General features: G+C 41.7%; 2 protein-coding genes and 2 long non-coding RNA genes across 19 annotated transcripts in view; 1 reads left to right on the top strand and 3 right to left on the bottom strand.

Moving 5' to 3' along the window:
• Nucleotides 1-16,759, bottom strand: part of SQLE (squalene epoxidase) — a 17,240-nt gene extending 481 nt beyond the window's left edge. Inside the window, exons 1-11 of the mRNA XM_058833196.1 lie at nucleotides 15,934-16,759; nucleotides 13,637-13,889; nucleotides 13,166-13,346; nucleotides 10,496-10,592; nucleotides 7,323-7,436; nucleotides 5,520-5,691; nucleotides 4,636-4,731; nucleotides 3,944-4,086; nucleotides 2,705-2,801; nucleotides 2,152-2,239; nucleotides 1-1,375 (exon numbers count right to left, since the gene is read on the bottom strand). The exon at nucleotides 1-1,375 is cut by the window's left edge and continues 481 nt beyond it. Coding sequence (XP_058689179.1) covers nucleotides 1,183-1,375; nucleotides 2,152-2,239; nucleotides 2,705-2,801; nucleotides 3,944-4,086; nucleotides 4,636-4,731; nucleotides 5,520-5,691; nucleotides 7,323-7,436; nucleotides 10,496-10,592; nucleotides 13,166-13,346; nucleotides 13,637-13,889; nucleotides 15,934-16,221 — 1,722 coding nt within the window. The 5' untranslated portion in view covers nucleotides 16,222-16,759 and the 3' untranslated portion in view covers nucleotides 1-1,182. The remainder of the gene's footprint in view (nucleotides 1,376-2,151; nucleotides 2,240-2,704; nucleotides 2,802-3,943; nucleotides 4,087-4,635; nucleotides 4,732-5,519; nucleotides 5,692-7,322; nucleotides 7,437-10,495; nucleotides 10,593-13,165; nucleotides 13,347-13,636; nucleotides 13,890-15,933) is intronic.
• Nucleotides 16,760-37,240: 20,481 nt separating this feature from the next.
• LOC131576709 (uncharacterized) lies at nucleotides 37,241-47,623 on the bottom strand. Its single transcript, XR_009277048.1, has 3 exons — nucleotides 45,823-47,623; nucleotides 45,144-45,587; nucleotides 37,241-40,687 (listed from the first exon to the last, which is right to left on the bottom strand). It is a non-coding gene; the product is annotated as an uncharacterized LOC131576709 (long non-coding RNA).
• Nucleotides 47,624-90,966: 43,343 nt separating this feature from the next.
• On the top strand, nucleotides 90,967-216,560 carry MTSS1 (MTSS I-BAR domain containing 1). 16 transcript variants are annotated; one of them, XM_058833444.1, is made up of 17 exons: nucleotides 90,967-91,390; nucleotides 91,541-91,677; nucleotides 107,688-107,749; nucleotides 110,477-110,550; nucleotides 182,071-182,155; nucleotides 183,592-183,683; nucleotides 185,246-185,320; nucleotides 191,080-191,091; nucleotides 196,183-196,340; nucleotides 197,583-197,690; nucleotides 198,654-198,751; nucleotides 200,736-200,946; nucleotides 208,487-208,606; nucleotides 209,598-209,792; nucleotides 211,821-211,985; nucleotides 212,336-212,498; nucleotides 213,771-216,560. In XM_058833444.1, the coding sequence occupies exons 2-17, from the start codon at nucleotides 91,606-91,608 to the stop codon at nucleotides 214,313-214,315; spliced, it is 2,235 nt and encodes a 744-aa protein (XP_058689427.1). In that variant the 5' UTR covers nucleotides 90,967-91,390; nucleotides 91,541-91,605; the 3' UTR covers nucleotides 214,316-216,560. The 16 variants fall into 16 exon arrangements, with proteins under 16 accessions (XP_058689427.1, XP_058689422.1, XP_058689419.1 ...); XM_058833439.1 differs by having other exon boundaries at nucleotides 90,968-91,390; nucleotides 200,820-200,946; nucleotides 213,624-216,560; XM_058833436.1 differs by having other exon boundaries at nucleotides 90,968-91,390; nucleotides 200,739-200,946; nucleotides 213,624-216,560.
• Nucleotides 128,600-139,592, bottom strand: LOC131576577 (uncharacterized). Its single transcript, XR_009277009.1, has 3 exons — nucleotides 139,378-139,592; nucleotides 138,924-139,140; nucleotides 128,600-131,304 (listed from the first exon to the last, which is right to left on the bottom strand). It is a non-coding gene; the product is annotated as an uncharacterized LOC131576577 (long non-coding RNA).
• Nucleotides 216,561-217,565: the final 1,005 nt, after the last annotated feature.

Here is a 217,565-nt window from a genome sequence, read left to right as displayed (position 1 = left end):
AGTTTCACCAGTACAGAAGAACAAAACCTGTTACTACTCTCCAGACTGTTGGCTGCAACCACATGTGATTGTTTAGGCAAGCCAAAAGAGCAGAGCCATACAGTGATACCCAAACCAATCATAGGAAAGGTAGAGAAAATGCAGATGCACAAGAGCAAAGAAAATCACACTGATAACAAGAACACTGAGAGGAATAGTGACCAATAGGAATAGATATGAACTCTTTAGTAGCATGCAGTAATTCCTACAGGAAAAATAATCCCACCACACTCCAAGTATTAAAAGGACACTTTCATGGTGCTTTTCATTAATTTTTGAAGGAACATTAAAGATTGTTGTCTACTGGAAATAGCCTGGACTTAATTTGTTTCAGTGGATACAGTGTGTTGCTGTGCTTCACTTCATGGCAGTGCTAAACCTCGGTTGCATACACACCAAGCAAAACAACCCCAAACTTTCAAAGTTTTAAAAAGAAATGAGATAGGAAGGAATTTTCAAAAACATGTGCTTTCACTACCTGAGTGCATTGCAGTAGCCAACAAAGAAAAGATGTGGCCATTACTTGTTAAAATGAATTCTGGTGTAAAGAAGGAATTCAGAAGAGCGACATGGCACTTGCAACAGTTACTGAAATTAAAGATATAGTGACACATCAAGATCTGACATCCTTTACAGTGTCCTTTTAAGAGTCAACAGACCTGTATCTTAGATGCAACTGAAACAGAAATGATGCAAATTCTAATGAAATAACCAAATCAAGAATGTTACAGTATTTCATAGTAATAAAGTCTATGGAACTACTGAACAGAAAAAAGCATGAAGGATAATAGCAGCATATGGTTTACAGTTTTCACTTCTCAGTTTATTAATATTAGTGGTGCACTCAGCAATGCATAAAGCAAGGAAAGAAATTCTGTCAAAACTGGCAATTATCTACCACATCAACACTTAATTATGGTCCTTGTAAACAGCTAACTCCTTTTTGAACTTAAATTGCAAAGAAAAGAATATTTACATATAATATATATGTATATAACCACAAAACCAAAATTAAGTTAAAACCTTATCAAGGAAATTGCATTTTGAGGAGAACATAATACAATATTAAATAGTACATGTCCAAAGATTTTGAAGGCATTGTGATTTTCATGCTTTCTTCCTCCAGTCATTTTCCCCTGGATTTTAGTAGACTAAATACTTCATTTCAGAGTAAATTAGTGGAAAAATTATAGAGCAGCTCCGGTAAAGAATAGCTCCACTACTGAAAACTGCTCGAGGCGTGGTGATCCAGGACTCTGATTTAAAGCAAAAATAAACAGCATACAAGGCCACAGCAAAGAAGTGGCCGATCAGTACCATTGGTTTAGGAGATAACCTGCATTAAAAATAAACAGATAAAACTAGTAAATAAACATAATCAGAAAGAACTGAAAAATTTCCATTTTACAAATACAGATCTCCACTCAGGAGCACACACCCTCTACTGATTTAGGCAGATCTGGTCATGCCAACTCAACTGAAAAATACAAACTTGGTTCTCTTGGGCTGTTCCACACTCTGCATTCCCTTCTACAGCACAGCCAACATATACTGCTGCTTTTTCTCATTTATAGCACCCTTTGTCTACCTTATTTACCCCCAGAGAAATATTTTAAATAGCCTTTGAGTTTTAGCTCTCAGTCCAAAAGGAGAGAAATACAAAAGCACACATTCTCCTATGTTCAGAGTAGTAGGATTTACTGTGCATTCACAAGTTTCTGAGGGGTAATTCAAACACCTTCATTGCAAGAGATTTCCCTGCTCCTTACAGCTTTTTATGGGAGGCCTCACCCAACACTACTCTCAGCTTCTCAAGTAGGAAACATCTCCACCAGCTGCTCTGCTTGTCTGGACTCCTCTACCTTATTCAAATTCCTGTGCCACTTACACTAGGAGCCACCAGCTTTAAGTGGCCTTTTTTATGCAGAAAAAAAACCCAATAAGTCAGCACTTAGAGAAACAGTTTCTAATAAAGCTCCTTTTAATAACCTTGAGTATAATCTTAAAATCTTGGCTGATGTGGACGATCCTCCCTGTGTTGGGCCGCCTGATGGGGAACAAAGCAGATCCCTCAGGGGCACACAATAACCACTGCCAGCACAGTGAACTTACACTGAGAGCAATCCAACAGGACCTGAGACACATTCTCCTCCAAGTCTGAAGTAATGGAAACAGGCTTTCTTTAGCTGATGCAAGGAATCTACAAAATTAATTAAAATGAATAAAACAAATATAATCAACACATACTGAAACATTTTTTCTGCATGCACAATAATGACATTAAATACAGGACTTTGGCAGCTGTCATTCTGTTCAATTCAGCTGGATTTTAAGCTGGGTTTTTTTATACAAAGGACTTACATAATATCTACATATTTTTGCATAATTGACTATTGTTTTCTTTGTTTTGGAGTTTTTCTTTGGTTAGTTATTTAGTCCTAACTCCAGAGTTGCCTTCACATTGCTAAAATTCTGTCTAAAAGCCTAAGCAGAGAACACAAGAAAACTTATTAAAATTCTTTGATTGATATATTTTTAATATGTAACAATATACATACATATATATATATATGGACATACACACAGGGACGTGGACATCCCCTTCCCAGTCATATTTATTTACCAAGTTAAAATTAATCAGAGGTTATATTTAAGATATATTTACCATCTGTGGCAGCAAAGAGTTCATAAAGTGCCTGGGCAAGAACATTCACTACAAAAGAATGAGATTTTTTTCTTGACCAATAAAATGTTCTTTTTGCCTGAAAAAAATAAAATAAAAATATAAATATAAAATAAAAATATAAATATAAAATAAAAAAAAAAATACAAAGGAACATTCAGAAGATTCCCAACAAGGTGACGTGGCAAGAGTCATGCTCATGGGACCTGTAGAAGGGATTTAGTGATATGCTAGATTGACTCCAAGCTAGGTCATTAAGGGATTTTAGAAACTTGCTGAACCAGTTATGCAAGCTCCCCTTACCTTAAATATAAGGGGAAAAGGGTAGTTCCAGAGCATGTTTCATCTCATACTACAGTAGGTGCCTGGGATACAGCTGAAATTTGAAGGATAATGCTCAGCTAGTTCCCTCAACTAATAAATAGGTAATAAATAGGAAATGACTGGAGTCTGAGGTGGCTAGCTGCCCTAAAAGTATCTGCATGTGGTCAGGTAAGTCTTGAACTATCCTGACTTTTAGGGTTCTTCCAAGTGCTCCTCAATTTTCAAATACACTTTTTAAATCATCTACTTGTAGTCTACAATTATACTACCTGTAATTTAGCCAAGACAATATGCCTAACCCCATTAAAAGCAGTAAAGTAATAAGTAAGAAATCTTACTATCTACTCATCAGAATTTTGGGACTATCACTGAAAAAATAAACCTTGCATGAACACTGATGGAGCAGATCCTGGGAAAGAAGGATCCCTTCTAACTTACTACTCAGATTAACACAGCAGGCAAGAGGCCAGTGGAGGCTGAGATGTCTCTTGAAAGACTGAGTACACAAGCTCATTATTGTAAAAGTTCCACTCACAGAAGTGTAATGGTTCAAACCCACCACATTTAGGATCACTCTGGTTAAAAATACCCTATTAAAATGGGAATATCAGGTTATCCTAGCAAAGCATCCTGGCTAGACACAGCACACCAACCTCCTTAAGTAAAACACAGCAGGTCAGTGTGAAAAGTTTTGAAACTGCCTCTTGGCACACAGCACAGCAGTTACAAACCACAGCTCCACTGGTCAATGCCTGATATCTGATTATTCTAGCCAAAACTTTGAAAACTGCTATGCCTCACCAATAACTTACTTGTCCCTGAGTTGCATAAAACTTAGAAGTGTGTCACCAAATTGCAGCAGAAGCTGTCTAAAATAAGTCCAAAATAAAGAATCACCTTAAGAACATCAGAATCTTCATAAAGGTCTGGGATATCCTGGAGCAAACGTCTCCATATTTTAACATCATTTAAAATAACACTCATTCCTCCACCAGTTAGAGGGTGTCTTATATTATATGCATCTCCTAAAAGAAGAACACCTAGGTAGAAGAGAAAAAACAATAGGATACTGCACAACCGTTAAGAAATCTTAAAACTCAAATCCTCTAAAAAACCATGAAAATTACTTAGAATTCATTCCCACCAGAAAATAAGATGTATAATAACTAGAAATTAAAAACAAAAAACCACAATGTCTTTAAGTTAAAAGGCTAAAAACAGCTTTAAGATAATCAAGGTTAAACTATTTTTTCCAGATAAGTATGCGTGTTCATGTGTCAAAGAACACACTTTTAAAGTTAATTTATTTTGTTTTTAATATTTTTTTCTCTGAAAGGCCTCACCTGTATAAGCCGGAGCAACTGAGTAAATTAAACTTAAAGATAAAGCAGGCACTGATTTAACATCTGGTAATGTAAACATTCCAGTTAAATTTTGCACAAGGTACACATTTGCAAAATAATATTTTTTATAGAAGATTTATGAGACAGTTGTACTGAACAACAAATACACATCTAAGACAACAAAATCCTATGCCCCAGAAGATACTTATAATACTTTTTTTCTTCCTTTTATTTCATAATACCCACCTTTCTTGTTTACAGCAGAAGGAGGCAAGAAGCTGGCTGGCATAGTCCTTAAACGATCATTCTGAACTGCTATTAAGAATGGTTCCTTTAAGTGATCTGCAACAACCAAATATTTTAGTTACAGTATTTAGACAAAGACACAATTTGTACACAATCCATTTTAATCTCTTTTTATGTTACAGAGTCATAGAATGGTGGGGGTTGGAATGAGACCTTGAAGATCATGTAGTGCCAAGCCGCCTGCTATGGGCAGAGACACTTCCCCTAGACCAGACTGCTCAGAGCCCCATCCAACCTGGCCTTGGACATCTCCAGGGATGTGGCAGCTCAGGTTCCCTGAGCAACCTGTTTTAGTGCCTCATCACCCTCCCAGTAAATAATTGGTTCCTAATATCTAATCTAAACCTACTCTCTATTTTAATCCATTTCTCCTTGTCCTGTCACTGATGCTCTTGTCAATAGTCCTGCCCCAAAAGCCTTCTTTTTTCCAGACTGAACAAATCCAACTCTCTCAGCCTCTCCTCATAGGAAGAGCCCTCCATCCCTCTGGTCAACTTGGTGGCCTCCTCTGGACTCATTCCAACAAGTCAATGTCCTTCCTGTGCTGGGCGTCCCAGAGCTTTATATAATCCTTCTGAATTGCTGACCCCACAGATGTGAGCAGAACAAACTTGTGTGTGTTGTGTGACATGGAACCAAAGAAGGGTGAATGGCTCCTGAACCAGTGCCCATGCACTGTATACTATGCAAGTATGTATATTATATAGGGAAAAAGCCACACATTTCACATTTCATTGAATTTTATTAATTCAGTGAAATGTGTCTCTTTTTTTTTTTTGACATATTTAAATGTGCCAATTCTCTACAAGTCTTTCCAGACTTACCAGGTAGTTGTGGATGAATGGTCTCGATCATGTACTCTTTTAAATTTTTTGGCATTTCCCCTCGAATATCAACAAGGACCCGTGTTTCAGTTGAAGAAATCTTATAGATTAGCACTGGACTCGTTTTAGCTAAAACAAGTTCGGCATAATTAGGTTTAAACTGTGATGCATCCTTAAAAAAGAAGGAAGGGGAAGAAAGATTGAGACTCTTTAATGAAAGGATATTAAACATCAGATAGACAAAGTAATTTTCTAAAACACTTAAATAAAATCCTATATCATATTAAGTTTGTGTTATTCTTCTCTTAAATGAAGAAGTGCTTTCAAAAAGAAAGTTCTGAATTTTAGTGTAGCAACAATTCTGTTGCCAATACATTTTAGTATTTACTGGAATCACTAACTCATCCATTTTATTTGAATACCTCACCAATATTTAATATATGCCATTGAAAACCTATAACATAATCAAGGTAGTAGTTTTCAGTAAGATAATTTTGTTATGTTTTCATAAAGAAAGTGGTGGGAGGGAAAGAAATCAACTAATCTAAATATAATTACTTGGAGACACCAACAGAAGAAGAATCATAGGGTCTTGTGAGGTCTTAAAGGAGATTCCAAAAGTAGAAAAACTTAGGCACTGCTAACTGGATTAGAGACCCAAAAAGTACTTAAGTTGCTACCAGTCAGTGTTCCCAGTCTAGTGAAAATTCTGTTAGCTTTGGTTCATTCTCCCTTAATTATTTTTGCTGTTAATGCATCAGTTAATGCAGCAGACATAGAGTGGAAGATCCAGACAGGATTTCTACCTGGATTCTCCACCCAGCTACCAACCCAGATTCCCAGTCCAAAACCAGGACACCACCCTCTCTCTTGAAGTTTATAGGTCCTGAAATTTACAGGTCCTGAAGGCAAATATGCACCTGGTTACAAGGTACCCCACCTTCAGGCAGGAGCACAGTTTGGGAACCCTTCTGGAGTAGAAAACATAGGTGGTTTGGCTCACAGCTTCTAGGATGATCTAAAACCTAAGATTTTTACTCCCTGAACAAATACTGTAACTATTGAAAAAAAAGGAGTGTCACCATCATAGGTACCAGTATCTCAACATCAAGCTTTCAAAACATCTATGTCCAGGGAAACAATTTTACCAGTTGGGTTCCATGTTTACAATGGTGCCTACTTCGGATCCAGCACTTAGCGCTAAATAAGATATAGCTCTAATATAAAGCAGTGGTATGTGTGCTGTAAGATCCTGAAACATTTTTTCATACCAAAAAAAAAAAAAAAAAAAAAAAATTATTCTATGAACTGGTTTAGTGAGTCCAGAGCTCAGTTTAACGTAGTTAAGCAGCCATTTTCTTAAACACTCCCTTGTTTATCTATATGCTTAAGGTTAACCCTGTACTCTTAAAATCAGAAATCTAACTTTTAACAACAATATCCACTTTAAAAAACAAAAAACAAAAAGCAGGCTCAGAGATACATAAAAGTGTTTAAGAGTTGAAAATCTGATCTGTAATTGTACCTAATATGTTAAGTCTGACACAGTAAGAAGTTCAACTATCCTAAAGCTGGGACTGAATGAATATACATCAACACTTTAGGAGTTAAAATCAGAACAAAATTTCCAAGCACTTCAAAGGGACACAGAAACTGACAGAACAGCTGGATAAATACCTAAAAGCACAATTCTAATTGATTCTGTTGGAAAAAGAAATGAACAGCAACATACTTAGTGAAATTCAGGCCCACATTACAAAGCAGAAGCACAGTGGTTTATATAGTATTGTACATAAAAGTTACCTTCAAAATGCAACCAACAAAATGGGATGAAACAGTAACTTTGTTGGATACCAAGTTTTTCCTGAATTTGGAGAAAAGTCCATCAGCTACAACTGTAAGTGGAGCATGAAGTTCCTGCAGCATAAATTAAAAATAAAGATGTGACAATGTTAATTTTGCTTCAGAACAATGAGAAGCAATTTCCAAGATCTCCTTTCCAATGGTAAATTAGATGCTTTAGAACACAATAAGCATCTAATCTGTGATCTAAGAGGATCACAGGCCATACTAACAATATATGTATTAAGAAACACTATGGGGTTTACCTTCCTTGTATTCATACTTATCTATTTGCTACACAAGCTGATCTAACAATATACACCATCTGTTTTAGATGCGCACTCAGAAAACACAGCTATGGGAACTGTGTAGAAACTTGGATTAAAAAAATACAATAAAGAAGAGTATTTGCTCCCTTCAGGCTGTAATGCTCTTCAGAAGAAAAAAAAGAAAATAAAGAAGAATTTCAAATTAAAGAACTATGCATAAGCAGCTAAAGAAAACCAAACCAAAGTATAATAAGCTGACAAGCTGCAAGCACATAGGCTCTTCTTTAAAAGACCAAGCAGGAAACTCTGAGCAGCTCCAAGTCTGGTTAAGAACTATTAACTAATAGTATATTTATGGACAAAATACAAATCTGAGTGAACTGTTCAGGTTCAGCCTGAAGGTCTGTATAAATTCTTAACGTTTAACACATACATCATTCTCAAACATAAGCAAATAATTCCAATTACTAAAATATATTTTTATGCCTTTACTTTTATTGTCATATAACAACATTATTATACTAGGAAGCATTTAAAGGTAGGTGTTTACTTCTTCCTACAGCTTTCTCAGTGTCAATATATTCAGTGACTGAACTTCAAATGGCAATAGATTTACAACAAGCATTAGTCCTTAGCTTTCAGTGATTTCATAAGCTTGGCATAAGCAGTAAAAAGTATTTCTCCTTTTAAGCTTTCAGTTTGTAAGTAAGGCAAAAAAAGCACACTATGTTTCATCGGCACTCCTAGGAAATCTTTTACTATTGTATGGGTGAGTCACTCTGCAAGTTCCTCTGTGAGCAGTTGCCACCAACACTGTAGCAACTCACAAAATACTCAAAAAAATCATAGAATATTCTGAACAGGGGGGGAATAACAAGAATCATCAAGTCTGACTCAACTTGGTCATACAAACTTTAACATCTTTTGCCATGTGAAGGGAAGCCAGACAAAATCAGACGAGAGTAGATTAAGTAAGGTAAAACATGTTTTATGGTGTCTGTGCTTATAGAAGTGAGCTCCTGAGTAGAGTTAACAAAACCCCTTTCCTATGGATTCCTAATTGGATGATTGCAAGCTCTAATTATTCCTGCAATTAGACGAAAGTCACCTGTCCATATCAGTTTCCTGCTGACTAATGAGTGGAACATTCATGCTACAACTTTTCCACAGTCAACACAATAAACTTTGACTGTACTCAGTTGCCTAGTTTCAAAAAATGTTATAAGTTGACCTTCAGCATACTGGCTAATTTGAACCTCATTTAAAAGAATAAAAATCTCAGAGGAAATGTGGTGGAGAATGTAGGATGGAAAGAACAGAAAACACACAACACAGACCAGTCTCCTTTCCTTATAAATGCAAGCCAAGGGATGTAAACAGGCTTGAGTTTGGGGTTTTTATTCAGCTAAGAGCTTCCTAGCTGTAAAAACTAACATGTAAGGGAGACATAGTAAATAGAAATGTTTAAAGGAAATTTCTTATATACTAGATATCTAAAATCAAAGGAGATCTAAGCCAGCAAATGAAACAGCTCTTTCCAGCCACAAAACTTCAGCATTCAGAGCAAAACACGACTTTGACTATATTTAAGTATACAGACAGGAAACTTAAGGCCTTTAGAACAATATCCAGACTTTCAGGAAAGATGCAGGCTATAACATCCTACTGGTCAAATAAGTCACACTTAAAATTAGGACAACATCCATAGATGTGTGTGAAGCTTAGAGTGTGAAGCTTAAAAACAGAACTCAAGACAAAATATGCATGTTCCCCTTCTACCCCTCAAACAAAATAAAACAAAAACACCCTTCTACGTTGCTGGATGATAAAGCCAATTGAATTTGGTAAATAAACCCGAACAAACACCCTTTGCCCTGCAAAAAATCCTCCTCCTCCTCTCCAAACTCCCTGTCTTTCCCATACCTGTGGTTCAGTGGCTTATTCTCCTAGAGTGAATTTCCTAATAGTTTCATTCATATTACATGAGGCAAGACAGACCAAGGAACAGGACTTGGAATTCACTCCTCCTCCAGCTAACCTCAAGAGGGGTCAAGAATGTTGTTACTTCTCTGCTTGCTTGCAGCACTTAGTTGTCAAGTGGGCTGAAATGACACTTGCCTGAGGACAGTTTAAAACCAGGTTGCTCCCCTACAGCTTTGGAAAGTACTTTTAAAAGGCTCTCTCCTATATGTTTTTATGCCACCAGTCCCATTTCTAAATGACTTAGACATGGAAAATTGTTAATAATCCTCAGAGCAGGATGTTCCAGCTACTCAGGAACTTTGTCCATCTATAGAGGAGGAGGGCATAGGCAGGAGATTCCTGTTTGAGTACATCTACATAACTTTAGGCAACAAAGGAATATCAAAGTCCAAAAAGATTACAAATTTGGTTTTCCTGGAAAATATGCAGCATATCCAGAACTTCAGTACAGGGGTTCTACCCAGACTGGCGTTTCCTAAACTTTTTAAATTTTTCAGTTTTTCTCTAGATGATGGAAGTATATGTGGAAATGCAGACCACTACACACAGCTGAAGCACAAATCTTAATATGTTGGTTTTTTTCACCAGGAACTCTTGAAAGATTTTAAACTCCAGACATATGAATAATGAAATAAATAACGAACTGAATTCTCCAGAGAAACTGGAAGCAAAATCTTTGTAAGAAATTATAACAAGTATTCCCACATTCCCAGACTGTATGCCATAGAAAATAATCTCCCTTTGTTAAATCTTTTGCTTTCTTGATAACTATATTATTTCTGTACTAGTGCTCTGAAACACAAGCTTTTAAAAAATTATACATATAAAGCAATACTTAATTTTCTCAACAGTTTAGCAAAGATTGTAACAGAAAACTCTTACCTTAGTGTCTCCAGTTTCTTTGTCCTTGTACTGAACGCCCACAACACAGTCATCTTCCTCAAGTAACTGTAACACAGTCCCTTCAATGAATTTTGCACTGAAATGAAACAGAAGGGTTAAAATAGAAGAGGATTAATCATACCAGCATTTCAAGGCACTAGACACAGAAAAAACCCCAAATTTTCAACAATGTTATCTCTGTCAACACAGTTTAAATTTTGAAAAAAAAAAGGGTTCCAGAACACTTTCTGAAGCCACATTAACTGTCAAAAAGTGTTGGTCATAAATTTCACTTTGACACTACCTTTGGTTTTATACCTGAATATTCTAAAAACTGTACTATTTATCATAAACACCCTGCCACTTAGTAGAGTCCCCAGCTGTGTCCCATGGCTCTGGAAAAGATGATGAGAGGAGTTTCACACCTAGTACCGGTCAGAAATCAGGGAGCTGACTGAGTCATCCCTGCTAAAAGTTAGGAATCGCTGACAGTGCAGGCGAGACCTAACTCCAAGGAGAATTAAAGAACAGGATCAGCAGCACTTAAACCGTTAACATGAACACTAGATAAAAGTCAGGCACATAATTCTCAGAGCAGTCCAAACTAACCTCAACTGTTTAGGACACAGATACCCAGCTTGTTACCTCAGAAATTCAGGGTAGAGTTTTGGTTTTATTCTATTTATGCTTTTAAAGTTTTGCTAACACTTATGTTCAAGTGGAGCACCCCTTGCTTTTTTCTCCCAACCAGAGCCATTTTCAGTTCAGAAATGAAATCTCTGTAAACCTACAATCTTTGTTGGGTCGGAGCTGTTTGACCTGATCACAGCACTTCAGCTGCTCAAAATGGGACACTGTCTCTCTCAGAAATATTTCATATCCAGACGGAATTCCACAGCTTTAAGAACTGAGCTAAAGGTGCATGTGGGAATACAACAGCTTGTTATTTTAGGCACTTAGAAGGAATACAGGCAGTTCAATTAATGTTTTTCTTTTTTTTCCCTGGGATCCAGCACAGACATTTCAGAGCAGATCATGACTGGCTTAATTTGCCAGGCAACAGGCACATTGGCTGTTATCAAAATATGAATGGTTATGAGTGAGCACACAACAGAAACCTCAACAGCAAGGGACTGCAGCAGCATGCCAGGGAATCAGAGTCCTGCAAATCCTACCAGCTCTAAGTTTCTTTTATAGTTGTCATTTCAGTTACCTGCCTGAGTGCTCACTTTTTCTTCTTATTCTCATCCACTATAAGTGAGTTTTTATACTACATAATGAGTATATTATTATAAACCAATGATGCCCTACCTCTTTCTGCTGCAAAAATAATTTATCTGAAATACATTCATATTGCCTAGAGCTTATGAAGAAGATATACTAATCAGTAATAACTATCCTCTATATCTTGAAAAGCTTTGTGATAAAACCCAAAATCTCCTGGCACTACTAAGAATTCTTGATCTTTCACTACACATAAACATGCAGTTTACTATGCCACAAATTAAATGGCAAGCAAGCATACACAAAACAAACATTCAAAAGTGTGTGGAAAATGGGAAAGAATTTAATTTGTTACAAACATGATTTTTGCTTCAAAGACTGTACAGCTACTGGAGTTTTTCCCACACGTTGTGCACTTAGATGCCCAAATTTCATTAGAGTCTCAACAAGGCTTTAGCTTTGAGAGCTAGAGAACATTGTCACTGCTATCTTTAGTGCCACTTTTAGTAATTTCATATGATATAACAAATACGAAAGGAGAAAGCTCAGAATTAAGTTGTTAGGTAAAAATATGGTAATGCCATATGTCCCTTGGGATATATGGCATTATGGTATTTTTAGGGGAAAAAAATTATTTAGGGGGGGAAAAAGACAATACCAAAAAAAAATCACACAGAAAGCAGCACCTAGAATCTATTCTATTTCAATAAAAGTTCACTCTTTGATAGAAGAAAACAGTTGAGAGAAAACACCCATTTTTTCTTTTCATTATGAAAAGAAGCTGTATTCAAGATTCTGAAACATACAAATTATTAACTGGAAAGAACTAATTCCATCTAGTGCTAATTTTTAGTTACTTTGGCTCACTTCTTGTACAAAAAGAAAGCAAAACAACATACAAATGTAAATGCTTTATTTCTATCATCACTGATAACATCAGTGGAAAAGCTACATGCTGCTGCCCAGTGCAGGAGGGTTGGACTACATGACCTTTAAAGGTAATCCCTTCTAACCCAAACTATTCTGTGATCTAAGAAATCATGCCAGATTTGCCACTCATGCCCTGTCCAAAGAAGTTCTGTGCACTGCTCACCAAGAAGAGGTCACTACTTCTGGTAAAATGGCAAACCCAAGAATCAGCAGAAGAGAATCAATGCTTCACCTGTGAACTGTTCTTTCACACAGACAGGCAAATACCTTGCCTAATATTTAAAGCCCATACTCCCTTAAAGATTCAGTTGTCCCAAATGGTGATATATATGATGTGTATGTAACATATGATCTGATCTACAGAGAGTAGAATGAGTAATTACAGCTGCTACTTTCTCTCACTCTTGTTCATCACAGCCCTCCGTGTTGGGAATGGTTAAGGAATCTCAGGGAAATGACGGGAACAATGCTTCTGAATCTCTGGATCCCAACTGTGCTGTCCACAACATGACTCACTTGGGCTCTGCCATAGCTGCCCTTCGGAGACCCATGATAAACTGGCCATGATGAAAAGATCTTCCACTGGCCACACGTCCGTCTTCAGATGTTGGATAAGGAATCTCAACCTCCAACTTGGTCTCTAGGTCATGAATTATGTAACCATTTACTATTTGTGAATCAATACCTTCTACTGAATCTGCAAGACATAAGCAAAGAGATGAGTCAAAACAAGTCTTTAAGAAAGCCTAATTATTTATTACAAGCATTTCTTTACACAGGGTCCAATTTTCATAAGTAAAATATACATGTTGAAAGAAGAGTATTTTCAAAATAGCGAATTGGAAATACACAAGCAATTTTAACTCAAATGTTAAATGCAGATAATATATTCCTGAATTTTTCCTGTAGGCATACTTTTACTAAATACATTGCTTAGTGTAGTAACTCTTGTGTTACAGATCTATTTACATCTTGAAATGTACCCACCTTCAAGACCCAAGTCCCGAAGAGCATTAAATCCTCCAGGTTGCAGCAGTTCTCCAACTATCCTGTCAGGTTCTTTCAGATCCCTCTCTATCACAGTCACCTTCCTTCCATCTCTTGAAAGCACCGTGGCCAAGGAAGAACCAAGGACACCTGATCCCACGATGATAATTTCTGGATCATATTGGGGTGACAATGTAGAATTTGGAGCAGTCTCTGTCAGGTACACATCTGAGAAGTTCACTTCTCTTTTACCCTTTAGAGAACAAAGGCAACAAAGTTACACGTGCCAATGGATCTGTACCATAACCTTGTCAAGAAGGCTGACTTTGGAGTAGCTCTACTCTGAGCCAGGGTACTGAGGGTGTATTGGTAGTTGGAAGGCATCTTGCAGTTTAGTTTTGTCCAAAATTGAATCTGTCATAGTCTAAAAGGCAACAAAAGCACAAGTAGAGAAAAGAACCAACACCACTGCAAACAATATCACAACCCTGGCTTAAACCTGCCCTACTGACTGAAGTCAAACCTGAAAACAAACAAAACTGCCAGAGGGACTGAAAACTGCTATAAAAGGAAGTAAAAAAAGGCTGTCCCGTAAAGTAAGACTAATATCTTCATGCCAGTAAACCAGTCCAGCATGGAGGCCTTAGCACTTTACAATGGAAAAAGTATTATATATGCTGGAAAATTTATTTCTCTGGAAAACATACTCCTTTTTAATTATACTCTAAGTGAAACTAGCTAACTAACAAAACAGCAACTTATGGTAATATTCAGAATGGAAAAGTGTGAGCAGAAGCAGCTGCCTGGGAAATGCTTTTTAGAAGTGGTCCTGAAATGAAAACTCATTTAACATCTAAAAGTATAAGCAAAATCACCATTCATCTACATTTAAAGCTGTTAAGAATTTACATATATTGGATTGGACATCAATTAATACAGAAACTGGTATCTTAAACCAGCTCTGTTATAGAACCTTCTCAACAGCACTTAATCACATACACTTCAAAGTGAAAAGTAATTTTAAGGGCAACTCCAGTGCAAAGCTGCAAATCATTTCTCCAGCTGGTAGATGAGAGTTCAATTCAGTCTTTCACAAATGTCTCAGCACTGCATTGCTGACACTGGTAAAAACACGACTGCATCAGTGAAACACACTGACACCATAATTTCTAGTGGCCTAGCATCATGTTTATATCTACAATACAGCAAAAGAGTGCTAAACTAACTGTCTGAATTCAGGTAACAAAAGAAATTGGTAAGTGCACATTTTAAGAGGAAAACAAAAATAAAAAACCTTTGACTTGCAGCCATAACCAGTTTCATGTTATTCTGTGCGTGGAGTCAGTGCTCATGTGAAAATGCCCAGAAGTACACAGGAAAGTAGCCAAATAGTGCTGACCACAGATGTTCCAGATATCTATGTCCAGTTCATAGTCTTGGATGGCAGGACTCCAGCTAAGCTCCAGACACCTCCTACACCACCTACAGCTCTCCACTTGTCCCATAGCAAGGGTCACGCAGGGCTCAAGGGAACAGCCTGACTGTCTGAGCAAGTCCTGTACCTATTGCACAAGCAATTGGTCAGCAATCATTTCCCAGTAACTCCAGGAGTATACAACATCTGCAGTTGTATAAACAAATATGTTTTATCCATAAATATTAGTAAGCTCATCAGAGAGTTAGAGAATGGCAGTGGTTGGAAAGAGTTTCTGGACATCGTGGGATCCAAAGCCCCTGTTCAAGCAGGATCAGAGCAGACTGGGCCCTCTTTTGGACACCTCCAAGGATGGAGACTCTTCCACCTCTCTGGAAAATGTTGCATTGCTTAGTCACCCTGACAGTAAACAGTGCTTCCTGTGCTCAGAGCAACGTCCTCTGTTTCATTCTGTGCTCACCACTTCTCATTCTGTCACCAGGCATTGGTGGAAAACACCTTGGCGCAGCCTTCTTTGAACCCTCCCTTCAGGTATTTACATACAGCCTTCTCTCTTTCCTCACAGTCCTTCATCTCTACAACAGACTGGCAACTGAAGATATTTTTCTGCTACTATAATAACCCTTTACTCCAAATCTTTCTTAAAACATACTTGTTTTGATGCTAGAAAACCCCTGGTCTACCACTCTTCCTTTGCCAACCAAAAATAACACAAAACATGACAAATCAAACATCCAGCACCTAAAGACAAACCCTGTCCAACCCTTTCTTAGCTCTTTTCCCTCACCAGGGCAGACGGCCTGGCCACAGGGAAAAGCAGCAGAATCTTGCATTCCATGTGCCACGTCTGAATCCAACTTACCTTTCTGGATTTGGGCTGTTCAACTTGTTGAGATCCCGGGGTGGGTTTGGCCCAGAAGAAGCCAACCAGGGGCAAAGCTGAGAGCACATCAGAGAGCATCCCCAGGTGTGACTTCTGCTTCTGCCGCTGCCTGGGCCCCCTGAAGTGGTACCTGTACGACAGCACCAAGCCGAGCGAGAAAAACACCAGCACGGAGAGCAGCACCTCCTTATTAGCGTAAGTCATGAGGTCTCCACACTTTTTATACACGTAAATGAAGGAGGCGATACCCAGAAAGGTCCACATCATGAGGGTCACTGATTCCTGTTGCTCCAAAGCTTCACCGCAGATGGATGCTGGCGCAAATGGGGTTTCGTGGAAAGGATGAAAAAATGTATCTACAGAAAAGGAACGATTTCCGCTCCAATGGAAGGTGGGGAGATTTCAATGGAAAAACAAGGAGCCCCAGAAGAGGACCAAACCCCGCCTCGCCAGGCTGCCACAGGAGCCTGGACAGAGGTTCAGAAACCGGGAAAAAAGAATATATAAAACGTCTTCTCAAGAACCCCCTCCCGGACACGCGATGCTGGAGGAGCTCGTCCCACCGCCCCCCGGGTCACCCCTCCGCCGCACCCAGCCCCGCTCGGTGCCGGGACTCTCCTCCGCTGGCGGCGGCGATGCGGCCGGAGCCCTCACGCCCGGGGATGAGGCGGCGGCGGCGCCGCGCGGGGCGGGGGGCGGACGGTGCACGCCCAGGGGGGCGCGGCTGATGCTCTGCTCTACCTGCCCGCGCCAGGGCACGCCGCAGCTGCCTCACGGAGAGAAGATGCGGTGCCGCTGCCTCCCTCCTTGACCCAGTCCCGGCGCCCCGCGGCGCCTCGCGGCAGGAATGGAGGGTGTGGGGAGAACGAGGGGCAATAGGCGCGAATGGAGAGGGCGGCCCGCGGGAGGGGCGGCCCCGCGGCCATGCTAATGAGTAACGGCCGCCACCGCCCCGCGGGCACCGCGCGCCCGTGCCTCAGCGGCGCCGGCCAATCGGCGGCGCTATGCCGAGATGGCGCTATGACCGCCGACCAATCGGAGCGCGGGGAGGGCGGGGCTTGCGCTCGCCGGGCGATGTGACGCGAAGGGCGGGGCGGGGTTGCCGTGGTGACGATGAAGGGCGGGGCAGCTGAGGGGCGCTGGTAGGCCCAGGGCTTCGGGCGGTGGCACCGTCGGGTCCCTTGCTCGGGGAATATGAAAGAAAACAATGCCCATCGGAAAAATCAGAGAGTCATGGAAGGGTTTGGGTTGGGGGCGACGTTGGAAGGTTGGGCAGCGACACCTTTCACTAGACCAGGTGGCTCAAAGCCCCATCCAGCCCAGCCTTGAGCACTCTCAGGATTCAGGCATCCACAGCTTCTCTGGGCTGCATGTTCCGGTGTCTCACCACTCTCAGAGTAAAGAATTTCTTACTAGTATCTAATCTACATCTACTTCCCTTCCGTTTGCAGCCATTCCTCCTTGTCCTGTCACTCCATGCCCTTGTGGAAGGTCACTCTCTGGCTCTCTTGTAGCCCCTTTACATACTGGGAGATGCGGTAAGGTCTCCACAGAGTCTTCTCCGGGCTGAACAACCTCATCACTCTTCGCCTGTCTTCATAAGAGAGGTGCTACATCTCCTCTGATCAACTTTGTGCCCCTTGTCTGGACTCATTTGAATGGATCTATGTGTTTCTTGCATTGGGGTCCCCACAGCACTCCGGGTGAGGTCTCACCAGATCAGAGCGGAGGAGCAGAATCCCTTCCCTCATCCTGCTGGCCACACTACCTTTGATGCAGCCCAAGATTAACCTGAGCTTCCTCTTTTAGCGTTGAACTCCTCAAGGGCACTAACCTGTAGTCCTCCCATTTCTCCCAGAGGGACTTTTCTTGCACTGTGTTCTTGTTGCGATGCAACAATATGAGTATGTCTGTCTAGCACAGCATAACAATATTTAAAAGTGAGGAATGTATGAAACATGACAGGACTTCAGCAGGAACTGGTGAAAGAATAACCAAAACCAATCACATCCACATGGAGCTAAAGGAGATGAGATCTTTGCAGTGGTAAAATGGAGTAGATTTAAAGAGGGGAGAAACATCTGATAGCTTCTCAGTAATATGAGATTAAACCAGTTTGACACTTTTGAATAAATGCAGGTGAAATTGGAAACTATTAAAAGATGGGGCTTTGGTTCATTCATCAGATCAGTCAGTTCAGGCTAAAAATAAAGACCCTGTGAGCTAAAGAGATGAAACAGGTTTTTCTACTTGGTAATAACATGAGTCTCATCCAACAATGATGGTTGTTCCCTCAAAAATGAAATTAATTCTGGTGCAACAGTAGCATCCAAAAATCATAGACATCTATCTATAAAAACATTCACAGCTTCTTTTCCCCAGTTTGAACAAGGGTTATTACAGCTGTCAACAAGTTTTAAACCACTGGAGACTGGACTTCTTAAATACATCTGCACTTGAGTTCCTATGTTCAGTTTATAAATATTCCTTGTTTCTGCTAAAAATGCCTTTTCCTTATGGTCCAATCTCCACAGATCAATTGTGTTTAACTCTTCTGGGTATTTCATGCTAGAGACCAAACACAAAAAGAGCCATAGTCTTCAAGTTACTGGAACCAACACCAACCTTCTGAAGACTAATAAGTGTAAACTGATATACATGAACCAACAATTGCTGAAAATTAATACCAGATTAATGCAAGTGCATAGTCAGAACTATACCAAGGAGCAGAACAAGCTGTAATGGCTAATAGAAAGAAGGATGGTAGATGAGGAAACAGATGAAAGCAGAATCTTGTGAATGAAGATACTGGTATGATGATTTTAAGACTAGAGTAGAATTTCTTTTTCCCCTTTAGTGCCAACTACACAAAACCCTTCACCTTGTGAGGATTCTGCTTGGTGCAGCTGTAAGGTTATTTTGGTCACAACAGGTGACTGCAGAACATAAATGTTTTGTCTTGTCCAAGTCGCCCTATAGCCACTGTGCCTGAGCCAGAGTAGAGAGCAGCTATCCATGGAAGATATGAGAAACAGTGTGTGTTTCTCTGGCTGCAGGCTGTAATTAGATCTTAGTAGGTAATCAACAAAACTGCATGCTTATTCTCCTTCCACCCCATGAAATTGTCATCTCTACACGAAATATTCACACAAAATTTCAAGATTATATAATTTGTGAGTCATTTTTCCTGATACTTCTATTTGGAGTGGTTAGTGCTGGGAATTGAAGCAATTACAGAATTCTGACAGATGCATCTGTTCAAGGTTCAGATGCTATCAGAACATTTCTGTATTTCCAGCCAAGATGTTGACAATGGGTGGCTCCCTGCTCCTTTTTCATTTACTCTCACTCTCCTGGTTGTGGTGAAGAGCTTGGCATATTTGCATTTCTTGAAATGTAAGTTCACTGCAAGAACTACATTTTTTTGCTTGTGTTATTGTAAATTAGGTAGATAGCTAGATAGAGTTACTGATTTTGTTGTTGTTAAATGCCATAACTGCATTTTCCAACTTTACAATTTATGTGCATTCCTAAATATTTTTAATTTTCTTTTTCTAGAATGAGTGACTTCTTGTTTCATTTGCATTGCCCTTGTCAAAATGACTACTGTGAAACATCTTTTAATGATTTAAATCTCACAGTGGCAAATATGAAAAGGCTGAAGCAAGAATTTCTAAAGTTTTATGACAACTTTTTTTACAACCAGGAAATAAAGGCTCCAAAGAAGAGGTTGGAATTGAGTAGTCTTTTCTTTTAACCCTTCTCAAGATGCAGCTTCCTTCAGCAAAATGCTGTTTTCGGACTTGGACAATCAACAATTGGAAGGGAAGTGGTGTGGTGAAGGAATAACCAGAATTGGTTGGCTGAACTCCAAGGTATAAAAAATAAATCACTTGATGAAGCCTGCCTTTTACACAGAAGCAGGCATCATTCTGAGCCATCTTAAGCTGCAGAGCCATAAAACACATATCCCTGGTTCCTGATCACAACTGCCCCAGGAGCACAGGCATCAGGACCAATGTTTGCAGTGTCAGTGACAGCGTGTGCAGCGTGAGACTGACTCTTGCTGTCCATGAATGGGCTACATGTGACAAAGAGCCTGGTCTCACTCTGCATCCTTGGCATTAATTAATTAGTAACTGTGTTCTACCTGCACAGGTAGATAGATGGAGCAAGTCTGGTGTGTAGACTGAAAGATTAAAAAAAGATCTGTTCTTGTGTTTCACTCATCATCATGAGAAGTAGCAGAGCCTGGTAAATGTTTGGATGAGGTGTGGTAGGGATCCTGAAGAACTTGAAGGATAGTTATATGAAACTGCAGTTACTCAGAATCAGAGGTGCTTCAAGCTCTGAAGCAAGAGGCCACTTAAATAAAAAGCCTTAATAATTTTGTTTTTATCAGTGGGTGTGTGATGGAATAAAAAACCTGCTGTCCTTTATGTGGGCATTTTATTGAGAAACTGGGTGGTTAAATTAATTTTTTAAAAATTAATTTAATCCAGCAGTGCAGCTGGATATTTTCAAGGCTGATCACAATGAACTCTGCAAGTGTTTTCAAAATTATTTTAATGAATGTCAAAAAAACAGCTTAGTGTCTGAACAATAGTAAAAACATTATCAAATATATATGTTAAGTATGAACTGGAATTACATTAAGAAGTTTAAAATATTATGCAACACATCACAAAAGTTCATCCTGATGATACATTGTATTTTAAAAGTGTACCAAGGGATGTTTAGCAATATTTGCTCTCTATTCCTGCAGGAACATTGTGAAACAATTTGTCTCTTATTAATGCATAATTAGGGAATTAAAGCCACTAGCTATTATGTTCTTTGCAGTTAGAAAGTACTGAATTTTTAAAATATTTATATATTATAAATATATTTATATAAATATTATATAAATATATAATATTTAAAATGGTACCTATTTGGGGGAAAAGCTGTAATTCCTGGGGAATCCAGGCAGTAATTTAAAGTTATTTGGGTTTGAGGGACACAGGCAACACGCAGGCTGTGGTGTAGCCAGTGGCTACATATGCTGTGGCAGCCCCAACAGCTACACTGGTGCATTTGTCACAAGCATTTTTCACCTTCTGGTTCTGTTTTGGGATTATGCTGCCCATTTTCTATAATTTTTTGCTGTCTGGGATTATGCTGTCCATTTTTCTATCATTTTATCGCAGATTTCACATGGTGATCAATATGTTTCTTACTCTATACAATCAGTGGGTGCTAAGCCAATGATATCCATAATCGTAAGTCAGATGACTAGAATGGAAGGATGGAAAGGGAGAGGCTAACTCATTATTTTAAAAATTACAATCCTCACACCAGCTTGTGACAGTGTTTTGTGTTTTTCTCTGATTTTGATGATATGTTTCACAGATATTTCGTAGTTGTTCCTTGCTGAAGACAGCAACATGTTTTCACAAGGCACTACAGTTTTCTTATGGTGAGAAGATGGTGTTGTAGGAGTAGGGTTAATAGATATCAGATAGGCTACAGATCATGAGAAAGGAAGAAAGGGTTGAAGAACCAGAAGACAGAGTAAGGGTGGAGAATCATTTCAGCATTGCAGCAGCATTTTTAAGAAATATTTTCCTTGTGAGCAGTTCCACAGCACTGAACAGAAATGCAGCCTCTGTACTGCTTTATCTCCACATGCAATCCAAACGCGTTCTCTTTATGGACCCCAGAGGCTGCTTCACTCCACCATTTGCTTGGTAAGGAGTTTATTTCTACATAACTGGAGCTCAGGTTCACCCAGAAGACAATCTCATCTACAAGTTCAATATGCACCATTGCTGAAGCAAGGGGTGCACTAGCTCTATGAACAGAAGAGTTGGGCGTATTTGTGAATTCCTATGAGGTGGAATTGCAAATTACACATCTACAGTAATCCATCCATGCTCTAGAAATTCAGAACAGGTGAGCTCTGGAAGGCAGATAGAAAGGACAAGCCAGAAAACTAGAAACGAACAGGAGAGAGGGCTTAGAAAATACTAAAAAAAACCCCAAAACAACCAAACAAACTTATGGGAATTAATCCACATCAGTAATTTTGAGTAACTTTATCCTGCTGCTGAGCAAACTTAGTGGAGCACAAGTCTGATAAGAGAGCTGGGGGAGTTTAGCCTAAAAAAAAGGAGGCTCGGGGGAGACCTTATGGCTCTCTACAACTCCCTGAAAGGAGGTTTTAACTTGATGGGCGTTGGTCTCTTTTCCCAGGTAACAAGTGACGGGATGAAAGGAGATGATCTCAAGTTCTACTAGAGGGGGTTTGGATTGATTATTAGGAAAAAATTTCTTCATGGAAAGGGTTGTCAGGCTGGAACAGACTGCCCAGGGAAGTGGTGGAGTCACCAAATGTGGAAGTAGGTAAAAGAAGAGTAGATGTGGTGCCAAGAGACATGGTTTAGTGGTGGACTTTGCAGTGTTGTGTTAATGTTTGGATTTGATGATCTTAAAGGTATTTTCCAATCTCAATAATTCTATTCCATGAATCCCAAGAGGGTTAATTGCCACACACCAAATTCCACATGACTTCATAACAAAAAGTACTTCTTGCCAATAAAAGCCAAAATCATTTGGCATCTAAGATAGCTGAAATTTATGACTGAATATTATAGGTTGAAAATGTCAGTAAGAATGAGGACAGCCTGTAATTATAGACTGTAGAGGAGCACATTACAGCAAGATGTCTGACCTACAAAACAGGGAGAAGATCCACACAACTAGCAAATTCCATTTAGCAGGGTTTTTGGTTGATTAGTTGCTTGCTTTGTAAACTAAAGATTGTCTCTTTAGACTGTAGCAGCATGTGATAAAGCCTTCTGAAAATACATCATTTCAAGATGCAGATAAGTTCTTCTACTCAGTTATGTATATTTTCTCTGTCATCCATCTTCCCCGTTTCTTTTCAGTCTCTTCTGCATCTACTCTAATTTCTAATTAGGGGCTGCAATTGCATCTTAATCTTCAAAAACTGGAAAAAGTACTCCTAAACAAAATGCACTTTTGGATTTGCCTCAAAACTCCAAGCCTAATTTAGTGGAATTTAGCATCCCTTCTTTCATCCCCTTGAAGATACTGATCTCTGCAATGATTCACCCTGACCAGATGAGGTGGTGAAGCAAAGAAGCCACTTTGTTCAGGTAACTTTTATTTTCTAAGCAAAAACTCTCAAGGCAGGATAAACACTGTTGAAGAGCCAACTGCCAAACCCAAAGATTTTTTTAATGAAAATACATAACAAATACAGAGCTAGAACTAATAAGCTACTGGGCTCACTTGCCATGGTAAGATGTCCTAAGGCTCTTTGCTTGTCAGAAGAGAGCATGAGTCAGATGGGGAGGGGCTGACTTCCATTGCTCTGTGGAGCAGAGACATCCTCAGTACTGCTGAGTTGCTCTCTTTTGATCTTCTGGTTTCTTTTTTGTCTTTCATATCAGAATTCTCCTAAGTGTTAAAATTTCAACTGCCTCACGCTACTTATTTGTCTTACCTGGTGAGGCTTTCATGTATTTTTTCACACCTTAATAATTCTCTCAATAAAAGTGACTGAAATTCACTCACCTATATCAAACTTGGCTTTGAATGAGAGGCAGTGGAGCCCCTGGGTGAAAGGCTGCTCTGCCTTCTCACATGCTGTTCTTTCCCCAAAGGAATATAACCTGTAGCTCAAATGAAGTTCACTTGACCTCTTTACTCAGGTTGCCAGAATTGTGTCTCAAGCCCACTTCATTCCTGCAATTAGTCAGCTGCCCAAACTGCTGCCTGTCTCCACCCTTCATCTCTAGATGGTGACTGCTGAATGTTCTTCTCTAGTTTTGCCCCAGCTCAAGCATCTTCAACATGATTTTGTTAATTCCAAGTCCAGGTCCCATGAATTCTGCTTTCCCTTGCTTACAGCAGGTCCCTGGCTCCCAATTTTGTCCTTTTGCATATAAAATTGGGCTGGTTTCAAGAATGCTGATAAGCAGACTCAGGTTTGCTGATGATCATTCCTGGCTTCCTTTCTTCCTCTGGGGAGCAGCTGGGTTCCCCACAAGTGATGTCCAGGACAGACGAAGGACATCCTCCAACCAGCCATTGAAGAAGTCAGGCTTTGTAGAGCTGCTGCCTACTATAACCAGCCACAAGTGCCCATCCTGGTGGAAGGCCAAGAGGACTCACACTTAACTTGGGTAATTTCCCTTCCCTGACTTAGTCACTGAGAGTGAGGGAAAAACATGGATGTTGGCAGGTACACAGCAAGGACTGGTGGGCTAAGCATTGTCTTCAAGAGTGCTCTACCCATGGTAGAGTGTGGTCACTCTTTAGATGCTCTGGAGCCTTGCTGTCAAAATGTAGATGAATATTCCTACATGAAACCCTTGTAGGAAATGCTTTAATAGTAGTTACAGCCTCCTACAGGACTCTGTACTTGTATGTAATGAGCTAATAGTCACCTACTGGGTGAGGCCACATCCCTTTCCTCCAGACCTGGAGTTTCAGGAGCTACAAATTACACTGCATTTCCATTGCACCCTCTTGTAATAGATCTAAGTTGCAACAGCTGCCAGGTGCTCAAAACTCCAGGGTGACAGCAGAAGTTACCAGCAATCATCTACCTTTCAAAAGAAGAAAGTGGTGCATAATGAGAACGAATGCATTTCAGGGAAAGGTAAAGGTCAGAAAACATAAAGACTGGATTTCCTGAAATTACACACATTTACCTAAAGTTACCTACGTTTTCTTAGCTAAAACTGATTTTCAAGAACACTTATTGTCTTCAGCTTTCTTCAAGGCTGGAGAAATTCATGCTGTATGGTTTGGAAATGTCAGGATCCTCAGGCTGAGCTTTTGATTCTTCAGGCAAACAGCTATCACAGTGTCCTATTTGCAGAAATACTTCTCTACCTAGCATTCAGCATTGAGGAAAAGAGAATGCAGCTGCATTGAAAATCAATATCTAAAACAAATTTTATGAAACTTGCGCTTTAGACTTTCATGTTTCAAGCTCTCAAGATTGGGGAAAAAAACACACAAAGTATCTAGGCCCAAAATGTAAAAATAAGGGTTAAATGGGGATTTAGGTACTGCTTTGTATGGTGCAGTCATATATGAGCAGTGCTGGCCTAAGTGAGATCTGCAGTTTTGACTCAGTAATCTCCCCTGTAAAAAAGGGATATCTGGGGTTTTTACCTTTCCTATCAAGGCATAGGAACAAATTCTATTGTTAGGTTCTCCTGTATTTCTTTCTAGAACAAGATGTTTCCTGTTATCTCAAAAGTTGAAGTAACTGATAGGATATTTTTAATTGTTTACTTCAAAACATATTATGATCAACTATTTTAATTAGAAACTATTTCAGTTAGCTTTGAGAACCGAGGTCGGGCTGTCTAAGTAAAAACCACACTGGGGCTGAGTGCCCATCTCCAAAGGGTCTGCAGAAGCACTGCCATGTAAGTGAAACCTTGCTGCAAAACCCTCTGCAGCCCTACCCAGGCAGATCCCATTTCCAGAGCAGCCTTTGCTTGTGGCTGGTACCCCCCTCTTGTGGACTTTTGCTAAATTGCACACCAGAACTCCTGTATTTTATCTCCGAATCAGTCTCAGCCGCGCTTCTGCCATGTCCGCTAGTTTGCAATAGAAGCGGACCAAAGCTAGATGGGAGGATTTCGGTAGAGAAGTTTAACTTATTTTAAACTTAATCACTAATTTCGGTTTATTTGGACTTCTCAATCTGTGCCTTCAGCTTTTTCTGCTTTTCAGTTCTTTTTTAACTGGTTGATGCAGCATTTTTTGAAAAACTTACAGATACTTGAGGCTCAACTCAAGTTGAGCATATATACACTTTATATATTTTTAGCATCACAGGTCTTCAAAGCTCTCTTGTAACTCTAGTTAATAGAAAATCAGGGACTGGTATGGAAAAACAGAAACTGTGAAATTCACTAAACATGCATATCCATGAAAGTGCTGTAGAAAGAGGTATTAAAGCAGTAATTTTGGGATGTATAAATGAGCACAGCAAATAGAAATAAAATTATTTCACTGTGGTATATGGTATTGCTGATGATGATGCCAGAATGGCCTGTGGGAATTTGTGTTCTCAAGTTCAAAAATCAACCTTTATAATTGAAAAAAAAGAAAAGAAAAAAAGAGAGAGAAAAAGAAGTCTATACCTGATTTCTTAGACTTGAGAAAATTCATTTCACTACAATATTTAAGATACTAATTTTGCTGAATTTGTCAAATAAACAACTGAGAAGTGACTAGATTGTAGCAAAGAAACACCTCGGGAAAAAAATGTTCTGTGTGCCAATGGCTTTCTTAACTCAAACAGCAGTGGCTCAAAAGCAGTGGCTGCCAAAAGATCCAGAGTCATTCAAATGAAGAATAAGGCCCAAATATTTAGTGCTGAGTGTGATTAATGCCTGGAACCGACCTCTGGTGAGATGATAGAGACATGATTTTACATCTGTAAATCAGATGTCATGTACATATTTTAGTCAACCACAAGCTATGCTTTGTTCAACACAAGTAATTGGGTTAAATACAGAGGTAACTGGTTGACATAAAATGGTTCGTATTACATGTGACAGTTTAAATTACCGTGTCCCCTCCTGGAACTCAGTTCTATGAATTTGTATTCTCTCGTGGCTTCAAAACCAGCTGTTTATCAGCTGGAAAACTGTGCGAGGAAAGTAGAGCTAATGAATGAAGTAGTTCTCTGGCACTCCTGAAATACCCTGTGAGCATCTATAAAATGCCAAGGGAAGCTATTGAGTGAAACATTAGGAAAAATCCCAAACAAAAAACCAAACTACTTGACTGTAGCAGAGTCAACTGTAGATGTCTGATTTGATGGTAAAAGCAGATTAGCATGTGAGTGTTACAACAGCCTATTTGAAAATGAAATATAGCTGGAAACCTTAAAGCAGTATGCATCTTTGTCTTGCAGAGGGAAAAAATAAGCCTGTAACTTCTTGATAGTTGACATAATGCAATGAAGATGAATATGACTCTGCCAGTGGAATGACTGGGAAAGGGGAGAAACTGCTTCCTCCATGAAAAAGTAGCTGAGCTGAGCTTGTAAAGAGAATTCCCAAAAATACAGGGACAATAAGAAAATGAAAAAAAAAGGCAAGTCTGAAGTGCCTGAAGGAAATGCATCAGAGTATGATGGTGCATCCCACTTTCTCTCTCACAATCTCAGTATCATCTGAGAAACATTCCTTAGGCCTTGACCTTGGCGGAGCAGCATCTGGGCTGAGCTTGTCTGAAACAGTGTCTGCTCCCAGGAGCTAGTGCTGTCTAATGAGCTCCTGCTTTTTTATCAAACAGCATTGGGAATTTATTTTTCTTGCCTGGATAACAACCCAATGGAAATAATATTTTCATTATCAAATTTTCAAAGAAAGTTACTGACCCGAATTGCAGCCAGGATGGAAAATTACTCTGCCTAAAGTCAACTCTCTTGCAACCCTATATACAGCAGTCCAAAGTGAGACCCTTGGAGCTCTCCTGGACTGCAGCAGCTGCAAACAGCAAAATCCATCTGAGTGGGGCCTCTAAGAGCCAGCAAACTCTGGAGTTTGCTAAACCTGAAGTTTGCTAAACTCGGAGGACAGCTGAACGATGTGGCTGATATCCCCACACGTTAAGGCTCAACCCTTCACCCGTTGAGAAGATGCAAAGGCAGACATGAGTAATTCACTGAATTCAAGGGCAGTTTTTCACAGCTATACCTTGTCCTTCATGTCTGTGTACATGCAAGTGTGAATATGCTGTAGCAAATGTACTGGGAATGTTGCTCTCCTAGATTCTTAAATACTTCAGATTTGTAAGCAAGTGAGACCTCTAAGTAAGTTACTGTTGTGGTATCGTCAATTTTATATGAATCTTTTGTCATGTTGTTTAACTTAAAGTTATCGATTAAGTGATGTTAGGTGCTGTTAAGGGCTGTTAAGGTTAAGTGCTAAATGCTGTTAAGTGCTCTTAAGATTAAGTGCTGTTGGGCCCTTAGGCAATACCTGTTGGTCAAGTTCAGGCTCAGTTTAGCTCAGGAACAGGAAGGTCTTCCGTATTCCTTTTTATCCGTACCCTTCCTCATCCTTTTCTCACCACCCTCACCCCTCCCTCAACCTCTACATAGATAATTTTGGGTTTATTTCAGTTTGGATTGATTGATTGATTTTGGATTTTTGTTTGCTGTTTCTCTGTGTGTTTTAACCACCTGGTAAGTAATAGAGTGAAAACTTGCCAACAAACTCTGTTATTGTCTTGCTTTTATATTACACCTGGTTTTGCCAATATTTCTCCTTTGAAGGTGATTCTTTCAGTAATTTTAAAACAGTTATTTGCAACACAGAGGGACAACAAAGAGCCAGGAAAAGGAAGCCTCTTCTGTTTTATCATCTACAGCAACCTTTCCATCTGTTCTCTGTTTCAACAGTCTGAGTTTTGATGTGGAGAATCGTCAAATCATTAAATGGTTTGTGTTGTAAGGGACTTTGAAAGATCACCTAGGTCCAACATCTCATCTTGTGCTGGGTCAAGTTGATCAAAGCCCCATCCAACCTGACTTTAAACACTTCCAGTGATGGAGCATTCACAGCTTCTCTGGATAACTTGTTCCAGCATCTCACCATCACTGTAAAATAATTTCTTCTTTATGTCTAATTTAAATTTACCCTTTTTTAGTTTAAAACACTTGCCTTTTGTCCTGTCACTACACTCCTAGTAAAAAGCCTATCTCAGTTTTTCATATAAACCCCCTTTAAGTATGGAAATTCAGTGAAGTCTCCCCAAAATCTTCTTTAGGCTTAATAATCTCAACTTTCTCAGCCTTTCTTCACAGTAGAGGAGCTCCAGCCCCCTGATCACCCTTGCTGCCCTCCTCCTGACCTGTTCCAACAGTTTCATGTCTTTCTTGTTCTTTCTTGTACATCCAGAGCTGGATGCAGCTGGAGATGGGACCACCAGAGTAGAGGCAGAAAAAACACTCCTCTATCACAACCTGCAGGACACACTTCCTTTGATACAGACCAGGATACTGTTGGCTTTCTGGGCTGCAAGTGCATAGTGCTGATTCATTCAGAATTTTTTGTCTACCAGTATCCCCAAGTGCTTCTCCATAAGGCTGCTCTCAATCCTTTTACTTCCAGCCTGTGTTGATGTTGGGGATTGCCCCAACCCAGGTGAGGGACCTTGCTCTTGGCCTTGTTGAACTTCATAGACCTCCTCCTCAAGGCTGCCTAAGTCAAGAAGATCCTCAGATTCAGCTGGATCAGATGATACATTCTATTTTTTGTTTTTAATATTTTGTTATGCACATTACCTCTATTCCTATTGGCTGGTGGCTGGGATGGTTTAAGCGTGAAAGCAAGAAATGTGTTGCTGGATAACAGTTTCTGTGCCAAAGCTGAAGTGCTTCTGCTAAAATTGATTGTCAGTGACATGAGCCTAATTCTTCACTATTTACCAGAGAGCCAGATACAGACATCAGGAGGGACTGAGGGATGAGCTTAGTGTGTTCTGACAGAAGAGCCAGTGGTAGCAGAACTGGACAAAGACCCTGCTCCTCTGAAATCTGGACACAGAATGCTCCCTGCTGCCCAAGAAACCCTCCCTTTTCAGCCTACTGTACTGCTGACTGAGCTTTCCCTATCATCTTGGTTGTTCCTTGGTCTTGCCAGACCTTGATAAGCCTGAACACAAACTATTTGAGGAATCCTGATCTGTAATTACCTAATGGGCTGTAGCAATTCAAATATTCCTGGGAGATCTGGTCTGAGAAAACAGTGCTGGGACTCCACTGAGAGTAACAAAGACAAAACATGTTCATTAGAATGGTGTCAAGTGAGGTCTGTCCATTAATTTTCTCTGTGTGGGATGCCAGAAGGCATTCTTGTTATTTGGAGCCAGATCCAAAGTGTAGATCCCAGAGAAGTCCTAATTTCACATTCAAAACCATGCAAGGATTGTTATGATAAGTAGACCGTGCAAGGAGCATTTGAATTAGTGGGCAGTTCTGCTGTGAAATAAGTCATTAGCTAAGGTCGAAGTGGTTTGGGACATATTCATGCTACTGTGCTATAAAGAAAAAGAGTTGACTACTTGAATAAGGGTATTTTTTGTCTCATCTACATTCTGTTCCCAAATACAGTTGATGAGCTAAATATTTAAAGATCAGCTAATACATTTAATAGAACTGATCTCACCCACAAAACTTCAGTTTCTCTTGCTTTCAGTATGTTTTTTTCTCACAGATCAGACTGAACATTTTTGCTCAAGTTTGTCCTGTCCAATGACATTTCTTGGCTAAAGTTTCCTCTTCTCTGGCAGCAGCAGAACTGTACTTAATGCTTAAACACAATGTGATGGCAGATTAAAATTGATGGCAGATTCCACCCACCCCATATATGTCCCTCACCCTTACATGGAATAAGTACTGTGATAACGCAAGTTGTGTTTAGGGTCAGTCCATTTTTGGATTTTTGACTTAAAACGCTCTGGCATTAGCTGTGCCTTAAAGGTTTGGTGAATAGCCAGAGTCAGAACAGTTTCAACCAACCAGATTTAATCTGTCACTGCATATGCATCAAGGACCTAAAGGTAAATCTGCAGCTTCAGGAAAGTTCTGTTTTAATCTGATTTATTGTCATCTATGAAAATTTGGTATCACTCCTTTTTTTTCTGAAGTAAATTGATGTTCTATTTTGTTAGCTTCTCACTGTTTGAATTTTTCCATCTAAAATAAACCATACAAATATATATTTTCCTCCAAAAAAAAAAAAACAAAACAAAACAACAAACCTCTCATCTCACAAATGTCAAGTATTCCTATTTGTCAAGAATTCTGGATATTTTTTTTCTAACATTTTCTTTTGCATTTCCAAATAGCTCTGTAGAAGTTTCCATTATGTGAAATTTCCTGCCTTTGCTGTCGCAAAGGTAAAAAGTTTGGTACTTTGCTGTCGCAGTACCAAACATGTTTGAGATTTCTGGTCCATTTCAGACTTTTTACTGATTTGCATTTATTTCTTTTCCGAACTTGTTCGGTTTCCTTACATGTCTGTTGTGTCCAGATTTGCCTGCTCTGAAGATCAGTTTGATCAGTTCTCCTTTTAGTTTTGTTTTATACAGCAGAATCACACACATTGTTCTTCAATACTTAAGAAAAACCAGAAATGTAATGTGATGTTAGTTTATTTTGTAACCTACCCCAGAGTAAAATGCTAACGAAAAGTAAACTCTTCAAAGGCTTTCAAGGTTCATTGAAGAGCTTTGTATTTGAAATTCTATTGACTAGTGTTACCCTTCCCACTGAAGTAGATCATCAAAATGCAAGGCCTTGCCAGGATTTTTTTCTACTGGAATAAAAATTGCTGATACAAATTGGATATGCTCTTAGTATAGTCCTGTTTATTTGTAAACAATGTACATAAACCCCATTTCTACGTAGGCAGAAGCAGCAGACTCTGGTGAGATGTTTCATTGTCTGTAAAAGAGGGTGACTCCAAGGCCTGGTTGCAGGAAGACCAGCTCTCAGCTTCTCCTCAAGGTCACATCTGTAAGTCTTTCCTCTGCCTTTCTGTTGTTCACATTCACAGCTTTCAGGCTATACCACGTGTCACTGTCAGACACAAAATGATTCACACAGATGCAGCTCAAAGTGAGGTGAAAGAAGAAGCACATTTATTTGTTCTTTCAGTATTTATAGGTTTTTGACAATGACCAGGGATTGGATAGTCAGGTTACCATCTTCCCAACCACACTGGCCATGAGAGATGTCCATCAAAAGGGATATCTTTAATGGAATGTATAAACACTTATGTTTATGGTTACTTTCCTGGGAAAATGGCTAGAAATTATGAAAACAATTATCAAAAGGTCTGATTCTCAGGGCAACAACCACAGCCTGCCTTTTTCAACCACTTAAACATTTCTGAATTTATCTTCCTTAGCTCTGTGTATGCATTCCTGTGCATTTGAAAGCAGGTCTTAACTGACAGTCTATTGCACTGATCTTCTCAGGGAGATAGTTGGGAATTTCTGATGCTTTAAATTCAAAACAACAATGGCACAAACACTGTTTGAACTTATCTTAGGAATTTTATAATCACAAATTAATATTATTCAGATTTTTTCCTTTGTACCCACTGTCTTTTTATAAAACTTAAGTTGGAGATGTCAAACTACCAAAATAATCATTGTACACTTTAGTAAACATATCAGAAAGGTCAAAAAATTCAGTCTCTGGCTCTTACATAAATCCAAAAGCTACCACTGGAAAGACAATCTTTTAATCAGACTTTCACTTGCTTTTCTGACTAGCAGCCTTTGATCCTTAGATGAAAAATTAAAGCAAGTGTTGTAACACTTCATGAGACAATAGAATAGCTGTCAGATCCTAGAAATTTAATCACCAATGCATCAGACCCAAGTAATGAAACATGCACAGTCAGTAAGGCTGTGGTTCAAAACAAAAAGCAAACATTAGGAAGAAAAATAACAAGAAAATGTAGGAAGAAGTCAGGTATCCACAAAGTTTCACATCATTAAATAACAGTCATGAGTTTTTTAAATTTTACAAGTTACGGAGAAAAATACAAACTGTTCCATAGAAATCTTGATAATTTTTTCCCCAGCTGTCAAGCTATCCCAATCTCAGCTGCAAAAATAGCAACATTCTCAGCATGGAAATAGTAGAAGCCAAAATCCAATTTTAAAAGTTCCTGGAAGTATTGAGTACCTTTTTTTCCATCATAACATCTGAGGTAGCTTTTTCTTGCTGTATAGAGGCAACCTGAAAATTGTCTGAGGATGGCAGAGCCCTGCTGAACAAGGTCAGCTCCCACAAGAACTTCACTTGCCCTTGATTCTCACCCTCAACATGAGTCACATGAACAGCAGTGGGCAGAGCTGTAACAAGGTTGAATGCTTCCCACATAAAATCCCTAGGTAATGACCCTTCCTAGGAGTGGGAATAAAGTAATACTGCCTGTCTTTAATAAATGTGATGGAGAGCAGTGTAAGTATGGGCCAGGAGGCAAGCAGGAGGTGCTGCACTTCACTACCATGGGGTGTTTGTGCCTGTAGTGCTGCTGCTCAGCCCAGCCAGCTCTCAGGACCACATCGGCACAGCTTGGCTGCTCTTCCTACAGCATTGTGCCTACCCCCAGCAGCCTGCAGCAGGTGTCTCCTGAGAGCCACTTCTGCAGTGGTCCGTAAGTGGAGAGGGGAGAAGATACATCATAAACAAATTGTTAGATAAGAAGACTTAGCTGCTAGTTAGTACATTCATGGCTGTCCTGAATCGCTGTCTATTTATTTATTTGTTTGTTTGTTTATTTATTTTTACTTTTTAAGAAGTCTGAGGTTTATTTTAGCAACACTTGAGAGACCTTCCCTTGTGATCAGAATGAAACCTCTCATTTTAAATATGGTTTCAGCGTTTTATCTTGCTTACTTTTAACACTGCTTGGCCAAAGAAGACAGCTTGATGACTTCAAAAACCATTTTTCTCTGGATGAAACTGCAAAGAACCACCCTTAACTTTTTCTTTTATACCTAATTACATCTACCTCCCTTTCTCTAGCATTTCCTGCTTTGTGTTTTGTAAACACTGCAGTGTCCCCTCCAGGCACTGAGGAAGGTAACTTTGAATTTGGCCCAGGTTTGTTGGGGTAGTTGGACCAACCTACCTCCAGAGGTCCTTCCAAACTGAATTATCGTATGACCTTAGATTTCTTACCTGCTGAAAAATCACTGTTGCATCAGTTTTACTTCAGCAGTTGTTATCTCACCAGGATGATTATCCTCTTGTTCTTAACCTTGCACTTGCTCATTGACACAAATTTTAGTCAACAAGGTTAACTTAGGAAAAATATGTCAGTGTTTTCTCTGCTAATCAGCAAATAAGATCACTATGACTTTCCCAGCTAATTAGGTCCCTTATGAATATTAACATGCATTCAATAATTAATGTCAAGCAGTTTTGTCACACTGAAACTTTCCTGCTTGTATTTTTGCAGAGCTTTTTAAAGACCATGAGAAGGACTCTCCAGCTGAGTGACAGAGGCAACAACACAGTTCCCACTAAATTTAATAGGCTTTTTATTATATTGTGAACAAAAACTATGTGAGAAAAAGATTAAATACAGAACAGGCCACAGGTAACTTCACAGATATATACTATGCTCAGGCTGATGCTGGAAGAACCAATGAATTTTTATATCTGCCAGATTTATTACTAAAATCATTATAATTTGCATGTTTAAGTATTTCCCCCCCCCTAAAGTCGTTGCTGGATAGTTCTAAGGAGCTAAAAGGAACAGGTCTTCTCTGCAGCTTAATAATAAGGGTTTCATGAATAAAAAAGGCTAAGGAGCAAGAGAGAAGGGGAGGGTTTTGCAGTTATCTATGAAAGATGATTATCTATTTACAAGATTTTATTAGTGACAGCTTTACTGTACTTGCTGCTTTCTAACCATTTGCATTTGGGGTTCTGATTTTGCAGTTGCTGAGTTGTAATTGTCCTCTTAAGAAAAAAATAGGATGATGGTCAACAGCCCTTTCAAAAGATAGCCAGGGTTTCACCTTTTATCTAAATGCCCAAGGCAATTATTTGGATGCCCAGGTAAGGAGGTAAGGCACCCAGAATGTGGGAAAACAAAATTCAAGTACCATTATTCTGGAAAAGGTGTTAGTCCAGAGCTCCTTCCTCTTTGCTATCACTCTATCCATCTGCTGCAGGATATTCTGGGAAGTTCTGTTTTGTATGGCACACTCAAATATTCAGTAGGACAAGGACATATGTCATACAATATGGTCATTAAAGCATTCAAGTAGTGGGTGCTTTACCCAACTCTTCATGGTATTTAATCATTCTATGGAATACACAGTTTAGAACTTGTCCCCTGAACAGCTGGATGACTATAGCACTTACCTAGACAATTCCAATGTTCTGAGATAAAAACTGGAGGTATTTTAGATCCAGGTGAATGCTTCACTTCTAAGCTATTATGGATAAAAAAAGCAGATACCTCCATCCATGACTGTATAGAAATACATATCAGCATATACATTGTATCAAATCCTGCAGATGAAATAGGAGGGGCAAAAAAAATTTATCCCCTGAATCTGGGGTTTCTGTCTAAATTCAAAGTATCTGGGTCCTGTAAAGACATAGATGTTAGTATCATCAGGTTATGGCAACATCTAAGTAACTCTCACTAATTTCTTTTTTAAAAAATGTATTTACTGATTTATTACAACAAATAGTGCCTATATTTTGGTCAAAACCACCTAAAATGACATAGAATCATTTGAATCCTAGTTTTGTAACTTCATTCTGTAATGCTTTAGAATTGTACAGATTTGAATACTAATAAGCCAGAATACTCAGCAGTCCCTCTCAAAAGAGAAACTAGGAACCTCAAGGAAGAAGAATTCATGAATTAGGAAATACATGAAGGTAATTCTTGCACAACTCTGAAGTGCCGAAGTTTTCTTAAAAAAGCTATGAACTAATATAATTGAAGGATCCTTCTGAGTCTAGCTGCCAGGCAACTTAATTCCTTTCTCTTGTTAAACCAAGACATTCAAGGTGTGAAAAGCCCTAGTCTGAGCACTACCTTGCACAACTATGTCAAATCTGGGATCTAGAAGTACAACACTCTGAGTCAGATAGTACATTTGCCTCCGATATCACATATCAGCATTGCAGCTCTGTAGTCATACTGTACCATTACTAAACCACTGTTTACTGCCTTCCAATTCTGTAAAAACAAAAAACCAAACTTGTAAAAACACATATTAATTTTCCAAGAAACCTTAAGGTATGTCACAAACAATTAAAGACATTTCTTGGCTAGAAGATTTGGTACAGTATACAAACATACAGAGAGCAGAAAGAAGAGAGTGAAAACAAGAAACTCATCCCATTAGCCAATTAGGATAGCATTGATAATTTACTCATTCCTACATTTTTCCTACTCATTTCCTACAATTTGAATTCCTGGGAAGTTTTGAGTGTAGCACAGTGATGTCTGATGAATAGCTTTGGGAATAATATTGTAAGCACACCTTCTGCCAAATGGTATCAGCAGCAAGTGGGAGCTAAATTTAAATATCAAAGACATTTAAATTGACACACACATTGGCTGCTGGCCAGAGACCCAAGGAAAGCTGTGTTGTTTGGTTTGTTTTTTAATGAGTTCCTTTTTTGGATCTCAGGGAGCTTGGTAGCAAGCTGTCTGTCAGGATGTAGCACTACGGAGGCAGTAAGATGCGAAACTGATTTGTGGAAGATCAACAGTAGATAAGTATTTTAAAGGTAGTTGGATAGAGGTAATAATTACATACACATCAGCAGGAGAGGTCACCCAAGGACAGAGGGCTGAGGATGGGGCGGGGGAAGCAATACCTTTTGAGAAGGCTACACCTTGAGGTGGGAGAAACAGCTTTAGGGAAAGATGCTTGAGGGAAAGTCTAGACTGAAACAAAAAGAGCATAGAGAAGTCCTTATGCCCAATGCTACAAGGTATCAAAGGACAGACATTTAATAGTGGTGTCAAGGGCAACAAATACATTGGAGAGGATGAGGATCATCCAAGATGTGCAGGCTTGAACCTTGGTTAGGAAGTAACTTTCAGTGATGGTACAAGGAGGATGTCTGCGAAGAGGAGCCATCTGGAACAGACTGAAACTGGTCTAAGACTCAGATCACAGCTATTTATTTTCTTATTGCCACCACTGCCACTTTGTTCATCTGCTTTGTTTTTTGTAACAGTTGTAAAGATCAAGAGCTGTAGAAACAAATGTTCTGTTTCTATTAATTTGGATAGCACCGAAGTCAGATGTGAAGAGATGCACAGTGGGCCAGGAAGATTTGGTTTCCCAGGAAACAATAAATCAACAGGTTAACTGAAGGATTAATGCACTGAACAGAGGAAGAGAGAAGAAATGGCAGAGTCAGCAAAACAAGAATGGAAATAACAAAAGCTGTTGATGATCGTATTACATTGTGGTTAGTGGATCCAATTAACATTTGTTACCTTTGCTGTGTGTGTTTACAAATCCTACTACTAGTACAGAAAGTTGCGCATTAATTTAAAATAAATCAAGAAACACAGATAATATTGTTTATTGCTAAAATCAAAGTTGTCACTTAGTAGCTTATCTTGATAAGGCCTTGCTGAAATGGAGTGGCATCTTCTCCACAGACATCAAGCTGAAGAAACCTCTCAGGAGCCACTTCCTTAAGCAGACCTTCTGCTGCCTTATTTTATTTAGTTTGCATATAATTTTCTAAGCACTTCTTAATTTATTAACATATTTTTAAGTACATTAGGGTATAGCTAATACTGGCTATGCAAATTTGGTAAATCAAAGTACAACCCACAGCTCATCTGCAATACATTTTGAATTTGCATTGTGTTTTTCAGGCCATCCTTTCCCTGCTTGCATTCTGCAAAGCAAAATTCACCTGTAGGGAAGGACAGAGGGTGAAAAGATTTCCAGGGACTCTTCATGTATCTTCCAACAAGGTGCAGTAGATCTTATTTCCCAGTCTCTCCTTCTTTGGGGCCAGCATTGCAAGAAACCCCAGCAAGTATCAAACTGTGCAGGCAGGAATGGTCAGACAAGGGTCCCTACCAAGGTCTCAGAGACCTTGAGCTTCACTGGCTTAATTCTCAGTATTCTCTGCTGCAAAATGGGTATAATTATACCCATCTTCCATGCAAAACTGTTATGTTTCCATTAGCTAAGATGTGCTAAGTGTGTGGAAGAAACTTGGCTCATGTAAAATGATTAAAAGAGAGCACAAAGGCAGTAAAAGTTCTCAACAGGTGTGTTCAGAACGAGAAGCTCTGCTCAGATTAAATAGGTGATATTTGTTTAAAAGGATATCGGTGCTATGAAATACTGACACCCCATCTTCTCCTTATGCCTTACAGGAGCTTGTGCAGAACATTCAGGATGCAGGGATGAGCCAGCAGGTGGCTGTAGATGGCAGCGGCTGCCTGGAATGGGGCAGGTGCCAGGATGCCAGAGGAAACCCGGAGTAGGCTCACCAGGTACCTTTACAAGCAGTTTTTCGGCAGTGTCCGGTCCTTAGTTATTCATGCCCCAAATAGGCTCAGCCAAAATGAATTTCCCCCGTGTTTTGAAGTCAAACCATTCACACTAGGGAATTTCTACTTCAGAAGTGCCTAGTACTGAATAAATGGCTGCTTTGCACTACATAAAAGGTAGTGGAAAATCATAAATATATTTATCAAAGTATTTCCCAAATCAACAAGCCAGTATACCTCAATTCTGAACTTACCCGAACACGTTAACTTACACCACTCCTTGATACTTTAATTTTGTCAGGCTCTTTATCAGATATTTGGATCCTGCAGCCTATCAACCACACTCATCTCATTCACTATGGCAAGTGGGACTTCAAGGAGAAGGAAAGTGGCTTGCAAAATATTCTCTCTAGTCGCAGCAAAAGGGTATAAAAAGGCAGGAATATTTCAATTTTTTCTTGGAAAGAGATTGGGAAAGATTTTGTATTGGTCTTCCTGCTGGACTCCCGTGTTATGCAATTTCAAAACACAGTAGTGCTTTTGGGGGGATCTGTATGTCAGAACATTCCCATGTCAAAGGATGAAGAAATCACCAGGGCCGGTGGAGGCATTAGAGAAGGGAACAGTCTGGAGCCTATCGTAGCTTCACAAACCAGCACTAAACCAAGAGAATTACACAAGCATTGCACAAGGGAGGCTTCACTGGAAGTGTTGCCTCTGGCTCGCATTCCTTTTAAGCTGTTATAAAATTTTAAATATAATTAATAAATAACCAGGCCTCTCAAGCAGAGATGAGTCCAAAGCTCTGCCCCCTGCGTGAACCGAGGTTGTTATTTCAGCTCTGGATACGCAAGTCCAGCGTATCGCGGCGAGCGGCAGCGCTGCTCCGGCTGCGGGGCCGCCTGCTGAGCTCAGCCAGACTGGCCCGGCCGCATTGCTGCTGCCAAGGAAACAAACCCGGCGGCTCCGAAAGGTGGGGCAGCCTAAATCACAGCCCTCGTTTCAGGGCAGGATGGAGGCAGGTCCTTCAAGCTGCCGTTCGGATGGAGGGTGAGGAAGGTTATCAGGGGGTTTCCTGCTCCTCCTCCCCTTCCCGTGCAGTATCAGCAGCGGCCGGAGCATCTCTGCTCACGGGGCTGGGAGCTCAGGACTGGATTTGCAGCCTTCATTTCGGTGCTCCTTCAGGCAGGAGGGGCAGGGTGGCAGGAGAGGCCAAGGAGTCACTGGGTTGAAGAAAGAAATCTCTGCCTTTTAGCTGCCTGACGAGAAGGAATCTTCACCTCTCCCACCGTGTCCTCACGGCAATTTTCTAAGGGAAAACTCTGACAGTAGTCCTACCCCTCTTTCTTTTGTTTATCAGCCTTTGCAGACCTATTGATTAGACCTGGAATTAAAACATTCTCATATTATTAAAGTATGTAAAGACAAGTTTTTAGACCTTGACGTTACTCTTCATTATTTTTATCCACTCACAGTAATTTCTAAACCATTACAAATCTGTTCTCTGAGACATCAGTTGCAATTAATGTATTGGTATCACCTGTGTTATGGGAAGGGCCTTTGTGCCACAGCCACTGCTGTGAAACATTAATATCAGATTTAGGAACTACTTTTCTAATATAACAGCTGTTTAATGGGAGTGTATGGGCTAAAGAAGTAAAAGAGGTATGACTAGACAAACACATGAGAGTCAATGTGGACTATTGCTAATCAGAAATACTAATAATTACACTTCATTGATTTCAGCTGGAGTTTCAATGGAGTTTTTATGTTTCTAAAAATCTGATCACTTCTATCTAAGGGTATAAAAAAGAGTGCAGTTTCTGACAGCTTTGAAAATATTATCTGTGGTTGCTGGTCTTGATTTCTAGAGCTAAGAAAATCTCTGTGCATGTCAAATACCACACAGAAGGTTAAAAACTGAATACCATAATCTCATGCTTTATATTGTAGTATTTTTCCTAGTAGGTGCAAATTCAATGCATAAAATAAAATAAGCACTGAGTACCAAATACTCAGCAGCCAGATGCTTGTAGGTAGAGATTAAGAACAGTAATATTACTGCAGCTTTATAAAATGTTCAGCTACTATGAAGCAATAATTAATATCAGCTCTTGTTTAGACTTTTAAATTAATGATGCACGACAAATTACAGCTCAAAGTTGACCTAAAGAGGGCATTAAAATTCACCATAAAATATTTTCCAGGGTTGTCACAGAAGATAAAGCCCAGAGCACATTAGATGGCTAATTTGTCCTCTGGTTGATGATCCATGATTTCAAGACTAACTCTTGTAGCAATATATTATTACAATAAATCAATTTAATATTTTACCATGTGTAAAATGGTGAAAAGCACCTTATAATCTGCTAAGGACCTACTCACAAACTCTGGCTTTGAGTTTGGACACATGAGTATACTAAAAGAATCCATGCATTTTCAGATTTTATCTAAGAATAAAATACAGTAAAAGTAAAGAATATTACATAAAGAGGAGTCGGGATCAACAAGCAGGTTTAGGCTAAGGATGATGGTATATTCAGGTAATGCATTTACATATGAGACAATAGGCTGGTTGGTTGCTGTAGATTTCCCTTCTCTTCAAGTGTCATTTGTGACTTGTATCCTGGGACATCCAAGGAGAACTGAGACAGAGGCTGGAAAAGGGACAAAGACAGAATGCTGGTTTAGGAGCTTCATGTACTTCTTACAATTTTAAAAGTATTGTTTTATCAAAAATAGAGCACTTAAAAAAATCTGCTGTCTATCTATGTCCTATGGATGATATGCAATTGCCTTCTCTGTTATTCTCTCTATTTAATAAGCAGCTCTGTGAAATTTGGATGACTCCAGGTTTTGTAACATGGTTGATAATCCCTATTGCATTACTGTGCCCAGGAAAAAAGAAAAAATTCAGGAAGGAAGGAAGCACACAATGTACTTTAGGGGAGACAGGAAATGGTTGACCCCTTCTTCATGTATTTTAGCAAGTCCTTGCTGTCTTACCCTGAGAACACTTAAGCTACAAGACAAGGTGTATAATCTCTGGGAGATTTCTCCTAGCCATATTTCCAAAAGTGGTAGTTGTCATAGGAGGAAAAGGATGTTATAGGTGTTCACTGAGCACAACAACAGGATGAGGACCTTCAGGCAATTTGGGTAGGGGATGACCTGGCTGTGGAGCTTGACTGGTGCTTCTGAGCAGGCCTAAAAGCAGACTTGTAGGTTGCTGGAAAAATTTATGAGGGAAAGTTTAGATCCCTACAGGCATCGTGTAATGTTAAGTGAAATTTTTGAGATTTGCATATTTTAAAGTGAATACATAAACACCACCAAAACTTAATCTTAATCATTCATGGCCCTTCACAGATCCAACCCAGTGGGCTCAGAGAGTTATAGAGGAAAGATCATGAACCAAGTAAACTTCAACATCTGTATTAAAAAGATATTGTGTATGTCAAGAAACTCAATCTTTCCAATTCTGGATCAGTTCCCTCACATGATCACAACAGATTTTATTTGGGCTTACAACAGGCGGGAGACTAAAGTGGACTTTTATACATTTTCATCTACCAAACTATCACCTTCTGTTTAAAGGACCCATTATAGAGAAAGGAGGAAGAGATTTTCATAGACAGATGGAAAATAAATAAAACCAATTCTTCCAATATTTCTTAAAAATTATTTGTATAGAAGAAGACAAGATATATATATTATGCTTCTAAAAAACAGCAAAACATAATCCTGATAATTATTTTTAAGGGGTTATATGCTGAAAAGTGACTGTAAAAGATTTAAAGTATAGTTCATTTTTTTTTTTCCCCATGTGTTATTTGAACATCATAAAACACTGTTCTCCCATGTGTTCTGGATGTCTGAACTGGTGATATGGAGAGTGTTGCATTTCAGTGGACAAACTCCCATTACAGTATTGTAATAATTTGAAAGAACACTTAAGGTGGTTTTGGCTGGGATAGAGTTAATCTTCTTCATAGTAGGTGCATGGGGCTGTGTTTTGGATTTGTGCTGGAAACGGTGTGGTTTCATTACTCCTGAGCAGGGCTTACACAGAGCCAAGGCTTCTTCTGCTCCTCACCCCACCAGCGAGAGGTGGGGTACACAAGAAGCTGGGAGGGGACACAGCCAGGACAGCTGACCCCAACTGACCCAAGGGGCATCCCACACCATATGGTGTCATGCTCAGCTCATCAAGCTGGGAAAGAAGGAGGAAGGGAGTACATTCCAAGTGATGGCATTTGTTTTCCAAAGTCTCTGTTATGTGTGATGGAGCCCTGCTTTCCTGGGGGTGGCTGAACACCTGCTTGCCCATGGGAAGTGGTGAATGAATTCCTTGTTTTGCTTTGCTTGTGTACACAGCTTTTGCTTTTCCTATTAAACTGTCTCTATCTCAGCCTACAAGTTTTCTCACTTTTACCATTTCAATTCTCTCCCCCGTCCCACCACAGGGGAGTGAGTGGCTGTGTAGGGTTGAGTTGCCAGCTGGGGTTAAATTACAGTAATGGTTCACAAAGACTGTTTTTCTCTTGGTCTTTTTGCACACATCTTTATAATGTGTATCTTAAAATAACACAACAGCAGTCTGCAGGGAAATGAGCCTGAGCATGGAACAGACAGACAAGGACTTTCTTCCCACTGCTCCTACTGTCCTCTTGGCTGGCAGAATTTGTCCCTCATTCACTCTGCCAGCCTCCCAGTATGTTTTCCAGTAGTATTGATTTCCCTTTAAATATGCTTTACAACCTGAACCTACCAGCTAAAAACACTTCATAAGAGCAAGATCTTATCACTTGATGACTTGTGATATAATTCATGTGTTTTAACTTTGGTGTCTATCCAAGCAGGTGTTTTATCTTATGAACAACTTTCACGATTAGAATTCATGCCCTGTTTTCATGTCGGTAATAATAAAAAAAAGCCCCTTCTTCTACTTAATAGCTGAATACTGTTCACTGGAGAGTGAATATTATAGATACCATTACCAAACCAAAGAATTTTTTTTTCCTTTTAAATCATCACAGACATCAACACTGAGTTGTACTACAAGTATTCTCTCTACTCAGACATAGAAATGTATTGAATGACAAAATCTTTACCACAGCCATAAAAAAAACAAAATAATTAAATAGGACATGAAGTAATTTGTCCACCTTATGTTATACCTGGTGTCAGGAAAGCAGATGATGTAACCTCAGGCATTTTCACTCACACCTCCATTGTTGATCACTACTAAACACAGAAGACTGGCTTTAATAAACCAAGAAGCTGATCTAACACTGCAGCACCTAATGTCACTGGCTAATTAGAAACACTTGAAATTGATTCTTTCTGAGGTCCAGCAACAGCTGGTACATTCAAATTGGCAGAAGCAGATCTGGTGTATTAACTGCTATAACTGAGAACTGTCAACCCCCGCATAGAAAAATGAGTCTTTAGGTGTTAGTTCTTTCTGAACTGGTGCAGTATGGTGCTGTTTTAGGGGAGCCTCTAAGTACTACTGGGAATAGTGATAAAAGAGTAATAGCAATTTATGCAGAAAACAACCATAGCTACCCTAATGAGACTTCACTGCTTAGAAGGGTATGTTTTGCTTGGCTAATGAGTTTCCCTTCTGCCTTGTACTTAGGTTGGGGCAAATTGTCAGCCTGCCCTTCGTACAAGAGTGCCTTTAACAAAAACAAAGAAAAAATATTTTTTCATTCCTTCTACCCTCCTTCAGTCTTTGTTCTGCCTGTGCTGTGTTACTGTGTAATCTTGCCTACTGCTGGTTATTTGGGTAATGTAGACATTTACAGTTTGCCATTACAGAAATATAAGATTAGATATTGTAAAGACTTAGCTTTTCTTATATTATCAAATACTGATTTGTATTTGATAGCCTTATTGCTCTCCATTCTTATTAGTCTTTGATGAGATCTGGTGGCAGTGCTGGCTTACATAACCTACCTGAACCTTCTTGCCTTTGCATTGAGATTTGCCTGTTTGTTGACAGAAGAATTAGGCCTGTGTAGCTTCTCTTCTCTTTGAACTGAAAGAAGCAGCACAAGAAGATGTGAGATTTCTAAATCATTAGAATTCACTCAAAGGCCAAGTTTAATTTTATTTTGGCCTGAGTTTGGCTTGGGTTATTACTTCTGTTGTTTGTATCAGCCCAAAACACTGACCACTCCTGTGGTACCCTGTCTCTGTAAATGAAAAGTCAAAAAAAATTACTAGCATAACTGTGCTTGTAGTGAAGGTAACATATTAAGTAATTTACCTCAAAACATATCTTTAAAAAATTTACATATATCTTAAAATGCAGCTGGTTTAACTATTAAGATATATTTGATTCACAAGGAAAAACTGTGTGAAGAGTATAATTATGTGTTCATCCTTAACCCAGATCTTAACTCTAAGGGAAAAAAGATTCTTATATAAGAAATAGAGGAACAAAAAAGACTATTGGGTCTATTCTATTAAAGCTCACTACATTCAGAAAACATTTCCCTGCGGCCAGAATCTAATTGCTTTCTGAATAACCATTATGTATTTGCCTTTGCCCACTGGGCCATTCCAAACGTGACATTCCTTAAAGGGGAAAAATGACATCCAGCTGTTGTGTTTGAATTTCTTTTGTGCTAGCAAATACCAATATTTTATCCAAGAAGCTGCATTAGGAAAAAATGTGATACAAATGTAGTAATTCTGATGATAAATACTAAAATTAGCATTTGTCACGTTCCTTTGTTTATTACCTGTGTGTTATGATACAGGTTTACATTGCAGCACTCTGTGCCATGTGTTCCATATGATGCTTGCTTTGCTTAGTGCTGAGGAGGGGTGATGTCTGCTAAATGATCAGCTTCAACAGTTTCACTGTGTGGCTTCAGTTCTCTTTAATACTGTGGTTCTTGGAACTACCATCAATATTGAATTCATTTTCATACCTTTCTGGAGATGAATATAATTCCTTGTTTTACTAAGGCAGAGCTGAAGTCCGGTTAAGCAAATATCAAAGATACCCAGTTGTTTTGGATTTCCATTTTGGGGTCATGAGAATACTAAGTGCATTTGGAATATTTTACATGTGTTTAGATAAGAACATATTATTACCATGGAGAGAAAACACAGATGAGCTGAAAAGCAGTAAATTGTCCATCTAATACAGCCCCATCACAACTGCTTTTCTTTACGTAGTCCCATTCTTTTGGCACTCTTCCATCCACTGTACTAGTCACCTGAATACTATTTTCCTTGACTGTCAAGGTCAAGTCATACCACTGGTGTTCTGCTCTTCTTTCTGCTCAGTCTCCTCTAATTCAACATCACAGGATATGTCTGAAGCAATTGCCAGGAAAAACTACGCTGCTAACAGTGTGGGAAAGGAAAGTATCCCAGTATTAAGGCTGTAGTTGTGGCAGTCTTTGAAGATCCTGACATTTTCATGGTGGCTAGTGTCATTCATATGGGAGGCATGAGAGGGACATATAGTTCCAGCAGAAATAGCAAATAAAAAGTGAAGAGGTGACTGGTGGATGAGTCCGACCAGGAGTGGCCCTGGAAGAAAGCAATGTTTGGTTTTATTTGGTTTTATACTAATGAAACAGCAATGGAGGAGTACGAACAGGCAGGCAGGTGACAGCAGCAGTCCCAAATGTAAGCAGATATGGCTAAGCCATCAATAACTGTGCTGACACCTGGGAGCCACACATGGATTTTCAGCAGTTCCTGTGTAACTCCTGTTCCACAGCACCTTGGGCCAGCACAGCCTTGCTGTGGCCATAGACCTCACCTGTGGGATCAAGCAAGTCTTCAGCTGCCAAGGTTGATGTCAGCAGATCATCCTGAGGCCAGCTGGATACCTAAGACAGGTTTTACTGGCAAGGAAGGAATGACATCCTCTGAATCACTGATTTCTTTTCCTGGCAAAATCTGTTGGGAGTTCGCCACCCATCATCTCTCTGTAGGATCTTCATACTCTCGATGGAGACAATTTCCCAGGAGATACCTGAACTGGAAGAGAGGCTGTGGGATAGCTGGAGTTTTCCTAAAGGAAAGTTGATCTGTTTGTTAAGCTTGATTGGTATTTTCCAATGAATCCCGTGGTCTGGGACCTGTAAGACAAGGGGTTGTCTTAGCATATCTGAATATCTGAGCACTGTAAGCACTGACAGCTGCTGAGATCAGTTGGTTTTCATCTCCATGTACCTCCTAGGGCTGTGGTTCCCCACTTGAAAGCAGAACCTGTGTCCTCTTGGATGAAATGAAGTGTGTGGGCTGCAAGTGTGCTTTTGTTCAGCTCACAAAGACTCCTGAGAAGAGGTTTATACTGGTTTTGGCCAGCTACAGGAGAACAGACAGCACACAACACAGCAATACAATTCTGGTTACCCTGCCTAACCTACAAAAATGGTTTTAGTAAAAAAGAGCTAGCAAATGTAGAAGGTATTAATTGAACCAGACCTTGTGTGCATGATGTGTGAGATGCAGTACAAGAACTTCGAACACAGACTTTAGCATCTCATTAAATTGTTGTCTGGGTTGGACTAGAGCAGTCCCACTGATCTAATCTGAGAAGTAAAGGTAAATAAAGGTCTACATTTTATGACAGAAGTTAGTGACCTCTTTTTCTTTCTCTTTAAACATATGTTTCTTTATAATGTAGAGGATTTTTTCATCTGAAATATAGTCAGCTACAAAAATAAGGTATGTAAAAATGTCAGCAGGAGATTGACCTTTTTGAAACTTCTAAATAGCCATTCTAACTTGTAATCTATTTTTTTCTGAAAATACAGGTCTAAGTTTAAATGCTGGCTGCAGGCAAAGTGTTTGAATTGTTCAACTGTCTAAAAATATACTTAAAAGCTGCATATGAGGAGACAAGATGCTGATGTAGAAGCAAAGGAAAAGACAGTAAGTCAGAGCCTTCAGGAAGCTGTAGCACAAAGACTCCACAGAAGTTCTTTTCAAATCATCCCTCATCTGCCTGCTCATAGTGCAGATATTCATGTGGAAGGAGCATGCTGAATTCTTCCATGGAAGTTACATAAAAAGAAGTAATCTAAAAATAATTTTTTTGACCAGGAGGCCTAGAGGCAAGGAAGAACAGAAAGATACAAAATATTAGAATTAAAGAAGGTAATTTGCTTCAGACAATTTTTCTAGTAAGCAACCAGGCACAAAAAAAAGTAATGCTGTTTGACATAGCCTCTAAACACAGAAGACCTTGCAAGCTCCTTAGATTTTTTCCTTGCTAACATGACATAGCAAGGCTTTTTTCTTGGGTGCAGGGTCTGCCAGATCAGGAACTGAGGAATATAAAAGCAGAAGATTTCAACAGTGACCAAAGGAGCAAGGCTGATGAAATGGGCTCTTGGATTTTGTTCTCTGAGGCAAAGAAAATTTTGCAAGGCAGATCACCTGATTCCTTGCTCCATGTAATCTCTTTTCATTCAGTCACCGGAGCTTGGAGATAGTATGTTTCTTTACAAACAGCTTTGAAAGATTTCTGATCTGCCTTTAATTGGGTTACCATCCTGTCTTTCCCTGCTGTTCTCTGTGAAATGCTGCTTTGTGACATACATTTCCTCTTCCTTTCTGTACAAAAGCAAAAGATGAAGATCAAGTTATTTCTGAATAACAATGTCTAGACACTATTGCTGGACTCCATCCAAAAATGTTTAAACAGGTCATAGCTTAAGCTGGTGTAAACTGGCACAGCTGCACTGGCTTTGTTCTAGTTATCCTGACTAAGGCAGGTGGGGATGTAGCAGATGTTAACCATGCCCTTCTTGTTCCCTGTGCTCTGACAAAGATTTTTCTGAGCTTTACTCAGACTTATTCATTTTTGGGTACTCTGAGTGATGGTTTAATGTTAGAAATTATGAATGGGATTTAAGTGCATGACCCAGTGTCTAGACTATTGCTGGCACTTAATCTTCTGCCTTCCACGTAGGCATTGCTTTTGTACATTGTTTAATGTTTTACTGCTGTTCCTGCCTGTTTGTTGGACTGTGTGCTCATTTGTGTGTGCAGCTTAAGGAATGCACAGAGGGGTGGCTGAGGATTGCAGAGCAATTGTTCTAAGTGCACATATTACTTCTTTGTGCCTTTCTTCCTCCCCTCACCATTCTCAACCTTTGGTTGACAACAGCTTCAACAAGTAATTATGAATCATCCAATCTGGGAAGAAATACTTCAATTGCTTTTCATAATCACCTCCCTGTCATCACTAACTACAGAAAAACAAAATACTGTCAACATTGACCTCCACACTCTTGTAAACAATTTGGTCTTGCTATTTGCCTGCTGTTGAAACAATGAGGTAGACAATGGCCTGTAGAGAGATGGGCCCAACCCCTCTGCCTGGAGTTTTACAGTGACTCATCTCAATACGTGTTCATTGCCGGCATCATACAGGTCTCAGCACGCTGTGCTTCATGACAATCGTACTAACTCTACTTCAATCAGAGGAAGAAATCCTTTCCTTGTTAGCTTTGGAAAGATTTGGGTTCTGTTTCATTGCATTTCATACTAAAACAAAAAAAGTATAGAGAAGCGAGACAAAATTGTTGCTGACACAGAGCGGGAAATGAGTGTGTTATCTCACCTAGAGGCACTTTGTTCAGAAAGACTCAAAATGCAAATTTCGTAATCTTGATCGTGTTCCAGGGGATGGCCCTGGTTAAGCAAATGAGTATGTTTTAACTTTGCAAACTGCTGAAAATGCAGGAAATAGAGAAAACAGCATGAGCCAGCAGTTGCCTTGTTGCATGGGGTATGAAGGAGGAAAGGCCCCCCGTGGCCTCACTGCCTGGGAGCTGGAAGCGGAACGCAGCGCGCTGGCAGGTGCAGACTGCAGGGCTCACAGAAGTGGCTGTGCTGTCCTGGTGGCAGGGGGTTGCTGCTGCTGGTCAGCACAGGCGTGAGGCACAGAAGGAGACAGCCATGTTACCATTGTCTGGGCAGTTTTAGTTTTGCAGGTTTCTCTTTCATATTAATGTCTAATTTAGCAAAACAGCTGAGGGCCAAGGCACCCCCTGAAAAGCTTGCTTCTGTATTAATGGATTTCAGGGGTTTGCCATTTGATTACATAACTCTTTTAATGGAGGGAGAAATATTCTTTAGAGACTCAGGAATCATTAGACAGGTTGAGTTCTGCTCACAGGCAAGCCTTGTGTAGGGAGGGAAATGATAGATCCCTCTCTGTGCTTCCTTATAGTCTAATAGATAATGTAATGGAATTTAAGGGTATTTTTTTTAATTGTCTATAAGTGATAATGCCTGGGAAGAGGCATCTGAGACATGGTCTGTAGTTAAACTGCTGATACTTTTATAGCAAGATATAAAAAAGATGTCTAGTCTACTTCTCTCCACATCAAGCACCTCAACTGCCAGATCACCCTCCTCTTGTCAAAGCACAAACTTTTACAATGTATTTGCTCTCATTTGATTTGTCGTTTCTCCCTCTGCTGTATCTCAGGAGGCCTCACTCTTCACTGGTGCCACCACAGTGTGTATAGGAGACCAGAACCTTGCATCTCTCTGTTCATCACCCTACTTGAACTTCACACCCCTACTGCAGTGGGGCCTGTCCTGTCTTGCTGCTGCCAGACTCCTCACCTGGCCTTTGTTCCCATCCTCCCCTCCCCTGTCTCAGAGATTCCTTCTCCTGTCACACATACCCCCACTCAGGTGTGCTGAATGCCTCAGTCCCCATTTTATAGTCAGGAGGTTGAGGCTTGGGTTTCTTCAGGCCTTTCCTGCCTCACAAAGGGGACAGGAAAAAAAGATTGCACGGGACTTCCTGGTGACATGGGAGGTGAAGGAAGAAATGCCTGGATCTTCTCCAGCAGGCAGAAGCCCTCTGCATCCTGGCTTTCAGGGGAGGGCAACCCATGGGGCTCCAGTTCAGTGGCTGCTGCATTTCCCTTTGAGCCCAGCAGCTTGCAGATGGACAGGGAGGAAATGAACCAAAACTTTGAATTCTCTGCTTCTCTTGCAGTTTCCAATTTTCCTTCATGGTACAGGTCACTTCTACCTACAGAGCACCCCCTTGTCTCTTTGCATTAAAGGACCAGGGAGGGCTTTGCTGTAGCTGGGATAAAAAAATCAAGAATTTGAGGGCATATTTGGCATAATTCAAGCAATGGCTCTGGCTAAAGATTTTACAGAGCAACTTCACTTCTTGTAAGTTGTTCATGAGTAGACTACGTTTTTACACACTTGGTTTATTGGTTGTTTTAGGCAGTTGGGGTTGTTTTGTTGGTTTGTTTTTTTTTTTTACATTTTGGTTTGTGTATTTTCTGCCAAATATCTCCTTGATGTTTGTGAAAGATTGATTACAAACATTTAGCAGCTAACATTTGAGCTGCTCCTATTGAATATATAGAGATACATGAGATTTAAATTTCACCTAGTCATGATTTGAGACACTTAATTTGACTCTTTATTAAGGCTGATCATATGGCCTAAGCAGTTTAAGCAAACCTTAGAATCAATTGATGGTTGAAAATAGAGGCATTAAGTTGCCTGGGAGCCTAGGTCAATGCTCCTGTTCAGTTCAGAGGTATTGATCAAAAGCCAAATACATTCAAATCTATGTCTCATGAACCTGGGCAGCAGTGAAATCTAGAGAGAGGAGGAAGATTCTCCCCTTTAGCCTAATGGCAACCTGAGAGGGTATGAGACCATTGTTTCCACTTCCTCAAAGAGTATCTTAACTATCCCCATGTATATGCAGAGAGCAGTGTTTTCTGGTGTCTGCTTTGGCAGGATGCTGTCTTTTGGTTTTGTAGTGCCTTGCAATATATGCAGAAAACTTTTTGTGCACATTCCTGACAAATCCAGGACCAAGAATATTCTTAGCAAGTAAGTTGCAGTTCTTTGTACTCTTCATGCAGCCTGGCATGATGGGGTGTGGGGCTGTAGTCAATACTTCAAGTCAATATAACACTGGGCATGTACCAGTGATCTATCTTCTCATCATCCTGCAACAGGAATTGCTGGAACTGCGCTGACATGCTGTGTCTGTTGAAGAAAGAGAGAGCTGGGTCAGGGAAATATTTCTGTTGGATGTTAAATGAAATTATATAAGAATTTTATAGCAATGTCTTTAAAGTATAGCCAAAAAAAAATAAAAAAGCTAATAATTTGAACTATATTCACAGCATTATCATAAGTTTTATATAGAATTTTATATGATAGGTTCAAAGTGTAATTGTTTTTGCTTCAGTTTCTTAAGCTTCATTTCTCCCTGTACTGTCTCAGCAAATTAATTGCCTCAACACTCTTCTCCCAGTGACAGGAAACATGGTTTTATAGGCACTCTCCTTCAGTTACTAAGAGCCAAGGGTATGAGGCAGTGGTATTTAGTAGGTTTTTTGAAAGGTAACTAACAAGGCATTGCCATGGAAATCAGTGGGATTTAACCAACTGGAAAGTCTCTCCCCAAGACCCGTCTACCTATGCAGTGATCTCAATGCTTTGTAAAACTTGGCCAGACACCTCTGCTCAGGGCTGTCATATCGTTCTGTAAGGGTATTTCTGTTGGGGCACAGGGCAGGTTTCTGGCCACATCAGAAAAGCACTGCAGTAAGAGGGAGCTGCGCTGGATTATGTTATTTCCAAGCTTCCAGTCAGGAAGCACAGGCAGGATGAAAGGCACTGAAGCCTCTCCCTGGCGCTCGCTCTCTGATTGTAATGATAAAGTTTCAGATTGCGAGGAAGGCGGGATGGTTTCACAAGGGGAAACTGCCGTGCTTAAGGTGCCTCCAAGCCCTCTGCTCTCTGCAAGTTTGGGACTTCCTACAGTAGGAAGAGGATGATCACATTCCCTCCAACGTCAGCCATCACAGTGAGCAGCACGTGGGAGTAGAGGTATAGTTTTGGCTGGTGTCCTTCAGCTGGTTCCTCTAGGAGACCTCCCACTGCAGCAGGCAAAGGCTGGAAACAACCCATTAGCCTCTTGCTAATGCTGGAGTGCAAATTCCTTTTGCCCTGACCCAGGATAAACACACCTGCATTCCCTTATTGCCTTAGCATTTTATTTTGCCCCAGTGAATAACAGCAAAACAGAAGAGAGGGCTTTGTGGTTCAGGAAGCTGACAGTTATTAAAAGTAAATTTTACAAGAAGGCAAGATGGAGGAAGGGGAATTCTGACAAATCCCTGATATGTGTGGAATGTTGTTTTTTTTTACATGGGAATAAAGCAGAGTTCAGAGTTTCTTCAATTACATTTTGGGAGTTTTGTTATTTGAAAATAATTGTTTGTAGTTGCTTTATTTTTCCTGAGCCAGGGCAACTTTGATTGATGTAACTGGAACAAACAGGATTGCGTAAGTCTGCATAGGTTTCCTGGTATGCTGGCCAGGCTTTGTAGTGATTCTTATCATAGCTGGGAAGTTCTCACCTGACATCTGTACTAGCACATCATGTCATTTGCAGTAATGCTAACATAAGGCATTCCCACAGAACGGTCTCCAGCATGTCACTGTGGAGGGACGGGATGCAGGTGCTGCAGGTTTCTGCTGGACATGGACACAGCAGCAATAAAAACAACACCCCTGATTTGGCAAAAGAAACCACAAAAGCCAGGTCAGCTTTGCATCTACTAAAAATTGTCCAATCTGATGACAGTTTTTTATATCACTTTTGTGTTAAATTCTACAGTCTTGTAATCTGGAAGAACATGGGCAGGTGCAAGTGAATGAAATGACAGCTCTAGGGGGTTTTCCTAATTTATATTTATTAGTATTACCTACCATTTGTATTTATAACTAATTCAAGGATTTCTGGTTTCATAGTCAATGTCTTTTGGATGTTTCTGGGATTTCATATCGAAAGAACTCTTTGAAGGACAAAATGCAATATTCTACTGGATAAGATAAGGCTATTACCTCAAATGTTTGTTTTCATGTGAGAGAAAAAAAGGTTTATAGAAACACAAAATAAACTAACACCTTGAATGTTGACAGTAAGAAGAGAAAGGACATTTGTGCCTCAGATATCCTGAGACTGGTGGCAATAACTCATTACAAACAACTGAGAGCTGCAAAAAATCACCTGAGGACAGTCAGTGATGACCAAAATCTCCTGACATTGATGCTGGAGTGATTCCCCTGCAGGTAATATAAAAGTCCTTTGGAACACCAGCTTATAAATCTACAAGACAGATTTACAAAACCTAGAAGGCTGTTTTTCATCATCCATCTGACATACTCTTATTTCTGACTGCACTGATATTTAGTACTGGTCACACAGTAATGGAGAGGGGTGAGCCCACACGGTTATGCAGGACTGCCCCTATGCAACCTCACTTCATCCCATGCCCTTCTGGCCTGAGGAAGGCATCCAGCCACCACAGTGATGTCCAGGTCATCTGCAGGATGGAACTGACAGCAGATCTTTCTCAAGAATGGTTGGGCTTTTAGACAGGTGGGAAAGTAGCTTTGGGGTTTAGGTAAACTTTTCAAAAGCAGCAAAAGCCAGACAAAAAAGGGTTCTTAAATGTTCTTTGGTCCTGCTGATGTGTTTCACAAGGCCATATTAGGACAGCTAAGGACTCCAAAAACCCAGCACTTTGGAGTCTTTGTTCCATTTCTTGTTTGTGAAACTCAAGCTCCTGGCGCAGAGTCCCAAAAGTATTTGGGCATGTTGAATCCTACAGATTCCTGTGATCAGGTAACTCGGCTGCAGCTGCCTCGGGGACTTGAGCTCAAGGGCTTCCTATCACTTCTGAGAAGAAGATTTACACTTTTAAGAATTTTATCCATTATTTATGGAAACAAAGAACCCTTTCAAAAGAGGAGCTTCTAATTCCACAGCACGAGGCCAGCTGTGCCATCATTCCCTGGGGTGAGGGCTGCTCTTTATTTGCTGGGAGCAGCACCAAGCTCCATTCAACAGGGTGCTGAATTAAAGTTGGACTTTGGCACTAGAGTAGCCCTGTTGAGGGATATACCTGCCTGAGGTAACAACTGATGTTTTTATTCCTCATTCCTGCTTATTTAGAAAGCAAGCAAATAGCAATAAGCTTTAAAACAATTCCAAAAAGCTTGTAATCACAAACATACTGTGGGAACTCTGATTTAAATACAATTTTTTTTTTTTTTTTTTTTACACAGAATATATATCTTTTTACACCAGGAAACTAATAAACATAGTGTCAACAAGAGGCATCAGATTAATTCTTTAGCATTTGAAGGGCAGTTTGTTCATTGAGTGACTGTCTTCATTCCCTCCCCCTTCTGTGTAAATCTGAGAAACAAAGGGCTCTGAAACAGCTAGTGGGACCTGTGTCTGCATTTGGAGTCATAGAGATTTTAATTTCATTCTTCTCTATGAGCTTTGTATAAGCCTGTCACTGGCCTTCAGTAAAGAACAAATAAGCAGCAATAGCTTGTGTGGTGCCAAAACTATGAAACAACTGACATTAGTGGGAGCTTCTAGTGCTTATGAGATACTTAGGAATGTGAGCTCCAATGTGAAGGACCCAAGGAATGATATTTCGTATTTTCCCTGATAGTACAAAATCATTAAGTTCATACATTATTTTTAAGAGGCTGTACCTAAGTTAAAATTCTTGAGGAAAGTACAGGCAATGATAGGACTGTATAATGACTTTGTGATCTGATTTCCTGCTGTGTAAGGATGATCTCACATAGGATGTCCTATGATGTAGCTGTTCTTTTTTTCTGAGAATAACATCAAGATTTTTTTCTATTTTAGAAGGCCCAAAGCACTGCAATAAAAATACAGAATTGCTTGTACGCAGTAGAAATAATGTAGTTTGACTTTCCCCTTTATTTGAGTCCTATAACTGAATTTCCATTGTCTAAGAAGGGTTGAGTAGTTCTTGCATCCCATTCTCCTGTCATGTCACTCTGCTCCCCTCGTGGAGACATTTTTCCATGAAAAATATAGTAGGAACTTTGCATGCTTGAGATAGATATTTCTCTGAAATCAACCAGAAGATTCAGAAGAGAGCTTCATGTGAAAGAGCAGTGGCATTGCCTGTTGCTTTGTGTAGGGAGGGGTGATGAGCAAGCCGGGAGCTCATGGGTGGGGATTAAAGGGCAGACCAGTGTGAGTAACTGTGGTGAGTGCTGGCTACAGATCATCTGATTGGGAAGGAGCAGCAGGAAACTGGGAGAAGTGTCATGTTTGCAGGTCTGGTTCTTGAACCACCCTGGTAGCTGCTGGGAGAACAACACAGCAGGGCACAAGCAACCAAGGCTGTTTCTGGAGTGCACTGGGGATAACTCCTTTCCAGAAACAGGTGATGGAGAAGTCAGCAAAAAGAATCTGCTCTGCTTAATACTTAACAGTGTGGAAAAACTGGTCAGCAATAGGAAAGTCAGGGGTAGCCTTGGTTGCAATGTTGATGAGATGAGAATGGAGCAGGGAAATTGGTGACAAAGGACATGGAAAAGATCACATTCAGTGTCTTTTTTCCCTTGTTTTTTTTAGGTAAGATTTGCCTATGGGAATCCCAGGTGCCTGAAATCAGTAGGAAAGTTTGAAACAAGGAAGAATTGCTCTTGATGTATAAGGATTAATTTAAGGAACATTTAGCCAGACTAGACATGTAATACAAGTCCCTGGAATCTGATGGGATGCGCCCATTAGTACTGAGGGATCTGGTCAATGTCATTTTGAGACCACTCTCAGTTATTTTTGAAAGATTGTGGTAACTTGAGGAAGTTCCTGAGGCCTGGTAGAAAGTAAATGTTGGTTCTGTCTTCAACACAGGCAAGGAAAATTTCAGGAAGTACAGGCTGATTAGCCACAATCCCTTGAAAATGGAGGAAATAATCCCAATTGCACAAATTTACAAAAGTCAAATCATACTCCAGTAACCCAGCAGCTTTTCACAATGAGATGACTGGCTCAGTGAATGGAGAACAGTGGATGCTGTTTATTTTGCAAGGCTCTTGACATTTTCTCCTGTAACACCCTCAAGACAAAATGTTGAAGTATAGATTAGATAAGTGGACAATGAGATGGACTGAAAACTGGCTGAACTGCTGAGCTTAGAGGGTGAAGATCAGCAGCTCGAAGTCCAGCTGGAGGCCAGTTGCCACTGGGGTTGATACTGGGCCAGTACTGTTAATTCTCTTCATCAGTCATCTGGAAAATGGGGCCAAATGCACCCTCAGCATGTTTGCAGATGATAAAGAACTGGGAGGAGTGATGCAAGAGCTACAATGTCCTTGTGGCAGAGGTGGCCGGCAGACTCCTGGGCTGCATCAGGCTGAGTGTTGCCAGCAGGTCAGGGCAGGTGACTCTGTCCCTCTGTTCAACCCTGGCAAGACAGCTCTGGAGTGCTGTGCTCAGCTCTGGGCTCCCCAGTGCAAGACAGACATGGACCTGCTGGAAGAAGTCCTAGAAAAAGGTCACAAAGAGGGTTCAGGGCTATATAAGGAGAGGCTGAGTTGTGATTATTCAGCCTGTGGAAGAAAAGGCTGCAGGGGACTTTATCAATGTTTTAAAATATCTGACAGGATGGGAAAGGGGAGTAAGGAAGATGGGCCAGAAGTTTCCCATGGTGGTGCCCAATGACACCACCAGACAGGCAATATGCATAGAGAAATATAGGAAATTCTGTGTGAACCAGAGAAATAACTTTTTTACTGTTCAGTGGTCAAACACTGGAGTTTTTTTCCCAAAGAGGCTGTGGAGACTCCATCCTTGGAGATATTAAAAGCCTGACTGGATGCAGCCTTGAGCAAGCTGATCTAACTGCCCTTGCTTTGACCAGGGCTCAGACCAAATGAACTGTTTTATGATTCTGTGGGATGGGCACATCTATACATTTACACATATGTGAATACACAGTATGACTGAAAAAACTCTTCAAAAAATGAGGCTTACAAAGATAACAGAAATTCTGTGAGGTTTGTTTCAGGAGAAGTTAAAAAGTTTGGTGCTCATATGCAAAGCACCATTTTAATCAGTCTGTGTTTAGTTTTGGCTCTTTTGTGCAATACAGGCCTTTATATCATATAATATCCAGAAGTGTATTTAATGTATTTTGATGCAAATCCTTCAAAACTAATAGAAGATGCATATTAAATGCAATACCTTGTATGTCAGCTGGGCACGTTGGACCAGGTTTTTGCTGCCTTACAATGTCCCTCACCAAGTCATGGTGTTCTAGCTCTGTGGGGTCTTGGGCCGCCCGGTCTGCCTCCCATGTTTATTCAGTATAGGGAGCCACACATTTGGGACCACCCAAAACTGCCACAGAAACACTGGGAAGGATCTTCCTTCTTATTATCTATCCAGTGCTATAATTAAAAACACCCAAACGGCTTCCACATTTTGTTCCTCCTCAGGTGACTAGGCACTGGCATCTTGCTTCCATCACTTCTCTCTGACAGTGTTTAAGCCCTACTGAACAGCAGCCCATGGAAGGCAATGAGTGGGCAGATTATCTACTAAAACAGGTAAGTTATTTATTGTGCAATAACTCATTCAGCAAAAATCATAAAATCTAGCTAGTCTGTTACTTTGAATGTCTTTAAATCAACACATACTATATTTTATTTTCCAATCAGCTGCAAAGATGATGCAGAACACAAACAAAGCAAGATCAAAGGCTGCATATTTTTACACTGTGTAAGTCTATAATGGAGGTACAAAGGAAAACAATTTCTCCTCTTCAGTCTATCATGTCATTGTACGTCAAGGATAGTAAATCAAGGCCCTTCTCTGATGCTGAGTAAAGGATTTAACAGGAAATCCTTAAGCTGAGGACAAGGCAGAACAGTTCTGGGGAAGTGCTCTTACTCTCCATCATCTGCTAGAGTCTGCTGTCAATCTCCAGGAGGAGCTTGGATCTTGAATCCAGTCTTGTTTTGAACCAGTTAGTGCAGCTAAGCCAGATAAGCTTGGTCAGTCAGGGGAAACATGGATGTTATAATTGCTCTCTTGAGGAGTTCCTGTTATGTGTAGTATGCTAGTTAGGGTCTGAGTCAAGAAAACATATGACCCTGGGTGCTGTTCACTCAAATTCAGATGGGCATTTTGGAGCTTTGTGCACCTAAACATTTTTCTGGAGTGTGATAGTTTTCTAAGGTAATGTCTGTAGCCATCTCAGTGGAGCTAATGGAGAAAGATACTATTGACTCTTGGAATCAACTTTCTCTTTAGTAACCTTGACAATGATGAAAGAAACAGGGATCATCCGTAGCCCTGGAAGGGGATAGGTTGAATTAAGCCACTTCTGTTGTTTTAACTTGAATTGTCCTGGAGCTGCAGGGACAATCCTGAGGATGAACAGTGAAGATTCAACGAGTTCAGACACTTGTGGAGACTCTTTTTCTCTGCCCTCTAACTGAGAGGGAGCGAATATTACAGTGGTCTGGGTGACTTCATGTGACTGTGGAGATTAAACCAATGAGACTGGAAGAGATGAGACCCCCAGAACAAACTCTCATTTCTTCACCCGTTTCCCTCTAGCTGGTAGCTACCAGAGCGTAACAGAGCAAGGTCTTTGCTGAGGAAAGGGAATATCCTGGCTAGAGGTCTAGAACCTACCCAAGGGGTGGCAGTGCCAGGCACAGGCTCTTTGCAGAAACACCATCGCTGCTACCACATGCCCTGCTTCTAAGAAAGCAGCTGTATAGATGGTCCACAGGAGTCCTGCCCTACCTAGGAACAAAGCTTTCAGTCCCCCCTGACACCACTCTGGCCTTTCTGTGCTCTATGAAGTGCTGTGACTTCACATCTCTCCTGTGTGTGTATTGCTGCTCAAACCAAGAAACCCCGTTAGCAACACGCAGCCAGGCCCAGCCGTGGTAACAGCGGATGTACAGTGACCTACTTTTAACACAGCTTATGTAGCCTTTCTTGCTGCTTTATGCTTGAATGGCAGAATTTGCAACAAAAGGTCAATTTATGGCAGCCTTTTATTGCAAGGTTCTTTTTCTGTAGTCCAAACTTAATGACAAAATGCTCTGTTGAGTACAATGAGGACTGCAAACCTCAGCCCCACTTTTTATGTAAGGCTTTAAACTTTACCTGTTTTAAACAGCTTTTGGTGCTAAGCTGTTTGTTTGTTTGCTTTCTTATTAAGAGAGCTTTATTACTTGCATGGAGAGCAATACAGAAACATGTCTGAATATTAATAGAGAGGGTCAGAAATGGTGAATTTAAATAAAATCATAAAATGCTTCTGAAGCTCAGCAATCCACCCCCCTGCACAGAAGGAAAAGAGCATAAACCACAGCAGCCCAGAAAAGGAAAAACTGCATGGCAAAAATGAAATGGGAACCTGTCCCCTGCCAGGGGAAGGCACGAAGTAAATGTGTTGTGACCCAACTATGCAGGGTCATAAATCAGCCAGGATAAATACAGGAGGGAGGACACTGTGACAATAGTTAGCCCGGAGGGCTGAGACACATGGCTGCGTTCCTACATGTCAACTCTGCTGCAAGAGCTGACTGATTCATACACTTGGCCTACGGCAGCCAGGAGGTGGAACACATTATGTTGAGCCTCAGTGGAAGAGGGTGAATGTGCTCTCCTTGATTCTTGTAAAGGAGTGAGAGTGTGACCATGAGCTGTTTCTGCAGTTCAGCTAACATGGGCACCCAATACTGCGCTGAGCATCTATGGATCCCATTTGGAAATTACTCCAACCCCTTTCTAATGAGGCTTAGCCACCTGCAAATAGGGGCTATGGAGCATGTTCGCATAAACCTTTTCTGCTGTCTGCTCAGGGTAAGCATGTGATGGAGAAATAGTCCCTGATACCATGTGAGGTCTCCTTAGAAACTCCCTTCCATGACTGAGCCTTTAGCAGGGCCATGCTGCTGGCAAATGTTACTCTTGGGGAGATGTCCTAAGGCTGTACTGTCCTTGTTGAGCTGACAGGATGATGGCAGCCTGGGTCACACTCTCCTAGCAGGTATGCCAAGGACTGTGCCCCAGTACAGGCAGAGCCTTGTTTTCTTCTCTACTCAGCTTTCTTCCAGATAGCAAAAGCAGCTTTGCCAAGGTTGCTCTGCAGCTTCTACTGCTGCCAGTAATCTGGGTAATCTCTTACCTCTTCTTACTTTGCTGTTTATAGCCATGACAGCTGAACCCTAGACAATGTGTAATGGGTGAGTTATGTTAGACATTGTTGAGCCAACAATGATCTGGAGCCAGAGCATTGGAAGCTGTGTACTAAAGCTCAAAGCACCAGGGGTGGAAATCAGCAGTGGCAAGTGATTTGAGAAATTGCTATGTCCTGGCTTCAGTTTACTCATTCAGCGCACAGTCTACTCCTTGAGACTGATGGAGAGTTTTGCCTAGAGGCAGTTGAGTGTTGCTAGTTTTGAGAGACTCAGCCACAACTTCAAGTGAAAGGCTTGTTAGTCATCTTTCCTTCTATCTCATGTATCATTACGGTAATAAACCTCTCACAGCTGCCGTTCAGGATGCTGGGAAGTTAGGCTCTCTCAGTTTGAGCCTTCACTATCTCTGTGTGTTCCCCATGCTTTGTCTGTATTTGTGCTGGTTAGGACTCTGACTGAAGTGAATCTCCTACAGCACTTGGAAAAGATACAAAGAAATCATATCTTTCTTAGCTGGAGTGACTTCTGAGTTTTGGCAGGACTAAGGAACTCTTCCGTCAGTACTGAAGCTGCTAATATAATGAGTTACTCCACACAGAGCACCATCTTTTGCATGTAAACATATGTGTACAGTCCCTTTCTGAGTCTTAATGACTAGGTGGATCTAAAGATAAAGGTGATTAAAAAAATTCATCAGTCATGAACTGACATCCTTCTTTACATCAAAGAATTAGGTCCATATTTCTGTAACACCATGAAACCTTAGCACAAGCCATTACTGTAGAATTGGTGATTCTGATGGTTTTTCTTATAATAAACAGGGAACAATAATTCTTATAAAGACCTGATCTTAAGATGACCTGAACATCCTCATGAATCCTTTCCTGGAAAGAGCTCAGTACATTTCTGAATCAGCTGGTTGAAGGAACAGTGTACTATGAAGACAAAGGTCTGGGTGAATTTTCTCAGATACAGCCATAACCACATCCTGAGTTAGGGCACCATGTTCACAGTCATCTTATCAAGCAGCCCGTGCTATTATCACCCTATTAGTAACAGCAAGGCACGAGTGTTGAAGTAGAGATAAGGAGAAAGGAAAATTCTCTGAGCAGCCATCTGGGAAGACAAATATTCAGTCCCCATAGTTGGGTGTTCTCTCTGTGTAGGAGGGTTTCCTCATCCTAATGTCCCATGATAACCAAACAGTTTTAATCAGGAGCTGTTTTGGGGGAATTTGTGCTTTATTCCTGCTCACCATGCTGTTGGGAGAACAGTTTGACCAGGGTGGGTATTGAAGGCCTGCTGGTTGTTAATCTGATTATTTTTGGGTATGTTATTGCAAGATACCCCCAAGAAGAAGAGAAGGGGTGGGCATGAGTCTCACCTCAGTGGTACTTGTTCCCCTTGGGAACACACCTAAAGAGAAGTATAAGGTTGGCAGGTTCAAGGCCATAAGAGTAGTAGCATGGGAACAACAGTACTGAGAACAAATGACAACAGAGGAAACAACCATCCCAGAAGTGGGAAACATTCCTGTGGCATCTTAGAAGAAAGGATACAAAGCTGTAAGTGAAAGGCAGGCTGTGGAATGGCAGCCAGAAGGCCCTGAGGATGACATGGGCTAAGGAACCTACAGCACTGCCACAATGAGGGGGCTGGCAGTCCAGAATGAGGCCCACAGTATCAAGGGTTCTGAGCAGGACATAGCTAAAAGAGACTGAAATGTGAAGAAGTCAATCCTGAAAATGCTGTCTTTGACTTAGGTCTTTCTCTGAAAGTTCAGATCAGGTGTCAGCTTGGGACATGCAGCTGTGTAGCTGCAGAACTCTGATGATCCACAGTTCACCCCGTAGACCTCCATACAGACAAGCCAGGAACTGTCTGGGATGGGCCATGGCTTCCTACCCACACATTCATGTCTTCTTCCCATGAAATCCAAAGAGTGGAAGAGAATGGAAAGTTACAACACACCTTGGTGTCCGCATGGCACAGTCAGGATTATGGCAAGGGCAATCATCCAGGCTGGGGATTTGTTGAGCACTCCCATACATCACCATAATCCTCCACTTGGCTGGAGATTACTAGGTAGCTTTTTTTTTTTCTACCTGAGTATACCTGAAACATGTAATTCCTTCTTTTTGTATAAAAAACCTGCTAATTCAATCACTTGCCTAGAAATGGCAAGACCTGGGTTTCAGCCTCAGAGATTTCAGTGCCTCTGTTTCCCTTTCCACTTGAGCATCTTCACAGGTTTCCTGAAAGTAAATGAGAGAAGGAAATGTTCTGTACATCCACATCCCTAATTGTAGGTGGTCTATTGTCTGTCTTGGTCTTTCTTCGTGCTGGGTTCTGCTCCAACAGAAAGGGTAAGAAAGATTCTGCCTTGTTGTTGGGTTGCTCCCAAAGTTGGCAGCTTTGGACTTTCCATTATAGTCTTCACTCTTCAGTTGTAAATTTTTCTAGACAAAACTCAGATTTTTTGTGATGTGTCTATAAATCAGCTAGAATACCACTGCCAAGCACCTTGTTATTATCTTGTTACTGTCATTAATTATCTAATTCAAGCCAGTTATGATATATTAATGATAAATCTCAGCGTGATTTCTGAGGAAAACAGAAAATTGGCTTAGTTTTGCTAGCTCTGGTCTCATTTAAGCCTCATGTCATTCTCATTATAATGGGATTTTCATGACTTAATCCATTATTTACTGCAAGGAGAATCTGAAATGCACAGAACATACTTACAATGTGAAAAGGCTACTTTGAGTGCTGGTCTTTGAACCAGTGGTTTTGTACAAGGAATTGCTTTACAAGTCTGTCTGTGTCTACTTTTAAAAATAATACTATTTAAAATAGATATTTAAAGGATGAGTAACAAGTCTTGGCTTTGCAAATGCAGACATTAGATCACAGTGACCCTCTGCCTCCTGGGAACAACTTCCCTCTCACTTCTGAGCCATCAGATAATGTGTGTTGAGTAAAGCAAAGTTAGGTCAGAGAGCTACTCACATACACTGCTAATTGGTGAACTCCTCATTTAGTGTTTTAAGAGATCTGACACCATGTAATATTTCAGCCTTACTCCCCAGAGGACTCCTTGATCCTGTTGAGCTTGCTTTTTATTATTTTTCATTTCAAATAGCAATGTTTTCTCCAAAGAAGTCTTAGTAGCCATAAGCCAAGGTGTTTTTCTGTTTCATTCAGAACATGGTACCTTGACAAGCACTGTGTTTTCCCATCTCTGTGATGGGTTCAGTGGTGACTCAGACTGACATGCAAGGAACAGTCAGCACCGCTCCCCGCAGTGTCTGGCCATTCAGAGAACTCCCTCACCACCCATATGTCTTTGTGGTTTGAGAGGTCTGACAAGTCTGCCATCAAAAGTGGAAAGTTCGGGGAAGCCCAATTCTGTTTTGACATCAGCCGTTGGTTTAAAATGCCAAAGCACGGAGATAGCAAACCCACAAAGACAGAGGAGCTGCAACACAACTGTTGTCAAGGTAAATCAAAAGCACGGGGTTTGCAGGCTTGGTTTGTCCTTACAGTCTGTCACAATGTATTTTCATGAGGATGCCAGAGGTGAAATGGCACAAGAGTTCCCTTCCTTGTGTGTACCCAGTGAATGGGCCACCAAGAGCCATGTCTCTTGCTCTCAGGAGGAGATTAGTCTATTGTGCCCAAGAGAGATGGAAGGTGCAGGAACAGTGTCAAGCTCTCTGTCAAGCGGGTCCTCTGGGGACAGATGAGCAGGCTTGAAGTCTTTTAACAGTCTTAATGAACATGCTTCCTCACAGCTACTGTGCCCTCAGGCCACCTGGCATCCATGGTTAAATCTGTGGATGTTTGATATGCTCAGAACTGATCAGCAAGAGTTATACAGTCTCATTTCTCCAAAGAAAACAAAAAGTCCCTTATCTTCAAGGCATCACATAGTTTCCAGTGCTTCACTACTTGAATATCAACTCAGAAGTTTTTTTTGGTCAGGTGCTTAGTGCCCCTGAACTTCACAGCCATAAAAAGTGTTATGAAGCACCATGGCTGTTCGTGTTTGGGAAGAAGCAGATGCCTGGAGTTGAAACACACCATTTGAGGCAGTCCTTTGAAACACAGTGGAAAGGCAGTCAGCTGTTGTCCTTATATAAAAGGAATAGAAGAGAACAGACTAAATCATATCTGGTCTTTGCCTTCAAATCCAGCCATTCATGATGCCTTCTTTTTATTCAAAATGCAGCATGCCTTTAGCTCTTGCTATCTGCTCTGTTTCTTCAAGGAAAATCTGCTTAATTTTACCTCCCTAAAAATTAACATCATAAAGAGGAATGCACTTTGCTGTACTGGGTTGCAGTACACCAGGAGACAAAATGACCCCCAAGTCTATATCCTTGACCAAATTTGCAATATCTTGGCATGGATGTATTTATAACCTCTAAAAGGTATCCACACCAAGTGATAAGTGGGCTGGAACAGCTGTGCCAGAAAGCAACCTCTCTGTGCTGAAGGGTTATCTCTCTTCAGGGAGCTGGTACTCTGCAGCTTGTCATGTGAGAACATTGATAACTGCACAGTGTTATATCTCAAGCCATTGCCTGTACTTGTATTTGGTATCCTAAAGCTGCTTCCCCTTCCTAAAGAGGAAGAAGGCATGACTTCTCTCCAGCCTTGGAAATCCCGCCAGGAACAGTCCCAGGTGTGCTGAATGCCTGGATGTCCCCATCCAGCCCACAGGTCTGTTGAAGGTTTTATAGGGGCTGGAGCTTAGTGGTATTTGGGACAGGACCCACAGCGTGGTGTAGACTGGAAAATTATAACCACACCTGTTTGGCTGAGGATGACATGAAGTGAAGCATGGAAGCAGGAGAAAGAGGAAAGCAAATGCCAGTGTGGAAATAACCCTTCACCACCTCCTTCCTCACCCAAATTACAACACCAAGGGGATTTCTGGTAGAAAACAAACCACCTTCAGTGAGGAGGCTGAAAATTGAAGCAGGGAGGAATGGGGAAAACCAGGATGGCACAGTTGTAGTCAGATGTAGGCCAGCATATAGAGGTGTTCCTCAAGCTGCTGCCCAGGCAGGACACAGTGGTCAGGAACAAGAGAACCAGGCTAAGATTTCAAGATGGATTTGAATCTCAGCCAAGTTTTTGTGGCAGAGATGGTGGAGACATCATTCTCCAAGTGAACTAGAGAGAACTGAGTTACTTGTATATGATCATGCCCATTCTCCTGGATGGGACAAGAACACCCCCACTGCCTGCTTTACTGTAGGATGACGAAACCCAGCAGTAAAGAGGTGCTAAAATGCTCCACACCAGCCTCTGTGGAAGTGAACTGGTTTTTGGTGCAGTAAAATGCAATCAGATGTTAATCCAAATGGAACTTGGGTTTCTTTTTGTAGAGCCTGATCTCATACTGCTTAATATAAAAAAGGGAGATAAAGAAAGAAAAAAGAAAAAGAAATAGTGTTTGATTTTCTGATTAAACTGAGCTCAATTTGTTTTGAAAGAAAATTTTGTCTCTACAACAATGACTCATAAGCTGCAAGTCAAGGAGAAAAGAAAAATTAATCACAAGGGAAGGGAAACACGGAAACAAAACCAAAAAAACCCCAGAAGTTCTTCAGCTCTATGGGGCTGAAGGAATGAGTGTGTATCTTGTGATACACTTGGCTTTATGCAAGTGGTTTTCCTCCTGCATTTTCATCTCAGTAAAATTAGAGGTTAGAGTGTGGGGGATGTGATCTCAGCTTTTGATTCTCCACAACTTCCTCTGAGGCATAGGATGAATTTTCAAATCTCTCTGGGTCTCACCTGTAAAACAGTAATAACATTCTTTGTCTATTTAAATTATTTGTTCTTCCTATGAATTTCTACTAGGCTTAGAGTAACAGGGCCCTAATGTATCATTAGAATCTCCAGCTGCCACTGTGCTATGAATAATAATGTTTATTAATCATAATGAACATGTCAGTGCTGTCAGAGCATGTGCATGGAGCAAATAGAGCAGTGTCTGACAATCACATCCTGCCATGTAAGGCTTGGGGTGGAAAATAAGACTTATTTTGCAGGCAATATAAAACCCATGGATGGCCAAATTCTTCCTGCAGGCGATGCTGAAGGAAAAGAGAAAAGATCATGTTTGTTCTTAAAAATAATGCAAGAATGTCATGGTGCCCATCTCTAAAGTGCCAAGAGAGCTCCCCACATTTCCAGACTGCAGTAGTGAGAGATCCAAGTAGGATGTCTCCAATCCAAAATATATATAACAGAAAACTCTAACTTATATTTTGAAATTACCTAAATCTATTCCTTACATCTTCCCCCCACTTGCTATTCTTCTCTTCCTTCTTTATCCATGTCTCTGTTTTGGTGGAGAGGCAATGAAGGGCAGAATTCGAGTCATTCTATCTGATGATCTTGGTTACTGGTCCCTCCACCTGTGTGCCAGCAAGGGACAGACCAGGTCGTATTTCTGACTCACCATACAGAGAGGAAGGTGGGATGGCAGCCTGCCTAGGAGAACTTCATATTTTGCATGCTCAAGAAGCTGATCTTATGGTAAGGCACAACTCAAAGTGGGTCAGGTTATCCCAAATTAGACCTCACTTACCCGAGTGGTGTAAAAACCAGAGATCATTCCAAAACCAGCTGGGGTAGGATCCACCCTTGCCCAGATGAAATCATTGCTGCTGCTTACAGCAGGGAGGTCAGCTCAGATTTTGGATTATTTATATTAAAACAAGATATGTAAAGCCTTTGATGCTCCTGGAGTTACTTGAGAATCTAGATGGTGTAAAGGAGGTTAGAACCTGCTTGTAGGTCCTTCGGTTGCATCTTATTGCTTGATCTATGCTGGAGATACTTGCTGCAGGGTTAGTCATCCTTGTGTCCTGAAGAGACCTCACAGCACTTTCTATTACTCAGATATACCTGCTGGGAGGAATTGTCTGGTGAGCTACAGGACTGGAACAAAAAAGAAGGAAATTCTGTATATTGAGAAAGAATCCAGCCAACACAAACTCTGTAAAAATGGTGTGCTGCGCAATGGGGAAACAGTCTCTGTCCTTGCTAGATTGCCTGTGGGTAATAACAGTGGCTGATTTATTCTCCCCTGGAGCACTCCTGGTCCCTTGCTCTGGTGTAATCCATACCTGGCCACTCCTGCCAGCCCCACCATCTGGGAGCCAGACAGGCCACTGCCACCCTGTATCTACCAACATCAACCTTTGACTTTCAGTGACAGCATCTTCTCAACTGCAGCCCAAGGCAGGAATCACTGGTCTGAACTGAAGAAAGAGCATAATTTCCCATTTTATTTAAGTATGAATTGTCTGTTATTTTAAATGCTGAAAGGTGCTGGACACTCAAAACCCACTGAAAAACTGTAGGATCTGAAGACCCAGCTCTCTTCTGTTCTTTCACAAAGAACTTCAGAGGTATCCCAGTATGTGAACTCAGTCAACACGTCACAGGTGACTGACTTTGTAATTTTCTCATTGTGGCACTGCCAATACCTTAGTGCTTTTCAATCACTCTCTGTTTGTTTTGAAATGGAACAAACATTATTTGCAAAGTGTGTCTGCTTAAAGCAATACTCTGAACTGTTCACACTGTGGGTCTCACCCACGCCAGAAAAATGTGTGTCTCCATGTAAAAACCAACTATGCACCCTACCTTTGTAAACTTCTCCCATGCTCAGCCTGTGGCCCAACTCCTCTGTTACGCCAGAGGACAGTGATGATGCGTTCACTGCTGTGTTCCTAGTGCCGACAGACAGCAACAACCACAATGGAACAAAAATAGCACTTTTACTTAACCCATGTCCTTGCAGAGAACACTCCCTGGAATTTGTAGCTGTGGCCACATCATGCCAGGCTCTTGGTACACCTCGCTAATTTTCTAGCACCAGCATTTCTGCAAGGCAGGAAATACTGTTTGGTGCAGGCAGGAGAACAGCAGGAAAAACAAAGCCTTGCCCTAAACCACCATTCCCAGTCAGTGGTGGAAACTAACAAATGACAGGAGATTCCCAGTCCCTTGTTTCAGCCACGAGGCAAATCCTGTTTTTGCAGACACATCAGCAGCTCACTAGCACCTATTGACTGTAGCATCCAATTTGTTTTTACAACATTTGTGGCACTATGGTTAGCCAAGGAATCCAGAGTGAACAATCATTTTCATTTGAGCCATTTTTCAGCTGTGGATATTAAAGACACAGGGGAATAGAAATACCTCCACATGGAGCATCTGTCATTTTTCCACCTTTTTCATTGTCTTTGGTGTGGGAGCTGCACCACTGTGCCCTCCATGTCACTCCATCATCTAATAGATTGTTTAAAGGGTTACTGAAATGTCTATACTAAAGAATGAAAACATGTCAGCTTATGTTTTATTTAGACTGAGAGCACGAATGTTTGCCCTGCACTGCCTTTGGGAGCAGTGGCCATGCCCAGGACCAAAGCCATGGTGCCACCCAAACCCTCGCTGATCCTGAGATGTCACCCCTTGACATGACATACAGGTTTGGAGATGCTGTCTCCCAAATGCAAATGTCAAAAGGGTGGCACTCGTTCAAAAATCAGCCCCCTGCTTTTGTTGACTGTATGAAATAGGTGTGAATGTGTTTAGAAGCTGGCCAGACCCTTCACAGCAGGCTGTAAAACAGAAAATCTGGGGTAGGGAGGAAACAATTTAGAAGGAGTTGAAGAGGACTGAGATGGGGAGAAGGGCCCTGCCAGCTGTGCCAACATGGTATCATCATGAGATGAACTCTCTTCTTACAGCAGCCTTATGAGGATTAGCTCTGGAACAGCATCATCTGTTGTCAATCCTTTCCAACCTGGCTTAGCTGCCATTTGGCTCCTGCTGTCTCCATGCAGAGGGCACTTGGGAGCCAGGCAGATGGAGTGGGAGCACTAACACTGGCACCTCCTTATAGACCATCCTATAGGGGCAGTCAAGGCCTGACAGCACATAGCAGCAGCCTTGCAGCAACATGGGCCTCTTCCTCTCAGTTCTTCACCACCATGTACCGAGAAAACAGCAGACATTCCTGACACCTTCCTAAATAGCATGGAGAAAGGGTCTGTTCCTAAAGCTAAAATCCTAAAGATTTCCAGATCCCAGCTTTCCAATCAAATGAATAATAAGCATGAAGCACTGGGTTAGCCCCCCTCCTCTTGGAAGCATCACCCACTTGGCCAGCAGAATGGGAGGACACAATAAGATATATTATGGATGATCTGTGTGACAATATCAAGCGTTTCTTTTTTCTTTTTCTTTTTTCTTTTTCATTTTGGTGCTGGATGAGATTGCTTCTGGGATGCTTCTGTAGCTTTTGGCTCTGGCTAAATAGCAGGAGAGCTCCCAATAGCAGGAGTCATATGACATGCTCTTGTGCACTTGTGAATGGAAAATCATGTGTCTTCACAAGTCACAGGAATATAAAGACCAGATGTGATGTTCAGAGCTCCCACATATTCACATGAGAATGGGCCAATGCTAGCAAAGAAATATGAAAGGAGAATTATCTGTACTATGTGTTTTACTTTGCTTTAATACTGAATGTAAGTGGAGAAGGGAAAAAATATAAATAAAAGAGAATGTCAAGAATAATGAAAAAAATGTGTGTTCCAGGCTCAGAAAATTTTTTTTGACACCAGCTTTCACATTTTTTTATCATCACCCCTTTGGGCAAAGTCATTCAAAAGAACAAACAGAAAATCATACCTCAGACTAAGATACAGAACCTACCTCTCTTAGCAGACTGGATGTGACAGCAGAAATAAGACCCCAGGATCCAAGTATGGTGGAAAATAAAAATGTTATTTTAAAATATTAAAAAGATCCCAGAATCCAAGCATGGTAGAAAATAAAAATGTTATTTTAAATTATTTTAGTAAGTGGGGAAGTGAGGGGTGAACCCTCTGTTATTACAAAGGTGATTGCCTTACCATTACCTTACCCTAATTTTTCCCCAGTTTTAATACAGGCAGACTGAACCACCACCTCCTGAATGTGATAAGCATCTGCCCGGATTTGCTCCAGGACTTACTAGGGCTGTCCCTAAAGACCTGATTTGCCCTTGAGTGTGTCTGTCCTCTGTGGATGCTGGAGAGCCACCCACAGTTGGTGCAGAGGGTGCTCTTGTGTCTGGAGCTACGTGTGCTACTTCTCACCTTCGCATGGAGTACCTTCCCACCAACCTCACCACACTACAGTTAGCAAGGATTAGTTGGACTTCCCTTTATAGCAGCTCTTTGCAGACAACAGGGTGCACAGCTGGCCTTCCTTGCTCTTGTCCATTCATTCTTTCTGTTTTATAGGGTTTTTATTTTTTCAGCCTTCTCCAGTATATCACTGTCATGGAAGTTGTTTTACTCACCTTTGCTTTGTAATATATGAACACACATACAACCAAGACCTTTGAATTAGCATTCCTCTGCCCTACGGGGCTCCTTCTTTTCCCTTGGGATTTGCTTTCTGACTACTTTTGGAGCTATGACTCTGGCCTATATGAATTAAGGTTGCTCCCATATATTTTTACAGAGGGAAAAAATTAAGGGACATAAACATGGAATAGTTTGGGTTGGAAGGGACCTCAAGGATCATTTAGTTCCAACTCACCTAAACATGGGCAGAGACACCTTACACTAGACCAGGTTGCTCAAAGCCCCATCCAACCTTGAACACTGCCAAGGATGGAGTATCAACAGCTTCTCTGCACAACCTGGACCAGTGCCTCACCACTCTCACAGTAAAGAATTTCTTACTAATATCTAATCTGGATCTACCCTCTTGCAGTTTAAAGCTATTCCCTCTTGTCCCATGTCTTTATTAAAAGGTCCCTCTCCAGCCCTTTTGTAGCCCCTTTACAGACTGGAAGATGCTCTAAGGTGTCCCTGGAGCCTTCACTTGTCCAGGCCGTGCAATCCCAACTCTCTCAGCCTATCTTCATACAAGAGGAGCTCAAGCCCACTGATAATCATCATGACCCTCATCTGAAGTCATTGCAACTGGTCCATGTCCTTCTTGTGCTGAGACACCCAGAGCTGAATGCAGATACCATGTCATGAGGCCATCACCTCATGAGGTCCCATCAACAATTAAACATCAACCAAAAAATGTGCTCCAGTGGCTGCTGAGCTGGCTTGGAATAGCTATTACCACATCCTGTTCAAACTTTCCTCATGACCTTTAGCGAGCTATTTAGGACCTGATCCTCCAGGCTTTTAAAACTTTGGAAGGCCTGGGGCATAGGATTTGTCTATCTTGCAGAAATGCCAGCTGGATATGCAGCCTGGGATTCAGCAGGGATTGGTTTATCTTGCTGCAAATAAATAAGGGAAATTGTGGACTATTGTTTATGATTATTTTAAACCAGAGATTTCTGTTGTATCTCTACAATACTGCTGCCACTTTTTAATTGTAGTGAGGATAGACACATAGTGCTGCTGCAGATATGCCAAGGGACACATGCACTGAAAACTGAGATACAATGAGGGGATTAACAGAAATTAGCACCAACCAAACAGGGGAAGAATCCTCCATGTCTGAAAATAAGATATTGCTACACCACAAAGCAAATTGGCACTCATTTGGCATAAAGAGTACTGGGGAGCAGGGTCAAATACTAAACATTAACACTGCAAAGCTCTGGAGTGGTCTTGGCCAGGACTATGGCCCAGGGTAACCAGCAGTCTCCTCAGCAAAGGCTCAGGAGTTAGCCTGGACCAGGGACTAATAGTAATAGGATGTAAGGAAGTTTGCAAACTTGTTTGGGAAGCAAAATGAAAAGTAGGGAGACGGCCAGATGATGCCAGCTGGCCCCAGGACCCAAGGGTGGGCACTGGCACCAGTTCCTCAGCACAGGTGTAGCCAGGAGAGGCCAACAGACCCCACAGCCATCAGTGACTTGGCACTCATCACTGCTATTCATCTGTGACTTGGCCCTCCTCTGGGCTGTAATTTTTTTATGCCCTAAAGAGCAGCTGGCAATTCCACAGAGCCAACAGGTTTCTGCTCCACCGAATATCTGTTAAGGTGTAAAGGAGATGTATCTGGGCCAAGGATGGAGGGTGAGATACAGAAGGATATCACAAAGCTCTGAATGCTCAGTCTAAGTGTAGGCATATTTCAGGTGAATAAAAAGTGGTGGGCAAAAGCATGTAAACACAGCCCAGTGAACATAACAAGGAGGAATATTAAAGAATCTCAGTAAGTCTTTTTTCTGGGTCCATCATGGTTTCAAAGTGACTGTGTCCTGCACAGACTTAAAGAGTGAAAGATAAGAGAGCTTTTAATCCGTCGCATCACATGAGCTGTGAGAAGACCAGCCAGATCAAGCTAACTGCACACAAGTAGCAGAAAACCTCTGTGGAATCTGACAACGTTTAGACATGGTCTAAAGAGGCATTTCTGGTCTCACCCCAAGTCACACCTCACCTGCAATAAAGAATTGTGGTTCTAGGTCCTCTCCCCACCCTTTACTTCACTCCCTGCATCCCCCCTACGTCACTATGTTACATCCCTCACCAAAAGGTACCTGAAAACAGCAATACACTTGAATTCTCATAGATGAGACCTAATATTTTGACTTAGATTAAAATTTCCTTCATAAAGAGAGCTAATTTTGGCCTTATTTTCCAGTGGACAATTCGCTGAGGTGTATCTTTTAGGCACACCTCTGGGTACAAGGGAGATATATAATAATCTATGTAATAGAGGAGTTCTGAGCTCTCAGCTCTGCCTCAGCATCACCAGAAGTCTTCAGAATGAGGCCTCTGATCTGCATGTTGATGATTGCCCAGAGAAAATTGAATGGACTTTGAAACATTTGTGAAGGCTCACAGAAAAGATTCAACAGAAAGGATGATTCACAGCAAGAATTTTCCCAAGCAAATTATCCCTACCACTAAAAGACACTTTTTGGGAACACGAGATTGAAGTTTAAACAAAATACTTTGTTAAAAACAGTTACGAAAGAACTCATCTAGTGCTTGAAATGTCTGTTCTTGCTGTACTTTCACCAACTGTTGGGCTGTATCAGGTACAGGTGGATGGTTTTACTTGGTTAAATCAAAGTGATTGTCTTTGTAATGCTGGCCTCCATGGAAAGATGCTGCCAACAAGCCCACAACAGAGCTGAGCTTTTGTGAGCTGCAGCAAAGTGATACTTAGGTCTGAAGGGGGACAGGGAAATGGAAAAATAGGAGAAAATGTCATGATAAGCTCATGTGGCTGTATTGTTAGTTTGAGTCCTGTTTGGGGTTTGTCATTGTTAACTTGAGTCCTGATTTCCCTGTGTAGAAATATGATCCAGAAGAGAAATTCTGGTTTTGAAGTTCAGTCCCATGAGTAATGCATGAACTTTTCAACTTAGCACTAGTTTTCAAACATTAACTGCAAGTTTGCAGTTTTTCATCAGAACCAAGGGAAAAAAGCAAAACATAATTTGCACAAGAAGTGTATTTAGGCTATCACAGCTCCTTAGCCCCACACTTACAATGTGAATATTATTCACATTACTTTAATAGTGAAGGGAAATGAAGAAATAGGGGAAAAAAGAATCTCTGGATCAGTGTGTAACTGTGCTTTATAGATGAATGATGATGCTTAATGGCTTAGAATGAAGCAAGGAGCTCGGGGTCTCCATTGAATGTCACCATTTAGGGTTGTAGTGCAATATTTTTGATATAATTCGAATCTGTGAAGGTCTAATTCACCCATGCTTCAGCCCCTGAAGTGAGGAGGAGCATGAGTGGGGTCACAGACAGAGTAAAAGCAAGTCAGTGAATTTAAAAGAAAAATCACATCAGTAGATCAGGACATGGGGTTAGTCCAAGATCCTCACGAACGGTTCCTTTCTCTGCAGCACTCAGGCTCAATAGATTCATAGATGTAAACAGCTTTGAGATTTCAACAGGAGAGGAAAGCAGGTGTCAAACATTGTTATTTACACTAAGTAATTGCATAAAGAAAATCCCAGAATCAAATCTTTGTTCTACATTCACAAATGTATTCCCTTAATGATTTCTTTTCAAGCGTTTCGAGCTATAAATAGGTTTGCAAGTTTAAGAGCTGGAAATAAGCCACCAGCAATTGTGACTGGGTATTGTGAGAAGGGTTTATTAATTTTGTGTTGTGGGAAGGGGCCAGGCTAAGTCAGAGTGGAGCAGACATGCTGAAACCAGCCTATGCCTGTTGGGAAGGAGACCATGGGCTAGGGTCCACCGAGGAGAGAGGGCAAGGAATGAAGGGAATAGGGAACAAAAGCAACACAAAACAATTGGGACTAATATGATACTAAATGTTAAGGTAGTAAAACCATGTTAAACTTTTTGAAAATAAGCAGAGATAACAATGAAAGTCCTTGCCTTGCTAAAAATAGTTATAGGTTATGTAAACAGAGGAAAAGCACAAGCACATAGACTTATGCTGTAGGGATTTCTTGATGCAAGTGGCAAGGGGTTCTGTTTCTCACAGCTAAAAAATGTTGCACCACCAGACACTGTCTTTGCAACAATGGGTCAGTGTGGCCAAGCAGGAACAGCATGTGAGAAGTGAGTGGCTGTGTTGGAAATCAGGGGAAAAGGGTCTGCTGAAGGATCTCTTCCCTCTCCAAAAATTTGCAAGTGTTCTGCCTACTATGCCAACTCCACAGACTCCAGAAACTAAATTCAGGACATCATCTGCTGGAGATAAGCTGGAGCAAGCCAGCACCCAGAAGGAACACAGAAGAATCCTGAAGCATACAGCACACTACTGGTGCTTCTCCCAGGGGTGGATGCTGGACTTCAGGCTTTGGACCATTTTTACCCCTATTTGACAAGGCTTTGTAGCTCCTCAAGGTCAAAATTTTGGTCTTACTCATTGTGAATTTAGTAGAGACTAATCAGCCTTTCCCTATGCAGGGAAATGTTTATTCTCATGTTGTAACTCACAGAACAAAGAACTAAGTAACTGTATCACCAAGGACGTTTTTTAATGAGCTGTGCTAGCAAAAATAACTCTAATAATCTCTAGCATCTTGTATGCATACATTTCTCTGGCCAAAAACTGTCTGAAAGGGACTTCAAAACCATCCTACTCCAGCATTGCTCACAACAGTGGAGGGCAGAGGTCTGCAAAATGTCCCAGGCTCCACACCCAGTGTGACTCCTGTTGAAGACACCAACGTAAGTTTAATGGTGTCAGCAGGAGCCCCTCTCTTCTAGCCTTTGGTTCATCATCCACATCCTCTGTCTTTCAAAAGTATTTTTAATGAAATTTGCAGTTAACTATCAGCTACATGATAGGATTCCCTGTGCATTGCACCAGGATTTTGTCTATCAGTGGGACAAACAAGTTTGTTGCTTGTGCTAAGAGATATACAAGAGCTCAAGGAAACAGGCAGAGGTTGTGGGAATTAGACAGCAGTGGGATGAAACAAGTGAAAGAGTTTTTTCCCAGTTTATTTTTTTCTCTTCCCCTTTGGCAATGATCAGTTAATAAGATACAGACCAGGCTCTTGAGTTACTTTAAATTCAGTAGGTCAGAGCTGCTTTTATAGCCTTTCAATACAGAGAATAAAGATACCTGGTCTTACAGCCTCATGCAGTGAGTCCACAGTAGAGGTGGGGATGTCTCTGAGCATCCTGCTCCTGCACAGCCAGTCTGTTCCCAATCCCACTGTGGTCTTGTCCTACAGCACACAGCCAAACCAACCTGAGGCTAGGTTTGGGGGTGACATAGCAGTGCAGAGGGCAACCTCATTTCATCACATCATCCTTTTGTATAAAATGTATAAAAGCTACAGTCCCATCTTCTCTCAGGAGCTTCCCAAAGTGCTGCTGTCCCCTACTAGAGCTGAGGTCTGCAGAGAGACACAGGTGCCAGGCAAGCTGTGAGACAGGAGAGAGGCAAGCGAGGGATCCTCTGCTGCAGGCTGGGAAAGGACTGCAAGGGGAGATCTGCTCTGGATGCTTGGCTGCTGAGGATGGTGCTATGTGGGCACACAGGAGAGACTGGCAGCGGAGGCAGATGTTGTGTGAGGAGCGGCTGCCGTCCCCTCTTGCCAAGCCGACGTGTTTGCACACACGGGCTGGTTACTCCCTCTCAGAGTCGCCGTGGGAGGCAGGTTTGGCTGAAAACCACTTCTCACTGCTGAGTCACCCCTTGCTGCTGATACACTCCCTGATCCCAGGCCCCTTGGAGGATGGTGAAACAAACGCTCCAGAAGTGCTTTTGAAAGGTAGTCCGGATGTGAAGAAATCAGTCTGAGTTCTTCTCGGAATGGGAAAGGCAAATATTGGGGTGAGGAAAAAGATAAAGCCATTGGACTTCACAAATTTGGGTGGTTCCTTCTTTGGATCTAGCTTTTGAACCACGAGTGTCTGGTCTCATTTGCCGAGAAGTTGAAGACTACCAGCTTCAGATCCTCAGATATTTGAGTACCTTGGAAAATCAGGCAAATCGCATCAAAATCACAAAAACGTGGGCTCTGCACATTACTTTAGAAGCCTGTTGTCAATAGACCCAGACTTGACACTTATCAAAAAGAAAATGCTTGTGCTTTTTCAATCATCAGAATTATATTATAGATTCAGAGCTATATGGCTGTTGGAAAGAGCATAGAAAGTGAAATATAGCATAGATCCCACTGTGTAACACATTCCTTAATGGCATTTTTTAAGCACTTCACATTGGCAATAAAATACAGAGGGAGGGAGAAAAGAGCACAGCCTTCACTGAACATGAAAGACAAAAAAAAAAAAAAAATAATCACAAGAGCTTTTCACTGATGTGGGCTGTGGCATCATGCTATCTGCTGCTCAGACAGTGTTTCCAAAATACACACTGCACAAATCCAGCAGAGCAAAACTTGAATAACTAGTCATGATCCCCTGGATTTAAATAGGTTGCGGACTCCCTATGGAAAGGGACACCAAAAATAACTAAATCTGGATCACTGGAATATTCCAGTTGTCTCTTAAATAAACAATTTCTTTAGTAACCTGTGATTTTCAACCATTTCCCATTGAAGCTACAAAGGTCTGTTCATGGTATCCAGTGATTTATGAGACTGTTGATCCCATTTTCAGGATGAGTAGGGGGTATTTATTTGTTGTTACCCCTTGAGACAAGAATGTGATTTATCACAAAAGAATGGTGAATTTCACAAGAGGGTACCAGGCTCTGTTCAGCTGTGATAGAGAGGTCAGCATTGAGCAGGCAGTGTTTTTAGTACAACCCTGGAAATGTTTTAAGACAGGATTACAGCAAGGTGAAATTCAGACACCACTGAAGCTGATTCCAAAAGTCCTGTTGACTTCACCAGAACCAAGATTTCTTCAAAAGAATCCCTATGAATATTTTAACTCCCTGGAGCTTTATTTTGATAGCAATGCTTTCCCAATGGAACTAGAAATAGAGAGGGAAAAAAAGGAAGTGAAGATGTGGGAGAAAGAGGAATCAAAGCTTCCTTCCCCCATCTCTTTCATGGGAAGATGCTCCTTATTACCCTTAGAAGTCCACATCTCTCTTCTCTCCTCTTCCTTTTGCTGCTACAGGTCTCATCCCTTCAAAGAAAAAGAGCCCATGGGCAGCTTGAGCCTGGTAATGCTCACTGCTGGCACTTCTTGCTCCATGGGACCAGCCAACAGCTTAACAGCATCCTGATTTCTTGTTCACCTTTATCATAAAAGGTTGACATGACAGAAATGTGATGGCTTCACTGCACCCATAAGTGCAGTGTCAATGACTTCTTTCAAGTGAGTCCTGCTGAAGGTCCAGCTTACAAATGGGCTGAAATGGGGCTTTAGCTGAGGTACCTAAGACTCTTCGCCAAATCCCTCAGTGTGTTGTAGGCAGTCAGTGCTGAAGAGGGAAGAAACATGACCAGCTATATATATGACAGTCTGTTTCTCATGAATGCCTTAACTTTAATTACAAATAATCAGAACCTTACTTAATCCCCAAACAGGAAACTTCTTTCTCCTTTTCAAAATGTTACTGAATACAAACTGTGATTAGATGGCCTTGACATCTATAGAATTGTCAAGGTCTCTGATTTGATTCCAGAGTCAACCTACAGCTAAGATGTCCACAGCAAAACTGTATGTGAAATAAAAGCAATTTTTCTTGTTTTGGTGAAAGCTATTTGCTATTTCAGTCACCTGAGTGACAGTGCTTTGAGAGAATCTGGTGGCTGAAGTTTCAGAGAATGTTTTGCCAAGAAATCACCCACTGGAGAAAGCTGCTTGCAGCAGTACACCTTGCCTCTCCTCCCTTTTTGTCTTTTTTTAATCTATTTTTTTCTCAGAAAATTATCATTCACCCAGCCTGGGGAAGGAGGAAGTGCTGCATTTGTAAGACCAGCAAAGAGAGCCACTGCTCCCAGTGAGCTCCTGCAAACACATTGCAGCAGGTGAGCAGCAGCACTGTCTGTCACTGTGAGCAGATCCCACCAGCCAGCTGAGAGTGATTTCCTGCTTCTGGGACAGGCTGGAGCAATTGGTTTGTAATCCAATTGAATTTTGGCCAGAATGCAGCCTGGGAGACTCACTGCTGAACCACTTCACTTTGACAGCTGGCAACGATTTGTGGAGCACAGGAACGCCTGCTGAGCTCTGTGCTCAGAGGTGGATGCAGGCTTTCACAGAGCTTGCCAATGTGAGAGACACCTGCTCCTGCCTCCCAGCTCCCACCTGGAGATAAAACCCTCAGCGCCTCTTGAGAGAAATTCTCCTATCACTTGTGAAATGCAGGAGGCCCTGGCACATAAAGCATCCCTTTTTCTTTTTTCTTTCTCTATTTTGGCCGTTGCAGGAAATAATTTTGTAAAAGCCTGCCTTAGTTTCAAGAACTACATTAAGTTCTGAGTCTTAATACAGATCAAGGCATGGACATTAAATCGATTAAATAATGCATTGCCATATCTACAAAATCCTCATTATCAGATTTCACATACAATATGCTGTTATCACAATAGACAGTTCCTCCTCCCAGCATTTGTAAGTGGGAGACTTGCCTTTAGCACCAATAGAAAGTGCATTGAATACTAAAGAAATAAAATAGCAACCTGGCAAAATAAGGCTCAGGCATTACATAGACTGCAATGGTATAAATGAACACCCACAGCTTGAAAAATTAATGCTCCAAAAGTTCTGTTTTATTGGGATATCTGAAGCTGACACAGTGTTTCAAAGAGCTTATGCTGCAGCAGCTGTGCACCTACTGTGCCCTCTGTGTTTGGTCCACGTGGGAGCAGAAGGACCAGGTTTCACAACACAGACACAAGCCATTGCTCCTCCTTGGCACATTCAGCTTCTTACCTGGGATGAAGGACCAGGATGGAGAAGGAAAGCAAGCCCAATGAGTGATCACAGTGGGAGAGAAATAACAAAACCTGGAAGCATATTTCCTGTTTGGTACCACTATCTCAGATTGCATTGGCAATCAATGAGTGATTATTGCAAGGGAATATTATTGCGCTCCTTTTAAAATTACTTCATCTAGCTGCATTAAAGTAAATTCATAAATAAAAATGGGGGAATGGAATATATCTATTGTTCTAGCCCTGATGAATATTTTAAATGCAATGCTTGCCATCTTTGCATTTACTTTATTACTTGGAAAGCCCAGTACCTTTAAGAGTAAAGTTGCTGAATTCAACTGAAAGTTAAACTTGTGGCAGGTGACAGACAAATCAGCTCTCTGACTTCTCATATTACCTTATTTTTAATCCACTGGTGCCTCTGCAATGCTATGTAGTGTATTTTGTATGCAAAAGTAAATCATCTACATTTTTCAATGAGGTACTCAATTCCACAATTTGAATAGAACACCTTCTCGTAACATCCTGTCCCTCAAAAAGTAATAAAAAAAACAAATAAAAAAAATTCCTAAATATAGTCTATACTGTCAAATCGTATATGTCTGCTTAAAACAGCCTCCAGACCTACATCTCTGATCACATCACACTGTCTGCCTTTGCAGCCTGGGAAAGATGGGCCTTGCAATGTGCACCAAGAGGTGGGAAAGGCAAGTCAATTCCCAGCTTCAGGAGCCCTTTGTGGGAAAGATGGAAACAAAAGATTCAACTTGTTTGTCCTGGGGCAAGCTTCACCTCAGCTTGGTTCTGCTCAGCTGAAATAAAGTTGGTGGCACTGGTCAACATTAAGCCTTTCCCCAAAGTAGTGGGGCACCAAACTTTTAGGGCATTGTGTCCTCTGTCACCTGACAATCTCCACAGAAGTCAGATGGGCCCTGGCTTCCAAGGCTGTCAGTCTTCCTTTGATGAAGTCCAGCCTCTATCCCTAACCACACAAGTGCTCGGAAGTCTTCAGGGAGTGAGAAAACATCCTGTAAACATTTGTTCCTTGGGAATCTATTCTCAAAACCCAATCCTGTTGCCACACAGCTTCTCCATCACTCTCTCCTGACACCCAGATTTGTTACTCTGACTTCATTCTACATTTGAGGATTTGGCCCTGGCAAGACTGTGAATGTAGAAGAAAGATCAGAGGTTAATCAGAGGTTAGTGAGGGAGGAAAAAGAAGTGGCTTGAGGCAAAAATGAGGCTGACATTTCCCCAGACCAGTCCTTGTCACAGTCCCTCCATTGGCAAGAGCACTTCAGGAAATATTGCTATTTTTATTATCTCAAGAAGAAAAGCAGCAGACAGATCATAGGCCAGGGTTCTCAGAACTCATCTCCTTTTGACTTCCTCCTTCTTTAGGAAAATATGTCTCCTGAAGTCAGGGAATCCCTCACTTCTCTTGAGATGCTCATCTTTACAGCATCGGGTTTTTTAAATTCTAGGAAATGGTCAGGCTCCAAAGTTGTATTTTTATATAACCTGGAATAAAGCTGCATTGTTTCCCCTGGCTTCTGCATTATTCACCTTGCCCTGCAAATCCTGCTGAGTGGATTACGATGTTTATTGCTCTGCCTTGCAGAATTTTCTTGCCACTTATCTAAACAACCTTGTCTGCAAGCAAACCTGTCAGTAGTGGTCTCTTCTGTCATATGTGTCTGAACAATGAGCCCATCGCTTCATACCAACAAACATGAAGCCAAAACCACATTGTCCATCCCACTGGACAAACACCACCACAGCTCTGGTGCAGCACACAGGGGCAGCTGGGACCTCTGAGGCTGCAGCAGCATTCTAATGAAGATAAAATCCAAGGGATGGAGCTTGAGTAGTCTGATCTGAATGATTCATTTCAGGACACATGGAGGTGGCAGGAGGAGCAGGGAACCAAACCTGTGGCCCCACATGGTTCAGAGCAGAAAGGAGTGCAGGGATTTTATTCAGAGCACTCAGTAGTGCACCAGGTTCAACCAAGGAATCTGCAGGCCCAGGCAGCTCTTGTACTACCAAGGTAGCAAGGGAGTACAACACCGTGCTTCATCCTGCTTCAGGATGCTGTGTCTTCTCAAGATCTTGTGCTGTCACACAAAGCAAACCAGGAGGAGGAAGTTTGCCTTCTGGGATCTTCTGCTTTTGTTGTCCTGTAGTCCTCTACACGAAGACTACAATGATGAACATTCCCCTTTACTGGTGTTCCCAGATATATCTTTATACCTGTTAAATTTGTTAGAGAAAAAAAATTAGATTCAACAATGTAATTTGATTCTAGTGAAATTTCTGAGGCAATTAAAGGTTTGGTTTTTGGCTTTAAGGTTGGAAAAGACCTCCAAGGTCATCAAGTTCAACCTTTGACCAATCACCACCTTGTCAAATGAATCATAGCACTAAGTACCACATCCAGTCATTTCTCGAACACTTCCAGCAATGGTGCCTCCGCCACTTCCCTTGGCAGCCCATTTCAATACTTAACAACCCTTTCCATGAAGCTCTTCTTGCTGTCCAACCTGAATGTCCCATGGCACAGCTTGGGACTATGTCATCATCCTCACTCATTGCCTAGGAGAGGAGCCCAGCCCTCACCTGGCCACTCCTACAGGTAGTTGTAGCAATAAGGTTTCCCCTGAGCCTCCTTTGATCCAGGCTAAACATCCCCAGCTCCCTCAGCTGCTTCTGGTTTGACTTGCTCTCCAAACCCTCCACCAGCTCTGTTGCCCTTCTCTGGACACACTCCAGCACCTCAGTATCTTGAAGTGAGGGGCCCAGAACTGGACACAGGACTCAAGGTGCATCCTCACATGCTGGACTGAGTGCCCATTAACACTACAGCCCTGGAGTGCAATGTGACCATCTCAGGTGGCTGCTGTCAGGGGCCCAGGCTTGTCCTCACTCCAGGCTCCCTTCTTTAGCTCATAAATTGCTCTCCCTACTCTCTGTTGACATACTATGGCACACATAGGAAAGCAGAGAATGGAGATGGCACATTTCTCTTAAGGACAGTGTATGTTAGAAATGTGTCAGGATTCCTGAGTTAAAGCAGCATAATGAGATGCCAGGCAAGATGAACAGAAGGGGAAAACTAAGGCAACAGATTTCCCTGGGAAACTCTGTTTTGCAGAAAAATCATTGGAGGAAAATGTTATTCTGATTAACATTAATTTGTCCCTATTTTTTTTTTTTTTTTAATTTAATCTCCAAGGCAGGATATAGGGCAGAACAGAGATCAGGGAAATGGCAGCCCTGTTGCTGAGCCAGTGCTGCAGCAGAGCTGATGGATATCTGGGTCAGTGTGCAGCAATTCTTTGCAGGTGACTGAGATCTACAGAGCCGAAGGCCGGCCTTGGCAGTAGAGCCAAGGGCTCCTTTTTTAACTGAAGGGATGTAAAATCTGCTCCCCCTTTCAAGCAGCATTTGCAGGAGGGAACCCCATGCTGCAGCCTCCGTCAGCTGGAACTAACACCCGTCGGCTCTGCTCACCCATCCCTGCTCAGCAGAGCACAGGCTGGGAAACTCAGTGTTGCCATGGGATTCGGCTACAAAAGGCCAAAAGATGTGGATGTCAACCAAGTACCCAGATATACAGGGAGGGTATTTTCCACTCTAAAACTAAACCTGATGTGGAAGCTCTTCTCTAAGAAACAACACTTTGCTTTTTCACTCACGAGAGCAATGTCAAAGGTTACCCGGAGACAAGTTTTTTACTTTAAATGTCCTCACTTAGCTTTGAAGTTCTTTGTGTTTCAGGCAGGTTTTAGGAAAAGCTCATTGATGCATTCAAACATTTGGCTACTTTTTCCAAATATCCTGCTTGGCCTAATGAGAGACATTACTTCTGCTGACAGCCATAGAGCCCTCAAAAGAGATACAGCTTTGGAGACCAGCACACTGCCCACTGGGCATACACAGATCATGTATCATGCGATCTTTATCCTTTCTGCTTCTATGCCTCAACCCACTGGGACAGGAGTATGAAAGGATCAGTGCTTTCCTTATATATCATCCCTGAGCATCAATAAGACTGGCAGCTGTCTCTCAAGATTTGTGCTCAACCCTTCGTTAGAGGTTGATTCACACAGCCACAGCCTTCAAAGTCAAATGGCACTGCTAGATCATCCTGTCGGGTAGCACAGGCCATCAGGATTTGTGCTGATTTGTGTTTTGTTGAAACTTGTCCTTCAGAAAAGGGGAGTCCATTCTTATTTTGACAGACACAGAAGAAGGAAGATCTGTTATTTCCCTGTACTAACCAATGTTTAGAAAGTAATTCAGGAGGTTTTTTCTCAGATGTTGAAAGCACCAGGAGAATTTTTCATATCAGTGATCTTGATTCCTGGCAGAATACTTCAAGTTTTGTGCTCCGGACCTAAAATGGTAAAATGTGATGCTAACCAGCTAACTAACCTGCCTTGCCACACATTGTTTAAAGACAAAAAATGGAAGAAGTGCCTGATTTTTCAGCAGTAATATCAAGGAAAGGTCAAGGCCAGAAGAAATGTTTGTATTTCTAGAACAAATGCAACCACTTCTGCGTATGCTTGAAAGGAGGGTGGATATTAACACAAGGATTTTGAGGAAGTAGCTGTTTACTACTGGAATTTTGGATGACAGCTGCCACAGTATACGTGTTTATCTAATAATATTCACCCTAATACTGGTATGCATTGTCTGAACTAGTCAGCCTAATGCAGATCACTCCTTTGTTTCTGCCATAGCAGAACTTGCTGGAACAGCATTTTTTATTATAAACATTTCTGCTTAAATCCTTCATGTTCTGGTGCTGGATAATATCCTCTTCAAATTGACAATATAGGACAAAAGACAAAAAGATTTGGAGCAGAAAACACTTAATTTAATGAGTAAATAGTATTGTACTCTTTTTATGTGGACACATAGATGTACAGCATTTGAAAAGACATAAGGATTCACACCAGTTTCAGATCTGTCCATGCACTTTTGCCTTGGTCCATAGAGATGACCTCATAAATTAAGTGCAGAGATGGTTGTTCACAGCCTGAGTGATAGAGATACACATTCTGAATAGCACATAATGCACATTTAATTGTATTTATTTAGTGGCCATGGTTACAGAGACGTGACTTTTGTACTTTTTTCACATTGTAGATGTGTGACATTGAAAAACTGTCTGCCCATCACTAGCTCCTGCTCAGGTATATACCTGTGAGGGGTTAGCAAAAATAGGAAGGCAGGAAAGACCTCCTGTAATCTCTGCATCCTGCTGAGGCTTCACACATCTGCTTACTAAGAAAATAAAGGCTATTATGTTCCCAGATATGTTCACTCAGAGTCTTGTGGAGTCAGGAGTATTGCAATCCATGTGGTAAAACTGGTACAAAGTGTTGCTAATCAAAGGATTGGAAAGAAGATGAAGGGAAGAGGGAATGAAGCTGTGATTACCCACTATTTTGACTGTTGAATCTGGACTATTCATAGTAACACACTAACTGTATCTATCCAACTGCAGTAACGAGTGATAGCTCACTATTCAACAATTAGGTTTTCCTTCCCCACCTCTGCAATTAAGGTCATAACCTTTTCTATTTACTTTTGGGATGTGGTAAATTAGAGCTTTGGCTTCATTACAAAAATTAATTAAAACAGTCACACAATGGCACCATTCATGGCTGTGCTTGTCCTTCCCTGCAGTATGTCCTCATGTCAGCTCTCATTGGTTTTAGTCCCAAATTCCAGTACGTGCTAGTCTGCCTGTATTATCTGGATCAGTAGACTAGATTTTTCTTTTTGTCCATCTTCTTTGACTCATTGGAAGGGCTCCTCTTGTTTCTAATCCCTCTGTTTCTTTCTTTTTTCTTTTAAGAAAATGTACACTATCAGGCTCTCATCATGATCTGATGTCCCCAAAATGCTTTCTGGCCACAGAGTTTGCAGCAGAATTTTAACTTGGTCTCACAGCAGAGACCTCTGCCTGACAGTTTCTTCTTACTGACATGCCAGGTATCTAGGTCTGGAAAAGAGGATTAGTGCTCTTTTCCTCAGAATTTCAAAAACTAAACAGAGCTTCAGAGATAGGAGGAAAAAAGCCTAACTATTCCCCAGTTACACAGAGCTGGGAGTCTGCCCATTGAAATAAGGCTGTGTTTTGTTTTTTTTTTTCCTAAGCCATTTCTTTATGAATGTACTGCTTGTTTTAAAAGCTGGATTTATGAACTGGCAAAAAATAATATTTTCTTTTGTAGGAGAAAGTGTTGCATTATGTTTCACATGACCATGTCCTGAGGTGGTTCAACATACCAAGTTCTGTGCATACCAATAAATACAGATCTCAGAGATTTCAGGAGTAGTGATTAACTAAAAATTATTGCTTGATAGAAAGTACAGAAGAGCTCAAATTCATTTATATAACACCTAAAAATAGAAATGGCCAACAAAGGCTTGAACTAATATAGGTGCTGGTGATAGAGCCCAACTGGCAACTTTGATATATATGTGTAATTATACTGAAGTCAAAAGTGATGTTGCTCTGAAGATGAGCACATGAGATATTTGCAAGTGACATCTATTATAGGCTTTATTTCTTCAGAGCACTTAAGCATGTGTGCAACTGCAAGTATAATCGGATTTTTTTTAACTTACTGCTTAACTACACAGGTGCACTCAGGAAATTTTATCCAAGTTAATTTAGGGCATGACTTCAAGATGCGTTAGTTTTAAAATGTAAAAGGGAAGCCTGATTTTGTAGGGTGAATATGTCCATGCCAGAACCTGATATAAGGTAATAAGGCCAGTTTGAACAAGGCTTCAGATCAACATTTCCGTTCCTAAACCTGTGTTGGCTGCAGATGAGAAACAAGAAGGTAACTACTGGGGAATGAGCATGGTGAAGGGTTATACAAGCTGTCCCTTCTTTGTGAAACACAAAGAGGCAGGGTTCTCCTCTGGCCCCAAATGATCTTTCCTTGTAGGCTTAGTTTTCAGCCAAATCAGGTCCCTGTGTGACCCATCCCATGGGTGCCTGAGCTGGTGCTGGTGGCACGAGATGCTGCAGGAAGAAAGCCATGGATAGGAAGTGACTGTGGAAATACAGTCGGTGCTACTGTGGACTTGCATGGGATGAAAGCACTGACATAACCTTGGCCATGGGAACCTCTTGGCCTTTTACTGAGGCTGATCATGGAGGAGATTCAAAAGCAATGACAGGCCCACTGCTTGGAAGGAAGTGATGGACCTGAGGTCCTTTTCTGAACCTACCAGCCTCAGATGGCACATGTGAGCAAGGACATCCCACCTTCCCACTACTGCAAAATGTGGCCTCTCTGTAAAAAACTTGATATAATACACAAACAATTTTCAGATTCTGTGCCTTGCACAGAGATACCTGGAGGCAGAACTTTTTTCCCCTATTTGTTAGTAAGGGGGAAATGGAAGACAAGTTTAGTCCCTTAAAAATAAGCATCATGTCCTCTATGTGCCCATAATAAATGGCATCCCGTGTAGAACTTTGCTGAAAATGCTTTTTTTTTCCCTTCTGAGAAAAGCCGAAAATGAGACCGCATTGATATTTTGCTGCAGAGCTGTTGCCTGTAGGTAGGCTTTAGATGGAGCTGTTCTGTGGAAATCAATCCTGGTAAAGCAATAAAAGCTGTTATTTTGCCAGCACGCAGCAAGCAGAAACAATTGCAGAGGTACCCCCACTACAGCAATGCTACTTGGTAATTTAAAAACAATGCATGACATAAAATAACCCGGATAAGGCTGGGGAACCACAGCATTGTGATTTCTCCTGTTCTGAAAGTGCAGACTGTAAACACACACTCATGAAAAAAAGGGAATTATCCTTCACCTCTATGTCTGGCCAGTGAATCATATAACATTTATAATGCTGTTGGGACAGCTGTGTGAAATGGATTCTGTTTGGTTTGCTCCATTTTTCATCAATTCCTTTTGTCATCCTGCTGGCTGTGTTGCCTGCTATTCTACCTCTCCATCCAATAAGGCTCTGCAAAGTGAGCTCATCTGCTTCCACGGACAGAACAGGATTGTACCCTTTGAGCACCCTGAGGACTGGAGGGATGTGAGAGACTATTTCTTGGAAGCTCTTGGGCTCTTTTTTTCTTAATCTACAAATAGGAAAACACCATCATCCTTCAAAATATAAATCATTATTAGAAAGCCTCAAATGGGGACAGAATACACTGGTTTCAGAAAAAACTAAAGTATTCATTTTCTTCTCAAGTTTATTGATATATTTTATGAAGCTCAAGGATAAAAGATTCTGAGGCAATATAATAAAGTATTATAATATTAATTTGCATCAATTTCTTAAATAGATAATTCAATTAAATACTTCAGCCTTTAGCAACCTATTCTTTAAAAATCGTATCTCTTTTTGAACTGTCAACCACTTGAAGGAACAGCCCTTGATTCTTTCTTGATTGTAAACTAGATGAGGCAATTTTTCCTTGGGGAATAACATTAGCTAAATTAGGAACACTGTAATTTAAAGGTGATTAAGTACCTTTTGTGATTATTGTTCTACGACTTCAATCTGATAACACTTAAGTGCATGTGTAATCTAGTTCCACGGGGCTACTCTCATTCATAAATGGGTTTAAATCCTCATAGGATCAGGACCTAAATAAGTACCACAGTTAAACCTTTTATGGCACATTGACAGAGCATGTATTTGTTCTGATTGCAATGACATTTCACACTTGTGCTTGGTGCATAAACAGTAGGAATGCTTTTTAAAATTGGGATTTTCATTTTACAGGAGAAAGCAAGGAACAGGATCCATATGAATGGATTCATTCTGGTCATAAGACAAGTCTGATGGAACACCTGGGAGCACATTGTGGACTCCTGACCCTCATGCATTTGTGTCCTGCTTCACTCCAGCTGTACTTTGTGCCTTGGTGCTCAGCATGGGAGGAGCAGCAGAAACCATCCAGGCCAGGCAAAGTGACCAAGTCATTGCTCAACCTGCCCACTGACGTCTTCTTGAGGTTTCAGTGGAATTTCTGTCAGCAGAGCACCCAACATGTTGAAGGATGTCAGAACATGGACTACTATTGCACCATTGACAAATTTAGGGTTGACATCTGTTGGGGGCTGCTGAGCAAGATGCACTCAGCTGACCCATTGTCAAGAAGTGGTGCTGGCATTTGTCCATGCACCAGGATATTTTACAGAATGTCATCACTTGGTAATGAAATGCTCCCTGGTAACGATGGCTCACGAACACAAATAGCCTTTGCCCATAAGAAAGTTTTGCAAATAATGCTTGCAGGAAGCGATTTGCTACGAATCAATCAAGCAGATCCCAGAAATAATGTGGCAGATGGTAACCCGACATTACTGCAACATCACCAAACTACTTCTTACTCACACTTTAAATAACCATTTGGACCCAGGTCTTTAAAGAAAAATGTTCACTCTCACTCTACAGCTGGTTGAAGCTGAATTGTCACCCCCCAGAAAATTCTATCCTTAGAAGTCAGTAAAAGGCAGAATAAAATTAAAAGTCTGAAATGTCCTCCAAGGCAAAAGAAAAAAAAAATCAGTTATCAAGACTCTATTTTGATGCCTTCAGGCTATATGCCCTTTCTTTATTTTTAGCTATGTTAGGCTACAAACAAATAAAAATTCTAAATATAAAATGAACACAATCTTTGTTCTAAGTGATATATACCAAACAAATAGATTTGAAAAAGAATATGCTGGAAAGAACAAATACATTCCTGTTTGCATTTTGATTCTTTGTCCTATAAATATTAAAGTTTGTTGAAATCATCATGTCTCCATTTTTTATGCCCTAGCACCTTCTGACAGAAAATATATTCCACCTGAACAGTTTTGATCAGGTCTCTCTAGGTTGTGACCAGGTACACTCGAGTTACAGTGATTTAAAAAGTTACTCATCATAACCAGTGAGATGCACTTTCTCATTTGCAAGGTAAAATCCATTATCCTACATTGCACACCTAACTTACTTGTTACAACTGGTTGAGATTTAAAATTATTATTTTTTTCTCTTTGTACCTGCATGTCTTTCATCACTGTATGAAGACTTGTTGCATGTCACAGGGCTGGCCCCCCTGATTTATTTACTGAAGCATCAATGCATTCCTTAAACAACTGCTTTACTTTCAGAAGGAGATTTTTCCCCCTCCTCTCGCATGTGCATCGCTGCACTCTGAAACCTTTCCAGAAACGAGGTTAGCTAAGCCACTGTTTGCACTAAAACAAAGATTTTCCCAGAAATGGGGTGGCTGAAGAAAGCAAAGTAGGCCACAACTTTCCCTGCCGGATTGCTGGCTGTGGCTCTGTCCCACAGGAACGCTGTCATGCTGGTTATGCGACGGCAGCCGGAGCTCGGCATGCGATGAGCAGGTGTCATTACCACGAAACACTGGGGACATTTGCTGGGCTCGTCTTTGGGAGTGAGGGGCATGCAGAGCTCCAAATGAATCGCCTGCTCAGACCCATGCGGCTCAAAGCAGAGGGAAATTGCTGCCACAGCTTGTGCTGCCATGGCCCTGCTGGAGACAGGGCACCTGTCCAGCATTTTCCCTCAGATAAATCAACACAGAGGATGCAATCCCTCATGTGCACCTGTCTAGGTACTAGCTGAAATGAAGCAAAACACACTGGCACAGACACTGGCTGTCCTCGGGCAGAGTTTGTAGGATAAATTTTAACTACTCGAATTCCTATATTTCCGTCTCAGCCATGGTTATTCATGCACCACTGTGTGTGTGAATGGAAAGACAGACCCCTTGCACCTCTTTCCAAGTCTAAGGCTTTTTCTTCCGTACATCCACGTTCCTGGTTCTACAGCAGTTTCTTACTAAAACACGTAGCAGCACAGCCCGTGTCCCTCGGGGAGCAGCAGCTGGTCCTTTGGAGCTCTGCACCCCGAGCCATCCGGGCAGGGCTCCATCGCCCCCAATGGAGGCTCCCGGCCCCACGGTGTGTTTGGCCTGCGCTGCTCTACCGGCGTCACACGCGAGCACGGAGTGAGCCACGGCCGCTCTGCGAGAGGAAACAGAGGGTTTTGACCACGATGTTTCGTATAAAAATTTGGCAGAGTTAATGTGCAAACTGAATTACTTTAAACCCCCACGTTTCATACAACCCACTCTGACAGTCTTGCCTATCGTCTGGCATTTGTGGGAGAGGATGAATGAGCAGCCTCACAGCTGCTGCCGGCTGCACTCCCCAGGCTGCAGCTTTGCTGAGAGCTCTCAGCTCGGTATCGGGAGCCTCAGGCAGACGCTTGTCACCAAAAACAGCCGAACTTCGGTCATTTCGGCGAATGTCACCAGAATAAAACAGTTTCTTCGCCGAACGCTAAACACGCAGTCAGCTTCTGCCCAGAAGAACGGGACCGGGACCAGCGAGGTCCTCGGGGCGACCCCGTCGGCAGCGGGGCGCGAACCCGCGGTCCCCGGTCCCCGGCCGCGCGGGGCCAATGGGCGGCCGCGCTGGTGACGCGGCGGGGCGGGCGGGGCGCTCTGCGCGGGGCCGGGCCGGGGCGGGCGCTGCCGCCGCGGGAGCAGCACGGGCGGGTGGAGCGGGCTGTTCCCGGAGAGGGCAGGCAGCGGCTCGGCTGCTTTGGCTGTAGTCTGCTCCCCTGGGGTTGCTGGAGTCCCGTCCAGGCTGCTCCACGAGGACCGGCTTGACGCTCGATCCCTTTTTATAGAGACCGATCTTTTCCGCCTTGTTTTTTCGGGGTGCGCTTCGCCCAGCGCCGCGGGCGCCCGCTGCCCTGAGCGCTGCCGTGCCGGGAGGCGCGGGGGGCCGGGGCTGCGATGCGCAGAGATGGGGCCTGTGGCTGCTCCCGCATGGGCTCGTAGTGCCCGCTCGGCGCTGAGTGCCCGGGTGCCGGGGAGGTGCGTGTAGGAGAGAAGCGCCAGTAGCGTTGGATTTTATCCCGTTCTAGAGGTGCAGGCAGACAGGGATTCAGGTGTGTTGGGGTGTGGTTTTCTTTTTGTTAGGGGTTTTTTTTTTTTTTTCCCTCTCATTGCCTATATCAGTTTTTTTTGCCCCTTCCTTCCCCCCCCCCCCTTTTTTTTTTTGGGTGAGGTGGGAGCCCGGGGTGTCTGATTTTCTCCAGCTGAGCAGTGCAGTTGCAGCGGTAGCGGTGAAATCCTGCTCCTCCTGTGAGCTCGAGCCAGGAAAATGGAGGCTGTGATAGAGAAGGAATGTAGTGCGCTCGGAGGGCTCTTCCAGACCATCATAAGCGACATGAAGGTAAGAGGCTCAGGAGTGTGGGGGGAGCGCAGGGGAGGGCCAGCGTCTTCCCTCTTGGCCCGGCGAAACTTCGCCCCGGGCGGTGCAGCCGCATCGGGGGCTGGGGGTAGCGCGACCTCCCCGCGGCGCTGCGGGGACGCTGCCCCGGGGCTGGGTCCGCGTCCCCGCCGGCGGGACCAGCCTGGCAGAGGGGCTCCCTGGCTTCACACCCAGGGTTTGGGGCTTGCGAGTTGCTTGCAGGACGCCACCCCTGCCTCCCTCCTCCTCCCCTCTTTTCTCTATTTGTCCTGCTCAAACATACAAGCTGTTACCTTGCACCAGGGTCAGCGATTTCCATGCCTGCCTCTTTATTTTGCAAATATTTTTATTCTCCTTTTTCTCCCCTGGTGTGGGCTGTCAGATCGGTAGCAGAATGAATGCAGCGGGGCGGGAGTGTGGTGCGGGGAGCCGGGCACGGAGCATGTCAGCCGTGGGGTGGGGCTGGGAAGGGCAGTGTGAGCGTTTCGGTGCCAAGCTGATGGGCGCGATGGAAAAAAAATCTCTGCCTGGAGATGCTCAAAAGTTGATGTGTTCCTGAATTAAAATTGCGGCTCAGTCGGTTATGTGGTATTATTTTCACGCTGTGTATGCTCGTGGAGGTGGCATTTCCTTCTTTCTGTGAATGGACGCAAAGGTTTCAAGTCTCCGGGTCCACCAGCCACCAAAAACCTGACTGTGCTGATCCCGGCTCTGCCAAAGGGTCCCTTTGAGAGAGGCGCTCCCACTGTATCCTTGGCAGCCAAGGGCACTTCTGCGGGGTTTTCTTTGGGTGAGCGGGTGCCTCCCACCCTTCTCTCGTGGAGATAAATAGCGTAAAAGCGTTGCTGTGTTCTGCCCGTCATGTCTCCCCCAAACCCCAGGGCTCGAGGCGCCCAGCCCCCGGCACACGGCCGTACTGCAGAATACTGCAGTGTTCCCCTGGACAAGGGCAGCTTGTCTCCCTGCCAGGGCCGACTGGGAAGGATGCAGTTGTCGGGAGATGTTGAGGGACGTGTCAGATAATGGGGGACTGCCGTAATTTAAAAGCGGCAACCGTGCACGCTGTGCTTTTCCCAGCCAGGGCACGGGATTTCTCTGGGTGTTTTAATCCGTGCAGGGCTGGTGAGCGGCGAGGGCTGCGGGAGAAAGAGCTGCCAGGTAGTATTGGAGGACAGGGTCTGCTCTGAGAGGGAGCCTGGCAGAGGTGAATGGCTTCTAGTGTATTTTTTTGGGAGGGTGGAGAAGCTGTTTGCACTAGAAGTTATTTTTTGGCAAGTATTCCTACGCACCTTCCTCTCAACAGATCTTGGGAGACATTTAATTAAAAGCGTGGTTTGTCAAGAGCAGGCAGATTGCAGAGAGGAGGGGGGGGAGTCTGTGTCTATCTGTCAAGACAATGCTGCAGACCTGGCAGTGCTGGTCCTCAAGCTCTCAACCCCCTCAGATTTTTAATAATGACTGCACTTCCAAATAAACCCTCCCAAAACAGGATACAATCACAAATCCTGGAATCATTTTAGTGGCCAGTAAAGGGAACAGGCAGGAGATGTTCTGTTCCACATGAAGTGTGGTTTTGGGTTTCATCACAGAGGGACACTGAGGATGTTTATTCTTTCCTTCTTTTCATAAGTGATGCATTTGGTTTTTCTTGCTCTTAAGCCAGTGGCCCTCCGTGTGGATTCATTTTTTTTTCTTCTACACATTGCTACTTGCATGGGAATGCTGCTCATCAAAAAACATGTTGACATGAGCGTATGGAGATGGGCACAGGTGTGAATATTTTTTTCTTAATGCTCCATAGTAGTGGAACCTGTTTTGTGAACTGGCAATTACTGAAGGGGGAGATTTGGAAGGAATCTTTGCAGATCTTTAGCAGCATGGTAGTTGTTATGGTTAAAAAAATCTGCTCATTATTTAGCATGAGTAGAACAAAGAATTTTTACCTGTAGATCAATTTGATGCAGCTGATGCTGTACTACTGATGAGATGCACTAGGATTCTTTGTGAATTGTGCACAAAGGAGCACAACGATTTTTAAGGAAAAGTAGCTATTTTTCTGATAGTTAAGCAGAACCTCTCAACTAATCATACGTTTAGTAGTAAAGTGAAAATTACCATTTTAAGTGCTCTTTCACGTAGTCAGATCTGTGTGGGCAGGCTTCTGGCAGGATCGTGGAGATGTTGCGTAGGGGTCTGCCCACGCATACCCAAGTGCACTATCCGTGCCTATTTCTCATTGCAGGCTGTGATCAAGGCCCCACATGCCCTGCAGTGCTGAGGGATTTGATGCAGCATGCGCCTTTTTTTTAACTAAATGGCTCACAGGTTCTTTTATCATATGTATTGCTCTACCTTAAACTTTGTTATAAAGATGGTAGGGTTAATCAACAGCTTAAATTACTCTGAAGTCTTGCCAGTGGATGCAGATGGGTGCTGCAGCTGAGGTGATGAAGATATAGTACACGTGGACTGATTTTTCTCTTTGTTCACAGTAACACAGAACTGGCTCAGGTATACCTGTTGTTAATTTTGAGCTCTGCCTGATCTTGACAAGGTTACAGAAACTGGAATTACAATTCTGAGCAATGTGATTGTTTCCATTTGTCTCTGTATACTGTGTTAGATTTGAAACTTCATATGGGCAATATATGTCAATGTGACTGACATCACATTTTTTGACAGCAAGATTGTGTCTTGCTGGCTGAGGTCTCCTGAATGGCATTTGATGTTTTCTCCATATACCCCAAATTTTTCCCTACCCTCTACCAAAAATATTTTTGTGGCTAACAAAACCTGCTCCAAAGCAACTCATCATAAAGCTAAGTGATTTGGAGAAATGATGTAATGAGTAAATGTAAGAACAGTTAATAAACATCCCATTTGTACTCCACGTGTGCATTGCAGAGTCACAGAATATTCTGAGTTGGAAGGAACTCGCAAGGATTGTTGAATCCAGCTCTTAGTGCTGCACAGGACACCCCAACAATCCCACCATGTCTGAGTGCTTTGTCCAAACACTTCATAAAATCTGTCAGGTTTGGTGTTGTGACCACTTCCCTGGGGAACCTGTTCTAGTACCCAAACACCCTCTGGGTGAAGAATCTTTGCATCATAGCCAGCCTAAGCCTCCCCTGACACAGCTTCATGCTGTTCCCTCAGGTCCTGTCACTGGTCACCAGGGAGTTCAGTGCCTGCCCCTCCACTTCCCCTCGTGAGGAAGCTGTAGATTGCAATTGGGTCGCCACTCAGTCTCTTCCAGGCTGAACAGAACATCTGGAACTTCAACCCCCTAACAAGGGAAGTCCATTTTTCCCATTCCAAACAAGGGTCAGATTTGTTGAGTAATATGGTGGTGTACATGATGACAGGGTTGTTTGTGTAAAGTCCACAGTGGGAACTGTACTTGGCCATTGTGCTCTAGAATTGGATTTCTGTGCTTTGAGATTACAGGGTCTGATTAAAGAATCATAAAGGTGGGAGCATGTGTGCCCATCCCATCTTTATTTTGATCCATTGTCACAGCCTTGATGTTTCCTACAATACATCACTGAGCATGCGGCACTTATGATTTGTTACACCTTTATGCAAAATCTTTTTCAAAGCAATCAAAGTTTATAAAAACAAAAATAAAATGTGCATGTCCCCTCAGAGGAGTAGTCCTGTGTGCTACGTGCAGACACTGTGCAACTTGTTTTTGAATGCGGTGAATTTTCCGTAGCTCCTATGGGAAGGGAGTATTTGATCTGAATGGTTTGTAATTCATTTCTTGCAACTGAAAAATGAGGTACTGCAGTGTGCTGTTAATTTCAATATCTCTTTTAGTGCAAAGCAAATAATTTCAGTTAATTTTTGGGAGAGCTTGTTGTGGATGGGTTTCAAAAGAACTTGTCTTCTCATGCAGAGCAGATTTTCTTTAATGCTTCTTTTCATTTTGAGTTGATTTTACATTCCTTTTAATCACATTGTTCTCCGCTATCCTGAAGAAAAAAAAAACAACTCTGAAAACATTGAAATTGGCTGTGTTTGTAGTTCATCACTTGTATGATGGTGTGTCTTTGGCTTTTAGCATTCTCTTGATTTGTCTTGCCTCTTCTGCCAGCATGTGTTTTGACAGAGCAGGGGCTTGCTGTGTATGTACAGCACCTGACACCTGTGGGGTGGGCATGGGAGGAAGATGAGTAATGAGTTGTCTTGAAGTTGGAAGTTGGATAAGCACAGGTTGTCTGTGGCTTAATTTATACCAAGTCAGAGGATTTACTAAATTTTTATGGGTCAGGTGTGTATTACCAGTTAGTCTCATTCATCTCCCTGCATGTGAGGGATGAGCAGGTATTGTCCTGAAACAAGGTTCCCAATGGACATGTGAGTTCTTGGAAAAATTTAGAAACTCTTTTATTATATGTGTATGTACCTAATTTATATTTGTTTAGCTGAAAGCTCAATAAAATCAACTTTTTGCTTCTGGCAGTAACCTCTACTTTAATATTCTAGAGGAGATGCTGGGACTCCTGGACTAGGCAGTGGTGCACCTTTTCTTTCAGCCATGCAAAGCTCTTGGTTGAAGCAGAAGAGAGAGATGTGCACATGGGGCATGAGAAACATTTATGTTTTTGCAGCCTTTTATCTGCTTTTAGAAGGTGATCCTTGAGAGGCAGCATTTTAATCTTGCTTTTGTGGAAGTTGGGACCAGGGGTGGCCACATCAAGGGTTGAGAGTTTTTTGTTAAGTAGCCCTGTTTGCTCACAAGGGATGTCCTCATGATATTTGCACAAATAATATAAACTGAGGAAAAAATATTTGGTGGAACAAATAGAACTGCTGAGATAGTTCTACAGCAAGTACAGCTGCAAGTCCTCAGTGTTTATGTTAATCCAAGGAATGGCACATGTACCAGAAAACCTGGGCAAATTTATTTTACCGTGACATGTAATGCAGCAGCTCTTCCCCAGCTGTGCTTTATTTGAAGCTCGAGATCTCTGTGAAGATTAGGAATGTTCAGTTGGATAATTTTAAGGGCTAGTTTCAATCCAATTGTTAAGGATGATAACTACTGCAAGGAAAAGCAAATGTGTCATGTATTGGGACTGGCACTGTTTAACACCTTTGTTGGTGACATTGACAGTGGGATTGAGTGTTCTATGGGTTTGGTGATGTCACCCAGCTGGGTGGTGCAGTCACTGTGCTGAAGGGGAGCAATACCATCCAGAGGGACTTGGACAGATTTGAGATGTGGGACTGTGTGAACCTTACTGCACCTTGAGTACCTAAAGGGGTCTGCAAGAGAATTGGAGAAGGACTTTAGGCAAGGGCATGTAGTGACAGGATGAGGGAGAATGGCTTCAACAAAGAGGGCAGGGTTAGATTAGATACAATTAAGGATTTTTTTTTTAATGTATATTGAGAACATATTTTCCAGAGAAGTTGTGGATGCCCCTCCCTGGAAGAGTTCAAGGGCAGGTTGGATGGAGCCCTGAGCAACCTGTTCTAGTGGAAGGTGTCCCTGCCCATGGCAGGGGGATTGGAACAGATGATCTATAAGGTCCCTTCCAACCCAAAGCATTCTGTGATTTTCTGTGCAGCAGGCAGGTAGGTACAGGCTTGGAGAGGAAGTACACCTGCTGTGTTGCATTGGCATGTCCCTTACACAACAGTCTTTAGGACAACTATCTATTTCAAACCTAGCAAACTGGTATTTCTTCCCATTCACAAAAAGTCTGAAATGAGTTAATTTGGGGCTCCCCACTTTGTTCCTCAAAGGTTTTACCACCAAGCCATTTGGAGCATAGCTGGCTGCTCTGATTTCTTACCCCTCTACTTCCCAACCACCTGCTTGCTTAGGCAGTTGCTTTGTGTACACTGAAATTCTTGCCTTTTCCAAGCAGCTGCAGTATCTTTCTGTAAACATCTTTGAGGGGGAGGGATTGACATGTAGCAAAGGCTGAAAGATGGTGCAGGAAGAGAGCCACTGCATGCCTGCCTAGACACTGGGGTTCAAGCACCAGGGCATAGCTGGGAACATACTTAGTCAAGTAGTTTATTTTTTAGGAACACATGCGTTCTTGATCCAAATACTTTTGTCTGAGCGTGAACAATTTATAACTGATGAACATTTGCTATGTAAGTGTGTAGGGGGGCGGCTTATCCTATGACATACCCAGAGCAAGGATTTTTAATATCTCTTAAGAGTACTCCTTTTGGACCTGGCAGGATGCGAAGAACTGCACAATAAAGTTTGTGAGGTTCTAAGTGTGGAAGGAGTTGTGCAGTGCTGCATGAAACACAAATGACTGAACAAATGTTGGAGAACAAGAAGTCTGTGTAATTACGGGCTTAGTGCCGGTTAATACCTAACAGGAGGTGATATTCAGTGGAGGTTGCTGCTTCCTTCCTGAGTTCTGAGTGAACTGAACTCAAATCTTTGTTACAAAATACCTGAAAAGCTCCAAAAAAGGTTTTTTTGCTCATTTTGTTTTTTGAAGTACAGAAGTTGTAAGAGTTGGTGGAGTATTCTTGTGAATCTGTGAACAGCATCTTCTGCATAGCAGTCTATATGTTTTCAACTTCTGAAGAACATTTTTAAGGTTCATGGTCTGCCCAAAGACAGTGTGGTCCTGAAGATAAGCAGAGAGTAAAATAGGAACTATATCTAAAAAGGCTTTTTGGTCTACTTCAAAGCATGCAAAGATGAGAATAGAGAAGTTTGAGTTAGTATCATAAAAAAGACTACTCTTCAGAATAAAGTAGTCTCTATGCTACATATATAGAAATGCATTTTCCTCTTCAAGGGTACATTTGCAATTTGAAGATTATGTCTACCTTGATACTTTAAGGTGCCAAGCAGTGCTTTGTTTGCTGGGATCTATGCTGACCTTTAAGAACATTGATTGACTTTCTCCTGCTGGGCTGAGATTGCTTGAATGCCAAGATGTTTGGAAGAATTGGAGACAAAATGTCTCGTAGCTTTGTGGCTAAGACCATAGCAGCTTTAATCTTCAAAGTGCTCTCTGTGTGACTTGGCTCCAAGGAATGGCTCCCATTTCAGAGAAAGGCAAGCTATGGCTGCAGGTTTAGTGAGTGCTACTCCCTCCCTCTAGGACAAGAAGAAATTGGGTGTATCTACAACATGGAGTTAATGAGGGGATGCTGTTTACCCTCCCAGTATAATAGGTTTCTATCTCCACATGCACACTACTTTGTTTTTACTGATTAAGATGTGGTGCTGTTCACCCCTGTGATAACCCAGTGTTTCAAGGCAGAAGAGATGACATCTAAAAATGATTGATAAATTCTCAACAGAAGTGTCATGAGCTCCTCTCCTGTAACTGAAACTGTAGGACCTCTCTTCATTTTTAGCAGAGAAGCCTGACTGGAACATCTTAACCATAAGCTGGTTTATCATGAGGAAATTATGGAGTTTTGTGTGCGCTCTATACTTTTCACTCTTCTGGTCAACAATCATAAGTGATATGTAGTTGATTTGAATTTTAGGATGTTAGCTGGAGTACAGTCATTCTTTAACAAAACATTCTTGCAGGAATGAGCTTGTGTTGGTGTGTACAATGCTACTGATGAGTGTGTAACTAGAGACACTTGGTTCATGGTACAGAAAGGTTTTCATTTTGTCTTCCACATAAACTCCCACCATGCTTCTCACCTGAGCATGAGATGTTTGTTTTCTTTCTGCCACAGAAGTCACATTTGTGCTTTTTAATGTTTCCGAAGCCCTCTGTGTAGAGTCATAATATGGATTTTTTTGTTCATAAGGCTGTATTTGTGATGTCTCCTAACAATACCATTCTTGAGCAAACCACATAGATGCTCATTGCCCATGAGCAAACCAAGGGTCTACTTTGGATCTTGAAAGGGATTATTTATCATCTCATAAGTAAAATGGAAAGAAATTAGCCTGTGATAAGCATTCTTGTACTTCACTGTCTGTAAGGCAAAGTTCAATAAGCATTAAAAACTTGGGTACCTGGCTGCTGCCTTTCCCCAGTAGATACTTTTCTGATTAACTCAAGTGCTTGTTAGTAGTTTGGGTCCTGGAGATGACTGCTCATGGGATGGAGATTGTTGAGTGGATGGTCAAAAATTAGGGTTTCTGCTTGCTTGGAAAGAAGTGATGAGACCCCAGTCATGTTGGTGACATTACCAGCACAGGGCTGTTGGCTTGAGGCTGTTCTGTGTAGGTATTAACTTGACTGACTGCTTCCTGATATTTTAATTATCTTCTTTTTGATCCAGCTAAAATATTGTGGGTTTAGAAAATAGCTGCTGAGTATGTGCAGTGGCCACTTAATGACTGAGTGGATGAAAGGAGGTATTGATGGGTCTCTGAGGAGAAATCTGCTCTTCGAGCTGGCAAACTTGTTCAGACCTGCAGTGAAGAATGTGGAACTAAATGCTTCCTCTGGAGGACTACTTAATGTCCAGCTTTTTTCATGTGGCATGGGATAAAAGGTCTCTAGAAGCTGTGGCTAGTTGTTTCCCACCACCCTCCATGTCTTGTGAATAGCTTCCTATGTTTAGAGAAGGGGAGACTATGTTTATGCATGATGTATTTTCTCACAGTATGAGTCTAACTTTTATTTGCTAATTACTCAATCTTGGATTTAAACCATGAAGTGGCTGCTTTGGAGCTGAGTTTCTTCATCTTACAAACCATGAAACTGAGCTGTGGACAGTACAGATTTGACATGGTCCCTGTTGACATAGAAGGAGGCTCATGAGTTGGATTTGTAAGCCAGGATGAGTTTTCATGGATCCTTGCTGTGCTACAAATTGTAGTCACAACCATAGAGCAACTGGTATCCTCCACTGGGGATGTTTAAGCATGGGCTAAAGCAGTGCAGGCGTTATTACAATAGAAATTAAAGACTCCAGAGCTCTGACAACGGAGTGGTACCAGGCTTGGCTTCCCTCCTCCTTTAAATGGTTAGTGCGATCTAATAAATATGTGTGTTCTTGCAAAGTAGTGCTGCATTTCAGTACTGCTGCTGAGGGAACTGGGCATTCTTTAGAGTTCGTCAGGTGGTTTAAGAATGTAAAAAAAATACGTATCTGTGTGGTTGTTCTTTGTTTTTTTTACCCCAGTGGTGTGAATATCCTTTTCTGGACTTTCTTGATGGGATTTTAGTCTTGATTTCTTCCATGTCGTTATCTGTTTATCATTCTAATGCACTATTGAAACTAAAAACTAAACAGTTTTGAAAATATTAAACACCTGGTTCTGTGATACACAGAAGAAATACTTGGTTAATAGTTTTTTTAATAGCATATGAGATGTCTTCAGTTGTGTTTTGTTGCGTAATTTTCAATGTTGTGATAATGTATCACCTTGAAAAGCAAAGCTTGGCATGCCTGTTTATACTATGCGTGCTGAGGGAAACTAGTTTTTAATCCTGCGATTCCCTAAACAAGAGGCAGAAATAATGGAAGTAAATGTCTGGATACAAGACTGTGGTTTTAATTACCCCTGCTTTATTTCCTGAAGGGTAGTTACTGGTTAAATGACATCTTATGCTAATCTTGGATGTGCTTTTACTTTCACCTGCATGCACTATAATTTCTCAGACCCTGAATCTGTACCTGTCTGCTCCTCTGTTCAGTAATGTGTGTGTTCAGCTCTTGTGAAATCCCCTGAAGTTCATGTTATTTGCTGTTGATGCTTTTTCACTCCTGGCCCAGCACAAATTGAGAATCCCTTTTGCTGATGGAGCTAAGCTCAAACTTCCCCAATGTTTGACAATACCTTTAGCCTAGAAAGACAGATGGGACTTTGAAGCCAGGTGGTCCCTTTCCTTTTCTTGTGGGAGTATTTTTGCAGGACCTCTATATGAACGTATTTCTCTTCCTGAAAGAGTTCTAGTGAAAGGAAGCTGCCTGACCTTTCAGAGTTGCCTGTTACCTGGTCTCAGAATTGAATAGGTTGTGCAATCTGAAACTTCCCTGCTGAAGCAAAACTGATTGTTTCTTGTCCTGTACCACTGGAAAATAGATGATGGGCAGCATCAGGCTATAGGATGCTCTTGAAATCAGTATTGGGACCTGGCTGAGTTCTCATTCTGAGTACAAGAAATAGGGAGTAGATAGGGTGGATTTAGATGGGACACAAGTTGAGTCACACTGGTGAGACAGTGAAAAAGGTCACCCAGAAAAGTTGCAGATTCTCCATCATTGGAAGTGTTCCTATTCAGTTCTGATGGGTCTGAGAACAGCCAGATTTAGTAAGAGATATTCCTGCTCATGACAGGGGGCTTGGACTAGATGGTTGTTAAATGTCCCTTCTAACTTAAGCTGTTCTGTGATTTTGAAGTGAGGTGGGTAAAACCAAAGGAGTAATGGAATAGGTTTTGTGTACACCTGTCATTATAAAGAGTGAAGTCTGTCTTGGCAGTAAAATTCCTGTTTCAGCATGTATGCGGATTTGAGACTTTAGATGCAGCTTGGAAACATTCATGAGACAGGCTCTTGATGCTTTTCAGAGTAGAAAGAGGCAAAGCCAACAAGCAGAGTGTTTTAGATGAAGATCAGTTGTGAACTCCAAGGCAAGATGATGCTGATTCTTTGCAAGAAGACCTTTTGTGACTTGTTAAGGGTCTAGGCAGTCCTATCCATGAGTCATGGACTTGGTTAAATTAGTGGATTGTACAGAGGATGTATTAGTGTTTGGTAGCACTTTTAAACTCGCAGTTATAGCTGGCCAAGTGCTCTTTTACCCAGTTGGCTATTGATTCTTCTAGAAAAGAAGAACTTCCAGTGCCAAATGTTACCTGAGAAGGGAAAATGACTGTCAACCATTGTGTCTTCCAATATGTCAAGACATCTATGGCTGGAACCCTCTCTTTCTTCTTCCTCCCTACCCCCTTTCTTTTTCTTTCAGACTGTTACTATTTTCCTGTCCTCTTCCCCTCCACTCTTTACTGGTTTTGTCTTGTAAAGGACTCTGGAAAAGTGGTAGTCTCTATGTGCAAACCATACTTGCTAATTGCCATTTCTTTTAACATCTGTGTCCTTGTCTGGTGTTTAGCACAATAAATTCTCTTTGCTACTTGGAGGTAGTGTAGTGAATGCCACAGAAATGAGACATTCATAATAATCCTTGTGATTCTGTTATCTGGTAAAAAAAGAAAAAGAAATCTTTTGTTTCCAGCATAATTTACTTTGGAGTGGTAGGAGGACACATGCACAAGCCAAGTTACAATTTTTGTTCCAAAAATAGATTTATGGCATTTGGATGTGTTATTTGGGCGTGGAGCTCTGTAACACTGTTGTGTGTTTGGGACTCAATTTTTAGCTTATCATAGCTGAACAACAACACTGAGGTGGAGAAGTTCTAACTCCTGTAGCCTGTGTAGTTGTTTTTTTTTCCATTTCATTGAAGTCTTGCAGTTAGTCATTGTTCTTTCCTGGAAGGCATACAGCTCTTGGTTTGATAACCCTTGAGATAAAACCAAGGCACTGCTCTCGCCTGATTCCTCTCTGTTACCCCTCTAGCTGAAGCAGCCAAATTTAGATTCTGGATTTGCTTTACTGTAGAGCACCTCCCTGTTTCTTTCCCCCTGCCCCAGAAGTTTAGATAGGTTGCTGCTGTGAACAAGATTCCAAATTGTTACTGCTGCCTTTGTACTTGATGTCCCAGCTTGTAATAGGGCTGCAAAGCCTTTCTGATAAATGAGAGCCCTTAGAACAACACCGTCAAGGGTTTCTTGAAGATGGAATGAGTCTTGTCTGTGGGAATTTGGGTTCATGGAAATAAATTAATAAAGTAAGCGTATTTTTCTTTAATGGGAAAAGAAGAATCAACTTCTTGGCAGAAAGAGTGACAGAACATTTTAAAACTGTCAAGGCTGCTGATACTCAAGTTGTAATCTTAGATACAACAATCTGGGTTCCTATTCTTGCCATTAGATGTCACCAATAACAATTTCAGAAGATATGATCCTTTGCTGCAAGTCTACCCTTCCTTTTTTTAGGGGTCATTGAGTTTCTCATGTCTCTTCTTACTCCTGGTGTGGGATCGCTGGCCTGAAAGGAAGAGAGAAACTGTCTTCCATAAATATTCCATAAATATTCTGTAGAGTTGTGTTTATGTAGGTTGGTTGTGCTGGTTCACCAACAAAAAAAAATCAACACAAGACTTAAATTCTTATTCCAAAGCTGCATCTTGGTGATAATTTTCTGCTCTTCCCTAGTGTGGAGGGCTGACCTTGGCCAGCTGCTTTTTTATCTACTCTTCCTTAATGGGATGGGGGAGAAAATAGTACGAAAAAGCTCAGTGATTGAGACAATGACACAAAAATCTTGCTAGTTATTATCACGAGCAAACCAGACCTGAATGGAGAAGATGAAATTTATTGCCAATTAAAATAGATGTAAACGGTAAGGAAGGTGTACAAATTAAGACATCTGCCCATGTCCATGGGTGTAGGATGGGATTTCACAGGATGATGATGATGGTCCTTTTCCCGGTGGCAGTCCGGGAGCTGTGGACTCCGCCCAGGTCTGGGTGTTGGTGTCTGGCACTCCAGACACGCTCGCTGTCCCTGAGGGGAAGCTGTTTCATGTCCCTAATTGCGCACTGGCTACCTGAGTGACAGGCACGAGGCACTGGTTTGTTTCTCAGCCCCGAGGCAGAAAGGTGTTTCCCATGTTTTCCCTGCCTGTGTTTGGCACAGATTCGCTGGAGCTGGGCTGTGGGATCAGGTGACTAATCACCTATAAGCCCACTAATTAAGCTATGGGGTAGGATAATGGCATGCTACAGCTTACTGTGACATGCTGGGCGGGCAGCTGAGCCCTGCTGAGGAGCTCCAGAGGCCCTGATGCCGTGGAGTGTCATGGTAGTGGGAAACACCCATTCCGTGGAGGACAGGTCAAATTTATTCCTTCGATGATGAAGTAGTAATTGGGCACAAAGTTATTTTGGGGAAAATAGTCTTTGGATTAATCCTTTAACAATTTTTAAGAAAATTTTTTAAATAAACTCTCACTGTAATCGATCCCTGGCTTAAACCATGAGGAGCTAAATAGGAATTTGTGACCCAGAATCCTGCCATGGCTCTTCCCTAAGCGTGGCTGGACCGGGGGAGGCCTCCTGCTTTCACAGATAACACCAGGCCTGAGTAACCCTGACATTTGAAAGGGGAAAAATAATTTTCTTTATCAGACAGCTGAAATTGGAAATTGCAGGGGATGCAGAGGAAGCTCTGGGAGAGGTAGCATTAAAAATACTGTGTTATTATTCTTCAGAAGAGGCTTTATGTTGCAAGAGCATGTCTTGGACAAAGACATCGAATTCCACCTGCTGTTTCTTTGTGTTTAAATTGAGAAAGTAATACATGTCGAATCAAGGGTGTATGTGTTTTTCACCATTGTTAGTGTTTCTCTTGATGCTGCTTTTGACAACAGCAAGAACAGTTTCTGGAGGTGAGACACAGCGGGGCTGCCGTGCTCCAGGTGGCACAGGAGGAGGTCTTGGGGAAGGAGCTGCTGCCCAGGGCACTGGTGCTGTGCAGATTTACAGTACCAGTTTGATTCCTGCGTAGTGGCAATGTTCTTTGGAAAAGCTGAATTGAATGATGCAATTTAGTGTGTGACTTCATGATCTGAGGGAGAGATGAGCTTGTGGATGTGGCTTTTGCAGGGAGAAGTGAGAGCAAATTATTCTGGAACCCAGATGAAGTACATGCCTCTTATTTTCATCTGAGTTTTAGTGAGATCAAGATATGGCAAGCTGAGCAGATAATGCAGGATTTCATATCACTAATGTAAAACTGTTGGAAGGTTTTCTTTAAAAATGTGAAAACAAGCAAAAAAAAAGAACTCGCAAGAAAACCCACTAGCAAAGGTATTAATTCAGTGACATTAAAAACTCCCAAAAGCTCAATTTTTCTACTGTCTGAAATGAGATCAGATGCTCTTGGCTACTATATAGGGAGCCCAGGTAAACAAACTGCGTTGATTTCAACCAAACAAATGCGACAAACTGTTAAATAATGTGAGCTGTTACAGCTTACTTGAGCAGGCCTGGTTTGAGGAAAACAGCATTTTTATAGGCAAGAACTAAACATTTGTGGAAATGTTAGACTTTTCCAATTTTGCTTTCCAGGATGACCACAAAATAGAAAAAAAATGGGGGTGGTTTCTCCCTGAGCTGTATTTTGATAGGAGTGTCTTAAGCTTCCCTGGGAGAAGCAGCTAAATGCAGGGCTGGTGTCATTCTCCTGCATGCCATCAGGTGTGTTTATCTGGATAATACACCAGCGAGATGGAAACATAATCAGGCTGCTTTGGTATCCTCTGCTTGCCGGCTTGCGTTTTGCTGGAGAATCCTGTAAAGCCTTGGGCCCTGCTGGTGATTGTCAGGGCTTTCAGGGCTCCTGGCACCCACATGCATAATGCATGCACGGTGTGCAGGTGACAGAGACAGGGCTCAGAGTAGGGATTGCAGTAAGACTAATAGGTTTAAGGAAATAGCATTTTTTGCTTCTTTTAAATAATTGGGTTTCTTTCATTTCTAAAATGTCTGACAGTTTTTTGCTTAGCACAAAGCGCTTTATATTCTAGGTCTTGCCACCCAGATAATGGCTATTCTCTTTCCCCTTCTGTATTTACCACTGGCTCTGTCATGTGTAGGGTATAACAAGGTTTTATGAACACCTGCTTTGCATTGTTCAGGATCTTTTCCTTTTTTTTTTTTTTTTTTTTTTTTCCTTTTAGCAAAAACCCCACAAGCCTTGATGAAAAATACAGGGAGAGTACCAATAGGCTTTTGAGCAGGTGTCTGGGAGCTGCCTTGCCAGGGTGTACTGAGGAGCTGAAATTTGTCTGACAGTTTTTGGGCAAGGGCCTGTCTTTGCCCTGAAAACTGTCTCTCATGGCATTGTGGGCTGTGGATTTTGTTTTACTTACAAAAAGCAGTCCAGTTTATAAGGGCGGATTGAGTTTGCTACAAGCAACTGCACTCACTTGCAACCTCTTCCAGTCAGAGCTGGAGTAATGTTAGCCTTGAGGATCTGCCTTATCTGGGTTTTATTGTGTTGTTGCTCTGGTAACAGCAAGTCTTATACCTTTACTAAAGGAAGCAGGGATATTTTATTTTACTCTCTAGACTCCAATCACAGGGAAATTTTGAGGTTTCCTTCTACCACATTTTAGCTGTTAGTGGAAAATTTGTACTTGCTCTGCAGGGAGCAATTTCAGTCTAAAGAAATAATCTTTTTTGTTTTAACTTTGGCAAATAAAGATCAGGACTTGCAAGAGTACTTCATGTCCGTATTCTAAGTAAAACATTGTTTTTTAATCCAGTTTTAAAAATTGGGGAAATTCTACAGGAAACTTGAGGTCAGGAAGAATTAAACCTTGTTAAGCATTTTGTATACACTCAATGCCATACTGTTTTATCAGCTTCAATTCATAAATCATCTCTAAGGCTTTTGACTGTTTTGGAAACAGGCCTTGCAGTGACAAGGAAGCTGTCAGGAAAGTTTGCTGTGTTGAGCTGTCACTGTTCTTTTCTGTGTCCTGTTATAAAGTTATATTGAGGCAGTGCTTGAGGTGGTCTCTTGGTCAAGTCACACATTTATTGTACAGGCTCTGAACCAGGAAAAAGCACAGATGATCAATTGGTAAAGAAAAACATCTGTGATGCTGCCTTTGGTTTTGGGAGCTTCTCTGTGCATACTGTTGCAATATACTAGTACCCTGCTTTGAATGGGCTTGGTTTTGCTATGTCCATCCAAAGAAAGGCATTTCTTTTTACTGCTTCAGTTGAAATCCCTCTTTCCCAGTGTTTCTATTCAGAAAAACTGTAAAGCCTCATCAGAGGACTACTGTTTCATCTGGATTCTGAAGCAGTCAATTTTGGTGTTCGTGGATTAGGATTGAGTACAGTTTTAGTTATTGTTTTACTGTAGCTTAATTTGATCTATAGTATTAAAACCAGAATTCTCAAATTAAGTGTTCATTGTTGTGTTTTGTTTTTCTTGCAGGGAAGTTACCCAGTGTGGGAAGATTTTATAAATAAAGCTGGGAAACTGCAGTCTCAGCTTCGGTAAGTTTTATGTTACACAGTCAAGATCCCCTACAGTTCCTTGGATGTGCAAACATTAAGATTAAATGCAGCTTTTGCAAGGATAATTTTCTAAGCAGGTCCTAGTAAAATTGTGCATATTTCTTAGTCAACAGCTGCATGTAATTTTTTAAACACTACTACTGGTGTTTTAATGTATTTAGGAAAATTCACAATATGCCACCAGCTATACATAATAAATGTAAAATGGGATAAATTTCATGGATTTTGATGAAAAATTGGAAAAACAGTTTATTGTTGTTTAGTGAGCACACATTTGGAGTTAGGTCTATGTTGCCCTTTTTATTAGTGTAGAATACAGAGGGGTTATGTTGGAAGAAGGCTCAAAATATTAAAAAATCTTCAGCAGCCTTAACAGCATTTTTTTAGACTTAAAAATTAAGGGAATTGCTTTGCTGGATTGGTGATTATTAAAACTTAAGGGTTTGCAGTATACTGAGAAAATGGCATTCTGGATATTTTAGTATATGGCAGATGTATCACACTCAGATCAATTCCACCTCTAGAATTTGTTCATTTGTAAAATTTGTTTCTGCTAATACAAATACAAGCTCAATTTCCTCACAATTCTCTCCAAACCACAGTCTCTTCTCTGCTGTATAAAGCACCAGGATTTTTCCCCAGCAGCTGTAGTGGTAACAGGTTATTGGCAGTCTGGTTTGTGGTTCCATGTTGCATTATGAACCATTCCCAATGAAGCTGGGGTTAGCTTCATTTGCCCTAAACAGCTGGAATATGCTGTTCTGCTACACCATGCCTATCATGCCACACTTCCATGTGGTTTTTTTTTTTCCTTTTCCAGAAATCATGTCACAATGAGTATGGAAGATGTAGAGGAAGTAGAGAAAGAAGATAAATGGAGAACTTTCCTAGCCTTTTGTACTCTTCAATCACAGGCTTTCTGGGATGGCATGAGGCATAGTTTTGTTTATTTCCCAGTCCTGTGGAGCTGCATTCAATCAGTGTAGTGCTACAGGAACATGCAAGCAGGCAGCTTGAAAGCCTGTGTTCGAGGATTTGCTGTTTGTTTCTAGCAAATGTGAGCCTTTTGCTGCTGTTTCATTTCTGCGTGCTCTGATAAAGAACAGCAGATGTCATTTGAGCTGGAGCCAGGTCTTTCTGGATCTTGTTACTGGGGAAATGGAACTTTGTTATTAGCAATATAATTAATAAGTAACAGCATAGTACATGAATAACAGTATGACCCATGAGTCTGGAAGATGAACATCACAAATAGTGTTAAGGAAAATTCTAGAAAAGATTTTCTGGTTCCAGAGCCCAGTATTGCTAGCTAGCTGTCAGGGTGGGGGGTTTGCCCTCCCTTTAATCCCTGGGCATGTGGCGAGTCCTTTTGCATTTGCTTGGTCCTCTCACACCTGGGGTGTTATTTTCTGTGTGTGTTCAAATCTTTTGTGCTGTCAGCAGGCCATTTACTACACTGCCAGTTATGTGCTCTGTACCTTGAGCATATTTGGAGTGAGACTTGCATAAAATCTGACCTAATTAAGCAGTCCTGTGGTCTTTCTGGCTAAGGATCAGCTTCCCTGCAAGTCTGCTGGGTTTTTTGAGGCTAGCAAGGAGCTCATGGAACAAAGTGAATATGATAGTCCCTGTTCTGGATTTTGCTTGAAAAGGCTGATTGACGCAGTCAGGAGAGAAAATCAGAGTTACTGTTAGAAAAGATGTGCAGAAACAGAACCATGAGGTAACTGTGGAGAGGGCACAATTGGGCTTTACCTGTAGAGCCCTGGCCTACTTTCTCTTTAATTGGGTCAACCAGACTATAAACCTTGAGAAATCAGGACTGACCTGAGGTGTTGAGGGCTCTGGGGCATGCTTATCTAGAACAAATGTGTCTGGAAAATTGTAACTCACGTTTGCTGTCCACTTGAACAGATGTGTGGTCTGTGGGTGCTTTCGAAACACGGAGAGAGACTGGGCTAGTGAGATTGACACTTTGGATTGTGAAGTCTGAGGTGCTGGTGTACCTCTCAGGAAAGGTCCTGTTTGGGGGAGCACTAGATCGGAAAGGGATTTTGTTTATTTTGGGGGTTTGGGGATTAGTGGGTTTTGTGGTTTTGAGTTGTTTTGTTTTTTTCTTGAAATGGAGGGGTTTTTTTTCTTCTTTTCCCATTTTTCCATTTGTCCAGGAACTGCAGACCAGTCTGATTTCCTAGAAATTTTCTATTTCAGGGGATGCTTATGCTCCCCACATGAAAAATGGAGGGAATTGTTTGGCCAGGATCCTAGATAAAAGGAAGTTCCTGCATGTTTATTCTTAAAATACGCATGTTCCCTGAAAATAGCAGTGGCTGTAATTTGTTCGCTAATGGGTGAAGTATAATGTGTGTTAGATTTGTTTTTCATGTTTGACTGCTTAATATTACTTCATCAGAGGAAATCAGCTAGAAGGAGGGTGGCTGTGCTCTTTTGAAACAGCACCTGTCCTGTGCAATTCTCAGCATGGAATTAGTGTGGCTGCCTCCAAGTCCATAGTGCTAACACAAAGCGAGGAAGGGATTAAGAAATGAAGGAGGGAAAAGGCTAAGTTCACATATAAAAGAGAATACTTTTTGTGGCCTCTGCAAGTTCACAGTGTTATTCTTTATAAGCCTAAATGTTTTTGGCAGTAATTAAATAGGCATCAATGAGACGCTGCTAATGTTTTGTTATCTGTATGCATTTCAGGACTACAGTAGTAGCAGCTGCTGCCTTTTTGGATGCCTTTCAGAAAGTGGCTGACATGGCTACTAATACACGTGGTAAGCAGATGTGTCAATATTGAGTTTAACAGAATGCTGTGTGGTTTATGCCATTTGTTGTAATAAAAAGAAGTCTTAACTTGTTACATTGACAAGCAGATCTGTGAGACATCTGTTAGATGGACTTGCACTTTGAAAAAGTGGCACGTGAAAAAGGAAGTTGTCTTTACTGAAAAAAAATGCTGGAAACCTGTAATTTAAATGTGTCATCAGTCATGTGAACACTTCTTAATTACCATTTGAATTATACATTGATGAATAATATTTTAGAAAGCAAGATTTACAGAAATCTGTATTCACTCACGCTTCTGTACCTTGTGTAAATGTAAAAGGCTTGATTATCAGCTGGAATAAATAACTGTAGGACTGCTGGAGACAGAGCAGATACTGGCTGATGCTATGGCCTTTGGGGTCTACCAGTAACGATGACAGGGACCTGTACTTATATCTTTGAGCAAAGACTTTGCTTGTCCTTCCCCCTTAAGTCTGATGTTTTTGGTCAAACTGAATTTTCCTGGGCTGTGGGCTTCTCTAGGTAGCAGTCTCAGCTTATTGGTGTGTATGGAGAGCCAAAATAGTGCAGCTAGCATTCTTTCCAGACTGCTGAGCTGGAAGGAGACAAAAGGCTGCTTCTCTCTGATGCTGGATTCCTGGTGACCGAGGCATCATGTGCAGATGTCCCTGCAGTGGTGTAGGGCATTCCGCATGGTCACTGTCCTTGGGCTGCTGCTGAAGAGTAAATCCAGAGTGCAGATAAATCACTGCTGAGGGAGTAGCTCTTGGTCACCTCTAACTCTAAGGGTTTTGTAGCATTTTTTAAAGTCCTAATGTGCTGTTGACATTTGACTTGGAGAGTAAGAAAATAATATTGCTGATATGAAGAGTGTTCGTTCCCATTAGCAGAGTGCAAGCTCAGTCAGACTTCCCTTACCTCTGGCTGGCAGGAGCTGCTGGTGTGAGTACCAAGTCATAGAATGACAAGAGGGAAGAATACATCTTTTTCCTGTCTGAAGCTAATATTTACATTCTGATAAGAAGTTCCTCATTATATGTATACCTACTGTAAATTATAGGTAATCTACTCAGACAAAATAATAAACGTGACAGAAAGTGGAATAAACTAAGGATGAGACCCAAGGCAGAACTTAACTTGGATTTCTAACATGTCCTTCATTCAAGCATGTTCGCTTCTCTTTCTTCTGCCCTCCCCAAGGGGAAACAAAGTAAACTACCAAAATCCTTGAGACTCGTCTTCTAGCTATGCTGGCAGGCTTATAGGCCTTTCATTGAGATACCAGAATGACTGGAACTTTCCCACTCTCAAACAAAAATGGCTTGTGTGGGTTTTTGAAGGGTATGTTATACTTTCTGCTGTGTTGTGTCTTGTCTCTTATCTCTTCAAACACATCCTTTACAAAAGGAGCTCTGTGAATCCAGGCATGCCAAATTTGTATAGGTCCTCTGTTCTGTCTTCCCTGACTGAAAGGATAGAAGGGAATTTTGGTTTTATTTTTGGAAAGTGATGTTCTGGGCAATGAATCAAAACTCAAAAAAAAAGTTAGCTGGTGGTTCTGATCTGCCTCCCAACCCAACTTCCATTTGTGCCCATTCAAGTTTATCTCTGAGGTTTCAACTTGGTCCTTCAATAAATACAGATCATTCTACCTTGCTGTGATCAGGGATAAACACCTGTCCCCATGGAAGGTGATGGGAAAAATCCCTATGACTTATGAGGGCACAGTTCAATAAAAATGTATTTTGCTGTTAGTATAAGGAATTCTATTCCAAAAATGAAACAGAGCAAACAATATTTTTCTTCTGTGGTGTGGGAATTCTAACAGGCTCTCAGTTTTCCCTTTGAGGGATTACCTAAAGTGAAAGATTCTTTCTTAAATTTTGCCTGTTACTTACCCAGTTTATAAAATTATGTATCTGATTGTCTAGTTAAACATCTGTCTGTGTTTCACATTGTTTAGAGGGTTAACAGATAAACCAAAGTTTACAGTTAACAGATTAACCAAAGTCGGACAAGTTCATGTTCAGTTGCTGAGGATATATGAGACTTGTGTAGCACTTCCCATGACAAAGGCAGGGAGGTTGGTGTGTTTTACATTGTGAGGCTGGTTTATCATTGCATGAGCCAAATGCTTCTTCTGGAAGCTAACTGTATATGAAAATGCTGAAGCAGGTGCCTGCTCTGAAGGGACAGTGTTAGTTCCTTGTAGGATGACTGAAGTCTTGTGAAGCTGGCTGCTGCCTTTAATTTGTAATTGCTTGTAGCTCTACAGAAAGTGGTCTGTTATTTTAAGACTCGCTGATCTAGTTGATGAAAGTTTTGTCAATCAACAGAAGAACTCTGGCTACTCTTTAATCTGTTTGTATCAGCATTAGCTTTTAAAGAAAAAAAAGTATTTGCATGGATATATGTGTCCATACACATGCAAGGGGAGACAGTCTCCTTTCAGTCTCCAGGTGCTAAAGAGTGAGAGCTTACTTCCATCATTGCCAGTCCGTGTTCCAACTGGTATCCTTTCTTTGTGCCATTACTGCATTTCCTTAGCACTGTCTTTGCTCTTTTGGTGCATTTTTCTCACCATTCCATTTACTTCCTTCTAATCCTGCAGTGGTAGTGGTGTTAATCTTCACGTTCTCATCTGGAGCTCAGATAGAAGGCATAATTGGAGCTCTGCCTGTGGTAAAACCTATGATTGGATGAGTCAGATAACCTGTACTTTGCTCTATTTTCTTCCCTTTGTAGCTTCTGAAATAGGAAAAACCCTGAATGTGAAGTAACTGATGTTTTGTCACTCAATACACAAATTAATTTCCCAACCAGCTCATTTCAGCTTTTGCTTCCTCCTTTGCCGTCTCTCCATTTAGATGTGCATCAACCCAAAGGTATCTTTTTTTTTTTTCCTCAGTTCAGTTCCCTCTGTTCAATGCTTTGATTTTAGCCTGACAAGGGAAGACATGGGGAAAGTAGTTCTGATGCATGTATCTCCAAAATGTTAGATTTCTGTAGGTCTGGTCATCTGAGAATCGTCATCTGAATGAGGGAGATTAAATTAGCAACATAACTTGACAAAGTAATGGTAGCTGTATAGCAGTGTGTGCTGGTTTTGCTGTTACCAGAGATTTTTGAAAACCAAATTCCTTCAGATGTTTTGATTTTTGAGCCCTGACAAAATAGAGACATCTATGTAGCAGTTTTTGTTACTCAAGCTGCATCTGTTTGGCATACAGCCCAGCAGAACTCTACAGTAGACTGCAGTGGAATCTGTATTATCTCTCACTATGATTATTAAAGAGAATGCTGACAAAATATTTAATGATTGAGATACTTTAGGGTACCTTTAAGTCCTTAATATACTTTGAATAGTGTAACAGTAACTCTTGAATACCTTAAAAGTGAAGCTGCCTTTTGGGGAGATATGTGCTCATGAGTTTTAGTTCAAGCTTTTCTTACATGACTTATTTTTTTCAATATGTGAGATTCTGAGTGTTTCTACCAGCATCATTTGTAACTGAAGCATGGAAGAAATTTAAATTTAATCCTGTTTACCTGATTATTTTGCAATAAAAATATATTCTGTTATGAAGGCAAGAACTGTGCATCCCAAATACAGTGTGTTTATATGTGATATATGTTTATAAGTTGGCTTTCAACAGTATGTAAAAGGGCATGTGTAAATTACTATGCTTTTCTAGTCTTCTGCCTCTGCTGCATTTGAATGTCCTTTGTAGATAAGTACTAGAGCTTTTGTAGATAAATACAAGAGCTCAGGAACCTGAAAAAGTAGGTGTGAAAAGTAACTATCCTCCTTGTGTTATGAGGGAGATTAATGTGAAGATATGCACCCTTCTTCCGTATCCACTTAATACACCATCAACAGCTTCCGTGGATAAAACCCTGCCCCAATCTTGCCTACCTGCATCTGCACAGGTGTAAATTAAAATTTATGGAAAGATGATCTAAAAGCTTTGATTTACCCAAGCTTAAAATTGATCTTCAAAGTGAGATTGTTAATGAGGCAGCTGATCCTCAAGTCTTGTGGTTTTTTGTTTTTCATTCATATTGAAAGGTTTTGCATATACATAGGTGTGTTTGATATTAGCAGATTAGTTAAATCACTTCAAGAGGGTGTCAGTCTATCACACAGCTTTCTCTGGCCAGTTGGATTCCATGGATTGTAATGCTATTTGAAGTTTCCTTTTGGCAAGTGCTACTAGAGGTATGTTTTCCCTGCCTTTGGTAATTCTGACATCTAGTACATTTTCCATCTCTTTCATTTTACAGATGTCTGAGAGGATTTTAAAGCAATGCAGAGTTGCAGGAAATTCCACTTGAGTGGGAGACCCTCTCTGCTGGACTGGGGGACTTGAGATCAGAGTGGAGACTATGGATAGTCAGCCAGCTACCAAGAGGCACTAAGTAGATTTGGAAGCAAAACTCAGCCTGTGTCTGCATGACATGCAGCAGCAGCAGGGTATCAAAATCAACATAGTAATTTTAATGTTACCCTTTTGAGGGGCTGGATATATCAGTGTGGAAGATGTGCTACATTAAAGTGCCTGTACTTTCTTCAGGCCTCATTACATTTTAAGAGCACACAAAAATGTAAATATAGTTTAACACTTTTACTTACAAAATTAAATTTGATTAATATTTCTGAGTGTCTACGTCAGGTAACTCTTCTGTGACACTACTCAGTGACTGCTCTTCATGTTTAATAAGGCTACTTAAAATAGTGCCTTTGCTGCAGATGGGTGTTCCTGGGCAGACTCTGCATCCATGTTGCTCCAGGTAGTGTGTCAGTACCCCTTCAGACAGTCCTTAATCTGGCTGGTCAATTTTTATTTTAGCCAGGATCTGTATTGTATGTATTGAAGTGGTTTTCCAAGGTGACAAGCTGCACAAAGTGTAGCAGGGCTGAAATTATCTGTGATCTCCCAAGCAAGTGTACTTTGGCCTCCTGAACCAATATCTTGCTCACTGCAAATATGGCAGTGTGACCCAAGGTATGGTAAAGTCTTGGTGCTACAGCAAAATGTAATGGACAGTACTGAAAGATGGTTTTTATTCATCTATTTATTTTCATGGAGGGTAAAAAAAAAAAAAAGAAACAGAAGTGAAGCCTGGGGAGCTTCAGAAGGACGCCACAATCTTCAGCAGTATACCTAAAAGCTGTATAACATTTTTGAAATAGACTGCTTTGCTCCTGGCTATGTACTGGGGAGATGTGATGGTGATCTGTGCCTAATTTCAGGGTGAAAACAGAGCTGGTTACAAGAGGAAAGGCATTCTCATTGTCCAATTTCTTTGTCTGACTCCTCTTGAATTTCAGATGTTCATACTCAAATAGTAAAACCTTTGTTTGAGCTGCCTGTCAGTTAAGATAAGACTTTGTAATAAGTACTTATTCCTCCTGTGGAGTCTTTGAAGAAAAATGCTGCAGTCCAGACTTTTTCTTTGTGGATTTTCATATATAAAATGACGGGGAAGAAAAGTATTTAAATGAACCATTCAGTTTTCCATTATGTTTTCATGAAGATGATGCAAAATACAGGACCAAAATAAGGATCATTAGCAGATGATTTTGAAGATGGAGGTATATTACTTATCTGTTGCATTTGGAGAAGTGGGAGCTGCTTTACAGCAGCTAAAACTACAAATCATAAAGGCCATGCTGTGTTATTCGCTGTTTCCATGTTCCTATCTTTCTCTAGACCGATATCAAATGTCAGCCCATGTCTGTCAACAAATGTGTTGTCCTGAAAACTCTGCTTCTGATGGGAGCCCATTTGGCTGGAGCAGTCAAAATGGGGTGAACATCTAAAATGCTCAAACACAAGAAAAGTGGGCTGGGTATTGATGACTAGATTTTATACTTAAGGGCTTGAAAGGGCTGCACTGCAGGTAGAACCTGGCCATTGTCTTGTCTTTGGGCGAGTGCAGACATTGCAGCATAAAAAAATGTTACTTGTTTATGCCTTATTTTTTTTAAGAAAAAATCTAGGTCAGGGTCATTGACAACATTTGTTCTGATTTGTCCCTACTTAAGGAGAAATATTCAGGGCAACAGACAAAAATAATTGCTATAATAACTTATACAGTCAGATGCCCCTTGGTACAGTGCAGAGATTCACACAGGAATGGAGTTTGCATTTGCCCGAGTATTTTTTTGAGCTTGCTTAGGTGCTTACTAAGAGACTGAAATGTTGTTAGGAAGGGGAGTGAAGCCACCAGGTGACTGTGTGTGCTAAATAGAAAATCTGAAAGCAAGACCAGCTTCTGTGAGGGAGAAAAAAAAAAAGGGCAAGGGAAGAAGAAGCAAACAAAGTACTTTCTTTAGTACTTCATCCAAGGAGTGGGCCAGTGTGTTAAGATAGGAGTGGCTGGACTTTTTTCACATGACTGAATGTAAGTCTGCTCACTATCATCTGAACTGGAAATCTTTGGGAATGTGGGTAGGGGGAACAGCTCAGAGTTAATTTTTCATACACTTGGTCGTGGTTCTTCTTACACAGCTGTGTTGCTCTTAGGAGGGTAATATCAGATCCTGGTTTTTCTGAAGGCTTGGGATGGATGGATTGATTGTTGTTTCCAGCTACATGATGAATTTATATCTCTGTGGGCATCTTCACACAGAGCACCTACACTTCACTAACTAAATACTGGTTTTGTAGCTGTAAAGAATTTTCTCAGTCCTGGCAACAGAACCAAACTTTTAATGTCTTAAACATCCAGTTTGGGAAGTAATGAGGATAAATCATAAGTGGCTCTAGATTTCCTTCAGATAATTTATTAGTTTAGAATCAAAGATGCAAAAGCATCCTTTTGATGATGGGATGTGGATTTGAAAGTGGAGGCTGAGGTTTTGGTTGTTGGTTGGTTTTCCCAGTGTAGCACATGTTTCTGTGGTGGGAGATCCCCTTTCAGGCTAATTAAGGCAGCCTTTTGATGTGATAAATTACTAGTTGGCACGTAGTTACAATACTGTAGTAATCACAACAAGAGAGTTGTTGCAACTCTTATTTATTTTTAATCTGTCACCAGTTGGGTAACAAAGGTAGCTGAAGTTCTGTTCACATTGAGTTTTATTTAGTATCTTTTTTATTAGCTATATGAGAGAAAGGGAAGTTCTGTGTGGTGTGGGAAGAGAATTAGAAAATCAGTTCAGACTAAGCAAGATTTCTGTGAAAAAGGGTAGTGCTTCTTGCCTCATGGACCTTGCCCATAACAACCTGTGGAGGCTACAGAGCAGTTGCTGAGCTTCTGTGGCCTCATGCTTTGTGCCCCACAGCTGCCTGGAAATGCAAGTTTGGGGGTTGTCATTTTGTTGGTCACCTTAGTGCTAGCTTCCAAGAAGATGTGTGTTGGTGAAGTATCAGATTGGGTGCTGTTAGCTGGCTTGTTGCAAACTTGCCAGACCTCTAGGGGTGTGAGTGTGGACCGAACCAGTATCCTGCAGTTAATGCAACCTCATTACACCTCAATCCATGTCCTTGAACCACTTGGAAGTTCCTTTGTATCAGCAAGGCAATTTGTGTAAAGGCTGTGATACAAAATGTGTGCTTTCACTTGGGGTGTCTTCTCCTGTTCCTCAATCTATTCCTACCCTGGCTGGATAAAAACCATGCTTGTTTCTAATGACATAAGAGAGCTATACAAAAAGTGAAATTACAAGCTGCAACAGACTTAATTGCAAGTGGAGTGTCCATAACAATGGACTCCATCTAAACATTAACAAAAGCAGTAACAAAACTCATTTTCAAAAGCAGCAGTGGCATTTGCATTGTCTAACAGGTTTGTTTTTTTTGCTTTCCATAATTCAGGCTGCCTCGCAGAATGATGATCTTCCACACATTTTCATAGGTGTCAGGACCATAGATTGTATATGTTCACTCTGTGTGTGTCCATGCAAACTAGTGTTCTACTGCCAGGTGATTTACCTGGTGATATGATTCATCTCATGTTTGCATACCTGCTGCTTCTCAGGAAGCAGTGCATGTTCATGGTAATAATGAGGTCTTGCTTAAAAATAGACCAGCTTCCTTCATTTTCTTGTCCTTCTGTTTGCTTGATGATTTGTCGGGTGTTGCCAGCACAAATGTTTGTCCCTGTTGCTGTGCAAGCTGTTCACCCCCTCCCTCCTCCCTTCTTAGTTTTCTTCAGTGAAGCAGTTCCCTGCTCTTTTCTTCCCTGGCTGATGTAGTAAAACCTGCCCTGTTCAAGCTTATGGGCTCATTTAGAGAGGTGGGGAAGAGTCCCCACTGGTTCTTGAATTTCAGTAGAAAATTAAGCTCTGCTTGGGACAAAAAGTGCATTGTGCTGTGTGTCTTCCCTCTTCCACTCCCACGCATGATGGAGTCCAACCTGTAGAACTACTTCTGAAAAGTTAAAATAATATAATTACCTCACTGTTTCATTTCACGGCTCAGAGTCCTCCCTCTTGTCTTTGTGCTTTCTGCAACATTTTTTCTACAGATTAATCCGTGACCTGCCCTCCATTCATACTGGTGTTTTGGACAGGGTGGAGAAGGAAAGGAAGATGGGCTGTTTCCAAAGGAGCCCTGGGTTGTGACCTGACAGTACTTCCTGTGAAATGTTTGGACTCTCTGTACTTATATACATGTTTAAATCTTCCTACTGCTTTGCAGTTGGTGCTTGTTTTGTTGTTTTCACATGGGCTTCTTGCATGTAAAAACAAGTATGTTTTCCAGTCTAATGAAGCCATTGAAAAATGCTACCACCTTTCCAGCAGCCATCCCAACTCAAGCTTTGTGGAAACCACTTCAAAACTAGGAACAGTGGCAATTGTGTGCATGGGCACGTTCATCCGCAGTGTCATGGGGTGGAAGAGGTCTGGGTTTGTACAATGAGCCTCTGCAATTGTTGTGAATTTCTCCTCTCCCGCAGCATTTATTACTATGTAAAATTGAAATCTGCATGATTTCCTGCTGTGAGCGCCTGTGCCAAGGGACTGGTTTCTATAGTAACTAATATCAAGGAGCTGGCTGGGACTTCAGTTTGGAGCGGTATTTGAGCCTGTTTTGCAGTTTGATGCAGCCCTGTGTGAGTACTTGATGGATGACAAACAGGCAGTCAGGTTTGTGGCTGCCATTACTACAGTAGTAGTGGTGTGCACCTCAGCATGTACACTGAGGGCTAAAAATAGGCATTTTGCAAAATGGAGTTGGAGGTGAGGAGGGGGATATCTTTTTCTCTAACACCACTCCCCTCCCTTGCAGAGCTGCCGAATGGAAACGCTGAAGAATAAATCAATGAGTATTTGTCCTGGTGTCACTTCAGCCCACTCCAAAGTGAAAGATATGCCTGGGTCCATTTTCTCCCAAGAGTAACAGCCATTGGTATTGCCATTATTCTGTTTTGAAGTAGAGCTGGTGTTTGTTCTGCTGAGCAAGATAAACAGCATTGTTAATGTGTTTTCATCTGCAGGACCAGATTCTGCCCTTACTTAGGCCCAGACACACCTGCTTAATGTATTTGGTTTTGCAGGGTTAAGCAGGGGTTGGAGTGTGGAAGCTTGGCTGGTAGAGACTGTAAGCTTTCAGAGTGCTGGGCAATATGCAAAGCCTGGTTTGCACCATTTGCAATTAGTCCAGAAAGGCACTATGGGGTCAGGTGCATGAAAATGAAATTGAATCTTCTATTCAGGGTCACTTCAAAATCTTGAATCATGTGATGGAGGTGAGAAAGGAATGCAGAGCAGTACTCACTGTCCAGACAAGTCCTTTAAGTACAGAAACTGGATGTAGGCAGGCAGCAATGGTTTGGTCTCTTTCTTCCTCACCCCAGTAGTTCCCCAAATTGTGATGAGGCCAAACCTGGTCTCTGAAGCAAACTTGGGGCATTGATGAAGTAGTCCAAAGTGTGAAGATGTCATTTTGTATGACTGAAGGTTGTTTTTCCTGTCTGTGCTAGAAAAGGAGGTATATATCAGATGTGCTTGTCTTCCAAGACCTCTCCCCCCTGAAGCCAAGCCTCTGAGGAGAGGGTGTGTACCTGTAGACATGGACACGAGTGTACACACACACAGGGAGTGCCATTTGCCCAGCCAGCTCAGGGCAGTAATTGACTTGGCCACCCTCAGAGCAGCCTCTTACTTATTTGGTATTTAGGGATGCTGGAGCAGGCTGAGCAAAGTGAGTGTAGAGAGTAAGAAATGTATGGTGGACAAAGAGGATCTGGGTGTGTTGTACTGAGAATATTTAGGGGACATCTGGTGCATATCCATGAAAAAGCGAGGAGTTTTATTTTTAAAAAAAAATCTGTTCAGACAGGTCATCTTTTATATTCACTGTTTACATATGCAAGTCCATAGTAAAAGTATTACAGTGATTTTAAAAAACCCCATAAATTACAGGATTAAACTATTTACGTCAAGAGAGTAATGATGCATTTGAATAATCTGAGATAATTTGGCACTGAGATATGACCAGATTAACAGTTTGAGAAGTAGGATTGAAAACTATCATTTAAGAATATGACTCATGTTGCTGGGAAATCATCTTCACCTTTGTCCTTGTGTAGGAGTAAAAAAATCTCCCTTTCTTTCAAGCATGTACTAAGCAGAGTGCTGAAATGAGAATCTTAGAGTAAGATTTTTTTATATTTACACAATACAGTGACAGAAGTCCAGAACATTGAGTTGTTATAAATAAATGAAATCCAAAGTGCATTTAGTAAATACTTAGAGTGCATATTGTGATGGATTATCCCTGTTTTTAATGGTTGTTCATTTTCTGCTAGTTTGCAAAATCACTGGAGTCCAATAGAGCACATTTCCATTGGATGCTATTGTGGCTGTGTATCCATTTTAAATCTAGGTTGTCTTGCATGGAGAATAGCAGCTCTGTGTGAGTGTTAGTCACTTTGGTTCAAAGGTAAAGAGTTCATGTGTAGCTCTTGTGGAGCTGCTGCAGAGGCAGGAGCCTTAGTTGTTAATATAGTCAAGGGAATGTTTTAGCTATTAAGCTGAAATGTAGCTCACTGCTGGGGAAATGAGTGTTGTCACTGAGTGTGTGCTGTGATGCAAAGCCCTCCCCAGACTGTTGGGTTCAAGCGCACAATGTGCACTCAGGACGGATAATTGATTTAGATGAACGAAAGATTTTAATCTTTCATTGTAAGCTTGAGGCTGGCTTCACTTAGAGCTATAAACTCCATTTTTCTCAAGCTGCACTTTCGCAAGTGTTGTACCTGTTTTCTCTGAAGTGGCTGCATGTTTTCAGAGACTGCTCTTCACAACATGTTTTCTTTGTTGGCAACCTTACTAATTTAATGTGGCTTTCAAAATTAGGAGTGGGAGAAAAAGCCTTGTTCATGTGTGTTCCCAGCTGAGGTGAAAGTACTAAACTTGTGGTGTGCATCTCTAGAGACAATGAAGAAGCTGGTTGAGATGTTACTTTAGGGTGACTTTATGCACAGTGTAATTAAGCTTAAAGTTTAGATCTGAGTATTTTATGTGCTTGTTAGAATGAAGCTTTCTTGTTAAGGCTTTATTTTAGGGTTAATAGGGTCTCTAACAGGAAAAAACCTAATGCCTTCAGAAGAGCATACAACCACCCATCTGTCCATCATGAATATAGCTAAAGGATTTTTGAGTCTAAGTGACAAGAAGTCTGTACTGTCCTCTTAGGTCAGTTAATGAAGGCTAAAGCTTGGTCAGTTAAAAAAATTAATCTATTCAATATCATTTCCAAAGCTCCTTGTCTCCAATGTTTTAACTGTTGCCTAATTTGTTTAAATTGGTCTGAATTTCAGCCTCTCTAGAGTTCAGTTTTTGAGGCTGTGATCGCCATGGATAAAGCAATGTATGTTTTCTTGTTAATGCATAACTTTTGTTTACTTCAAGTTAGTCCAGTTTGGTTTCAACTTATTTTCATGTGTGGGGGTTTTGGTTTTTTGGAGTTTTTTTGTCTAAAAAGGAATCTGGACTCAAAATTTGTGCCCTCTAGGTGGTACATAAGGTAAAAGATGTATGAATAGCTTTCTTTAAGAGAACAGGTCTCTTAGATGAAATATATTCAGCATGTAAAAAGCTTCTTGTGACCAATGGGAGTAGACATTAAACATTGATGATGCAGCTTTAAGTTGCATGGAAACAAACTGGGGCAAGTCAGTTCATTTTACCTTTGATTCACTGCTTCCAACCGTTAGGAAAGGTTGAAGGGACACAAGGCAAACAGGAGTCTTTTCCTCCACCTTTTTATTGTAATGACATATATTGCCTCAAACAATATTTTAAGTAACTAGATGCACAAAATTTATAATTCATAAAGTATATAATATTTTTTTGTTTTTTAAAAGCAAGCAATGTGGTAACAGCAATTTACATAATTGCAATGATTTCTAGTTAAAGGGAGATCTAGTTCTGTTTAAAGGGAGAATAAAATAAAGACTTCCAAGCAGCGTGCTGGATTGTAGAGGTTTTGACATCCCCCAGGATGGAGGTGTGAAGTGGTAGTTTGACCCCAAGACTTGGATGTCAGGCACATCTATTTTGTATGACCTATCTGTAGCAATGAGAATTTATTTTGGTCCTAAGATCTGCAAAGTTTGTTCAAGTTACTTGGAGATCCAGGGTGAGATGCAGCTTTGGAGATGTGTGTGAGATGCCATGTAATTCCTGCAAAGCGACTACATTAAAAATGGAGGGTCTGTATTTCCTGATACCTAATTCATTTAGTAATGTTATTTAGGATCCTAGCTATGCTGCTTTGCATGCCCAGAACTATCCCGAAGCATTACTAGCACTGGACAGGTGGATACAGATGGATAACTGTTCACAGGATCCAGGGGGCAGCTAGAGTTTCACACTCCCCCCACTTTCTTTTTCTTTTCCCTTTTTAAAAATAAATTTGGGGTATCTTTTTTTCTGGTGTTTTGTGGCTCTGTCTGGATTTCCTCCTCTGGTTCACTTAGTTCTTCTTTACAGCGGGCATTGTTTGTTTTTTTTGGGAAGAGCCTTACCTGTGGTTTTTTGTTTTCAACTTCTGTGGGTTTCTGTGCTTTTTCCTTTCTGACTGTGGCCCTGCACATTTCCTGCAGCATATTCAGCATATTTGCATTAAGATGGATGACTCGGAAATATGTATGTAGAACAGCGTCATTTTGCAAGAGGATTGGTGATAACAAGAGATGAGCAAGATGCAGTATTGATTGGTTGAATGGGGTTAGGCCTAGCTGAAGTTATGTTACTCTTTTCTTGATTCCTGAAAACTTTAAGTGCTTGTCTTGCAGCACATACAGACCTTTCTCAGTGGCTGTATGGAAGGATTGTAGTGGAAGGATTAAGGCAGACAAACTCGTTTCTACCATATAAAGAAGGTGTCAAACTAGACAATCCTGAAAGCCTTGTTTTTAAGGCTCCACTTCCCTGGCCATATTAGTTTAGGGTTTAATTACACAATAATATTTCTTACATGCAATGTATTTGAACAAAGACCTCTCCATGCAGCAATGAAGACTTTGTTTGTAATAACTTACCTTCTCTTTTGTTTTCTGTTAACTAGTTTTTGATTTCAATTCCGTAGGTAGAGCTGCAGCTTTTTCTAGGATATTTAAAAAGGGTCTACAGGGAGTTTGCTTAATGGGAATAGTTGTCAAAGTCTTCTGACTAGTTTAAGCTATTATGGAACTCATTTTAATATTCTTATAAGGCTATTTTTAAACTCATTTATGCTGATGGAAGAGTAGGAGTAGAGTTGCTTTGGCACAAACATAAGGAACAGCATCCCTGGGTTTGATGGATATGTTCTCAATATAATTTATCAGCTAATTAATTCTGTTTGAGAGGCTTTCTGTGAAAGCACTAAAAAGTGATGGCCTTGCATGATTTAAATATCTGTGAGCTGCTTTAGTATGGACAACTGGACAAATCAGTCTTGGAGAAAAAGTAGCTTCTAAGCTTAGAAAAAAGCCTCTTGGGTTATCCTTGTTAATAGCCATCTAGTGCATAATTCAAAGTCTGTTTGTTTTTTTTTTTTTAATATTTTTAAATTATTAGGGTGAGGCAAGACTAGAAGATTATTCGGTTACCTGTGCAAGAGGCAAAGTTTTGCCCAGCTGATGTGAAAACTGTTCTTTGATAAGAATGACTGAGATAATGAATAGTGGAGACCAGTGGCTGCCATTTTAGGATTTACTTATGGAAAGCATCTGGCCAGAAAGCCTCTCAGGCTCTTTGTCGCCCTACCCTTTTGTTTCTTAGCACTGAATGCCTCCCTGTCCCACAGACAGAGAGAAGACTGTCTGGCTTCACCTTTCTTCTCTGGTCATCTGCTTTGCCTTGGTTTTGAAATATGTCTGTGCTGCTGACCACAGAAGTAAAACTTGGCTTCAATTTGAGTTTCATCTTGCAGTGGCTGGTCTCTGTCTGTGGGAGAAACTGGACCAGGGCTTCAAAGCATCAAAGTGATTCACAGCTAATTTTCTTTCTAAGGACCAGGAGGACCATTAGATCATCTAACCTGATTATCTCTGGAGGGCTGGTCAGGGCTTAGTCTGCTGCAAGCCTTCTGCTGGACACAGCCATGGCTGGGGCCCTCCAGCACAGAGAGGCGTGGGAACAGGCAGTGTTTCTGGAGTGCAGGTGTGCTGGAAAATGCTCTAGGTGCATCTTCTTTGTATAAATATATATGTAGAAAAAAAATTAATCAAACTAGTACCCATAAGAAGTCTTGCTTGGATTTCTGAAGGAAATACAGACTTTTGGGTTTGGTTGTGTCTGTCATCTCTGGTTTTGCAAAAAATTCATAGGTGGAGAGATTCTTGCCACAATTCAGATTGTGCAAGAAAACATACCACCTTCTATAATGTGACTGTCCTGGTGCTCATGGACTGTGTCAAGCCACAGCCTGGAGTGGAATGTCATGGCCAGGAGAGAGTAAGGTGTTGTGGAGAGAGAGGTGACTCCCATTTGGGGGTGGTTAGCTGCAAGAGTTCAAGTGAATCTGCTGTGAAGAGATCTGCCCTCACAGGGCTTATGACCTGTTCAGCACAGAGCTCCCATGGCTCGTGCTGTTCCTGACAGTTTCTCTTCAGAACTGTCAGTTTTGTTTGCTTTTATTTTTCTTCCTCTTCTGGATTGGAATTTCCCAATGCAAATGATTCTATGCCCAAATTGTCTGAAGGTTACCCCTTTCTGTGAAATAAGCAGAGCTGTGTTGGTGGGAGCAGAGCCAAGGGTAGAGGCTTGCATCTTGATTTCCTATGGACTTAGTTCATTAATGAAATGGATGGTGGTAGTGGGTCACTTAACACTTGAGTTTTTTGCAGTTTTTGTCAGTGAGAGGAGACAAAAAGCCCAGCTGCAGCAGCGGTCATGGAAGCTGCAGGTGTGAGCTTGGCTGGAGAATGCCAAGCTGCCATCTGTGGTGAGGCTTTGTGGAGATTTCTTTTGCAGGCTATTTGCCTAGAAATGAGATCAAGAATACAAAATAACAGGAGAACTGAAGATAGCTTTCCTCCAGTTTCTGCCACCTTTCTGGTTAGCCAGAAGTCTGTGAAAGTGTAAGAGTAGAAATTGCATCAGGCTTAAGGGATGAATGTAGGTGGTTCCCTGCCAGCATGTTCAGTCTTTCAGGTACTTTCTTCCTGTGTTGCTTTAAGTAGGTTTGTTCTCTGCTGTCTAGAAGATGTGGAAAAACAGAAGTAAAGTTGCAGGTATTATTTGCATAAAATATATAAATACAAGAAAAGCAGCAGCATATTGCATTGCCTGCTTATGTGGTTAATACCCATTTTTGTGCCTGTGCTCTGACATTTTAAAGCTAGATAACTACAGTAAGTAACCATAAGAATTTAAAAAAAAGAAAAAGAAAATGTGATGGTTGTCATAATTAAGTCAGTGATGTCCTTCCTATATGCATTTTAAATTCCTATATTTAAATTCCCACTATGCTGTTGAACACTTTTGTCTGTTATGCAGAATGTCTGCTTGTTTACGGAATGCCTTGGAGCTGCATGGATTCCCTCGCACTGTGTGCAGAGTGGTTTGTAACAGTTAGGCATGTGCTGTTCTGACCAGGGAGATGTGCTTGGAGCTGTGCTTTGGATTGCACAAATAACAGTTTCCAGGAATGGTCATGAGGATCAGCAGGAGGAGCTTTGAAGAGTGCGTGGGTGCAGCATGATCTTTGGCTGAGGGGAAGCCCTTTGCTGGTGGCTGGGGGAGCTGAAGCTATTCTGAAATGCCGAGCCTGAGCAGTTACTTTCCCAAACAGCTTCCTGGAATAACAGAGAGAAGGAATCTGAGCATGCTGTGTCTCCTCCCTTTTCCTCCTGATTTGCACTACAAGGAGTTAGGCAGTGAGGAAAGTGGTTTTCTTTTAAAGTTGAAAACATTTTCATAGGTTACATTCACAACTGTCTACTTTTGAGACTTTTTTTTTTTTGAAAGTGGAAGCTTTAAGCAGCTGTAAGACCAGAAATGCAGCACAATGCATTAGCGACTGTATTTGTCATTCTCATCTAGAGAGAAAATGTGCTGATTACATTAATTTCTTTTTTTAGCTGGAGAGAAATGAGATGCTGGTCTTTATTCAGCTAGCTTTGTGTATTTGCAAATTGCAGTTTCAACTATCTGGGTAAAAGTGATGGGCACTTAACAATAAAAAGAAGTTAATATCTCACTATCTCTTTATAGAGTTGATTGACTAGTCTTTTCATAACAATGAAATTTACATATTTATGAGCTGGTCTTAGAGTTTGGGTAATTTTTTTATTGCATTAAATTTATTTATATCAACTACTGCTAGATGATTTTTCTTTTGGTAGAGGCTGAGAGATCTTCTATTTGACAAGACTTGAAAGAATTAACAGATGATTTTGCAACATCTATCCAGCAGCTTGTTACTTGGAATTTTGATTTGCAATCTAGAGCACTTCAAGTGGATGTGTCCACTGTATCAGGAGTAAACAGTTTTAGCCTTTGCAGATTTGCTAGTGCTTCTATGCAGCTGCCAGACTGCCAGAGAATACTTTTGTTATATCACATTTACAATAATATCTTAAGGTGACTTATTTTTCCTGCATACCAGTCTCCTAGTTATGCTCTTTAGAGCCTGTCTTTGAGTGGTAAGCGTCATATTTTTGATGTTAAAGTGATAATAGCTTCAGCAGTAGATCTCTGGTTTATATCCAATTCCTGTTACCTGAGCAATTAGTCTGTACCACAGGCTGCAACCTTCAAGTGTCTTCTATCATGCATTCCCAAGGGGTCATAAATCTACAGGTGGTATGACCTGGCATCTCCTGTAAAGGGACTGAAAATGAGCTATTCTGAGGCTTCATTGAAAGGATGTATAGCTCCTGCAAGTTAGCTGATGGAAATGACCAGTGTGGTGCCTTCATGGATCTGCTGGATTAATTACTATAATAAGCAGAAAAAAGTGGTAGACCAAGACAGTGTGTAAATCGGGGAGGATTGCAGCACACCCATTATCCAGCTATTGTCTTTCTCTATGTGCAGGGTTTGAGGATTCTGGCATTCAGGGATCTCTTTGGCAGTAAAATGTGGTCATCCTAGTGATTAGAGGAGCTGGTTGGTCAAAGATGGAATTGCACAGGTCTACAGAGGTTTATGTCTCAGGACTGAGGCTCAGTGTTTTACTTCAAATGGCATGCTCTACAGAAAGTGTTAGTGCTAGACCCATACATCTTCTCTGCTTTGAGCTTTGTCAAGGCACTGATCTTGTCAGTTGCTAAATGTCCTGAAAACAAGATGAGGCTTAGGCTATTCAGAGCTGGATGAGTGCCATGGAAGCTGAGTGACAATGCAGTTGCAGGTCAGTAGCTGCAGGTTAATAGTTAACAGTATGTTTAATGAACTTTCTGATTGCAAGACCTGTGAAACATTGTGATTGCATTCTCAGCATTGTGTGTTGCTGGGTTTGTCTTGGAGGAAGGAAAAACTCATGTGCCTGGTACCATCAAAATAACGGCTTGAGAACCTTTCACTCTTCCAATTCCTGAGACATTTACACCACAGAAGTAATCAAAAGCATAAGAATTTAGTCCAGAACATTATTTCCTTTAATCCATGACTTTTAAAGCATCACAGTTTTGTTTCTGTTAATGCAATGCAGAACACATGTCTTGCAGTTTTGGAGTAGTTCTTACTGGTACGAGCATCTCTAATAGCTCAGACATACTTCATTCAAATCAAAATATACAGGGGCCTGTTTATAAACCCTCAGAGCCAGGTTTATGCCATAGACATTGACTGAGGCTACTTGTTAATTGTGAGAGTGGACTGGATATTTAGTTCTTAATTTCTATGAATAGGGTTTTTCTTAGCTAACCTCATTTGAGTGGAAGCGGGAGATTGGGGGAGGAAAAAGGAATGGGAGAGTGTTCACATTTATTGGACAAATATTTTTCAAAACCCTTAAAGTTATGTGCTGTAAATTATACACTAGAATGCACATATATAAGGTGCATTTTTGTAGTTGCTGGAATAAACATGGATGGCTGGGACCCTTTGAGATGAATATTGCTATCCTAAATTTAGCACTTCCTAATTAAGGAACCTCCCTTGCTAATTTTTTACCACTGAGTGGAATAAGGGCTGTGCATTGAAAATGTATTCCTTAAAATTTTTCAGATCTGTTTGTGACTCTATGATGCTATGTGATATTCTGTAGAAGACTCAAGTGAATCAGGAGAGATTCTGGGGCAGCATCCTGGTGTTCAGGGACATCCCAGTGCAAATTCTTGAATTCATTATACATTTTGATCTTTGTCCTTGGATGTTGTATGTTTTTCAGTTGGTGGCAAATAGAATTTTCATGTATGCAAAGGAGATAGTAATGTGGTATGTAAATGAAAAATTATAGGAAGGGAAACTTTTGGTTGCTTTATAATGTATTTTCCCCATAAACATTATTGGCAGAAGGTATTTCAAACTTATAGCTACAATAAGGAATTTTACTACACCCTCTTTGGCATACGTGCAAGTTGTTTTATGGCACAGCAAGTCAATTTCCTGGACCTACTAATATCTTCACTCTTACAGAGGACAGAATCATACAATCATTTAAGCAGGAAATGACCTAGGATAATCTAGTTTAACCATAATGTTCAAGTTTTGTTTAAATTTTTATCTCTCTTGAGTTCTGAAGATAGGATGTGTTGTTTAAAAGTGACGTTGCTTGGTTTAAAAATAAAACAAACCTTCAACAAAATAACATGCAGATAACATATAACATACAAGTCAAAATCAAGGCACTTTGCTAATTCAGACAGGATTTCTTCCTGCATATTAAACAAGCTGAGAACAGGGAAAAAATAACTTGTTTAATAAAAATAGGTTTTTATTGTTGTTAACTTCAGAATCTCCTCAGACAAATGACGGTCAGACAAAATATAATGTAAGTATTTAAGTGAATAAACATTCTGCCCCAGTAATAACAAAGCATATCCTATCAGTTCCATGTTTGTACTGCTGCAACTTCAGGTGCAAAAAGAGATTTTTTTTCCCCTTTCAGTCATTCCACACTTCTTTTTCCAAATCTATGAACTGATAGAGCACATCTGTGCTACTTGAGAACAAAAAACTATGAAGTCATAGTCCCATAAATAGCTTGTAGGATGAAAATGCTGAAGACAGCCTTCTTTTCATCTCCTGTGGGTCTCTTGTACAGGACTCTGGAATCTTGGCTTTGATTCTTCATGCAGAGTCTTCACAATATCCCCATCTGGGCTATGAATGTAGCTGAGAACAGATCTGCTTTAGATCTTCGTGGCTAATAATAACTTCAAGAAACAAATGCTTCTAGCAGAAGAATGTTTGTGTGGTCTCTAAAACAGACCAAGTTAAGACAAAAAGGAGAATCCAGAGCATCCAAATAGCATTGAACTGGTATCAGATGCCAGAGTTGTACAAGCAATTCTCTCAATTGACAAAAAAATTATTTTTTAACTTCTTGATAAATCCTCTGTCACAGTGAAAATTCCTCTCATCTTTCTTTTGTGATATTTGCATAGTCTCCCAGATAATCTGCATTGTATTCAGTAGAGTGTCTATTTAAAATACAGCATTTTGCAGAGCTTATTGTTTCTTTTTTTGTAATAACATACTAGGTCCTTTTCACTGGCATACGTTTTTAATCATATTTTCTTGGAAGCAGGATGTTATGTATTAAAATATCGCTGTTCAGTGTTTCTTAATTGGTAAAAGATCAATCTGTTTGTAACTGGTAATTACTTTGACTACACCTGCATCTTGTAAAAATACCTGCAATACCTTAAATATGACTACATCAGGCACAGGAAAGACATCATAATTTAAATATTTGAGTAAACATATCAAACACATTTTGGATGGGAGGAAGAGAAAATTGATGGTTGGACATTTTTATTTTTAAATGTCATGAGGGTTGTGCTTTGTTGTGAAATAGTGTCTAAAAATGAGAGGAAGAAAAGAGATTGGCAACGTTTCCTCATTCTTCTGAGAGGAAGCAGCATCACACAGCTGACCTGGGAACGTGTGCCAAGAGATGACATGAGTGTCTCGAATTCATGCGAATGTTACTGTGGTCTTTGCAGTGTCTGAGGGGGTAGGGTGAGGCTGGGAGGAGGATCTCAGGATTTCCAGTGTTTGAATAGAATAGGAAACAAGATTCAAGTGAACTTTTGAATGAAAGTTGAAAGAAGTCAAGGTGACAGCAACCTCACTGCCGGTCTCAAAACTGACTTGCCTTGAGTGTGAAGTTCATCCTGGGTGCCTGAAAGAAGAAAAAAAAAATTCTGGTTGGATTTGAATGTTTTACACTTCCACAGTTGTGGGGTTGGGGTGTTCTGGTTTTTTTTGTTTGTTTGTTTGCTTGGGTTTTTTTAATTGCAAGAGAAGAAACACTGGAATGGGCAATACTTACAATGGTCTGAGGTATTTAACATCACACAGTCCCATCAGCACTGAAAGCAGGCGAGTTTGACAGTAAATTCATAGCTTCAAATTCGTGGAAGTTCATGTGCATGCATCCTTAGAGGCTTGGGGAAAGGTGGCTTGAGAGCTGCTCAGCAGAACAGGACCTGGGGATGCTGGTCAGCAGTGGCTGAACATGAGCCAGTGTGTGCCCAGGTGGCCAAGAAGGCCAGTGGCATCCTGGCCTGGATCAGGAACAGTGTGGCCAGCAGGACCAGGGCAGGGATTGTCCCTCTGTGCTCAGCCACACCTTGAGTGCTGTGTCCAGTTCTGGGCCCCTCAGGTCAGAAAGAATATGAAGGTGCTGCCATGTGCCCAGAGAAGGGCTAGGGAGCTGGTGAAAGGTCTGGAGAACAAGTCTTATGAGAAGTGGCTGAGGGAGCTGGTAGTGTTTAGTCTGAACAAAAGGAGGCTCAGGGGACCTCACTATCTCTGTAGATGGAAGGAGGTTGTAGTGAGATGGGGGTTGGTCTCTTCTGCCATGTGTCAGATGAAAGGATATGGGGAAATGGCCTTAAATTGTGCCAGGAATGGTTCAGATTCCATTTTTTCTCTCTAAGAGTGGTCAGACATTGGAATAAATAACCCAGGGAGGATGCGAAGTCATCATCTGGAAGTACTCAAGAGCCATCTGGGTGTGACACTTGGGGTTGGTTTAGGGGGTGGTTGTGATGGTGCTGGTTGGCAATTGGAGCACATGATCTTGAAGGTCTCTCCAACTTTGATGATTCTGTGAAAATCAAGCCTGGCTTAATTGGTTCACATGCGTTTTTAAAAAGCTAATAAGTAAAGATTTAAAATTCAAGCCTTGACATGCCTTTTCCTGGGTTATGCATGAGTGGATGTAGTTCACTGCACAGGAGATCTGGCCTTACTAAGTTCCTCTTTGAGAGCATGCCTTGGTGCTGCACCCATGTTTGCTGGTGCCATTTTTAGCAATAAATGACAATCCAAAAAGCAGCATGAGTGCCCAGTATAACATCTTGTATCTTTAGTCTTTGGAGGAAATGCTGTAATTTAGTCTTTGTGGAAGTAAAATGTAAATATGTAATTGTGTAATTAAAACTATGCAAATTTTTTTGACTTCTCATTCTCCACATCCACACAACGGTAAAAGCTCAAAACTATCAACATTTTAAACAGGAGGAAGAGAGGGATTCAAAAGTTTCATATAACCTCATGGGGGGATGGAAGAAGTAAGAGTTAAACAGTTATGTGAATTTAGTGGTAACAGGTTTTTTAAAGAATTAAATGGCTTGTTTGTTCTGCCTTACTCATTTAATTACAGCAGTGTATTAAACTTCTTCTTTGCAGTGAAATAACCAGTAACAGACATGTTTAGGTTACATTTTTTCCAGAGACAAGTCCCTGCAAAAAAGTGCATTTGCTATATTTGCACACCCATGTAGGTATAATAGCTGTCTGCTTTTAGTTTTGAATATTTGTTGAACAACCAAAAATAGGTTTCTGGAGTCTCTGATGCGTCTGAAAACCAGAGTTTGAAGGGCAGGCCAAGGTTCACATCACTCATGCACAGCAGTGTATTTGTTACCATACTGTATGACAAAAAATAAAAATTTTGGGGATTACTTTGGAGGCTTCCCAGACACGTAAAATGAATGTTCAATCCTTCTACTTTGATGTAAATGCAATTTATAAGTTCCCATAGAACTTGGTCTCTTCCCAGCCTCCCCCTCAATATTCTGTTGTATCTGAAAGCCTTGGTATTTCAGTGAAGGGGAACTTTGGCATTTGAGGTAGCTGATTTTCAGCTTCATATACATTTTATCCAAACTAAGGTAATGCTGAGGTGGCACAGTTAGTATTAAGAAGTGGGGGATTAGGGTGCAGTTGAGATTTCGCTGTCATTATCCATTTTCACATGTTGCAGCCAGAAATGTTTTTGCTTTCTCTGCCAAGAAGCAGATTAGTTTATGTTGCTCCAATTGTGGAATTAAATTTTCCATTTTAAATACTGCATAAGAAAGTTCTGTTTCACAGTCAGGAAAACTTTCTTCCAAAGTATTTAAAATCTCTTTCCCACAGAAAGAGAATGGGAATCAAGTAGATATCAAAACAAGCAGCATCTAAATAATTATTCAGGCATAATTAGTCACCCAAGCCTCAAATAGAAAGCCATTTGGAAGCTTACATTTTGTTATTTAATTCTCAAGCCAAACAAGTGTCTACAAAAAGCATTAGTTATGGAATTCAGAACTGTTTTTTCACTGCCATAAAAAGGTACACTTGATAACCATTGATACAGTTGTAACTATTCCAGTAGTAGTTTACTAAAAAAAACCCAGGCCTCCCCACCCACCCCCCCCCTTTTTTTTTCTACCCAGTTAGTTAATTTGTGAAAGGAAAAGAACTATTTTCAGAAACTGAAAAGGGAGGGTTCAAGTAAGTCTCCTGTTTTATGAATTAATTGCTGAATATCCCTTCAGTTCAGAAAGAGCAATTTATTTTCCTCTGACTATTTCCAAGAGGAAAATGAACTCCTGGGAAGGAAGCTGTGGAGAAACAATGGGACACACGGAATACATTAATCTAAATGTGAGTGTATAAATGGCATAAAACGTGTTCTGGAAGATATCCCTCGTATAGAAGTAACCTGCACTTGCTAGCAGAAACCTGCATCCTGTTGATGTCAACCAACTGTAAGGAAATACTGTTAGATTCTTAAAATAGGATTAAAATAGGCTGTATGGCTTCCATGAAAGTGTATCTTCCTTGACTTTCTGAGACTGACCACTTCATGAAGAATCCAGTGAAAATCCTTGCCTCTCTCCAAGAAGCTCAGCCTCGGTTCCCCCAAATGCCTAAGTGCAGTTGCCAAGTGGCTGATGCCAGCTGTCTGCAGCCTGACTTGTCCCCTCCTGGGAGGCTCTTAGCTGGTGAAACAGTTCCCAGTTCCTTTAAATATAGCAACACCATGAGTAGTGAAACTGGAGAGAGTATGAACTCACAGCATTTTAGCAAGAGTAAAGCTTTGGTATCTATCTTACTTGCTTCCTAGAGACTAGCAGTGTTTGATTTACATGGATTAATGTATCCCAGCATTCTTTCTTGCACTACCTAACTTGCTTGCTGGAGATAATTGTCTGCTCTGTAAGGGGTAGTGAGTGTGTCTGATGCATGCACTTACAGCAGTTAATTTCATTACCTTTAACTTTCAAAAAGATATAAAAAGGAGCTGCACTTGATTAAAGACAGGGCTTTGGGAAAAATACCTGTGGAGTGCCTGATTACAGATAAACAGATATGGTGTCATAGCTTTATTGACAGTCCAGTTTTGTCAAAATGGTTTGTGCTAAGTACCCATAACCTCAGAGGGACAGGGAAAAGGCTTAGAAAGCTGGATAGTTCTCATGTGATTATATTATCATGGGTGTATTTATGTCCAAAATAGAGAGAGCAGCAGAATAAATAGCACCAGTGTTTATTGCAGAACTTTGTGTTCTGTTTGTTGTGCTAACACAGCAAGTAGTGTGAAACAGCAGTGACAGAGAAGTATTTATGTAATTAGGTGATTTATGCAGTACTATCCTTGTTCTTCTCCAGCTTCTGCACTTGCTGCATGAGAATCCCACCTCATGCTATACTCTGTGTTTTCTTTCATTTATTTATTTATTTGCATTCTGCGATTAATTTTGGGACTGAAAGTTGTGTTGTAGTCACACTTAAGAATGACGTAGTTTGTCTTGACCAGATTTAGCAAATGGTTTCTCTGTACCAGAGAAATCTCCCATACAGTACTTGAGAAATAGAAGCTTGCTTGTCTTCTTCCTGGACAATCACCGTTTTGGCTTCTGTGGTCTTCGACATTATGACTACACCTTGTCATAAGAAGTGACAGTATATGATGTTCCTGATGTAGCCCAAAGAAGAAAATGAGATCTCTTCACAGAGGTGAAATTGTTGGAGTAAATAGAAAAATCCTAGCCAAATTCCAGCCATTACACATGCCATTTTCTTGTGACCTCTCACAGGACCATCACAGTGCCATTTACCATTCTTTTTTTTTCTTTTTTTTTTAATAGGAGTTTTGGCCCACATACCAGTGTTTATGTTAAGGTGGGGTAATAAACAGAGAAAACAGACTTTCTGCCTGGTCATTCAGGGTGCTTCTTTGCATGGTGTTTTATCCTTAAGATTTTCACTGCAGCTGAAGTTGCATGTAAGGGAATGTCAGGATGGAGTTCCTTTATTTGGGTGTAAATCTATGGTGTGATGCCCATTGCCTCTGCAAGCCCCTAAACTCTGCTTCCCTGGGTTTCTTCTGTGTTCTCAGTTTCTTAGCCCTAGTGGGGATGCTACTGGCTTGGTGAGATCAGTAACTGCAGAGGTTACAAATGTGCTGCAGATTCTCTATATAAACATCTTGGTCTTGTTTTTGTACTAGTTCTGGTACTACTGCCAAATACTATTACTGTAATTGGCCAAAGGAAGCAGGGGGCCCAGGCTTGTACCAGAAATAGCAGCTCTTGTTAATGTACAGTGGTTTGTGTTGTCCGTGTGTCCTTCTGCAGTGCTCTGGGAGGCAGCTAGTTGTATTGCTTTTCTTTTTTAACGTTTGTATCAGAACTGGTTTTGGAAGAAGCAGAGTTCACTCCTGGTCTATGCTCCAGGAAAGTGGTACTTAGTTAACTGGTAAGAGTTTGTATCAGAGGAGGGCATTTGTATGATTGCACTTGATGGGGAAAAGGGAGACACTGGGAGTTTAAATAAGTCATCCCTTTCTTTCAGTCACTTCTTTTCAGATGTGGTATGGGTCTTCATTAAATGTTGCATGAGTGCTGTGATGAAAGAAGTGAGTTCCTGGCATTAGAGGCAGAATGCAAACTATTTGGGATGGTAAGTGATCACATTTGGATGTGGGGGCTGTGGCCAGCAGCTAAGTCTGCCCTATTCCAGCCCCATGGGAACAGCAAAGCTCAGGAAGTTCCTTCAACAAAAAACAGCACATAAGCTATCCTTGCAACAGGGTTGGAAAGATGTGAGAATTATTTAAGTTCGCAGTTTAAAAACTATTCCAGGCTCCATTCTGTCCCTGTGTAACACTCCATACAGTGCTACAATTGTGTACCCAGTGGGTCAGTCTGTCTCATCCCAGTCTGAGAGGATTCCCCCAAAATGCTTCTTTCCTTGTGCTTGTGGCTGACAGGAAGAGCAGGCTGAGACTGTGTTTTAGATTTTGTTGTAAAGCTGCAGTTTGTGGTTAGTCTCAACTCCTCTTGAGTAGCTTGTTTCCACAAAGAGCTGCTGCCTTTGTGTGCCCCAATCAGGAGATTGTTTCCACTAAAACTGGAGTTTTAGTGGTGGGAGTGGACAGTGGTGGGAGGCAGAGGAAGGTCATTGCCAGCCCCCCAAAAGGAGAAGGGTGCCAAGCATAACCCAAACCTCTCTAGGGAACTGGTAGCTGAGCCTGTAAGGCTCAGCTGTGTGCTGTAAACTTGCAGTGGAGCAGCAAGCTGCTCTGGGATTTGGAGCTGCTTCCAGCTGTGCAGTGATAGGCAGCAAGAAGTGTCTCTTGTATTTGAAGATGACTCTCACCATGCACTGAAATGCACTTGAATTTGTTGGTCTGAAATAGTACTGGTGCGAGCAGCATTGCATCAGTGCCTTCACATGACAAATGGCACGGAGCAATGGCTAATAGCTTTCACTTCCCTCAGAGGTTTGCCTTTGTCTTCAAAATAAAATATTAAGAAATTGAGAGATAGTGTTTTTCTTTCTCATTCCTCCACCCATACACCAAAGAGTGGAAGCAGTGATCCTGAGGCAGGGGTATTGCTTTGGGCCTGTGTGCTTCTGCATGGTGACAGAGTTTAACCCTTTGGACCCCACTGAGCATATGGCCAAACAGCTGTTGCCTATTTACGTCCTACAGCAGCTGCCCTCAGCCCTCCCTTCCACAGCACCAGCTGGTGGGGAAGCCACAGAGAAAAGCCTCTGCACCCACACATTCCTGTTCCTCTGAACTGCCTGTGGGTTGCTGGCTGGCTGGGAGTCTTCTGTTGGAAGTTATTAAAAGAGCACCCAAGTCTGGTGTGCCTAAGAAATGCACCGGTGGTTGCTTTAAAAGCAAGGGGAAAATAGAGATGTTTTATTTATCATAGCCAGCTTTTTTGTGAGTGAAAGGGTTTAGTTTGGAGGTGACCATTCACATTAGTGGAAAAGTTGGTTTTCACTCTGTTTCGTATCCATTTGTCCGAGTCTCCATGTCTTAGATTTTTTAGATTTTGATTTTAGATTTTTGATTTTTTAGACTTTGCTTGCCCTTTAATCCCTGGAACCCTGCCAGGCCCAGGAACTTTAAAATTATTTTTTTAAAGTTAATTTTAGCCCTCATCCATCCTAAACACTGTGTTTTATTTTAACCAGATGAGAATTAAGTAGCTGAATCTAGCTGATGAGGGCTGTTCCAAATAGATCCTCGTATTCCCTAGCTCAGTGTTGAAGTTTTATGGCTTGGTTCCTGTGTCTGCAAGGAGTTTCTTTCCATGTTAAAGACTGAACAAATACTTTCCTCTGCAGAGTCTTCTGACAAACTGGTGAGAGGAAGCCTGGTTTCACAAAATCACAGGAGAATGACCCACAGTGGCAGAGCTTTGATGTGGTGGTGCACTGGCACAAGGAAGCTATTGAACATTAAATTATGCCACTGCTGATTGGAATCAGTGAGCCGCCTCTTAATACTCTGGTTTGGTCATGGGACAAAACTCAGCAGTAGAGATCTGTGTTTCTTCACTGCCATTTTAAAATAACCTAAATGAAAGAGTTTGAGCTTACTTGATGTGCAGATCCCTTTGAGCCGGAAAAGCAGGGCTGCGGCTCAACTGGGCAGTGGCTGGTGCTCTCAGCAGGGCCACAGTCCTGTGACTAACGCAAGTTTGGGGTATTTTTAGTGTTCTTCCTTGAGTTGTTTGCCTGGTCCTCTCTGCACTTGGTTAGTGCTGCGAAGGTCACACAAAGATAATAGACAGTTGTAAAGAGTGCTGAGGGGGCCGGCTGGTCGAGATGGCACTCCACCAGCAGTGCTCTGCTTTTGAGATAGAGGGATCAAGAAGGGCTGAGAAGTACTGGCATGCTGCTTTCAAGATATCAAACCCAGCTTTCTTCACACCTCTTAGCTAGGGAATAGGTATGTGCCAGGAAACAAATCCAGGCATCAGAAAATCAGCGACCTGGTCAGTTTGTCTGAAAGGATTAGGGAGTAATATACAGCCTGCAACCCAATAGTCAGGATCTCTTATCTTGCACACTTCCCATTCAGCAGTGAGTAGCAGTAGCCTGTCTGTGGAGGGATCTGCCATCGCTGAATATATTGACAAAGGGAAATGGCAGGAGACTCCCTTTACTGCTGGACTCTCCTGTAATCAGGTTCCCCGAAGTGTTTGTTTTTCTGCTTCTTACCTTTCATCTTGCATTGTGAGTATTACAATTGCTGTTGGTGGAGGGTGAAATTAATCCATCCCAAGGAGTGCTGCTGTCCTTACACAATGCTGCTGTTCAGGGAACTTAATTGTGTGGCAACATCTCATGAAGAAACCCTAAAACTCTCTGAGAGGATCAGGACTGAAGGGAAAATATGCAGCTGAAGCCATCTCAGACTGTCTGTCAGGAAAAGGCTCTGGGAAAAGTGGGGAAGAAATGAATAAAATAAGTCACCAAAACAACACAGTGGTGTGTTAGCAAGAGCTTTCTAGCTACCAGTGCAAAGCACAGCATAACTGGAAGGAAAGGACATTCTTGGGAGCAAATAAGAATACAAATAATAAAATTACTTTTTCTGTGTGTATTAGATATTGAATGAAATACGTTGGACTACCTTCAATGCAAGAACCATGAGTGAATTGTTCTAATTTACCTTGCAAAGTAGATTTGTTTTTCCCTATATCGTCCACCTGGAACTGCCTCATTCAAAGGACATTTCAGCAGAAGCAGGCCTTGACTCCCAGCTATTCCCTCTGCTTCTCCTCCTTGTTTGTTCTTTCCATTTACCCAGGTTCTCTTGAGGGATGAGAGATGCTTTTCATTTTTCGGAAACTTCTGGCTATGCTGTTGTGTCTGTGGTTTCCTGAGGAATGGTTGTGTGGGGTTTCTGAACAGCTGCTCAGGGCAGACCCGGGCTGACGACATCAGCCTTGGAACTCTTTCCATTACATTATTGGCATTCCCCCTGAGGCAGGACAGCTATCTGTCTAATGGAATGACACGTTTTTCAGTGCTGTCAGTCCTTAAATATCAAGTAAGTGAATTAATAGAGAGCAGGTGAATGTTTCTTCAGAAGAAAGTTTAATGTCATCTAGCTGTTTGATGCATTGCCTCTGGTGCAACTGTCTTGTCATAAAACCTGACATCATTTGTTCAGTTGCCTTTCAGAATTATTTGCTGATTTTCAGGTTTGTTAATTATAAGTGATGTTATACATTGTCTGATATCGGCTAGAATTACAGCTTTCAGATTGACTGCACAGAAAGAAAGCACTTTTCACTAGAAGACAGTGCAGCCTTCATCAATGTACCTGTCCGTTGATTGACAAATATCTGAAGGAATGACTTAGTAGGATTGCTCTGGCTCCAGCATTCAGTACAAATAGGTCTTTTTGAGTAGCATGGCACTGCTGCAGGAGCCTTTCATCAAACGATTTGAATGGGCTTTCTGCTCTGTAGTCACTGCCTTAATCCAGTGATGCAGGTGTGAAACCATGCTGCAGACTGAGCTGCTGTAGTGTTGTGAGGAGGCTGATGGTGCTAAGCTGCTGTTGCTTGCTCAGTTGTGGAGCTTGAACTTGTAACCTTTATATGAGCACTGTCTCTCCCAGTGAAGCCTTTTATTCCAAAACCAAAAAACGCAGCAATGAAAGGCCCACACCTTTCCCCCACAGTAACAAACAGTTTGTAGTAGTGGTTGATGTCTATCAGCTGGTCCCAAGGTATATTCCCAAAATGCTGTCAGTTGAACAGGAAAAAGTGGGTTAGAGAATTAGATGTCCAGTAAATTGATCTCTAGACAGAAGCAGGGGGTGTTAGGAGCACATGCAGCGGATTAACTGCTGACTGCAGTTGAGGGTGAATGCAGATAAACTTCTGCTGTAGCTTGCTGCAGGTTAAATGGCTTATTAGGGCATAGATGCAGCAGTGTGAAATTTTGGCTTGTTCATGTGGTTGTCTGAGAGAGCTACCATGGAAAAGGCAGTTGTAGCAATTTCTTCCTGTCTGCTCGTTAAGCCACAAACTTTGAAGAGGGCTTAAAAAATCCAAAAGACATCTTGATCATTGAGCTGCCCCTTTTGGGAAGACACCAATGTGTTGAGCAGATAGCTTTTAATATATCACAGAGAACCTTTGTCCTGCTGCTTCTCCCCCAAGACTGCAAACATCAAATAAATGCATCAATATAAAATTGAGTCCTTTGCCTCCCATTGAGCCTCGTGTTCTTCCAGTACTGTGTGTGTGTCCTTCACCTTCAGCATGCTTTATCTGGACTGCATGAGTGTGTTTATATGGTGATGCTCTATTGCATTCTGTTTTCCAGAAAATAATTATCAAATACTTTTCCCTATCTTTAAGTAGGTCAACCGTTAATCTAATTGATTAACTTTGTAGGTAGTCAATTAAATTGATTTACTCATATATGGCATATTTACCCACCGTATCAGTGTAAGTCACTATGTAGTTTCGTATAGAGGAGTTGTGAAAAGCTTTGCTGGACAGAACCTCAGGGGGAAAACCCTAAACCTAATAGGGAAGGCATTGCAAAAACCAGTTGGAACACTGATGTGTCTTTTAAAAACTAGTTCAAAGATGGTTTTGGCCGAAATTTCAGACCGTCAGCTCACAGGTATCTTCATTGAATGGTGAAAGTTTGAGGGTATTACAAGGCAGTACTTTGCTGGAAACTAACCCATGAAATGCTGCTCTGTTTTGACAGAGGAGGCACTGAAAGATAATATTTTAAAGATTAGCTCCTTCGGGGAGTTCAGCAGTCACTACACTTTCATATTCGAAGCCTGAAGTAGCTGTAACAGCTTGCTCATGTTGTTGAGGAATGGACCATCATTCAAAAGCTGACATGAATTATCCATGGAAAACAGCCCTTAGATAGGAGCCCCTTGGTGGTTGGTTAGTATAATTAATATAAGCATCTTGCTGCAGCTTTACATTTTGGTTTAGCAACTTCTCAATTTAAGAAGAGTCTTGGGATTGCTTAGATTTCAATTATCTCCCTGATGCTGGAGGTGGGGTTTTAACTTGATGTTAATTACATTCCTCAAGGGAAATGCAGACAGCAGGCAACAGTTAGGGTTGTGCAGACAACATAGCTCGCACCAAACATCTGAACCCAAAGCAAATGTACCATTTTAGGAGTTAAAAGTGCTGTGCTACTTGCTTTTTATTTTAGAAAGCCCCCTTTTTTTAAGGTGGCCTTTGGGGAATGTAGTAAATATGGAGTGTTACCAGACTTACATTCAAATCATGTTTTCCATGTTTTTTCAATTTTTTTATGAATCTTACTAAATACTTGATTTAAAGAATTGCAGTACAGGATAATGTGAAAACATGAACTGAATGTGCTGTAAACACTGAAAAGCTAGAAGACAGCTCAATTTCTTTACTTGTGGTACCTTTTTATTATTGATGTTGGCTGTGCTGCTGTCATGGTAGACAGGTAAGCCTTTGCTGTAAAAGTGATGGATTAAGCAAGGTTGGGCCTTCAGCTCAGTGCTCTCTCCTTGGGCAGATGCAGCATGCAGGAATTGCCATGGAACAAATCCTTTGGGAAATGCCTTAGGCATTGCTGTCCAGAAGGAATTGTGTTGGCTTTGGGGAAAGACGAGCTAGAAGATGGAAGGGAATTTGAGAACTGAGCAGAGACCATTCCTCTAATAATCAGAGGCAGCAGCTTCAGCCAGACCCATGGTCACAGATGATTTTGTGAGTGTCTTGTGAACTCTGTAGCACTCCCAGTCTCACAGGGTGTCCAACATACCCCAGCATTCTATTCAGTGATTGTGTGAATTGCTGCTATTTTCTGTTCTTGGGAAAGAAGTGATGCTGGACTGATGACCTCAAGGATACAAACACCCTTGGTACTGCTATGAGGGGAGGCACAGAGGGATGGCTGCATGGGGGCTACTCTTTCATAGTGTGGAGCTTGTCAGGGTGGAAAAAGGGAGGCAAGCAGTGCTTGGCATTGGGAGTTAATTCAAAGAATGCCTGGATTTTGTTTTTCCCTTTTGTCTGACAGCACAGTCTCCTCCCAGTTTTCCCACACAATTTCACGATTAAAAATGTTTTCAGCACTGGCTTCTGTATGCACTTCTGCAGTTTCTGGAGGCAGATGTGCTGAATTCTGTTGCTGGTTTTTTGCTTTAACGTGGCCCGTGGTCCTTCATGCTGTATAGGTTCTCAGTATTCAAAACATGGGGCATTGGGATAAGGCTCAGCTCTCTTTATATGAAGAACAAAACATACAGCCTTCTGAGAAACATCTTTGTTCTGTAAATGTCTTTGCTCCCACAACCTGTTAGAATATGGGTGGATATTGATATACTTCTATGGATAGAGCAAGTCAGCTTAGTGTGCTGGGTTTATGGCTGTTCCTTTGAGAGTGGAAATTGAGTTAGTGTTACCATGATCAGGCTTTCATGCAAAGCTTCCATCTGCAAAACTCTTTCTCACTTGTTTTATCAGCTGCAACAGATCTTATTTAAAACCCAAACAGTAGCCAGCTCTGACTGTTAGCTTAAGGGTTTAATATCACCTTCTCCATGAAGTAGAAGCAACAGGTTATTTAAAACATGTAGGTCAGATTGGTCTGGTGTTTTCCAGTGAGATTATGTAAACACATTATTATTGCTATCAAAACTCTCCAATGCAGGAGATGCACATAGCACAGAATGTTTTTTGTGTGTGTTCCTCTTTGTTTCTCAAAATTCTACTGCAAACTATACTCTGTGATTTTTTTTCTTTACTTCCAAACTTGTTATTAACACCAGAGTATTTCTGCTGACTCCTTTGCAATGGTATTCCTAATGTAAATGTTGCATTGCAGGTTTAGGCTTAGGTTCAAAATGGAAATGTTTTCCTATGAGAAATCCCGTCCTTCTGCAAGAGTGCTGCAGAGTAAAACAAAAAGTAAGATGAATGCTAGGTAGCCAGCCCATCCCTGGTTTTTGGTTATCAAAGCTAATAGCTGCAGAAAGTTGTTTAAAAGACTTTTAATTCTGCTAGAGTATTGCTTACAATTTAAAGTCCTGAGGTTTTTTTATTGGTATAAGGACAGATAATTACGTAATATAACTTCTGCATTGTGGGAAAATTAGACTTGTTAGAAGTACAAATAGATATTTATTAACATTTAGGGCTATTTGCCTAAATATTGTATTCCATAAATATTTAGGGCAGCCTTTTTCCTGAGACAGTAAAATCCATAGGTGCCTTTTGTAGGAAGTGAGGAAAAGGGCAATATTTACATACAGAAAGGAGGCAGATGCTCATCTGCTGGAATCTCAGTACTGCAGAAATGGTACCATTTGCAATCTGTTGTAAACTCTGGTGTTCAAAGGGCAGCAATAAGATTCCCACTCAGAACTGAAATTCAAGCAAATCTTTCTACAAATCTGTCCCTTTGCTTAGTTGTTGTTAATTGGTTTGGTAATTGTTGTGACAGCTTTCTGTGGAAGCAGCAAGCCACTGCATTCTGGAAACAGCTTGGTAAGTTCTTGTCATTTTAACTGGCTGGCTTTAATACTACCAGTCCACAAAGAAAGAGTGGGGAAAATAGATATTGATGCTGCTCTGAGAAGGTGAAGACAGGCAACCGTGAATTTTACCAATCCAAGCAAATGACACGCTGCACAGGCAGGTTCAAAATTCATAGCCCTCTTCAACAATAATTCTTACGATTCACAGAAGTAAAGACTTTTATGTGTGTGTGTGTGTGTGAGAGAGAGAGAGAGAGAGAGAGAGAGAGAGAGAGAGAGAGAGAGAGAGAGAGCAATCATGGAAAACTGCAGCACCCATGGAGGAAGGAAACAGATGGCAGAAAGAGCTTCCAGATACTTGACAGGCTGCAACAGACTTAAATGCAGGCAGTGATAAATGGGCACGAGATTGGGTTTTGCTGTAGCTATTGTTGTTTAGTCTTGTTAAAATGCCTGATGTGCTCTATGTTAACAGTACCAAAGTTTTATGTTCTCTCTGCTTTGGTGGTCCTTTGTTTAACTGCTGTGGCCACTGGGGTGCTATGAATGGGGATGGAGATCCTGGCATTTCTATGAAAAATTAAGTTTTACATAGTTCCTTTTTAATGTTGAGTAACAGCAAGGGAGAAGTGAAACTGAATTTAATTCCTGCATCTGGGTTATTCCAATCTCTCTGGCAGAAATGGCCACATGAGGCTAATAATGAAAAGAAAAAAAAAGGAAAAAAAAGGTTTTTGTATGTGTTTGAATGATTCATTCCTCCACCATCCTTGGAGCCTTATCAGGGACAGAAATGGGTAGCAGTTGATATTTTTTACCTTGCTTAGATGGCTGGGAACACTGGCCAGCAGCCTGCTGTGCAGCCAGTGTCTGTGCTGTAAGCACAGTGCCCAATTTCATGTTGGTGATTATAACAGATAACAGACCAGTGTATACTGAGGAAATCCTATGGTTTCTGATAGGAGCTACTAATGTGGACTTCTGTGAGGCTGTTTGGACCTGAGTGAGTAAACACAGCACCTCCTCCTTTTAGGTACAGATGGAGAACAGCTGATTTTCCTTCCCAGGTTCAGCCTGCAGTTGTGCAAGAAGACAGCTATGCTGCAATGTAAGGCTAAAACCATCAAGCCTCGGCATGAGGGTAAAACTCCACAGGGTTATTTAGGCATGTGACTTCTCATTGCTTAAATCCTCTAATACTTAACAGAAGTTTCCTCCTACGAGTTTGCAAAGTGGTTTTATGGGGCAGTTTAGCCTTTTTACCCTGCGTGCTCTTTTCCCCTGTACTAAACAGTCTTGTGGTCTGTCATACCTGCATGAGTTTGTTTTCAGCCAGGTGAAGTGTAATGTTACTCAAACTCAGCTTGAGAAGGAGCTGCTTTATTTCCAGGCAAGGCGGAGCGTGGGCAGGGAGCTGCAAGCTGTGTACGTGACTGAGGACAGCTAAGTAAGCAGGTACTTAACATGAGCAAGCAGTTGAAGGAATGCAGGCTGGGACAGATGGCTTTGGGGCAATCTGAAGAACAGGGAAGGCAATTAAGTTGAAAAGTGTCTGCCTGGGCTCAGGAGCCTGTGTGTTCTTACAGCCCTGGTTTTGACCGCTGTCTGGCTGGCTTCTCAGTGATGGTGCAGTGCTGCCTGAAGTGATCGGCTTCACATCCACCACTTAGCTGTGTGCAACCAGAGCTTCTCAGCCAGTAGGATTCGAGCTGAGGAAAAGCCAGGGTATGTGTAAAGTTCTGAAAGTTAGTTCTAGAAGATATGGCCAGAAGGAACTGAAGCCAGTCTGTTGTGTACTGACGGTTGCAGTGAAGACATCTGTGTGAGACGCTGCTGGTTCCACACTGAATACCCAGACCCTACTCTGCACAGGTAGTGTAGAACTGCCCATACGGAATGTCTTGGAGACAGCCTGGTCCTGGACCACTGAGGGCTCTAAGTGTTTCAGATAGTGAAGTGTGAATATGATGGCCTCCTTTGAGCAGGGAAAAAAAGCCCTAAGGAATTGCTTCTCTTTTGCAAAGTCTCAATTAAAGGAGAAAGTCAAATGTCTGTGTCCTCACTTGACTTGCTGATGTAATAGTAGACTGGACTGTAGGAATGATCTGATGGAGCAACTCTGATGATACCAATGATCTGTGACAGAGATAAGTTGCTATGTAGCATCTGATTGAAAAGGTCATGGAATAAGATTTGGTTATTCGTGATTTGCATTATTGCTCGCTTCTCTATTTGCAGCGGTCAGATGTAATGTTAGTCTGAAATGATTGTGTCCTGTAGCAAAATAACTTAAAAAAATTAGCTGTTATATTCAGCATGCTCTTAAAGCAGCCCTTTCTAGAAATGGTTTACTTCAGCCTGAGCTTGCTGTTTTGCGTGGTTTTTTTTGAACTTTAATGGCAATGCTTCAAGATTGAGGTACTTTTGTTATGGGTCTTTAATTCTATTGGCTCATGTTAGGTAACTCAAAGGGCTCCCTGCAAAGAGGGCTCCCTTCTGCCTGTATCTGCATCAGCAAATAGAGATGCTTTTTCAGTGCATGGCAGCAGTTCGCTTAGAGCTGAGGACCACAGAATGTCTTTTGTTGGGAGGAAAATACTAAGGATGTCTGGTTTGCTTTTTATTAATTTTTTGATAGTTGGATTACACTTTTTATTAATGTCTTGACAGTTATTTACTTCAGCATCTGTCCAAACAAGGAAAAACAGTAACTGGCTATTATGAAATAGGGCCTAAATGTATTGAATATTATCTCCAGTCCAGTCTTTGCCGGCCTGGAATAGCGAAAGAGGTACGGGGTGTCCTTAAATTTTCCTTCATGGGCAATAAAGATGGCAAATAACATATTTAGTCACACCAGGATTATGGTTAATCCTGTAGGTCACATCAGAAGAAAGCTCTATCACTGAAGTTGCATTACCCAGGTTTTTGCCTCCAAGGCTTGTCCACTCATAGAGTCTGTGATCTCTTGGCATAATATTTACTAGGAAAAGCTCCCTCCAGGAACTGCGAGTCTGCCCGGTGTGAAACAATTAAAAACTGAAAAGATCTGGCGAGTGTTTCCCTGGTGAGTCACTGGGCAGAGGGAGCACAGGGCTCTGCATCATCCTCCCCAGCCTTGCCAGGTGCTTCACTGCCTACCTGAGGCTACAGACGCTTCAATTTTAAGAAGTGAAACCGCTCCTTTGTGATCCAGGCACAAAACTGCTGTCACTTGTGCCAAAATGGAATTCCTGCCTGGTTTTGTTTTGTCTCCTTTGGTGTTTGTATTGGCTTGGCATTTTCATATTTTGTATCCAGTGTCAGTATTTGTTTCTGGGAAGAAAGTTTTGCTTAAACTTTAATTTCTGCAATTTGTTTGTTTAAACTTGTTGGCAACTTTGAAATGCTGTAGTCTGCTCCATATGCTAGTATCAGTGTTGCTATTAGTGACTGTCTTCCAAAGCAAAAAGCAGCAATTAGACAGGGAATGTTTTTTATGAAATAGTTGGGAGTATTCGCAGTTATAATAATATTTGGAAATATTTTTGAGCTGTTTTGTGGCTAGTTTTTAATAAATGTAGGTTACTTTGTGGCTGGTATTTAGTTCAGATTGTACAGAGCTGAACCCAGTGAATTTTTTTTTCCCCCACAGACTTGTAGTGTATATGGTGGAAGTAGTCCATATATATAATATATATATAATCATGATAACATTATGGACATGATAGGCTACAGCTGACTTGAGCACAGCAAAAGCTGTGAGGACAGACAGATGTGTGTTTGTACTTGACAGATGAATGGTGAATTCATTAGAGAAAAATCATGATGTTGTATGTTGTAGCTTCCCAGGTTAGCTGTGACTGCTGGACAGGGTGGCCAACCTGAGACTATAGCTGACATTTCAATAGCTCCGTGTAGTCAGTCTGTGAAGGTTGAAATAGCTTAAGCCTGATGAAAGGAAAGAAGAAGTTGAAAACCAGAATGCAGGCAATGATTTTAAGAGTCATTGGTAATAATAGATTAGTGGAAAGAAAGCCAGGTCTGAACAAAGCAACAGGACACACGTATCAAATAAGGAGATATTAGCATTACCAAAACCCAAGCTGAGTTATGGGCATCAGCACTCAGATGGATGGGAAGAGCCATCTTTGGTGCCTTCAGAAGGAAAGGAAGGATCTGGAAAAAGAGTTGAGAAGAAGAAAGCAGATACCCCATGGCTGGGTCTGTCAGTGGGTGGCTGTGTTTCTAGTGATCAGGAAATGGGGCTAGAGGGGACTTGGTGACTTTTTCTGCAGTGGTTCACTTAAAGTAATGCCTGAACCTCATTAAAAAAATGGAAGTGATCCAAAATATTAAAGACAGGGAACAAGACTGAAGAGCTAATTTGAGTCATCCACCTGAAGTTGTTTATTTTATGTTTACATTTGAGAATACTGAAAACACAGATACTTTATTCAGTGGTTGAGGATGCTTCACCACAGCTGATCACAACAAAAGTATTTCAGTGGGAGTTTGATCCCCCAGCAGGAGGAAGCTGAGCAGAGTGCAGAGAGCAAAAAGCCTGGGGGATGGAGCCATCAATGACTCCTGTAAACAGCTGGAGTGGGAAGGGTGAGTAGAAAAATGGGAGAAGGCTAAACCACAAGAAACAAATGAAAGGACAGTTAAAAGAAAGAGGATGGCTGCTTGTGCTGAAGACAGCTGGTAGGCTGGGGAAGAAGGGAATGGATTGCTGAATGTTGTTCAGAGAAGGTAATTATTTCTGGCTTGGAGTTCTGGCTCTGATTCACATAATATTTAAGGAATATATCTGTATTTTTCATGATAAGCAGCCTGAAAGCAAATGCTGGAAAGTTGCCATCTGTGGAGAAGCTTCTTTGCTATGGATGTATACCATGAAAGTGAGTGGGACTGAAACAAAGTCCATTAAAAAATTCCATTTTTAATAGAAGTAAGAGGTGAATGCTCTGGACCAGTTGAAATACCCAGTTAAAAAAAGTGCTGAACGGCTGAATTTCTTTCCTAAAAAATTAAGTAGCATATGCAGATTTTTCAATACCAAGGTCAGTGTACAAATAAAAGAAAGGAGGAAGGCAGTACAGGGTGTATTTTGAAAGTTAGGGTTCAGATGCAAGAAAAACAGCAGTCATACTTCATGCTGGATTGGCCTACTATTATAATAAATTAGGATGTTTGACCTTTCTGTGAGTATTTAATTTCGCAATTTTGCCTTCATCTGGGCTTACTCCATGATCTCAAGAGCAATCACTGGATGTATCCATCTGTAGTCCTTAGCTGATATATTAACTTCTACATCTATTTAGACAGTGTGTGTATTTTGAGGAGGTTTTTGAAAACATAGTCTCTTTATCTTACCGGATCTCTAACTCGATTCAGACCAGAATTTCACATAGAAATTCCTGTAATGAGATCTCCCTGATTTGACTGGGAAGCTTTTGTGCCCAGAACATTTGGGCAGGCTGTTCAAATCTCAGATTTGGATGCCTGAGTGGGGATGAATTTATTGCTTTCTTTAGTACACTGGTTAAACTGACCCAGCTCGCTTCTGCTAAATAGAAGCAAGAAAGCAAGAATTTGTAAAACGAACTCAGATACTTGTTTACACTGTCATTTGGGAAGAGCACCATTCTAACAAGCTATTTGAACAAACTCAGATGAGAGGGGGAGAGCTGGGGTGGATGTTTTCAGTCTGCACCGCACGGCGTTGAGGACGCAGAGTCACGTACTACAGCATCGTCATTCTGGAGAACGAGGAGCAGCCCGGGCTTCCTGCACACGGCGGCTGCAGGCGCAGCACCTGCGTTAGGCTGTGGTACCTGCAGCTCTGAGAACAGCTCTGCTGGACAGGGAGACAGGGACTGCCAGCCCTGCAGTGCAGAAGTCTGAAATTTCCCTCTGAGGGCTGCGGTGGTGTTGTCACTGCTCTGATCGTGACCCTTAATGTCTGGAGATAATTTTGGCCCAGCTGTTACAAATTAGAAACTACATTAGACTTTATTTCATTTGTCATGTAGTCAGTGATGAAATTTTTCTTTATTAATAACTATCTGCAGGAGGCAATTTTTAACCCTACTTTACTTTTTCAAAATGCTTTAAATTGCATGTTCTGTACAACCTGGGCAACAGGATACAGGCTTGTTCAGCTTCCTACAGGGTGACTTTTCCAAATCCTGAATACTAACACAGAAAATGAGTCCTGGGGACTATTCAGAATGGCTGAATGTACAACAGATTAGCAGTTTGTTGAAAATATTTGGGAGCAGTGTCTCATTTAAGTGTATATGTGTTTGTAGTGGGTTTCTGTGGTTGACTCTTTAGGATGCCATCATCTTCTGCTAACCTGAAATACAGCATCTGAAACATAACTCCCTCCTCCCCCCCCAACCCCAATATTTATCTTCTGTCAAGTATGACAGTGAGTTGTTTTTTTTATATTCAACTGGTTTGTTTCCATTTCTAAGTTTGGGGTTTGGATAGATATATATTTATCCTTGTCTAGGGAAAAGTCCTTAGCTGTATGTTTGCATGGAGTCTCTTAGAAGAGCCGGGATAAAGCTGTGGTGGTACTTGCAGGTTGTGCAGAAAGCCCCTCTAAATCATTCATCTTTGAAGGTGCCAGATATGATATGTGAAGGTGTTGAAAGCTGCCCAGGGGAGCACAGCACAGAAGATAAAAAGAGGGTATAAAGCCTTCCACTGGAGGCTTGCTGGCTTTTAATGTCTTTGTGCATGGGAGAGAACTCAGCTGAAGACTCCACCCGAAGGATGAGTGTCAGCAGCAAGGGGAGGGGACATTCAAGGGGCCACTGGAGATAACCTGCCGCCACTCCCCGCCTTTTCCCAGTCTGAGGTTACTATTTCAGGTTATGATGGAAGAAACCGTGGTGGGAGAGAATTCTGCTTTTGCAGCGTGGCATGTGAAGAGAGAACTTTCTTTTGCAAAGTTGCTTTTCTGGGTCCCATGTCATGTTTCCTAAATTCTGTGTTTAAAATAATCTTCATGTGAAGAAATTTCTCTTGTTCCTTAACAGCTTCGGGCTGGTTTTTGAACACTGAATTTCTACTTACGCTGGATTTAGATGTGTTGCATCAGATGAAGAAACAAGTTAGCGTGTTATTGGCAGGGCAGCCTCTTTGCACATCCAGTGCTTGTAGAGGGTGGCAGATATTGTAGTTGGGAGCTGTGTAACAGGAACGAAGTCTTGTCGCACTGAGCTCTGACATCTGGGGAGGTCTAGATCCACACTGTGTGGTGTGGAGCTGACTCCAGCAGGGATGCTTAGCTTCCTCCTAATCTTTGCCCTGACTTGCAGTGCTGCTGCAGTGAAGCTGGGGGGCCCACGCTAGACTGGGGGGGTGGTTTTTGTGTGTTTGTTGACTTCACTGCAGTCACCTACTTGAAAGGAAAAGATAATTAAAGAAAATAAATAGGGTGGGTAGGGAGTGGAGGAGACCTTTGGTTTTTCTGTGGCACTAGAATTGACAATTTTCATATTGTTTAGGCCTTGTTAAAAATGTTTTGCTCTGCCTTTGTTTTATATTGAATCCTCTGTGCTTGGTTAGCTTCTTTTCAAATTAAAAAAAAAAAAAACTCCATACATGGATTGAAAGCTTTATCTGTTTATCTCCTCATTAAAAAGACTGTCTATGAAATGTGCTGACAGGGCTTTTACTCTCTTGCTTTCTATTCTCATCACATTTTCCACTGAAAGCCTCCCCTCTGCTATTTCTAGTTCCATAGTAAATGGGGCTTTCTGGTGGTGGAGGCTCTGGATGCCGTTCCGGGCTCCTCACAGGCTGTGTCCATTGCTCGTGTGAGAAACCTCAGACGTGCAATTCAGGCAGCAAGGAGGCTGGTGTGGTGCATGGGCTTGATCCCCTGAAAGGCACTTCTGACAGCCTGGAGGGGTCCTGGTATCAAACATAGTGGGAAGCACATCACAGTCATCTTCCAGCTGGATATTTAAGCAGGAGGCCCATTTTGAGACGTGTGTGTGAAGTGAGCTGCTGATGGAAAGCCTCAGTGGAAGCTGAGCTTCTCAGGAGATGGTGTCAGGACTTCTGGAGCCTCTTTAAGAAATAGCTGAACAATTTGCTTAAGGGGAAAAAAAGTAGATACAGCAAGCATTACACCATTTGAACCACTTAGAGGTTTCTAGTGGCTGAGAATCCCTGCAGGCAGAGCAAGTTCTGGTTACAGAAGAAATTGTGAAGAATAACTTCTGATATAAGCTGTATTTTTACTAATGTAATTGAAATTCTCACAATAAAAATGGTGATTATTACCTGAGATGTGATAATGTAAGATCTGATCTTGACACTGGACCAGTGGTCTCCAGCCTTTGCTGATCTCCACCATTGATATTGATCATCCATTGCTGTTTGCTCTGCTTTACCTATAACTTCTGTTGCACCCAAGCATTTTGCCGAGAGTTTTGGAGGGCTTGGTGGGTTGTGAATGACCGTCTCATGCAACTTAAAAATACATGCCTTTGTATATATGTCTCTATATCTGAGAGTCTGTTTTGTTTCTATTTTCAGATCAAGAAGTTACTAGATAAAACCAAATAATATACTGTGTGTTTCACTCTTATCATGTCCCTTGTTCTCCACTGTGACAAAAGAAGTTAAACAAAAAGAACAAAAGGAAAAATGTTTTCATTGTAATAAACAGAATTGCAGAATTTTTGGAAAAGATGCTTCACAGTGTTCATTTGCCAAGTCCTGCAAAAGACATAGTCTCCTGTGGGGTGAAAGCATAGTCATGGATGGGCAGAGTAAACACTCCATTCTGGTTTTTTCACTGCTTTTGCCTGCTCATCCCTTATAAAAAAAAAAAATCCTGTGCAGCAACATGAACTTCGTGACATCTCATATGTAGAGCAGACAGCTGCAGGCTCAATTAATTCACCCCTCTGATTTTTTTCATAGTAGTTTTTTTTTTCCCAGGAGGCTGTAGTGACTTCCAAACCCTCACGGGTGAGTGGTGTTTATGGCTTGTTGACTTTGATGGAAGTGAAGTGCAGAGTGCTGTTCACAGTGAGAGTGAGTTTGCATGTGAAAATCTTCACTGGATGTCTTTTTGGGTGGATGACCTGAGCTGCTGGGTACCCACAGCTTCACTGGCACCCAGCTTGCCCAAAGCAAATGAAATTTTGGGCACTGGGCGCAGGAGGCTGAGACTGCCTGGAACTAAAGTGAGCCCTGGGAGGTGAAAGCAAGGAGCTGGCTATGGAAGCAGAGGGGAAAGCAAAGTATGACAGCCTATTGTGCACGTTTGAGCCATGTGTGTGCTGTGAACACACGGAGGAAAAGCTGGCAGCTGCCTCTGCTCCCCTCCACCCACCCGTGCAACCCCCTCTGCCTGCCCTGGGTGAGCAGGAGCAGCAGCTCCCCGGTGCTCTCTGCCAGGGCACACACCTGTAATGCAAACACGGTGTCTGTGTCAGCCCCATGTGCTGTCTGACACTCGTGTGCCATGGGGGAGAGGTGTGGATGAGGAGCAGAGCCAAGAGCAGAGCTGGGGGGATTTGCTCACCGGCTTCCTAATCGACATGCAGGAGGGGGCAAAGCATGGGGCAGTGTGGCATCTTTGCTGAGAGAAAGGGGGAAGCCACCAGTTTCTGTCCATTTGTCTGCTTTAGAAACTGCTCTCCTTAAATGTGCTTCATCCATGCTAGTTGATCTGCATAGTTTTTGTAGTCAGGAGAATTGTGTTATTCTTGTTATATTGTTTTGTTTGGGGTTTTTTTTTTCAATAAAAACTGATTAAACAACAGGCTGTGCTAGATAGGACAGAGTGCTTCATTTTTTTAGTTAATAGATTAGATTAGATTTGTCTAAAGCACTGTCTCCCCTTCCCCAGCAGTAAAGCAGCATGATGCTGGATGTGTGCCTGCTTTATGGTACCCTTTTTTTAAGCTTCTGGCTTCTGACATAGGTGACTGTGGGATATTCTAATGAAGCTGAAGTTACTAAAAAAAAGAAATTTATTACATTTCAGGGATGTTTGGGCTTCATGCTTCTATAGTGCTAATTAGATATGTGACCCATTTTCATTCTGCTTTAGCTCCTGGGGATGGTGGAGCCTCGTTATAAATAGAAGGACAGAGAATGCCCATGATCCTTACTCTAAATAGCTTCTTCAAAACATGCCCAAAGGGCTTTAGGGTGTTTTCTGTGTGGGCATTAGTTGTGTTTTCTTTAAGTGAGGAAGTGGGACAAGAGAAGATTTCTCTCTCCAGAAATAAATAATTGAATATTTTTTTTTCTTTCATTTGGAAAACCTAGTGGCAAATCAAGGTCCTCTTGAATTTCAAATTTGCCTTGTTTTTATTGACAAGGGAATAAACTTGACATTTTTTAAGAACAAAAATGTGTTTAATGTTGCAGTAGCTTCCCATTAACTGGTATTTTTAGCTCACAGAATCAGTGCAGCTTGTGTCTTCGTGGCATGCACTGAGTGGCTGGCTGGATGCTGACGAAAGGTAGCAGTCATAAGAGGTACTTGTTGAGAAACATCCTGACAAAGTGCATGATGTGACTTAAAACTGAGGCTGCAAGGAGAAAACAGCCCATTCCAGAATCTGTCCTTGGAAAGCCCTCGTGTTCCATGCTCTTCTTGGCAGAACTCAGTTGTTTCCAGAAAATCTGTAGTAAAGAAACACCCCCAATGACTGAAAATGCTGAACTCTCTTTGGAGTGAACTCTGGGTGAGACCTGGGGATAAGTGTATTAAAAATAATATAAATGGATAAAAGATAACAGTGTTGCCAGGCAACTGTCAAAGGAGCTCTGGCTCCTGCATCTCTGGGCTTTGCTGAAATGACCTCTTATATTTTGAACATCTTGCCTGCCCGTGGATGAAATGATTGTTCTGAACTTTGCTGATACACCTCACAGGCAGCAGTTGAGCTTGAGTGCTGCTGTATTTACTGCTACAGTGCTGACGTCCTTGCCCTATCAATAAATATATATATATATTTCAAGGAATTAGAGTAAAGCTGAGCTGAATACAGCTCTCAGCAGAACAGCACTCACGACTGAATAAGTACATTTTTGTGATTTAGCTATGTCAGTGGGGTTAATCTGAAAGCAGGCAGAGGAAGGAACTCTCCTGTCACTACACTGTTAATGACTCCACTAAACAAAAAGATAAGCCGGGTTCTCCCTCTGGATTTACTGGTCTGAGGACTTGTTCATAAGCTGTAACTTGGAGGCTTGCTGTTAAAATTGAGTCTACTAAAGAAGCAGGCTGTTGCAGAGGAATTTGAGGCAGGTTAGTATAACATGAGGATGGTTTCCTGGGCATTTTGGCAGGGATCCTTTGAGAGGTTCTTTGGTGCAGAGGAATACAGGGCTGCGCTCTGCAGCTCCTTCCTTTGCATGATGGTTTGACGTGTGTGCAGCAGATGATGAAGTTAACCTTTTCTGTTTGCAGAGGAGGAGGGAAATAACCTTTTCAAAAGCTGTGTTTATCAGTATAAACATAAGTTTTTACATTGTAAACATGAACAGCATGACTAGGTTTTGGGTGGCTGCTTTATTGCTTGTATCACATTCCCATTTGGAGTATGTTAGGTGCTGTCATCTGTCTCCACCATGAGAAAACTGCTGTCTAAAAATTCCCAGTGTACAACAGGATGAGAAAAATCACTCCTACAGGGAGTCTATGATTGAATCTTACAGTCATTTAAGCTTAATTCACTGTAGATATGAAGGACTAGACAGAGTAAAGGTTAATGCATTTACAAGGCTTTGAAGATCAGAAGAAAACTTGATTTAATTTCAAATTTGCGTTACATTGTGTGATGCCTCACTGGTAAGTATTTCTCAGAAGATGCTGGTGGCATGTTACATGGCTGTTTGCTTTGGTCATGGGTTATTTTGCAGTTTTTTGTCACAGATCTATTTCCACATTTTCCCTCATCTTAGCCACTTGTTTTTCTTAATTCTGCTGTTTTCATTTTCCTCCTGCGTATGTTATTTTCAGAAATTTTAGCTCAGTTGGCTCACTGAAGATGTAGAAAAGAAAAAAACTGTTACTGAAAATAAAGTCTGAATATTTTCCCTGGACAGAAATACTGAATAGAAGCTAGGTGCTGCCAGGGCAGAGCCTTCAGCCTTGGTGAACTAACAGCTGATGGTGTCCTGTTAATTAATGTTGTACTGCACAAATGTACAGTGCTCCACAGCTGTTGATAAGCAAGCTTTTCCTTGCAAAAAAAATGTGATCACGAGGTGATTTGGCTGGATGTTTTGAGTGCATATACCCAGACCCAGCTCACTCCCCAGGAAAGCATCTGAGATAGTGGTGCTGCGGTGGAGGTTGTGTTGCCCGTGTGCTCCCGGAGGAATGCGGCTCCGTGCCGGGCCCTACGTGCCACGCTGGTGTTTTGCATTCCACTGGAGATAGTGCCTAGGACTTTCTCTTGAGAAGAAAACCAGAAAACACCTGTTGCTGTTGGCAGCTGGTGCCTCAACAGCAAACAGACAGACCAGGGCTCCTGCATTCCTGCCTACCGAATGTGTAGGCTGGGAACGTCCTGCTTGGGAATAAAGAAATGATGTCTTAAAGAAAAAACAAGTGGTGTGTTTTGAGTCTAAATGGATTAGAGTCACTATGGATCTCTTATCTAGGAATTTTCAGGGAAGCTGATGGACACATCCCAGAGGTGGTTTTTTTTTCCCTTTAAATTAATTCACCAACTAAATATGTTGAAATGGTGGATATGTAATTGATCAAAGTTTTCTTCTTTGGTGGGGCTGAAGTATAAGCAGAGGAGAGAGTTTTTATGAAACTATAGGTAAGTATGCAGAATTTTGCTCTGCAGATCACAATGTCCAAGTATGTTCTCAGGCATAAAGAGATGTTACAAAAAAAGCCCAAGCTAATTAATTTATGTGTTTAGTCTTTCAGAATAGTGTTTCAGGCTGAATGAAACAATTTTCAAATCTCCTGGATTGAACCCAACACTAAATAGCTATAAATAGCATGTTCCCCTGCAAGCGCTGCATTTTAAAACCAGGCATGCAGGGAAGAGATGCAGAATTTAAAGCATCTGAACCAGGTTTTGTTGTTCCACTGGTTGAAAAAGAGCTGAGGGACCACAGTAAACACCTGGGGAAGCTACTGGTGCATGTTAGCAAGTGTTTGTTTTTGGAGACTTGGTGTTGTTACAGGAGAAGCATTTGAAAAGGTTGATCTGTAGAAGATGCTTTGTTCCGCTGTCTGGCTCGATGGCTGGGTGCTTTCCCCAGCATGGGGATCATGATGTGCCCGTAATTGCAGTTAAATGAACATGGCTGGCTCTCAGGCAAATGAAACCTAATTTGTCACAGCTGTCAGAAAGATCATGTCATGTTTGTTGCCTTCAGGAGCAGTTTTAGGCTGCAAATCCTGTTAAGGTCACAGCTTTTTCTTGTTAAATATTGCACAGCATGTTTGCTGACCCTAGGATTTATCTTAGTGGTTTTTTTTAAAGGCAAACATACCAGTTCTGTCTCTTACATAAGCTGGGGTTGAACTTCTGTGAACCTTAGTCATGTGGGCTAGAGCTTGTTAATTTGGTGGTCTTCAAGGACTTGAGCATAGCAGAAATTTGAGCATTTGCATAGAGCAGTTGAGAGATTTGCTCATGGATTTGTATGACCAAGATTTTGGAAATCGTGCTTCAACTTGGCTTTTAAAGAGCAGCCCTCACAGACTGGATCGAACACACAGTTACACTGCACATCATCATCAGCAGCAGCAGCAGACAAAAGCAGCACAGCAGCTTTGAATTTTACATTAGTGCCAGAAGGAAATATAGTAGTATAGCTGTAAGAGTCTATTCTTAATATCTCTGGAAAACAGAGTGAAGTGTAGGCTTCTTGAAATCCCCCTTAGTCATAATTTCAGTATTTTTATGCTTTTGTTTCTGGATTAACAGATTGGGTCTAAATTGAATAGGGAAAGTCCTGTTCTGTAAAACAAACAAATGCTAATTTTTGGATGTGAAGCCTGAGGAAGCAGAGAGCTTTACTGCTCTATTCTTCTTCTAAAAAATGGAAACAAGGTTTCATGTAGTTATTTGGATCCCTAAAATACCTGAAGCTAATTTCTCTCTTCTTTGTGCTGGTGGCTGTAGTAGAACATCAGAGGGAGAGGTGAAGGGTCTGTGCCTGTAGATAGTTAGAGTGCAAAGCTGGAAAATGTCAGTGGTGTTCACAAAACTACCCAGAGTGGGAAGAGCTGAGCTTCTAACAGAGATCATGCAGGCACACTGCTCTTGATGCAACACTGGCTGCCTCTTGTTTTGGTCACTGCTGAGACTTGGGGACATGGCCACATGGCCCCTTGGGCTGCAGCTGCCCCTCTCTGTGCACCTGCCCCATCCTGTTGGGGAGGACATTGGGCCACAGCTGTCTGCATCTGCCATCAGCTGGTGTCCCAGAGGGATGTCTGCAGGGCCATCCTTTTCCTCCTCCACCCTTCTGTCTGCATGGCAGTGCCCAGCCCTTGGCTTTCCATCTTCCCAGCTATTCTGGGGCTGGGGAGGGAGAGCAAAGCTGGCTGGGGAGCGACCAGTGCTGTGTGCAAGGGAGGGGGGTAGGAAAGCAGCTGCTGACCCTGAAAAGCTCCTTCTGCTCTTGAAATGAGTCTGTCTTCTTCCACATTTTCTGCCTGTCCTCTCCTCCCATGGCAGGAGTTCCACGGCTCACAGGACTTTCCTTCATTGCTGAGTAGCCTTCAGACTGGCTCTACTGCTGCCTTTACCTTGTTGTATGAATCATATACTTAGAAATACAGGGATGGAGTGTACCAGAACACTAAATGAGGGAAGATGGAGCAGAATTGGTAAAAATAATTTCACAGAGCTGCCTTGTTAATGAAGTTTTGTGCACATCTAGCTCCCGGCTCGTCAGCAGAAGGTGAACAGCCTCACCCTCAAAACTTCATTTGCATATATTTTATCTCCATTTCCTTTTTAAAAAATACAGATTGGCATTCAAGTATCCATCCCTTCCATGACAAGAAACTGCATTCCCTAATGCTCAACACTTTAAAAATAAAAGCTTCAATCTTTTGTAATAGTTACATGACAGTTTAACGGTTAATAAAAGAAAAACAAAAAAGTTATGCATCTGCTTTTGTAGGTTGTGAGGACATGACATTGCAGATAAACATTATAAGCTTTAGTTTAATGATTTATTGAAGCTCATTTTTTCATTTTATTGTAGCTTTCTGTCTCTTAATATGTAGCTGTCTGGTTTCCCTAGAGAACAGAAGAGTAGCTCAGAGATATAAATCTCTGTTAATGATTTTAAATAGCTATCTATCTATATATAATACAATTTTTTTTTCTTTTGCCCTGGGCATTCAATCATGGGATTAGGAGAGGATAATCAATAATCCTGAATGCACAGCAGAGCCACTGTTGGTGGTGAGGGCTCAGAGCTGCTGCAAAATCCTGTTGCTGCCTTCCAGCCTCTTGCTAAGAGGCCTCTCTCCCTGCTGAGCACAGTGAGATTTCTAGCAAAAATGGTCTCTCCAAGATCTTCAGCCTACACTGCATGCCTGAGGAGATGACTGTTTTCCCAGACAGCTCATGTAAGCTGGTCACCTTAAGTCTCTTGTAGAACAAGAGAAATAAAGGAAGAGCTGTGCCGTAGCTTGTTGGGAGCACTGTGGGGTTCCATTAAGTTTTGTTTGTCCTCAGCAAATGAAGGTTGAGTGAGGTTTGTACAAATAGAAGAACCTGTTGTGAAATAAGAGATACTGTAGGCAGCTGTACTAAGGAGCATGCAGTGAATGTGAGCAGACCCCTGGGCATTAGCCAGGACGTTCCTCATCTCCTGTAGTTTGTGTCTGAACCAGCCCTGGAGGGACCCTTTTCATCATGGAAAAAATATGTAGACCTTGGAACTAACATTCCTTCTATTTGTTTTCCCGGTGATCCCAGGCAAGTTCCTGCAATTGGGATGCAGGACCAGCAAATACCAGGTGTGTTTAAAAAGGGCAGGATCATTATGACTTCATATATATATATATATTATTTTTTTTTTAATTCACATTAATGATGTATCAGGAAAATAGTGATTTAAGAGATGATGTGTGGCTGCAGGGCCATTTAGCTGTACTTAAACTGGGAGCACACTGGTTGTGACTGAATGTTGCTTCACCTTCAAAGCTCTCCAAAGGCTTGTGCAAATAAATTTGTTTACTATCCTTTTTGCACTGGAGACATGCTTCCAGCAGAGAAGCCAGCCCCAAAGTTAGTGTTAGATGGAAGTGTCTGCTTGGGAACTGAAGGTGTTGATGTCATTTTAGGTCAAATGATGTGGTAGTGTTGATTCAGATGAGCAATACAGGGGCTTGTGGACCACAGCAAACAAGCTTATACTACTGCCTGTATGTAGCCTTGAAAGTGAGGCTGAACAGAAGGATGTGGGACCTCCTTAGAAGGTCACTGTCCCCATACTGAATATACAGAGCACCAGAGGCACCTATGTGCTCTGTAAGATGGGAAAGTCTTTTGTAGCCTCAAGAGGTGGTGATCCTGCCATGCAGAGGAGTCTGGTTGTGATGGCAGATGTATAGTTATTTAATGTGGAAAACAGGAGGAAGAACAAACCTGCTGTTGGTGGCTTTGTATTCTGAAGGCTCTTTGTTCCCCTCTTTCACTTCTCCTTCTGCTCTGTGTTGTTTCCTTTGGCCATTTACCACTGGTGGTGACAGTCCTGCCCTTCATGGTATCATCTCTGTGGGCTTTTTTGATGGCCCTTTTGGCTGGACTGCCTGGAACAGCCCATGCTCCCCTCCAAGGCACTTTGTCCAGCAGTGTTTGCCGGCTGGCTGTAACAGCAACATGAGCATCCATTTCTGTAATGCCTTGACTTTTCAGGGTTCAGATCACAGGTTCCAAATAAAAAGGAATCTATCCTTGGAGGTAAAATTACTTGCTGTTAGTGTTCATGATCACTGTCTAACTCACATGTCTAATGTCCATTCTGAGCTTACTGATTGTAATACAGCAGTCCCAGCCTGGCAAATTGCTTGGCAACTCTACATGCACACCAGCTTGTAGACACTGCAGGACTTCATTTTTTCCCACCAGTTTCTGGCTTAACACAAGTGAATTGGGAAGGGCTAAAAGTAAACCACTGCAAGTGAAACTCTTCATGATATGTTACTGTGCCAAGTGAACTTCTATTATTGATTTAAAGGCATACATGGATAGCAAATAGGGCACCATTAGGACTCGTGGTGCTGTTACGGTGTGAGACCTAATAAATCTTACGTGTGCCTTTACTTAATTCATGTACTTATTCTAACCCCTGGGATTTATTCTTAGCCCTGCTTTTTTTTCAGGAATTCCTGTTCCTTCATCAAGCAGGGCACACTGTTGGCTATGTCAGACACGCTTGTCTCAACTAGGCACAGATAGGGATGGGAAACGCCTTGGAAAATGAGAGAGGGCAGAGTCAGTTTGGAAGTTGGAAAGGGCTGGATCTGGTCTCCTTTTACTTGTGGTGTTATTTCTCTTCTTGAACCACTTTTTACTTTCTGAGTTAATGCCCATTTGCCATTTTCAGAAAGTCAAGAAATGCTCATCAAGAAGACCTGTCCACCTCCTACTTGATCTGTCCAAAACTCTGTATTTAAGTCTTGTATGAATCTACTTATGTTGTTTTAAATATTGAAGTCTAAGGAATACTTAAATAATTCACATAAGGCAAATTAATGTTTTTCATAGTTTCTATGCTTTTGAGTTTGCAGTGGTTATGTGTGCTCTGAGACCCGCGTTCACAAATTCAAATCCAGGAGTAGGAACATATTAGGAGCAACTGGAGGAGTATGTGTTGGAATTGACACTGTTGGTGCTGCTTTTTGTCTGTCACTGAAATGTCAGTAACAGGTTCTTACTGACTTTAAAAAAACAATGCGTAGCTCCTGAGAATAGAGAGGAGCACAAATAAACCAACGCTTCCTACAGAAACTTGTTTGACATGTTCTCTACTCACTTTTCACATGAGATGCAACCTATGAGTTTTGCTGCTGTGGTTCAATTTTGTATCAGAAGAACCCAGAAGGAGCTGCACCGCCTGATGATTCCTGGCCCTCCTTTCAACTGGGTTTTGTTTTTGAGCTTAGTTACATTTTTTTAACTTCTTCTAGTGATCTATTTTGTTTTGATGTTGAGATGGAAATGATGATGCTGAGTTCTGTAAAAATGGTGGCTGGAGTTCCCTGTGCTGGCTTTTTGTGGAAGTGGTTTAGAGGGTGGTGGGGTTAAATCCAGCTGGTACAACAGGAGCTCTTCCATCTGCTCTGCTCTGGTGTGCAGTGGCGCAGTAACAAGCCTGATCAAGCTGGTGGCATGTTTAAGTTAAGGCACTTGCTGACTCATTAGCAGAAATACAGTGGTGAGGAAATGCTCTGTTTGCCAACTGACCGTGTACTGTTACAGTCACTGTGGCAACACGGTGGTGCTGCCTGTCAGGGATACCCATGGCCTGCCCCATTTATTTTTAACATTAAAAAAATAGATAAATAAAAAATTTAAAAAGCTCTGAAATGGGAAGGAGGAAATGTTGTAAAGCTGATTAAGGCTTCTCAAGGTGGTCTGTGGGAAGTAGTTTTGGAATGCAGATCCCCCTTGTTTCATCCTTTTCTGCCTTTCTTCCATGAAATGCCCTGGAGTTTGGACAAGCCACCCATATTGACACAGACTGAATTATTCTTCTCAATCGCTTCTCCACCGTCTCCTGTGCTAATTACTGCTCTGCAAATCTACCCTCTGGTCTGATTTCTAAATTCATCCAGGAGGCTGAGCAGCTCGGAGGATCTGCTGTAAACATGACTTATCCGGCAGGCAGTAAAGCTGCTCTCTGAACCCTCCAAGGAGAATTAAGCCTGTCTGTAGGGCAGCTGCTTTTATCAGTCTGTGTTGCAGATTAAAACATGTTTCAATGTCTTTTTCTGTCAAATCAGGAAGAAAAAAAAAATGTTCTTGTTACTATGTCCCTGGCTACATGTTAATAGAGAACTAATTGACTTAATGTCAATCACTTGCTCCTTGAAGGGAAGGACCATCTCCCCTGTGCTGAGCATACATGAGCACAACCCATGCCTGTTCTCCAGCTGATGGTGATTTTTATGTTTTACCCACTAGAGACAGGAGCTGCTGAAGTTACATTGTGCAGAGACTAGACTCCCAGGCCAAAGATAAATCTGCTCCCACACTCCTGGGACATGACATGGGGTGTAGAGATTGCGCTGCTTTTAAAATGGAAAGGTTTAGGGCCTCTACTAGCCTAGCTGTCAAACATATGATTTATTCAGACATTTTTCCCCCTTAAACCTCCACTTGTGATACCTGTGGCATGCCTCATTTCAGCAGAAAGCTCTGTAAGTCACCAGTTCAAGTTTTGAAGACACTTATACCATCTCAGAATTGGCCATCATCTGGTAGGGGGATGAAATCTTGTAGATAGAGGAGCTTCACAGATCTGTGCAGGTCACAGGTATTTGGGCATTTTGTAGTGACTCACCAGGTTTTTCTTGTAGGAGTATTGAAGGATTGAAGCACTGAAAGTGATTTTAGTTGAAAGTAAAGATCATAGTGCCTACATACTGCACCTTTACAGTTACTGTGCAAACAAAAGTACCAGATTTTAATGGCACATAAGAGAAAAGGTTCAAGGCCTTCTTAGAAAGAAATATGAGATTTTGGATTTAAGTATAAGCCAGGCACATTTCATCTTTCTTGCTTTCTAGTCATGAGGTTGATACATGACTTCACTCTTCACCTGCCTTTTTTTTGGCCAGCTTATCTTCTTGCTGTATAAGATGAATTTTTTTTTCCTCTTGATTCACTTTGTGGTGCAGGGGCAAAGTGTTGATTTTTTACCCATGTAAAACAAAACATCTCCCATTCTAATAGGTATAGATATCTCAGACATAAATCTTTCTGCCATAACTGGTTCTGAAGCCCTTTTGCAATAGTATGTTGCAAAACTCTCATTAGGTCTTCCCTGTGTCACAGTAATATTGTGCCCATTAAGCAGTAACCCTGCTTTGACACCTCTCTGAATAGCAGTGCAATGCCTAATGAAAATGCAGTTTTACTGGGATGAAAGTGTTTATGCTAATGAAGCTATGTTCATACATGCTGGAGCTTACGGTATAGATATTTTCCTTGCAAACCCCTGAGTGATATGCTGATAAGAGTCTTGGTGAGTCTAATCTGGATTTAAAAAATATATCATATTCAGCGTGGCCTTAAAATATAACCAGGGTAGGTGTGAGGTAAGATTAAGCTTTTCCATAATGCAGAACACTTGGTTTAAGAAGTGGAAGAATATATAATACCAGGCTTTGATCGAGCTACTTGCTGTGGAAAAAAAATGTTTCATTGCTTGCTCTCTGGGAAAGCTTGTTACTTGTTTTTTCCTAATTGTTGCAACTGCACAACCCAAATGAAGGGACCGCAGCAGTGGAGTTTGTACCCAGGATTTCTGGATCAAAACCCATGAGCAAATGTTTCGTAAGGTTAAGCCCTTATCTATTAGCTTGCAGCCAGTAAGAGATTCCTAAACCTTTTGAAATGGTCAGTAATAGGTGACCAAAGGTAATTTTTAAATAAAAACTTGACCTGTGTGCCCACTGGTGCAGGCTTGGAACAGGAAATACAGTGTGTAGTTCAGTTCTCAATAAGCATGTTTGACAGTGGGTTGATGGAAGAAACATGTACTCTTCCCATTAATTTATATTTGTGTTTTGGTAACCCTCTGGACTGTGATCAGAAAAAGGGGCTGGTCCTGCAAGCATGAGTGCAACTTGAGTACACTGTACTATGCCTGGGCTTGGTGAACTCAAGTGCTGAGGGAAAGTGAAACAATTCTAGGGGTCCAGAGGCCATCAGGGTGCATGCATGCTTCAGGAATTTGCTGTTGCTGACTCAGTTATGGGGAGGAGGGATGTATGTTTTTCATTTTCAGAATTGCTTATCGAGCTGTTGGGGGAAAAGAAACTGCTCTGGAGAAGTGGAAAAAGCTTTGTCAAGAAGGCAGTTCGAGCCTGTAGATCCTTTCCTGTATAACTTCTGAAATCCAGGTGTGGTTGAAAGACAATGAAGTCATGTGTTACATATTACATGGGAAACTTTCTTTCAGTTTCTCCAGCAATTTCCTGACACAGGAATGGATCAGGTAGGGTGAGGGTGGGGAGGTGTTCATACACTGCCACATTGAAGCCATTTCTGGAGGTGTGAGAGAGCTCCTGAAGAATATATTTGCAGCAGCTACAGCAGAAAGTGAAGAATGGTGTGTCCAGTGTAGCTGAAGGATAGAGGATAGCCTGAGTGAGTGAAGTACGTGCATCCTGGGACCACTGAGTAGGAGAGGTCAGGCTCTCTGTTGTAGCTTGCTAAAAGTTTGCAGCTTGTATCCAGGCACAAGCTCCAGACCTTCTCCCAGATTCACAGTGCCCACTCTGGAAACAGGCCCATTTCTTGGAGCATCTGGGGTTTTCTTTCAGTCCAGCACTGACCTGGACTGACCCTGTGTAGCTTGTGAAGCAAAACAAAATTGTAGCTAGGGGACGACATCTTTAGTAATCAGATCCCAAGGAAAATTGAAGGCTGTTAAAATGTCTCATTGAATTATGGTACTACAGGAGCATAGTGACTCATAGTGAAGCTAATCACCTGCTGCTTTGTCTTGACTGCAAAGAACAGATTGCTAGTTAAACATTTAAAGGTCATAATCTTAGTTGTATTAGCGTTGCTTTCCTCCTTCCCTCCTCCAACCCCGTTATGCCTGAAGTTACTAGGGGAAATGAAACAGATACTCTGGAGGTCTGTCTTCTGAAGGTGAGACTTGGCATGTTTGTCTTTCAGGCTCACGCTGTGGACCTCTATGTTTTCATTTATGGGAGAGACCATGCTGAAAAACATTGCATTTGCTTGGCACAAATTTCCCCAAAACATCGTCAGTTTGACGTTGGTGTTCTGTGCAGAGTCAAATTTTAAGTCATAGGTATTTTTGGGTTCATTGTGTTCATCACAGGAAATTCCAGGAGTGAAACCAGAGCTCAGGTCCCTATTCCCACAGCCAAGCAAGTTCAGTATTTTTAAATTAATAGTGCTTTGTTGTTCATTGGCCAAGAGCATCCTAAAGGAGACAGAGTTTTCTTGGTTCTGCCTAAAGGGGCTATAGACCTCTCTAGTTGGCTGGGAAAAGAACACTCTTTCTTTCTGGCATTTACTTGTCTGTGTGGGTGAAGAGAGGAACTGTGTTGCTTCAACAGAACTGTCATTAATGTCCTTGCAGTTGTCCCCTGTTGCAGCAGCCATGGTGAGGAAGGTTCTGTAGAGAGAGGACGTGGCTCTCTGCCTGATGGATCTTCCCATACTCTGCTGTAAAAGAGTCTTCCAGGTTGTTGAAAGTGATCCACTCTTCTATCAAAATGCTGGTCTAGCTCTTCCAAGTGATTCATGCTCCTTACATCCAGTTCATTGCTGTGAGTCACCAGGACAGGTGGTGTCTGCCTTGGTGACTCTCCTGGAGAAGCATTCAGATGGTGGTAGAGGAAAACTTGCAGATAAAATAACAGCAAGCCATGCTAAAGCATCTAAACCTCTAGGTCACTTCAAAAGTCAGTGAGTGCGGTGGATATCACCAGCAATATTAGAGTGTTAGTACTCCAATTTAAATATAGATTTTGAAGGTAGTTTATAATATTTTCTGCATATGTATGTTTTATGGCAGGAAGCATATCCTGCTATAAATTACTCTGTTTGAGAGGCTGTATTAAAGACTGTGTGTGACTTAAGCCAGGAAGTTTTTCCTTTCAGAAGTGTTTGCTATACTAAACTGATAGATCACTGGCATGTTTTAAGCTTTACCACTGCCTTACTTTGGACTGGGCTGGAGAGAGCATGGTGTCAGAACAACATGTTTCCTATCAGCTGCCAAGTTTTTGTTCTTGTAGAATGATCTGGACAAGCTGAATCAATGGGCCAAGGCCAGTGGTATGGGGTTCAACAAGGTGAAGTGCTGGGTCTCATACTTTGGTCACAACCCCCTGCAATCCTACGGGCTTGGGGAAGAGTGGCTGGAAAGCTGCCCAGCAGAAATGGACTTGGTGATTATGGACCAGGACAGTGATTGTCCACTTGATTGTCCACTTGTACTCAGCTCTTGTGAGGCCACCCCTTGAGTCCAGTATCCTGTTTTGGGCCCCTCACTACAAGAAGGACAGAGGTGCTGGAACATGTCCAGAGTAGGGCAGCAGAGCTGGGGAAGGGGCTGGACCGCAAGTGGTAAGAGGAGTGGCTGATGGAGCTGGGGGTGTTTAATCTGGAGGAAGGGAGACTCAGAGGGACTTTATAGCTCTATACAGCTCACTGAAATGTGACTGTAGCCAAGTGGGGTTTGGTTTCTTCTCCCAGGAAATAAGTGAAAGGACAAGAGGAAATTACCTCAAACTTCACTAGGGAGGTTCAGGTTAGATGTCAAGAAGAATTTCTTCACTGAAAGGTTGGTTAAGCAGGCTGCCCTGGAGGAGTTACTATCCCTGGAAACGTTCAAGAAATGACTAGACATGGCATTTAGTGCTGTGGTTTAGTTGACAAGTTGATGTTTTATCAAAGGTTGGACTCTATGGTCTTGGAGGTCTTTGCCAACCTAAGAATCTGTGATACCTTGGTGGCTAACAACCATGTGATGCAATCCTGTGAACTGAGGGAAGATGGACCTTGGTCTGACATGTGGTGAGGTGTTGGGAGATGACCTGTGTTGGTTCCTGTCTTAATGCCCAACTTTCTAGTGGGTGTCCTCATCTAGAGTGGTTCTTACTTTTAGGAGGGATCTTTGGATGCCCTAGTGTCCTTCTGCAGGGTTGCAGAACTGCTGTTGGGAGATGCTGATGTAAGTAACACAGAGACAGAGGGGCCCAAAAAGGGATAAAGGAATAGGGTGGATGACAGCATTCTGCTGTACATCCAGACGTCCCCATTTGTGCCTGGGTTTGCAGTGTGCCTGGAGCTGTCCCAGGCCAGCCTTGCTTGAAGTGCATTACGTCACTTTGGCCAAGGAGCCAAAGAGCTGGCTTAGATCCTGAGCCCATCAAACATGTGCTACTGGCTGTAGGGAAAAGAGCCCCTCACTTGTGAGGGCTGCTGGCTTGTGCAGATTTTGGATTGACCTTTGACCTCACTAGCAGATGGCAGAATAAATTGATGGCGGATGTATTTTTAAATGAGCAGATTGCACTTTCGGTCTTTGCTTGTTTGTCGGAATATTTTTTCTTGAGATGTGCCTCAGCAGAGAGATTACTGAGGTAGGCACTTATCCTGCCTCAGGCATTTGAGGTACCCCCAATTTAGAAACAGGTCAGTGTTTCACACTCACAAAGCCCAATAGCATTAAAGTTTTTTGAAATGTGTCCAGTGCAACTCTGTTAGTAACACCTTAATGCAAAGGTGCATTTTTAATAGTCAACAGCTAAATTTGGCTAAGGAGCACCTGTCCATGCTACTCTGTGGAGGTGAATCCAGACAGCAAACAGGCTGAAGGAAGGGGGTACCCTCTTGGAAAATAGCTTCTGCTGAAAAGTCTCTTCACTGTTTTTTCGCAAGCTGATTTCTTTTGATGCTGTTTATTCCTCCTTTTGAAAAAGGCAGTCAAACTTCAAAGGGAGCTGTATCATACCATGTTCTCCATGCACTTTAGGTTTAAAGTGGAGTCTTCACACGTTTGGTTATGGGTACAAAAAGGTGTCCATGGGGGTCCTCTCCCTCTTCCTGCCCATTGTGACTGCTGATTTGACTAGCAAGAACTGCCTCTAGTAAGGGGCAGTCATTGGATTGGTAATTGCTGATGCTGATTTATACCTGTTTTCTCTTAAGTCACATCCTTAAGTGCTTTAAAATAGTATCAGGTTTACTTTTGTTTTCATAGCAGATAACTTGCCATGTCTCTCTTTGGAGCTCAGTACCTTTTTTTAATTGCTTCATGCCTAAATCTGCTCTTAGCTCACCTGCATTTTAGAAGTCCAGGTATAAAGCTTTGTTAATAGATAAACTGGAGCTCCTACAGTGTGATTCCATTCTTACTAATGTTTACAGTTTAGAAGTCTGCCACAGGATTTTTTAATGCTTCCCACCTCTGCTGCCATAGGGCTTTGCCATATCTTCCATAGAGGAAAACAACGCATGCCCTGTGAATACTGGTAGTTTATCCTGGGTCGACAACTGAGGTACCTTTTTCTTTTATTATCATCTGACCTGCAAGCCATACCTTTCATAGCCTTTTGATCCTGTTGGGAATGCCAGATTAATGAGGCTAACTACTTTCTTTGGACAGCTTTTTTTCTTAAGCAGAGAAATACTCCTTACATCAAGACCCAATTATACCGTCCTTTCTCCCATTTCAAAAACCAGTTCTTTGGGGGCTATCTTATTAATTGAATAATTTATTTTACCTAGTTAAAACAAACTGTTCAAAAAATCTAGGCTAACGCCTATTGCAAGCAGTTGTATCTGAAATGGATTGCAGCTGGACAGATTAAATGTGACAATTACTTCTGTGGAAGGCATGCCCTTGAGTTCACTCGGGATGAGTGGCAGTGCTGCTGCTGAAAAGGAATTCAGAGATGCTCATGGCCCGTGCGAGTGCTGCATTGCAGTTACTGTCAGCTTACGTCACAAGCAGATACTCCAGCAGCCCAAGGGCTCGTCGGGAGCCTGAGGAGAGCGGGGCTTTAGTGCCATGGAACAACAGATCTCATGGTCTGTGTTTTCTGTGCTTCTTGGTGCATATCTCGTGCCTTCTGTGCAGGGAAGCCTCTATCAGCAGTTCTCTGTTCTGTTTAATGCAGTGTAAAAAGCTGTGAATGCTTATCCATTTACAGCATTTGGGTTGGAGGGCTTTTTAGCCTCATTTTTTAATATATATTTAGAGATTTACACATGTCATACTGTAATTACAGCATTGCACCATTTGAACCTGTCTGTTTTAATTAGCAGTTGGCATTGCCCTATTTATAGATAGATGGAAAAATCACAAGCTAGCCAGTTTGCAGTGCAGAGTGTATTTTGTTCTGTTGGCAAGTAGTTTGTATCCATTTTTCCATAGCTAAACTGGCTTGGCAACCTACAGATGTTGCAGGCATTGGGTACTGATGCTTGAAATAGAAATGGACTCTGAAGAAGAAGTGGGATGGGGAGGAATAAATGAGAAACTGGTGTTCCATTGGAAGTCTATTACGACTGATGATACGACACGCTTACCAGAGCATAACTGCAGAAGTTGACCACATGAAAAAAGAGCACATTAAAAAAAAATTATATTTTAAATCTTGCTTCTGTCACATTATTAAGGTTCCTATCCACTTCGGCATGTTGTGGTAAGAAAACTAGTTACCAGTACAAGTGTTTGGCTATCCAGCATGGTTAAGTTGGTTGGTGGGTATTTGTACAAGCAGAAGAAACAGATTGATTCTTTCTGGAACAAGTTGTTTCTAGTCTGTAAATGATGTGAAAAGTATATGTGTTTTTCTTTTTAACTGCAGCTTTAAATTTTCAAAAGTTTTGGCCTGCATTGACCCTGCAATGCCCAGGAGACTGTCAAGAAACCAGAACAGCACTGTGTTATTAAACACCCGGGTGTTAGCTGCTCCTCAGGAACTGTCTGCTGATGCACTTTACTCTGGGGAAAACAATTTGAGGCACCTTTGCCCCCTTCAAGAAACTCTCCTTAAATAAAACCATAAATTACTTCTCAGTGCAGATGCTAAATACAGGGATAGGAGTGTTGTTGAGCAGCTCACATGGAGGTTGGTGGGTACAAGGTGAAAAATGCTTTGCTCTGTACAACATTTGGTTGCTACAATTTCAACACTGTTGTGTTGCATCCTGAGCTTTGCAGGGCCTGTGGACTTGTGGTAGGTTACACACCATTGTCTTGAAAAACACTGCTCATGAGTCAGTGCCTTAAAGCATTACTGCCTACCCATGAGGGGAAGGTAGGCACTTCAGTAACTCCCTCTTCCCTGCCCAGCTTTTCAGAGCAGCTGCATCCTTATTCTGCGGCCTGTATTTTTCATTGTCTTGCAAGATTTAAACCTTTCAGTCTAGGACTGAGCTAGGTAGAAGCAGGTGGATTTCAGTCAAGCTTACACTTGGTGATTTGGGACTAGAGCCCAGGACTGAAAGCTTCCAAAACCTGGGGGTTCTCACTTCAGTTATCAGCCTAAAATGTCGTCATCTCTGTTGGCTCTTCATGTTACAAGCTGCCTTTGAGACCACATGGCAGTAGTTGAGTGCTCCAAGACTTTTCTCAGCATGTCCAGCACAGTAATACAAATTTGAGTTTTCTCAGACACACTGTGTGTGCATGTTTGTGTGTGTAATTTCTGAGTGACCTGTCCTCAGGCTGACTGTCTTTGGGAGAAGAGCTGGTGGAATTGATCCGGCTTCACATGGCTGAGCAGGGTGCAAGTAAGGGGAAACCATTCATGTAGCACTGTGAAATATTTGAATGTGGGTTACATGGTGCTAAATCAGGGTAGTCTCTGGGGGAACACAGTTAATAAATTCTAAATAGGAGGTGACCCTTTCTGAGCACTTTCTCTACACTCGTGATTTATAGGCTAGTTCTGTGCATTACAATACTTAAAACCTAAGTCAGAAATCCTCCATCCAAATTTGGCACCTACTCTTGTCTTTAATGGCCAAATTAATAGCAGTAGGTCACAGCCAGCTGTTTTGTAGGTGCAGGTTGATGAGATCTGTTGGAAGAACAAGGGAGCATCAGAGCGTGCAAGGAGTTGTGAGGTTCAGATGGATTTCCTGCATTACCAGAGATGTCAAATGACCAGATGAACATTTCTCTGCTAAAATCAACTTAATTGTAAAGCACTGTTAGGTTTTTGTTTTTTGGTTTTTGTGGGGTTTTTTTGAGAAACCTGAAGAAATGAAGCAACTTAGCAATTGGGCCAGCTGCTTTTTGTGGGTAAACTTTAATTGGTTTTGTGTAATTTTCAAAATGCCACAGACTTCATTTTTCAATAGACTAGGTTGTGACAGTGCTGGTTTGTGTACTTATGGTGGGTGTTCACATTCCTTTGATATCAAAGATTTTACTTGCATAAAACAAATAAACACTTTCCACATATATTTGCTGTGTTATGTTGACAAAGCAGTGCCAGGGATGCTTGGAAAACTGTATGTTTGAACTGCTGGGACAGTGGACTCTGTGTTTTAGATAAGGAAAATAATTTTCACAGTAGCACTAATCAGCAAATGGAAGAGAAGTCCAGGAATCTCCACCCCTGGAAGCACTCAAAACCTGGACTGGACAGACCCTCAGAAACCTCATGGAAGTTGAGCCTGCCTTTAGTGGGCGGTGAGCAGACCAGACAGCCTCCCCAGGTCACTCCCAGTCTTGTGTCTGGTTTTTGCTGAATGAGATACTGAAAGGAAGGACGAATAACCAAAGGTGTTACATCAGTCTTTGGAGGGGAGCAGGGACTTCCCTCCTCTGGAAAGAGGGGCATCCCCTAGGAAGAGTGTTAACATAGGTTTATATGCTACTGCTAAAGCTTTAGCAGCACTTTGTATGTGGATTGCAGCGTTCTTTAAAGCTGCACAGCCCCAGCTGGTCTAGTCATCAAGGACTGTAAGATGAGCAGGTTTCGCTAGAGTAGTAATAGTGCAGTGAATGTTTGTCCTGTGTGAGGTGTGAATACCCTCCTGCCCCTCTCTGTGGGGGCTGTTCAGTGAGAGGTGGTTGTAAAGGTGTTCTGCACTGCAGGAGAGAATGGATAAAGTCATGGAGAAGGCTAGCTTCTGCTCCTCTTTCAAGGTTTAAATTTCAGGATTTATAAAGCCCTGTTCTTAATTAATTTTTGCTTTTCTTCTGTCTTTTGATTTCTAGTCTTTGTCATTGATTCAGGTCCTGGCTTTCTGAAGCTTCTTGCAGTTGTTCTCACTACTAAGGGTGATGGAGTGATATTTCAAAGCTTGGCCTTCCTGGCCAGGTCTTACAAACCTGGTGTGTGGGTCACAGCAGGCACGTCCAGCCAGATTAGGTGCGTCTGCTGTTTCAGGGGTCGAGGTGTGTTCACTAGAGTTCAACAGAGCTTGTTTGCAAGAAGAAATGCAGTTACTCTGCCCTTGCAGAAGATAAGTATGCCCTTGATGTTTGCATGCCAGTCAGCGTTGCTGAGTGTCCTGCTGTATGCTGTGCTTGTCATGCTGTACACCAAGGGAGCTTCATTTGAGCTTTTCTGCAAAGATGTGCCTTTTTCTTTTTGTGACTCAGAGAATCAAAGCTTTTCCCCTGCTGCACTCTTCAGAGTTTAAGCAGGCACACTTCAAATGCAGCCCAACAGAATAGATTGTTTGGAAGGATTCACGGGGTAAGCAGGAGTTTGCCTGCAGAGCATGTGAATCTGTGTATTCAAAGCAGCCAAAGATCTGGTGAGCCCAGCCCTGTGCTTGTAAGATGTCTCACCTATGCGTGCAGCCTTCTGTGAACTTCACTTGCTGCTTACAAGGAGAAAATGTACTTTTTCTAAATTCAAAAGTTCAGTTTGCTGTGTTTTTAAGAACATGTGCTTACTGAGCTTCAGGCCAAAAGCACAAGGACCTCTAGTTCCTCTGCTTGGAGATGGCTGTCCTCATATCACTTTCTGTAACAGGTAGAATATACCTTTTTTTTTTAAGTTGGGTTCACTGTTGTGTATCAAATTCCTTTGTACGTCAGGCTCAAACAGCCAGCTGGTGTCAAACCCATGTGGTGACATTCTTCTTTGCCTTTGTGAAAATTCAGTATATTTTGGTAAGGCTGAGGAAGCCGAAGTTGAAAATTAGTGGGATGCAGCCAAATTTAAAATAAAAGCAGCCCATAAGTGAGGACAAAGCAGGTTAACTGTTAGAGAGCTGACCTGATAAACAGCACAATAGTCTTTATGAGCACTATGAGCTTTGAGGCAATCTTGATAACTAAACACTAGGGCCCTGAATTCCTGCTACCCTTTTGCTATCTGCCTCTTGGTTAAAGAGGTGTACAGGTTCTCCATGTGCCTGCTGCAGTTAGGGATTATTAACCCTGAGCAAAAGCATGAGATTGCCCCAGGAGAGGAAACCATACCCCTGAGTACCTGGGGCAGGGACAGAACTTTCCCTTGCACCCAGGACCTGAGATGTTGCACTCAGTGCTTAGGTGTGCATTGAGCCTTTTGATGGGTTGATGATGATGTATCTCTGTATAACTAATTGAAAAATAACAGACATTCTCCAAAATGTCTTGAACTGATAATTTCTTAAGGTGGTTTGAATGATTTCTACCTGCCTTTGTACTCTCATAATCTTGCCCTCAGTTCACTAAGGAAGTATGCTCTGCTGGAAGAAGTGACAGCATGTAAAAATAGCACTGCCTTATTTTGCAGATTTGCTTGCTGTGGGGTTTCAGTTAGATCTGCTGACTTGGATTTAAAAATAAACTTTTCTTCTGCTTTTTGCACCTGCTTGTCCTGGCGGTGCTTGATTTTGTGTTTCAGAGGCAGCAGACATTTGGTGGTATCTGAAATCCTTGCTGGATTGGGATCAGCAGCACAGGTGATTGGGACACCTGAGTTAAGCGGCTTTTGGGGCCAGGGGTGTTTGTGAGGCCAGTAACTAAACATAAAGAGGAGAAAGACCTTGAGGCTTTTTAGAGCCTCTATGGAAGTTGTCAGTTCAAAATAAGCAGTATGTGTTTTGCCAAGCGTGCAGTGGAATTGCAGTTGGTGTTCCAAGCCATTTGCTGTAAGTGTATTATCCCTTCCCCTCATTGAATATTGCTGTAATCTAATCAGATTACATCGCAGTTCATCGCTGGGCCCAGGCAAAATAAAGAGCTGTACTTCTAAAGAACATAAGTATCTTGAATTACTGCCTTCTTCACACATTGGGCTGACATTAAGTGTTCATTTAGAGCCAGATTAATGGAGGTATGGAGATCAGCGAGTCTGGCTATCTGAACAGGCCTCAACCAGATCTCCACTTTCCACTGTCTGGAGCATGAGCATGAGTGTGGTCCTCAGAGCACGAGTGGCCCTGGCTGGTGGAGCTGGCCTTTATGTGCCCTTTGGCTGTCAGCTTGGCTCTGGGATTCTGCACAGGTGAGGAGTTACTCCAGATTAGCACACAGGGTTGGCCTGGTGTTCTTCAGTTTCAGGAATTTTTTTCCTTACAGAGTTCTTTTTATTAGCGTGTTCCAGTTTTTATTGAGAGCACCAGCTTGGTGCTCATATTGCTTGCTTTCCTTGAGCTGTCGATGAGTGTAGCAGCTGGAGTAAAGCAGTTGGATCTACTCAGATTAAGACTGTTACGTTTACTGAGCTATGCATAGACTGTTTCTGGAAATACATTTTGCTATAAATCTGAAAATAAATGGGGAAAAGGTATGGGCAATATTTGTGGACAGCTTGATTGTGAGTACAGATATTTAGCAGACCCTGTATGTTTTTAGTACTGAAACTATTTGTATTCTAAAGAATAAAATGTAAATAATGGAAAACACTATTGTGGCATTTGGTCTTCTAAACAAATATGGTTTTAATCATGCTTTGGTTTTGTGGCATTAAAAACTTGATGCAGAATTCTAGGTTCATAAAAATGAGCAACAGGCACCTGTAAGGAGGGATGGATATGAATTCTTGGAAGAAATCACCAGAAGCAAAATTCTGTCTGTGCTGGCAACACCGTTTGTGAAAGAGAGAGGAGGAGGGAGCAAGCCAGCTTGCACTCCCGACACAAACATCTCAAACTTGAGCATTTTGTTCCTGGGAAACACTTCTGCCTGAATATCTGCTGCTCTCTGGCAGGATGTCATGGTTCAGTGATGCATTTTGTGCGCCTCTTCACAAGTTTGTGAATCAATGACAGACTTAGTTTCTCAGTTTCAGAAATTGAAGTGATGCATCCTATAACTTAAGCCTTCCCAAAGCACTTTTATCCACCTGTGTGTGGCACCCTCTTTCAAAGCAGAGAACCATGGGTGAGCTTTGCATTCATGCACTGAAGGCTGACTAAACCCAAACTGTCCAGAGATCATAGCAGGGCTGGTTCATGCCCATGTTTATATGTTGAATGGACTATGTAGTGACCTCTGTGTGCGTGGGTGAAATTCTGATCCTGCTTCTTTAATGGCAATGCTTATGTTGACTCCCATGAGGCAAGGATTTTGCCCAGTGCTAAGCTAGATGAACAGCTAAAGTAGGCAAAAATGCTGCTCACTGAAGGAATGAGCAAGATCAGAAGTTACAAGAGCTTCCTTGTGCATTCTTTAACCAAGTGACTGGAACATGGTCATAGTCTGTTACAAGGACTTCCAAAAGCTGGTGGTTACCAGGGCAGACTGTGGGCTCCTGTTCCTTTGGCTTCTTTGCTGCTTTAACTAGCTGCCACTACCACTCTTCTCAACTCTTTGTCCTCTAAGATCAATGACAATGCAATTTGAGATCCTGCTAGTCCCATCCATGAACAAGTGCTAGTTTCTTCTGCAAATGAGAAAATAAGCCACCCACTGCATTTTCCTCTCAGCTGGACTGTGTGGGGCTCTGGCAAATGTGACAGAGAACTTCATAGCAGGCCTCTGTAAATGTTTTCCAAGTAATTTGCCCAAAAGGGCACTCAACCAAACTGCATAGCAGTCTGTTCCTCTGCAATGACAACTGCAGATGTGTGGTATATGAAAATGGCCTGCCACAGCTGTTTTATTAAATTTGGTTAACCTGAAATTCATACGTGAGTTTGACCTTGAATCTGCATTTGTTGTCCAGTCTTCACTAAGAGATGTCTAAATTAATTTTAAAAAAAAAACAAACTTCAGGAATTTATTTTTTTTTCTGATTTTGAGCAGCTGCCTTCAGAGACTTAACCAAATGCTGCTCAGAAAGGCTCACAGCTGTAGGAATAAGGGTGTCCTGTTTTCTTTTCCTGCCTGGTGGATGCTGAACAACATCTGTCTGTTGTCTGCAGTTTTTGATGTTTTTTTCCAACTTACATGCCTTACCTGGAGACTGTTGACACCATGAACACTGAGAGCTGCCATAGCTCCACTTTCTGTCCCAGCAGTAATACCTGTGCTAGTCAGTTTTAAGCAAAAGCTGTCCTTTTTTCTCTGTTTGCTGCAGCCCTGGAGCTCATCCTATCATCCTTGAGTTTCATGGAGGCATAGAAAAGTTTGGCAAGATCAAGGTCTGTGCCCCACATAATCAATGATGGAAACTGCTTGCTCTTCTAGCAGCATGAGTTTGGATAAATGTTGAGTAAATGGCCATTAGCTTAAAATGTCCTACTGGTAGTCATTTGTCATAACCTCCATGTTCAGAACTGCATTTAATAATCCAGTCTCTATTCTGCTCCTGCTTTAATCTTTACTCAAAAATGGAAGCCTCTTCTGATAACTGTGAAATTACAAAAATATTACACCCATTTTTCATAATTTTCTCCTTTTTGGGAAAGAGGGAAGTGGCTGGCATGTTTAGACTTTGGCCTTGAAGATAAAGGTGAGCTCATCAGTAAGTAGGAACCTTAAAGGCAATTCCTGAAAGGCAGCATCTTTGGAGCCTGCTGGAGTTGCTCAACAGTGAAGTGAGAAGAGGAATATAAGAGGTCGATTGTAGCAAGTTGTTTGGAGTATACAGAGGCCATGCAGTTGTACAGCTGCACATTTCATCAAATAATAATTTCCTTGATATATGATCATCATTAAATGCAAACATAATGACTCCCATAAAACAATTGAGTCTCTTTCCTACAATCTCTCCCTGTTGTCTCTCTGTGATACTGAATGACAAGCAAGGATCGAAAGAAATAATTTATGCCTTTATAGTGGACTCACTGTAGTGTCGTGGTCCACAAACTTCTGGTTAATTATCTCACATGAAAAAAGTTTGCAGTCTTTTACGGGCTTAGGCAGGAAAGGGGAAAGCAGGGAAGGTGAGAGTGAAGGCATGTATTGCCTTGCAGAGTTGCCTTTTACTTATGAGAAATAAGGCTGATGTTATCACCCACTTTCTAATCAAATTTGACAGTAGCATTTTGTTAAGCCACTTTCTGTGAGTGGGAATTCTGATGAATACAGCTCTCATCTCCGGTTTTGTAGTATTACTTTACGCTGTTCCCAGGCATTGTTTGCCGTACTGGATGAATTATTATAGTATGTCAGAGAAGCAGATAATTCATGGCCTCATTTTATAAACTGAGAGCCCAAGGCACAGCAGTTTTACTTGCAGAGCTGCAGGGCGGTGAATGGAGCCCAGGTCACCCACCCAACACACTCGTGGTTTGGTAAAAAGTTTGTTAGTATGACCTCAGTATTTCTGTTTGGGCAATTACAGCTGCTGGAGGATGTCATGAGTTCCTTCCAGGGACCTGCTTATGAGTATAGATGGATAGTGCATTTGGCATATTCCTGACACACTCCTCTGTCAGATGCTCTTCTTTCTACCACATCTGTGGGCTGATAGCACTGAAAAAGAAGTTATCTCCACAGGTCTTTTGTCTACCTGGCTCATGGTAACATACGTGAGCCAGTAGGCAATTGGTCACCTATGGAGCAGGTTTTGAAAAGATAAACTATAAATCAGTTTGGAAGCTGCAGCAGGTTTTGTGTGGCATTGCCCACTGCAATAAGGTTACTAGGTTTTGATGGCTCAGGTGCATAGCCAGTACCAGGACCAGCACACGCATTAATGCTGTTTGTGCAGAGTGCACACATTGACTGCCCGCTCCAGCTGTGAGCAAACTACTCATCAAACTGTAATTTATATAAAGCATATGTCAGTCCACTGCAGCTGGTATTGGATAAAAGAAACAAATTCAAGTTACCATCCCTTGTTACATTTGGATATTTTCAAACCAGTGTGGTGGTACAAGGTGGTTCCCTCCTGCCAGTTTGTGTAGCCAGCTGATCCCAGACCTTTGGAGCCAGGAGCATCAGTGTAGTTCTGCTGGTGGGAACCAGCCCTCACAATAACCTTCTGAAAGCTGAGATAAACCCTATGCACTGCGGGTGTTCCTGGAAGAACAGCTGAATGCATTGGTGATGGCCATGGTCTTCCAGCTCAATAAATCAAGGGGTGGTGAGAGGCTTGTATTTAACTTTTTTTAAACTTTCTTAGGAAGCATTTGTATCCTTGACAGTTAATATAATTTGGAACAGGGAAGTAAAGCTCTGTTTAACTCTGGTGCTGTCGGGGTTGTTCATACGTTGAGGAGAAGCAGTGGGATTCAGCTGTGAGACAAGAAGGGCTGGTACTGTCCTCTCTTCAGTTGGGTGACCTTTGCCAGCCCCAACCCACTCCCTGGGTTCAGCTCAGCTCTCCCAAACTTTTCAGCAGCACCCCTCATTCTTCTTTCCAAGCAGAATCCTCAACCCATCTTCAGCAACACCTTGTTTCCAGAAGGGACATCAAAGATTTCTCAAAACCATTTCTGTTCCTCTTACCTTCACTTCATTAGAAAGTCTTCATTCACAGAATAAAATTAACACCTCATCCTTTGATGTTCTTGTGAACACTTATGGATAAAATAAAGTTTCAAAAGGTGGGAAGAACCAGTAGCCCACTCATCACCAACCACGTTTGGTTCTTCTCTGTAGAAAAAACCTCATTATATCAGGTTTAATTTATTTTGTTGTGGCTTGTTTTCTTTTTTTTTTCACTCTGAACTTTGTTGGCTGTTCTACTGACCTTGCTCATCCATCTGCACTACGTGTTGAGGGGATATATTTGTACTTTGGTTGATTGTGTTTCGGTTGAAATTCTGTTACCTTGGAATTTAATATTAATAGTAACTGACCCTTGTTTCCTAGTCTCCCCAAACATATGGTGCCTTATTTCCTTTTTATTGTTCTGATACGACCCTTCTTTTTTTCATACAACAGACTTAGGAAAACAGTGTTACTTAACCATTGATGGTCCTAAATATTCCAGTATTCTAGTCAGTTTTCAACCTTAAAAGCCTAACTTTTGTTTAAACTCAATGCTAGTAGCCGGTGAAATTTTTTGGTTCATTTGTTCTCTGCTGATGCAGTTGTGTACCACATTAGTCTCTGAAATAAAATTACTTTTATTTGGCAGCAGATCCAGAGAAAAATGCCCATGTTTTGGGACAGAGATACACTCTTTGTTGTGGATGTTGTCCTCTCTCTCCACTTGCTTTCTCTCTGTTACACTTCTCCCCATCTTCTGTATTGCTTTTTGAATTACTGGTGTCTGTCTCACTTGTGCAAGTGTAGCATCACTGAAAGAGATGGGTACAGATCCAGCCTGGAGTCCGCGTGCTTTTCCTACCTGTACGCAATAAGACTACAGCTCTTTGATGTTACCAAATAATTTTATTTCAGAAGCTCCTTATAAAAACGTGAGTAATCAGGCAAGTGTCAAAGGAGTTTCTGTTTATCTTTTTGAACAATACCAAATAGCCGCAATTAGTTGCAGTTATTTGATGTCTGTTCCAGAGCCATTTCATGGGCATGGAATTTAATTCTGCAAGGATGCAAGAAGATGGTGACTTGATTTTCGTGTTTAAAATAATCAAAATTATCAAAAACGTTAAAGTTTCTTAGGAAGATTTTCTTTTTTTTACTTGAGCAATACTATTTTTAAAGCCTAGGGAAGATTTTACTCTATGATACAAGTCTAAGGTTCTATTAATAATCAAATAAGACTTCTGAATAGGTGCTGATATATGCACTGTTCCAGAGAGCGCTACAGTTTGGAAACAGTTCGTAAGAAGGTTCATGTTTGTCTCCTGAAGTAGTAGATTTGACTTGCAAATGGGAACTAAGCAAGTACCAAAACTAACCCTAAACAAAACAAAGTTACACGGAGATTTAGTTGGCTGATGGGAGCCGGTGTAGCTGATGGCAGCGGGGCGGGAAGGGCTGCGCGCTGCGGGCGGGGAGCTCGGGAGGAGCCCCGGGAGGAGCCCCCCTCCCAGGCGCTCGCTCCGTGCCGCCTGTGGGGCGGGCAGGCTCGGGAGGAGCCCCGGGAGGAGCCCCCCTCCCAGGCGCTCGCTCCGTGCCGCCTGTGGGGCGGGCAGGCTCGGGAGGAGCCCCGGGTGCTCGCTCCGTGCCGCCTGTGGGGCGAGGAGCCCCGGGAGGAGCCCCCCTCCCGAGCGCTCGCTCCGTGCCGCCTGTGGGGCGGGGAGCCCCGGGAGGAGCCCCGGGTGCTCGCTCCGTGCCGCCTGTGGGGCGGGGAGCCCCGGGAGGAGCCCCGGGTGCTCGCTCCGTGCCGCCTGTGGGGCGGAGGCGAATCGCGCCACCTGCTGGCGATGCCGGGAGCGCGCCGGGCCGGGCTCTGGAGCGGCCAAACCCCTTTGGGGCGTTGGGCCTGAAGAATCTAGGGATGGGAAAATTGCATCGAATCCCCTCGGCCTGTTTCTAAAATGTGGAAATAATTTGTTCACGGATGCCCACTCCCTTGACGGCTGTGCTACTTGGCTTTTGACATCTCAAACCCTTTTATTTCAAGTCTTCTGCTACAGGGTTGAGCCTCGTGGCACAGAAAACTGCCTGGAAGAACTGTGGTTTAATTGTGTTTGATTGCTTGGTTCTGGTCTCTACATGAAAAGGAATTAGTCTCTTCCTGGTGTGACAGACAGCACTGAGATCTGCCCCATTAATAGCTTAGTCGAGTCTGCACTTAATAACTTAATACTAAAGTATTGTAAAATATTAATCAGTTAATGTTCTACAGTCGCTCTGGAAGGCTTGGCGCCGACCTTCTGGTTGTTACGACTCTACACCACGGGCAGGAATCTCATCAGGAATCTCACCTGCCTTTTGGTTTTTGTTTTTCAGGTGGTACCAGAGAGATTGGGTCTGCTCTCACCAGGATGTGTATGAGGCACAGAAGTATAGAGTCCAAACTCCGGCAGTTCTCAAGGTGAGTGGCTCCATACCTGGAGCACTGGAGGTTCCTCTTTCATGTGCTGCTGGGGAACATATAAAGCTGTTCATCAGCATTGGCTTCTCAGGTGACCTCTGCCCATGTCACTGAGAGCAGCAGTTGTTTTCTCCCTGCAGCACATTAGGTGCTGTGAACATGCAGGGTTTCACTGCACATTATGGGGCTGGGCCAGTTCACCTCAAATCACCTCTGAATTCTGCAAATTCCCACTGTCAGTCCCTGTTGCTCAGCACTGATCAGGCGGCTGCTGATGTGACCAACTGACCTGTCTTTGTTTCAGGACTTTAAGCTTTGTCACTAAGTTTTAAATGAGCAGCAGCAAATGTGCTGCTTCCTCAGCTTACTGCAGGGCCCAAATAGCTTGCAGCCAAGAGAAAAACCCTCAGCAGAGCAGTATAGGAAATGCAAATTCTCTCATCCTGTTTTTGCAGTTGGACTGCAGAGGTACTAAGAGAGATTAACTCATGTGCAGCCTAGGCTGTACAAAACCAACCAGCTTCTGTAGTCAATAGTAGTTTGCATGTGTTCCTTTTTTAACCAGACTTAAAAGTTCTACACGACAAAAATGATGCTTCACCCTTTGCCTGATGACCTGACATGTTTTTTCCCCTTTTTCCCCATCCTTGAAAGTGTTCACAGGCAGGCTGGATGGTATAAACAGCCCAGTCTAGTGGAAGGTGTCCTTGACCATGACAGGGTGGTTTGGAACCAGATGACCTTTAAGGTCCCTTCCTATCCAAGACATTCTGTGATTATTCTGTGGTTGCTTTAAAATAAAGTTAGTTATGAAATTTGCCATGAATTCTAGTCTCCAGTTTCCACAGAGTTAGCTGTTTAAATGGTTTGATCCCAGTCTTATTAATTAGTGGAGCATTACTGGTGCTGTATCATGGACTCCACCAGTGTGAGGTGAGGTGAGGCACATCAGTTGGCAGGATATTGTTCTTTTGTACAGCTGCTTTGTCTTCTTGTGTATATACATGTGCTATTTAAGTTTATAATCTCCATGGCTGCACGAACCTTTCTGGTCTCCAGAGCTTCCATTTAAATTGCACGACTGTTGAGTAGGATCTGTTTACACTGAACTGCTTTGGGTCACTCCTCTGCTTTACACTGTTCCTCACTGTCTGGAGCTTTTGTATTTCTGGTTATCTTGTGATGTCAGTCTTATGGGGTGTTTTTTTGTGGGTTTTTTTGTTTTGGTTTTTTTTCATTTTGCTTGCTTTTTTAATCTACTTTTTTCTTTAGCTTTCTCTAGTGTAAACATTTTTATGTTCTGATATTTACATTGTGACGCTGGTAGCTGTCACAGCAAAAAGTAAAAATACTCCAATATTGACCTTGGTTCTCTCTGTAAGAATAGGGGCATCTGCAGGATTTGATTGCTCTTTGTGTTTTTTCAACAAAATTAGTGCTTTAATTGACTGTCTGATAAACCCACTTCAAGAACAGATGGAAGAGTGGAAGAAAGTGGCCAATCAGCTGGATAAAGACCATGCAAAAGGTAGTTACAGAGGAAGAATGCTTTAATAGGAGTAAGATTGTAATACCAGTTTTGCTTCCTCTTTTTATGTTTTACTGGGGAAATGAATGACATGCTTAAATATGTGAAGTGGTTTTTCTCTTCTAAAACACTCCTCTCCCAAAGTGCTTAACAAAATTCGAACCCTTGCTGTACACATTTTGAAGGTTTAGTTTGCTGGACCCCTGGGGCTGGGTTATTTTTCCAAGCTGGTAAGCATTGACTTGGTCTAACTCTGTAAGCCCACTTTCCCCGTACGAACTGAGGATTGGAGATGCCACATCTATCCCTGCAAAGCCTTGGGGTGTCATTAAAAGCAGCTTGTAAGATCATGTTATGCCTCAGCCAGAGCATCCTCCAGAGAATGCACAGCCCTGCAAAACACTGAGCCTCGTTATTTTATACCTGATGCCAGACAGAAAGTGCACCTGGGGAGCAGGAGAGCTCTGCTATGGCACATGGGATGCCCAGGCTGCAGTGGGGGTGATGGCTCCAGAGGCTTTCCTGGGGGAGTGAGCAGCAGGCAGCCATGTCTTGCACAGCAAGCACATGTTGGTAGATGCCTTTGGCTTTGCAAAACTTATCCTGGGAGTGGTGGCCCTCTAGCACAGAGGCTGAAAGCAGATTGCAGTTCACCACTGACTGACCCTTGAAACTTCAAGACTTTTGTTATGTCTGAAAGAAGCAGCAGCACCATGGGAACTGATGGGAAGGAGTGGGTCGTGCCAGCAAGGGTGACCCAGGCCAAAGTGGCAATGAGATTTAGAGTTTACTGGGCACACTTGGGTGTTGGGAGTGCAGTTGGCTTCAGTACAGTTCCTATGCCTGCCATCAATCTGCTTCTGTTTTTCCATCTACAGAAGAGTAGTAACACATCTCATTTGTTAAGGTGTACGTGTACATGTATATATATGCATACATACCTTTTATTTATTTCTTTTTAAGGGTCAGTTTTCATATCTGTACCTTTAGTGTTCTTGCACTAGAAGTTGAAAATTTTGTTCTGGGATTTTAATTCTCCTTGGATGTGCAGCTCATCTGAGAATGAGGACAAGTGCAGTGTGCTCCACTTAATCAGAAGGAGCTGGCAATGTGACCCTTCCTTGGGCAGAGTTTTAGCACCCTCTTCCTCTGCCTGACTCTCATGCTGGAGAGAGATCACAGGATATTCTCTGCCTTGCCATTTCTGGATAGCTGTTTTATGAACACAGATGTTTTGAGAAACCTGTCATCTCTGTTTTCCATTCCTGAGAGTGGATGAAATGAAAAGCACTCTAATTTTGTAGTGTGTTCTCAGTTGTTATTTCTGTAAAGGCTTTGTTTACTTAGGAAAGATTTTGGTATGCGAATGTGCTCACACCCTAAAATGTTATATTAAGCCAAATCTATAGGCTTTAAAAAATGTGAGCTCTAAGCTGCTTTGTTTAACAGTAGCTGTTCTCTAAAAGTTTGTAGTCTAATGTCTTTAAATGTAGCCTTTTCTGTGAAAAACATTCATTTTGACATTGATTATATTGATAATGGGGATTGTGTGTGTTTTTTAGAATACAAAAAAGCCCGCCAAGAGATAAAAAAGAAATCGTCTGATACACTGAAGCTACAGAAGAAAGCAAAGAAAGGTAACTTGCTTCATACTGTACTGTAAAGAGCCTTCTGAGCTGTGCTCGCTGACAAAGATTGAACAGCAATAGGACTTTCTACTGTAATAATCCTGTCCCTCTAATCTATTCCTGGTACCTACTTGACTACCAGGATACAATTACTATGTGTCATTTAAATCATATTCTGAAGCTGCTGTCTAATGTTCTTATACAAAAGCCTTAAAGCTGTTTGTGCAAAGTCAATCATGTTTTAAAATAGAGCCCTTACTGCTAACTTTTTCTTTTTAGCAGCACTGATACTTTTAACAGTACTTTTTAACTTGTGCAGATACCCATAAAATTTTCTAGAATCTTTTGGAATAATATAAAAAAGCCATTATGTAAATGTTCCCTAACTATTAACATTTCTCACTGTTCTTCCTTTCTTCTACTTTTTCTCTTCTTTTTTTTAACAGCCAGTAATCTCCTAAACCTTATTTTATTGATCAGACTGTGAGATAGTGGCGTGAGTTGTTTTCGGGGGGGAAGGACACTTGGCAATAATAGAAAACTAAGGATGAGTGAGAAGAAAAAGGGAATTTTCCTGAAAGGCAGTTTGTCTTTTTTAGCAGCTGTATCTCATGCTCCTGTTGCTCTCCCACCACCACCTTGTCACAGGGGTTTCATCACTCTTTTGATGGAAACATGCAGCACGGCTAGCTGCAGCATTGCCATCACTAAGGGTTTTTACTTGGCCAAGTGCAAACCCCACCAGGCTTTGGAACAATGATAGGGAGCTTGTACAGAAGACTTCCTGCTTCCTTTTCCTGCACTGAGATCTTCCCAGCTGGGTCTGAAATGTGCTTTCAGCAGCTCTCGGTCTGCAGGTTGAAACTTGTCCTTCCCCTCCTGCCTAAAAACTGTGAATCTAGGGACAAGCAAAATAAATTCTGGGGTGGGGAGTTTCTTGAAATTTTAAAATTTTGTAAGTGTTACCCAGAACAGGTGAGTTGTCTCTTAACTGTCCTTCCATATAGGTGAGTCAATAATTACACTGGTAGAAAGCCAGACTGCTCTTGAATGTTAGCTGACTTTATATAAGAGATAAGGAAAGCCAGCAAAAGGGAGCTTAGCTCAGTAGGTTCTGTGTGTCTGTTTATCAGTGTTCCAAATCAGAATGGTGATTGTTAGGAGAACATGACTTTTTGAGATAAGATCTTATTTTTGGGTGATGCTAGAACATGTTTCTCATTTTGTGTGATGGAATGTCCGACTTCAGACCAACAGCTTTAGAGACTTTGTGATATTCCTTCCATGTCTCCTCCTGTCTTCCCCCTGCCTTTCTAGTCTTATTTCTTCTTGTCCTTGTGTGGTACAAACAGCCCAGCAGTGTATGGTAGGTAGGCACTGACAAAAACATAAAAGCCTGGGATGGTTGGGTGAATGTCTGGGATCTGTGAAGAAGGAGCCATTTTTTGAGCCTGTTTCTGTGGATTGGCAGCTGTCTGGCTTCATCTCCACTTTATCCTGCTTTTGAGTGTTCAATAAATCAGTGTGCAGTATTGAGGGAGGAGACATTGTTTTCTGTAAAGTGTGAAGAGGAAGGAGAAGTACTTAAAAGCTGCTGGAAAAAAAACAACCCACTGTTCTCATACTGCATCTGTCAGCAGTGGTTAAAACAAGCAGACTTAGTCCTTGGATTTTCTGGTTTCATATCCCCCTCCTCAAATATGAGCCAAGTCTCATGATGAGAGTCAAGAAACTGGTGTTTTGTACTCCTTCAGGATTAAACATCTTTGAGCAAGGAGTTGAACAGGCCTCATTTTGCCATTTTTGTTATAGCAGCCATGATGTGATTGAAGTTTCGGTTTTGGGGTTTTTGGTTTGGTTGGGTTTTTTTGTTTTTTTGTTTGGGTTTTTTTTAATTAATCTAATGCCCTTGCTTAATTTTGCTGTTGTGATGTTCTTTTGGAGTTGTGGTGAAAGTGCTGTATTTCTTTGCTGTCACCCTTGGAACTGCTTTCAGACTCATGGTGTTTGTTCCAGAGCACAAAACCAGTAGGAGTCAGGAGATGTTTGAGGGTATGGGGCAGGTGGAAGAGCTGAGGACTCACAGGTAGCCAATACAGGGAAAAGGAGGAGCTGCAATATTTTTGAGAATCTGAGAGTTGTTCCCATGGCCCCTGGAGAGATGTAGGGAGGCCTTGACTCATATGGCTGTGAGTGTAAATGCCCAAAGCTGTTGGCCCCAGCACAAGTAGACAGGATTGGAGGAAGTTCTGCCTGCCTTCTTGCAAGTTATCTACAATGCTTAAATGTAGAAGAAAAAAACAGGAGAAGATGCCTTTTCCCCTCTTCTCTGTTTTGATCCCTGTCATGAGGAAATAAAGTTTTGGTCTGACTGCAATGTCAAATGTTTGGTGAGACTGCAGTGTCAAATGTTGACGTGAACATGTTTTTGTATGTACCCATCTTGACATATCTGTTCAATGTTCTGTGTGGTGAAGTATGTTCCTCTTGCTACTACCAAGGGATAAAAAAATCAAGAAGGGGCTTATTGCATAACATGATAAAGCTGCAGAAGTGATTCTGCTTTAGGACACAAATGAGGTTTGAACTTATGGCAAACCTATGCTGGTAGGCATGTGGCTGAGTGCATGAATGTCTTCCTGTGTCTTCAGCTCTCCTGTTTCTCTGTTTTTCAGACTTACTCTTTTTGTTCTGTTCTTCCTCAAGCAGGACCTGTCCCTTTGTTTTTTCTGTAAAGTTACTGACTCACCTATGGGAACTCTAAAACAACCAATTCATTCCCTTCCTAGCACTTGTAAGAATACTTTTGAATTAACTTTATGATCACCTGTGGGCAAGCAGGTTGTTTGCTGAATTCTGGATTTGCTTTAATACTGCGCATACTACTAAAAAGGTCCTTTAAGCTTATTCTGCTATTTCCCATCTGACATTATGGGAAAGTGTTTTTCTTCTGCTTTGGGCAGCTCCAGATGGAGGAGCTCAAATATAACCCTCTCCTGTCCTCATTCATGTCATGGCAGTGGTGTCCCCTGGCCCTGACATGCTGGGATGCAGAGGCTCTCTCACAGCTGATGCTGCAGCATGCACAGCAGCTCCTTGCTTCTTGTCTGCACCCCAAGGACATTTAGGAAGGAGGGTCATGGGCTTTGTGGCTTGTCCTGGCAGGAGTGCTTCAGGTTGGGCTCCCTGCCATAGCTCTGAGGGGCTGAATCCACGGGGGTTTGCCTGTTCCACGGCTTGTGTGTGGTTTGTTTGTTCTCCTTCCATGTGGCTGAGTTGAAAGTTCAGGCTGGGCCTGAAGATCATGTATTAGAAACTAGGTTTGCAGAGTAAGTGTGTTAATTGCAATAAGGGTGTTTCCAAAGCTTGAAGTGATGGGGAAAACACCAAGCTTTCCAAACAAAACAAAAGGAAGTCCAGGGTCCTTTCTGGAAGTTTGCTAGGATATTCTTAGTAAAGTGACACAATGGCAAAATGAATTTTGCGTTTCAGATGACCTCACAGAGAAAATTTTCACTCTCTTTGTTATCTTTACACAAAAAAAATATCCACCTGAAGCTAAATCTGTGTATTCTTAAATAGGATCCTGGTGCACCTCCGAGATCCATGCAAGTCCCCAAGGGTGTCAAGGTGATCTTCAAGGTTCATCGTTTTCCTTACACCCTTGTTCCCATGGGGAAGAGGCCCCTAGGGCTTGTTGCCCACCCCAGTGTTGACATGTAGCTCTTGCCTGAACAGATGAAGTTTTGTAGTGCATGGAATTGCAGACATCTTCTAAATTGCTCTTCGTTTTCAGAAAAGCATTGGCCATCAGAAGTCTGCCCAGCTGACCTGAGTCAGCAGAATAATTATGCATATACTTAAAATAAATTTCATGCTTAGGTTTCTGCTGAGTCAGGGCCTTGTAAGTGGATCCATAGCTGCTAGAAGCTGTTGATGCTATATTGAATCAGGAGAGTCAGCAGCTGTGGCTCTGCATGTAACTGTTTGGGTAGGTTAACAAATGCATGATTCTTGAAGAAAAAAATGATCAAGTGATTAAATTAAAATACATCTGAATGTATGTGTAAAATCTGGAGTGCATGTTTGGTCTATTTTCTGTATTTCAGCTTGGCTATTAATGAATAAATCGACAGGTTTCCTTTCTGCCCATAACATGACTGGTAGGTTTCATTTACAGGTTCTTCATGTCACAGTGTGTGTGAGTTTTGAGGAAAATGTTTAAATCCAAGTGGATATGTAAAAAGATGTTGGATGTAACACTCCCAATAATATAACACATGTTAATAAGAAAACTGAGTTTTATCTGCAAGATACGTAGAAGTTTCTGCAGAATTCCCATAACATTCAGTACAGCATTTCTTCTTGTATCCCATCAATGCTGAGTATCCAAATTGACAGTCTCTCCTTTTGAGTATGCAGCAGTTTTGGAAAGTATCCTGTGATTCTAATGAAATTCGATGACTAGAACATGATTTTTAATTTACTGTACATGATTATTAATTTCCTGTTATACTGCCAAAAGTGCTTTTTTTTCTCCTCCTGGTTAGGAAAGATGACCTCTTTTTTTTTAGAGCCTTTTTGTGTTATCCTCTGGTCTTAGTAATATTGTTACACTGCTCTTAAGGATGGTTTTGCAAAGCCTGTGACTCTAAACTAAAAAGCATAAAGCTCTTCAATGCAATTATAACTGAAGAATGTCTCAGTTCTTAAAGCAAGTGCTGACCTTCTCATTCAAGTACTTTGTGCTCTTTCTGTACATGGCACTTGCCCCATCTGGAGTGGCAGGCTGAGGAGGGAGAATCCCTGGACAGAGCCTTCCTCCCCCAGGAGGGAGCCTCATTCTTCTAAATTGATCAAGTGTGGCACCATGACTGGAGAGCCAAAACTCTGGAGTCAATAAGATGCGGCTCAGGAGGGAAGCTAATGAGCAAATTATCCTTATCTGTTGCAGGAAAAAAATCCTGTGTGGATGAGACCATGGTGCCTTCAGGGTTTTTTGGTGTGTTTTGATGTTTTTGGGGTTTTTTCCCTGCCAGCTTATAATGTGAGCTCTCCTTTACCAAAATGCAATGAAGACATATTGCTAAATCAGTGACTGAAGACATTTCTTCAATTTACTTTGGTTCCTTGAATTTTGAAGGCCTCTTGATAGTTCCCCTCTTTTTGATAGCAAGCCAATTTTATTACAAAATTTTATTATATAAAGTTTTTTAATTAAAATACACATATCATAGTTAATCTTTTTGATGTTCTTCCACATTGCATCAGCAATTAGGTTTTCATTTAACTAACAATCTGTTAATGTAATTGCAGTAGAGAACATCATAAAATGCTGTGATTACTCACACAGTGCTTGCCCAGAGCTCTGCAGGTATGAGTTCCCTCTTCCCTGCGAGGGGATGAGCTTTGTGCCAACTTGACCAGGGTCTGGTTATCCATGTGGTTCACTTTCTCTGAAGCACAGGTTTACATGTTTTCACTGAGGAGCCTAAACTGGTTTAAGTATCGTAAAATAAAACTGTGTGGTAAATAACCAGGGGTTTAATTTGCAGCAGCTCACCGGGATGCAAAACTAATGCATTTGTCTTTACCAGCAATGGAAGAAGTCAAAATAGTCTAGTCCAAACTGCTCACTCTCTTGTCTTGGAGCTTATGATAATGTCTAAATTCTAGGAATGCTGGAATACCAGTTTGACTTTTTTTATTTTCCTTTCTGTGTCAATTTTGTGTCCTGCAATTTCTCACCATGCGCACCTGCCTGACAGCTGAGGCTCTGGGTAAGTCTGTGCCATGCTGTGACCCTGGTGGCTGGTTTATTGTAGCCCTTGCTGTGGCCTCTTTATGGTGTCTGGTCTCCACTAACTGCCTAGACTTTAATTTCTAATGCAACTAAAATATTGCCCAATCTTAATGAACAAATGATCTTTTGATTTATTTTCTTTTGGAATCTAATTGGAACACTGTAAAAGAAGAAAACCTCTGGTTTATTTTAGAAAGGGATTAACATGGACAGATAAATCTTGTCACAGCTGGGAGAGAAGTTAAATGGAATAGACATGTCATCAAGGTGATGTTCAAATAATTGAGTATCTGGTTGTTAATATGACTTTTAAAGTCTAGAGCCTAAAGTCCTTAATGTTGGTCTTTGTAACCTGTGATCCAAATTCCCCTTTTTCTGAAAATCGCATGCATCTTTCTTACCCAATAGATAAGAAATCACTATATTTACTCCGTGCTCGGGAAAGGGTTGGAATTCAGCATCACAATTGTCTCCTGTTGCCTGATCACATCTCAAATATGTTTAAATTGGGGTGCTGTTTCAGCTGTTTTGCAAATTTAAAGTAGCTGCCTTGAGATCCCATTGTGAATGAAGAATGGTGTTTCTGAATCTGAGCAAAGTACTCATACCTGCACTTGTAAGTGTAGTGTGATGTAGGTGTTGCCTTTGGGAGAAGCCTGGATTGATTAAATCAGCAAGCTCTCAAACAAGATGCCTCCAACTCCTGGAGCTGGGCCTTGTTGAGCCTGCTGCTTGTCCCCATTTCTGAAACCACACATTGTGGTTTTCCTGGTTTGTAATTCAATCCAGAAATGTCATTTGGCAACTTGTAGCTTTTCCGTTAAGGCAAAACTCTGCACTTTTGGACGTGAGCAGCTGACTCACATCTCCAGTAGCCGACAGAAATACTCGGATTTGATTTCTGAAGGAGTCTGAGGTTAATCCCAGTTATGAGGTTTTTCACCTTTCCATAAATGATGGCAGAATTTTTCTGTTCTCAGCACTGTATTGGTTAATTGGTTGGCTTTACTGTGCAGAACTTAAAGCAGGTATTCATTCTGGCAGCTGGAGCAGGTGTGGTCTTGTAAAGAAGGTGGTTTGGGAATGACTGACTTTGGTTTGTACAAGTAGAGGTGTACTCAGCATTGCCTCACACCATGTAAATTCTGCCGCTCTGTCAAAGTGTCCAATATTGAATATTCAAGTTCTGTGCAGATGCTTAAAAAAGCGGAAGGGAACAGTCTTTACATGAAGACATGGAAAATAGTCATTTCACCAATATTTGCTGCATTGCATTGTCAATAATGGCATTAAAATTTAGCAGTCCAACTTGCACATGGAGAATTTAAAAATTGTTCTACTTTGGTGTTGCTGAGAGTTTTGCTAGTTTAAGTTGTCTTATAAAATGTAGGCATGAAACTGGGTTGAAAATTAGATTTGCCTTTTCCTTTTTCCCTAATATTTTTCCTTCATTAAAGTTCTTTTTGTACAATAGTTATTTAAGAAATTGCATGAGGCTTTCAGCCAGGATTCACACAAAACACTGTAAAATGCAAGTTCTGTTGCATGTTGGTCCTTTAAAGCCATTGCATGTCGTGATAATGATGTAAAGCACCTGCTGTGAGGGTAGCATATTGAGACTGTCCTTGAAGTAGCAGCAGAGCCATGTTACTTTTGATAAGAAGCAGTTCAGCTCCCTGCATATGATTAGCTGTCACTTGCCTGTGTCCAGCCACAGGTCACCAGGCTGTTGGAGCATTGGTGTTGTTGGAGAATTCAGTCCACAACTTCTGGTCTTGCATTTCTGCTCCTCTCTGCATCACCAGAGATCCACTTTGAGAAAGGCTGGATTTGAATCAGTGTTCAAGTTGTTGACTTGTTCTTCTGGGTGCAGCTGGATATGCTCTTCAGAACCATCCCTCCCTCCCGTTCATGTCAGGCTGGTTGCAGACCAGCAACGTGTGCCTACATTGGAAGCTTTTGACCATTGCTGCTGCTGATTGCTGTGGTGGGTCACTAAACCTGCCTGCAGCTGGGGTAGGAGTGTCCTTCCAGGTGCACTTTTACAGCTACTGCATGATAAGACTGTTCTGGAACTATCTTATATCATTGTGGTAGTTGTGTTGGTTGGAAGTGTTTTGGAATGCATAACCTAAAGGCCAGAGAATGTGGGCTGAAGGAAATAATCACAGTGGTGTTTCTTATGAAAGTGTGCCATGTGACCACAACAAAAATACTGCAATCTTCAAAAATACTGCCTTGGCCAATTAACCTTCTCCTTGTCATTCAAGGGGGAAAAGAACTGCATTGTTCTCCAGTGGTCAATACTCCCTTCTGAGATAAGTAGCAGACTGAAATCAGTGGAGACCCAAGGTGTCTGAGGAGCAGAGGTGGTCAGCAGTTGGCCCTCACACCTTTGGTGTTCTCTGAGTGTAGGAGTGCTGCTTTGGGGATGTGCTCTGCTCTGCTTAGGAAAAGAAACTGGTTCAATTCGGCAGAGATCTCACCCCTCAATTTTCCTGAGCTGAGTGCAGCTGGCGATTCAGGGAGTGGGAAGAGCTACGCCTGCTTTCAAAAGACTGCTAGATTGATGTCTGCATTGTGGAGCTTTCAAAAGATGTTGATAAAGCTTTCCTCCTCCTAAAAGATGAGTTATGAGAAGTCACCAGGAGAGAGCTGTATTCATCTGTAAACATCTGGCTTCAGAGCCTCATCTGAATGATTCACCTAAGCGTGTTTCCTGCTCTGGATTATACCTGAGACAGCTTCTGTGTTTTCATAGACTGCCCCAATGCCCCTGAGCATAAAAACGGGTCTGTGAAAATACTGGTGAGAACTGGTGTGTTTGTTACTGTACTGACTCACTGGAAGAAATAAAATGGGAATTTTGTAGAGGTACAGAGGAAGTTGGAGAATGGTGCAGTTTTACACATGCTTTGACCAAAGGGTTAAAATACCAGCCTGAACATTATCCTAATAACTTTGTTCACTTGAGTGAATTACACAGGTGCAAAAGAGGTTTGTTCTTGCCCCAGGTTTTGGCTGCTCTTGTTTCTCTGGTCCACGATGTCCTACTCTGAGGTCCACAGAAAGTACCAAAATTCACTATAATTGAACCCACTTTGTCAATGGTGTCCAGTTGCTTTTTAAATGTGTGTGTTCTTACTGCATAGGCAAATGCATTTAACAAAGATTTGTATTATGTGCATGATTATGGTGGTGCAGCTGAATGTTTATAGCAGCTCTGCAGAGCTTAACTACTGAATGTTTGATTTAGTTTGCAGCTAATATATTTTGCATTTGGTGCCTCCATGGTAGTGAGCCAGTATCTAGGCTTGAACAAGAGGTGGTTATTTTACCCACTGTAATTCCAGGCAGCACTCAAAAAGGGCCTGAGCAATGATGCAAGTTTCTGTTTCCTAAAGAAACAATTCCAGAGAAGTATGAAATGTTTTACCACTGCATCTCATGGCAGAATATTGGAGGGGGGGAGGGGGCTAAAATGTACAGAAGGTACCCAAAACTGTGCTATAGCTTGTATCTGGTAGATGCTGATTTTGATGGAGGAAGCAGAGAAACATTAGACTCTGTTCTTAACGTTTATTTACTTCCAAAACAGTTTTACGACCACATTAGAGCAGCCAGACTGATCTGCAGGATCAGACAGTGCTGAAAGTTTGGTACCAGGTGGCCTTGGTGGTGGCCGTGTCCATGTTGCACAGCATGTGATTCTTCCAGGATCCATTGCAGAGCTCTGCATGTGGGTGTCAGTGCATTTTATCTGGACTATGTCTAACTCTGTACAGAGGAGATTTGGATATATCCAGCCGGTAATTCCCCTAAGCCAATGTGATTCTCTTTGCTTCCATTGCTGCTCTCTTTTCCTGCAGCTCTGGCTGTGTATCAGTGCAGGGAGGCTGATGGTTTTGCCTTGCTCTGGAGTATAAGGGAAAAACATATAATAGTAATGCAAAGGTTTTTCCTTTGTATGCCTGACACTGAGTCATCTGCGTTGTGTGCTACACATAAAGAGACTACACACATAAAGAGACTTTTTTCCTCTTGCTCATAGCTTTAAATCCTCTGTACAGAAAAGTTATCACCCAAAAAATTGATTTTGGGTAGCTGCTTGTAACTCACCCACCATCTTTTCAGTGTTACCTTCCTGGTAGTTAAATTGCATGTGATGACATTTCTGGGAGATTTGCAACAAATTTATACAGCTGAAGTCCTTTAAAATATTTAGGTGTGTAAGCTGCATGGAAACATCTTGAAAAAGCAACCGTATTAGTTATATCTAAGCAATAGCTCTTAATTCCTAGAGGAATATTTTTTGGCATGATGCAGTGTAAGCAGTCAGCACAGAATAAGGTACTTACTGTCACAGAAAGTTTTGGTATTATTAGTTGACTAATTAACATGGTGAAGCTTTTAAATTTAAAAACATTGGAATTTTATTATATCCATTGACATATATTGGACATATATGTCAAATATAACCTATAACCTATGTTGAAAGGTTTGGTTTAGTTTGGACTCAGGAATGAAGAAAATGGTTTCAGCAGTTGGTTTGTGCAGAGTACTTGAACCCAGTGGTCAAATGATCAGTAACATGTCCATAGTAGCATTTTGTGTAGGAGACTGATTGATTCCTTTAGTGGCTCCACAAAATTCTCACTAGGACCTCATTAAGCACAAATGCAAGAAGGAGGAGGAGTACACCTGGTCTAGTGATTTATACTCTCCCAGGTAGTAAGATGTTGGTTTTCAGCAAGGATGATGTGAAGAGTTTCTACAGCTAATGCTCTGATAAAGTCCTTATTTAAAATGCTGTCTTTGGCTTGTGAAACCTTTTGAATTGAGCTGGACTTCTATTCTGTGCAAAAGGGGAAAAAAATAAATGCTTTGAAATGCTTGGTTTAATTGGGGGAGGGAGATATCCTTACTAATCAGAATTAAAGGAAAATGCTGGTTGATATTTGAATTACAAAAGCACAATCCAGCAGCAGTGCTGGCTGAAAATAATGTTATCTTCTCTGGAGAGGCACAGTTTTGACAATATGTGCTCTTGATTGTTTCCTGCATACAGGACGGGGTGACATTCAGCCCCAGCTGGATAGTGCTTTACAAGATGTCAATGATAAGTACCTGCTGCTTGAGGAGACCGAGAAGCAAGCTGTCAGAAAGGCTCTGATCGAGGAGCGCGGTCGATTCTGTGCTTTCATCTCGATGCTGCGCCCTGTGATTGTAAGAGCTCTTCGTTTTCAGTCAGTACAATTCACAGATTAGATAAGTGGCCAGAAGCCTCTGAAGAGAGTATCTCGTTATGTCTTAGGAATTCATTTCTAGAGCCAAAATCCAGCTTATATCTCTGTCTAGCAAGTGGTGAGAGTTGGGACCTTTCTTGTAGGCATTTGTAGTAATTCAGCAATGGAAAACACTGAATATCTTCAAGGTGACTGGTGGGTAAACAATGAGCACAAAGACTGAAGTCAGTTTGTGTTCTTTATGCATTCCAGCCTGAGACATTGCAAATGCAACTTTTTCCACTGCTTTCCTTCTTAACATCACATTTTAATAAAAATCCTCCTTACTCCTACTCCAGTGCTAGGACTGATAAATGTTTCAAGACCTCCCTTGTGTATATAATGACATTATCTGACAAATTGCAGGCTGCTTCCATGCAGTTTTCTGATAGCTCCTTTTCTTCTACATGACAGTTTTTCAGTTCATTGGAAAGGTTTGAGTAAATGTTCATCCTCTCAGGTAGTCTGAAGCCTGACAAGGAATTGTTCATGGCTTTGTGCAAGTGAGGCGCATTTCTGAAGGGTCACCAGCGTACTGGGAAAATGTTCCCAGTGCTTGTTTACAAAGAGCATCAGTCTCAACAGAAAACCATAGTTAGAGAATTAGGAAAGTCATGGCTGAGCAGAAGGAGGTGGATTCCAGACTCGGAGGACCTGGAAGAAATGGTAGCTAAGGAATTAATATGGTAATTTACAGTGCAAGAATCATCCTCTGAGTTAGCTGTTGGTGTAATTTGAGCCAGAATCAATCACAGATGTATTAATGCTCTGTAGCTGTATAATGTCTTTAACTTAACTATCAAAAGCTATGAATTTAACCCCCATTTACACCTAAGCTTAAAATTTTTAGGGCACATTCGTGAGTGTACACAGAACAGTTAGGTATTTGTCAAGTGCAGCAAAACTGACACTTTTTCTGAAGATGTCACAAAAAGAAGGCTGAGGCTTTTTTATCTTGATGAGAGAAAAGATTTCTGGGCCTTAGAATTTATAGAAATCTTAAGTTAGTTACAAAACTCTAAATTAATATTTTCAACCTTTCATTGTTACTTGATGTGGAAAGAAAATGCAGCTCCACTGGGCATCCCCACAGTTAAGCAAAATTATAAAGGTCATATATTGTGTTACAGGTCTGATTTTTAAAACCAAGGCTGTGGTTAGCCTGCATTGTTTTTCTTTTCAGGAAGAAGAAATATCAATGCTAGGAGAAATAACCCATTTACAAACCATATCAGATGACCTGAAAAGTCTCACCATGGATCCACACAAATTGCCATCCTCAAGTGAACAGGTTAGCTCTTGTTACCTGGAAAACATTTTATTTGTGGCTTACACCACTTTTTCTTTTGTGTTGTGAGGAATATTGACTACTAATGTTCAGTGACTTAATGTGATGTTTTGTAGAAGCTTTGTGGCAGCAAGTTCATTTTTAACATGAGCAATTAAAAAAACCCCATCTTTTTTGTTGTGAAAATTTGTTTTCAGGGGCTGAGTGCCCCTAAAATATTTGGTGAGATCAGAGTGAAGTGGTAGCAGTAACACTTTGAAGGGAATGAAGATGCCCCATTTCTGCAGAGTGTTTGAGAAATGAGTGTCATCTCTTTGCCCTACGTTTGAGCATCCCTGTCTTTTTGTAGTCACAAAATTGCTGGGGTTGTGTAGCTTAATGGAGTCTAACATGCAAGCATTTTTCGATGCTGTCCTTGAAATGCATAGGAAAATGTGTGTCATTAAATGAATCCAAATGGGACATTTTTCTGCAACCCTGCTGTGTGAACTCAGTTTTGTTTGTTGTCATACTTCATAATCACCTTATCATTGACCTCGAAGTGTAAAGCTCTATTGTGGTTGAATACTGAATCTTCAGTTAATTGTTTAAAATGTTACAGTACTTCAACTCAAAGGCTGTAATAATTTTTTAAGTCAAACCAAGCAAAACAAAAGAAACAAAAACCAGAAAAGCTTCCTTAATGCCAAAAATATATCTCCAATTTACTTTTTTTAGAAGTTTTTTCCATTCAGATCTGAACTTTCTTTCTGTGGTGGCAGCCTTAGTGTTTAAGTATGGTAGTACGAAGAAAGCCAAGGATGAAACCAACTCTCCTGTGTGGTACAGGAATTTAGGAAGAGAACTGAGACTCAATTGGCACTGAAAGTTTGTAGTAGGGATGAATGTTGTATGACAAGCAGATGCTTTATTTAATAGGCCAAAATTTTTTCCACATCCTTGATGCTATTGATTATCTTTCATCAGGTAATTTTAGATTTGAAAGGTTCTGATTACAGCTGGTCTTACCAGACTCCTCCATCCTCTCCCAGTACTACCATGTCCAGAAAATCTAGTGTTTGCAGGTAAGTGAATTGGTAATATTTATTTTTAACCTGTTTGGGGGCAAAGGGAGGCAAGTTCAGACTGTGAAATGGATTTGTACACATTCTTAAATCTTAAGTAACAAGTCTTACTGAAACAGTCCCTCATGGTCTTTACTCACTTAAGTGTGTGCTGGGGATATTAATAAGGATGGACATGACTGAACAGCTTTTGAACTCAACACAACTTGAAGATGCTTTTGATTCAGTTCTCTTGAATCCATATTGGATCAAAGAGCAGACTGTACTGATCTAAACTCTGATATTGTCCATTCATAATTTCCTTTTCTGTTTTTTCATGTGATGACTTTTTAGATTATTCTAAGTAGCTGTTACTAATCAGTAAGTTAAACTGTTTGAAAAGGGAAAGAACATCCTTGACAATTGCCCTATCAGTCTGGTAGATGGAAATGCTTTTTTGATACAAGTTTTTTGACTGTTTAATGCTGTCTAATGCTGTCCTGAAATATGTTGAAACACTGGATTCTGTCTATGCTTTCTCTGTAAAAACTGTTTTCTCTCATGAAACAGTTTATTAGCATGTTGCCCCCATATCCTGGTGTCTACATTTACTCTTTCCTTTTACTGAAAAGGAAGTTACCCTGTTGTGTATTCTGCTCAACACCTCTCCAGCTGCTCTCAAATGATTACCTTTCAGTTTGCTTTATGAACTGTGTACTACAGGTTCCCTGTGTATGAGCAAAGCTACCTACAGCATGTCAGAGCAAGTGAACACGACTTCTATGTACCTACTTGTCTCTGCATGCAGATATATATAAAAAAAAAGTCAGTACTTTTATATATATATATGTGAAAATGTGCATATTTAGAGCAATGAGCACAGGCTTAAAGATGCAATATCCTGAAGCTATAAAAGAAAATGGCAAAAAAACCCAAAAATTCATCATCTCTTCCTAATCAATTCCATCTTCTTGTACGGTAAAACCTGTATGGCACAGACTGATGTGTGTGGGTAAAATAAAGCAGAGCTCCTCTTCCTCTGCTCCAAGCTGACTTGCACATCTTCTTTGTACGTGGCATTGGTGTACAGGAGGGGCAGGCCACACCTGTGTATCCTTTAGAGCCATCCCTAAGGCCAGGCTCCTGCCAATGGAGCAGGAAGCCCCATCAGGTTGGTGCATCCTGTTCGTCCTGCTCAGCCACCCCAGCAGGAGATTCTGAAAGCTCCCACGTTGTGGCTGGCATGTCCTTACTGTCGTGCATGGATTCTGAGGATTAAAAATCAATCTCTTTGAAAAATCACTTTGGTTTGTTTTCATGGATATTAACTTGGGGGCTTAATTCTCTGGTTGTCCTTGTTACTAACTAAAGCTCCATACCCAGTGGCTTGGCTTTACTCCATGTGCTGTCACGTGTTTTATCTGATAGGAAGCCTTCAAGTGAGTAAAACATGTCCCTGGTACTCTGAAGTGATGCTTCAGAGTTTGGTGATGCTTTCAAAAGTCTCACACATTGTCCTGTTGGCTATCTTACAGCAGCATGCCTAGAGATAGACTTAGATGAACTCCAATGTCTTTGGTCCCCCTGCTAGAAATCCTGTTAAAAATCTGGGCCAAATGTAAGTCAGAAATAGGAGAGAACCATCAGCAGGCACTTTCTGAGCAAGTGCTGTGCAAATCCCAGGGAGGGCATGTAGCAATTCATTAATCCTTAACCTGAATTTGAAGTCTGAGTGATTAGGATTTGATCATTGAATAACACTCAAGATAAAATGCCATTTTCTCTCTGGTCGCCAGGGATACTGCAGCTGCTTATGGTTCTTTACTGATATATATGTGCATATATATATATATTTAATTTTTCAACATTTTTCTTTTCCGGTTTATGCTGCCTGTTGCTAGAGACATGTGGAATGTTAATTGTACTGTATATGGGTCTCTCCCCACCCCACCCTTGTGTCTTTTCCTCTCCCCTTTCCTTTCTCTGTTCCTTTTGTCTCTCACAGCAGTCTGAACAGCGTTAACAGTAGTGATTCCCGGTCCAGTGGCTCGCACTCGCACTCACCTAGTTCACACTATCGCTATCGCAGCTCCAATCTGCCTCAGCAGGCACCCATGAGGCTGTCCAGTGTGTCCTCCCATGATTCTGGATTCATGTCCCAGGATGCTTTCCAGTCCAAATCGCCATCCCCCATGCCACCAGAAGCACCTAACCAGGTACGTGCAAGCATGAGAACAAAAACCTGAGTGTGAGCTGTACTCTGTAACTTAGCTCACCTTCCAGAAAAAGGATCTGATGTGGTTTTGGGGTACCTTGGAGTCAGTTTAAACTTTGAGGGTAAGGGTTGTCTCAGTGCATTTCATTTATCCAAAAGTTGGGCCTCTAGCTAGAGTGATTTATGCTGCTTTTGCATAAAAGGGATGAGTGGCTCTTGGGCAATACAGTTTTCCCTCTGGTCCTTGAGGGAGCCTAGATGCCTAACTTTGAGATAAATACAGACTTAGAGATAAAAACAGACGACAAAGAGCAAGAAGTCCCACCTTATAGGACGGAATAATACTCACTTTACCCATTGAGGTTACCAGTTAATATCCTGCACAGGTTGCAAGTGTTTTATATCTGGTGGCTTTTTGCTGTTTAATGGGCAAATACTGATGCCAGAACATCCTTTTGACATAGTACTAATACTGGTGGCTTTGGCATTAGAGAGACTTCTTTTATTCCTCCTCTTCAAAGGTTCTGGGATACTCTAAATGCTACCAGCATTATCATACAGAATTGGTTTTGCCATTTTTTATGACACCCATTTCTGTGGATAGGCTTGAATTTTGGACTCTCAGTTGAGCACCTTGCAGAAATAAGTTTTCTGCATGAAAATGGCAGGCATTATTAATTCTTTATGGAACTCATAAGAAATGAGTGTTTGTGTAGTCATATATAATAACATCCTGAAGCCAGTCGGACAAAGAGGATTTCACTACAAATATAAGCAAATTTTCACTGAGCATTTCTGGGTCTGCAGAAGGAAGCTGCTACTCTCTTTGTTCATTCCTCTAAAAACTCAGTGGCCATCTGCAGGCGGAGGTTTGCAATGCTCCATGGCCTATATCTTTCAGCACCTGAATTCTCTTTGCTGCTTTTTTTTTTTTTTTAAAGAAATCACACAGCAACTGTAACATTTTTAAATAAGGCTTAATTGCCTGCTCACATTATAAATCCCATTGAAATTCTTAGCTACAAAGTGAAAAGGATCTAATGTCCTGTTGTTGCATATTGCTTACTTTAATGCATCCTCAGGTCACTAGAGAAAATTGTCTTTTACTTCAAAAATGTAGTTGCACTCCTTTTTACGTGTTGAGGAGTAGGTAGTTTTGTAGGTATGGTTGGAGAGTATTAATCCTCATAGTCAGCAAGTATTAGTAGTTATCAAGTGTCACCTGCCCATGTAAACTACCCTAGACCAGCTTTGATAGCTCAAAGACCCTTGCCTTTTGCAGAGCATTTAGTAAGTAGTACCTTTAGAGAAATTTTTTAAGTATCATCCAAAAAACCATTGGTTATTTAGGCTTGGAACACGTTCCAAGGGAAGCTCAATAGTTTTTAAATGTATTTCCTTCTTTCATTTTAATAGAAATGATTTCTTTTCAAACGAAATCTCTTTTGTCCCCAGTCTGGACACATCAGCTTTTTTTTTATAGATGACATCCTGAAGAACTTTGTGCACACTAATAAAATGAATGTTTTGTTTAGATTGGCTATGGCTAACCTAAGTGAAATGCAAAAAAGTAAATGAGCAATAATAAAGTAAACTGGAATAGTAACAAGGTAAGGAAGTTGACTTTTAAGATACATACATCAGTTACACATGCTAGCATCATCTTTGGTTTTCATAGTATCCACTGCACCTACATAAAAGGGCAGTAATCCACATGATGATGCTATGTTTGCAGACAAGGATGTAACATTGCAATTGCTCTTAGCATGAAAAAAACCAACACCTCTCTTTGCAAATTCCCCTGTTAAGCAGAGGAGAGAACTTACGCTGGTATCAGGTGGCAGAACATCCTGGAAGTCAATGGGCGTCACACTGATTTACACCAGCTAAGTTCATATGCTTTCACTTCATTTTAGAAACTTTCCATAAGGTTGCAAACTGATTCAAGCATCACTTGAGCTTTTCATGAGCTGTAGAAGGCTGCAGCAGTGTGACAAGTGTAGTGTGTTGGTATAACAAATAGGTATGTGCTCTGTATGTCTCTGGTTCTGTTTACCTTTACGCAGAGGAAAAGGTAACAGATCATTGCCTGGCCGCTTCATCTTCGCTTAAGTGTCTTGCTTTGTATGTTCAGCACTAAGTAAATTGTGTGTGTTGTGCTGACAGATACCTGTGACTGTGAGCTGAGCAGAAGCTGTTCGGTGGGCAGCGTTACCCTGTGTTGTGTGTCTCTAACCAACTGACAGATCTCCCTGTGGGGCTGTGCTTGGAGCATCCGTGCTGGGTGGGAGGGGGCTGCTGCTCTCTCTCAAACACTGATGACATTGTTTCTAGTAGTGACACTGAGAAGGCAGAAAAGCAAGCTTTGGAACCAATAAAGGAAATTAAAAGCTGTATATCTTGTGCAGGTGAACGCTGATATTTGCTAGCTACACACTGTGGCATATGTTGGAAACAAAGCCTTTTTTATTTTAATAATGAGTTTTAGAAAAAAAAGTAGAAGGGAGCCATGTAAAATTCCCATATTATAGGAATGTGAATATATGAGTTATGTGAAGCTGTTATGTATAAAAGCTTGCCTATATTTTAGACAAGCAAGTGTCACTGAAAACTAAACTGAATTTCCTCAAAATCACAGATGGGGGTAGGGAGTTGATGGGAATCTCAAATAAAGAGTAGCTGGAGACTGAAACAAGACAGACTGTACCAGAGGAGAGATGGCTGACAAAATGAAGATTGCTTTCCAGCCTGTAGCTGTTAGTAAGAGTAGTAAGTCTTTGCCGTTATCACACTTTGCATAGAGGATAGGAAAAAGAGCAATTATAAAAACAGACTGCTCTTTCACTGGTGTCTGAGGATCACCTTTCTGCATCATCACTGGGAGTAAAAGTGTTAGCCTGTAGCACATGGCTGTACATGTGGGAAGGTGACTGTAAAAGGCTTTAATCATAATTAAAGGGGTGCATTTGGGTGTAGCTGAACAGCTGGAAAAGCATCACAGGTCTCTTTCTGGAGTGAAGCAGTTTCTTTAAATGCCAGGTGTAAGGTCAGTCATGGCCAGCATTACCCATGGCACACAGTGACCTCGTAAAAAGCCCTACTGACAGACCTGCTGGAAGCAGAGAGTGGCTCTTGGAAGGACATTGGGTGTGGCTGGTGCTGCTAAACCTACACATTGCCCTGTGTGGTAGGCAGGCTGAAGCCTGGGAATATCTGTGATGACATGATGTGATAGTAGTATAGTGATGTCTGATTCTGGGGATGATAATAGTAGGATCCACTGGATTTGAAGGGAACATGAGGGGGGAATCAGTTACACAGTTGGATTTTACAGGCTGCTTGTCACTTCATGGAGATGAAAGCAAAGGGAGCGAAAGAAGCAGGTGAAGATAAAAATGTTGATGAGCTGTCAGCAGAGAGATAACTCTTTATTATTAGAATGCTCTGGAAAGCACTTTCCCTAAACAATGGAGTAGAGGGAAACTGAATGTGAAGTTGTTTCTGCATGTACAGGTTATAAAGCTGGGAAGAGACTGCTTTTAGGTAGATTCCATTGCTTGAAATAGTTGCAAGTTAAAATAGGGGAAATACATTGTTGCAGCTATTCAGTTTTACATTTAAATTAAGACATGTTTCCAAATCAGATCTTAAAAAAAACCTCTAAAACAGAACAAAAAAACCCACCAAAAGCAAACAAGTGAAACAAAAAACATAAATCAAGTCCAAACTGAAACACATCTGTAAGTTATCACCAGATATTTGTTTCTCCTGAAATTCCTTTTCTAAGTTGCTTTGTGATAGTTTGTCCCTGACTAGAAAGAAGTGTCAGTAGAGGCAGATTCCTGGAAATTAGACAAATTGAGGAGGTGACCTTGAGTCAGTATCCAGGCTTTTCTAAAAGTAGCTGAGACCATCTTCCACTGATTCTAGAGGGACATTGGACCACGCTCATCATTAGGATTTGGTCTCCTGGGAGACTCTTGTCCAGGAAGCTCCATCTTCTATCTGAGAAAGGGAGAGGGTTAAGAAAGCAATGCTATGTTTGAATAGCACTGAATAGCAAACAAAGGATACAAATAATCCAAGATAACCATGTTCCTTGTATAGGTTAGTTGGACAGCAGATGGAAAATGTAATTGTACTGCCCAGTAGCTGAAAAAAATCTTTTTTTTTAATATCCCTGTTGGCATATCACACCAAACAGCGGGACACTGTCCAAGAACAAGCCATGGCTCATCTGAGGGACCAGACACCAAGCTACACTTGTACAAATGTACATTTGGGGCACTGCTTGTCACTGCAGAGCATAGTTTTAGCTTTATACTGTTAATTTAAAGCTTTTTCTCAGAAGAGATGGTTTTAGAATGGAGAAGAACTGCCATTATCACAGCTGTGGAAAAAAAATAGCTAAAATGGAAGAACTGATTTTAAAAATTATTTAAATGAAACAGACATTTTAAAAAAGGAATCTAGTAAAACAAGGTGAAGAAATGTGATAGTCAAACTTCTCACACCATGGGAGTAGAAATTGCTCTGCCCTGTGTCTGTGCTCCCAGGAGAGGGTGTGCCAAGGCTTGTGCATCTAGGACGAGCACTCCAAAGTCTGGACACTATTTGGCCATGCAGTTGCTGTGCAGTTGCTGTTTCCAGTCCTTCGTATACTTTATGCTAAGAAGGGAGGTCTGTGCTTCCCACACCCAGGTGCAGCCATTCAGGACTACTTCTGCAGTCTTATCCTTTGACCTGTTCCAGTCATGTTTTCCTTATGCTTTTCCTTCAGAAGTTCAGTATTCTTCTGCCTCCCTCTCCTTTGGAATCCTTTTTTAGCAAGACCAAAGATTCCCTTTCTCTGTGCCTTGAAAGTTTCTGAAGACGAGGAGACCCTGTTTCTGTACCACCACCTCTTGCATTTCCATCAGCTTCCAGGATGTTTTCCCCATGGCATCTTGGTTCAGCCTCTGTCTAGCTTTTCTTGCTGAAAACAAACACACACTGAAATAGTGAGAGAGTCCTTTGTGTCATCTTTTTTTTTCACTTTGGAGGAGTCATTTTATTGCAAAAATAAGTTCACCAATTATTTTTTCCCCTTATACTTTGCATCTTTGGAATCTGCATTTTTGACCTTTTTTAATGCATCTTTGTTGGTAATAAACTTCATCTGTGAGTTCTCTCTACCATTACTTGACATTACCTTGTGAAATTTCTGTCTTGTAGACACAAATAGTGTATTAGATGTAAACTCCAAAGTTCTTACTTGTCACCCTTGCGGCATCTATAGAAAACATTGTATCATGGGAGATGCCATGCTTGGAGCTCAGGAGTGTACCTTCACTGTCTCTCCTGCCATGTGCAGAGTACGCAGACACAAGAGGGTCATTCAGGCCATAAGTAGGAGGTTTCAGAAAATATTTTCTGTAATTGCATTTTTCTGTGTTTTTTTCCTGGCTAAACCATAACAGTAGTGTGAGTATTCTCACGAGGTTTTTGATGAGGTTCCCGTCAGGCAGAACTCTGGAGTTTAGTGTAAAAGCTAGTTTTCTAGAAAGTATTTTTCCCTAGGGATAGAGGCAATAGTCTCATCTGCATTTAGTGCACCGTGGTAATGACTGATGGCAGAGTCAACTGCAGCTCATTTTTGTCAGTATTCTTATTTTTAGAGGCTTTTCTCCAATAAAAGAAGCATTAAATCAAGAATGTGACAAGTTCCATTAAATATCATGCCACTGCATCATCAGGTACGCCACTTTCACTGCTGACCGTAACAGCTATGTGTCATTTGTTGCTTCCCTCTGATTGTACCTTCACCTCAACTCCTACTGCACTTTGAATACAGGCCTTGTTAGCTGAGCATACTTGTACCCTAACCACGTTTGACAGGTCACCTGCAGATCATCTCATGCCAGCATAGGGTGGGATGAGTGTTATTTCTGTAAAATACTCCGTCACTCCACATGCTTTTTAAAATTTTAACAGCCTTTGCAAAAGTTCACTTAAATCACAGTTTACCAGTAAACTCAAGATGCTGATACTGTGTTGACTTCTCAGCTACCCCAGCAGTCTTCACGCATGGTGACAGTGTTCCATTCTGGGAGACCTACATTTCCTTCTTCCCAGGCATCTGGCTGTACATTACCCATCTGTAGCTCCTGGTGAGCAGTGAGACAACTTGTGGGTTTTAGGAGTAATTGCTCCTCTACAGTGCCTCATATCCATCTGTCCTTTTATTGCAGACTCACCCCAGATCTTACCTAAGGTTAACTGGTGGAATTTTATTTCTGATGAGATTTCCCTTCTTCTTCAACATGTCATTCCTTGAAATCTCTGTCTTTGCTACACAAACTGGATACAAGAGCATATTCTCTCTGCTGTCATAAAACACCTTAGATAGACTTGTTTCACAGGTCCTTGGCTACTAAAGGGTGAATTGGTCTTGCTAGTGTTGAATTTCTGAGAGTGAATAGAGCTCAGTAGTGCCCTGACAACTCTGCCAGTATTCTTCACCATGTCCAGGTTCTTGGTTGGACTTGGACACACATCCCTACAGAGTGGGATGCCACTTCCAAGGGGGATATGTGGAAGAGCATTATGGCTGGTAAAATGGTTCATGTGGTCATTCCTTGGCCTTTGAGTAGTTGAATTAGATGCTGTTGTAGAGGTCTGACAGCAGCAAAGGTACATAAAGGTGTGCACTGAAAATTGGAGAAGTTCCTACATAGGAGGAAAGTGTTTGATGTGTTCGGTGGACATTTTGTATCCTGCATTTTCCTTTACTTTCCATCCAAGCCCCTGGTATTTTCTGCCTCTGCTGTTAGGAGAAGGCAGGTGGCAAGCACAGGCCATCACTTCTGCACTCAGCAGAGTGCATGTACCTTCCTGCTGGCTGCTGGGCGGGAGGGTTGGAGTCAGAGTGCTTTTGGTGTATGCATCCTACCTGCAGAGGCACATGCATACAGGTCATGCACTTTGGAAACCTCCAGTTTTGGTAAGTATCACTTCTTTCTCTGTTCCATAATACTTGAATTCAGATGAGCTTTTCACAAGCACTTTTGCAGATCAGAATGTACGAGAACTTGTAAATGTAAGTGACATTTGCTACTCCATGCTTTAAATCTAAACTTGGTGTCTTCAAAGTACTGATGATCTGCTTTTCTGTATAAATCAGTTGTCTCAGTATATTGCATGTTTGGACTACAGGTGCCCTCAGCTTCTTGCTCTGAGCAGCAGCAGAATTGAGATGCTGAAATTGCAATGAGGAGTTGAGATTGCTGCCTCAATTCCCTCATTCCTAAGCAGTGTGGCAAGTTCTCGCATTAAGCAAGTGGCTTATTTATTTTTTTTCATAGATTTCCTGAACATTAGTAATAGTTTTTGAGCACTTTCTAATTGATTTTTAAAATCCTAACCCTTTGCTTCTCTCATCCTTCCCTCTCTCCTGTGTGTCTCTGTGTATGTGCTTCTTGTCTTTTTGTTTGTGATTTTTTTCTTTTCTGGTGGCTTGTGTATCCTTTCCCTGCGTTGCGGTGCTGTTTTATTTGCTGCAGAATTCGTCCAGCTCTGCCTCTTCAGAAGCCTCTGAAACCTGCCAGTCAGTGAGCGAGTGCAGTTCCCCCACCTCAGTCAGCTCAGGCTCCACCATGGGGGCTTGGGCCTCCACAGATAAGGTGAAAAACTTCATCTCCAAGACATACAAACCTACTAGCTCATTATCTAAACCCTGCAACATTTGGACAAAACCCCCGTGCATGGCATGCAGCCAGGATTCCTCATTGTGAGGATGAGATTAGGAACTGCTACACACTCCCTTAGAAATTGATACGTTTGAATAAAAACCACAATTTCCTTTAAACTAGCTACTAGGAGAAGCTACAGATTGGGCGTTTTACGGAGGTAGTTTTGTAAGAAAAGGTAATTTCCTGGCTTTTCTACTCAAATTGTGGAATGCTGCCCAAATCCAGCTGGTTGCCTGACAAAAAGCGCCTTGCCCAGGTTGTGCTGTTTGTGGCTTTTCCCATCTCTCCCGTTAGGTAGCATACATTACACTGAGTAATGGGGGTTATTTTTTTGACCAAAAAGGAAAGCAGAATACACATGGTTGTAATAAATTACATGGGATACACCCACAATCGGGGGAGGAAGTGCTAGCAGTCTCCTTTCTCATCTGGTAAATCCTTGCTGTTGGTTTTTTTTGTTTTTTTCTTCCATTCACACAGCCAGAACACGTCATGTTTGAAGGCTTTATGCTTGTCCTCTCTGTCCAGCTACACAGACTAAATGCCACCAAAGCAAATGCCTTCAGGATTGGAAAAGTTCTGTTTCTGCATCCACAGTCTGCAGGGTACCTAAATTGCAAAGGCTTTTTCACATTGTGCTGCTTTCGTGGACAGAAGGGAAAAAGCTGCTCAGCCTGGAGACAATGACTGCTAGATTGATGCCTGAAATTTGTTAGAGATAACAATTTTCAGGTGATCTCACTTGTGAACCAAGCATCGTATCAATTTTCTGTTTTTCATTTGCAGTGAATTGAAGAATTTCCTTTCTTTTGTTTTAAGCTAGAGATTTTCTCCCTAGATCATCAGTCACAGTGTATTTTCGTATTCATTCTGTTTATATTAATTTCTCTGTTTTTGTTTTTTTTATTTGTTTCATTTCCAGTTGTCTAATGGGTTTTATCACTGTAGTTTATCAAGTGACCCATCGGTAGCTTCAGTTGGTGCAGGTCCTTTCCCTCATTTCCCGCCTGTCTCCCGCGCGTGGACTCGGGCTCCCTCAGCCCTCCTTCCAGACTACGTTCATTATTACACCATTGGGCCAGGCATGTTACCATCATCTAAGATCCCTAGCTGGAAGGTTTGTGTTCCTTTTGTTGTGGCAGTCCTCACCTCCTCATACCAACAGCATGCACATGGCAGTTGTTGCTCCCTTTCGGTCCATGTAATTACTGGTTGATTTGCTCTGTTTGGTATCGCTCTGAATGGGCACTGCATGGTGAAAATCAGACCTAAAATCCGGTTGTGGGTTTTTCTGAATGACCTTGTGTGTTCTGGCACCAACTGAAACATACCAAAGCTGACAACACTTAGGTAGGAAGGAATACTTTAGCTCTGAAAACACTCTGGGCTCTATTCAGGGGGAAAAGAGCTTCTTTATCACTGTCAGAGTGCTCACTTGAGCAGGGAAGGGCATGCAGTTGTCTTAGTGGGACCATGCATTGGGCACCCTGATGTTCTCCCTGTGGCTGGGCCCATGGCTGTAGGCAGGCACACTCTCCTAGATCCAGCTGGAGTGGTTTAAGGGGGCACTCAGCACCAGGTAAACCTAAGTGGTGACTGAAGATTTACTGCCACAGACTGGAAGTGATCACCCAGCTTGTTCTGCTCTCTTGGGGAGATCACCAAAAGAGAGTGCAGTAACTTCTCTCAGTTGCTCCAGCTGGATCTGCAGGGATCTTACTTGGCATCAAAACATGTCTGCTCTGCTACAGCCTGAAAGTTCATCCCTGCCAGGTGGTTCCCCTGGGAGACTCTGCCCTAGAGCAAAGGGAAAAGGTCTCTTGTTAGTTGCTCTGGATCCTCAGCAAGGCTGATGTGCAATCAGTAGTAGCTGTGCAGATTTTAAGTGCCTGTGGATGGTTATATAATACTGCACATGCACCACAGGACTGTGTATATACATGTAAATTGAGATAACTTGTTACAGATGCCCCTACTCTCTGTCCAGCAGCTGGAGACTGTTGGGATACATACAGGGTGGCCACAGTGGTCCTGGGGCTTCAGGGTCATTTGTTGTGTCTTTGCTAGAAGCACTTTGGCAATGTATTTCACAGCAAAACTCTTGGAGCAGATACAGAGCTGTCAAGGCAAAGCAGAGTTTCATCTGAGTTAACAAAACCAAAATACCTGTCTCTACAAGGGGGTGTGTCAGTAGCTGCCTTGTGCTTCTCATTCCTTGGACTGAGACACCTCAGAAATCCCACAGTGTGGTCTTAGTCCATCATTAATTGTCTATCAGAAGGCTGTGGGAGTCTGCCCAGCAGGCAGCTGTGAGGGAGTGGGGCCCATTCTCATGCACAAGTTGTTTCTTCCATTTTTAAAGTAGCCTTTGTCTCAGTGAAAGAAAATTTAGGATTGGGATTGGCCCTGCAGCAGCTGGTGCTGGGGGAGCTGCTGCTTAGCACTGGTTCTGCATCCCAGCACAGGTCCTGGATCAGTCAAGCTCTTTCTGTGTAGCATGTGGGTTCTGGACACCCTCAGGTGCCCCCAGTGAATACAGCCCTCATGGCCTGAGGAATTTCTGTTTCAAATTTAGCACCAATAATTCAGAATGAGCTTAGTCTTTCTTCAGTACAGACTGTCATTATAAACTAGGTTTTAGTTAGTAAGTAAACTGAGAGATAACTCAGAGTAACTTGCTCCACTGTGTTTGAAAAATCTGTTCAAGCCTAATTTTTCAGAACTGAAGACATTTGTAACAGCACGTAATACTAGAACCTGTGTACATCTGGAACAGTTACATCATTGATTGGACATTTATCTGTATCTTCTGCTGTGTGACAATGATTTTTGTGCTTGAAATTCTGAAAATGTAGGCTTTAACACCATGAAATTTCATTTACACAAAACTAGTATCAAAATGTTAAATACTTTCATATAAAAAGGTTTAGGTAGAATGGGAAATTTAGATTCCCTTTAATAAAAGAAATAGGTTTAATAAATGAAGATTCTAATATCCTCAAAATTTATTTCTCACCTTACTCAGAAAGGCATATCCAATTTGATACACAATCTGTTGCATTAAAATTGCCCTTTTGCATAGTTTTGCTTGTAATTAAAGCACAGTTCCTGCTGAAAGCTGTCCCTAACGAGCTCGTTTCCTTAGGACTGGGCCAAGCCAGGCCCGTACGATCAGCCCATGGTGAACACCTTGCAACGTCGCAAAGAAAAGCGTGAGCCAGATCTCAATGGAGCGGCTCAGAGCGGAGCCCCTGCGCCCCCCGAGGAGGCCCAGAGACCTCGGAGCATGACGGTGTCAGCTGCCACAAGGGTGAAGCTCTCATTTCAAATGCACTGTTTAAAGTGTAAAGGTGTAAAGGAAATGGCCGTGCTGGCTCCTGCCAGTACTTAGGATGTGCTTCATGTTGTGTTTATATGGGAAGTGGTGCTGGTGTGGTCGGTGGGAATCACACAGGCAGGAGGGAATGTGCTGTTGGGTATTGACTTTTATAAGGCAATGTACTCCAAAAAAGCATCTGTTCCTAAGCCCAAGCAAATGTCTGGGCACGATCCTGTTGGATTGTGATGGTGACAAGCTCTGATGGGGAGGAGAGATAGCTAGAAGTGGGTGAAGGTGACGGATCCTTCCAGGTGTAACGAGTCTCTCCTGTGTATAAGCAGCAGGGTGAGGAGATGGAGGCCTGTGAGGAGCTGGCACTCGCTCTGTCCAGAGGGCTGCAGTTGGACACCCAGAGGAGCAGTCGGGATTCCTTGCAGTGCTCCAGTGGCTACAGCACCCAGACGACAACTCCGTGCTGTTCAGAGGACACGATCCCATCTCAAGGTACCCATTCAGGAGATGTTCCTTTTTAGAGCATTCCCACCCTGGCCATCACACACTCAGCCCATGTATCACTTGCTAGCTTTGTAGTCAGCTGGGGATGAAGGCTGGCATTGTGGTTAGGAAGATTTTTCCAGATTGAAATGCAGCCTGGATTTATTAACTACATAGAAACCTGCACTGCTGCACAGTGTACTGAACAACTGTATTTTCTTGTGCACTACTTCAGTGAGTTTCAGCCTCAGGACACCACGATTTTAAAGAGGATCCTGGAATTATAAATGACACTGATACTGCATCCAGTACTTCTTGGGTTCTTTCTGAGCTATTGTCTCAGCAAATAGGCATTCATGAGCTTTGCCATGTTCCACCAGCACTCTAAATCTGCTTTTTGTTTCTCTTGGTGACTTTTTATTTTTCTGCCTAAGCAGAAATTTTGTAATTGGAAAAAGAATCCATTGGAGACCTTAACTTAGGCATAGCTAGGAAGCTGCAGTAAGGTGTTGGGTTTTGTACCCTGTTTCAGAACCAGCAGCAAGCTGAGAGAGACCAGGCTTAATGTTTGCAGTTCAAGCCTTGTTTGCTCAGCTGGGGTGGTTGTGCTGTGCAGTCACAGGAGGCAGAAGGGCTTGTGGAGGGCCAAGCTTGGCTCAGCACTTAGTGGAAAGCAAGGAACCCAGTGTAATTATTAAAGCTGAAGCTGAGTTTTCAGAGCTGACAGCTGGTAAACTTTGTTTGCAAAATAAACAAATTTGCTGCTGAAGTCACTGGTACACGGTCCCCTGAACCCACCTGCCTAATGTAAAGTACATTTTTCAAGTATTTCTGTCTACACATGGTGGCATGTGGCTTGTTCGATGCTGGTTTTGGTATCTTCATGTTGGTGACAGAGTTGTTCTCTTTCACAAGAACTATGGGCCCCCTGCAGCTGTATGGTTGATCAGCTGTGATGCCTTCAGGCATCAAACCTTGGTCACAGAACCTTGGACTTTCTTCCTTCTGAAGGTGGAAACTCCCTTAATTCTTACTGACTCCAGGCTTTTTTGGTTATTTATACATACTTCAGACTTACTGACGTGACTCAGCTGTCTGCTCCAGCTTGATCCTAACTCTGTCTTTTGGCATCAGTTTCAGATTATGATTATTTCTCTGTGAGTGGTGACCAGGAGGCAGAACAACAAGAGTTTGACAAATCTTCCACCATCCCAAGAAACAGTGACATTAGCCAGTCATATCGCAGAATGTTTCAAACCAAGCGTCCTGCTTCCACCGCAGGTCTGCCAACCACGCTGGGACCGGTCATCGTCACCCCCGGCGTCGCCACCATCCGACGGACGCCTTCCACCAAGCCTTCGGTCAGGCGCGGGACCATCGGCGGAGGCCCCATTCCCATCAAGACTCCGGTGATTCCTGTCAAAACACCGACCGTTCCCGATATCCCGGGAGGGCTGCCCGGTGCCCTCGCGGGGACAGAAGAGTGCCCCGAGCAAAGTCTGGAGTCTCCAGCAGCAGGAGATGGTGGGCAAGCTGTCACCAGCGTGCCCTCGTGGAGCGGGCAAGCGGCCGTCAACCCTCCGGCATCGGGCCAGAAACTGGGTGCTGCCGAGGAGCAGAGGCAGGCGGTCCCCGAGAGCGAGGGGGAGGAGAGCGAGCGGGATGGGGTCGGCAGCCTGGCGCCCGCGGGGCAGCCGGAGCTGGAGCCCGGCGAGCTGAGCCCCGGCGATGTCCCGCAGGGGGAGGATATGCTCAACGCCATCCGGCGCGGCGTCAAGCTGAAGAAGACGACCACGAATGATCGCTCAGCACCTCGTATTTCCTAGAAGTGGAGAATCTGCCAGACTACTGAACGCCGAGAAGGAACTGTGAGAAAACTAATTTGTCTCTATCCATTCCAATCTGTAATCAATGATTTTTTTAAGATACTCGGTAACAGACAGTCTGAAAGTACTCTAAATGAGAAAACAAATGAAAGAGCATAGTAAGACATAATCTTCAGTGGTGTTTTAATTTGTAAATATCAATGATTTTGTTTCTGCATTTTTTTGATCTAAGTTACACTTTTAATTTTTTCTGAAGGTGCCAAATCCCATTTACCTTTTTTATAACTCTCTTTGTAAAGTTTTAAATCATAGAAGAAAAAAAAATTGTCGAGTAGTTAACTTCAGCAAAGGGATTTAATGAAAATTTGGCTTTTTTGCAAGCTTTTGTAGAGCGCCTTGTAATAGTGAGGTTAAAAAATAGAACAATGGGACTTACTACAGTTTAAGTCAAGCTATATGGAACGGATCCTCATTTAAGTATTTAAAGAAGTTTGAAAAGCAGGAATAAAAATTGACAATAAAGCAATATATAATGCAAGGAAGAAACCTGCAGTTGGTAGAATTATTGGGGGGTAGTGGGGGGAGGGAGATGCCATCAAAATAGCAGATGCTGTTGCACAAAAGTAGCCTAGTAGGATGAATTACTAGTAGCTTCATGGTAAATGCATCAGAATAAGCCATATTGGATTGCAGTGTTTTGTTTCTGTAGGGTGTTTTAAAAACTGGGTTTTTCCACATTTCTTTTTTGACTGCACAGCAGCAACTCTCAGTCACATGCATGCAGCCTTAACTGTGTAGGCTTGGTTCTTCCACCTTCATGTTTTGTTCCACTCATCCTTCTGCTGAATACAAACAAGGACAACAGGCTTAAGGCAGTTATAAATGTGAAAACATTTTTAAAATGCAAGCAGGGAGTTCTTAGATGTTATCAAAATGCCTTTTTCTGACTGTGCCCAGCAGGCTGGGCACCTTAGAAAGCCCAACTATTTTGAGAAAACACTTAAAAATTTGACAGGTGAAACCAGCTTGTGATCTAATAAACTGCGAATGTTTCTTTCCAATACAGGGGCTTGTTTTTCTTAACTTCTTTTAAATAGCAGTTGATTGGCTTTTCTTAAATACTGAAAAGGGTTGAGGGGTGTGGGGTGGGGGGTGATACTGGTTTTTTGATAATACTGGGAGTCTGACCAATATAATCTCTTTTTTTGTACTTTTAAGTATTTTGGAACGCTGTTGATAGAATCATTAAGAGTTGGATTTTTTCCTTAAAGTAAAAGTAAGTTATTGCTGCAATACCCGTCTCCTAAAGCTGACAGAAATGTGCAGACCCCTTGGCATGACACCTGTTCCAGTCAGACAATCCAGAAGGATGCTGTCTGCCCACCCACAGCAGACCCACATGTGGAGGGACACCAGACTTGCGGATCCGGGATTGTTTAAAAATGCACCAAATAACAAACGTAAGGGGCTGGTTTCCACCACACGCTGCAGATTTCTGTTGGCTCTAGACTTGCCTACATGACCTTTTATGCTTTAATACATAACTGCATTGGATGTGAAACTTCTAGTAACTGTGTAGTCACTGTGTTCTATATGACATTTTACACTGCTGTGCTTGCTAAACTTTTTTTTTTTGTTATGGCTTAAAAGCAAAAAGAAAAAAAAGCATGATTCTTAGAAAATATTAAACCTTCCTTTCTTTGAAAAACAAGCTCCTTATTACAGAATATAATAAACAGTAGTGCCTGTGGTGTAGCCCACCAATCTTGATACAGTAGCTGATGCATTGTGCAAATGAGGCTTTGAGATGGTTTTTGCATAAACAAAAACTGTTAGAAGATAATCTCAATAGTTAAAAGTGTTATTTAAACCTTTCAAATAAATGGATGTAACTGTACCCAAGTACAGCTTTTCACTTGTTTAGTTCTTAAACGTTAGTATAATCAGTAAAATTTAATATAAAATGTTGCCAAATTCAATGTAGAAAGAATGTGACAAAACACTTTGGATAGTTCTATTGTTTGTGTTTTTGCATATTGTAAAAGCAGTGTCACAGCTGAAAAATAAATTGTTTCTAATGGTAAATTATTGTGGTTTAGTTGCTAGTTTGTACTGAGAGTTGACCTCTCCCTGTGCAGTTTTTTGTTCTAAACTGGTATAAATAATTGCTGTAAGTGTGTCTCCCTTCTACATTGTAATGATTGCTTAAGCCTACATTATAAATAAAGAACTGCTGAAAAACTCCCATATTTTGCTTCTTAAAGATTTTCTGCTTCTAGAACATTGCATATCAGTGCTGGCCTTCATCAGACATCTCAAGATCATGCAGGTTCCTTCCATCTGTGTATAATAGAAGCAAGAGAGAATTAAAAACCAAGTAAATAAAATTGCATATAGCTGTGTTTTACTGATGGGTATCAGTGGAGCAGAAGTGCAGTGCTAATGATGGAAATTCCCATGAAATAGTAGCAGATGACCTTTCCTTGCACCTCCCTGATGTTACCAGGCCAGGAAGCACAGATGACTCTGCAGTTTTGTGCATCCACCTCAGTGCTGGACTGCAGTTCCTTAGGGCAGAGGAGGAAAACTGCTGTCAACACTGCCTGTGCTACAGCCAGAATTTATCAAGCACAACACCAGTACCATCTCCCACAGCTCCCTGTGGAAAACTTTTTTTGTTCAGCTTTCTCTCCATTGAAGGCAGAGTGGGGAGGATGTTGCTCCTTTTTGGAGCTGCCACACAATAGCCCGTTGTTTCTTTGCCACTGCAATGATATATTTTTATCTAAAGGTATCAATTTGTCACTGCACTGGGCTTGTGAGGCCAGGTTTAGGTAGCAGGAGCAGCTTCTGTGAGAAGCTGTCAGAAGCTCCCCCCATGTCTGAAAGAGCCAATGCCAGCCTGCTCCAGGATGGACTCACCACTGGCCATGGCCAAGCCCAACAGTGACAGTGGTAACGCTTCTGGGATAAAAGATTTAAAGAGAAAAGGTCACTGTGGGACAGCAATAGCAGGTGAGGAGAGGAGTGAGAGTATGAGGGAAACAGCCCTGCATACACCCAGGTCAATGAGGAAGGAGGGCAGGAGGTGCTCCAGGGGCTAGAGCAGAGATTCCCCTGCAGGTGATGGAGCTGTGCCTCTGCAGCCCATGGAGGTCCATGGGAGAGCAGAGATCCACCTGCAGCCCATGCTGGAACAGTGCTCAAAGGAGGCTGAGAGCCCATGGAAGCATGTGCTGGAGCAGGCTCC

This window comes from Poecile atricapillus, chromosome 2 (assembly GCF_030490865.1).
Source record: "Poecile atricapillus isolate bPoeAtr1 chromosome 2, bPoeAtr1.hap1, whole genome shotgun sequence".
Classification (NCBI taxonomy): domain Eukaryota; kingdom Metazoa; phylum Chordata; class Aves; order Passeriformes; family Paridae; genus Poecile; species Poecile atricapillus.
Note: the sequence above shows the minus strand (reverse complement) of the source record. Positions and strands in the feature narration are given on the sequence as shown.

Bases quoted from the DNA above. Each gene is read 5' to 3' on its own strand.
- MTSS1 (XM_058833435.1), top strand. From the start codon at position 91,606: ATGGAGGCTGTGATAGAGAAGGAATGTAGTGCGCTCGGAGGGCTCTTC. The intron at 182,156-183,591 runs GTGAGTGGCTCC...CAACAAAATTAG, and splicing joins AAACTCCGGCAGTTCTCAAG to TGCTTTAATTGACTGTCTGA. The intron at 196,341-197,582 runs GTAAGAGCTCTT...TTTTCTTTTCAG, and splicing joins CGATGCTGCGCCCTGTGATT to GAAGAAGAAATATCAATGCT.